This window comes from Crotalus tigris, unplaced genomic scaffold (assembly GCF_016545835.1).
Source record: "Crotalus tigris isolate CLP2741 ecotype Arizona unplaced genomic scaffold, ASM1654583v1 scf7180000023683.377817, whole genome shotgun sequence".
Lineage (NCBI taxonomy): Eukaryota > Metazoa > Chordata > Lepidosauria > Squamata > Viperidae > Crotalus > Crotalus tigris.
In genome coordinates, this window is record NW_024100116.1 from 115,001 (window position 1) to 377,817 (window position 262,817).

The window sequence follows — 262,817 nt, forward strand, 5'->3', positions numbered from 1 at the left end:
CGCCGAGGCATGGTGCATTTCTTCATTCCTCACAAAGGGTGACACCTCCCCAGCATGCACCCAGGGGGCGGGGCCGACGCAGCGGGAGCTAGTTCCTCGCTGTTTCCAGACGCCTTGTGGAGCTAAGACTGAATGCGTTTCAGCATAGATGGCCATCACAAAATTGTACATTGGCTCCTGGCCTGCCTGGGCAGGGCCAAGGCAGTGGGGGCTGTTCCCTCATTGTTTCCAGGATGGCTTCGCACCGCATCTGCTCCCCCCCTTGTGTTTGATATGTCTGGCTCAATCAGGAAAGGGTCCCGCGCGAAGCAAGGAGAGCGGCGGGCAGCAGCGCTGCTTCCTCGCCCCCTGGTAGTGGCACTCCCCAACAATCGCGGGGGGGGGGAGAGATTTTACAGGTGTAATTTTAATTCGCTACAGCCGTATCGACCCATGGTTCCCGGCAACAGGAAGCTCAGCAGGTTGTGTGTTCCCCCCCCCCACCGGACTCTCGGATAGTTTGTGGGTGCTGAAAGAACCAACGGGAGGGGAAACTGAGTCACCGCTAAGCAAGGCGCCTCCGAGGCTTGCCTGCGGGTGCATTTTTTGGCGGCCAGTCGAAGAAGCCCCGCTCCTTAGACCTGTTGGCTGTGGCAGAGAGACAGAGGGCGGGAGCTGCGCGCGGCGCAGCGAGAAGGCTGAGTAGATTCGGAATTAAGCGCTGAAGAGATGTTTCGACCAGGGGCCGGCTTGAAACGTCTCGGAGCGCTTGATTCTGAAGCCACCCAAGTCTTCTCCCTGCGCTGGCCGCGCGCAGCTCCCGGGCGCTCGCTCTCTCTCTCTCTCTCTCTCTCTCTCTCTCTCTCTCTCTCTCTCTCTCTCTCTCTCCTCTCTCTCTCTCTCTCCCTCCCTCCCTCCTCTCTCCCTCCCTCTCTCTCTCCTCTACACTCTCTCTCTCACCCCTCTCTCTCTCTCTCTGCCAACAGTCTAAGGAATTCTCTCTCTCTCCTCCTCCCTCTCTCTCTCTCCCTCCCTTCTTCTCTCTCTCTCTCTCTCCCTCCCTCTCTCTCTCTCTCTCTCTGCCAACAGGTTTAAGGAACTCTCTCTCTCTCTCTCTCTCTCCTCTCTCTCTCCTCTCTCTCTCTCCCCCTCCCTCTCTCTCTCTGCCAACAGGTCTAAGGAACTCTCTCTCTCTCTCTCTCTCTCCCTCTCTCTCTCTCTCTCTCTCTCTCTCCCAATAGGTCTAAGGAGCAGGGTTTCAAATGCAAGGACATGTTTGGAGTGCTGCAAGCCAGTTGGCCAGCAGAGAGAGCGAGGCACAAGGGCGGCTTCTGGTTTTGCTCCTCCACACGTTCTGAACGGGTGGCGTAGCGAATTAAAATTGCGCCTATCAAATCTGCCCCTGTTCTGGCGAACCAAAGGGGGGGGAGAGAAGGAATCCAGTGCCTTTTCTGGGGGGAGTCTCTCCTGGCTTGGAAACCAGATCAAAAGAACCAAAGGGGGGGGAGAGAAGGAATCCAGTGCCTATTGTGGGGGGAGTCTCCCCGGTTTGGACACCAGATCAAAAGAACACACACACACACACACACACACACACACACACACACACACACACGTCCAAAGACGACCGAGATTTCCCCCAGGCTCTCAGGACAAGAAACGGGAGGAAGAGTAGGCACTACCTGTAGGTCTTCTGAATTCATCCCTGCGCTTTTGCGCTTTTACTGACAAAGTTTGAAGTTTGGCTGAAGAGGCACCAAGGCCCAGCTTGGGAAAAACGTTTGGTCAGGGCCGGAGGCCGACCCAGAATTGGCAAAGAAAAGGCTACCCCCATGCCTGGCTCCTTTTGGGCACCGGGAAAATCCACCTTCGCCGCCAGCTACGTTTGAGGCGCGCACACCTCTTATATCTTTGCCGTTGGGAGAAGCGCAAAGGAGAGGAAAAAATGTGTCAAGAGAAGAAGGAAAAAAAGAGCCGCTTAAATCTCTTTTCTGACTACGGCCGCCAGTAAAAAAAAGGCACCACCAAGTTAGCCGGCTGGAGTCCTTTCCACTCCGGCTCCTGGAGCGACTGTCAACGGTCTCTCGTGGGGAGAATTCCGAAGCGAATCAGGAGGACGGGAAACGGTCGCTGGAGCAACGCGCCCAGGGCCCTTCTCTGCGCTCTAAAGCCGATCTTGCGCCGAGCCCGGGAAAGTTCGAGCAACACCCAGAGAATAAGGAGAGGGATGAAAGAAAGCGGGCAGCTGGGTGAGTCCGAGGACGCGATCTGATCTTTGGAGGGGACGGCTGCCGTCCGAGGGGAAGAAAGCAACCGCAGCCCCGTCGGAAGCGCTCCAGATGAGGCGACCCGGCGGCCACCTGCCTAGCTGTATTAGCCATCAAAGAGCTGCAAAGGGCAAAAAAAGATGCTGCTAAGAAAAAGAAGAAAAAAGGAAAAGCACAGAGAAGAGCAACAAAGATGATTAGGGGACTGGAGGCTAAAACATATAAGGAACGGTTGCTGGAATTGGGTATGTCTAGTTTAGCGAAGAGAAGGACGAGGGGGGACATGATAGCAGTCTTCCAATATCCCAGGGGCTGCCCCAAAGAAGAGGGAGTCAAGCTATTCTCCAAGAGCCTGAAGGCAGGACAAGAAGCAACGGGTGGAAACTAATCAAGGAGAGAAGCTACTTAGAGCTAAGGAGAAACTTCCTGACAGTGAGAACAATTAACCAGTGGAACAACCTGCCTCCAGAAGCGGTGAACGCTCCAACACTGGAAGTTTTTAAGAAGAGACTGGACAGCCGTTTGTCTGCAGGGGTAGGCAACCTCGGCTCTTTTATGACTCATGGACTTCAACTCCCAGAATTCCTGAGTCAGCAATGCTATGCTGACTCAGGAATTCTGGGAGTTGAAGTCCATGAGTCATAAAAGAGCTGAGGTTGCCTACCCCTGGGTTTAGTCTAACCCCTGTCTGTCACCTGCCCCTGGGAATCCAGCTCACTGAGATGGCACAGTTAATCTGAAATTACGATTTGAATTTTACAGCAGGCAACTTGTGTGGCTCCTTGAGTACAGTTCCACTTGCTGTCAGGCACAGGGCAGGCAAAGGGGTTTTAGTCCAGGCGTATTGCAAGTGAGAACAGTGGAGGCAGCAGCTTATTTGTATCCATTTATAACCAACTTACACAAGACTTAAGCCTGAAGTTGCTTTTGAAGAAAGCTATTAATTGGCAGCAGTCTGGGTTGATCGGGGTTGATCTCCTCTAAGACTGACCGGGTTTGAACGCCTTGCAGTCCAAGGGACTCGCAGGAGTCTTCTCCAGCACCATAGTTCAAAGGCCTCCATTCTTTGGTGCTCAGCCTTTCTTGAAACTCAAGTACTTTGGCCATCTAATGAGAAGGAAGGACTCCCTGGAAAAGAGCCTAATGCTGGGAAAGATTGAAGGCAATAGAAGAACGGGACGACAGAGAATGAGGTGGCTGGATGGAGTCACTGAAGCAGTAGGCGTGAGCTTAAATGGACTCCAGAAGATGGTAGAGGGCAGGAAGGCCTGGAGGAACGTTGGGTGGGACACAACTTCGCAACTAACAACAACAACAAATTAATTACAGCAACCAATTCAAAGATCTAGGTTGTGTGTCTCTCCTTGTGAATTATATTTTCCCTATCAAAAATGTTTGGGGGGGGGAGAAACAAGTCCTATTCATATCACTCCAATCAAGAGACTTATATCCTGGATATTTTGCAGCTAACTGTACCTGCCAGTTTCAGGCATTCTGTCATATATAGAAGTTGAAAAAGTTTTAAAGACTAGAATTTAGATGTACTTCATTTCATTCAAACATAACTCTTAAGGTTTTCTACTTTTCAGACTTTTATTTATAAACCAGGTTGCTTTTTTAAAATTCTGCCTAAGATTCTTGGAAAATTCAATTAGGCCCTTGTCTTCCTAGTGATTCATAGGGTCCTATGAAGCCTTTTCCATCCTTTCACTTTACACACAGCACAGTTGGCTCCTTGGCAGCCATAACTGTCCCTTCTCCAAAACTATACAACATTACTAAATGTCTATGGACAGTCATCCAGGTCATGGTTGTCCCAAAGGTGTTTTTTCAGGAGGCAACTGGACTTTCTTGCTTTTCTTTGAAGACGTTTTGCTTTTCACCCAATGAAGCTTCTTCAGCTTTGACTGGATGGTGGACCTTCCATTCCCTACCATCCAGTCAGAGCTGAAGAAGCTTCTTGGATGAAGAATGACTGAAAGATCCTTCAAGTATGTCTAGTCTAGTGAAAAGAAGGACTGGGGTGATATGGTTGCAGGGTTCAAATATTTGAGGGGCTGCCACAAAGAAGAGGGGGGGTGTCAACCTATTTTCCAAAGCACAGAAGACAAGACAAGAAACGATGGAGGGAAGCTAATCAAGGAGAGAAGCAACTTGGAATGAAGGAGAAACTTCCTAACAGGACAATGAACCAGGGGAACAGCTTGCCTTCAGAGGTGGTGGGTGCTCCATCACTGGAGGCTTTTAAGAAGAGATTAAACAGCCACTTGTCTCCAATGGTATAGGATCTCCTGCTTGAACAGGGGGTTGGGCTAGAAGACCTCCAAGGTCCCTTTCAACTCAGTTATTCTGGGTTACAGAACCAAAGCAGTATTTTTTTTTCACTCAAGCAGATTCTGTTCCATCATGTTTTGTCTCTCATTACCTTCAGGTGATGATAATGAGGTGGCATGTTGGCACTGTAGATGTGGGGATTTAGCACTTTGGGGAATGTTTGGAGATGGAAGTGTGTGTTCCTCCTCACTAGCCATTAGCCAGCCAGCCAGCCATTTATCTTTTTATACCAATCACTCGTCCCCTCCCACTATTTACATCCCCTTCTCTCTAGATTTCAAAAAAGATAGGAAAGAACGGTAGATAGCCACTTTTTCATCTGAGGAAGAGGAGTTATATTTGCATAACATCTTTTTTTTTTTTTGCAAGACTACAAAGTGTATATTTCAATGAAGTACTCCTGCCTTTTCCTGTAGCAGTATCCAGAAGGCAATGAAGGATTTAAAATAGATGTTGTGGTTTATTTCCCATTCCCCCACCCTGAACATTTCAATCACTCGGTCTCCATTTCCAAAAAAAGGGGGAGTTTTAAGAAATTTTGTTTGGTTGTTTGTTTTCTTGTTTGTCTTCAAGTTAACATTGACTTCTGGCCATTGCCTGCACTAGTCCCTGCAGATTTCTTGGGAAGTTTTTTTTTTTTTTTCAACTGGTTTGCCTTTTGCCTCTTGCTTCCATGGCTGAGAAAGAGGGACTGACACAACCCACCTTGCTGGCTTCATGCCTAAGGAGGAGATATATGGAGATATATATATCTGTAACTATAGGTAGATAGATAGATAGGTAGGTAGGTAGGTAGGTAGATAGATAGATAGATAGATAGATAGATAGATAGATAGATAGATAGATAGATAGATAGATAGATAGAACAGAGACAGAGAGAGTGTGTGATAGAGAGATAGAGATAAATAGAGAGATACAGATACAGATAGAGAGAGATACAGATACAGATAATAGATAGATAGATAGATAGATAGATAGATAGAACAGAGACAGAGACAGAGACAGTGATAGAGAGATAGAAATAAATAGATAGAGATACAGATACAGAGAGAGAGAGAGATACAGATACAGAGAGAGAGAGTGATAGAGAGAGAGAGAGATACAGATAGAGAGAGATACAGATACAGATAATAGATAGATAGATAGATAGATAGATAGATAGATAGATAGATAGATATAATATGATACAGATATATGATACAGATATATAGATAGATATAGATATAGATAGATGATAGATAGGTAGATAGATGATAGATAGATAGATAGAGATATAGATAGATAAATAGATAGATAGATAGATAGATAGATAGATAGATAGATAGATAGATAGATATAGAGATATATGTATATATATTTGTGTGTGTATATATATGTGTGTGTGTGTGTGTGTGTGTGTGTGTGTGTGTGTGTGTGTGTGTGTATCAGTTTAGTCTAATGGCTCCCTTTTAACAGGGCTTTCTCCCTCTTAGTCCAAGAGTGTCCTCACCCATCTTCAAACCATGTAAGCTGCCTCCTCCCATGTGGCAAGCAGCCACCCTCCACTGCTGCCTATTCGTGCCAGGACTTGCCTCTCCTCTGGTTCTATTCCTTGAGTCCCCCTTCCAAGACAAACACACTGAGACACACAAAGAGGCTTTGTCTCCTTGAGATGTCAAGGAAACACAGAGTACAATTATGATCAAACTGGGCATTTGATAAACATGATGCCAATTTCTGTCAATGTCTCAATCCTTTAGTTATTTATTGGCTTTAAAAATAATAACAGATAGAAAAAATAAAACAAAAATAATTATAATCAAGGTACTATACATACATTCCCAAGAAAGAGACAATGTATAAAAAGTGCTTTAAAATGAAAAACTAAAATATACGACAGAAAAAAACCGTAATATATCCTTACAAGTTACAATTATATACTAATTTAATGTAAATATCGAGCATATATTTATTTCTAATACATTTATAAACTACGATCATAGTTAACCCACTGCATTTTGTATAAGTGAGTTCCACATTTCATTAGTCCTGTTCTCCATCGCTTTCTCTGGTGAAGTAACTGACTATCATCCAGGAATTTGTAACTGCCCTACATCATCTTTCTTCTCCCAGACAGTCATTGCTTTAGTTATCATCCAAGTTAGAACCTGGCACTGCTCAGGCACTTAGCTGAATGCTTATTTTGTACAGACATGTATGGTTGACGGCCACATTCACCTATCTTTCTTCATTTTACTTTGTTTTTAAAAATTTGAGAGAGTCAAAAAGTACATAGGAAGAGAGTTGAAAACCAGGAGAAATCTATAGCAATCCAGACCTACCTCGTAAGTGTAATGATATCCTGATTTGATAGATGTGTCCACATTGTCTGGCAACTTGTTACGTTCAGCACAGCAAACCCAGAAGGGGCAACAAAAACAACTACCTTGGCTGTAACTACCCACACACACAAATCCAGACAACAGGATTTTTCTGGGGATTCTCAGAGGCAAGAAAAAGACTGGCAATGTGGACAGCTGAATTGATGATTGCCGGGTTTTTTTTTTTTAATACTGAACCAAGGAGGGGGGGGGGGTAGATGGTGCTTTAAATCAATAACAGCAAACTACATATAAATCATTAGTGAGGAAATGTCAGTGCCAATAGTGGCCAGTGAATTGCTGTCCAGATACTGGGAGGGCTGTGGTTTTCCTCATCACTTATGTGAGAAAAGCAGTATGGGGTGATCTTCATTAGCTGACCCAGGGGGAAAAAAGCTAGTAAGATGTGTGGTAATTATTTCCTGTTCCAGAATATGGCATTCTTTGGGATTCCTCTTTCTAAACATCTCATTCTCCTTTCCTCATTTCCAGTGATAGGTAAACTTGGAGCACTGAGGAACTATTTGAGGACTGGAAAAGAACTGATGTGGTTTCCATCTTCAAAAAAAAGGAGGGGGGAACAGATCGAGGAAATTACAGACCAATCAGCCTGACATCAACACCTGGGAAGATCTTGGAAAAGATAATTAAGCAACGTATTTGTTTACACTTAGAAGCAATCAAAGGGGTATCCAGAAACCAACATGGGGTCATCAAAAACAGATCATGCCAAACCAATCTTATTTCATTCTTAGATAAAGTGACTAGTTGATTAGTGAAATGCTGTGCACATCGCATACTTAGATTTCAGTAAGGCATTTGACAATTTAGATTACAACCTCCTTCTTGATAAGCTAAAACAATGTGGGATTGACAACACCCGCACCTGATGGATTTGTAACTGGCTGACGAACCATACTCAACGTCTAGTCCTTAACAGAACTATATCCATATGGAGGGAAGTAAGCAGTGGGGTACTGCAAGCTTCTGTTCTTGGCCCAGTGCTCTTCAATCATCTTCATAAATGATCTAGGTGAGGAAATAAAAAGGGAACTCATCAAATACACAGACAACACTAAGCTGGCAGGAATAGACAACACCCCAGATGACAGGCTCAAGATCCAGATGGATCTCGACAGAGTTGAACACTGGACCCTATCTAACAAAATGAAATTCAATGTAGACAAAAGTAAAGTTTTACATTTAGGCAAGAGAAACCAGTTGTACAGATATAGACTAGGTGAAACTTGGCTGAGTAGCAGTAACTGAGAGGGGAATGTTGAAGTCCTAGTAGACAACAATTTAAATATGATCCAACAGCGTATGGCAGCAACAAAAAAAAAAACCACAATGAAATCTCAGGCTTCATTAATAGAGGGATAAAATCAAGATCACATAAAGTTCTAGTACCATTTTACAAAGCCTTTGTTAAGAGCACACTTGGAATACTGCATCCAGTTTTGGTCACCACAATATAAAAAAGATATCAAGACTTTGGAAAGAATGCAGAAAAGAGCAACAAGGATGATTAGGGGGCTAGAGGCTAGAACACATAAAGAATGGTTGCAGGAATTGGGTATGTCTAGTCTAGTGAAAAGAAGGACTAGGGGAGACATGATAGCAGTGTCCCAATATTTGAGGGGCTGCCACAAAGATGAGGGGGTCAAGCTATTTTTCAAAGCACTAGAAAGCAAGACAAGAGACAAAGAATGGAAACAAATCAAGGAGAGAAGCAACCTAGAACTAAGGAGAAATTTCCTAACTGTGAGAACAACCAACTAATGGAATGGCTTGTCTTCAGAAGTTGGAGGTGCCCCATTGCTGGAGGCTTTTAGAAAGAGACTGGACAGGCATTTATCTGAAATGGTATAAGGTCTTCTGCTAAAATGGTATAAGGTCTTCTGCTCGATCAGGGGGTTGGATTAGAAGACCTGCAAGGTCCCTTCCAACTCTATTATTCTATGTTCTATGTTCTTGACAAATATGTCTCACCTTGATGTTGCATCTTCCTCTCCCCCACCCCCTCTGTCTTCTTGAAGGACAGGAAGGTTGCTATTAAACACAGGGCATTTCTTTCTACTCAGGCTAGTGCATATCCTGCCTAAGCTGACACTCTGGAGTGTGATATACCAATTCAACCTATGTTGTTGCTGTTCTTAGTTTTGAATCCATGGACAATGTTCCTCCAGGCCTTCCTGTCCTCTACCTTCTTCTGGAGTCCATTTAAGCTCACGCCTGCTGCTTCAGTGACTCCATTCAGCCACCTCATTCTCTGTCATCCCGTTCTTCTCTTGCCCTCCATCTTTCCCAGCATTGGGCTCTTCTCCAGTGAGTCCTTCCTTCTCATTAGGTGGCCAAAGTACTTGAGTTTCAACTTCAGGATCTGGCCTTCTAAACAGCAGTCAGGGTTGATCCCCTCTAGGACTGACCGGTTTGAACACCTTGCAGTCCAGGGGACTCGCAGGAGTCTTCTCTAGCACCATAGTTCAAAGGCCTCCATTCTTTGGCGCTCAGCCTTTCTTATGGTCCAACTTTCACAGCCATACATTGCAACTGGGAAAATCTATGTATCGTGGTGTTAATTTCTTACTCTTTCTCAAAGAGTAAGTAGGTATCATTTGTGTATCTGCATATTTATGCTGCCTGGCTCACTTCTCTACAGCTTTTATCCCCAACAGTGTGCTCACTGCTGTAATTTGGGAGCAAGTCTACTCTGATTCCTTACAGGACAAAATCCATTCAGGCTGATTCATTTCATGGAAAAAGAAGAGCAAGAACAGCTGTCTGGTGTTAAACCATGAGGCCCAGAGTTAGGAAGAGGTGGAGATGAAAATGTAGACACAATAAGGCTGGCTAAGTTATTGGGACTTTTGTAAGAAGGAAACAATGGATTTTAATTTTAAATTCACACAAATAGACCATAGTATAGCTTCATATTTTCTGTGAACCCAGCCAAAGGCAGTTGATTCAATTATCCACATTAAACATGTTCATAGATTCTGCTTATTAACTCTGCCAATGCTCAGCTCTAAGACCCAGATCCTCTAAATCAGTGGTTCTCATCCTGTGGGTCGGGTCCCCATTTGGGGTCGAACGACCATTTCACGGGGGTCGCCAAACAACGCAGTCCGCCATTTTTTCCCCCTTTTCCTTAGCTGTGCTACTCCCTTTTATTCTATTGGCTTTTGAAAGCCAATAGAATAGACTCTCTTGAATAGAGTCTAATTCTATTGGCTTTCAAAAGCCAATAGGAATTGTCCAGGCTGTCTCTGCCCTGCTGAGCCCACCAAAAGTCCCATTCTGCAAACGGTGCTGCACCAGTTGAGTAGTCCTTGACTTACGACCGGTTGAGTAGTCCTCGAGTTACGACTGGTTGGGGGTCGCGGCATTAAAAAGGTTGAGAACCAGTGCTCTAAATCCAGGAACTCTCCTGATTGAGATATTGGCTAGAAAAATTATCTGGGATTCCCCCCCCCCCCCGATTTTCAAGCATCTTTCCAAGTGGCCTCATAAAAGCAGACCTAGGTCTCCTCTAAATCAGGGGCCTTCAAACTTGGCCCTTTTATGACTTGTGGACTTCAACTCCCAGAATCCCTCAGCCAGCGTGGCTAGCTGAGGAATTCTGGGAGTTGAAGTCCACAAGTCATAAAAGGGCCACGTTTGAAGGCCCCTGTTTTACATGGACACCATTCAAGCAGCTCTTCCCAAGAAAAGCCCACTGCAGACAGCTGGAAAATGAGGCTATAAGCAAAATGTTAGATGAGCTGGGGCTACAGTTAAACTGAGTGAAAATAATCCAGGCAGGTCCCTGAGGAAGCAACACTCCTATTAGCAAATGGTCCAGGCTACATTATTATATTTCTGATCTATGGCATGTCTTAAAGTACCTTCCTAGGCCTAGACCCCATCCCCCAGAGTCTTGTCCATTCAACCTCCAAAGAGATCCTTTCTCCACCCCAAGATCCAGTGTTGTCCTAAGACAAATTTCACTTTAAAAATTACTCACTTTCCTTACCTGTCCTGTGACCCTACTGTGACCAACAAAGATATTTCTCACAACACTGTTCTCAAACAAACCAACAAAACAAAATAAAAATCGGCTACAGATATTTTGACCATTTGGCAACAAAACACCTACTCGGGTGTGTTAATTATACACTTGTGCCTTTCTGCCTTGCACTCACCCTAGAGCAATGGTGGAGAACCTATGGCACGCATGCCAGAGGCAGCACGCGGAGCCCTCTCTGTGGGCACGCGCCATCGCCCCAGCACACGTGGTCTCTAAAAGTTCGCCATCACTGGCCTAAGGCCAGCCAGCCTGGAGCCGCCATTGGGGAGCCCACCATCCCACCCACTAGAGACCCCCTGGATCTCCCCCAACCCTGCCTGGCTCCCACAGGTGTCCCTCCCCATAAGCAACATCAAGGTGGCTACGCCCACCCCGGCCATGCCCATCCAATCTGCCATGACTACTGCAGCCACACTCATCCAGTGGCCGCGCCCACCCAGTCTGCCAAGCCCACTGTAGCTACGCCCCGCTGAGTGGGCCACACCCACCCGGCACCCAGCGATACAGAGGTGGGTTTTGGGTTGCAGTTTGGGCACTCGGTCTCTAAAAGGTTCGCCATCACTGCCCTAGAGGCAGAGTGTTACTTCTGCAGATACTTTCTACAGATATTTTCAAACTGAAAAGAAAAGAGAAAGAAACCAGCTGCTAAGTGAGTATAATAAATGGAGACTAGATAAAGAAAAGAAAATTACTCAGCTCTCATTTTGACTAAACCTTCTCTATGAAGAGGCTATCAGGTGATTATGAAGAGCTGGTAGAAGGACAGTTTCAGCTTGAGTTTGAAAAAAAACAATCAGGGAATGTCTGTTGACATTGACCTGGTTCACTAATTTACTGAGGTTTAGCGAGGAATGGCTGAACCTATATCTGAGTAATCCTAGAGAACCTATAAAGTACTAGATGCTTGCCACGAGGAAAATGTTGGAAAGGGAGGATTTGGAGAATTAAAGATAAATCAGGCGTCAATACTAGGGAGGATTCTAAAGCAGATCATAAAGAGATCAATGTCTAGCCTAGGGTGAGAATCAGTAAAAAAAAAAAAAAAAACCTAAGGTTGTCAGAATAAATCTATTTCACTTTATTTAATTCACTTTTATTCATTTTGATACAATCCTTAATAGATTGTGGGAATGCAATGGACATATTGTATCTTGCCTACAAAGATATAATTGGATAGCTTTCCTTGACATGATTAGCAAACTAGTTTATAATGGGCAAGATAGTAGGTAGATAAAATCTGGTGTGAAAACGGTACTAAAAGTCTGCTCATCATAAAACTGGAATGCTACAAGATTCAACGCAACATTTTCACTATTAGCTTTGATAAAGAAGTAAAAGATAGTTATGAAATTCACAGGTGACGAAAAGTTAAATGGCATAGTTAATAGTGTATGCTAGAAGACAATAAAAATTCAGAATGATCTTGTTAGCCTAGAGAACTGCTCTGCAAATAACGCACTGATGTTTAATAGAGTGAAATGTAAACTTCATCAGTTAAAAAATCAAGTTTACAGGCAACGTATAGCTTTAAAATGATGGATATGAAAAGGAACTTGGAATTTTGGTTAATCATAAGTTTTCTCTGGTTGCATCAACTATAGTTTTCAGTGTTGAAAACCTATAACTATAGTCCCTAATGTTGTTTTAGGGCAATGCTCCAATGGCATCCTGGTCCTTATGAGTCTAAGGTCCTTTCCCCATTGCGTATTAACACTACGCAATAACAATGTGTCAACATTGCCGTTTTCTGCATTGTTCCCATGACATTACTTCTAGTTCATCCCTGGGCATTGAGTGAAACTCAATCATCATTAGTTGTAACAATTATAAAAGTAGCATTTCCATCACAAATGAGTGTGTGTGTGTGTGTGTGTGTGTATGTGTGTGTGTGTCTGTAAAATCTGCATCACTTTGCCACCTTGGAAGTGAAGTTAGGTGAACAACAGTGGATAGGTCCAGTGATCTGTTGGAAGACATAGACACAGTCCATTTCCTCTGTTCTTCAGCCAGCCTTTGGTACGGCCATTTCATTCTTGGCCTGTCTTCCCTGGTATACTATTTCTTGAATTCTTTTATAGTTGTCAATTCCACACACACTCCTTTTTGTTTCTTGCATGAAGTTCTCTTCAGGTTCCCAGCAATATAGGAAATCATACTCATACGCTGTTTTATTTGGAAGAAGAAGGCAACCGTAGGAATTCACTCCTGAAATAAGCAGAATTCCACCTTTCTAACTGCATACACTGCAACTATATTCTGAAATATATGTTTAGATTTACTTGCAGCTGCTCCATTTTTCTTCATTGCAGTGACCTGAAATTATGAGGGATGTTAAATTAGGGCTTGCCAATTTCCCTATATTTGTTGATTAAAGTATTTCTTTTTCCTTCTCCCTGAAGGAAAAGGGGGGTGTAAAAGCATCTCATCATACAAAATCATGGCAGGGCCTCTCTCCTTCCTCCCTACTGCTGTTTCTGCTCTTGTGTCTTCCATTACGTTTCTTCCCATTTTTTTAACTGAGTTGCTCTAGGGCAGAGGTAGGCAACCTCGGCTCTTTTATGACTCATGGACTTCAACTCCCAGAATTCCTGAGCCAGCCATGCTGAGGGGGAAGGGAGAGGTTTCCATGCTTAGCCATGCTGACTCAGGAATTCTGGGAGTTGAAGTCCACGAGTCATAAAAGAGCCAAGTTTCCTATCATCTAGGCCAGGGGTAGGCCACCTTGGCTCTTTTATGATTCGTGGACTTCAACTCCCAGAATTTCTGAGCCAGCATGGCTCGGCTTGGAAACCTCTCCCTTTCCCCTCAGCATGGCTGGCTCAAGAATTCTGGGAGTTGAAGTCCACGAGTCATAAAAGAGCCAAGGTTGCCTACCCCTGTGCTAGAAGAACTCTCAAGAAAGACAATTTTTGAATCAGAACGAGCAAAGAAAAGATGCAATAGTGACATGAATGACATGCATCTTTGGTCTTGAAAATCACTTAGGCATCTTTCTACCCCACCAAGCAGAAAAGGAGAACTACTAGAGCAGTGGTTCTCAACCTTTTTAATGCCATGACCCCCAACTGGTCGTAAGTCGAGGACTACTCAACTGGTCGTAAGTCGAGGACTACTCAACTGGTGCAGCACCGTTTGCAGAATGGGACTTTGGGCGGGCTCAGCAGGGCAGAGACAGCCTGGACAATTCCTAGTGGCTTTTGAAAGCCAATAGAATTAGACTCTATTCAAGAGAGTCTATTCTATTGGCTTTCAAAAGCCAATAGAATAAAAAGGAGTAGCACAGCTAAGGAAAAGGGGGAAAAAATGGCGGACTGCGTTGTTTGGTGACCCCCGTGAAATGGTCGTTCGACCCCAAATGGGGTCCCGACCCACAGGTTGAGAACCACTGTACTAGAGGACTAGAAAAGACTTGATGTGGTTCCAATCTCCCCCCAAAAAAGAAAGAACATGGATCCAGGAAACTACAGACCAATCAACCTGATATCAATGCCAGTAATGGATGGGAAGTTATCGAAGAGAGGTCTAATGTAGAATTAATGAGAAATTTCCTACAGTGAGAACAATCATTCAGTGGAAAGGCTTTCCTCCACAAGTTGTGGATGCTCAATCTGGAGGTTTTCAAGAAGAGATTGGAAAAGCATTTGTCCAGAATGTTATAAGGTCTCCTGCTCAAGCAGGAGGTTGGACTAGAAGATCTCCAAGGCCCCCCAACCCTAACCCTAATCAATGGAACAGTTTGCCTTCAGATGTTGTGGGAGTTTCATCACTGGAAGCTTTCAAGAAGAGACTGGTCTGCCATCTGTGAGAAATGGTGTAGGGTTTCCTGCTTGGGTGTGGGGTTGGACTAGATGACCTCCAAGGTCCCTTCCAAATCTGTTATTCTGTTCCTTCCAACTCTGCTATACTGCTATTCTATTATGTTTGGAAGTGATGGAATAATGAGGCAAGATAGGAATCTGCAACAGGGCTGTTTGTGCTATTTCAGCTATGGATGAACCACACACACACACACACACAAACACACTTCTCCTTAACATTACTTTCTGAAAGGTTTGGGTTTTACTGTATCCAACTTCTCTTTCCATCTTCTTTTCCCAACCAATCATGAAAACAAAGTTGCTTGATTCACTTGATTCAAAACAACTTGCTGCAGTGGCTGCCAATTCACAAATAATAATAAAAAAATTGTATCATACAAAAAGACCTACAGATGTTCTAAATCTTTAGCCTACAGGTTCTGCAATTGAAATGCTCTCATGGCATTTTATTTGGTGTTAATAATATTGCCCAGTTACTGGGTTTTGAGAAAGATGGAGGGCAATAGAAGAAGGGGACGACAGAGAGTGAGGTGGCTGGATGGAGTCACTGGAGCAGTAGGCATGAGCTTAAATGGACTCCAGAAGATGGTAGAGGATAGGAAGGCCTGGAGGAACGTTGTCCGTGGGGTCGCCACGACTTCGCAACTAACAACAACATAGGTTTTTGAAGATTTTGTATCAGAGGGGGGAGTGAGTTGCAGAAAGTGAGTTGCAGGAGGTGTGTATACATAGTGTGGTGGTGGTGAAATACTAGCAATAATAGTGTTGTATATACATGTGAGTGTACAATCAATACTATGCAATGTACAGCTGGCATCAGCAGAAGCAGCCTCTGAAGTGCTTTTCATTCACTTGTGAAAATGTCTAATGCAGGGGTTTGCAACCTTGACAACTTTGTGAACTTCAGCTCCCAGAATTCCTCGGTCTGCAACCTTGACCACTTTAAGACTTGTGGACTTCAGCTCCCAGAATTCCTAGCTGGCTGAGGAATTCTGGGAGCTGAAGTCCACAAGTCTTAAAGTGGTCAAGGTTGCAGACCCCTGGGTCTAGTGTACCAAAACTCAGCATTCGGAAGCTGCCCGTGCAGGCCTGGCGCCTCAGCAGAAAAGGCCTTGTCTACTTCGGCACAGCAGCAGCATCATCAAACCCAAGAGGGGGTGGGCCAAGTGGCACCTTTCCCAGCATGCTCGCAACTCTTATTTTCCCAGGGGAAAAACACCAAAGGCCTGACAAGCCTCTTGTGAGGAGAGGAGAGGAGACGAGCCCATAGTAGGGCTTCAGCGATCCCAATTCCCCCGGAGCCACAGGTTGGTGCCTGGGGAAGAATCTGGTTCTCTCAGAACTCGTGGGCCAGGCCTTCCGGCAAGGAAGCATCGCAAAGCGGGCATGAGGGGAAAGGCAGCCTGCCTGTCTGTCTTTTACGAGCTGGCCACGGCCTCTCTCACAGCCCACGTTTGCCCTGGGAACTTTCCTCATGTCAGGTTAATGATTAACCGGTGCAGAAGGGGGCATTTTCTTGGGAATGTGAACTATTTCCTTTCTGGTACAAGAAAAAAAAAAAAAAAGAAAGAGCAGGTGGGTGATTAAAAAGGGGTCCCAATTGTTGTCCACGTTTTTTGGTTTGGGAGAAACAGATCCAGACTCCATTCTTTGAGAGGAGGAGCCTGCTTGAAGCTCTTCCACGTCATCGCCCCCTCCCTTTGGAGCTAAGAAGGGCAGTCTGCCCCCCCCCCTCAAAAAAAAAGCCTCTTGGCTCTTGGAGAAGGGGACACTTTGGGTACCTCAGTTGCCTCAGAATTCCGGCTTGCTGGGGTTTCTGGCCTGCTCTCTGAAATGGGGCAGAGGACAGAAAACTGTTCGGGTTCGGGTTCACACTTCTCTGGGGTTGTTCAACCCAAGCTCTCGGCCTTTTGTTTCCCTCAGGTCCCGCTGCCTGCTTGGCCCAAACAGAAATCCAGAAGATTTTAAAGGAAGCCACTTTGTAACTGGGCCTGAGTAAGGAGCCGCCCAGCCGCAGCAACCCCGTCCTTTCTTGCAATGAGAAATCTTGTTGGCTGGGAATGGAGAGCGGTCTGGGCAAAAATGGAGCTCTCTCCCATCCCTTCTCTGGCCAAGAGCGCTGGCGCCTATCGACCGACACCCCACTTTTCTCTCCGCATCTTTTTCTTTCTTTCTTTCTTTCTTTCTTTCTTTCTTTCTTTCTTTCTTTCTTTCTTTCTTTCTTTCTTCCTTCCTTCCTTCCTTCCTTCCTTCCTCTTTCTTTCTTTCTTCCTTTCTCTTCCTTTCCTTCTTTCTCTTCCTTTCCTCTTTCTTTCTTTTTCTTCCTTCCTTCCTTCCTTCCTTCCTCTTTCTTTCTTTCTTCCTTTCTCTTCCTTTCCTTCTTTCTTTTCCTTTCCTCTTTCTTTCTTTTTCTTCCTTCCTTCCTCTTTCTTTTTCTTCCTTCCTTCCTTCCTTCCTTCCTTCCTTCCTTCCTCTTTCTTTCTTTTTCTTTGTTTCTTCCTTCCTTCCTTTTTTTCTTCCTTCCTGCCTGCCTTCCTTCCTTTCTTTCTTTCTTTCTTTTTCTTTTTCTTCCTTCCTTCTTCTCTTTCTTTCTTTTTCTTTCCTTCCTTCTTTCTTCCTTCCTCTTTCTTTCTTTTTCTTCCTTCCTTCCTCCTCTTTTTTTCTTTTGTTTGTTTGTTTCTTCCTTCCTTCCTTCCTTCCTTCCTTCCTTCCTCTTTCTTTCTTTCTTTTTCTTCCTGCCTGCCCGCCTTCCTCTTTCTTTCTTTCTTTCTTTTTTCTTCCTTCCTTCCTTCCTTCCTTCCTTCCTTCCTCTTTCTTTTTTTCTTCCTTCCTTCCTTCCTCTTTCTTTCTTTTCCTTCCTTCCTTCCTTCCTGCCTGCCTGCCTGCCTTTCCTTCCGCTGCCCAGAGCAGGATCGTGGTCTCTTGAAGTTCCAAGTCTTAACTGGCTGGTGTCAGGAATCCCTCACTCGCTCTAGCCCTCTCCTTCTTAGCCAGCCTGGCGTGACGGATTAAACATCAACTAGTTAAATAAAAATTAATATCAACGGCTTCCTAACTTCTAATGTCATGTTGTTTATAACTAATGAACTGATTAGGGGGATAAACATCTCCGGAAGACGTCGCAGCCTCCTCTGCTCTTTCGTCAGAATCGGCGGCTTCGCCCGGGCTCTTCTGCCGCGGCTTCAAGGCGCCCCGTTCCCCGCGCCACCCAAACAGCGGCGCAGGGAAGGAGGACCCGGAGCCCAGCGCCGTGGGGCGGCTGCAAGGAGGGAGCGGGGCGGTGTATTCGGGAGCAAGAAGGGCTTAACTGGGTTTAGAGGCGGGCAACTGAGGGTGTTTAAATTGTCACGGTTCCCATGGCAATAATGAGCAGCAAAGCTTGCCCGGAGGGCGGAAAATTGTCCTTACAAAGCTGGGGGGGAGGGGGGGGAGGGGGAGAGACTCTCTTCCTTCTCTTCCGAATCCAATTCACGGACGTGCTTGTTTAAAAGTTACTTTGGTGATAGTTACACAAATGTCCATTCCTACAATGATTAACTCTTTCAAAAGTCCCGACTTTTTTTCAAACGAGGTCGGACGAAGCCGCGGCTACAAAGCCCTTCTGCTCCGCGCTCAGATGAAATGGGGGTCTCGCCAAGCAAGCAACGGTCCCCCTTCTTTCAGCAGCAGCAGCACCGCCGCCGGCAGCTCGTCCTCTTTTCTTTGGCTGAGGCTCGCAGCCAAGTCAAACGGCGGCGGATCTCAAGACCCTTGGGTGACCTTCACGCGCATCCCCTCCAGATTGACCGTGTGAACCTCGCCTGGTTTTCTCTTTTCAATAAAGTCTAGTGAGACTAGGAAGAATGCTTGTCGTCCCCCCCCCCCCATACACCCCCGATCGCTTTTACAATTTTGCCGGTCCAGCAGCAAGTTGGGTTTGATAAGACAATAATAGCATGAAGAGCAGGGTAAAAGCGAGTTAGCAAAACGCAACTTGAATGGGCGAATCGATGGGACGATGGTTCGTTTTTCCTGGGGTACCTAGTTGGAGTTGAGACTCCAACTAGGTACCCCAGTTGGAAAATGGGATGAGGGGAGGATCTCACTGGAGAAGAGCCTAATGCTGGGAAAGATTGAGGGCAATAGAAGAAGGGGACGACAGAGAATGAGGTGGCTGGATGGAGTCACTGAAGCAGTAGGTGTGAGCTTCAATGGACTCCAGAAGGTGGTAGAGGACAGGAAGGCCTGGAGGAACGTTGTCCATGGGGTCGCGATGGGTCAGACACAACTTCGCACCTAACAACAACACTCCTTTTGAGCACCCTACTTTTGCCATTCTTGGTTAAAGCAACTACCCCTTGGAGAGATGCAGCAGAGGAGCAGGAAATATCTTAGGATCAGTGACCGGCTTGTAGCCTTGCCAAATATTTTGCAAAAAGGGGCGTGGGTATAAATAAGAGGTCGATTTACAAACATCTTTTCCGTCAGCCATGTGGCTACCTGGTCTTGGCCTCCAGGAGGGGAAAAAAAAAAAAAAAATTAAAACAAAAAACTGGGAGGCTCAGTGTTAACCTTTGATGCACGGGTGTCAAACTCGATCGCGTCACGTGACGTATCGCGACGGGTTGTGTTTTGTTTTGTTTTGTTTTGTTTTTGCCTTTGCGGAACCCGGATGGGGAGGGGTGTGGCCTGCGCGTGACGCATCCGGCCCTCGGGCCGCCATTTTGGCACCCCTGTTCGAAGGCTAAGGGGCGGGGGGAGGGATGACTTTACTTCACCTGGGAAGAGGCTTCTCACGGCGGCAATGCTCCCAGTCAAAGAAAAGCCCCAGGACGGTCCATTTTTGATGCTTTCCTACTCGGGTCCTGCTCAGGGTCCCTCAAGAAGTCCTCCAAGCTTCTGCTAGCCTGGGAGTCCGTTGGAGGCCATGGAGCAGAGGGTGGGATTTGCAGCTAGCCGAAGAGTCTTCTCGGATGAAGTCCTGAGTTCTGACAGACAGGAAGCAGAGCCAGGCAATGAAGTTCTCTGGCCATTGGCTATGCCAGGGGTGGGCAACCTTGGCTCTTTTATGACTCATGGACTTCAACTCCCAGAATTCCTGAGCCAGCCATGTTGAGGGGAAAGGGAGAGGTTTCCAAGCTGAGCCAGGCTGGCTCAGGAATTCTGGGGCTTGAAGTCCACGAGTCATAAAAGAGCCAAGGTTGCTCACCCCTGGGCTATGCACAAGCTGGGGAATGTCACTTTGGGTACCCCCGCTCTGTTTGGCTTTGCCCTCTGAACTCAGTGGGATGGCAGTGGCTGTCTGCTATAGCTGGGAAGGTGCCTCTTCTCTTTCTCTCCCTTCCCTTTCTCTTGTCTTAGCTCAACAATTTAGTCTGGGGTGGTTGCACACTGGATCTCCCAAGTCAGCCGAGCTAGCGGAGAGCCAGTGCAATGGCCAAAGCTGCAGCGGCTCTGCCAGGCTGAGATGGGCAGTCCAGTGGAGAGGTGCTTTGGGCCTGGTTCACAGCTGTATCAGGAATGCAGAAAAAGGAGCGGGTGAGCAGCTCCAATTATTATTTATGGAGCTAGAAAGGGGCGCGTCCATCGCCAGAATAGCTGCTGCTTTCCAAAACAAAAAGGCACTCCAAGTGAGTCCCGCCTGTCCCAAACTCTGGTTCTCTGACTCAATCGTTTAGTGGCTGGAGCAGTGTCAGGAGTTCAGCCTGAGTAGTGGGCAGATAGATGTCTGGGTTCAGGAATCTTCACCTTCACTCAGAATGCTTTGACTCAGCTGGCTTTGGGATGGCACGGTGTGGAACAAGGCGCCTTTCCAATTTCCACAGGGTACATTTAGCTTCATGGGAACCAAGTGTACACATCTGCCCGGGAAGAAGATATTTGTGGGGAAACGAAGAAGCAAAAAGCTTCAGTTTTCAAAATGGGGAACAAGTCATTTCATGAAGCCCTCCCCCCCAGGGTGCAGATCTAAAAGGGTGGTTCTGTCTGAGGCCACAGTGCTGGACCCTGCATGGAGCAGGGCAGAGAAAATGCTAGTGGTTTGCTGACAGGATGGCACCATTGCATTGGCTTTTCAATTCGCCCTAAAGGAGGGCTGTCTGACCACAGTTGTCCAGCTAAGCTTCTTGGTCCTGCACAGAGCCCCCCCCCCAGAAGGTTTTCTTTTTCAGACCAAAGGTGGAAAATTTTCTAGCATGAAGTAAAAGAACTTGGAAAATTGGTTGCTTAGCCTAGTGACTGTGGATTAGCTACTATAGAGACATTCTAAAAAGTCAGTTTTAATCATTAGCGTAGTGCTAATGTCTATTTCCCCACTTATAGTGGTCTTAGTATATATAAAAAAATATGTATATGAACCTGGAAAACCAAACTGCACCAAATACCATTATTATGTGAGTATATTAAATAGGTAAGTATGGCATATTTGGGGATTTTAGACTACTGTCAGCTGATAGACAGAAAGAAGTCCTTGAAAAGGAAGAGAATTTTAAGAAGTTCCCTGATTTGTTTTAACCCCAGGGCCACTAAGACAATGCTGCAGGCTGCACGGAGAAGAAAATAATTCAAATAAGTATGTTTTTATGTGGGCTTCGTGCTTACTACATGAAAGAGGTCTTTCCCACTCTTTCATTCAGCATTTTAGATTAAAAAAAAAATAGAACATATGCACTGTCCCGTTTGCAGTCCCCTCTGTTCTATTTCCCTTCTGTGTCTCTAAAAGACCTGCCCAAGTCCCTTTGCATCTGAGGTTTAAATAGGAAGATCAATAGAAAACAGTTGTAATGATCTAATTAATTATAGCAAAATTAAAAGCGAGTAGAAAATCAATCTCTGATGGTGTTGAAGACGGAATTAAATTGATAGTCCATCTGTTCACCTCCTAGACCGTATAAATTTGCAACCCAAGGACGGAGCTAATGGGATCAAGCTGCCAGGAATCTCTTCCTGTTTCACCCTCCACTCCCACCCCCAACTCCATTCATTCTTGAGTTCAAACTTGCAAAATCAGATCCTTTCGCCTTGCTTCTTCCCAAACTTGCATTTTTTTTCTCCAAGTCCCAACACTTCTCTCTCCTTCTCTTTCCCCCCTTCCTTCCTTCCTTCCTTTCTTCCTTCCTTCCTTCCTTCCTTCCTTCCTTCCTTCCTTCCTTCCTTCCTCTCTCCCTCCCTCCCTCCCTTCCACCCACTCTCTGTCTTTTTCTTAGTTGAAACACTCGCCAGCTGTGGCTGCCTGAAAAACCCTGCCAGTACAACTGGATAAATATTTACAGGGCCTGGTTTTATCTTTTCTTCCCTGTTTTTGAAGATTGGATGAGCCACTTCGTATTGCAAAAAAAAAAAAAAAAAGATAATGTTGCCGCTCCTCCGTTATTCCACACATTTTAAAACAGGCCCCACCACGGATGAGAAATACCACTAAGCAAAACATACAATTTTTTGCTTTCTCTCCCCAATCCTACTTTCCTGAAGGCTCTTTCCAGCGCTCTGGAGAGGCAGACTGAAACGCCCAGTTCAGCTCGGGCTGCCTCTGAGACTTGAACGCTTGGCTCTGCAATACAACGGGTGCGTCTTTTTGAAAGGAAAACAAACAAAAAAAGAACGGTTTAAAGGTATTAATAAATTTGTACCGCTCTTAATCGGGCGGCGGGGGGGGGGGTAAAGATCACTGATACAAAAGGAAAGCAGGGAAAAGCTCTGAGTTAACGGTTGGACAAGATTCGACTGAACGTTGTGCCATTAAATACAAAGGTCCTGTTCGCCCATATGCAAATATTAGCTTCAAGCACCCTTGCCTGGGGGGAAGGGGGGGAGATGAAGATGGAAGGCAATCGAGGGAGACCTGGGAGAGGCAGGGTTGGCTGTGCTGCCTGAATATTTTTGCCCTTGAATTTGGTAAAGCCGGAGGCTGGCCAGACTCTGGGGGGGGGGGGGGCTGTGGCAACCCTTTGCTTACCAGCAACACACGTCCACTTCCACACCTCGGCTCACCCAGGGCACTCGCCCTTTCCTCCAGGAAAGGGCTTTTCTGCCAGCCACCCACCCAGCAGGTGCCTGGTGACCTTCCAAGCGAGAAAAGGGGAGGGGGTGTTTCTTTAAAAAAAAAGAAAAAAGCAGCACCACAGGCTAAAGTAAAAGTAATGGCACCGCTCATAACAGCAGCCTCCTCTCTCCTCCCCCCCCCACCCCAGCCACCGTTTTAGCCCTACTGCTCCAGCAGACCGCTTTATCTTGCCGCACCCCCCCCCCCCTTCTCCTTTCCCCTGCGGCTTTTGCTTTGCCTCTCGGCCCACAGGAAGGACCCCCAAAGCAGGCAACTGTTGGGGGGGGGTCCTCTCCTCCCCTCTTTTAGAGGTAAAAAAAAGAAAAGAAAAAAAGAAACGGGGGGCTGCAGACCATTATGAAATTAGTAGAGCAGAAATGCTGCTTATTCTCTCGGATAGAATCCCGCGCGTAGGGGCCGGGGCGAGCGGGCGGGCAGCCAAGTCAGGTGGGGTGGGGTGGGGGGATGCTATGGACCAAACGTGGGAAGGCAAATCAGGGAGACCCTTTAGGGTGCCCCCCCCCGCCCTAGCCCTCAAATATGTAAAAGGGGAATGGAAGTTAACGAGATGAGGGGCGTTGTGTGAGCGAGCCAGGGGGAACTAAAGCGACTCTGGACCGTTTTGCCTTCTTTTGTTAATTGCACCTCTCAGGGTGCTGTTTCGAACTCCTTCCCTGCCTTTCCCTCCAGCCTTTCTGCCCACATGCCGCCTGCGGAAAAGCTGTATTTCCAGCCCCCGCGAGAAATTCTCCTTGGCCTTGACGGTGGCTCTGTACAGCTTTCCTGTTAATGGGGAGCCTTGCGACGTTCTGGCGTTGGGAGCAAAAGAAAACTTCTATAGATATCCAACAATACATTTCCTCCCACTTTAATTTAAAAAAAAAAAAGGTGTTCTAAAGGCGTACTAATCCGCTTGATTAAACTAACTGCTCAAACCGATTCCAAAGCATTTATTGTCGGTTCGAACATCGCTCACAGATTTGGCCGGGCAAATAATAATAATAATAATAGTAATAATAATAATAATAATAATAATAATAACATCTGCCTATCCCAGGTCCTGGGTAAGGACTCGATAGGTAGACAAAATGCCAAATCCAGTCTGAACATCTGGCTGACTGTGCGATGATCCATAATAATAATAATAATAATAATAATAATAATAATAATAATAATAATAATAATAATAATAATAATAATAATACGCAGCCCATTCTCTATTCCTTTCCCTCCTTCACAAGGGCCAGAGCCGACGAAAAGAGCGCAAATCGCCCCTCGGAGAGAGAGAGGGGTGGGGGGGTGGGGGGGTAACTGCAGGGGAAAGTTTTCGAGTTGTCGGAAGTCCGAAAGCGAATTTTTTCCCCCCTCTCTCTACCAAGATTAATTCAACAACGAATCCTGCCGGCCGAACCGACTCCTTCCGAGCCAACCCTGCCGTTTTTTCAAGAACTCCAACTTTCTTCCTACTTTGGGAATCCAAGAGGTTGCAGTCTTGTCACCCAGCAGCTTACCCTGAACCCGCTTGAACGAATTGCTGAGCAAAGTTTGCCCAGGTCTGGCAATCGCGAACTTCTCCAGCCGGGGGAGAGCAGAGCTGGTTTCCAAGGCAGGGGAAGTCGGCTCCGGCTTGGAGACGGGCGAGGCCCCCGGCGGCGGCGGCGGCGGAGGAGGCTGCGGCCGCCACGGAGCGAAGTCTGAACCAAGCCGGGAAACCGCACGGGAGCGAAAGAAGAGGCCGGCTGGCCGGGGAGGGGAGGGCTGGTCAGTCCGCCTTCTCCCAGCTCCGCGGTCTTCCGTTTTCTCTCGCTTCTAGTCGAGAGAGAAGCGGCCGGTGCGCCTGGAATTAGCTAGAAAGGGTCCTGGTGCCGCCGCCCGCGTCCCCATCCTTCTTCTGCACTCGCTCGATCCCCGAGAAACTCTTCCGGTGGGATCGCTCCTGGCTCTCTTGTGATCCCTAACCGAGGTGGAGGTTCCGGGCCTTTACGTTTGGCCACGAGTTCAAATTTTTCGGTCCACCTGGAACAATTGCGACTTGCAATTAGGTTGGCCCTACCCTAGCTTTAATTAGAGAATTCTCCTTTACCCTTCTATTCTTATGCAGGGCTGGACTGGGGAGGTGCCCGACACGGGCATGCATGGTAACTCAAAATCCTGAACCGGCTAATCCCTAAGCGTTTTATTAGATAATTGTTTATTAGATAATTGTTTATAATCCAACGTATGAACGTTTCTGAAGTTCACTTAAGTGAAGAAAGTTTTGCTCGGCGGGTTAGTTCTTGGCAGCACCCGATAGCAGACTCGTTTCCTTGAGCTGGATTTTAGTGTTTCTGCGTCTCCCTTCGATTCCTGACATTCTCTGGTTCCCCATATTGTCTTCCCTCTCTCCTTCTCCCCTCCCTCCCTCTCTTCTCCTCTACAACAGTTCTTCCCAAAGTCAAGTGACTTGGACCATAACAGATTTAATTCTGAGATGTTAGTGGTTTCCAGATTTTATACAAAGCAAGAACAATTTGTAACACAAATGGTAATTGTCATTTAAGAAGGGAAAATAAACTTCATCTGGCTCTCCGGGCCAATGTAAAGCACGTTACAGATTGGGAGGGTTAACTTGTAAGGCAGAAAGTGATTTTCCGTTTTGATCTGGAAGGGAGGTCTCGACGACGACGAGTGAGGCTTTGACAGTGTGCTGCTTAGACAAAGCAAAGAATAAAGACAGTCCTGGTCATTCTTCGCAGGGATGAACTTCGTTGCCAAACGATAACTTTTGTCACCTTCATTTATTTATTTATTTAGTAAAGAAGTTACTTCATTCTGTTGACATGCATTACCAATGTCATGTAAAGTAATGAAATATTCATGTTTTGAGAATGCGCGGGTTACATTTAAAACAAAGAAACCCTAGTCGTGAAAAGAAATCAAAGATAGAGTAGTAGGATTTTTTTTTTCCCCTATTCAGGCAAATATTCTCATTCCCGGAAATTGTCCAGATGAAGTACAGGAAGATTCAGAAAAGAGAGAGAGAGAGAGAGAGAGAGAGAGGAAAAGAAAAAGACATAATTAGATTAATTAGGCTCGTTTCTCAGGAGGCTCCACTAAGGTAAACGAAGTTCGTAGAGAAAGTTTTGTCCACTTGGATTTCCGGACGCTGCTTAGGTTTGGGAGAAGGAGAAGCTTCCTGCCTTTTGAAATCTTTCTTTTAAGGAGGCGCTGTTTCAAAACCCCCTCCTCGCTCCCTTTATTTCCCAGAGAATTTCCCATAACAGGCAAACTCGAGGCGTTTTGCTGATCCACGGCACTTTCCACACAGACTGGTCTCGGGGTGTTATGAGGACCTGGCAGTCAGAGGCTGTCAAGAACCGTTTGCTTGCCACGTCTGTAAATCCAAATGTTTGCAAAAAGCCCCCCCCCCCAGGCCACGGAACGCCAACCTTGGATGAAAGGATAGGGAGGGGGGGGTATGATAGACGGGGTGGGGGGAATCCTCCATTGGTGCTGATTAAAAGGAGGCCTTACCCAGCTTTTAATTCATTAATGGAACATTTTACGAAGAAATTAGAGAAGCCCAAACTATATCCAGTAGGGAGGAAATTGCGCAGAAGGCCCATTTCCAACCAGATACCAAAACTTATTATGGGTGCTAGGACGCCGGTTATTTGTTGGATCCAAAGATTGGGGGCCTAATAATATACCTCCGTTTCTGCTCATTCCGACAGCTTTCCTAACCATAAAAAGACCTCATCCCCCCCCCCCCCCCCAGCTAAACGAATCTGGTCAAGCCACGGTGGCGGGTGCCTTTCCACAAGCAAGACCCTAGCCCCTCTCTTTCAGATGCTGCTTCATTCCACAAAGTGCGCACTTACACTTTCCTACAGACACCTAGCCATGTCTGAACTTTGGTTGAAGTTGTGGCTGACCCCCCCCCCCAAGCCCGCTGGCTTTTCTGGGGGGCAAAAAGCGAGGCGCGGCGGGAGGAGAGAGGCAGGCACCACCGCGTGGGGCAGACCTCCCATTTTCGTCTGGCAGGAGCGCATTTGGCCCTGGAGCAGGCAAGAGGCTTTGGTCTCGCTCGCTGGCTCGCTCGCTCCGCAGCTCCTCTCCTTAGTCTCCGACCTATTGTTGGCTTCTTCCCCTTAAACTCAAACGAGGCTGTAAAAAAAAAAAAAAGAAAAGGTCTCCGGCTCGTCTGGGTTCTCTAGCCAAACGCGCTCTTGTCAAGAGGAGAGGTTAAAGTGCCCGTTCCCCGAATAAAGAGCAGCGCACGTGGCTTCTGAGCCTGGCAGGCAAACAAATGCGGCGCAGGAAAAAGGCAACAACTGCGGGAGGCCAACCAGCCCCGGCCCGCCCGCCCGCCCGCTTTTCTTTTTTTTTTCTCTCTCTAGGCTTTTCCAAGCGCCGGAGGAAACGTCGCCTTCCTGGAGAGGAGGAAGGAGGAGGAGGAGGAGGAGGAGTATGAAATTGCAGCCCGAGGGGCTCCGCGTTGTACCAAAAGCCTCGTTCCCCCCCCCCAGGTGACTGGAGAGAGAGGGAGGGAGGGAGGGAGGGAGGGAGAGAGAGAGAGAGAGAGAGAGAGAGAGAGAGAGAGAGAAGGAGGAGAAGAAGAAGAAGAAGAAGAAGAAGAAGAAGAAGAAGAAGAAGAGAGAGAAAGAGAGAGAGAGAAAAGAAGAAGAAGAAGAAGAAGAAGAAGAAGAAGAAGAAGAAGAAAAAGAAAAAGAAGAAGAAGAAGAAAAAGAAAAAGAAGAAGAAGAAGAAGAAGAAGAGGAGGAGGAGGAGGAGGAGGAGGAGGAGGAGGAGGAGGAGGAGGAGGAGGAGGAAGAAGAGAGAGAGAGAGAGAGAGAGAGAGAGAGAGAGAGAGAGTCTGGGTTTAGGCCGACTACAACGCCCTTGGTCTCTAAACTGCCTGCGCGGCGTGGAAAAGACGCGCAGGGGACGCCCCTACCCATTAAGTTGGAGCGCTTGAGCCGGAACTATTTCTTCACGCTTGGAAGCGGAGGCATGGGAGGGCCGCGCGTGGGCGTCGCTTGGGCCCTTCGCACCGAGAGGTCCGCGTGGATTTCCTCAGCTCCCTTCCCGGGCTGTTTTCTCCCTCCTGGCACGCTTTAGACTGCAGCACTAGTGGCCGGGGATGAGTGCCCGTCCGCTCCCTTCGCCATGTCCCCGGGGGGGGGGGGAATTCTTTGCGCTAACCTCTCTTGCCCTTTAACTCCTAGTGGCACCTGGGCCTACCTGCTCAGAGCCGGCTTCTCTCTGCCCTCAAATTAGAGCGGAGTCCTCGTGTTGCCCCCGCTATAGTGAAGCTCTCCTACCCTTCGGTGTCTTCCCAAGTAGGCTTGCGTGATAGTGATGGAGAGCAGAGAAAGAGAGAGAGAGAGAGAGAGAGAGAGAGAGAGAGAGAGAGAGAGAGAGAGACAGAGAGACGGTTTAATAACACGGGAGGAAAACGCACCGCCCTGCCTTTCTTTCCTTTTTGGTCTGGAAGCCTCCTCGGCTGTGTAACAACGCGGCAATCTGTGTCCCTGCTCCCTGATCGGGTCGGAGCAATAAAATCGGCAGCAAGGGGGGGTCTGCTGAATTATCTGGGTCCCAAACTTAACTGGAGGAGGAGGAGGAGGAGGGGGGGGGGACTCCGAAAAGCCGAGGCCCCCAGAAGCCGCAACGAGCTACTCGTTTCTCCGTCCCAGGTCGGGAGAGGAAATGCAAGATGCTCAGCAAAAGGGGGGGGGAGAGAAACCGCATTGTCCGAAGGATCGAGGGAGGGCTGAGAGTTCACATTAGTTCGGGCCGAGGGGGAATGAGATCAGTCAAGTCCGCTTTGCTTGATCAGTTGCGGAGGGGGGGGGAGTGGAGGTAAGGAAATAAATGCACACACAGATTGCTATCTTCCCAACCTCCCCAAAGTTTTATTTTTTTTTTCCCCTTCTCCAAATTTCCGCAGAGACGCGGGGGCCGCTTTTGAAGTGTAAATGCTCCGAGTTGGAAGGTCGGGGGAAAAGGGGGGGGGGAGAGAGATTGAATAAGCGGGTGTGTGTGTGTGTGTGCAAGAGACCCTCTTTGAAAAAGGAGAAAGAAGATTCATTTAAAGTAAAACTAGCGGGAGCAGCCAAGCTTGACCAGCCGCGGGTTGGGCTGGGGAGTTTTCCGAAAGATAACAGAGGAGGGAGGGGGAGGGGAGGGGGAGGGGGAGGGAATTCTTTATAGTGATTGAAATCCCGCCGTCCCATCTCTTTGGGCGGGAGGGAGGAAGGAAAGGAGAGAGAGAACGAGAGCCAGGAGAAGCGAGTTCAGAGATCTTGCTTGAGGAATTAGCGGCGGCGTCGCTCTTCCCCCCCACACACACACACATACACACGTACCCCGCCCTCGGGCTGATAGAAATTGTTGGGTAGGTTTGACTGTTGACAAAGCAATTCCTCCAGGAAGTGCAGCTCAGGAAGAGGTGACAATTTGGGGAGGTGAGCCGAGATTAGAGGCTCCTAAGAGGGGGCTGGCTATTTACACAGCGACTTCTATCCCTTTGCCATCAAGAGAGGCGGTGCCCCTACTAAGCTGCTTCCAAAAAGCCGTCTTTTTTTAGGGGAGGGGGAGGGGGGGTTGTTTTGTTTTTAATCTCAAGATGGATTGCTTCTGATCAAAGGGGTAACCCAATTTCATTGTATGAAATACTTCCAGCAGGATTGCTGCAGTTTTAGCGAAGCAGAAGCAGCCCACCCGCTTGCTTTGATTCGCTCTTTCAAAATCCAACTTGCTTTTAAAAGAAGCGGGCCCTCACTTGCCTACGCCGTACCGCGGCGCGCGCGCGCGCGCGTGCTTTCCGACCCATTCTCTTCTGGACTAGGCAGACCCGCCCTAGAGGCTCTTTCAGAGCGACTGCCGTCAACATACATTGGGGGGGGCGGGGCACCTAGGGCTAAAGCGGGTTGACTCGGGAATGGAATAGGGCAACAGGGCCGGTGTGGGGCAGCCGAGACAGGGGGCAGAGACCGCGCTAGGGCTTGGGTTGAGGTTGACCGGCTGAGGCCAGATGCAAATGCCGGAGTGCAGTGGCAGGCGTTGGTTGAGGGTTTGGCGGCCCAGGTATTATCCGGTAGACTTCAAAGGCTCTGCCCGGTGGAAAAAGTAAGGGATGAACTGCAGTGGCCGACTAATTTCATTTTCTGGCCCAATTCAGACGAGAGCAGGATCCTTCAACCAAGATTGGGAAAAGATCTTGGGTTGGGCAGAGGAAAAGGAGCATGGTTGTGTTTGGTACCGGGCTCAAATGCAAACGCCTAAAAGGACGACTCAGCTTGGGGAGAGGGGATTATTAAAAATCCTGGACCGAAGATTCATTTAGACCCCGGTTTAGTTTGAAACTTTTCCCGAAATCTGGCGAGAAGTAGCCAACCGCTCGACGCCCTCTGTAGGAGCCGCTTGGAACAATCTCGCTTGCCCCAGAATTTGGGAGGGGAGGAAACCTGCCGTCCACCTGCCTCCGGGATAGGGTCCCCCCCCCCGCCCCGTACGCCTCTGCTCCCTCCGGGCTCCGCTCTGCCCCCGGAGGGGATAGGGTTCTTCCACCGACCTACCGCAACTGCGCTGGGGCCGAGCAATACGGTTTGAAAGGTGGTGGGGGGCCGGTGGAGGCCAGAAAAACGCGTACGTGTCGGTGTAAATGTGTGGCCTCTGTGCGTTCCCCGAGACGCGGTTTGCGCGAAAGGCTTCCTGGCCAATGTCAAAAAAACGGGAGGGCCTTTCTCGCCAGCCGCCTCTTCGTCTCCCAGCCCTGTAAAATGGCCCACTTGATCCGCCGGGGGGATCCGTTGCGTGGGGCACTGAAGCCGGCCCGGTCGCCCCTTCCGTGGGACAGGGTAACGTAACGACCTGCCGAGGCGCAGGGGGCAAAAAGGATCCTTGGCGGCGGCGCAGGTTCTGCAGAAAGGCAGCCCGCCTAGCTGGTCGCGGAGCCTGCAGGCGCCCCCCTACCCGCGAAGTGGGCAGGCGAGAGACAAGAGGGAAGTGCCACTCTGATCGATGTCATCCCGAGAAATATTCCACGCGAAGAGGCGCTGCTGCTGCTGCTGCTGCTGCTGCTGGGGAACCCAGAGAGTTTCTACTGGTGAAGTGGAGAGGCAGGAAGGATGGATCTAAGCAAAGGGGGTGGAGGGTGGGGGGGGGAAGCTGAGTTCCATTTTGCCTTCTGCCACCACCCCGTTACCTGGGAAAGGGGCGGAAAAAACCACGTCGAGGAGCAAACGGCAGGGAGTGTATTGATTTGCCGCAGGCTCCTCGCCCGCTTTCGTTCCCCGAACGTTTCTCGGAAGTGAAAAAAACACTTTTAACTTCGTTTGACCATCCGCAGGAAACCTTTTATGCACAGTAAACGTAAAACGTAAACACGTTCATACAAAGTTATTCCCGGAGACCGTTAAAACCGCAAATATATTGCCGGGTAAGCGGGGTTAAGTTCTGTCTCGGGCAGAAGGAAACCGAGATACGGGCATGCGTGCGTTTTAATGCGTTTTCTTAGGAAAATCTGGGCAGGGGGGGGGGGCTCGAAATACGAATTGGCGGATAGACTCTCCCCACCCCCTTCTACGGAGCGTCCAGCTAAATGGGACTTACTTGGGCTTGATACTACAATAGAAAGTCCCCGAGAGCGGGTTTCCTTCCCCATCCTTTCCTGTCCCTTCAGACCAGCTCGGCGCCACAACCGGCAGCCCCTAGGGCCGGGAGCTTGAAGCCGGCCGCTCCCTTGCTCGGAAGGCAATTCGGCCTGTCGCGATCCGCAGCCGCCCTCCTTCCTTCCTTCCTTCCTTCCTTCCTTCCAAGGTGAGTTTGCGGGACTTCCAAGCGGGTCTGGATTTCAAACGGCGCCGTGGCGGTTCTTCGCGCGCGGAGTGTGTGCTGCGTAAAAGGCGCGCCTCCGGAGCGGAGCTGCCGGCCAAGCCTGCGCCTAAAGCCGCAAGGCCAGCGCTCTGACGGAGCTGCCTTCCCAAGCTTCCTTAGGACGCGACCTTCTGACGGCAAAAAAAAAAAAAAAAAGGAAAAAAAAGAAGGCCTGGCGTATGGGAAGGCGCGGTGATGGCGGCGGAGGGTCTGAGTTTACCGCCACACGCCAAGCTGGGGAGGGGAAAGGTCCCGCCGCCACCGCGTCTGAAAGATGGAAGCCGCCCATTCCCATCGCGGCCAACCCAGTGGTGAGGCCGGGGCAGGGAGGGATCCAGGAGCGACCAGGTGTTTTTTTTTTTCGGGCAAGACGATGGCGCGGCCCCCGCCGGCCGAAAGCCGGGCATCCCTGGCGGGGGTGGCGGCTGGAGGATCGCAGGGGCCGAGGCAGGGAACCGCTGGCCGGAGATGTGGCGCTGCGCTTTGGCGAATCCGCGAGTGTTGGAATCTACTGCCTTTGTCTGACAAGTCATCCATCTCCCGGCCCGGCGCGCGGGGGAGGGAGGGGAGGGGTGTGTGTGTGTGTGTGTGTGTGTGTGGTGTGTGTGTCTGTGGACGAGAGGGGGGGGAGAGACGGGTGCGATCTGGAGGGGGCTTTGCCGCTTTTAGAGAGACGGGCACTGGCGGCGGCAGCTCCATTCTCCAGGCAAAGCTCGTGGCAAGCACATCCCCACCTTGGCGCAAACCCGCCAGGAAGGCAAGAGGGAGGAGGAGGAGGAGGAGGAGGAGGAAGAGGAGGAGGAGGAGGAAGAAGAAGAGGCCAAAAGTCTGGCCGGAGCAGAAGGAGCCCTCCGCCGTCGCCAAGGAAGCTGGAGCTAAGGAGGCGGAGAAGCCAACCTGCCTGCCTGCCTGCCTGCCTGCCCGGGGAGGGAGCGCGCTGGCCGCGGCGCGCCAACTTCAGCTTGAGCCGAGCCGGCCCGGGAAGGAGAGCCGCCGACGCCTTCCAGGGACCCCGCCATGCTTTGCTCCGGGCCCCCCTTAGCCAGCCAGGCAGGGGTGGTGTGAACGCCGCGGCGGGCGCAACTTGCTCTGCCCAGCGCGCTCGGCCAGCAGCTCGGCCGAGGGCAAGGAGGCTCCCCCGCGGCCCGCCGGCCGGGCATCCCCCCCCCGCGGCTTGGTTCTTCCGATTCTCTCCCAAGTCCTGAAGTCGACCCTCCGAGCGAAACGGCGGCTTCAGCCGATTTCTTCCCTTTCCTCTGCCTCCCCATGGATATGCACTGCAAAGCAGACCCCTTCTCCGCGATGCACCGTGAGTACCGGCCGCAGCTTTCCTTCCCCCCCCCCCCCGCGTCCTTCGCCCGGCTGCCCCTCTCCTGAATCCCACCGCCCAGGAGAAAGTTCGCGTTCCCAGTTTTCCACCGTCTTCCTTTCCTGCTGGGGCCCCTTGCCGCGGGGAAAAAAAACCCCCTTTTTGGATGTGCCCCCCTCAAAAAAAACAAAAAAAGGCAGCGAAGGGACTCGGGGTATTCCCGGTTCCTGAAGCCGGCGCGTGGCTCCTTTTGCCATTTTTCCCAACCGGGAAATCTTGGTTCCCGAAGAGGCCTTCGGGAATGCCCCGGCGTGCGGGCGGACTCGAAGCGGCGGTCTGGCTGCCTCCTCCACCTCCGAAGGCCGCCCCGCAAGCGGAGAAACAAACGGCGATTGATCTCCGCGTTTTAATTTCTTTGGGGGGGGGGGGAAACGGGGAGAAAAACCACATTTCAAGGTCGAAAAGATTAAAAGCGTGCCGCATTTTGTGGAAAATTCGGGTGCGTGGCCGGTTTTGTTTTGGGTTCAGGTTTTTGTTTTGGGGTTTTTTTCCCCCCCGACCTTGCCCTGCAGTTTTAAAAACTCGTAGAATTGCAGGAATGGTGTTGGTTCCTGAGAAATAAAGGTGCGCGAGGCAAAGGGGAGGGAAAAAAAAAAATCCCAAATCTCCGTCACGCCATTTCCCTTGCTATCTCTCTCCCCCCCCCCCCGCATTACTGTATTTTTTTTAAAAAAAAAACACCAAAGAGAATCGGTTTCGGATTTTGAACTTTCGAATAAAAAAATAGAGCAGGCGATTGCCACAAAGCTTCAGCAGTATATAACAGTATATAATAACTTAATACCTCCTTGGCTTTTAGTATGCCTTAGCTAACAAGAGGCTTATAAAGAAACGAAAATTGATCTGTTAAGGTTTAAAAAAATATTTTGAGGTTGGAGAATCTGAGAGGACATTTTTATACCAACAAAAAGCATTTTTTTAAAAGGTTGGGAAGCTTTATTTTTCCGCAATTTTCCATGATTTTTTTTTAAAAAAAACAACAGATTATGTACAATGACTTACCTCACCTCATGTCTTGTCCATCACGTAAGGGACAAAACTGACTTTAATTCTAGCTTTAATTCAGTTGGAAACTAGATCGGATTTGCAGACCGATTTTCAGGTTGGAACCACCGGTTAAAACTAAAACATTAGTTTTAGTGACTCCTTGTCTTTAGCACCTTCTACAATTTTATTTTTCTAATGGAGGAAATTGGCTTTCTATGAAGCATATCTTGCATTCAGTACAAAGAAAGGTCAGGGACAGAAATACGGTTGGGAAGCGAGAAAGTGAACTGCAAGGTGCAACGCTCCGGTTAGGGAAAAAAAAAGCAGGTGCAATATTCTGAATTATTAATTCCGTGATCTTTTTGCATCTGTTGCCTTTTAATACTCTGTAATGTGAGTTATCAAAGGTGCTTTGAATTATTCAGAATTGAGGTCTTGGAGAAATTGCTTGCCGGCTTGTAACTTTAGAGGCAACATCTGCAAAAGGCAAATCAGATAAATGAAGGAAATAAGCAGATACTTCGAGAGGAAGGCAAGGAAGGCGATCCGAAATTCCCACCGACTTCCACTTCACTGACACTTAGCACAAAACCGTGGCAGTTGATGAGGGGCGAAGCACATTCGTGTTCCGGTGCATGCTAATAAAATAGCGCTAACCGGACGCGAGGATGCCGGTTCAGCCTCCTTGAGCGGCTGCCGGCTAAGAAAGGGGATGAAAAACCTTAATTTGCCAAAGGATTGGGATCAATAGAGCGGGCAAGAAGAGTTTCCACTAAGTTCAGAGACCAGAAGTCAGTATCACAAGGGGGGGGGGGGAGAGGGAGGGAGAGAGAGAAACGAGGATCGTTTTAGATCCACCTGCTTGGCCACTAAGATCTCTGGAGACCGAAACCGCCTTGGGATCCGCTTCCCTTCCAGAGCAGTAGAGCGGCAGATTTCATTCTGGAGGAGATCAGCTGAAATGGAGGTCGTGGGGTTAACTGAGTTGAATAATCAAAAGAGAAGAGCAGGGACTCAACTCCCGCTTCTCCGGGCCGGCACGAGTAAAGTCGGGTTCAAACGGCCTTCCTGAAATCCTTGCTTCTCCACCTCGACCCTACTAGAGTATGGCCAAATAATCAAAAGGGGTTGAGGGCTGTCCGAAGAGAACGTTTTTAGAACGTTGGGGGGAAAAAAGCTTAAAAAATCCAATGAAATCAAACCAGTTGGTTTAATATATGGAGAAATATTTTTTTTTTCCGCCCGGAAGACGAGAGGGAATATAATAAGAGTAATATTAACAGTAGTAGCTGGCGGAAAAGCATTATAGTAAATAAAGGAGAAACGGGGAAAGGAGTCTTGGGGTTTCGTTCGTGGAAGGGTGGGTTCCTACCTGGCGGCTTGAGTCTCGCCCGCCTGCTGGGAGGGCACTGAGGGCCAAGCTGGAAGGCCGAGGAGAAGGAGAAGCGCCCCCAGCGCCCCCAGATTTGGAAAAGGGGGAGTCTTGCCTTAAGCCAACCTTTTTCTGCTTGGCGGCAGAGGGACTTTGACCCCCCTCCTCTTTTGGCCCAGAAGTGCTGGCAGAGTCACACACACACACACACACACACACACACACACACAGAGAGAGAGAGAGAGAGCCCCCCAAAATATTCCGGCTTCCAACGAGGAGAAGCGCCCCCAGCGCCCCCAGATTTGGAAAGGGGGGGTCTTGCCTGAAGCCAACCTCTTTCTGCTTGGCGGCAGAGGGACTTTGACCCCCTCTCTCTCTTGGGCCCAGAAGTGCTGGCAGAGTCACACACACACACACTCACACACACAGAGCCCCCCAAAATAGTCCGGCTTCCAACGAGGAGAAGCGCCCCCAGCGCCCCCAGACTTCGAAAAGGGGGGGGGTCTTGCCTTAAGCCAACCTCTTACTGCTTGGTGGCAGAGGGACTTTGACCCCCTCCTCTTTTGGGCCCAGAAGTGCTGGCAGAGTCTCTCTCTCTCTCTCTCTCACACACACACAAACACACACACAGAGGTCCCCCCCAAAAAAATATTCCGGCTTCCAACTCCGCCGAACCGCCCCGACTAATGCCTTTCTCTCGTCTTTCTCCCCCCTCCCCGCCCCGCTCGCCTGCTTTTCTGTCTTTCCGTTCTCTCTCCCCAGCAGGGCACGGGGGTGTCAACCAGCTCGGGGGGGTGTTTGTGAACGGCAGGCCCCTACCGGACGTGGTGCGGCAGAGGATCGTGGAGCTGGCTCACCAGGGCGTGCGGCCTTGCGACATCTCCCGCCAGCTGCGGGTCAGCCACGGCTGTGTCAGCAAGATCCTGGGCAGGTAGGAGCGGGCGGGCGGGTGGTCGGTCGGCCGGCGGAGGGAGGGAGGGAGGGAGATGGGGGGGGGAGGTCTTGCTACTCGGCTGCTACTCGGGGCCCCTCGCCCTGCCCGGGCCCGGCGAGCCGCCCCCCACCCAAACACTCACCCACCCACCCACCCACCCCCCAGCCCGCTCCTCCCTGCCGTTTCTTTTGTCTGGCCTGTCTCGACACAGGGACCTGCGGTGGGTTCGCAAAGAGGGGGAAAAGCCCGACGAAAAGCCCGGGAACAAACCGAGCGCCGCCCCGCTTGCGCTGAGACCAGCCGGCAAGCCTCCCCTCCCCGCTTCCCAGCTAAGCCAGGCCGGGCCCTGCTTTCTCTCCAGCCGCAGGTCAGCAGGAACCCGGCCCCGCGCCGGCGCCGCCACCGCCGCCGCTGCCGCCTTCAGCAGAGCTCAGCTCAGGATGGGAGTGGGGGGCGCAAGAGGCCGCCGGGGCCCCACTGCACGCCGGGTGGGTGGGGGGGGGGCCGCCAAAGAGACCGACGGCCGGGGAGGGCAGAGGCAGGCCCGAGGCCGGAGAAGAAGGAGTTCCACCCAAGGCCAGGCCGCCCTCTCTGACCTCGGTCCCTTTCCGGCCTCAGCCTCTTTGGGCCTACCCGGGGCCTGGTCCGCCCGGGCAAGGCGAGAGTGGCCGAGGGCGAAGGCGGGGGGGGGGGGAGAGAGAGCCGGGCCTTCGAAGTGTGGCCCGGGCAGGTGGTGCTGGCGGGGCTGCGGCGGGGATGAGAGGTGGCTAAGGTGAGCGCGCCGCTGAGATGGGTTCTGCCCCCCCCATCCCATCCCACCCCTCCCGCAGGTATTACGAGACCGGGAGCATCAAGCCTGGGGTCATCGGGGGCTCCAAGCCGAAGGTGGCGACGCCCAAAGTGGTGGATAAGATCGCCGAGTACAAAAGGCAGAACCCCACCATGTTCGCCTGGGAGATCCGCGACCGGCTCCTGGCCGAGGGCATCTGCGACAACGACACGGTCCCCAGCGTCTCCTCCATCAACCGGTAAGTGGCTCCGGCCGTTTTTGGGCCCTCCCGCAGGACCCGTCCTCTGGAGCATGGCCTCTGGGTCAAACCAGCAGAGGTCCTGACGCCCAGAAGGCGAAAGGCGGGCAGGGGGAACCCCTGGGCCCGGATTCTTCGCCTCCTTGGAACCCCACCTCTGTCCGAAAAGAAAGGCCGAGGAGGTAGGATGAATCCCTGCTGGTGGTTTGCCTGAGCAGAGTAGGGAGAGCCTCTGTGGGGCTTGGAGCCGGGCAAGGGGGACAAAGAGTTGGGGTGGCTACCTGCGAGGTGGTGCGTGTTTGAAGCCCTTGTACTGTGGTTGTTGGCCCAGATCTGGAAGAGGACAGGACCTCTTGCTGATTGCTTGCTGCTTTGATTGTCTGAGCATTCACGCTCTGCTTCCCGAGCTTCTGTCTATCTAGGATCTCTTCTTTCCATAGCTTCTGTCTGTCTAGGATCTCCTCCTTCCGTAGCTTCTGTCTGTCTAGGATCGCCTCCTTCCGTAGCTTCTGTCTGTCTAGGATCCCCAGATGCAAAATCCCCATTGACCAAAGCCTTGGTTGGGTTGGATCTGCTGCTCTATAGCATTTGGCCAGACCCGCATCCACGGCTTCCCCACCTTCACTGGGGGCTGAAATCACATGCTTGGGGACTGATCAGAGGCAATGGCAGTAATTTAGACTTCCGTGTGCTTTACAAAGTGATGCTGAGAAAGGAATTGGGCCACCTGTGCCAGGCAGATGTACAAAAATGCCCCGTAGAAAGAGCAGAGGAGCGCTGGAGTCTATTCTGTGCACTGGCCTGGAAGAGAAACAGACGGGGTGGGGTGGGGGGGGGGATGCACAGAATGGTCCTTTGGACAGACACATAATTAACGATGCTTGAAAAGTGGGAGATAAACCCCTTCTCACAAATGCTGAGCTGTTACTGAACAAATGCGGGCTGCCTATTTGTTTTGAGTTTTAAATTTAGCACTTTTCACGGATATCAAACATTCCCCCAAAACTTTTAAGCTTTGTAATCCTCTAGGAAGGGATCTCGGTAACAATCTTCATTGGTATCTTTTTGAATGCATAAACTGAGATTTAGGCATTATCAGCACTGAATTGTAGAATGAGCAGCTGCTGCAAGTATTGCCATATTATAAATGTCGGTGTCAAAAAAAAAAAAGTGGCCCTATAAAGATACTTCGATTCAGACGGACACAACAGCTGATCCATCCACTTCAACAGCTGTTGAGCTCCGTAGTTACATAATAAACAGCAAGTTTATTTTAAAGAAGTATAGAAATAATGGGTTCTTTCATTTATGTAAAAAGATTGTCCTTTGTTCTTGTAAATAGACATTTTGTAAACTGGCAATCTCAGTGGCTTTTTATAGTTTAGGAAGCGGGCATGGAATAATCCCAAATCATCTGAAAATAACAGGTTAAATTAACAAGGGAGCCTCCCTTGGTGAAAAGAGATGCCTCTTCAGTGTGGTGTCTCTTTGTAATATATGGCTATGTTATCCCACCAAATTATCCCAGTGTGTGCTATCAATATTAAAACGGTCATTAGGTTATGAACAGAGTAAGTTCAGACTGGCTGACTAATTATGAACCTTCTTTAAGGGAAGGGAGGCTCTACCTATCTCAGGGATGGAAATAACAGGAGTAACATTGGAGAAGCAGCTGGTCCTGAAAAGAGAACTGTAGGTGGGGAGGGGGGCTCAGACCTCAGAACCAGGTTTCTGGGAAAAGGGAGATGCCACTCCTCAAATATTTTCTTGGGCTGCTGCAGAAAAGGTGAAGACCTGTCCTGGGTTGTGTATTGGGGGGGGGGCGGAGGGAGCAGGTAATTTAACCTCTCTCTAGGAGTTCATCTCAGAGATACCCTAGCATTATACCTTAGTGTAGTAAAGACCACATTCAGTATAGTGGGAGGGTCCTGTGCTATAACAGACAATTTTATCAAAGGATAGACCTTTATCTGTGTCAGATAGCCTTGCATGGATCTGTACTGGAAGGCTTCATGACTTGGTCGTTGCATGTTTATCTCTAGAAAGATGCTAGCTTACCTTTAAATGCTGCCTAGATGGCAATTCGCTGGAGTAGCAAGGATTTTCTAGATAGAGTGCAGCAGCCAACACCAGGCGTGTGGAAACGTAAAAAGTAAATGCCACAAATCGTTCCTCATAAGCCCAAGGCAGCCATCAAGAATCAGGATTCATTTGGTCTCAATGAACTGGGAAGTCTTGACTTTTCCACCCATTACCTAATCTATTCCTGAAATAAGGTAAATATGACACACTGGGCAATATTTTGTCATGAAATCTAAGCCAGTATTTCTGAGGGCTACTAGAATCAATATCTGAAGTTTCTAAAATTAAACTAGAAAGAAGATAGTCTTGATATAGTCTTGATAATTATAAAGCTGATTTGGTAAATACATACACACATACATATATTGTGTGGTGTGTGTGTGTGCATTTCTTTGATCTCTAAAATCAATGAAAGAAATTGCTCAATTTGCCATGACAGAAAACAGAACTCTTGAAATCATATTGTTGGAAATTAAAAAGAAATAGATTTCTCTCTAAATTGACGAATATTGGGATTAGGGCCAATAATTGATTTATACCCTATATATATATATACCATATAAACTTATAAACAAAAAACATATTATAGAAAAAATAACTTTTTATTTTTTTCATCTTGCCAGAAAATTTATGTTTGGACGTTTCTTAATTTTCTCTTTCTCTTTTTCTAATTCTCAAATAGTAAAATAGAGTTATATAAACAATAATGGGAAGTGATATGTCAGTACTAAGCTTTGCATTCAGTGTCTTGAATCTCATAAATGGTATGACGTTTTGAATTATTACTCTTAATGTTTACCTCCAGCTTGACTGTAATCTTATTTTTATAGACTTTCTGGATTTAAAAGTCATGTGAATAGATCTGGTGATCCAGAGAAGTGGTAATTTGCTATTTGCTAGATGTTTTAAAGCTCAGAATCTGCTTACCTTCACTAAGCAGACTGTTAGATTCAATGGTTTAAATGGCACAGAAATTTTAAATTAAACATTAAATACTGAATTTTCAATACCACTACTACTTCAAGCTGCCACTAATATGGCTACATTACAATAGGATATGTTAAGGGAGAACTTTCCAGCATTGCCCCACACCTTTAAAACAGCTATTATTTGGTTTTGCTCATTTAGTACTTTTATTTCCGCTTCCCTCCTTCCTTTTTTCAAAGAAAAAGAATGCAATATTGGCTAAGATACTCCCTTTCATCCTATTCCTATTTGTCTAGATACAATATAAATTCTTTGACAATCAGTGCTCCAAGTATCCCTGGCCACTTTATTCGCTTTGCTGCATGCTTGACAGTTTCTTTGTCAACTTTGTTCCTTATTTTTCAGGCGGTGGATGACTAAAAAGAGAGTTGAATAAATGCATTAATGAGATATCTATAGAAAATGTGTCAGCTTAGGTAAAATTAGTCCAACTAGAGGCACTGACATAGGAATATCAGATAGCAAAATCTTCTGAAACATGGAAGGGTCTCTCTAGAAAGAAGTTAGCAGCATTCAGACCTTTTCATGTCGTGATTTTTTATATTAAGAGAAACTTGGGGGAATTTTCTGTGATAACAAAAATGTAGTTGAATGTGTGTGTTATCAAATGATGTGTCGGGATACTTGGAGGAAAAATCAGTTTTCTGAAAAGGGCAGTGACTAGTGATTAATAGGATAAAATTCCTCATATCTTATTTGTCAAAAACTAGGTGGTAAATTACAGTATAGCAAAAGAAGGCAGATTTTATGGTTACACAGGCAATATGATACAAACAATACGATACAAAAGAATTTCACCCCTATAAATTGAAAATAGCAAGAATGTCATTTCAGTGCTTTAAATAGCTGGAACACGAATTTATAGAAGTTATTTGTAGATTTTCAATATCTTCATAATTTTTTTCTGAGTGGATGAATTTCTTTCACTTGGGTGTCTTTCACTGCAGCTGTTTATATGAATCTTAAGATCTACTCCACCCTGTCTTTTTTCTGAGCTTCTAAACACTGATTTTCTTTGGCAATTTTCAAAAGTATAAGGATTCCTTAAGCAAGGACAGGGCAGAATGACCCAGGTGCCATCACAGTTGGCTGATTTTCAAGAGCATGAAAGTTAACAAATTGTGCTTTAATTCAAACTTGATGTATTCTTGTGAACTGCTAGGAAGGAGAAAAAGTCTTTACGCAATTTTTTTCCCTTTAAGAATGAAAGTATTTGGGCTGGATATGATCTCTCTAGACTGCAGAAGTGGAAGTAGTTGCTATTCTTCCTGCAGAAAATTTTGCATGACTAGCCCTGATTCAAGTAGAGTTACATGCTTCGGGACTATACCTTGTAATTTGGCTTTTAACAGCAGTTTAATTTGTAGTTGAAAGTAGAACCTTATCTGTTTTTTTGCAGATTATATTGCTGTTGAAAGCACAGGAGTAGGCATAATAATAATAATATTCATGTAACTACTTTGAAATCTGTGTTTATTTCTGTGTGCAACTGTATCATTCAACGTTTGTTGCTTGATAGAATCCAACACAGCTGTTTCACAACCACCAAAACATTGTGAAGAACTTCCTTGTAGTGGGGAGATACAGATTTGCTTAAAAACTAGCCAAAATATTCCTTTTCATCTTCTTTAGAACATTTCTGATCTAGAATGAAACCTATGTGGCAATTGTATATGATCCCTACGAAAGTAATATGGAAGATTTTTGGTCTGGTACAAGAAAGTAATGTCTTTTTTTCCCCCTAAAATGATATTTCTATTGTCTTAACTTAGAGGTGGGCAATATGTACAAGATTTTCCTTTCCCTTCCCTTCCTTTCCCTTCCCTTTCTTCACTTCACTTCACTTCACTTCCTTCTTTCCTTAGCTCCAGGTGGTCTTTTCAATCGTATTGCTGAAGTTGAAATTGAATTTTAGCTGTGCAGTTACTGAAAATTATTATGAATCAGTTTCTTGGAAATTTGAGACAGAAAACACAAGAAATGTAGTGGCAATAAGTGTGGTAGTCTTAACAAAGATAAAAAAAGAGCAGCCTGGCCCTAACTCTCCTCAAAGGAAAAATCTATTCCCATCAGTGAACTTGCTTCCACTTCACAAAATTGTTTTGCCATTTTTGTTCTCTCTCACCTAAAGAAAACATTAAGTATAACCCTTCCAGACACCAAAATGTTGCCCACTCTATGATAGTTTGACTCTATGAAAAAAATAATATGACTATTGCTAAAAGTAACAGACTGATGATTATGGCATATTGCATTGTTTACTATTTAATTGTTAACCAATAAGTAAAGATACACTGAAGCACATTATTATTAATATTAGCATTCTCAATCATCCTGTTCACGTACAACACTTTTATGTTAAGTCCCATTATGTCAAAACCTCTGTTTGTTGTCTATGACGTACCCCAAGGTGGCCGAAAACTCTTCAGACTTTGACCCAGATGCACAGATGTAACTCGAAGGCTAAATTCACAGGTAGATAATGCTATTGATTTGGTGCAATAGATTATAAAACAATTTATCTGCAAATTTACTTACATAAGTCTATTACTAGAAATTGTTAGTGACTTTAGAAGATGATTTTCATTTTACTAGCAACTAAGAGGCTTCCCCAGCAGTTCTTATCTCTGTTGCCTCAGAAGTAAATTCCACTGGATTCAGTAGGACTTCTTGTTAAGTAAAAAAAAATTGCAGTTTTACTCATAAATGCCTTGATTATGTAGCCTTTATGAATGTGGAATCCAAAGAGCAACAGAATCATTCATTTTGTGGAATCAGCTAAAATTATAATTAGTGATGTAGCTTTCATAATTTACAAACCTCTTCTTCAAATTAGCTATTAAACCAAAGGATGCTTTCATTGCACCCTTTACCATTAAAACCTTGGAATAGATGCTTACGAAAGGATCAAGGCATCCTACTGGATCAACGCAGAAAATCCAAGCCATCACTTGGGGTTCAAGTGCTGAAAATAACAATTGCAGCAACATGCTAATGGAATCCTAGATTGCATGAATAGCAGTATAATGTGAATCTGGCATTAGCCCCATCATATATGTCCAGTTCGGCGATATAGCTTAGGGAGGAAATTAACTAACTTAAGCACTTTCAAAAATGAGAAACCAGCATGGAAAAAAAAAGTTTATGATGAATTATTGAAAAGAACAAAATAAATAAACCCTAAAGGTTGTCATAAAGAAAATGGCTACCTAATGTTCTTTATGGTAAGCAGGTGGTTTCAGCTTAACACTAGATAAACAATCTTAAAATGAGATGTAGTTTCACTTTCATCCAAGCTACTTAAGGAGAATCTGGTCAGCTAGTTGTTAGGGCTGTTGTCGTATGCAATTGGTTGAAATAGCTTGAGGAGTGAAGAACTGTCCTTTAATTGTCAGCTTTTGAGGGCAACCGAGAGTGGTACATAGAACAAGAGTTAGCTATAAATATTTGAAAGCCCAAGAGAAAAAAATTCTTTTTATATTCCCTAGTTTATTCCCTGTATGCTTCCAGTTCGTATAATGTTCAAAATCTAATGCGCAAAGGAGGCTAACTTTTCTGGGATAGTTCACATCCTAGAGGCTTCCCCTCCTGGCATTTGGTATATTCTATCTGCCAGTCTTTTACTGCTTTTTTCCCTTGGAAGAAATGCTGCTAATTGCTTATTGCCCTTGGTTTTGTTTACTAATGTATTAAAAATATACATTATACATTTTCATTTTCTTTTAAATAATGCCTCCAGGCAGATCCATATACATTCTGACTGAAAACATTTAACTAATGAGGCATAATTCGAAAGCACACTTTGCAAAATTCCACAAAAAAACTTTAAAAGCTGATAGTTTAAACTCTACCTTTTCAGCTGTAGGAGGACAAGGCACTGCCACACAACAGTGTTAAATGGCCTCGTGCTGAGTTTATAGAGTTCATTGGGGGCTGTATCTCAAAAGAGAAAGAAGTCCACCACTAGGTTGCTATTAACAGTAGTTTTTTTATGATATCCATTGATTTTGCGTTTTTCTATTTCAATTTTTAAAAGTTCTTTTCTCCTCTTTTTCTCTGTGGATATTTTAGTCTTGAAAATTATGACAGTTGTCAGGTGGAATATAATTTTTAGTCCATAAATTAATATCTTTCTTTTTTCTTTACATAAAACTACTGACAGTTTTAAAAAGATCCAGGCTTGAAGTTTGATGATGCTTGTCCTGACTACTCAGTACAGGTCAAAGTAATTTGCAAGCAGAACTCATAATTCAGGAGGCATTTTTTTTGGCCTTTTCTTGCCAATTATACATTATTGGCAAAGCATCTGCAGTACTCTTAGAATCAGGACTGACAGTGAAAACTGTGAGCAAAATAAATACAAACAGGTTCAGGAGAAAAGTTTCACCAATACTATGAATATCTTGGAGCTTTTGCAAAAGTTATTCTGTGCTATTTTACCTCCAAATATTTCTTCCCAAAGTGATTGCAGACAGTGTGAAAATGCTACAATGGACGTGAATTTGGGAATAAAGGATCTAGCTGATATGTGAAAATCAAACACAAGAACAATAAAAAATAATCTCCTCCTTAACAATAAAAATAATCTTCCGAGATCAGAATAAGAGAAAACAATGCCAGATATAAGGTTTCTTTTTTTTTAAACAGCTAAAGAGCTTTTTAAAAAAATCGATGTCATTATTTGCCAACAAGCACAGGTTTAGGTTTTAAACATTTTCAGTTGCAAAGTATGTGAAGTTTTGGAAGAATTTTCGATTTACAGGTGTGACTGTTTTAAGCAGGACCTAAATTAAGAAGGCATCACTTAATTAGCTACTCCAGATAAAGTGCTTTACTCAGTTTCATCCAGCAGGGGGCTTGTTCTGAAAATTTTTGGGCATTCCTCCTTCATTCCATGAAGTGAAGAGTTCCAGATCCACAAGAACAAGTTCTAAGATAAAGGTATGCAGATTTTCCTAAGGAATTCCATTTAGGTTATTCTTGTTTTATGTGACAACAATACCTCACAACAGTAGTACATATTGGATCCAATAAACTACAGTCACTTTAAAATCCCCTCTGATGATGATGTTATCTATTCAGTTGAGTCTTAGTCTTGGCTATTCCATGAGTTAGGTCTCTCCACATCTTCTGATCTTGCACTACTTTTTTAGTTTTTCTATGCCAGGGGTCTTCACTCTGGCTGAGGAATTCTGGGAGTTGAAGTCCACAAGTCATAAAAGGGCCACGTTTGAAGACCCCTGTTCTATGCTCTGGTTGGTGTCAGCTTTGATAATGTCCAGTGATGGTGTTCTTTGATAGCCTGGTTTCCTTTTACCACTAATTCTTCCAAACATAATTGTTTTCTGCAGCACGACATGGCCAAAGCAAGTAATAATAATAAAGTTGGAAGGGACCTTGGAGGTCCTCTAGTCCAACCCCCTGCTGAGGCAGGAAACCCTATACCATTTTGGACAAATGGTTGTCCTGTCTTTTCTTAAAAACTTCCAGTGTTGGAGCATTCACCGCTTCTGGAGGCAGGTTGTTCCAATGGTTAATTGTTCTAACTATCAGGAAGTTTCTCCTTAGTTCTAGGTTGCTTCTCTCCTTGATTAGTTTCCATCCGGTGCTTCTTGTTCTGCTTTCCGGCGCTTTGGAGAATAGCTTGACTCCCTCTTCTTTGGGGCAGCCCCTGAGATATTGGAACGCTGCTATCATGTCCCCCCTCGTCCTTCTCTTCATTAAACTAGACATACCCAATTCCAGCAGCCGTTCCTTATATGTTTTAGGCTCCAGTCCCCTAATCATCTTTGTTGCTCTTCTCTGTACTCTTTCTAGAGTCTCAACATCTTTTTTATATCGTAGTGACCAAAATTGGATGCAGTGAGATGCAGTTTCATGATTTTGCCTTCTAGTGACATGTCTGGTGTTATGTGCTCCAGTACTTAAAACCCCCACTAAATAACTTTTTCATGGTATCTTATAGGTACAGTATCTTAAAAGTCAATTAGAAAAAAATAATTGAACTATTCTCCTTGCTAAATTTCTCACTAATTTTAAAGAAGAACTTTCCCATCTAAATAGTAAAAATACATATGCAAAAGTGAAGAAAAATCAGCAAGTAATGTGGAATTAAAAATACATTAATAAAGCGATTCTTGTCTATAGATTTACAAGGAAAGTTAAAGATAAGAAAAGGAAAATAAAAATCATAAGAAGAAACAAAGACCTGGGTCTGAACATGTTCAAACGCTTTTTCTCCAAGGTTTTTCAACATAGACTATTTCTCATCAGTTATTTGCCTTTAGCTTTAGAAAACTAAAGAAATTTTGTAATCAAAGTCAGCTTCCAGAGAATGCCCTTATACCTGGCTCTAAGCAGTCTCCCCACCTCCCACCCAATAATCTTAATTGCTATGTTAATACACGTTGGTACAACACTTGAAAAGAAACATGATTTTTACTGGATGAAATGAAATACTTTCCATTGGTTGGGTAATATTTTATACACAGATAGGGTGGCGAGAAGTGCTTTTTCTGTTTTCCCTTGAAAATTCCCACAGCACACACAAAGCAAATGTGCTAGGCAGACACCTTCTGCTGGCACCCAAATATTGTGCATAATTGGATACTGCATTTTAGGCAGGGGAAAGCAAATAGGTCTGACAGTCAATTCGCAAGCTTTCGCAGGTGGTTTCCAAAACATGAAGCAGGTGGAGTCGCTTCTAGTTTTTTGCAGGTGGGAGAAAGAGGAAGGAGGAATTTGAACACTACTTCCACCATAAACAGAGAGAGCTTGAGATATGTGGCAGTCACTGGAATTCTTTTACAATAGTCCTTTTAGCTTTACTATAATAAATTTTACTTACCCAAAGTTTGGGGGCTGTTGTATTAATTCAGTCTGATAAATATTTTCAGAAAAGGGCTGCTTAGGGCAATGGTTCTCAACCTGTGGGTCGGGACCCCATTTGGGGTCGAACGACCATTTCACGGGGGTCGCCAAACAAGGCTGTCCGCCATTTTTTTCTCCTTTTCTTTGGCCATGCCCCTGGCACCCGGTGATGTATAAGTGGTTGGGGGTCACCACAACATGGGGAACTGTATTAGGGGGTCGCGGCATTAGAAAGGTTGAGAACCACTGGCTTAGGGGAAAGTACGATAAAAGTTTGAAAGATCTGGGTTTATGTTCCAAAAGGGTTTGTGGAGGAATAATGTGAGTTCTTTTTTTAATACCACATGTATTTAAAGAAAAGAGTGTAAAGGTTTGACCTAATGATGAATTCTAATAGGTTTCAAAGCGGAGAGTTCCCGATGTAAATCAAAATATTGCTTAAACAGTGACAGGGATTAAAAAGTGGCATTACTGATTCATGAATACAGTACTGACAGAGGTTGAAAAACTAACAGAGGGAAAACAGAGTTATTTCTTTTTAAAAAAACTTCCGGTATTTTATTTACCTTTAAAGAACTGACTTAAGACAGTGGTTCTCAACCTTTTTAATGCTGCGACCCCCCCAACCGGTCGTAAGTGGAGGACTAAACCGGTCGTAAGTCGAGGACTACTCAACTGGTGCAGCACCGTTTGCAGAATGGGACTTTTGGCAGGCTCAGCAGGGCAGAGACAGCCTGGACAATTCATATTGGCTTTTGAAAGCCAATAGAATTAGACTCTATTCAAGAGAGTCTATTCTATTGGCTTTCAAAAGCCAATAGAATAAAAGGGAGTAGCACAGCTAAGGAAAAGGGGAAAAAAATGGCGGACTGCGTTGTTTGGCAACCTCCATGAAATGGTCGTTCGACCCCAAATGGGGTCCCGACCCACAGGTTGAGAACCACTGGACTTAAGAGAATGGGGAATTATGCTGGACATTTATTCATCTATTTTTTCATATTTCTTATACCGCCATAATCCAGAATTAAAATCTGCTGTTGTGTAGTTATTTTAACCACCGTGGTTTTGAATTAATTGTAAAAAAAGCCAGTTACACATCTTTGTAGAAGTGTACCGCTATGAAGTGGTCAGTAGCAGAAAGCACGAGCAAGCATGATGAACTAGGAGTAGTTTGATGTCTACCTGCGTCTTGAGCTTGCTTATGTTTCTTCTAGTATTGCAAATATGCAATTGACAGGACTTAAAAAGGATTTGTATGCTTTCATCTCTTCATCAGTTCTCCCTTTTCCCAGAATTTCCTGGTTATTAAGCATGCTCTGTTCCTCTGAAGCTCTCTTCATTTCAGCACTTTTTCATTTGTCCTTAAATTCTGGGTTTTTTTTTTGCAAAGCACTCATAGCAACTTTCCTGTATATTTTTCCTGCCCTTCGTCCATCAGCCCGAAGCAACGCCAGTCTGCCCTAATAAAGTGTTATATGTTTTGAACAATTGGCTGTGATATTCTCCCGAGATTTTTCTCTAGTCTTCAGTAATTTAAAATCAATTGCTTAGCTCTTGACACTTTTTTTTTCCTAAATCCGTTTCAAGTTAGGAAGAAATGGAAATAAAAATTGAATTATAATGTTATCTTTAATGTCACCTCAATACATTTCTAAAAAACACACACCAATAAAGCTAGAAAACATGTCCATAAGAACAAAATTATCAGGGACGTAGAATGCCTTCCCAATAATGAGAGCAAAGAGAAGCTTGAGTATTTTTAGTTTAAAGAAAAATGGAAGAGACATCAAGAAGGTTTAAACATTATAGACAGTATTGAAGACAGAGAACGGGGAATATAATTGTCCTATCTCCTAATACAGTGACCCAAGTTCATTCACTGGCCAGGAGGTAGAGATTAACAAGAACAAGTGGCTTTTGCATGTAAACCATAATTAATAGGACTGTAAAGGCAACACTTAGGATTCAGAGGCAAAAAGATGTTTCATATTTGGGGGGCAGAGCCCTACTTGGAAATAACCATGGGACAATGAAGCTCTAATCTTTCTCTTGTCTCATCCCTAATCCACGAATAAATCAACCATAAGTTTTCATTAGTTATGTCAGTACAAACATTTTCTCGCTTCCAATAACATTCAATGGCAATCTCAGGATGTATAAATTCTGGTGTGTTGTACACAGAGTGTGCTGTATACCACACTCTTCCAGCCTTCATCTTCCAGCCTTTATCTTCTCCATTAGCTCTTTGTTTCTGGAGTTGTTTTGACACCTTAGAGAAGAGAATAGAGAAAAGAGAATAGAATAGAGATGGAAGGGACCTTGGAGGTCTTCTAGTCCAGCCCCCTGCTGAAGCAGGAGAACCTATATCATCTCAGACAGGTGGATGTCCAGTCTCTTATTAAAAATCTCCAGTGATGGAGTGCCCATGATTTCTGGGGGTAAGCTGTTCCACTGGTTGATTGTCCTCACTGTCAGGAAATTTCTCCTTAGTTCTAGGTTGCTTCTTTCTTTGGTTAGTTTCCAACCATTGTTTCTCGTCCTGCCCTCTGGTGCTTTGGTGAACAACCTGGCCCCCTCTGCCTTGTGGCAGCCCCTCAGATACTGGAACACTGCTATCATGTCTCCCCTATTTCTTCTTTTCCTTAGACTAGCCAGACCCAAATCCCGTAGCCGTGCTTCGCATGTTTTAGTCTCCAGGCCCCTGATCATCTTAGTTGCTCTTCTTTGAATTTTTTTTCTCTAAACTCTCAACATCTTTTTTGTGGTATGGTGACCAAAATGGGCTGCAGTATTCCAGGTGTGGTCTTACTAGGGCTTTATAAAGCGGTAATAGTACTTCTCGTGATCTTGATTCTATGCCTCTGTTTATACAACCCAGGATTTTGTCAGCTTTTTGGGTTGCTGCTGCACAGTGCTGGTTCATAGTCAAGTGATCGTCCACTAGGACGCCAAGGTCTCCAGAACTTTATAGTTTGATTCCATCTTCTTTCCAACGCCAGTAACTGAGAGCAGAGGAGAACAGAGCAAAGCTTCATTATGTCATTTGAGGAAGAATATACAGTGTATGTGTACTGATTGTCAGTTTCTCTGCAATTGTTAATGAAGCCAGAGAGTGGTTGCCCAGAAGCTAGTCATTCTAGTTCTCTCACATAGCTAGTTGCACACAGCCACGCCAGGTTCTAACTCCTTCCTTTCTGGAATTATTTCAGCCTTGGTGTTTTCTCACTGGTTTCTTTAGTATCCATTGTTTCATTTTCACTTGGGATGTGGCCAAATGGGTTGTGTGAGGAAAAGGAGACCAATCTTCCATGCAGAATCCAGAAGTTTAACTTTCCCCATTCCTGCCTGCAATGCCCTTGACTGGTGGATGTTTTCCCAACAGACCGATCACCTGCTGAAACAGAAGGGTAGCAAAGTCAGAGAAGGAAACCAACAATCTTGTCTCTCACAAGCTCAGGGTTGCAAATCAAGTCTCATCGTTTGATTCAGAATGGACACAATAAAAACAGGACAGGGATTGGCAGTGGAGTTGCAAACGCTATGCCAGCATTGTTTTTGTGCTGTCCCAGAGATAGGAGGTTAACACTTGACAGTCCCTCTCACTGCTATATAAGTAATCTGTGATAAGGTTGAACAGGCAGCGTCTATGTTCTCTGCCATAACAGTGTTGAAATGGAATTTCATTCACCTTTGCGTATAATGGTACAATAGTAAAGTTAACTGTTTATACATTGTTAAATACTTAGGTTGTTTCAGCATCGGTCACAAAGATATTGCGTTGTAAACGAGCAAAAATTATGGAAATTATTCCTGAATTACTACAGATTGGAAAAAAAACATTTCTTGGAAAAGAAATGTTTAATTGATATTATGCACGTAGGAAAAGCGTGCAGTGTTAATAGCTAATGCGCTGTTCTTCAAATTGAAGTTTTGATGATACGAGCAGTTTTGATTCCATAGGTCAGGGGTAGGCCACCTTGGCTCTTTTATGACTCATGAACTTCAACTCCCAGAATTCCTGAGCCAGCCACACTGAGGGGAAAGGGAGAGGTTTCCAAGTTGAGCCAGGCTGGCTCAGGAATTCTGGGAGTTGAAGTCCACAAGTCATAAAAGAGCCAAGGTGGCCTACCCCTGCCATAGGTCCACAAGATGTATCCACAAGTGTGGTCAGTGGTTTGATACAGAGGTTGCTTTAGCTACACAGCGTTGCCATAATCAGTGACATAAAGATTCCTAAGCAAGTAAGGAGATCCCCAGTTGTTCTCTAGTAATGTCGTTGTAGCACATGAAATATTTGTGTTTCATCCTACCTCTACACTGGTGTCAGAGAAAAATGTTAAGAAAGCTTTCCTGACCATAATTTAGCCCTTTACAGAATAATATTTTTTCATTAATTGCAGTATTTCTTGCCTAGGATGGATATTTCTCTCCAAACGCTCAAATGTGCATCTTTTGCTTTGCTTTATTCCCCCCCCCCCCAAGTAAACAGAATATTTCTCCTTTCTGCTGTAAGGCATCTCCCGCTCCTGAACACACAGTTTATGTTTCTTTAATGATCACACTATTTCTGCCAGGACCTCAGCTAGAGTCACTATAGGTAAGGGAGTGGGGGGGGGGGGGAGAAAAGGATGTTCAGTATATAAACAGCCCTCCTTAAAGGGCTCATTTCCAAAGGACGCCACTTCTTTTTATACAATCCCGTCAGAGAAATGAAAAAAAGGCCAGGCTGCACAACAAAAATCCATAACTAAATAAATAAATATATAGCATCCTAACCAAACGGAGAACTCAATAAAACCATCACTTCAAATATGAGGAGATATAAATCTTGGGCCTGCAAAGGTAACCCCCTCAATTGCTTTTATTATCACTCAGTCCAGCTCTATTTATTACAGTCGGTGGCCTGTGTGAAGGATGCGTAAAGGGTGGTCTCCCAATGAAACCCTATCCCCTGGAGAGGCACAATCAGCCCATACACAGGCAGATTCCACAGGGGGGGGGGAGAGCAGACCTTGACAAGCCCATCTGTCTGCAGGAAAACCAATCAATAACTTTGTAACAAGAGCTCTTGTTGCTGTGAAAAGGACAACAACAGAGTTGGATGCTGGTGGACCACGGAACGGACCAGAGGCTCTGTGCACTGAGGGACAGTGTCTATTTGCCGATAGACACAGGGGACTTAGTGGGGATGCAGCACTCATTTGCACCTTTAAAAAGCTGTGTTTTTCATCGGGGAAGGCCTTCCTTCTCAAGTTGTTTGGTGTCTTGTCTGTTCAGATGTTAGAAAATATACAAAACGCCATCGTTTCAAAGACACCTGCCAGATTAAGAGATAGACTTTGGTCTGGCTACCTGTTTGTGTGGTTGGATAGGTGTCTTGCGACTTGGAACATGGGCTCAAGGAACAGCCATTATTGCTCTGTGGTCCTTAGATTCACGTGAGCGCCGTGTTGCATTTGTTTGCCTTTGTGAATTGTACGCAGAGCCATTCTCCTTGAGTCGAGTACAATTTGTTTGAGAGACAATTTAGTGATTTTTTTTTTTTTTTAGTTGAGCCTCAGGGCATTTTTTTCTCAGACTACTTCTTCAGTAATTGTACAGATGCTCTTCAGCTGTTGCAGTTGCTTTTTTTGTGGACAAATCTGAATCGTTTTTACTAGTGGAAAATACAGTCTCAGCAAGTGGGGGGGGGATTAGCTGTGACTGTGAATGATATGAATCAAAAAGGTGTGATTGCAGTACTATCTCAGGAAGCTGCTAGCTGTAAGGTGTGCTATCACTCTGGCACAAAATCCAGAGCATTTCTCCTCCCACATTTTTATTATTTTATCTGTGTCTTTCAAAAATTTTATTGAATATATATATGTAGGTCTTTGGTTGTTCGGGTTTTCTCCCACGTAAAATTGGAAGTGTCTTGGCGACGTTTCGACGAAGTCCCATTCGTCATCTTCAGGCTGGTGTTTTCAGCTTCATGCTTCGAGCAGCAATTCGCATAAAATGGAAGCTCTTTGGACTTCAAGTTTTTCATAGGTCCTAGTCAGATGGTGGATTTCCTCCCCGTAGAGGTTCGATATTTGTTTTCTGAGGTTTTCGCGGGTGTTTGTATGTAGGTCTTTGGTTGTTCGGGTTTTCTCCCGCGTAAAATTGGAAGTGTCTTGGCGACGTTTCGACGAAGTCCCATTCGTCATCTTCAGGCTGGTGTTTTCAGCTTCGTGCTTCCTTGAAGACACTTCCAATTTTACGTGGGAGAAAACCCGAATGGCCAAGGACCTACATACATACACACACACATACATACATACATACATACATATTAACAATTACACTAAAAATATGATCCCTGGGTATATCCATATTTAAAACCAAACAAATAAATGTGAGCACCAGGGAGTGCTAAAAAATTTAATAAAATTTAGTAAAATGTCAATAAAATTACAATAAAACCAATAAAACGCCTAGCTTTCGTCAGCAACTGCTTTTTTGAGCCCTGATGATGTCAGCAGTTGCTCCTCGAAGCACGAAGCTGAAAACACCAGCCTGAAGATGACGAATGGGACTTCGTCGAAACGTCGCCAAGACACTTCCAATTTTACGCGGGAGAAAACCCGAACAACCAAAGACCTACATATATATATATATATATATATATATATATATATATATATATATATATATATATATATATATATATATTTCTATACAAAAAAGAAAGGCAACACATTCTCCTGTTTTATCCTGTTTTATTCATTTTCCAAACGGGGGTGGAAAGAGGGGAAACAGTTAAAAACCACTACCTTAGCAAGTTAGCCTACCACACAAATGAAATAATGTTTTTTTCTCCTGAAAAAGGTGAAACCATATTCAGGTTCTGGAAATTCTCAAAGGGAGGAAAGCCCTCAAGGTCCTTTCATAGCTGCCACTGCATCTTCAAGTACAGGCAAAAGGTGGCCACAGGAGAATAATCATCCAGAGTAGCATATGTTTAGCATTTGCTAAATTAATTGTTTATTTTCCTACTGACAAATGCACAAATTGTAACAAGTTAAAAGAATAAAATAGGCATAAAATTATTGCTATATTAAAAAAACCTTAAGACCATAATATGACCTTAAACCATGCAGATGTCATGTGCTTGTTCTTCAGCAATAGAAGAATCTATTTCAACTCTACAAACAATATATTGTCCACAGAAAGGGCACAAACAACATTATTTTCCTTTTTTATAAGCGAGCAAATAATCCTAAAGCAACTGCTTAATACTCCATAATTCATAACCAAGAGTTTGAATCAAACATAGAAATGAATGAAATGCACACACACACATATATACTCATATATACATATGCATATTACACGCACATACACACATATATACTCATACATTTGCATATTACATGCATGCACACACACACACACATTGATAATAACAGTAAATCTAATATAAACTAAACTTAATAGAGTAAAAGATGCAAGGACAAAGAAAAAAGGAGAGGAGAAGAAAGAGAAAGTACAAATATAATAAAAGAAATATATAAAGAAATGATTTCTAATGTTCATTAGAACAACTATAAACAAATTTAGTGACTCTTCACCTCTTCTAGCATTACAAACAATGATCTCTTCATCCCATTTCCCATCTTTTGGGCAAATCTATAAAATGTCATCTTTTCAGTCCTGGTGTCAGCAGAAATCCTATAAAGTGTTGCCAGAAGAAACATCATATTTTGTTTTAACCTTGATCATAAACTAAATTTATCTCCCTTCCTTATATGTCTAATAGTCTTAATCTTAGTTCATTCAAATGTTGTTGTAGGACTTGATTTCTCTTCATTTCTTTGTATTTCCTTTTAAATTTTAAAACCCTGGCCAGTTTCTTTTGTAGATCCAGTGAAACATCATTTTTCAAGTCATTCCTTTGGCTTGAAAGTTGAAAATTCACTTTCAATACTCTCTGTATCTTGTCAGCTAAACTTTGTTCTATATCTGTCATTTCTTCAATAACATCTTTTAGACAGTATCTATAAAAGCAAACATCATTACTGACATTGTTGATATATTGTGACTACTAATTTCTGTCTCCATTTTTCAAGTCTCTTTCAGTATTATAACCTTTTGCATCATTTTGGAAGTTTGCATATTTTACCTTTGCTTAATACCTTTATTCCTCTCTAGTGCCCAGTTTTTCAAATCCTGCAGATACTTATCTTTGTTTTGTTTTGCAAAAACTAAAACATAGTCTATTTGATTAGGAAGCTATTCTTTATACTTGACTCCAAAATCTTATTGTAAAAATTTCAGTATTCAATTTTATCTGGACCCTAATCTGTTAATAACTTTCTAAGATCTAAAGTTTGTTTTTGCTGTTGATTTCTGATTCTTTAAACTTTTAAGCTTGTGATTAAAATTGGATTCAGGATTGAATCATTACCTGGTGTTTTCAAACTTGTCAATCTGAAGGTCTCTAATAGCTTAGAAGTAGTTAGTGAACAATTTCCTAAAGCAACTGCCATCAGAAGAAGAAATAATCAGGAAAATATTGGAATGTGCAGAGATGGATACATTAACTATGAGGTTGAAAGATAAAGAAGATACAGACTACTATCAAATTTGGAATCTGTTTTATTCTTGGCTAGAGGAAAGAATGAAGGATTAGGAATTGAACATGTATTAGCATAACAAACTCCAGACAACTTGTTGATTGGAAAAATTAACATATGTTGATGAAAAAAAACGCAATAAAATCTTTACTTAAAAAACCCAACAATTTCCTAAAGCAATTAGCAACTGAGGTTAGCAAAGTTAGTACAGTACTTTCCAGCATATAAGATGACTTTTGCAAGCTTTAAAATTGGCGCCAAAAACGGGGGTTGTCTTATACGCCGAGTCATCTTATACGCCGGAAATAATGGTAGTTTCCGGCGTATAAGACGATTTTCTAGGCATGCGACTTGGCGCCGAAGACGGGGGTCGTCTTATACGCCGGTTCGCCTTATACGCCGGAATATACGGTATCTTTTAAAGGGTGCTGGCCATGGTTGCGAACAAGACGGCTATTTGTATTGCTCCCCATGCTCAAACATGCAGAGACTGCTGTCCTGTAACCTCTTAGTGAGGACCATATATGTCTTGTCAGCCTCCTAAAGTGAATTAATCAGGAAACATGGCAACATAAGCTAATTCTACCTTGTTATAAAATTACATTAACAGAATCTTGAAAGTCTAAAAATACAAATTTCTCGCCATCTCTTTTTATTGACCGATTAGTTAAGGTGGATCCTTTCTAAGTTTCTTTCTCTGGCTGTTATTCAGTTGCAAGCTTCTCTCCTTTCATCTGATCCTTCCTTAGGCGGCATCGCTTCCAGTTTTCTCCTTCAGAAGCCTTCAGAATTCTTGAATGAACAATCTGTGCAACTGAGTAAAGTCAGTCCTTTTCTAAGTAGGCAAGTCATAGCTACAAGAGTTTTATGAAGGGCCATCGGAGTCCAACCAGGGATTTATTTTTCACCTGTCTGCAAAGAATACCCTAAAGAGAAACTCGGCTCTTGAACTGAGATTGTCAGACAATATGGAGGATAATTTTGCATGTTGCCGTTTAGGGGACGTATGCTTCCTTTTCTGACTTCAGAACAAAATCAGACACATCACGATAGGCACTTCGCAGCGAGATAGGGAGCAAACAAATTTTATAAATAAATAAATGCTTCTCCATCGTAACTGGGTTCATTTTACAATGATGTACGTACAACACTTCCTGCTTTTTTTGCTAGGAAGCTATGAAAATTTACGCTGATAAAGAAAGAGTATGACATACCACAAATCAACACGAACAATTTCAAAGCAGCATTAAAGATAGGAAGGGAGGTGATTTTCCTCTTTCAGTTTCCATCTTCTTATCTAGAATTTAGCTAAGTAGAATGCAAGCTTGACTCTTCATTTCAAATATGGGAATATTGCTGCAAATTGGAAAGCAGGCAGGCAGGAGAGCATGTTTGTTCTAAACCAGAGGTCCCCAACCCCCAGTACATGGACCAGCACTAGTCCCTAGCATGCCAGCAACCGGGCTGCACTAATAAGCAAAGCCCCACACAGAGGATGCAGGCAGTATGTGAAACAACACCCACTCTGGTCCACGGAAAATCCTTTTTCCACGGCACCAGTCCCTGGTGCCCAAAAGGTTGGGGACCTCTGTTCTAAACCCTTTCAACTCTTCTCCCTTTACCCCCCCCCCGGACAATATCACATAATGATATCACAGAGGCCTAATAAAGTAACTAAGACGTCATCTCCAAGTGAGGCAAAAGGGAGAACAGTGGTGCAGTGTTGCTTTTGATCCTGCAAATGCTTCTGTCTCCACTTTTTTCAAAGTTGTCCACCTCTAATCATACCTGGGCTGTTTTATGGGTAAGCTCTACCAATCTCTGCCTCCCCAGAACTTAGTTTTTACCAAGACTTTCCCCAATTTAAACAGCTACTTTTCTTTCTCATAAATGTGTATTAGCTGCACTTTGATTTCCAGGTAATCCACATTAAAAATAATTAAACTCCCACAAGGACAGGCTGGAAAGATTGCCGTTCTGTGAACTGGGTAGGATCAAAAATTGTCAGCGATCTGCTTTTCAGAATTTGCTTTCTTGTAAATGGACACTGTAGCTGCAAATTTTCCCTAAAAATAATTAATACGTAATCCTTTCACATTGAATGTTGTGGAACGTGCTTCTTTCTCCACCAACCTCCCATTTTAATGAACGCATATCATTCTGTTTCTGAATAACTTTACCTTACAAATTAAAATACTCTGTTTCTTCTTCTCCAGTTGGTCAAAGTATTTTTTCCCCCCAATTTTTAAGTAAGAATACAAGGTAAATGTACAAAAAAGTTTGCTTACCCCAATGTCCTTGTCCAAATCCAGATCTTCTAATATCACACAGCCATCACTGTGGAGCTCTATTTTGTAATGAAGATGGCTTTTCTATTGCCTCAACAATCACTGGGTGAGGCTATAAGATGCTATGAATCATCCTGTGAAATTGGCTTTTATCAACCTTTTGAAAAGAATAAAGCCACCCTGAGTGATGTGAGCACGTTAGAAAGACATGAGGAAGAAAACGAGGCAGTATAAATTAGAAGGGAGAGGAAACGTGCATGATGCAGTTTTCAGAAACATATTTTTGGACAGTGAATACATAGACAACAAACAGAGGTTTTGACATAATGGGACTTAACATAAAAGTGTTGTTGTACATGAACAGGACGATTGAGAATGCTAATATTAATAATAATGTGCTTCAGTGTATCTTTACTTATTGGTTAACAATTAAATAGTAAACAATGCAATATGCCATAATACTCAGTCTGTTACTCTTAGAAATAGTCATATTATTTTTTTCATAGAGTCAAACTATCATAGAGTGGGCAACATTTTGGTGTCTGGAAGGGTTACACTTAATGTTTTCTTTAGGTGAGGGAGGACAAAAATGGCAAAACAATTTTGTGAAGTGGAAACAAGTTCACTGATGGGAATAGATTTTTCCTTTGAGAAGAGTTAGGACCAGGCTGCTCTTTTTTATTTTTGTTAAGACTATCACACTTATTAGCCACTACATTTCTCGTGTTTTCTGTCTCAAATTTCCAAGAAACTGATTCATAATAATTTTCAGTAACTGCACAGCTAAAATTGTATTTCAACTTCAGCAATATGATTGAAAAGAGCTCCTGGAGCTAAGAAAAGAAGGAAGGGAAGGGAAGGGAAGGGAAGGGAAGGGAAGGAAAGGAAAGGATTCATAATAATAATTAATAATAACTATTAAAAACTCTATTGACCTAAATCTTAAGATGAGATGCTCCAGTTGCAAGGAAGCTAAAAAGAAAGACATTTACCAAGAGATGAATTCTTTGCTGCATGGAGGCTATATCTAAAACTTTGATTGTGTATCACTATTTCATAGGAAGTTTTTGTATAATCACCCTCACTTTTCAAATTTACATTCTTAATAGGCTTCTAGAAAAGAGTATGTTTAGATGTAGAGAGGCCAATAATAACAAGCCCAAATTACATGTAATACTAACAGTCATACACATATTTAATAAGAGACAAGGAAAGCAAAAAGGTAAAAGGATACACAGTACTATTTGCCAATATACTCTTTATTATAAAACAACTGTTTTTTTTATTCATTGTTAACACAACAAGATGGCTTCTAATCTATAATTCATATATTATAGATATTGTGTAATTATAGATAGCCTTGTTCTCTCCTTGCACAACTGAGTTTTCTTGTAATTGCAAGAAGAATATGTATTATGGCAGGTGACAGGGAGCAGTAGGATCCGAGTCATGAAGGGGTAGTAATGCAAAGTGGTGGGTCTGTTATGAAAGTGAACTTTAAGGAGATTTGGGAGGAAAGAAAGAGGCAAAGAGGGAAGGTGAGGCTTAAGAAAAGTCTTGCACCTGGGGTACAGGTACCGTCACCCATGCCTAAACCACCACGCCAAGTGGAAATACCTGCAGATGGAGAATGCATTAACAGAGGGATAGAATCAAGATCACGTGAAGTGTTAATACCACTTTACAATGCCTTGGTAAGGCCACACTTGGAATACAGCATCCAGTTTTGGTCACCATGATGTAAAAAAGATGCTGAGACTCTAGAAAGAGTACAGAGAAGAGCAACAAAGATGATTAGGGGACTGGAGGCTAAAACATATAAGGAACGGTTGCTGGAATTGGGTATGTCTAGTTTAACGAAAAGAAGGACGAGGGGCGACATAATAGCAGTCTTCCAATATCTCAGGGGCTGCCCCAAAGAAGAGGGAGTCAAGCTATTCTCCAAAGCCCCTGAAGGCAGGACAAGAAGCAACGGATGGAAACTAATCAAGGAGAGAAGCAACCTAGAACTAAGGAGAAACTTCCTGACAGCTAGAACAATTAACCATTAGAACAACCTGCCTCCAGAAGCGGTGAATGCTCCAACATTGGAAGTTTTTAAGAAGAGACTGGACAGCCATTTGTCCAAAATGGTGTAGGGTTTCCTGCCTGAGCAGGGGGTTGGACTCAATGACCTCCAAGGTCCCTTCCAACTTTATTATTATTATTATTGTTATTATTAGTAGTATTAATATTATTAGATCTGCCCCAAATACTGACAGAGTTGAAGGGAAGAAAAAGATTGGAACAGAACAGACCCCTTCTATATGGGGACATGGGGAACTATCAGCTGTTTCTCCAAGATGATGAGCAAAATGGTCTGGCTGAGTCTAATGAGAATTCCTTGAATATGAACATGCTTGAGCTCTGTAGTGTAAGTTGCATTTTTGAATGTGAAAGTTTTGCTGCAAATGTTACATTTGAGTTCTTTAATTGGTGGGTATTTCTGGATCATTTTAATTCCAGGAAGAAAAATTTCTCTTGGAAAATACTCTCTCCTTGGCCGGAAAAAGCAAATGTTTTCCAGCAATCAAAGTTCTTTGTGAGCCATGACATATTTGTACAATAGATGGGATTTATAGTCTGATGAAAATTGCCCTATTGGGGCTAAAATACAACTGTAAGTTGTATTGGAACAAAAATTCAAATTTTATGTATTTCACATAAATTAGTAATAAAGCGAAGATTAGTTTGTATACATGACTTAAATGTTAAATACAATTATTAAACTTACTTCCCATTTGGACATCTAATAATCACTACCAAGTAGCAAATATTTGAGGAGTGCTGGTATCAACTCCTCAATATTTTCAAGGGTTCACACCAATCTCAAGAATCAGGTTTTTGTTATTTGGGTTTATGACTTGCCATGCCATGAAAAATGATTAGCTTTAGCATACTTAGACTATAATTGTTGGGTGAACCATGCGTTAATTCTGGCCGGTTCCAGACATTGAAGGTCTTGCTGATGGTGTTGGTTATCTGTGGTCTCTATCTCTTGAGGGTCTTCTGCCTGAACAGGGAGTGGTGGTGATGGTTGAATAACAGGAGATCCTTCCAACGCTGTTATTCTATATCCTGTAAATGTAAGCTTCTATGTAGTTGTGGGAGTTTTGCAAGGCTTCTGTAGCATGCCAAGATGGGAGAGTTGGCTTTGAAGTGCCAGCCCAAAATGTGAGCATCCTCACTCACAAATTTGGGGGAAAAAGTGTAAAAGCAATTCGTTCAAAGGATTAAGCTATTTAAAAAGGCCAGGCTAGTCTGTGTATCTGATTATTATTATTATTATTATTGTTATTGTTATTATTATTATTATTAATCAGATACATAATAATAATAATAATAATAATAATAATAATAATAATAATAATAATAATAATAATAGCAAGGTTCTACATTTAGGCAAGAAAAACCAAATGCACAAGTACAGCATAGGTGGCACCATGCTCAATAGTAGTAACTGTGAGAGGGACCTCAGAGTCCTAGTAGACAATCACCTAAATATGAGCCAGCAGTGTGCTGCAGCTGCCAAAAAGGCCAACACATTGCTAGGCTGCATTAACAGAGGGATAGAATCAAGATCACGTGAAGTATTAATACCACTCTTCAATGCCTTGGTAAGGCCACACTTGGAATACTGCATCCAGTTTTGGTCACCACGATGTAAAAAAGATGTTGAAACTCTAGAAAGAGTACAGAGAAGAGCAACAAAGATGATTAGGGGACTGGAGGCTAAAACATATAAGGAACGGTTGCTAGAATTGGGTATGTCTAGTTTAACGAAGAGAAGGACAAGGGGGGACATGATAGCAGTATTCCAATATCTCAGGGGCTGCCATAAAGAAGAGGGAATTAAGCTATTTTCCAAAGCACCTGAAGGCCGGACAAGAAGCAACGGGTGGAAACTAATCAAGGAGAGAAGCAACCTAGAACTAAGGAGAAACTTCCTGACAGTGAGAACAATTAATCAGTGGAACAGCTTGCCTCCAGAAGCAGTAAATGCTACAACACTGGAAGTTTTTAAGAAGAGACTGGACAGCCATTTGTCCGAAATGGTGTAGGGTTTCCTGCCCGAGCAGGGGGTTGGACTAGATGACCTCCAAGGTCCCTTCCAACTTTACTCTTATTATTATTATTATTATTATTATTATTATTATTATTATTATTATTATTATTATTATTATTATTATTATAGTACCAATAGTAATAGGCTCCTTGGGTGCAATCCCAAAACAACTGGAGCACCACTTGAACACAATTGGCATTGACAAATTTGCTATTAGTCAATTGCAAAAGGCGGCCTTATTAGGAACTGCTTCCATCCTGCGACGATATCTGTAATACCATCAAACATCCACATCTGCCTATCCCAGGTCCTGGGTAAGGACTCGAAATCCAGTCTGAACATCTGGCTGACTGTGCGATGATCCAAAATAATAATAATAATTTATTGACTTCCACACAGCTGACTGGTATGTAACAATAACAACAACAACAACAATAATAATAAAGTTGGAAGGGACCTTGGAGGTCATCGAGTCCAACCCCCTGTTCAGGCAGGAAACCCTATACCATTTCAGACAAATTGCTGTCCAGACTCTTCTTAAAAACTTTCAGTGTTGGAGCATTCACCACTTCTGGAGGCAGGTTGTTCCACTGGTTAATTGTTCTAACAGTCAGGAAGTTTCTCCTTAGTTCTAGGTTGCTTCTCTCCTCGATTAGTTTCCATCCCTTGTTTCTTGTCCTGCCTTCAGGAGCTTTGGAGAATAGCTTGACTCCCTCTTCTTTGGGGCAGCCCCTGAGAGATAACTGTGCCCTAATCATATTAAAGAGAACCTCATACATTTTTCATTCTTGGTCAATTTCATTGCCAAGAAACCACACAATGAGATGCTTAATGTGCAAAATAAAAGTAAGATTCAGCGGAATTTCCTTCTGTTCGTAGAATTAGGTCCATCTGCATTTCCTGCCAAGTTTTCTGTTAGACGTTGGCCATGTTGATAATGAATGCTGATTGGTGGAGAAAGTGGGGTTTTCACGGTAAAATTGTGCATATTCAAGATTAAAACTAGAAAAAATGCATCATATTGAAAAGGTAGAGAAGAGGCTAAGTGGGCAAATAAAGGTAGCTGTATGCCATTACATTCAGTTTTGCTGTCAAAATACCATCTACAACAGCGGTCCCCAACCTTTGCGGCCTGGCCCGGCATGGGTGTGTGTGTGAGTGACAGACGCACAGAAGTGCGCATAGCTCCATTGGTGCAAACAGGTGATGCATATGCCTCCCATTTGCCGAATGGAGCTTCGCGTGCAAGCGGAGGACGCTTGCAGTCATGTGCAAAGCTCCACTTGTGTGAGTGGAGGGCAATTGAGTGGAGGGTGCTTGTGCTTGTGCGCGAAGCTCCATTCATGCGAGCAGAGGGCTCGAGCGCAAAGTTCCATTTGTGTGAATGGAGCTTTGCATGTAAGTGGCCTCCATTCATGGAGGTGGAGCTTTGCTCTGCTCAAGCACCCTCTGCTTGTGCGAGTGGAGCTTTGTGCATGGGCACGCTTGCCCGCCACTTGTGCAAGTGGAGCTTGTCACGCGCATGAACGTGCACATCACTCATGCAGCCCAGGGACTGGGGACCCTTGATCTACAACACAGTGCAAAAAGTGTCTTTCATTAGCCACCAACTTCTTTTTGGTGGCCCATAGCATATGCCTCCTTCCATATAACCCTTGATAATGCCATGCAAAGCTTGATCCAGCTCTCATACAGATAGAAGCCTAAGACAGGGGTAGGCAACCTTGGCTCTTTTATGACACGTGGACTTCAACTCCCAGAATTCCTGAGCCAGCCATGCTGAGGGGAAAGGGAGAGGTTTCCAAGCTGAGCCATGCTGGCTCAGGAATTCTGGGAGTTGAAGTCCACGAGTCAGAAAAGAGCCAAGGTTGCCTACCCCTGGCCTAAGAGTTGAATCTGGGAATTCTTATCCAGATGAACACTAGGAATTAGGGTAGAAATCCAGCTCTACCCTCAGCTCTGAAACAATCCAACGTGCTTTATATCCATGCAGAGTCAGCCCAGCCTGATCACTTTGACCTGGAATTAACTTCATTAATTAAATAATATAAATGTATCCCTTTCAATTATGTTGCACAAAAATATAAAGAAACTTCAGTAATGTTTATTTGATCTTATATTTTTTTAGTATTACATTTCCAGACCTGTCTGAACCAAATAAGGGGAGGAAGCATGCCAGATTTTCTAGGCATACTATAAAACAAACATCATTTGCTCTATTTTTCACGAAAATGAAACAAAATTTAAAGAAAGAATGTTGCTATTAAATGTACTAGTTTCCTAGAAACTGATGCAGGAGTTCCAAAACTCATTTAAATTCTTTACCTATAAAAAGTGCTTATAACATTTTATTTTTTTAAATAACATGATTAAATAATATGATTAAACACAAAAAGAAAGGGAAAGTGGGATATATCTTTTGGAAATGTCAAGCCAATTAAGCTAATGCAGCTATATGCAAATGAAAGACAATGAAAAGGAATGAGTATCTCTTTTAGAATGAAGCAGAGCTGATTGGCAAGATTGATGGGGAAAGAAGATGTACTAAAACAGTGGTTCTCAACCTTTTTAATGCCGCGACCCCCAACTGGTTGTAAGTCGAAGACTACTCAACCGGTCGTAAGTCAAGGACTACTCAACTGGTGCAGCACCGTTTGCAGAATGGGACTTTTGGCGGGCTCAGCAGGGCAGAGACAGCCTGGACAATTCCTATTGGCTTTTGAAAGCCAATGGAATTAGACTCTATTCAAGAGAATCTATTCTATTGGCTTTCAAAAGCCAATAGAATAAAAGGGAGTAGCACAGCTAAGGAAAAGGGGGGGGGGAATGGCGGACTGCGTTGTTTGGCGACCCCAGTGAAATGGTCGTTCGACCCCAAATGGGGTCCTGATCCACAGGTTGAGAACCACTGTACTAAAATGTATTAGTCATTCTTTAAAAGATATAATAGTAAGCAGGCTCTCTAGGTACTAAGATAGCCATATTTTTTTTTTTCTTTCTGTGGATGTGTGAGAAGAAACAAAAATAGCAAAGAGGTTTGTGAAGCCTCTTTATGTTGTTCCCTTTATCTGTAAAATCCTCAAGAGGGACAGAGTGGTGGAACTGGAAGTTTTTAAGAAGAAACTGGGCAGCTATTTGTCTGAAATGGTATAGGGCAGGGGTAGGCAACCTTGGCTCTTTTATGACTCGTGGACTTCAACTGCCAGAATTCCTGAGCCAGCATGGCTCAGCTTGGAAACCTCTTCCTTTCCCCTCAGCATGGCTGGCTCAGGAATTCTGGGAGTTGAAGTCCACGAGTCATAAAAGAGCCAAGGTTGCCTACCCCTGGTATAGGGTTTCCTGCTTGAGCAGGGGGTTGGACTAGATGACCTCCAAGGTCCCTTCCAACTTTATTATTATTAACTTCTCCATTAGCAGAAGACAGGTAGATGCTCATGGCATAGGAGAGAAAAAAAAGCTATCACCTACATCAGTGATGGCGAACCTTTTAGAGACCATGTGCCCAAATTGCAACCCAAAATCCATTTATGTATCATCGGGTGCCAGGTGGGCATGTCCCATTGGGTGGGTGTGGCCCATTGGGTGGGCGTGGCTTTGGTGGTAATGGCAGACTGGGTGGGACTAAAAAGTTCAATCAATCAATTCCAACTTTGCAAGATCTTTTTTTCCCCCGCGAGAAGTTGAAATTGATTGATTGATTGAACTTTTTTTTTTGCACACGGCGGTGGAGGCCTAAAGCGAAAAGGTTTTATAAAATCCAGCTGAAGGCCTAGGAGTGGGGCGACAGCGCGTGTGCCCACAGAGAGGGCTCTGCGTGCCGCCTGTGGCACGTGTGCCATAGGTTCGCCACCACGAACCTACATGCATACAAAAATCCATGCATTGGCTCTTGCTAATGCTGTGATTTTTATAATGTATACCTTGTCTTGTTTACTTATTTGCAATGAAAATGTTCGTCTTCACCCACCGCATAATCCTCATAAGGTTTTAACAAAAGCCACAAATGTGGCACTCCCTGTATGGACTGAAACAGCAGGAATATTTCATCAGGTTAATCAGGTTACATATTTATTATCATCTAAAGTTCCATGGATCTCAGTCCATGTCATCAGGTGAGCTGACTATAGTTCGAAAGAAGTGGTGTATAGATTCAGCTATTGGTGACCAGGATAGGGGATGAAAGAGAAGGGGAAACAAGAGACAGATAAAATAATGGGTTATTAACAAAGTTGTTAAGTTGTTGAGTTTATTTATTTGCATCCTACTTTAGTTATTTTTACAAATAATTCAAGATGGAGAACATATCCAACATATCTTTCTCCTCCTGTTTTCCCCCAAGACAAAAACCAGTGGCCAGCAGAAGGTCATCCAGCTAACTTTCATGACTAAGATGAGAATAAAACTCCTGGTCTTCTGCTTTCTAGCCTGATCCCTTAACCATTAGAGCAAACTGGCCTTTATACCTCAAATATCCTTGTTTTGCTGAGTTGGTTAACCTATTTGTATTATATAAAAAATAAGAAACTTTGGTCTCTGCTTAATCCATGAGAAAATGTTAAATCTTCCAACAATTTTTTTTTACCAAAGTCAATTTGAGATCAGAGACAGAGTGATATGTTTTATGACTGAGGTCAGATATTTATAAATCTGGATTCCTGCACCGAACTGCAATTCAACTTGATGATCCTAAATGGATCCTTAAAACTTTAGAATTCTTTCATTCCAGGTTGTCCATTTATTCTTGGTCAGTTATCTGTCATAAAACTGTAGCAGAGCATTGCAGACAGATTTGTCACTTTGAAAGATAAGCAACTACAATATAGGCTCCTGTGATGCTGCAGGTGATGTTAATACTTGTGACAGTGTTTACAGATTAGATGTGGAGGTCAAATAATATTTTTGGATCATCACTTGGTATATAAGGTTCTATGTGCCACTGAAGCTTGGTCACACCTTGTTAGTTAGCAGTTGTTCAGGGGTAAGTGTCTGCCTGCAAGCAAGGCTTGTGAAAAAGAAGTATGAAAAAGAAGTATCTTCATCCACAATGGGCTGTGGATCATTGAATGATAATAGTTAAGGAAATCAAAGTGATAACAGATGTCATTTTTTACTGTTTACTTTTGCAAGTCTGCAAAAATTATTCCTGGAACCCAAGGCAGGTTCAAGGACCTGCTTTTTAAACTTAACTTTTAACGTCATTGGGTAGCTTGAGAAATGCCTGATTTTAAACATTTTGTATTTTCTCTGTGTCAAATAGATTTTAACTGATGAGTCATAAGTTTGGCTGTACGTTTGATCATATGTTCCAGTCACAGGTGTCCAACTCGATCACGTCATGTGATATATCATGATTTTTTTTTGCCTTTGTGGAGCTGGGGTGAGCATGACCTGCACGTGACACATCGGGTCTGTGGGCCGCCATTTTGACACACCTGCTCTAGATAGAAGATGAAAGCTTATAAATACAGTTAATGCTATGCTGGTTTTCTATACAGGTAGAATTTTCAAAGTTAATCTCTTGTATGGATTGGTCCAGACATATTGTAAATACATGTTTTTTCCCCCAGAAGTAAAATAAATATAGATCAGCATGAAGTGCCAGAACCTGGTGGATAACTATTCCACAGCATCATCAGGCATGATACTTTTGATTATCCATCATCACACCAAATTGAAAGGATGAAAAAGCAAACTAAATGTATCACAGAAGCTGTAGATGTCTGGACTAAAGTTTTCTTCATTACCCTCATTCACTAGATCAGTGGTTCTCAACCTTTCTAATGCCGCGACCCCATAATACAGTTCCCCATGTTGTGGTGACCCCCAACCACTTATACATCACCGGGTGCCAGGGGCGTGGCCAAAGAAAAGGGGGAAAAAATGGAGGACAGCCTTGTTTGGCGACCCCCGTGAAATGGTCGTTCGATCCCAAATGGGGTCCCGACCCACAGGTTGAGAACCACTGCACTAGAGTCAGCTGTTATTTGATTAGGTCTGTCAGGATGGCATTTTTCAAACAGCAGGCCACATAAACATACAAACATACAGTAAATAAGTAATGTGTGTGTGTGTGTGTGTGTGTGTGTGTGTGCGTGCTTGCAATCCGTTGCACTACATTTTGTGAATATATTTGAATGAAATTCTTAATGATACCTATGACTGATTGATAGGCTGTATAAGCAGGCTTTCAAAATAATCCTTCTCAAGTGCAACAGTTGTAGAGAATTTTCAATATAGTTCCTCACTCAAATGTAGTGTGTGTTTTAAAAACAAAATAGTTGTATTGTAGTTACCTGAATATGATAAAGAAATTATTGTAGCTGTAGAAATAAAAAAGCAAAATCATACCTAATATTGACAGAATTGTGACATTTGATGTTATTATTTAATAACTGAGAAACCTAAGAATCCCTGCTAAATTAATATTGAAAAATTACAAAATAATATTGATAGGATCAATGAAAATTCAACATTTAAATGTTGTAATGCAATCATAATTAGGGTTAGGGTTAGAATCTAAAAAAATAGCCTTAGTTTTAGTATATGGGATAGTACATATTTAACATCTATCAGATCTATTAGAGCAGGGGTGTCAAACTCAATTTCATTGAGGGCCGCATCAGCTTTGCGGTTGCCCTCAGGGCTGGGTGGGTGTGGCCAGGGTGGGTGCGGCCTACTGGGTGGGCATGGCTAGCTCTACATCGTTCACGTCAAGGGTGCCTGTGGGGGCTCAGCCTCTTGGTGCTGTAAGGAGAGCGCCCCACTGCCTTCCGAAACCCCTCCCCCAGAGCGGATCAAGCTGGATATGGGAAGTAGGCCAGGGCCATTTGCAGGCCACTTCCAGGCGATGGTGCATTCCTTCATTCCTCACAAAGGGTGACACCTCCCAGCATGCACCCAAGGGGAAGGGGCGACGCAGCAGGGGCTGGTTCCTCGCTGTTTCCCGAAAGCCTTGTGGAGCTAAGACTGAATATGTTTCAGCATAGATGGCGACCACAAAATTGTACATTGGCTCCCGGCTGGCCTGGGCCAGGGCCAAGGCAGCGGGGGCCGTTCCCTCACTGTTTCCAAGATGGCTTTGCGGGCCACATGAAACCACTTCGCGGGCCACATCTGGCCCCCGGGCCTTGTGTTTGACATGTCTGTATTAGAGTATGTAGGTTTATTTCTTCATTAAAAATTCTAAAAAGTACTATAGAAATGGGTGGGGACAGAGCACTGTATTTCCTTGGTAGATTTGGTAATCTACTCTTGGTAGATTAAAAGAATATGCTCATGCAATGCCTCTGTCAGAGACCTTTAAGAAAGAAAAATGCTGCTATTAGAACTGGATATAAAATAGTTAAATGCCAAGGGATTGATTCCTTAAATATCTATGCTTGTCCTTGTTGAATATAATTAAGGCCTTGAAACACAATCTTTGTAGCTGGCTCATACGACAAATCTGTTCCAGGCCCTCCATTCCTTTAGGGATGGTGACAATCTATGGCTAGTTTCTCAAAGCTGCCAAATCATTTAATTTCCCTAGTTCCTCATAATTTTGCTTGTCACAAGACAGTCATTTGGGGGTTAAAAAATATTGTTGAATGAAATACAAACAGTTCACCTGCACATTAAATATCATCAACTGTCTAAGGCAGGAGTAGGCAACCTTGGCTCTTTCATGACTTGTGGACTTCAACTCCCAGAATTCCTGAGCCAGCATGGCTAAGCATGGAAACCTCTCCCTTTCCCCTCAGCATGGCTGGCTCAGGAATTCCAGGAGTTGAAGTCCACGAGTCATAAAAGAGCCAAAGTTGCCTACCCCTGGTCTAAGGATTGTCTTTATATCTCCCTAGTTGTGGCCCAAAAATGCCCTTGTTGTATTGTATTATGTGTTCATGACAATGCCTTTGGCTCATCCTTTGTTCTAGTTTTAAAACAATTCTATTCCCTTTTCTCCCTACACATTTTGTGATGGGTCCAATCTATGATGTTTCATTAATGAAGAGACTAATGATAGTTGGAGACTGGGATCTGCCCAGCCCCTGTTAGCCAGTTGAGGCTACTACAAACATGTTTTCTCCCATCCAGACACTTGAAGACTGCCTTCTACAGAAACAGCTGCCTGCAAAATGTCTGGTCAATCCTTGCTAAATTGCTTTACAGGATCCTTATATACAATAATGAGTGTACCACTCTTGAAAAAGAGTGATCTGAATTTTTAAAACAGGAGCTTAGCATTATTTAGAAAGAATATTAGAATTTTTTTTTTAAAGAATAGGACTACAACTCTCTTCAGAAGGCACTGATGCCAAGCTGCACAGGAGGTCAATTTAAAGCTGGGGGTAACCTGATTTTGACAGTTCTGTGCTGTTGCTTCTATTACCAAAAACTGCATTGTAGGTTTTTCCACTGCTTTGGCTGACTAAGGGTTCAGATATCCATATCACTTTTGTTTATTATTTGAAGGGTACTACTTCTTGATGCTACTTCCATATGCTGCTTAGCCATACCTGCTCGTTGTCAATAGTGCCATTCTTCTGCAACATTAGAAAAGGACAGAATTCATTTATTATTGATCCCATCACTCCCACAATCTCTTCCACACCTATTAGCTTGACTAACAGGTCACAGGCACGGAGGCGGGTGCTAGGTGAAGCAGGAGAGAATGCTCCTGACAACATTTTCTCTGCATTGTCCCCTTCCAATCTGGCTATTTCTGAACATGGTCTAGCTCGCTTTTGAAAGAGTGCTAAATGTGTGTCCAAAAAGAGTCCCAATAGGTCTTGGGCATAGTGGAGGGCCACAGGATGAAATAGGAGAGAACTCTTTTCCTTGCAGTGATGATCTCTTAACTTGGCAACTTGACAGGTGACTAACAAACAAATCTTTATTATGGTCATAGACCAGCATAAACCCACCATTCAAAGGACCTGCCTACACTCCATATTACTTAACCCAGGGGTCTTCAAACTTGGCCCTTTTATGACTTGTGGACTTCATCTCCCAGAATTCCTCAGCCAAGTTTGAAGACCCCTGACTTAACTCTACTATAAGACCAGCATTTCCCCCCCTACTGATAGGTAGTACTCCGTGTGGGGGAAATGAAGCCAGGGAAATTCAGTAACAGCTTTTCTTAAATTGTCCCACTTTAAAGGACAGGACATTCACAAGCCTCATTACTTGAGGCAGTAGAGGGTTTGGCCTAAGACAAGGGTAGGCAACCTTGACTCCCAGAATTCCTGAGCCAGCATGGCTCAGCTTGGAAACCTCTCCCTTTCCCCTGAGCATGGCTGGCTCAGAAATTCTGGGAGTTGAAGGCCACGAGTCATAAAAGAGCCAAGGTGGCCTATCCCTGGCCTAAGACAATTTAATGCTAACACACTTTTCTGGCAACTATAGTTCTGATGAATTGCTCCTTAATATGCTGTGCACTTGCACCCTAACATATTATGGTCTCCCCATTAGGGATTGATGTTTGTGAGAAATCTGTTAGCCAAAGCACATTGGGATTTTGAACAGGTAGCTTTTAACCTTAGCCAAAGTGCTTCTACTCAACTTCATCCTTCTTGTCTGTCAAAATATCAGAAAAATACTACAGATCTTTGGGGGCTTTCAAAAGCTAATTTTTTTCCCTTGACTTAGCCTAGTATAAGGTACTTATTCTCGTACGATAGAATAGGCTTGTGTAAATATTTCAACATTTATTCATTCTCCCTTGTTTTTGTGCACATTTCAGAAAAAAACCTCTTCAGAAAAAACCTTCTTCTGTTGAAAAGAGTCTCAGTGGTCCACTGTGGATATTTGTTTTTCCCCTAAGTTGTTAAACATTGAGGGGTTATTATTTCTCCATGCTGCTGTTGTGCTACACACTTTTCAACAGAATTAAATGTTGGCCTATTTTTGGCATTGTCTAATCCGGTGGTTCTCAACCTGTGGGTCGGGATCCCATTTGGCGTCGAACGACCATTTCACGGGGGCCGCCAAACAATGCAGTCCGCCATTTTTTTCCCCTTTTCCTTAGCTGTGCTACTCCCTTTTATTCTATTGGCTTTTGAAAGCCAATAGAATAGACTCTCTTGAATAGAGTCTAATTCTATTGGCTTTCAAAAGCCAATAGGAATTGTCCAGGCTGTCTCTGCCCTGCTGAGCCCGCCAAAAGTCCCATTCTGCAAACGGTGCTGCACCAGTTGAGTAGTCCTCGACCAGTTGAGTAGTCTTTGACTTACGACCGGTTGGGGGTCGCGGCATTAAAAGGTTGAGAACCACTGGTCTAATCCATGAATATTTTTCTTTCTAGTGGATGGGTTTCCTTTCACGGCATTATTTTTATATTCTTGTGGTAAGCAACTTCAAAACGTGCACATATTTAAAGCAATATAAAGTATTTGAAATAAATCTACCAAGTCCTTTGATTTTAGTTGAAATGAATGGCTGGCATGCAGCATCAGGACTTGGCCTCTCCATCCTGTAAAGGTTGTCAGGTTAAGATGATCTCAGATACGTGGTATGCCCAGCTGCTATTCCTGCAGAAACACAAAATAAGAGGAATTACCTTTCTCTTGTTCCCAAGTCTGAAGGCAGCCCCCTTTAAAAACTCAAGTAAGAGGAATCAGCTGATTCTTTTTTTAAAAAAATGCAGTAGGGTTGAAGTGGATGGTTTATGCAGGAATTCCCCTTCCTTTTCCAAATGCTTGTTTCTCCAAGACCTCATGCTTTGGTGTTCAGTGAGTATTGATTCAGTCTGCAAGCAATTTTAATATTTCTTCAGGGACTTTCCAGCAACAGCACAAGTCATTAATTCATCCTCCCAAATTGCTTATTCAATAGCATGAACATGGCTCCTGAATAAAGTCTCAGAATTTATATGACTTGTACGAGTCAGGAGGTCAAGCAACTGTTATGGAGTGAAGTTAAAAATCCAAATAAAATATCGACACTTTTTAGAAGAGTGGGAGGAGGAGATGGAAGGAAGCAAAGGTATTTAAAACAGGAGCATGCCACCATGCCTCCAGGATAACAAAGAAAAAGAGATACAAGACAAGTTAGGGTTTAAAAATCAATGGGTTATCTGAATTATTCACTTTCGACCTTCTATATAGACACAGAAATAGAGATTTACCTTTTGAGATTATTTGGCTAAGAAAACATAGGCCTGGTCTCTTGAGATATGCTTGTTTCACGTAATTTGCAAAGCTAGACTAGAGTTAGCTACTTGATGACTCCATATATTGCACAAACCCACCAGTGCTATTTAGTCTAGGGATGAAAGTGTTATGTGAACCTGAGTTAATCCAATAAATCATGGTTCAGTGATATTTGGTTTAGATGCTATTTTTGTACTATACATCCATTGTATTGTGCAATACTGTGATATAACTCTGGAATTAACTCAGAATAAATATATGCATGCAAACATTTCTCAGCAAATAGATGTTGGGTAATATTTTGAACAACATCTACTAGAAAAAATTATCCGTATTAGAATGGTTTTTTTATTCAACTTCTGTGGCCTGAGGATGTTTTTGCACTGGTCATAGTCACTTTCCTCCCAACACAAGTTGCCCCAAGTCTTCTAGATGTATCTGGATAACAAAGGATATAGAAAAGAATATGTTTGCTGAGGGAGATACAGAGAATAGAAAAGGCAAGGGGACAGGATTAGAATTGCAACTTATCACTAGTAACGTGCACTTCTTAGGAACACAAAACACACATGTCATCATTTAACAAGCCCTCATTAAGTTTAAAAAAAGATTGAAAACAGGAGAACTAAAAATACTTCTATGATGATTTTTAATAAAAAATATACTATTCTGTTTCAAGGTTTATTTGTATGAATAACATTGCTTTCCACCCTGGCATGTATTCTTTCTGTGTAAGCTAATATTTAAATTTGTCATTTACATAAAGCATATAGACATCAGTAGTGACTAATTGTTCCTAGCTATATACTACATTAATTGATTTGAACGTGTGAATTAAAAAAATAAAAGGAATTATATTATCTGATTTTATAAAGTGGTGTAGAAAAAAAATCAGGAAAGAAATGTAAAAAGCTTCATTGTTAATATGTACTATATTTTGTTGACTGATTTATCAATTTAAAACACATAGTTTTGGATGGCTTGCAAAAAATCTATTGAAATTGCTATACAAACAGTTATTAAAAGATAGAACAACAGAACAATAAAAACAAATGCAAAGGTTTTAATAGACCCATCTGTTTTAAGCACTCTCCTAAATCTGGAAAGGCTTCCTGTTTTGTGAGCTTCACTACCAGAAAAAGAGAGGGATATTTTGGGAGGAAGTAACACTGCGTGTAGTTTTGTTTTGACATAACCCAGAACGAATAAAAAAATTAGGGTTAGTCACTTGAAAGAATAATCTTGAATCTGGAAGTGATGAGGGAGGAGATCTAATTGCCTCTCCTGTGCTGATAGGTGCATCATAGACCTTATGATTATCCCTTGTAGTTACTCACTCCTGGACATTCACCAAAGTTACTCAAGCCACATGTTCCTGCATTTCACCATTCATAAAGGCTTCAAACACCACAATGTATTAGAGACTCCATTATAGGATATGGAAACTGGAATTCTGTCCTTACTAGCAGAGGTGATAAAGGGGGTTGAAGATGCTGGAACTTTGGGGGAGAATGACCATGTCATATTGGAATTCAATATAATGCAAACACAAGCAACAGAATATTATTAAATCAGAGTCTTAAATTTTAAAAGAGCTGACTTTAACAAATTTAGAAAGAGCTTGGGAAGGATTCCAGGGATGGAAATCTTTTTTTTTTAATTTTTATTGAGTAAACATTTAAAAACAGGTTGAACACAGTGGCTTTTCTTGCCATACATACTATACCATATACCAGTGATGGCGAACCTTTTAGAGACCGAGTGCCCAAACTGCAACCCAAAACCCACTTATGCATCGTCGGGTGCCGGGTGGGTGTGGCCCATTGGCTCAGCGTGGCCCATTGGGTGCGCGTAGCTGCGGTGGTAACAGCAGACTGGGTGGGACTAAAAAGTTCAATCAATCAATTCCAACTTTGCAAGATCTTTTTTTTTCCCGCGAGAAATTGAAATTGACTGATTGATTGAACCTTCTTTTTGTACATTGTGGCAGGGGCCTAAAGTGAAAAGGTTTTATAAAACCCAGCTGAAGGCCTAGGACTGGGGCGACAGCGCATGTGCCCACAGAGAGGGCTCTGAGTGCCGCCTCTGGCACTCGTGCCATAGCTTCGCCACCACTGCCATATAGCATATACCATATATCTCCCTATTCATTGATCTTTTATACCAGTTACATATTGCATTTTATACTATTTACATATTTATATAGTTACATACATATTTACGTCTATTTACAACATAACTTCCATTTCCATTCTTATTTCATATTCTTTCTGATCTCTATCTTATGCTTAATTTGAGGTTGAAAATCTACACTTTCTCTCTTCTAGACAAGCTTTCTTTGTTCTGACTTTTTCTCCTCGAGTCTAACCCATAGTATATCTTATCCCAAACTTCATAATATTCTGTTTCATCCTTGTCTTTAATTTCTAATGTTAGTGTATCCATCTCTGCACATATCAATTTTTTTTTAATTAATTCACTCTTCACCGGGGCATTTCCATTTTTCCAGTTCTGGGCATAGACCAATCTTGCTGCTGTTATAATATGCAACACTAGATGTGTCTCTCTTTTGTTAAACTTCCTGTCTATCATTCCCAGTAAAAACCGTTCTGGTCTGGGATCTATCTTCAGTGCCAATATTTCCTCCAACCAAGTCTTTATTAGCCGCCAAAATTCTTTGGCTTTGGAACAAGTCTACCACATGTGATAATAAGTCCCTAACACTTTCTTGCACTTCCAACACTGTGGTGACATATCTTTTCTCATCTTTGCCAGTCTTGTTGGAGAGAAGTGCCACCTGTAAAACATTTTGTACAAATTCTCTCTATATGAGGTGGACAAGGTTAACTTTCTATTTCTTTCCCATAACATTTGCCATTTGTCTAAATCGATATTATATCCGAAATTTTGGGCCCATGTTATCATCACTTCTTTTACCTGCTCCTCTTCCATTTTATATTCCAATAAATATTTATATGTTCTTTTGATTGCTTTCTCCTCCGTTCCTAATAATATTTTATCTAGTGTTGTCAAATCCCTCCGTATACCCCATTCCTTTTTGTCTTTCTTATAACGTGACTGAATTTGCAGGTACACCCACCATTCCAATTGTACCCCGTTTTCTTTTAATTCTTGTCTAGATTTAAGTTCCCCTTGTTCATTTAGAATATCTCTGTATGTAACTATTTTTCCCAAGTTCATGAAATTTGGATGCACTAGCGCTTCCAGTGTTGAGAGCCATACCGGTGTATCTATATAGTTCTGTTGTTTAACTTTAATCCACACATTAAGTAATGCTGTTCTGATATGGTGTCTCTGAAAGTATTGGTGAATGTTATATCTCTGGGATGAAAATCTTAAAAGAGGAAAACAACTCAGGAAGCTTGGGAAACTGAAAACTATGATTATAAAAGCCCAGTTCAATTCAATACCACTGAAAAGAAAAATAAGAAATCCAAGAAGAAACCAGCGTGGTTACACAAAGATCTTCCTGATAACCTGAAAGACAAAAAGAATAAGTACAAAAAAATGGAAAGAAGGACATATAACTAGGGCAGACTACCAACAAATAGCCCGAACTTGCAAACAAGATGAAGTCAGAAAAGCTGAGGCCCAGAATGAACTAAGACTTGCAACAAATGTCAAAAAATAATAAAAGTTTCTTTCAACATACAAAAAACAAGGAGAATCAAGGAAAGAATCGGTCCACTAATGAGAGAAGATGGCAAGCAAGTAATGAGCAGTAGAGAGAAAGCAGACTTACTTAATTCATTCTTTCCATAAGACATCACACAAAAAGGAAAAAATAGCTCAACCTACTAAGAATATAACCAAAAGACAGACTAGGAATACAAATTAAAATAAGCAAGAAAATTGCAAGAGAACACCTATCTGCTTAGACAAGTTCAAATCACCTGATGGACTACATCCCAGATTTCTGAAGGAGCTGGCAGATGTGATCTCGGAACCATTGAACCATATCTTTCAGAGATCCTGGAGTACCGAGGAACTACCAGCGGATTAGAAAAGAGCTGATGTGTTTCCCATTTTCAAAAAAGGGGGAAAAAATATCCAAGAAACTACAGACCAATCAGCCTGACATCAACACCTGGGAAGCTCCTGGAAAAGATAATCAAGCAACAGATCTGTGAACACTTATATGCAAGCAAAGCTATAACCAGAAGCCAACATTGGTTTGCCAAAAACAGATTATGCCTAACAAATTTTATTTCATTCTTTGATAAAGTGACTAAATTAATGGACCACTGAAATGCTGTGAACATAGTATACTTGGATTTCAGTAAGGCATTTGATGAAGTAGACCACAACCTATTTTTTTGGCAAGCTAGAAAAATGTGACATAGACAACATCACCACCAAATGGATTTGTAACTGATTGACAAACCATACTCAACAGGTAGTCCTTAATGGAACTACATCTACATGGAGGGAAGTAAACAGTGGAGTACCCCAGCGTTCTGTTTTAGGCCCAATACTCTTTAATATCTTCCTAAATTATTTAGATGAGAGAATAGATAACACTAAACTGGCAGGAATTGCCAACATCCAAGAAGAAAGGCCCAAGATCCAGGTGGATTTTGAGAGATTTGAACACTGGGCCCTGTCTAACAAATTGAAATTTAACCTAAAGTAAAATCTTACACTTAGGCAAGAAAAACCAAATGTACAGGCATAGATTAGGTGAAACCTGGCTCAATAGAAATAACTGTGAGATATCTTGGAGTACTTGTGGACAATCACTTAAATAAGAGTCGGTAGGGTGCTGCAGCAGCCAAAAAAGCCAATGCAATCCTAAACTGCATTAATAGAGGGATTAATGTATTAGTATTAGTACTGCTTTATAAAGACCTAATAAGATCACATCCAGAATATTGCATCCAGTTTTGGTCACTGTATTATAAAAAGGATGCTGACACTCTAGAAAGAGTGCAGAGAAGAAAAACAAAGATGATTAGGCGCCTTGAGGTTAAAACATATGAAGAACAGTTACAGGAATTGGATATGTCTAGTCTAATGAAAAGAAGGACTAGGGGAGAGATGATAGCAGTGTTCCAATATCTAAGGGGCTGCCACAAAGAAGAGGGAGTCAGGAACCAGAAGGCAAGACAAGAAGCAGTGGATGAAAACTGATTAAGAAGAGAAGCAATCTAGAACTAAGGAGAACTTTCCTGACCGTGAGAACAATTAACCAGTGGAATGGCTTGCCTTCAGAAGTTGTGGGTGCTCCATCACTGGAGGCATTTAAGAAGAGACTGGACAGCCATTTGTGTGAAATGTATAGAGCAGTGGTTCTCAACCTGCGGGTCGGGACCCCATTTGGGGTCAAATGACCATTTCACGGGGGTCGCCAAACCACGCTGTCTGCCATTTTTTTCCCTTTTCCCTAGCTGTCTACTCCCTCTTATTGGTGGCCACACCCACTTGGGGGTCACCACAACATGGGGAACTGTATTATGGGGTCACAGCATTAGAAAGGTTGAGAACCACTGGTATAGAGTCTCCTACTTGAGCAGGGGGTTGGACTAAAAGACCTCCAAGGTCCCTTCCAATTCTGTTATTCTATTAAATTCTGATTGCTTAGATAACTTGGTATTCTGAACTAAATGGCCATGTTCAAGAAAACATATTCCAAGGCTTCCTGCAATATGGCGAGACCCATTGTTTCCTAAGACCAGAACTTTCTAATTTGGTCTTCACTCTTGCAGTAGGCAATGTGCTGCAGCAATCCAAATTTCATCAGTTAGTGGACTGTCCATGGATAACTTCTAAAATAACTTTTGTGAATCCCATAGAAGACCATTAAATTATGAGCCACTCATGCTCAAGTGGCCTTAAATTGAATTTTTGGGATCTCCCAAATCATATGTAAGCCCATTCATTCCAGCTGATATGACTCTGACAGTCAGTGAGATTACTAGAACTCTGAGACATTTCAGACTTTCTATTTGCCTGTTTCAAATGAAACACATCTTTGAAACTGGTAAGATTCTGGAGAGGGGAAGAGAGATGTAAGTCTTAATGAATTAATGAAATGACTCCTTTCCAAGCATTAGGTCTGTGGTGGCGAACCTATGGCACGGGTGCCAGAGGCGGCACTCAGAGCCCTCTCTGTGGGCACGCACGCTGTTGCCCCAGTCCTAGGCATTCAGCTGGGTTTTTTTGCTTGAGGCCTCCGCCGCCGTGTGCAAAAAAAAAAAGGTTCAATCAATCAGTCAATTTCAACTTCTTGCGGAAAAAAAATATCTTGCAAAGTTGGAATTGATTGATTGAACTTTTTAGTCCCACCCAGTCTGCCGTTACCACTGCAGCCACGCCCACCCAGTGGGCCACACCCACCCAATGGGCCACACCCACCCGTCACCCAACAATGCATAAGTGGGTTTGGGGTTGCAGTTTGGCCACTCGGTCTCTAAAAGGTTCGCCATCACTGCATTAGGTTGATAGTAAATAGATCTAAACAGGTCCTGTCCTACATACAGGTAGTCCTTGACTAGAAGACCTCCAAGGTCCCTTCCAGCTTCTATTCTATTCTATTCTATTCTATTCTATTCTATTCTATTCTATTCTATTCTATTCTATTCTATTCTATTCTATTCTTCTAATGATTTACAACCATTTGTTATTTGTATTCTATTCTTCTAATGATTTACAGCCATTTGTTTAATGGTCAATTCAAAGTTACAATGGCACTGAAAAAAGTGACTTTTGAGCAGTTTTCACACTTTCACACTGTTGCAAAATCCCAGTCACATGAACAAACTTTGGGTGTTTGGCAACGAGATTTACTTAATGACTGTATGATTCACTTAACAACTTCAGTGATTTGTTTAACAACCATGTCAAAAAGGTATCTCCCCACTACTTCTATTGTAGAGGAGGCAGGGATAGGAACTGTTATAGCTGAAGGGGTCTCCAAAAATTTTCCTTTCCACCAAATTTCCCTTTCACGTGCAATACTGGCATAGGGTCAGTGATGCCACATTTCTAGACCCCAAACATCTTCAAATGAAACAATTGTACCAGCAATAAGAAAGGAGAACAACAAATGAAGCAACAATTAACAAACACAACAAGAAAGCCATTATCCCATTAATCCAGAGGTCTTCAAACTTGGCCCTTTTATGACTTGTGGACTTCAAGTCCCAGAATTCCTCAGCCAGGCTTGCTTGGGTGAGGAATTCTGGGAGTTGAAGTACACAAGTCATAAAAGAGCCAAGTTTGAAGACCCCTGCATTAATCCATTATAAACTTTACAACACCAGCTCATAGGCATCCAAAATCCTCACTGTGCCTAGATGCTTATTACCCACCCAGATATACAAAGGTACCAGCCATTAGTCTTCAGGACCTTCACACTAGCTTCATTCCTCCCTTCTTTCCACCCTTCTCCATTTCTTCCATTCCCCCCTTCCTTCATTCTACCCTTCTAGAAGCTCTGCCTGGAGGGTGGAGAAATATCTCACCCGCTATCCCGATAAGATAGCAAATCATGGATCTCCTTGGATAGTCCTCTGGTTTGCCCAATGCTCCCATTCAACAACCTCAGCAATAGTGGCAGGCTTCGTGGAAGTCCTCCAGTCTTGAAAGATCCAGAGTTGGATAGGTGGAGAATGAATTGCTGTTAAGGCAGGTGGCTTTGCAGAAATTCCTTAATCCTGCATTCACAGCAGTGGCTTTGTTCACTACTTTATTTGCTTCCCACAAGCCACGGTATCTATAAAGAATGGTAAAAAAAAAAAAATCAAGATAGTGGCCACAATGATGTAATTGAAGTTCTGCCTGTTTTTTTTTTATGTGCATTGCATACCCTGAAAACATCCCTGCCTTTAAGTAACTATTGTGCTTAAAATAGTGCCTAAATCTATTTATTTTTCTCTCTTAGTCTTGGTGCCTTTTTTCAAATCATAGCTTGTTTCTTACAGTCACTGACCAGTGTTACAAATAGTAAGCTTGCGTGCAGAGACATTTTGTCCTATTAGCACAAAAAATGAGTAGTAGGGAAAGGACATTGTCTCTCTTCCTTTCTGAACTTTTTGTATTGTGCTACAGCAAAATACTGAACTTCAGCCAAACACCATGTAGAATGTAAGAGAAAACAAAACAAAACAAAATTTTAATCCCAAACTGCCTTATGTAAGTTGAAGATGAATTCTGCTTCTTGTCAGGGTGAGAGTCTTGGGCAGAAAAAAAGAGAGACATTAAACTGTTGTGTGAATTTCTATAGAAAACCGAATAATAAAACATGGCCCACTGATTTGACTGATCTATTGCTCACAACTGCTCTCAGCCCATTCAGTTGCTTTCCTAATGCCACGTATTAGATTCATCCTGGGATTCCATAGTTAGAAGGTTCGGTTTGGGCAACGGCTTAGCCTGCTTATGAATCAGATCACAGTGCTTCCCTTTATCTTCAGTTCCAAGATAGTGGTTGTTGTTGTTAGTTGCAAAGTCGTGTCTGACCCATCGTGGCCCCATGGACAACGTTCCTCCAGGCCTTCCTGTCCTCTACCATCTTCTGGAGTCCATTTAAGCTCACCCCTACTGCTTCAGTGACTCCATCCAGCCACCTCATTCTCTGTCGTCCCATTCTTCTATTGCCCTCAATCTTTCCCAGCATTAGGTTCTTCTCCAGTGAGTCCTTCCTCCTCATTAGGTGGCCAAACTACTTGAGTTTCCATTTCAGGATCTGGCCTTCTAAAGAGCAGTCGGGGTTGATCTCTTCTAAGACTGACCAATTTGATCGCCTTGCAGTCCGGGGGACTTGCAGGAGTCTTCTCCAGCACCATAGTTCAAAGGCCTCAATTCTTTGGTGCTCAGCCTTTCTTATGGTCCAACTTTCACAGCCATACATTGCAACTGGGAAAACCATGGCCTTGACTATACGCACTTTTATTGGCAGGGTGGTGTCTCTGCTTTTTAGTATGCTGTCTAAGATAGTGGTAGATAAAAGTTGTAAGGGTCAATGTTTATGGCTGAAAAATTAGTTTAGCTAAAGTGTAGAGATAAGCTATGCCAGGGGTCTTCAAACTTGGCCCTTTTATGACTTGTGGACTTCAACTCCCAGAATTCTTCAGCCAGACATGCCATGTCTGGCTGAAGAATTCTGGGAGTTGAAGTCCACAAGTCATAAAAGGGCCAAGTTTGAAGACCCCTGAGCTATGCCTTCTATTCCAGCTTGGTTATATGTGTCTCATCACAGAAAGAAAAGTTAGATACACCACTTTTCCTCAAATTTCTAGATTAAATGGCATCATGTGTAAAAACTGATGCCATACAGTGACTGAACATGATGGCATGATTTACAAAGTTTACTAGTGGGAGTGGGTAGGAAAGTAAATGTGTCTAAGTTTGGTAAGAGTACTTGTGAAAAAAGATTTTGAAATAGCAATTAATTGCAAATTTATGAGCTAATCATGTGATGTATCTATAAAAAAAATTTAAATATAATTTTGGTCTGGATGAACAGAAGTATAATTTCCAAACCATGAAAAGTGTAGTTCAGATCTGGGCATTCTATGGCCTGCGGGCCAATCCGGCTCTTTTGCTCTCCTTGTTTGACCTGCAGTGGAGGCTGCAGCAATGGTGGCTTATTGGTTCAGCCCTCTACAACAGTCGCAAGTTCGCATATGGCTTGGGAATATTCCTTGAGAAAATTAATGCCCACTGCTTAAACCTACTGAGTCCATATCTGGGGACAACGCTTTAACAAAAATTCAGAGATCTGGGAAAAGATTCAGAGAAGATGACCAAGGGACAATATAATAAACAAGATTGAAGAAGTTGAGATATAGATATAATAATAGTAGTAAAGTTAATGGATCATAATATGGGCTTGCTTAGAGAAGATGAAAATCTCTTTAAACAAGTAAAGGATCAAAGACGAACTCACATTAAGAGAATTTATGGGGTTCTAGTGGAACTGGATTCAGAATCAGAATTAATTAAAGACTGTATGATTAAATGGGCACAGAATTTTGGTGAACCAGTTCTACTGGATACCTGGGAAACTATCTGGGTGAGGAATGTTAAATTTACACAAGCCCAGAACTTAAGGGAGAATTTTTATAAAATGTTTTATAGATGGCACCTTGATCCACAAAAAATGTCTCTTATGTATCCTGACTTACAGCCTAAATGTTGGAGATGTGGCTGTCTGGATGCCACTTATTATCATATTTGGTGGTCGTGTAAAAATATAAAAGCTTTTTGGATTAAGATATGGTGGAATATTCAAAGAATTTTTAGAAAGAGGGTAAAATTCACTCCACAATTGTTTTTGTTAGGTATTGTTACTGATTGTGATGCTAAGGAGGTTATATTGATGTTGAATTTGATTACAGCCGCAAGGCTGTTAGTAGGGCAATATTGGAAGAAGGAATCTTTGCCTACCTTGCAAGAGTGGTTTTTTAAAGTATCTCATTTGGCGGAAATGGCAAAGATTTCGGCTTTCCTAAAAGAGCAATCGCAAGAGAAATTTTTTGCTATATGGGAAAAATGGATAAATTTCATACAATATAAATTGGATATAAAAAAATATCATTTAGCTTTTATATAACTTGCATATAAATTTTGATATTTTATAGATTGTATTTTTTCTCTTTCTTTTTTTTTCTTCTTATCTCTCTTCTTCCTTTTTTTTCTTTTTTAAAACACTTTTTCTTTTAAGGTTTATGTTTTTTTTTCTTTTTTGTTATATATATCTTATTGTTAATTATTTTATAATTTGTTTAATTTTCTTTTAGGATTTTTAAAAAATGTTTTAATCAAGCCTATATTCAGCTCTGGGAAGCTCGGGGGGGTGGAGGGGGTGGTTTGGGAGGGGGTGGGTGAGGGTTGTTTTGTTTTTCTTTGTTGTTGTTGTTTTTTGTTTTTTGTAAAAGCTTTTAAAAATTTTCAATAAAAAAAATAGTAAAGTTAGAAGGGATCTTGGAGGTCATCTAGTCCAACCCCCTGCTCAGGCAGGAAACCCTACACCATTTCGGACAAATGGCTGTCCAGTCTCTTCTTAAAAACTTCCAGAGTTGGAGCATTTACCGCTTCTGGAGGCAGGCTGTTCCACTGATTAATTGTTCTCACTGTCAGGAAGTTTCTCCTTAGTTCTAGGTTGCTTCTCTCCTTGGTTAGTTTCCACCCATTGATTCTTGTCCTGCCTTCAGGTGCTTTGGAAAATAGCTTGACTCCTTCTTCTTTGGGGCAGCCCCTGAGATATTGGAAGGCTGCTATCATGTCCCCCTTCGTCCTTTTTTTCATTAAACTAGACATACCCAATTCCAGCAACCTTTCCTTATATGTTTTAGCCTCCAGTCCCCTAATCATCTTTGTTGCTCTTCTCTGTACTCTTTCTAGAGTCTGGGGAGGATATGTTACTGCCTTTCAAATCCAGAAAGGTAAATTCCTTCATGTCCAGAGTACAAAACACAATACATGACCTGAGTTACAGGAAAGCAGGTTCTAATAGTGCACTGTGTGAGAAAAAAAAACACTTCCTAATGGTTTGACAATAATATTTATTACTCAGAGGGTAATTCAGTTTCCATTCATTTGATAGGTGCAATTAGGGACTAAACAGCTTTCTGTTGGAATGCTTTCATTTCATACTCTGTTGGACATTTAGATAATCTAAATCAGACATGTCAAACTCATGACATCATGTGACGTCGTGCAATGTATCGGCACGGTTTTGCCATTGCCAGCAATGGGGTAAGTGCGGCTTCCGGATGACGCGTCCGGCCCACGAGCCGGCAGTTTGACACCCCTGATCTAAATGGTCCTATTTAACTTCAGGATTCTCTGAACCCAAACTTATATCCACTAGTAATAGTAATAGTAGTAAAGTTGGAAGGGACCTTGGAGGTCATCTAGTCCAACCCCCTGCTCGGGCAGGAAACCCTACGCTATTTCGGACAAATGGCTGTCCAGTCTCTTCTTAAAAACTTCCAGTGTTGGAGCATTTACTGCTTCTGGAGGTAGGCTGTTCCACTGATTAATTGTTCTCACTGTCAGGAAGTTTCTCCTTAGTTCTAGGTTGCTTCTCTCCTTGATTAGTTTCCACCCGTTGCTTCTTGTCCTGCCTTCAGGTGATTTGGAAAATAGCTTAATTCCCTCTTCTTTATGGCAGCCCCTGAGATATTGGAATACTGCTATCATGTCCCCCCTTGTCCTTCTCTTCGTTAAACTAGACATACCCAATTCTAGCAACCGTTCCTTATATGTTTTAGCCTCCAGTACCCTAATCATCTTTGTTGCTCTTCTCTGTACTCTTTCTAGAGTCTCAACATCTTTTTTACATCGTGGTGACCAAAACTGGATGCAGTATTCCAAGTGTGGCCTTACCAAGGCATTGAAGAGTGGGATTAATACTTCACGTGATCTTGATTCTATCCCTCTGTTAATGCAGCCTAGCACTGTGTTGGCCTTTTTGGCAGCTGCAGCACACTGCTGGCTCATATTTAAGTGATTGTCTACTAGGACTCCGAGGTCCCTCTCACAGTTACTACTATTGAGCATGGTGCAACCTATGCTGTACTTGTGCATTTGGTTTTTCTTGCCTAAATGTAGAACCTTGCTTTTTTCACCATTGAATTTCATTTTGTTAGTTAGTGCCCAGTGTTCAAGTTTGTCCAGATCCTTCTGTATCTGAAGCCTGTCTTCTGGAGTGTTGGCTATTCCTGCCAGCTTGGTGTCATCTGCAAATTTGATGAGTTCCCCATCTATCCCTTCATCCAAATCGTTGATGAAGATGTTACACTAATATGTAACATCTCTGTGAAGTGCTGAAAAAGATCATAGGTAGGTTTCAGCAGATTATCATCCACTGTTAGCTATTCTTTCGTCCTGCAAGCTTCAGAGTTGGCTGTCTCAGAGACTGTTTGTGTCTTGTGGGCTGTAAAATATTGGATTGCCAGAGCAAGCTGAAATTGAATGTGGACTTCAGAAAGTTGTCATTGATTCCAGGAGCTGGATCTGGGGCATGTGCTTCAGCTCCAAGTGTTGTATTTCCCTCTTGGGATCAATGTTGCAATTTAGGAGTTTCCTTGGATTGGGCACTGATGCTGGTCAGCCGCATTGAATCATTTACAATGAGGTTTTAATAACCTTTAGCTAAAAAGCCAAGTGTGCCTGTTTAGGGAGGAGAGAGAGACCTGACATTGGTGACACGTGCACTTGGATTTCATTCAAAATGCACTATAAACCATTTTTTTTGTGTGTGTGTGTGGGTTGACTCTTGAAGATGGTCTACTGATTACAATTGCCTCAGAATGCAGCCGTATGGATGAATGAATCTTGCTATGATATCTTGTTACTGTTTTGTTTTCTAGGCTGAATTCAAAGGTTCTCGCTGTGGTATAATAAACCTAGCGTGATTCACAGTCCAAAATTAATTGCAAAGTATTTGCTTCTATCCCACATGCCCTGCTTTCTTAAGACTTTCAGTAGGTCACTCTTTGTGGGTCCTGACACAAATTTGTTTAATACCAACAGCTTATACTGCTTTTTCAATATAATAAAAATTATCATGCCTTTGTGGATAAGGCTGGCTTTCTCCTTGTTTAGGAGATTGCCCAAAACATTTCCAAACAGGTTTTTTTAGTTTAGAAAGTTTTATTTTTTATGGGTTTACTTGATTGAATTTTAGATGCTAGAGCCACAGAATGGAAGAGGATGCCCCCCCCCAAAAAAAGATGCATGCGTGTGTTTGTTTAAAAGTAGAAGTAGATACAGATTACTGCCCAGTGAGAGATCAACATGAAAACTATGAGGTCAGAAGTTGGGAAAGTAGCTCATAACATGCTATATTGTCAGGAGGCTTGCAAACATTGAGTAGCAAGTCTATGCAAAGCTTTTGGAAGAGATGTTTCACAATGCCCAGAAGTACATATCAAGGCCCATTTTTGAATTGTGAAAGCAGCTGGATCCATTGGAAAAGGCTTTAGCTGTCTCTTCAGAAAACAAGCAGTATTCTCAAGATTAAACTGTGCTGCAATTAAGTTACATGCGGTTGTGTCTGTTGATCAGAGCTTAGTTCAGTGACCATAGCTTGGCTGATATCTACAATGGCCCCAATAGCAGGAAACACTTCTAATTGTGTGTTAACTAAGCTTGTCGAGAGGCTTCAGAACTCATTCATTACCTTGAGCATATTATTATATAACCGAATATTCTATAAAGGATAGGTTTAATTCAGAACACCTCAGGCAGATTCTGGATGCACAGACTGATGAATAGATACATTTATACTAAGTATACATACATTATATTGCTGTATTGATTTTTGAAAAGTTCCAGGTCTGACAAGCTGTAATGAGATTTTCGAACTTTGGGCTGTGATCAATGAAAGGAATATTATTGGCCTGCAGAATTGATATAAGCCCTCTCCATGGATTGCTCTGCTCCCAGGCTGCTCCAGCCCCCCCACATATAGGATTCCATCAGACACTTAACCTCTTTTAGAGTGTCATCAGGCTAAAAGGAATCTAATAGTGACACAGGACTTGTGCGTATCTCTCCGGCACTATTGCTTTCCTGTCACAAATAATTTATAGCTTTCTATTTCCATTCCTTTTCCTGCACCCCATCACTGCTTCCTGGGGCTGCTGCAGGGGGAGGCATGAGCAGAGATGCGGGATCAATATGCTCACACATGCAGAACTTTATAGTGCAGCCTGGCAGCAGAACAATGGTGAAATTTGTCCTTTCCTAGTTTCAGTGTAGAACAGCTCTAGAACGTACCTCCTTCACCACAAGATTTGTGTTATCTCAAAGCTACAGTGGAGGGGAACACTTCCGCTGTGCTCTGCCCTAACCTGCTTTGGCTGAGGCTGTCCAGAAGGATGCAAAAACCAGGTACTCCTGAAGAAGTCATATGGACATGATGGCCGTGGCTTCCCACGGTGGTCTGCTCTTTTGAAACAAGCTTCCTCTGAGTGTAGACATCCACTGCATTATGCTGAACAGATGTTTTAAATTGTATCACTGGAGACACAGATTTTTACTTTCAGACGCTCAAATATTGGCCATTTGTATATCTTGTGCTGCTCATAAATGTAATAGTAACTATGCTTCCTGTAAAGAGATGTTTCGTTTGTGGGCGAGAGTCACAAAGAATTTAACTCACGTTTCAGATGCCCTCTCTTTTTAAAAGATTAATTACTGCATGCACGCTTCTACAGATGATCTTACTTAAGATCAAAAATAAGGATACATTGATTATTCAAAGGTGCACAAAGTAATTGTGTAGGTACATCGAAAAACTATTTTGGGGGGAAGTAATCCTGGCTTATTTCCTCTTGTTTGAGGTCAAAGAAGATGGGAGAAATGCTGCAAGATGGGTTAATCAGCTCCAAAAGTACTGCCACTGATTTGAAGTAATGAGTACATTAGCAGGCATTCCTCCAATCCCCGAATCAGCAGGAAAGCATGCTGACATAATGGCTGAGCTCTGTTCTGACTCAAGGACAGGCGTTCCTCTTAAAGTTACAATCCCAGACCCTTTAAAAGCAGTGATTGGTGGCTTGTCCAGCTGCTCTTCCCCTCCTACCAAGCCTCTTTTGCCAGTGGGAAAAACAATAATTAATCATTGACCTTAAAGTGTGGTGGCATGAATTTGAAGGGTATAGAACTGCCCCTGGGATGGACTTTTCAACCTTTTCACCCATTGTACCACTTTTAGGATATGGCAATATCCAAGTACCACTAGTCGCCTAGCAAGGTGTCAAAAACTTGATAACAAAAAAAGGAAAAAAAAGGTAGTCCTCGACTTACAACAGTTTGCTTAGTGACTGTTTGAAGTTACAGTGGCACTGAAAAAAGTGCCCCCCAAGCCACAGCCAAGCAAGACACCTGCCTGCCCGCCTGTTGGCGCTCTTCTTCCTGTCTGAGGTTTTCATTGTTGTGAGCATTTCTGTTGACGATTGGCAGGGGGGTGGGGTGGGGTGGGGTTTGGTTTTTATTCCCCCCATCTGCTGGGTGGTTGCAGCAGGTTTTGGTCACTTCACATGACCCTGGGACACTGTGACCATCATAAATATGAATCAGTTGCCAAGCATCTGAATGTAAATCACAAGACCCTGGAGATGCTGCAACATTCCAGCTGATTGGCGCTTCTTCTGGGCTCAGCAGAAGCACCAGGATCAGTGCCGGGCTCCAGCTGGAGCCTGGCGCTGATCCTGGCGCATCCACTGAGCCCTGACAGTCCCGAAGCGCTGATCCTGGGGCTTCTGCTGAGCCCTGACAGCCCTGCAGCTCCAGCCATCTCTCGCTCTGGCTTGTGCGGTGCTGCCACCGGTTCAGCTCATTCCCCTCCCCTGCTACCACTTTTCTAGGATGGTCGCGTACCACCTGCCAGGTGCCAATGTACCACAGGTGGTACCCGTACCACTGGTTGAAAAGCCCTGTTCTAGATGTCAGGAGGAGCAGGTAGATGCAACTAACTGCAGAGTATTAGCACCCAGCAGCCTTGGCCAGCAACACTTGATCCAGCTATAGTGCCCTTTGGACCTTTGAGTGACACTCAGGCTAAAGAGGGAAATACAGTAAGCAGGACTCTTTTCAATTGCAGTATAGTTCCCACTTACCACAAATCAGCAAAGTTACAAAGCATTTGCTAGCAGCAGCTCTGTATTGCTAGCAATGCCGATAACCTTGCAGATTTGTAATGGTGTGTTGTGTTGCTGGCAGAGCCCAGAAGTGTATATGGAATATGAAAATGGTAGTGAAATGTGGAAATGAACTCTTCCCCCCCCCACAACAAGTAATAAAACCAAGAGAAAATATTGTCCCAGCTATGTGAAATCTGTCACAACCTGGGTCCCTTTCTTGATTCAAATTTGCCATTCTTAAAGGTTCTGCTAGATATATCCTCTAAAGTTGTTAGTGAGGCTATCTTTGTGCTACGATGAGCAGGACATGATGATACTGTTGCTAGAGCAGGGGTCTTCAAACATATAGATCAAGATGCATGCATAAATCCAATCAGATTAGAAACTACCATTTCAGTTCCTACAGCAGGGGTCTTCAAACTTGGCCCTTTTATGACTTGTGGATGTCAACTCCCAGAATTCCTCAGCCAGCCAGCCTCCACAGCCTGCCTCCACAAGTCATAAAAGGGCCAAGTTTGAAGACCCCTGTGCTAGAATCTGGAGAAGGTTTATTATAAGGTCCCATTATTTTCTGCATTTGCAGAGCCAGTATTCTTAAATGGAAGAGTATGTATGTATGTATGTATGTATGTATTTATTTATTTATTTATTTATTTATTTATTTATTTATTTATTTATTTATTTGACTTATATACCGCTTTTAAGTGCAAGCACTCTCTAAGCGGTGTACACCAGTAAGCAATGTATATATATATTTACATTGCCCCCAACAATCTGGGTCCTCATTTTACCTACCTCGGAAGGATGGAAGGCTGAGTCAACCTTGAGCCGGTGAGATTTGAACCGCTGACCTGCTGAACACAGTCAACTAAAGTGGCCTGCAGTACTGCACTCTAACTGCTGCGCCACCTCGGCTCTTTAGTAGTAGCTCTTTAGTAGTAGCTGTAATCCTAATCACTAGATGTTCTGATGGAAGGAAATGGGGAAAATTCTCCAGTTATGAATTACTTAAAAAAAATGGCTTTATGCATACAGCCCACAGCACTTGTGTTAAAGAGGAGTATCCCTTTGTAAGCAATGACACATAGAGCTGAGAATAAATAGGCAGAAGCAGCCTGTTTTCATGGGTTGGAGATGTCGTCCTTACCATATTGGCTCTTTCTCCATGTTTACATGCTTGGGAACTTTCAGAAGGCTAATGCAACAGCAACGTTGGTAAATCCTTTACAAAGTTTGTTAGCTAATAATTCTAGGTTTAATCGTGCAATTTTTAAATATATTTGTAACAGGTCTATGTCAGTGGTGGCGAACCTATGGCACACATGCCAGAGGCAGCACTCAGAGCCTTCTCTGTGGGCATACGCACCGTCGCCCCAGCCCCGCCTCCTCCCATGGCCCCCTCCTCACCAGCAGCCCTTCGGAGGAGAGTCCCCCTTGGGCACGGCCCATGCAATGCTGTGCAGCCAAGGACATGGTAGCCAAGCAGTGGGGACAAGACTCCACCCTTGCGCCCCGTTGCACGCAGATGCTGCTGCAGGGCACGGGAGGAGGGCGTGGCCACCAAGGCACTGCTGGGCTGCCTGGATGATCTGTGGCAGGCCGTGGAGGTGGTGGGTGGTCCAGCGGGCACGGCGGAGCAGGGACAGGTGGTGGTGGTGGGTTTTAGGCACTCAGTCTCTAAAAGGTTCGCAATCACTGGTCTAGGTTTTCATTTGATCCCTTTTTAAAAAAAATATTACTTTTCCCCCTCTATTGCCCTCTAGCCTAATTTAAATAAAGTCTTTGTGTTATTAAATAACAACAAAATCACATTTGAATCCTGTTCATTCTGCTAAGGTCATCTCTAGACCTGCCTGAGTCATTCCCCCTTTAGCTCTCTTTTCTGGGAAACCCTCTCAAATACACAAGTATTCCTTTATCTTTTGGGCAATTTACCTTTTCTCATTTTCTGGCACCTTTACAATCTAATATGGTAGCTGACCTCCTCGTGTGGTCTTGTTTTGAAGTTGTAATACAATAATTTGTTAGGTTTTCTGTTTTTATCTGTTTTCTGTGCGTTTTACATCCAGTTTTCTTTCTGTTAACTTGTTTTGCAGCATTATTTCCTGCAGTGCTATTTAACAACATTTCTTTTCTTTTTTTTTAACCATAACATTGCTAACAATACCAGCATTGCTCATTTTTATCTTTTAATATTCCAAAACATATTAAATTCATCAGAGGGTTTATTTAGCTGGTCTTTCAGGGAGGGGGTCTCTTCAAAAATTCCACCATTTTTTGCAAACAGGGCCTATTTTGAAGTGAGAAAAGTATCTTTTGGCTGACTGTTTTGGACAGTTGCTTTGAAGAACCTTGCTTCCAAGTGGCTTGGTGATTCCCAGAACGGATCTTGAGTTCCCCTTGGGATTAAACACTTTCTTATCAAGTCTTTGATTAGTTGTGTTTTGGAACAATTATCTTTCCTTAAGGTCAGGCCATTACATTAGCCCAGTGATGGCGAACCTTTTAGAGACCGAGTGCCCAAACTGCAACCCAAAACCCACTTATTTATCACCGGGTGCCAGGTGGACATGGCCCGCCGGGTGGGCGTGGCTGTGGTGGTCATGGCAGATTAGGTGGGTGTGGCCAAGGTGGGCGTGATCACCTCAATGTTGCTCGTGGGGAGGGACGCCTATGGGGGCCGGGTAGGGTTGGGGGAGATCCAGGGGGTCTCTGGGAGGTGGGGCGGTGGGCAGGAGGCTTGTCCTGCGGGGTGAGGCAAGGAAAGGCAGGGCGGGGGTGCCATTGTCACAGGGCAAGGTGTGACAGGGGCTGGGGCAGCTGCTGCCTGATACCATCGGCCCCTGCACACAGAGGCCAGTAAGCGCATGGATGCTGGGATACATCTGGCCATGTGGGACCTCGGCGAGTTAGTGGGCAGTTGGTTGAAGAGAGACGATTGCCATCTTCAGGGCATGGCACATGTGCCCACAGAGAGGGCTCTGAGTGCCGCCTCTGGCACGCATGCCATAGGTTCGCCACCACTGCATTAGCCAGTTTGTGATCTTCCTTTGCTCTCTTTCCAGGTCTTTCAGTATGTTTAGATTAGTGTGAGAATACCAGGTTAGCTGGTATGTCCTGTGATATCTTCTGGGGAATAAATATTAACTGTACAGTTATTTAAATTGTAATTACTTATTTATTAGCCATGTAGTTAAATGAATTGTTTTATTAGTGCTCAAATTTTATCTTGCCAGTGTAGTGCATCATTATGCTTATCTATTCTATAGATTTATAGATGTCTGTGAGAAATTTTCCAGGGAGAGGCAAAACTGCAGTGTACAAGCTAAAACACACCTGTTTCCCTTTTGTGTTGCTAGTTTCTTCAAAGTCATTGGCAGGCAGCATTCAAGTTGAATATATATCATTACGATGAAGATGCACACAGCAACATGAAATCACAGCTGCTAGTTCTTAGCACTGGTTGGCCATCATATGAATCAAGTTCTTCCAAGAACTTAAGAGGTTGTAATGTATTGGAGTAGAATATGTGTGAATCCAAGCAGCGTGGCCTTGTGTAATTGAAATATAGAAATGTTGTCAATACACAGATGTTCTATGTGTCATCCAAGGCTTTTTGTCTGGCACCCAGTGTGCTGATTATAATAATAATATGCCAGTCTTGAAATAGATGCAACATTTTTAGGAATGTCACATTTAAAAAAAAAATCATATGATTTGCCAGGGAAGACGTTCCATGATGTAGAGCACAGCATTCTATTAAGTGAAATAATCAGTCTCCCTCAGCATTGTCTGCCCAGCTGGTTGCAACTCTCTAGGGTGAAATCTAGAAACTTCTTTGTGCAAAGTGCTTGTTTCTTCATCTGGGAAATGTCGTCAAGCATCCTTTAGAATAGAGTATTTTAAGCTCAGCAACTTTAAGCTATATGGACCAACTTGCAGAAGTCCTCAGCCAGAAATTCTGCTATAGAATACAGAATTGTGTACAGAATGTCAGAGAAGTAAATATTCAGGGCCAAAGTTTGAGAGGACGTCACTTTTACATTTTTAGTCAGCCTTTGTAGTCAGTTCACATGATACAATTTTTGCATTAGCAACACTTTATGCTGGACACGTTCTCTTAGAAATACGTTGTTTTTCTTGGAAATGAAATTGTTATATCTGGCCACACACTTAATAAGAAAGACTGATACTATTAGAGAATAAGTCTACCATTTTTGGTAACTCTATCACTGAGCAGGCTGCACAGGAGATCTGTCAGATAACTAGGCCAGATCTTAAGAATTTGATGTACTTCTTCAATGAGTAATCTTGAGGTCCACACAAAATATTCCTGCTAATGATTAAAATGCTCAAGAATTCAAGTTCAAGAAGGTTGTTTAAAACAAATACAAACTGGTTAAAGGACAACAATTTATTTTAAATCCAAATGAAACAGTAAAAAATCAGATAAAAGAATTCCTAACTGACCTGAATATTATTTTGGAGAGAAAAGCAGTATACAAATCTGCTGAGTAAGGGAGGAGTTGAAGTCTACCCATCTGTAGGGCACACAACCAGGGACGCTACCTCGAAGAACATCTTCCCTTTCATCAATTTTTCAGGCACTTACGAATTTTGGAACTTTTGGTTTTCGATACAGTATGTATTTCTCTTTCTGCAAAGAATGGAAACAGAGAAAGAAAAGGCCCAATGCCTCTGTCTAACCCACAGGTGTTACACGGCAGTGAGCTGTAATGCTAGTTGTAGATCACGAGAAAAGGTTGACATGGTAGAAGGGCATAGAGATATAAATTGTAATAGTAATGATGTCAATGATGATAAGAGCAACAACAACAATAACAACAATAATAATACGTTGTTGAGAATGAGAGGGTGAAGACCTTGTGGGACTTTCGAATACAGATAGATCACCATTTGGAACACAATATGCCGGATATTGCAGTTGTAGAGAACCAAAGCGTACAGCTGATTGATATTGCTGTACCAGGAGATGCCAGAGTTGAAGGAAAAGAACTGGAAAAAATTACAAAATATCGCGATCTGGCCATCGAAACTGCGTGATTATGGATGAAACAAGTAACGGTGGTCCCCATTGTCATTGAGGCACTGGGAACTATGTCCAAAAACTTTGCAAAATACATCAAGAAACTGCAGCTTCCTGCAATAACTCCAGCAACGTTACAAAAAACTGCGCTACTCGGAATATCTTATATTTAAGGAGATACCTGGTTGACACCTAGGATGCTGGTAGCAACCCGTGTCAACCATCAGCGCCAGCCAATTTGAATGTTCAGTTGACTGAGGTTCATGTTTAATGAATAAAGATAATAATAATAAAATAATAACAACAACAATAATAATAAAGTTGGAAGGGACCTTGGAGGTCATTGAGTCCAACCCACTGCTCAGGAAGGAAACCCTATACCATTTCAGACAAATGGCTGTCCAGTCTCTTCTTGAAAACTTCCAGTGTTGAAGCATTCACCACTTCTGGAGGCAGGTTGTTCCACTGGTTAATTGTTCTAACTGTCAGGATGTTTCTCCTTAGTTCTAGGTTGCTTCTCTCCTTGATTAGTTTCCATCCGTTGCTTCTCATCCTGCCTTCAGGCACTTTGGAGAATAGCTTGACTCCCTCTTCTTTGTGGCAGCCCCTGAGATATTGGAAGACTGCTATCATGTCCCCCCTCATCCTTCTCTTAATTAAACTAGACATTATGACTTTCTTTGTTTTGGTGATGGACATCTTTGCAGATTGAGAGGAAAAAGAATTTGACACTCAGATGAGAGTGCCAAATATGAGTTTTCAAATATACTTATTGTATTTATTTCCTAAGACTTCTATGTCATTTTAATCAACAAAGATCCAGCGGCTTACAAAACCCTATACAATAAGAGATTTAAAAACAATAATTTATATCCATTGCAAAGAAAAAGACAATTACAATTAAAATCTTATCAGAGCACGAGTATCCATTTGGAGAAAATCAAACAGTGTGAGAGGATTTAATGGTGAAACTGTTACTAAGCGTGAAGGGACAGGGAGAGGCTATGTCCACACATTCAATTGTCATTGAAATGATATTTTTCAAGCATGAGGCAATAAGCATGGAGACATTGCAGCTAGAGCCTCCACCTTTTTTTCATCGGTGCACACATTCATGTACAAATTTTGAAATGACATGGTCGATTAGTAGATCAGCACCTTCCAAATAAGGATCTCCTTTTAGGAACAGATTTCTGATCTAATTGAGCTCAGGGGCAAACAGGGGTTCTACATATTGTAGAGTCAAAGAATTGGAAGATGACTCAGAGGTCCACCCATCTGCTCCATGTAAGACTGCAAAATATTTTAGACAGATGGCTATGGTTGTAAGGTTTGCAGTTAAGGTGAATATACTATTTCACGAAATACCTATTTCATTATATCAGAGTCACCGGTTGAGATGGATGGCTATAGAAATCAAATAAATTTATCAATAAATAAACTGGCATTTTTACTTTCAGAAAATTCCTCCTAGTATGTAATCCAAAGTGACTTTCCTGGAATTTTTGGTCCTGCCAACTGAAGCAAGAGAGAACAATACCACCTCCTCTTTCATTTGACATCCCTTCCGATATCTTTAGAAAACTCATCTCCCATCTCCCCTTTCTCTTGTTTTTACAGGCTAAGTGCACCGACTAATTTCAACAGTCCCTCACTATTTTTGTAGCCCACCTCTTAACTTGCACCAAGTTGTGGCTATTCTTTGTAGACTGAGCTGATCAGAACTGGACAAATGGCAGCTGACTAAAACTACGTAGAATGAAACCATTCCTTCTCATCATCTGAATCCCATGCTCTTGTTATTCATCCCAAAATAGTGTTTACCTTTTAAGCAGCAATATCCTGCTTGGGTCTGATCTTCAGGCTCATGTTACTTTTGAAACTGTATGAGGTAACTGGTTGTTTTTTTTAACTTCTTAAATTACTGAATGCAGAAGGAAGGAAAGGAAGGGAAGGGAAGGGAAGGGAAGGGAAGGGAAGGGAAGGGAAGGAAGGAAGGAAGGAAGGAAGGAAGGAAGGAAGGAAGGAAGGAAGGAAGGAGACCTAGAAAAACATGCAACACATGTGTCAAACAAAAGCATTTCTAGATATATTGACATATTATGTAAGGACATTATACATTCCACTGCAGGATGAAAGCCCTTTGTTGAAGGTTCATCTATTATGGAGGACCAAGGTGGGTTAATAAATAGAGAATTTTTAGCTTATCGGGGAGGCTGGAGGACTGGCCTAAAGTTATTTCAGTTGGCTTCCGTGCCTAACGGAAAACTAAAACCTGAATCCCCTTGGCCCTAGTATACTACTTTAACGATTGTCACACTGACTCCTATAATTAAATTCTTAAACCAGTTTTCATAAGACAGTACATGAAGTTTACATTTCTAAATAGCCCTCCAAATAATATTTTCGGTTGCATTTTCAAATGGAAAAAGAGTTTCTCAGATCATACAAAATGAGCAGAAAGCTTTTTCATACCTTGCAAATACCTTTTCAAGTTAGATCAAGCGGCCAGGTGCTGCTCTTGTCAGATTGAACAAAACCAGCAATTAGGGTTAGGGTTTGAGTAGCAAATTCTTAATCCTTTTCTAGTTTTTGGAATTTACCAGCAATAATGATGTTGCTAGGTAAATTTAGTTATAGCATCTGTGGGTGCAGATGCATTCACCTAGCACAGTGGTTCTCAACCTTTTTAATGCCGTGACCCCCAACCGGTCGTAAGTCGAGGACTACTCAACCGGTCGCAAGTCGAGGACTACTCAACTGGTGCAGCACCATTTGCAGAATGGGACTTTTGGCGGGCTCAGCAGGGCAGAGACAGCCTGGACAATTCCTATTGGCTTTTGAAGGCCAATAGAATTAGATTCTATTCGAGTCTATTCTATTGGCTTTCAAAAGCCAATAGAATAAAAGGGAGTAGCACAGCTAAGGAAAAGGGGGGAAAAAATGGCGGACTGCGTTGTTTGGCGACCCCCGTGAAATGGTCGTTCCACCCCAAATGGGGTCCCGACCCACAGGTTGAGAACCACTGACCTAGCAGTAAGTGTTCAGTTGGTAACGTCTCATGTTTCCAATCTTAAATCGATTTTTTTCTCATGAGTGTCTCCGATGTGGTTTCTAAAATCTTCACAAAATGTATTAATATCTTTATATACTTTTCCTCATTTATCATACAATGTAAGGATTGAAGGAGATCATTTAGTACAATCTCTTACCCAGTACAAGAAACTCTATTGCAATGTGTATGACAAATGGCCACCCAACTCTTACATCTGGCAGAGGGGAGACTACTATCTTTATAAATATATTGAATAACACAGCCCAGCGGTATACCACTTGATTCCTTCTAATCTGATGTTGAGCATTAACATACTGTACATTCCTTGAGTACTTGCTCATCCAGATCTATATTCAACCTACATTTTACTATCTTCTCTTGTAGACTCTCATTTATTTATATACCTGTTTTACACAATCTATAACTCACTTCAGCCTTGACAAAGACTTTGTCAAATGCTTTGCCGAAACTAAAGTATACAATATCCACTGAGATCACATAAGCTGATCATTCTATCAAAGATGATTAGGCTGCTTTGGCATGAATTGTTCTTGATAAACTCATGCAGGATCCTGACACGCTATGCATCCTTTACTAAGTGCATACAACCCAACTGCTTAAAAACTGTATCTGGGTATCTATGAATCTTCTTTCTTTTTAGATGATGTCAGGTTGGCCCTTTTGGCAATTCGCTTTATAATTTGTTTTGGAAATAATTTGTGCAGAGGAGCTGCACACTTCCATAGTTCTCTCCTAGCTGAACCAGCAATGAATATGGATGCCCAGTGTTAATCAGCTGTTAAAAATTAAAATCATTTAATTTATTTATAAATGATAATTTATTTATAATTAAAAACAATGATAAAATGTTTCAGATGACCAGAGGGTCTTTTCATACTCTGCAATTTCTTGGTCTTGTAACAAATGATTGTGTTATTATTGTTATCATTATTATTTTATCAGTATATATAGGCCACTGTGCATGAATCCACCCACTCATAAAATCAGATATTTTATTTGCCTAGATCTCAGACTAATGTGCTGTGTTGTTGTTGTGTTATGGTGACAGGATCATCAGAACAAAAGTACAACAGCCTTTTCACCCAACACCGGATGGGAGTGGAACAGGGGTAACTGCATCTGGACATACTATAGGTAAGCTGTTTAGGTAACATTAAAAAAATATCATGAAAGCATCATTAATACCAAAGAAGCCCCTAGTTGGACTTTATTTACCTAGTGTATGGCATCTAGTTGGACTGATGTCAGCTGAATTGGAATTCAGGTCCCAAACCACTGAAAATTTTATGAATAAATGTATCATTTAACCCAGTGGTTCTCAACCTTTTTAATGCCGCGACCCCCGACCGGTCGTAAGTCGAGGACTACTCAACCGGTCGTAAGTCGAGGACTACTCAACTGGTGCAGCACCGCTTGCAGAATGGGACTTTTGGCGGGCTCAGCAGGGCAGAGACAGCCTGGACAATTCCTATTGGCTTTTGAAAGCCAATAGAATTAGACTCTATTCAAGAGAGTCTATTCTATTGGCTTTCAAAAGCCAATAAAACAAGCTAAGGAAAAGGGGAAAAAAATGGCGGACTGCGTTGTTTGGCGAACCCCGTGAAATGGTCATTCGACCCCAAATGGGGTCCCGACCCACAGGTGGAGAACCACTGATTTAACCAAATAAATCTTTTGATGAAATGCTTAAATATTATGCATCCACGCAGGAGATCCTCTTGTCTTGAGCAACAACTGATGTGCTGTTCCATAATATTATGGAAGCTTATTTCTCTGAATCACAGAGCTCTTCTGTATTAATGGTGTCTTATTTTCCCCATAAAATTGTTGCCCACAATTCTTTATAGTTTCTAAAGCTGAAAAATAACTCTTCCTACTTTCTGAATAAGAGTGAGTGACAGGAATCGATACAGGCTCAGACAGAGTTACTATTCCAAGGTTTGGAATAAAGTCCTAGTATATTCGTATGTAATGAAACCACCATACTTGTTCCTGTTAAGAAAATATTTATTTTCATCAAAGAATAAGAGTTTATGCCAGTTGCATTTCTACCCCAAATTTTCCTTCTTCAACTGCGTCTCTTAGTATTATATTTTTGGGGCTGGTGTATGAGAAAATATGTATCTGAAATAATGGTGGGTAACAGATGGCTTATTTTTGAGGCCCTGGAGCCATTTGCAGCTGTGATTGCTAGGAATTTGTGGCGTAGTTTGTAAAATATATATAAAAATGTATTAGAAACTTTAAAACAATCAGTTTTAACTTCCCAAACATGAGAGAATTGCAGCCCATGTCAATCAATAGACATATCTGATGTAGCCTTCAGCCACAAGGAATCCCCAGCCTGCAAACAGAAACTTAAATGACAAACCAGATAACAGTAGGATACATAATATGCATAATATACATAAAACAGCATGGTATGCATGAAAATCTGCAATAGTCTTTGATTTATACATCACAAGTAGAAACTGGGTTCAGTTTTTCTGTACTTGCAAGTGCACTGGGCAGTTTCCAAACACGATTCCTCTCCAAATCTTATTGCTGAAAAGATTTGTTTCTCTGTCACCTTGGTACACACTTCTTACAGTGCTTTGATTTAAATGATTATAAACATGCCTACCTAGAGAGGAGAAAACATTAAATTAAAAGATAGCATAGCATTTCTTAGAAGGAAAGAGAGTCTTTAAAGAATATCCCACAATTTTAATTTAAGAGGACTTCATGTAAATACTTCTACTTGACAGGCACTAGCGGAGGACTAGATTCAGTATGATAACTGGATTTCTACCAGATTTCCATTAATTAACAACATATGTAACATGTTAAAAAGATTTGGAACAGGAAAATACATTTGATTTTGATTCATGTGTACTGTATAGTACATGCTGCTTCTCACTAGGTTTTGTTGTCATTTTGGATGTACAGGCATATGACCATAATGACTTATGATCATAACTAAGCCCAAAATTTCAATTGCTAAGCAAGACAGTTGTTAAGTGAGTTTGGCCCCATTTTTATCACCTTTGTTTTGCCAGAGTTGTTAAGCAAATCATGTGTTCATTAAGCAAATTGGATTTCCCCATAGCTTGTTAGAAGATGGCTGAGAAGATTACAAATAGTGACCACACGATCTGAGATGGTGCAACTGTCATAAATATATGTCAAGAATTTTGATCACTTGATCACGGGGAGGGTGCAATGGTCATAAGCATGAAAAATGATCATAAGTCATTTTTTTCAGAGCTGTTGTAATTTTGAATGATCAGTAAATGAATGGTTGTAAGTTGAGGGCTATCTGTACATGCTTTTCCTAAAAGTCATATTTTATGGCATTAAAATGCCATAACAGTGGGATTCTTATATAAATAAAGCTTAGGTAATGCCAGAAAGAAGAAAAGGTTTTATAGCCATCGTTTGCAGAAGAGCCAACATGAGCAGCAATACAGCCATTTGAAAATGAAATACCGCACAAGCATGAGGAACACTACGACCAAATTCACAATTTAGTGCATGAGATCCAACTCAAGAGTTTCCTAGTACACAGATTATATGAAGGAAATAGCTGAAGTAAATTGTTATTTGTTTCAACTAAATATTCAAGACATTTGGATTTTTAAACCTTTTAAAAAGAGAAATCATGTGGGAAAGTGGGCCTGGAAATTAATATAGGACATTATTGATATTAAATGTAGCATATTTAAGGAGCTCTCATCTTGAATAAAAGATAACGTATGGATTGCTTAATGATGTACTTATTAAAAACAAAGAATATAAAACATAGAATAACACTGTTGGAAGGGACGTTGGAAGTCCTGTAGTCCAATCCCCTGCTTGAGCAGGAGATCCTATACCAGGGGTAGGCAACCTCGGCTCATTTATGACTCATGGACTTCAACTCCCAGAATTCCTGAGTCAGCATAGCTGCCCTATACCATTTCAGTCTCTTTTTGAAAGCTTACAGTGATGGAGTCCCCACAACTTTGGAAGGCAAGCTACTTCCTTGGTTGATTGCTCTCACTGTTAGGAAATTTCTCCTTAGTTCTAGGTTGCTTCTCTCCTTAGTTAGTTTCCAACCTTTGTTTCTTGTCTTATTTTCTGGTGCTTTGGAAAATAGTTTGACCTCCTTGTCTTTGTAAGAGCCCCTCAAATATTGGAACAATGCTATCATGTCACCCTTAGTCCTTCTTTTCACTATAGTACACATACTCAATTCCTTCAACCATAATAATAGTAATAATAATAGTAATAATAATAATAATAATATAATAAAAAGTTGGAGGGGATCTTGGAGGTCATCTAGTCCAACCGCCTGCTCACGCAGGAAACCCTATACCATTTCGGACAAATGGCTGTCCAGTCTCTTAAAAACTTCCAGTGTTGGAGCATTCACCATTTCTGGAGGCAGGTTGTTCCACTGGTTAATTGTTCTAACTGTCGGGAAGTTTCTCCTCAGTTCTAGATTGCTTCTCTCCTTGACTAGTTTCCATCCATTGCTTCTTGTCCTGCCCTCAGGCGCTTTGGAGTATAGCTTGACTCACTCTTCTTTGTGGCAGCCCCTGAGATATTGGAACATTGCTATCATGTCCCCCCTTGTCCTTCTCTTCTTTAAACTAGACATACCCAATTCCAACAGCCGTTCCTTATATGCTTTAGCCTCCAATCCCCTAATCATCTTTGTTGCTCTTCTCTGCACTCTTTCTAGAGTCTCAACATCTTTTTTATACCATGGTGACCAAAACTGGATGCAATATTCCAAGTGTGGCCTTACCAAGGCATTGTAAAGTGGTATTAACACTTCACGTGATCTTGATTCTATCCCTCTGTTATTGCAGCCTAGCACTGTGTTGACCTTTTTGGCAGCTGCAGCACACTGCTGGCTCATATTTAAGTGATTGTCCACTAGGACTCCGAGGTCCCTCTCACAGTTACTACTATTGAGCAAGGTACCCCCTATACTATACCTGTGCATTTGTTTTTTCTTGCCTAAATGCAGAACCTTACTTTTTTCACCACTGAATTTCATTTTGTTAGATAGTGCCCAGTGTTCAAGTCTGTCCAGATCATTCTGTATCTTAAGCCTGTCTTCTGGAGTGTTGGCTATTCCTGCCAGCTTGGTGTCATCCGCAGATTTGATGAGTTCCCCATCTACCCCCTCGTCCAAATCATTTTAGCTTACAGTCCTTATTGCTCTTCTCTGCACCTATTCAAAACATAGACTGCAAACTGAATATGAGCAAACAATAGTGGCTCAAAAAAAGTTACAAAAAGGGTACAATGTATCAAATGACCTTAATAATAAGTTAAATTCAATGTTAAGATATATCAACAAAAATGTGATTTTCACGTCTGCTTCAGTCTCATCCTACCCCAAGTACCGAGTCCATTTTGGGGACACATTTTAAAAACAATTCAACCCAACTGGAACAAGTTCAAAGAAAGATGATGAGGATAATAAGATGATTGTTATATGAAAGAAGATTGAAAGAATTGGATATGTTTAGCACTGAGAGAAATATGACTGAAGGACAGATCTTTGAACATTTCTTAAAGGATGTCACAAGAAGATGGCCAAGACTTGTTTTCTTTTGTGAAAATCATGAGACTAATGGCTTTAAGTCACAGGCAGGCAGATTCTACCTGATTGCTAGAAAACTTCCAAACAGAGCAGTTTTATCAGGACCCAGATTGTTGGGGGCAATGTAAATATATATATACATTGCTTACTGGTGTACACCGCTTAGAGAGTGCTCGCACTTAAAGTGGTATATAAGTCTCATAAATAAATAAATAAATATTATAGAGATCAACCCCTGTTTGAAATCCTTTAAAAAGGAAGGATTGTAGGCTCAGTGACTTGAATATTCTTTTTCTCCTTTGAAATTCTATAATTCCAAACAAGAAGTGTGTCATGCTCTCAAACTCGTATATTATATATATATATATATGAAATTTGTTCTTAGTTCTGAATTGAATCTCTCCTTGATAAGTTTCCATCCATTACTTGTTGTCCTGTACTCAGGTGCTTTGGAGAATAAATTGACCCCTTCTTCTCTGTGACAGCCCCTCAAATTTTGGAAGACAGCTATCACATCATCCCTAGTCCTCCTCTTCATTAAACTAAACATGCCTACTTCCTACAACCATTCATTGTATGTTTTAGTTTCCAGCCCCCTAATCACCAATAGTCACCCTCAAAAAATATTCACCAATGGCCATCATCAAAACTAAGGATAGATATCAAGTGGGATATCACAAAATTCAATCCTGGGAATGTTCCTTTTTTTTTTTTTAGCAGACTTGAATAATATGATTGCAAAAAAAGCAAATAGAGTTTTATATCAACAAAAATATATTACCTAAAACACAGGAAGTTTGCAGCCAAATCGCCAAGCTCGGAGATCAAACCAACAGCCCAACTCCCAACCTGAGCTACTAATATTCAAACACATCTCAAACACAGGAAGTTATTTTTCCACTTCATTTTGTATTGGCTCACACTGCATCTGGTTTTTGTGTTAAATCTTGGACACCACACTGTGAAAAAAATAAAGAAAAATGGAATTCAGATAGATAAGACAGATGAATAGGAACTAGTCTGGAAGAGAGTTGGAGGAAACCAGGAATAGTTAGATCTGAGAAGATAGATAAATGATCTGATGACTCTCTTTAAATACTGTGAAGTAGAGTCCCCAAAACTTTTAGGCACCAGGGACCGATTCCATGGAGAGAGGTTTTTCCACGGACCAGAGGGGTGTGGTTTTGTGCGTTGCCTGCATCCCACAGATGGGGCTTTCCTTGTTTGTGTGGATCAGTTGCTGGCATGCTGCAGCCCAGCACTGGTCCACGGACTGGGGGTTGGGGACCCCTACTGTAAAGGATATCAAAAGGCTAAGACAGATTCGTGTTTCTGAAAAAGAAATTCCAATTATATTTAGAAAACAGTTTAGAAAAGTCTAACTAACACCTTTTATTAATAGGCATAAACTTTTGGGAACTGTACCTCACTTCCTCTGATGGCTCTGCCTCTTAATAAAGCTTATGCCTCTTAATAAGCAATGTTGCTTGAAAAAAGGGGCCACCAGATTTCTTTTGCCACCATAGACTGACATGGCTCTACCACAAGAAAAAAGTTCTTTTCCATAAGTGCAGTTCAAGAGGGAAAAGCTAATTTTTTTTCCTTTTTTTATTATTATTTTAGAGCAACAAAACAAAACACAACAAACATTACACACATACACATGTAATATATCCTTTTTTGTTAACAGCAGTTTGTAACAGTACTCTTCTATTCTTTACATTTCCCCCCTCTTTCTTCTTTAAAATATTTGTCCTTATTGCCCCATTGTTTCTTATTTACATTTTCCTTCTTTCATATTCTACTACTTACTAGGAATCCAACATTATTCATTGTAGTAACACTCATATTTTTTATAAGACTCGACCGGAATTCCATCTAAGCATGGTGATCGTACAAATATTCTCATATTATTTAGTGCATATACTGTTTTTACTCTAATACTATTTCCAACATTAAAATTCACCCCTTTTCATCCAAGTATATTTATTTAATTTTATTTTTCTTTGACATATATAATGATTCCTCCTTTCTTGTTTTATACTAATATTGTGTATAATGTTTCTAAATTTTACTTTCTCTAGTAATTTTCTATAATCCTATTTTATGTAAACTTCCTAAAGATACATCACATCTACATCCAATTTCCTTAAAGAGTCTAAACTCTTTTTCTTGATATATTTAATCCATTAATATTTATAGAAAAGAGCTTAATTACGTCTCCCATTTTTAACTTGATCTATTTTTTTGTTTTTATTTTGTTTTATACTTCTTGTCTCTGTAAGTCTTCCTTTTGCTTCTCTTTCTAACCTTTCTCTTTCTTGTAACTTTTGTATTTCTCGCTCTCGATCAACTTCCTCTAATAAATCTTCATCATAACTTTTACTCTCTGGCTCAGGGAAAAGCTAATTTTGTTAGGTTATATCAAAGTAAAAGCTAGATAGCCCTTGGTCTGAAATGTAGATTCCTGCACAGGGCAGCAGATTGAATTTGAAGATCTCATTGGCTTGCTCCAAGACTACAGATCTAGAGCAGAAATACTTTCTGAAGCTGGGCCAGATAAATATGCTATAATGTAGACAGAGCCTCTCTCCATAGCAAAGAGCTACTTTAGTTCCTGGATCCTCTTGTTCTATCATTCTGTAGAAGTTAAAATTGTTCTGATTATCTGTATTTTTTTCTATGAATAAAACCCAGTGCTTTGAAGAATAATATTTTTTAACGTGAATAGCACAATCTATTATCGCAGCACCTCTATCAACTATTATTTTTGAAAGACACGTCTATGCTGACTGCATGGAAAGGAAATGGCACAATGCAAACAGAAACTTAACACGTTCTGGAAATAGAATTATTAGCTCAAGTAAGTGATATAAACCCCAATAGATTTTAAGCAATTAGCTCTTCACCAGGAAACTGACAGAAAAAAGTTATCTCACATTTATTGTAAGTTTAGCTACCACTGTTGATGCCAGTAGGTCAGTCACTCAATTTATAGATGGACATCTAAGAAATTGTAACTGATGTGGCTAATTTTTTTTCCTGGCAATCCTTTGATGAAAAGGATTGAATGACTTTCTTTATATCATTTGGCCTAAAAAAATTGTCTCTTGGCAATGTTTGGCTTCCATTGTTTCTCTCCCCCACCCCAACACTTTTAAAATTGATTCTTTGCACATCATTATTTCCCTAAGCTCTTTCATGTGGAGTTTGCAACTTTTGTGTGCAAACACTGTTCTAATAATGTGAAAGATCTTAATCTAGCTCTTTACAATATTGATAGCCACTAATATTTTGAGCATTTTTATAACAATTGTCATTATCATTTTTTTCTGTAAAAGTAAATAGTTCTAATTCTCAACTTGACTTTTAAAACATATTTTTTTTAAAAAAATTATTTTACGGATTAATACTACTTTTGTTTGCTAATTTTTTTTTTTACAGGGAAGAGGAGTTTGCCTCTTTATAGATAATAAACTAAATGACAAACCATTTAGCTAAATTTAGATAATGGTAATATTTCTCATGACCCTGTTATATGCAATACATGTTCCATGCATGGGCTTATGCCCAAAGAACATCCAAATTATACATGTATTAGATGTAAACTATGTGAACTACTGGAGGAAAAAGTAAGACTTAGAGGCAACTCTAGCCAAACCCCAGTGTACAAAATAAAGCTCTACCCAAACCGAACCAAGTAATGAACAAATAACTCCCATAGGATTTGACCCTACTGATAAACCCTTGGAGGAAGACAAATGGAGGTATGTCACACATAGAAGGAAACACAACAATCAAAGGAAGAAGCAGCATACATCTAACAAACCCCTTCTGCCCAATCTAACCCAACCAGAAGCAGCCCCATTAAAAGTGAGCAATCGATCTCTCCCCTTAGATGAAAATACGCAGACCCACAACTTCCCCCTCAAAGAAAACATGCAGACATCTAGCAAAAAAACCACATCAAACATCCCTAAAAGAGTCACATCAACAAACACACCTGAGATAAACAGAAAAGCACCCCAGACTACACCCCCCCCCCAAAAAAAGGAAGGCAAGTGTTGGTGATAGGAGATTCTAGTCTCAAAGGAACAGAACCAGCCATCTGCAGACTGGACATGCAATCCAGGGAGGTATGTTGTCTCCTTGGAGCAAAAATCAAAGACGTGGCTGAGAACCTAACCAAAATAATTAGGTCCACAGATTACTACCCTATCCTCCTCCTTCACATTGGGATGAATGACACAACAAAGAACCTAAGTACAGTATTGAGAGATTATAAGCAACTAGGCAATAAAGTTAAGGAGCTAGGAGCACAAGTAGTGTTCTCATCAGAACGAAAGGCCAATACCCATTGAGGGGAAAAAAAGTATTCTAGAAATAAACCACCGGCTAAAGGGTTGGTGTCGCCAAGAAAACTTTGGTTTCCTGGATCATGGACTGCATTTCCTACATGAAGGACTCTTGGCAAGGGATGAGCTGCACCTCACTAAAACAGGGGAAAATGTACTCTGAAAAAGATTAGCCCAATTCATCAGGAGAGCTTTAAACTGAAATTGAGGGGGAAGGGTGACCAATCTTTAGACTCTCTAGAACACAAAACCAGTCATAAATCCCAAGAAAACAAATCAAACAATGAGGTAGGGAGTGATGAGAAAAAAAGAAAAACTCAAACAACGATCAAGAGATGCAGGAAACATACCCATGGACAAGCATAAAAGTCTTAAATGTTTATATACAAATGCTCAAAGCTTGGGGAACAAACAGGGTGAACTAGAAGCAATAGTGCATAAGGACAGTTTGACATAGTTGGCATTACAGAAACCTGGTGGGACAAAACCCATGAATGGAATGGACTGATGGATGGATACAAATTGTTCAAAGAAACAGACCTACAAAAAGAGGAGAGGGAGTTGTACTATATGTAAGAGAACACTATATATCTACAGAAATGCACATGATCAAAGATAAAATCCCTCCAGAATGTATATGGGTCAATATAAAAGGGAAAAAAGTGACATTGACATAGGTGTATACCCCCCAACCGATCAGAAGAAATAGGTGAACTCTTTGCCAACCAGTTAACAAATGCATGTAGGAAGCATACTACAGTAGTAATGGGAGACTTCAACTATCCAGATATCAACTGGGAGACAAACTCTGCAGCGAGTGGGAGATCAAACAGATTCTTAACCAACCTAGCCAACAACTTTATCATCGAAAAGGCGTAGAAGGGAACTAGAAGTAAAGCTATACTGGACCTAATTACTACTAATCAAGAAGAAGCAATAGAGGGAGTTGAAGTTGGTGGAATGCTGAAATTCAATATAATGCAAACATAAGCAATAGAAAATAACCAGAGTCTTAAACTTCAAAAGAGTTGATTTAAACAAATTCAGAGAAAACGTAGGAAATATTCCATGAATAAAAATCCTAAAGGGAAAAACAATGCAAGAAGTGTGGGAAACTGAAAAATGTGATCATAAAAGCCCAGTCCAGCACAGTAACACTCAAAAAGAAAAACAAGAAATTCAAGAAGAAACCAGCATGGCTGTACAAAGATCTCTCTGACAAACTGTAAGACAAAAAGGACAAATACAAAAACTGGAAAGAGGGACACATAACTGAGGCTGATTATCAGCAGACAGCCAGAACATGCAAAGATGAAGTCAGGAAAGCAAAGGGTCAGAATGAACAAAGACGTGCAACAGAAATCAAGGATAATAAAAAAAAAGTTTCTTTCAACATATTAAAAACAAGAAAAAAGTCAAGGAAACTGTAGGTCCACTAAAGAGAGAAGATGGCAAGGAAGTAACAGGGAGAAAGCAGAGCTGCTTAACTCATTCTTTGCATCAGTCTTGGTTTCTATAGTTTTAATTTACTGTTTCTATAGTTTTAATTTACTGTTCTTGCACCAAAACGCTAGAGCGGTTTTTCTTCTCATTAAGTGCTGGAATGCTTAGCCCAATCAAGTTATGCATTAGAGATCGGAATGTCTCCAGTGTGTTTACTTCATTGGGAGTTTCAGCCGGAACCATGACACCCATAGTGTATTGGCTCATATTTAAATGATTACTCACTAGGACTCACGAGTCCCCTGGACTGCAAGGCGTTCAAACCGGTCAGTCCTAGAAGAGATCAACCCCGACTGCTCTTTAGAAGGCCAGATCCTGAAGTTGAAACTCAAGTACTTTGGCCACCTAATGAGAAGGAAGGATTCACTGGAGAAGAGCCTAACGCTGGGAAAGATTGAGGGCAATAGAAGAAGGGGACGACAGAGAATGAGATGGCTGGATGGAGTCACTGAAGCAGTAGGTGTGAATTTAAATGGACTCCAGAAGATGGTAGAGGACAGGAAGACCTGGAGGAATGTTGTCCATGGGGTCACGATGGGTCGGACAAGACTTCGCAATTAACAACAACAACAATCTGTTGTCTAGGCATTTATATTTTGCTCATTTCCTTGCCCATGATACCCCAATTTGTTATTACATTATTGGTGATCTTAGTAAGTGTGTAGTAGGACATAATGTGCCTACGTAACTTCAGTGTATTGCCCAAGGGGGTGGGGATATTTATGAAGAGTGTAGAGTGAATATGCTCAAAAAGAGACCACTGTTTTCAATCTATTTAAAACTAAAATAATAACCAACTTCACTATGTTTTAAACTTCTCATAAATTAACTAAATTTTGTGCCTAAAAGTTAGCTCAGCAAGAAAGACCGGGGTTTTTTCCCCCCAGAAAGTTGCATAAGGTTTATGTTCAAAATCTGACAGTTTCTTCCTCCTGTCAGAGAAGACAAGTACAGTATATCTGAAAAAGATCTAGGTATCTTAGTAGTTCACAGGTGTGATGTGTTCACAAGGCTACTGTGGGATATATTCATTAGACTTATAGTCCAAATTGTGGGAAATAATTGTCCCTGCTTCCGCCTTCTTCAGGCTGTTCTTGGAATACTAGGTCCAGTATCACAAAATAATAGGACTGGAAGGGACTTTGGAGGTCTTCCAGTCCATCCCACTGGGCAAGGCAGGTGTCCTTATAGCATCCCAGACAAATGGTTGTCCAATCTTTTCTTGAAAACCTCCAGCAAGGGATCATTCACACCTCTGGGAGGCAAACTGTTCCATTGATTAATTATTGTCACTGTCAGGAAATTCCTCCTTAGTTCCAGTTCTCCCTCTGACAAATTTCTACCCATTGCTTCTTGTCCTGTCCTCATCTACTCTGGAGAATAAATCAACTGTCCTCTTCCCTGTGGCAGCCTTTCAAATATTGGAAGACTGTTATCATATCACCCCTAACCCTTCTCTTCGTTAGGCTAAACATACCTAACTCACTTAGCTGGTCATTGTACGATTTGGCCTCCAGACCCTTATCATCTTTGTTGCCCTTCTCTGCATGCTTTCTAGTGGTCTAGATGCCTCTCACAGGAACTACTGTTGAGCCAAGTACTGTCCATTCTATACATGTGCATATGTTTTTTTTCTAGGTAGGTGTAGGGCCTTACTCTTCTCATCACTGAACTGCATCTAGTTGGATAGGGCCCAACGTTCAAGTCTGTCAACCTCCTTCTAAATCTTAGGTCTATCTTCCAACGTGTTAGCAATTCCCCCTAGCTTGGTATCTGCAAATTTGATGAGTACCCCTTCAATTCATCTTACCTAGGTCATTTATGAAGATGTGGAAGAGCACTGGGCCCAAGGGAAAACCTTGAGGTACCTGAAGGAGATGAATAGGCTAAGCCCAAGGTTGGGGGTAAATGTGTCATCTGTTTGGAATTGTTGTGTGGCCGCAGGAAACCCAAGTCCAGTCCCCTGTGAATTTGGTCAATCTTTATTAAGTGCCAATGTAGCTTGATCGTTAGTAGACCAGATTCGTGGGTAAAGTTAGCATGTAATAAATTTTTAGTGTTTTGAACTCAATTCCTGTACCTGGTCACCTGCATCTATCACTGCATGCTTTCCTCCACGTAGATGTAGTTCCATTGGGGACCAAATGCTAAGTGTGATTGGTCAGCCAACTGCAAATCCTAAAAAAGTTCACACGGTATAAAGAAAGGAATGGATTTGTTCAATATTTTCCCAGATAGTAAGCTCTGAACTAAGGAGTAGATATTGTAAAGAAATAGCTATGAAGAGAAATTTCCTGACAGTCAAAGCTGTTAGCCAATGGCATGGATTGCCTCATCAGGCAATTGGATATGTATCCAAAATGCTTGCAATTCTCTACTGAACTAGTTATTAAGCTTAATTTATTCTGAGATCCTGCCCAAATGTAATTCTAAAAAAGCAAGAACAAGTTGTAAGTCCTGGATTGGGCTCACAACTCACAATTTTTATTAGTATGACACTAGTAAAATTTAAAGTGCTTATATTTATACTCTTGAACCATAAAATAATATTCTGTATAGGTTTTTAAAATATATGTCTGTCAGAATATATATATAAACAAACTATTCAAAACCAAAATATACAGAATTGTGTCATCGGTGGTGTCCTCATGTGTACTGAATAAGTGGAATACACTTAAGAGAAAATGTGGAGTGACCCTAGACCAGGGGTCTTCAAACTTGGCCTTTTGATGATTTGTGGACTTCAACTCCCAGAATTCTTCAGCCAGCATGGCTGGCTGAGGAATTCTGGGAGATGAAACCTACAAATCATAAAAGGGCCATGTTTGAAGACCCCTGCCCTAGACCATATACTTGACTTATAATGTGCTGGTTAAATGAGATTCAAATTTTCGTGGAAAAATCTCCAATTCCCCAAAAATAGCCGGTCAATGTTGGATTGAACAAACTGCAGTTCTCAAGCTAATTTTGTGCCACCCTGTGCTAGAACTCCATGGTAAAAAGAACTCTATGTCCCATCACCAAAGCTACTTGAGAGAAGGAGTGCAAATGGATTATCAGGGAATCCCTCTATGCAGTTCTTAAAACAAAACAGAGAGAGAGGGGGGGGGAGAGAGAGAGAGAGAGAGAGAGAAATATCTAATATTCACCTCTGATATATATGATTTGGTTTCTGCAAAAACCTCTGAAGATTTGATAGGCTAATTTAGGATTCCTTAAACAGAATTTCATTTCTAATGAAGACCTTGGATCTCCTATAGTCCAACTCCTTGCCCAAGGCAAAAGATTTAATTCCATCCCAGACAAACGGCTGTCCAATCAAAACCTCTTGCTGGAGGTTTTCAAGAAAACATAGGGCAATGTTTTCCATGATGAAATAAGATCTCCTGCCTTGGGCAGGGGGTTGGACTAGAACAGTCTTTTATGACTCGTGGACTTCAACTCCCAGAAATCCTGAGCCAGCCATGCTGAGGGAAAAGGGAGAGGTTTCCAAACTGAGCCATGCTGGCTCAGGAATTCTGGGAGTTGAAGTCCATGAGTCATAAAAGAGCCAAGGTTGCCTACTTCTGGACTAGAAGAACTTCAAGATCTTTCAAGCCATATGATTCTATGATTTGCTTGAAAAAGAACTCCATTACAATAAATGGACTATAATATTACAGTGGAAGCTACAGTATAAAGCAGTGGTTCTCAACCTTTCTAATACCGTGACCCCATAATACAGTTCCCCATATTGTGGTGACCCCCAAGTGCGTGTGGCCACCAATAAGAGGGAGTAGGACAGCTAGGGAAAAGGGAAAAAATGGCGGACAGTGTGGTTTGGCGACCCCTGTGAAATGGTCGTTCGACCCCAAATGGGGTCCCGACCCACAGGTTGAGAACCACTGGTATAAAGCCAGTTAGGAATACAGAGTAAGTACATGTTCACCCATGCTCTCCCACAATTTTGGGCCTCAAATGGCCCTATGCCTTTTGTATCTCTCTCCTCCACCCCCAGTGCCAAATATAATAGCTGGAAGATCTAGCTCGGGTTCTCAACTTTAAGACTTGTGGACCAACTCCCAGAATTCTGGGAGTTGAAGTCCACAAGTCTTAAAGTTGCCAAGATTGAGAACCCCTGATCTAGCTGGAAGGGGCACCATTCCACCAGCTGCCAGATTTCTGCTCCAGCTGCTGCACCCACCTCAGATACCCAAGTTTGGTAATGGAGTTTCCCATTACCAAAATCTAGTGAGACTTGGAAATATTGAGATAGGAAATGTAAGACATTTTTGACAGTGATTCACAATGGGTGACCCTCTTAAACGCGTATTTTTGGATCTTGGTTACCTGGAACTGGTCTCTTGGCAAGGTCTTCAAAAGAGGCTGGGGGTATATGTCACTTCCTAGCTGCTGAGCCCTCTTCCTTTCTCATTTTGTCCAGTTCCCAGTACAGCTTCCCCTCCTGTCTCCAGTGCCTCCAATGATCCAGTGGGCTCCTACTCCATTAATGGGATTCTGGGGATTCCTCGATCAAATGGTGAGAAGAGGAAACGTGATGAAGGTAGGGGAAAGCTTTTTCCTGCTTTTATTGGTTCACCTCACTCCTTTGGGAAACTAGTTGGAATCCCAATAAGCTGAGAAACTATTCAGAATAAAGTAGGAAAGCAGTTTGAATAATCATAATCCAGAATACTTTTTTGAAAGCAACTCTCACTCAATCGAGCAGGTAGAGTTCACCTACAAGCATAGCAGGTCGACGGTACATGTTGTTAAATGCTGTATTGAACCAATTTTAACTCTACTGGCACTACAGGTAGTCCAGGTAGACCACAAATTTCCATTGCTAAGCAAGACGTTTGTTAAATGAGTTTTACCTCATTTTATGACCTGTTTGCCCCAATTGTTAAGTGAATCACTGCAGCTGTTAAATTAGTCACACAGTTGTTAAGTGAATCTGACTTCCCCGTTGACTTTGCTTGCCAGAAGGTCCCAAAAGGTGATCACACATCAGCCCAGGACACTGCAACCGTCATAAGTACATGCCAGTTGCCAAGCATTTGGATTTTGATCACATGACCATGGGGATGCTGCAACTGTTGGAAGTATGAAAAATGGTCGTAAGACCCTTTTTTCAGGGCCACTGTAATTTTATGGGAGTCACTTAACAAATGGTTGTAAGTTGAGGACTACCTGTAATCGTAGAAGACCAGAATCTTAGTAGCAGGAAAGGATGTAAGTGTGAAAAAGAGTCCAATCTTTAAAAGAGAAATTTAGTAGGATTCTAATTGGCCCCGTTATTTCAGCGGCCTTCATTCTATTCTACCTCCAATGCAGCTCTATTCTTAATTGTGTATGTCTTTGATATTCCCTGGTTCAATTCACATGATATAAAATACTTTAAATCCAAGTGAACAGAAATTGACTTTTGTGTCCACATAACATGTTGTGCCCAAGCAAATAAGTCTATTCAGCTAAACCAGGGGTAGGCAACCTTGGCTCTTTTATGACTCGTGGACTTCAGCTCTCAGAATTCCTGAGCCAGCCATGCTGAGAGGACAGAGAGAGGTTTCCAAGCAGAACCATGCTGGCTCAGGAATTCTGGGAGTTGAAGTCCACGAGTCAAGGTTGCCTACCCCTGAGCTAAACACAATAGCCTGATACAGCCTGCTGACCCAAGGGCTTGATTCACCTCAGCTGCTGTATCAGAAACAACCTTCCCCGTTCCAACAGATTGTGCAGACTCAGCCTCTGGGTTGCTCAGCATGGGGGTTTTCAAACAACACTCTGTAGAACCCTTCACTTCGGTGGGAAGTCAGTGGAGTTCTGGGCACAAAAAGTAGATGGCTGCAGCCAAGTTTTTATCCTTAGAACAGTGGTTCTCAACCTATGGGTCGGGACCCCATTTGGGGTCAAACGACCATTTCAAGGGGGTCGCCAAACAACACAGTCTGCCATTTTTTCCCCTTTTCCTTAGCTGTGCTATTCCCTTTTATTCTATTGGCTTTTGAAAGCCAATAGAATAGACTCTCTTGAATAGAGTCTAATTCTATTGGCTTTCAAAAGCCAATAGGAATTGTCCAGGCTGTCTCTGCCCCGCTGAGCCCGCCAAAAGTCCCATTCTGCAAACGGTGCTGCACCAGTTGAGTAGTCCTCGACTTACGACCGGTTGAGTAGTCCTCGACTTACGACCGGTTGGGGGTTGCGGCATTAAAAAGGTTGAGAACCACTGCCTTAGAAGGTGGCTCCGTGATCAGGTTCTATTTTTTTTTCTTTCTTTTAAACTAACAGATTGTGTGATTTGAAAATATTTGAAAACCCATCTTGGAAAGCATATGCAAAACAAAAAGGGAGTTGTTAGTGAGGTTATGGAGAGGACAAGTTCTGCAAGGATACATTTTTGAAATTTTTTTCTCCCGGCAATCCTATAAATGAAACTGAATAGACTGAATTTACCTGAATAATAGGGTTGGAAGGCACCCCGATGGTCTTCCAGTCCAACCCCCTGCTATATCATTTCAGACAAATGGTTGTCCAGTCTCTTTTGAAAGTCTCCAGTGATGGAGCACCCACAACTTCTGAAGGCAAGCTCTTCCATTGGTTGATTGCTCTCACCGTTAGGAAATTTCTCATTTCTAGGTTACTTTTCTCCGTGGTTAGTTTCCAACCATTGTTTCTTATCTTGCCTTTTGGTGCTTTGGAAAATAGTTTGACCCCCTCAAATATTGGGACAGTGCTATAATGTCACCCCTACTCCTCCTTTTCTCTAGAGTAGACATATCCAATTCCTGTAACCATTCTTCATATGTTTTAGCCTCCAGCCCCCTAATCATCTTTGTTGCTTTTCTCTGCACTCTTTCCAGAGCCTCAACATCTTTTTTTATATTGTAGTGACCAGAACTGGCCGCAGTATTCCAAGTGTGGTCTTACTAGGTAGTGTTAGAACTTCATGTGATCTTGATTCTATCCCTCTATTAATGCAGCCTCGGATCGCATTGGTTTTTGTGGCTGCTGACCCATACTGTTGGCTCATATTTAAGTGATTGTCCATTAGGACTCCATAGTTACTGGCATTAAGCCAAGTTTCACCTAGCATATACCTATACAGTTGGCTTTTTGCCTAAGATTAGATTAGATTAGATTTTAGATTAGATAACATTTATTGTCATTTTTTTCCTGTGGGCACAAGGGCACACATTAAAAATGAAATTTAGTTGCTTCCTCTCAAAGTGTACGCATAATAACACACATTTAAAACATATTATATACAACATATGTATAGACCTACACCCTTACATATAAGTAACATATGAATATTATTCACTGTCCATCTTGAATACATAACGGAAGGAGGAAGCCTGAGAGTTCACAAGGTTAATACTGTATGGAACAAAGCTGTGACTGAATCTGGATGTTCTGCTTTGGATACCACGAAGCCCCCTCCCAGAAGGTAACAAGTGTAGAACCTTACTTTTATCTACGTTGAATCTCATTTTGTTAGATAGAGCCCAGTGTTCAAGTCTGCCAAGATTTTTTTGGATCTTGAACTTGTCTTCGGAGGAGTTGGCTATTCCTGCCAGCTTATTTTCCTCCATGTGGATGTAGTTCCATTGTTGAATATGATTTGTTAGCCAGTTACAAACCCAACTGGTAGTGGTGCTGTCTATCCCCCATTTTACTAGCTTGCCAAGAACTAAATTATGGTCTACTTTACCAAATGCTTTACTGAAATCAAAGTATACTCTGTCCACAGGATTTCACTGATCTGTTAAACTGATCACTTTATCAAAGAATGAAATATGATTTGTTTGGCATGATCTATTTTTGATGAGCCCATGTTGGTTACTGGTTATAACATTGTTTGCTTTTAGGTGTTTGCAGATTTGTTGCTTGATTATCTTTTCCAAGATCTTCCCAGGTATTGATGTCAGGCTGATTGGTCTGCAATTTCCTAGATCTGTTTTTTTTCCCCCTTTTTCCTTTTTTGAAGATGTGGACCACATCAGCTCTTTTCCCGTCCTCAGAACTGGATCCAAGAACTTTAAAAGATATGTTTCAATGATTCTGAAATCATATCTGCCAATTCCTTCAGAACTCTGGGATATAGTTCGTCAGGACCTGGTGATTTGAATCCATCTAGAACTGACAGGTGTTCTGTTACCTTATTTTTTGCATATTTTAATTTGCATTCCTATCCTGCCATTTATGGTTCTGTTTTTAATAAGTTGAGTAGTGTTTTTTTTAATGTGAAGACAGATGCGATGAATGAATTAAACAGTTATGCTTTCTCTCTACTGTCTGATACTTCTTTGCCATTTCTTCTCCCCTTAGTGAACCAATTGTTTCTTTAACTTTTTTCTTGTTTTTTATGTGTAGAAAGAAACTTTTTTTTATTGTTTTTAACATTTGTTGCAAGTTTTACTTCATTCAAAGCCTAACTTCATCTTTGCAGGTTCGAGCTGTTTGTTGGTATTCTGCCTTAGTTATGCATCCTTCTTTTCAGTTTTTTGTACGTGTCCTTTTTTTCTCTTAGTGGTTTGAGAGTTCTTTGTTCAACCATGCTGGTTTCTTCTTGGTTTTCCTGTTTTTCTTTTTCAGTGTTTTTTGAATGGACTGGGTTTTTATAACCTTTTTTTTCAGAGTTTCCCATGATTCTTGAGTTGATTTCCCCTTTTAAGATTTTCATCCATGGGATCCTTCCTAAGCTCTCTCTGAATTGGTTAAAATCAGCTCTTTGAAAATCTAAAACTGATTTGCTTATGTTCTATTGCTTGTGTCTGTTTTATATTGAATTTCGTATGACATAGTCACTCTCCCCTAAAGTTCTTGCAATTTCAATTCCCTCTATCACTTCTTCTCTGTTGGTAAGAATAAGGTCTAGTATAGACGTCCCTCTGGTTGCCATCTCTACATTTTGGGTGATGAAGTTGTCAGCTGACTTAGTCAGGAATGTGTTTGATCTCCCATTTATTGCAGAGTTTGTCTCCCAGTTGATGTCAGGGTAGTTAAAGTCTCCCATTACTGTTGTGTGTTTCCTACATATCTTGGTTAATTGGTTAGCAAACAGTTCATGTATTTCTTCTGCTTGGTTGGATGACTGTAGTGTATACCTATGGCAATGTCATTCTTTTTTCCTTGTATGTTGACACGTATGCATTCTAGAAGGTTTTCGTGCTTTATTGTGTGCATCTCTGTAGAGAGGAAGTGATCTCTAACATATAATGCAACTCCACCTCCTCTTTAGTTAGGTCTGGTTTTTTTTTTTAATAGTTTGTATCCTTCTATCAGTACATTCCAGTCATGAGTTTCATCCGGCCAAGTTTCTATAATGGCAATTATATCACACTTGCCCTTGTGTGCTAGTATTTCAAGTTCACCCTATTTTTTCCCTAAACTTTGAGAGTTAGTGTAGAGGCATTTAAGCTGACCCTGGGCATGCTTCCTATATCTTCTACATTGCACCTGAGTTTTTCTTCTTTCTCTTTCTTTCCTATGTCCTTACATGATTGGTTAGTGGGTTTTGCTTGGAATTAGGTTCTAAAGGTTGTGAAGATTGGCCACACTCCCACATCAATTTTAGTTTAAAGCCCTTGTGATAAGATGAGCCAGTCATTTTCTGAATATATTCTTTCCAGTTCTTGTGTAGTGCAGTCTATTCCTGTCAAGGAGCCCTTTATGTAGGTAATGCAGACCATGTTCTAGGAAACTGAAGTTCTCTTGATGACATTAGTTTTTAAGCCAGTGATTTGTTTCTAAAATCCTTGGCTCACTCATTGGATGTTGGCCTTTTGTTGGAAGTATAGATGAAAACACCACTTATGCTCCTAATTCTTTAACTTTCTTCCCTAGCTGTTCATAATCTCTTGATATTGTTTCCAGATTCATTGTTATGTCATTTGTCCCCACATGTAGGAGAAAAAAGGGGTAGAACTCTACGGCACTGATTATTTTAATAAGGTTTTCAATTACATCTTTGATTTTTGCTCCCGGGAGATGACATATTTACCTAGATTGACTCTCCAGTTTGCAGACTATAGTTTCTGTTTCCCTAAGAATTGAACGTCCTACCTTCAACTAATTTGTTTACTATATTTATATAATTTATGTATAAATATATTTATAAATATATACTATATTTATATAATTTATTTACTATAAATAAATGCATGTACTGGATCATTATTTCAGTCGGAAACTCTTTCACACTGTTAGTTGTGTACATTAAAATGAAATGTTTGTGTTCATTCCCACTGATATAAATTCACTGCTGTTGTAATAAATTCCTTCACTGGGTGGGGTGTTTGATTAGATGATCTACAAGGGCCTTTCCACTCTGATTCTGTGAGATACACTGGTGCATTGTTTTGTCCATTGTCACACCTATACACAATTATACAGTTATATAATAGTGCTTTTTACTCAGTGGGTTCATCCAAATGCAAACATGTGCTTTTAGGAACCAGAAATACCAGAAAATGCAGATAGTTTGCATTGGTTTATTGGTGGCATCTGGTTGACATTCATCAGCATTTCTTTACTTAGATCAATGGTTTAGACAGATTTTTGAAGACTGGCATCTTTTGTCAGGATAGGGAATATTTTTAAATTAGCTAGGCCAATTGATTAAAGAAACACATATTAAACTTGGTCTTATAAGTTCAGCAAATAAAACATGATGATGTTCTGAGGAGGGGGATATTGCTTTTATTAGTCCCAGAGAGACAAATAGCATTATTTTTATCTGCTCTTAAGTCCTCCTAAGGGAAGATGTTCTACCTTCTTGCCTGCCCCTTGTATTTCTTTTTAAATAATTTCCTCTTCTATCTTTGGGGCAGCTTTCCAAGTTATACATTAATACTATAATTTCAGTGTCCCTAGAAAACATGACTAGCTAGGCCTCTTTGCTGCAAATCAAAGTGTATAAAAACCGTTTAAGTTTACAATCACTGCCTATATTATTTGCTGTTACTGTGATAGGTGCTTTTCAGGATCACATCAGCATTATACAAGGGATCTGCATCCCAATGAGCATCATTTCCTTGAAATTTTACTTCAGCCATTTTGACTGGTCAGCTATGAGCTTGTGGGCACAATTATAATGGTGGTTCTGTATACCACGAATGGGCATGTATGGCTCATTACCTCCCCTCCCAATGTTCCATCTGAGACAGCTGGCTTACTATGGTTACTATGGTAAGGCCCTCCGTTTCATGAAGGTTATTCCCTGAAAAGTGGAATAGGGCTGAGGTAAAAGATTTAGTAACACAGACATGGAAATAAGCAGCCTGGCCATCTGTCTCTGTGTCTTTGTGCAATTGCAGACCGTGAAAAAGGTGGGACATATCTAAGATTTTAATATCATGTGGTATGTCTGTGGAGATTCTCAGTCATCCAGGTGCTTTTTCAAAAGGCAATTTGGACTGGGTTTTTTTCTCCTTGAGGAAGAAGACATTTTGCTTCTCATCCAATAAGCTTCATCAGTTGTGACTGAATGGTGGGGGAAAGGATAAGTTCTGACAGGATGGGGGAGGGAATGGAAGGAGTATCGGTATCTTTCCATTTCTTAATATTTCATGGCTTAAATATATACATGCACCAATTTTATTTCAAGAACTCCATTCCAGTCTATTTACTGATACCTAGAGTATTTATTTGTGTGCTTTTTAAAACATATTTTTGTACATCTGTTCTTTAAAACTCCCAAAGCACTGTACATTAAATTTTCAATTAAATTGTTTAATTAAACAGTAATATAATCATATACTAAAATATTATATGAAATATGCAATGCATTAACAGGACAATAAAGGATTAAAACTCAATAAAAATTATCATAGCACCATTGTTTTTAAAATTAAGAGAATACATATGTCTTCCTTCCCTAGCAATTATATATATATATATATATATATATATATATATATATATATATATATATATATATATATATATATATATATATATATTCTGAGGTTTTCGCGGGTATTTGTATGTAGGTCTTTGGTTGTTCGGGTTTTCTCCCGCGTAAAATTGGAAGTGTCTTGGCGACGTTTCGACGAAGTCCCATTCGTCATCTTCAGGCTGGTGTTTTCAGCTTCGTGCTTTGAGCAGCAATGTGTGGTCTTAGCTGTTTCTTCCTTTTAACTGCCAGTGGGGGTATGAACTGATTGGGTGGGAGCTTGGCTGTGTTCTGATTGGGTGGAGGTGTGTTCTGAATGGTTAGGGGCTTGGCTGTGCTCTGATTGGCTGGGGGAGTGTTCTGTTTGGTTGTGCTCAGGTTAGTCTGAGTTGCAGAGGGGTTTAAGATTTTGGGCTGCCTTGCTATTTTTTGGCTTCTCGTTCGTGGTTGTGTCTCCTCTTCATGGAGGGTGTCAGTTTGCTTCATGTTTGCTTCATGCTTCGAGCACGAAGCTGAAAACACCAGCTTGAAGATGACGAATGGGACTTCGTCGAAACGTCGCCAAGACACTTCCAATTTTACGCGGGAGAAAACCCAAACAACCAAAGACCTACATACAAACACCCATGAAAACTTCAGAAAACAAATATATATATAGTGATAAAAAGGCGTTCACCAGGAGATAAAAACAATACAGTTTTAATAGATAAAACCAAGCTTTCGATGGCTAGGAATCTGCCATCATCGTCAGGGTACAAACCAACTGGTAAGGAAACTTACTCATAAGCAAATTTCCTTACCGGTTGGTTTGTACCCTGAGATGATGGCAGATTCCTAGCCATCGAAAGCTTGTTTTTATCTATTAAAACTGTATTGTTTTTATCTCCTGGTGAACGCCTTTTTTATCACTATGTATATACCCAGGAATCGTTATTCTTCGATTTTTAACGTTATTTTTAAAATATATATATATATATATATATATATATATATCTATATATATATATATATATATATATATATATATATATATATATATGTAATACATCTGTCAGTCCAAATATGGGAGGAAGAAATCTTTTGCCTGTATCAGCTTAATCTAGAGCTATCCTCAGGCAGCAGTCGCTACTGCGACATCATTTGTATTCGCTAAATTTTTAGTTTGCTAACAAAGAGTTAAAGGGGGACTGGTATAGCTATTTCGAGCTGGTATGGCTGCAGCAGCTTCGTATAGTTAGCTCATATTCAGTCGGTAATCCACCATCATATTTGATTTTTTTTCTATGTGGGAGTTTACGTTTACCCTTAGTAAAATTAATCTTGCTGACCACTACTCCAGCCCATCAGGATTTTCTTGATATTGTTCTGTAAGGTGTGCTGAGCCCAGATATGATAATTATACTTTTAAAAACCTCAGCCAAGTCATTTCTAAATAGCACAAAGGCGGATAATGAAGTATTGTGTATACCCCTTGATCAGGAGCCACTGACACGTACTTGTCAGCATATATAGTATAGTATATAGCTGTCCAACCAGCTCTGAATCCGTCTAATGGTAGTACTGTCAAGCATTTTGTCAGTTATTTATTTGATCTCAGCATCCCTTCCCTAGCTAGGTGGTAACTAAACTTGCAAAGTTAAAAACATCAGTCTTCTCTCCATGATGTTAATATACTACTATGTTCTCAGTGCCTCAGGACTGCTCTTTCCCTTTAACTGGTAGCAGTTGCTTTTTTGCTTTTAGATTTATTTACAAGTATAATTTCCTTTTGGACTTTTCTAGCTTCTCCACAAAATATTAGCTACTTGGTGGGGTACCTCTTTGGTGAATCTTTCATTTCTGATACAGTTTGCTCTTAGCTCAGTCAAAAGCTGCCTGTGCACCTGTAAATGTTTTTTAAACTGCTTTCCATCTTTTTTGTCAGCATAATGGCGATTGCTTGCACTTCAAGTGTTTTACTCCTGAGAAATTCTTAGACTTCCTTGACCTGAGGATTTTTGCCCATTATTCCAGTATGCTCCAATTTCTTCACTGTGCTAACATTTCTACCTATATTATCTTGAATCCCCAAACTGATGTCCACTTCTTCCAAAATTTCCAGGAGTTTTATCTCTTCAGCCTTATCTTCCTTGTTCATTAGGATTAATATTAGGATTCAGTAGGATTCAGTAGGGAGAAGGAGAAGGAGAAGGAGAAGAAGAAGAAGAAGGAGAAGGAGAAGGAGAAGGAGAAGGAGAAGGAGAAGGAGAAGGAGAAGGAGAAGGAGAAGGAGAAGGAGAAGGAGAAGGAGAAGAAGAAGAAGAAGGAGAAGACAATGACGTAGAGAGTGATGGAAATGATGGAAAACCCAACTACAAAGTAGGAGATATAAGAAACATACTCAAAATCCATAAAGGATTTAAATGCCTATACACTAATGCTCAAAATTTAGGGAACTAACAGGATGAACTTGAAGTACTAGTACATGAAGGTAGATATGATATAGCTGCCATTATAGAAACACGTTGGGATGAAATTCATGACTGGAATGTACTGGTGGAAGGATACAAACTATTCAAAATAAACAGACCTAACAAAAGAGGAGATGGAGTTGCATTATATATAAAAGATCACTACATCTGTACAGAAATTCAAGGATGAAAACCTCCTAGACCAGTGGTTCTCAACCTGTGGGTCGGGACCCCATTTGGGGTCGAACGATCATTTCACGAGGGTCGCCAAACAACGCAGTCCGCCATTTTTTCCCCTTTTCCTTAGCTGTGCTACTCCCTTTTATTCTATTCTACTCTATTGAATAGAGTCTAATTCTATTGGCTTTCAAAAACCAATAGGAATTGTCCAGGCTGTCTCTGCCCCGCTGAGCCCGCCAAAAGTCCCATTCTGCAAACGGTGCTGCGCCAGTTGAGTAGTCCTCGACTTATGACCGGTTGAGTAGTCCTCGACTTACGACCGGTTGGGGGGTCGCGGTATTAAAAAGGTTGAGAACCACTGTCCTAGACTCTACGTAGGTCAATATAAAAGGAAAAAAGAATGACATTGCTATAGGTATATATTACAGACCACCCAACCAAGCAGAAGAAAAAGATGAATGTTTTGCTAAACAACTAACAAATGTATGAAGGAAACATACCATAGTAGTAATGGGAGACTTTAACTATCCTGATATCAACTGGGAGACAAAATTTGCAGCAAGTGGGAAAACAGATTCCTAACCAACCTAGTTAACAACTTTGTCATCCAAAAGGTAGTGGAAGGAACTAGAGGAAAAGGTATAAGAGGGAGCTGAAGTTGCCAGAACTTTGGGTGAGAGTGACTATGTCATATTGGAATTCAATATAATGCAAACACAAGCAATAAAACATAATCCAGCCAGTGTCTTAAAAGAGCTGATTTTAACAAACTCAGAGAGAGACTAAGAAAAATTCCATGGATGAAAATCCTAAAGGGGAAAACAACTCAAGAAGATCCTAAAAGCTCAGTCCAGCATAATACATTGAAAAAGAAAAACAAGAAATCCAAGAAGAAACCAGCATGGTTGCACAAAGATCTCTCTGATAAACTGAAAGACAAAAAGGACAAGTACAAAAAAACGGAAAGAGGGACACAAAACTAAGGTAGAATATCAGCAGGGAGCCCGAAACTGCAAAGATGAGGTCAGGAAAGCAAAGGCTCAGAATGAATAGAGCGGAGACTAGAAATATATGTTATCAGTTTTGGCTGATTTGCCAGTTACACTGTTCCCTGGGGAAAAAAATAGATCTAAACACTGCAGTGCATACCCCAGCAATCTCTGTATTTCACCAACGCTGTGTCTTTTTGAAAACGAATCTTCTTTTTCTTCCTGCTTTTTGAGATTGAAGAAGATCTATCCTGTAACAGCTTTATCACACTCCATATTTGTATTTTGTGTGATGATTCCCAAGCCCTGGAATTGATTACCAGTAATCAAATTTGATGAATAAACCCAAATGACTGAACCATTTAAATGAAGATGTGTTCAGGCAATCTTTTAAGAACCTCTGTCTACAATTTCCTTTGATTTGATCCTGTTGTATTTGAAGGAGGGAACGTTTTTGATTTTCCCTCCCAATTTGATCTTATCCAACTCTCAGAATTGCCAGGTATTATTGGAACTGCGGCCCCAACTCATTTGGAAGACCCCAAGGTAGGGAAGATTATTTCAGTTATAAGAATCTATATAGAGCACATCTTATCAAGGAAGCAGAATTGCCATCCAGGTCATATAAACAAGGTAGAAATAGATGCCCCAGGTTACTAAAACTCAGAATGAAAACTTGCACCCTAAATTCCATTATGAGATTGTGAAGAAAAGTCAGTGGTATTTTATTGTAGATTCATAAACCAGTGGTAATCTGTTCCCAATACAGGGATTCAAACAAGTGAACCATAAGCACCACAACAGCAGCAAAGGCCTGATTGGCATGTAAAACAAAACAAAGATGACTAGAAGAGCTTCTGACAACCTTAATTCATCATTGTGCTGGCTTACCTTTTTCTTTTCATGTTCCCATTATATTTGTTTGTAAAAGTAGAATTCAATTTTGAAGGTAATTTTCTGGAAAGAATTGGAAGGATGGTAGGACGGCTGGATAAGACAGAGATGGGGAAACGGGAGAAAATTTAGGCCAGGCACAGCTCTTGGTGAAAGAAAATTGCATATTCAGTCTCCATCCATGAATCTTTCTTAATGTTGCCCGCCTCCTTCTCTGAAACAATAAAGGCTTTCTCCCTTTTGCAAGACAGGCTAGAAGTCCAAGACATCAGCATTCACTTTAAATTCAGGATCATTAATTCACCTGATTACCAGAGTACTGCAGTAGCACCATTTTGAAAGAGACCTTCTCTTTCCATTCCCCAAATATGCTGTTATTGTAGGTGGACATAGAAAGAATTGGACTCATTCTCAGGCATATATGAAATGAACAAACAAAGGTACAACTTTAAAGTCGCCCAGGTTCTCTTAGGGAGGACGAGTGGATAGCAGCCATCCCTACAGTCTCTGTTGTACTGTTACTACAAATTAAAAGGAGCATGTTTTGCCCTACATGATTGTCTCTTGAGCAGGGAAGCCAAATGTATGTCAGCGTGTATGTTGGGGCGGGGGAAGAAGGAGGATTTATCATTTCTTTCTCAGAAGCCTATGCGCTGTATCATCATGTGAGATGACATTTGAATTTACAATTCTGGTGAGAAAAGCTATTAATTCACAAATTAACATTCCCCCCCCCTTCTCTTTTTCTCCCTCTTACGTGGATGTGCAAAGCAATTGAAAAGACAAAGGAAATAGCCTCAAGGAAGAGACTTTACTACTTGTCTGTCTGAGTAGAGATTGCTTCCAGGTAGCTAAACCAATTACCTGAGCCACTGCTCATGGCAGACTGCTGTTGCCTTCCTTTGTAGAACTGCTTGGGCCATGGCTGGATTAATCTTTATGTATCTCATTAATGTATGCTGGTAAGGAACTGACCAGGCCCCCTTATCTAGTGTGCTTTTCAAGAAGGCTAATGGGAGAAAGAGAGGATGAATGGTAAAGAATATGGCTGAAGTTGGAATCCTCTTGTCTTGGGTTATTACTACTGGGTGTGATGCAAGCGTGCAGAACCCGAGGTGCATCAAAACCTACTAAAAATTATATTTCATTTACATAGAAGGGAACTAATCTGGCCACATACTGTATATTTACTAGCTAAACCAGCCCGTGACTTTGACAGTTGTTACCTGAGGGAGATGTCAGAAATAGGATTCTGTGCTCCTTCTGTCCTGCACGTTTTTCAAGGTAAGAAAAAAAAAACGCGAAAGAATTACAATGAAGAGTGGTTTCCCTGGAAAATGCCTTCAGAGAGACACATCAATTTCATGATTTAAAAAAATCACCAATTTTAATTCACCGCTCCTTTTCTTTCCCCATTTTCCCACGAGAGTAGCACAACAGTCATCATGGTGGCAGGGTAAAAGCAAAGAAATCAGGAAAATGCAGTGATGGGATTCAGCCAGTTCGCACCAGTTCAGTAGCTAATTTTTCATTGCCCAGGCCCAGAATGGACTTCCGGAAGCGGCATCCACACAGAGAACCGGTTGTTCACCTATTTGAATCCCACCACTGGGAAAATGCCAAAGGTAGCAAAACCATTGGAAGGAAGAAACATTTTTCCTTAAGCTGTTTCAAGATATTCTACAGAATTTGGTCTTGTGCTGTTTTCATTTTTAGACCTGACAAAAAGTACGATGATTCTGCAGCCATCTTTTCTTTCAACATGGAAGATGGGCAACTTGAAGCTCATCTTACAAATTTAAGGCAATAGAGACACAGAAAATAATGGGAAGAGATGGGGTTGGGGGAATAGGAGACACAACAAGTATTTTTAAGGAGATTGGTTTTTGCTTTGCATTGATTTCTTTTTCAAATGAAAAATAGTAAAGTTTGAACATGATTTGTAAACTATTCATGTTTTCAAAACCAGGATTCCCTTTTCTTTTTCTTTTATATCCTATTCCATCTGTTGCTATGCAAATACTGTAAATCATGCTTAAATGTTTATAATCTGAAATAAGAGCATCTACATTTAGTAACATGCTTGCGAAACCAGAAATAGTTAATATATGAAAGCATGAATGAGTTCCGGAAAATTATAAATGATAAATGATAAGAAGCAGGAAAATAGAAACTACTTCTAGAAGTTCAGATTAATAAAATGAGGCTTTAAAGACTGTTTCGTATAGCAATATGTCTAATCTTAGCTTTGGTTCCCCTTTTCTTCAAAGCTCTTTTTCTGAAAATTATTACTATCTAGGGAGATAAACTCCAAAATACAAAAACCTACTATTGTTGTTGAACTTCAATACAGTATTGATGGTTAAAAGTGCCTGCTTTTAAAAGGCAAAAAATTAAGAGATGCTCCATTCCTTTTGTGTTCATTAGGATTTAGCTCCACTGCAACATAAATTTTAAAAAATATATAAAAGTAAAGTCAATGAAGAAATATATAATTATGATTAAACAAACTATACTTTTAAACTTTATAAATACTAAAGTACTAAAATAAGTAGTGAATATATTTCAGTTTTTCCACAAATCTTCATTTTTCTCCACGCCAGAAATGATTTTTATCACTTCCTTTAAAATTTCCAGAAAATGCATTCTAACAAATGTTAAGTAAAGCACTAGATCATTTGCACATGCGTAAAATCCCATTGTCTTCTTATCTTTTTATACACAATTAAATCCCATTTGCCCTTTTGCTCCAATTCAGATTTGCTCCAATGCCAGATTAAATGACAATTCAGATTTAACGAAAATTCTACTTCAAAATTTTAAGTTTATTAAAATATAAGATCATAGTCACAGGCCAAACACTATTCAGCTTTAGTGCACAATCCTTCTCCAAGTAGTCTGTTAACAGAGGATTTCCTGTAGAAGAGAGAAGAATGTTGAAATACACGTAAAACTATGGCGGGCAATGTAAAGCTCTTGGATGTAACTGAACTACAGTTTTACACCAGTTTCAGCCAGCTTGACCAATAAAAGAAGAAAGTTGGGCCTTATAGGTCACTAACTTACAGTATAGGTTATTGCAGTACTGCAGGTGAAACTGTTCTAGTTCTGGTGACTCCCCAAAAAAAAGATAAAACAGTAAACCACAGGAGTTTTTTTTAAAAAAAAAACATACAGGGAAAAGTGGAAGCTCAAGGAAAGAAAAAAATAAATAAACACACCTACCAATTTTGAACCTGCAAATTTTAATTACAGGGCAAGAGTAGTCATCATTGTAGAGCTATAGCGCTCATGGTAAAATATCAGTTTATGTTTGTGGTATATACCTATTGTATGTAAAGTTATATAGTATATATCCAGGAAGACCCACCAACATGGGACAGAAAGGTAGAATGGCACAAAATCAGACAATTGTCCAAGTGGAGAGTGCAGCAGCTGGATTGAACCTGTTCCAAAATCCTGGACAGGATTTTCTTAAACCAACTTAGCTGGCATGAGTATAGGATAGCAGCAGTGTAGTTAGTAAAAGCAGATACACTTAAACATTATTTGTAGAATCTATAGCATGTTGGGACATTTTCCTATTCGTAGGGCAAATCAAAGGACAAATATATTTCACTGGTTGCCATTTTATATGTTTGCCACCTACCCTGCTTTTCTTTAGGGCATTCAAGACCCCATCACACAAGGGCCACCTGCACACAAAAACAGTGCTTCTAGGGACACAATGCTGCTTAAGCACACAACAAGAACATCATGTCCTGCCGGTGCTCTAGAGCAGAGATCAATCAGTAGGAGAAAGAGCAGACAGCAGTAGTAATTCAAATCATCGTGACCTTTCAGTGAACCCAAATCTGCTGACCTTGACAGCACTCTACAACTCCTTGCTTAGAAATCCCAGCCATTAGAAAGGAAGTGCATGATGAGTTTCTGCACTGAGTACTTAGCACTTGGGGGGGGGGGACAGGTGTCATCCAGGACATCCCGAGAGTCCTTTATTGGTTCCAGTCCATGATGGCAGTGCAGTACGATACTGGAACTGAACATTTACAGAACAAAACAGCCCTGTTGAAGCATGGCATGACAGATGCACATTGGCTTCTGTATAAGAAAACAAGCCATAATGCTCTGTAGTCATGCTAGCCAGGACTTTTTCAGGAAGTCAAGCAGGGGACATCAATTCCTCTAGCTTCTTACATGCAACATAAACCTGCCTTGGTATTTCCTAGGGTTAAGCACCATAAATGCAGGGAGCGATGTAACTCTCGGGAGAATGAACAAAGAGCAGTGCAATGATCTGATAATTCTAGATTTTAGAATTATCTGCTACTCGGGACACCTCCCATATGATAGAATCAGAAAGGAAAGAGAAGATAACGCTGACAGCTAAAACCTTTTGATCCCTAAGGAAAGAAGTGGCATTTCATTGTTGTACCCACATTCTCTTTCTTACCCACAGAAACAGACAAAAGCATCCGACTCAACTACCGTATATTCCGGCGTATAAGACGAGTTTTGCAAAGGTTAAAATCGGGGTCGAAGTCGGGGGTCTTCTTATACGCCAAGTCGTCTTATACGCCGGAAATACTGGTAGTTTCCGGCATATAAGACGACTTTCTAGGCATGCGACTCGGCGCCAAAGTCGGGGGTCTTCTTATACGCCGGGTCACCTTATACGCCGGCATATACGGTAACCCCAGGTTACTTGTTTTACTTCCAGGATCAATTAAAGTAAAAAAAAAACATTGGAAATTATAGGTTTGCCTTTTGCAGAGGCAAAAAAGTCATGATATGTCACAATATGTCACGTGACGCAATCGAGTTTGACACCTCGTGCTGTAGAACAAGGTCATATTCCCAAGAAAAACTGTTAAGGCTAATAGGTTGCACTGGAAAGTGCCAAGTGAAACACAGTTGAGATTTTCTGGAGAGAAAGCAAAAAAGAAATTAAGCATACTTCCAGGCATTGCTCCTAGACTGTTTCTGAGCCAGTTTGCTTCCAGCTCAGCTGCGGTGCAAATAAAATGGCTGTGAAGATAGAAGATAGATCTCCCCTAGAGTTTCTGGGTGGTTTTTCCTCCATTTGGCCTCAACCTGTTTTGTAGGCTATTATTCCATGCAAGGGTTCAGGCCACCATAGTACAGAGAGGGCTTTTCACTGGCCATTTAAATTGGGCAGAGGCAAAAATGCATTGTTAGTTCAGATGATGAAACTGCTCAAATGTGGGAGTAGGACAAGAGACTAGCCAGATGCTCCGTAGGTTGTGATCAGCTGGAGAAAGCTTTCAGCATTTTAAGACCAATGAGAGGAAAGATGATCATGACTCGTCTTCAAGCTGTTCAGAAAGCTCAGGAAGTAAAAGAAGAAATAACGTAAAAATGCCCAAAAACTTGTGCAGAACAATGCAAACATGAAGTACGAAAAGTGGACTAAGGGAAGTGGGGAAAAAAAGATAAAGGTGTCCCCCTCTAGGTTTGACCAGCTTTAAGCAACTGTGCTCATCTCCATTTCTTAAGCCAAAGAGCCAGCATTTTCCAGAAACGTTTCCACAGTCATGTGATCATGCTACAGCACAGAGCACATGGCGAAACATGGATCACTTTTACCTTCCTGTCTGCTTATATGGGGTACCTATTCATCTACTTGCATTTGCAACTGCAAGGATGGCAGGAGCTGGGACAAGCGACAGTAACTCATTGTGGTTATGGGAAGGTGGAGCAGCAAATAAAGGGGAAGTGATAATGTGAAAAACAGAGAGGATTTGCTCACGTTATTGCTGTCTAAATAAGAGATGGCGTTCAAGGAATGGTCCTCCCAATTTGCCAGGTTTTGCCTATCGTTCAGTGGATGATAAGCTTTGGTCTGCATATTAGACAAGCCTTGCTATGAAGTGGGGGAAAACTGAGTGCAGTCATGTCAAGTCTCCTAGTTGTTCAACAGTGTACAATTAAATTAATAAAGCTCTTAACACCAGAAAACATAACAGAAAATTAATGGCTTCTGCTGTCATTTTGATGCAGTCATTTGCAACCCAGCTTTCCGCACCAAAGACTTCATCAATGGAAGCAGTTTCTTTAAACAAGTAGAGTTAAGAACGGAAAGCAAAGTAATTTCCTTCTGTATGTCCTTTGAGTAAACAAAATATTTTGTAGATTTTTGGAGACAATATTAATGTCTATAAAAATTTTTATAGCCAACATTAATGTCACAGGAGGCTGTTCTTACAAGACAAATATTACCTAGAGGCATAGCACATAGAATAGTAGAGCTGGAAGGGGCCTTGGAGATCTTCTAGTCCAGTGATTCTCAACCTTTTTAATGCCGCAACCCCCCACCGGTCGTAAGTTGAGGACTACTCAATCGGTCGTAAGTCGAGGACTACTCAACTGGTGCAGCACAGTTTGCAGAATGGGACTTTTGGCGCGCTCAGCAGGGCAGAGACAGCCTGGACAATTCCTATTGGCTTTTGAAAGCCAATAGAATTAGACTCTTTTCAAGAGAGTCTATTCTATTGGCTTTCAAAAGCCAATAGAATAAAAGGGAGTAGCACAGCTAAGGAAAAGGGGAAAAAAATGGCGGACTGCGTTGTTTGGCGACCCCCGTGAAATGGTCGTTCGACCCCAGAAGGGGGCCCGACCCACAGGTTGAGAACCACTGACCTAGAGGCATAGCACATAGAATAGTAGACCTGGAAGGGACCTTGGAGATCTCCTAGTCCAATCGCCTGCTTGAGCAGGAGATCCTATATCAGTGATGGTGAGCCTTTTAGAGACCAGGTGCCCAAACTGCAACCCAAAATCCACTTATGTATCTTCGTGTGCTGGGTGGGCATGGCCCATTGGATGTGTGTGGCCCATTGGGTGGGTGTGGCCCATTGGGTGGGTGTGGCCCATTGGGTGGGTATGGCCCATTGGGTGGTATGGCCCATTGGGTGGGTGTGGCCCATTGGGTGGGTATGGCCCATTGGGTGGGTGTGGCCTATTGGGTGGGTGTGGCCCATTGGGTGGGTGTAGCTGCAGTGGTAACGGCAGACTGGGTGGGACTAAAAAGTTCAATCAATCAATTCCAACTTTGCGAGATGTTTTTTTTTTTTGCCTGCGAGAAGTTGAAATTCATTGATTGATTGAACCTTTTTTTATTTTGCACAGGAGGCCTAAAGTGAAAAGGTTTTATAAAACCCAGCTGAAGGCCTAGGACTGGGGCGACAGCGCGCATGCCCACAGAGAGAGGTCTGCGTGCCACCTCTGATACGCATGCCATAGGTTCGCCACCACGGCCCTATATCATTTCAGATAAATGGTTGTCTATCTCTTTTTGAAAGCTTCCAGTGATGGGGCAGCACCCACAACTTCTGAAGGCAAGCTATTCCATTGGTTGATTGCTCTCTCCGTTAGGAAATTTCTCATTTCTAGGTTGCTTTTCTCCATGGTTAGTTTCCAACCATTGTTTCTTATCTTGCCTTTTGGTGCTTTGGAAATCAATTTTATCCCCTCATCTTTGTAGAAGCACCTCAAATATTGGAACATTGCCATCATGCCATCCCAGTCCTTCTTTTCATATTGAATTCCTGTAACCCTTCTTCATATATTTTTGCCTCCAGCCCCCTAATCATTTCTATTGCTCTTCTCTGCACTCTTTCCAGAATCTCAACATCTTTTTTTGTATTATGGTGACCAGAACAGGATTCCAAGTGTTATCTTAATAAGACCTTGTGAAGTGGTACTAGAACTTCATGTGATCTTGATTCTATCCCTCTATTAATGTAGCCTAGGACTGCCATTGGCTGTTTTGGCTGCTGTCCCACTGTCAAGCTTCAAAATTTCTTATTTGGTTTTAGCAGGTATTATTTCTTTGCTTGCCAACAGACCCAGATGGGAGAGGTATGATTGGAATTTGTTTGAAGTAATTAGTATGGGAAGCAAGATCATGCTAGAAGGTTATTAGGAAACGAAGGAGTTTTGTCATAAGAATTATCTGGTGCTGAATTGGGGAATGTGACTTGCACTGTCAGGGGGAAGGTTGGTTTCTATAGTTTTAATTTACTGTTCTTGCACCAAAACGCTAGAGCGGTTTTTCTTCTCATTAAGTGCTGGAATGCTTAGCCCAATCAAGTTATGCATTAGAGATCGGAATGTCTCCAGTGTGTTTACTTCATTGGGAGTTTCAGCCGGAACCATGACACCCATAGTGTATTGGCTCATATTTAAATGATTACTCACTAGGACTCACGAGTCCCCTGGACTGCAAGGCGTTCAAACTGGTCAGTCCTAGAAGAGATCAACCCCGACTGCTCTTTAGAAGGCCAGATCCTGAAGTTGAAACTCAAGTACTTTGGCCACCTAATGAGAAGGAAGGACTCACTGGAGAAGGGACTAATGCTGGGAAAGATTGAGGGCAATAGAAGAAGGGGACGACAGAGAATGAGATGGCTGGATGGAGTCACTGAAGCAGTAGGTGTGAACTTAAATGGAATCCAGAAGATGGTAGAGGACAGGAAGACCTGGAGGAACGTTGTCCATGGAGTCGCGATGGGTCGGACACGACTTCGCAATTAACAACAACAACAACACTAGGACTCTAAGATCCTTCTCGCAGTTACTGGCATTAAGCCAAGTTTCACCTACTCTGCATCTATAAAGTTGTTTTTTTCTTGCCTAAATGTAAAACCATAGTTTTATCTACATTGAATTTCATTTTGTTAGATAGGGCCCAGTGTTCCAATCTGCCAAGATCTTTTTGGATCTTGAGCGTGTCTTCTGAGGTGTTAGCTATTCATGCCGGCTTAATATCGTCCACAAAATTGATGAGTTCCCCTTCAATTCCCTTGTCTAGATTGTTCATGAAGATATTGAAGAGTACTGGGCCTAAAATGGAACCTTGGGGTACCCCACGGCTTACTTCTCTCCTTGTGGATATAATTCTGTTGAGGACTACATGTTGAGTACAATTTGTCAGCCAGTTGCACACCCACCTGATGGTGGTGCTGCCTATCCCACATTTTACTAGCTTTCCAAGAAATAGGTTGTGGTCTATTTTATCAAATGCTTTACTGACATCTAAGTATATCTATGTCCACAGCATTTTGCTGATCGTCGAAGAATGAAATAAGATTTGTTTGGCATGATCTGTTTTTGATGAAGCCATGTTGGCTACTGGTTATAACCTTGTTTGCTTCTAAGTGTTCACAGATTTGTTGCTTGACTGTCTTTTCCAAGATCTTTGTAGGTATTGATGCCAGGCTGATTGTTCTGTAACTTCCTGGATCTGTTTTTTCCCTTTTTTGAAGATGGGGACCACAACAGCTCTGTTCCAGTCCTCAAGTACTTCCTTGTTGATCCAAGAAGTTTGAAAGTATGTTTCAATGGTTCTGAAATCAAGTCTGCCAGTTCCTTCAGAACTCTGGGATGTAGTCTGCCAGGCCTGGGTGATTTGAATCTGTCTAGAGCTGACAGGTGTTCTCTTACATTATTTTTTGCATATTTTAATTTGGATTCCTAACCTGTCATTAATTGTTCTGTTTTGGGTAATTAGAGGAGTGTTTTCTTTTTCGTGAAGACAAATGCGAAGTATGGATTAAGCAGTCCTGCTTTCTCTCTACTATCTGTTCCTGCTTTGCCGTCTTCTCCCATTAGTGGACCAATTGTTTCTTCAACTTTTTTCTTGTTTTTTATGTGTGGAAAGAAACTTTTTAAAATTATTTTTGACCTTTGTTGCAAATTTTACTTCATTCAAAGCCTTAACTTTTGTAACTTCATCTTTGTAGGTCCAAGCTATCTGTTGGCATTTGCCTTAGTTATGTGTCCCTCTTTCCATTTTTTGTACTTGTCCTTTTTTTTCTCTCATGTGGTCTGAAAGTTCTTTGTGCAACCATGCTGTTTTTTTTCTTGGTTTTCTTGGGTTTTTTTTTTTTTAGAGTTATTGAACTGTCCATAGAAATTTAAATTCATTCCTAGTATCCCAAGGGTCCCTAATCATCTGTTTACTTATCCTGAGTTGCCAATCCCATTATTATTATCTTGGTTTGTTGCACAGTCAGCCAGATGTTCAAACTGAATTTGGCATTTTTATCCACGTATTGCAGTGGTTCTCAACCTGTGGGTCGGGACCCCATTTGGGGTCGAACGACCATTTCATGGGGATCGCCAAACAAGGCTGTCCGCCATTTTTCCCCCTTTGGCCACGACCCTGGCACCCAGTGATGTATAAGTGGTTGGGGGTCACCACAACATGGGGAACTGTATTATGGGGTCGCGGCATTAGAAAGGTTGAGAACCACTGACGTATTGGGTTCTGCCCAAAGACTTGGGGTAGGAAATGTTGATGTTTTATGGTGTTAGAGGTATTGTCATAGGATGTAAGCTATTACAAGTAAAGCTGCATTTTGCAACTGACTGATGGTGAAATTGTCAATGCCAATTGTTCAAGTGGTGCTCCAATAATTATTATTGGTTGCACAGTGCCAGATGTTTAGTCTGAGTTTGGCTTTTTATCCACCTATTGAGTCCTTCCCAAGGACCTGGAATAGACAGATGTTTTTGTCAGATGATATTAAAGGTTTCATTCCAGGATGCAAGTTATTCTAAGTAAAGCTGTCTTTTGCAATTGACTAGTGACTTTGTCAATGCCGATGATGTTCAGTGGTGCTCCAGATGTGTTAGGACAAAAACCCAGGGGCCTATTACTCTTTGTACTACTTTGCTTTTTTTGTCCACAGTTATATTCTATTTGCAGATCTTTATATTTTGTGATTTTTCTTCAATTCATCCTCTTTTATTCTGCTGTCTCTAAGTACTACAACATCCACTGCCCTATTATTGTGGTTTGTCACACAGTCAGCTGGATGTTCCGCCTAGATTTGGTATTTTCATCCACCTATCAAGTCCTTTCCAAGGACCTGGCATAAGCAGATGCTGAGGTTTTGTGGCATTACAGATTATTATTATTATTTAGAATTTTGTGGCCTCCAACTTCAAAATGATTCTGGCTTATGGTTTAAAATAGAAAAACAAAAGAAAATCTGTTGCATCTAAATGTCCATATATCGCCAGCATGGCTCCACAGGTATGGTTCTCCAAGGTTTGGGAGAACAAGCCAAATTGTAGCTTGCAGAGATCTGGCATATCATTCAAAGAGCAGGCATGCTTCCTGGGCTCCAATAGATGGCGCTGTTTGATTGAAGGGACTTTTTTTATCAGTTATTCTGTTAGCTTCACTGTTGGAGTGCTATAAAAAGATTTTTTAAAGTCCTCTCTACAGAGAATCCTTGACAACTTTTATTTATCATAGTTTGCAGAAATTTTCTGGCTGAGAGTATTACACTTGTTCGCTCCTTCTCCTGTTTTCTAATTGTTCAGCTATATCCTTCCAGGTTGGTCAATTCCGCAAGTTCTATACCTCGGGGGGGGGGGGGGATATGTCTGTTCTTAAGTATAGAAAAACTATTTTTTAAAAAAAAAACTTTATTATTTTTTCTGATGGTTAACCTGATTTAATTTGATTTGAAGACAATTCCCCCTTTAAGAAAAAGATGGAAGAAATGTAGTAGAAGGGAAGTATTGCTCTCTCCTTTACCCATTCACGCCTTACTGTATTTTCCAAACAGCAAATTCATCCCTTCTTTTTAGCACTGCTATAGACCACATGCCTATAAAGTCCACATGCCTTAAAATTGTCAAGTTTGGGAAAGACTGAGGTAAACTATTCCTTCTGTACAATCTCAAAGGTTTAAAATATAATAATTTAATAGATGATGAAAAGTAATGATTTATGAGCCAAATCTAACTTTTAAAAATTTATTACCAGTCATTTTAAAATAGAATTGGTCCACAGGGAAAAAAATCAAAATTATCTGCCCAATTATTTGGGGGGGGGGGCGTTCTTGCTACTCTGCTTGGTTGTTTTTGTGCATTACCAAATTAGGTATCTGTCTTCAATGATGGAAAAGCAACCAATTTCTACTGTAATTAAACAAAGAACTTGCTAAGATTTCAAGTATACCAAACAATAGCTTTTAAGTTGGACTCACATTGATTGTTGTTGTTGTTAATTGTGAAGTCGTGTCCGACCCATCGCGACCCCATGGACAACGTTCCTCCAGGTCTTCCTGTCCTCTACCATCTTCTGGAGTCCATTTAAATTCACACCTACTGCTTTAGTGACTCCATCCAGCCATCTCATTCTCTGTCGTCCCCTTCTTCTATTGCCCTCAATCTTTCCCAGCATTAGGCCCTTCTCCAGGGAGTCCTTCCTTCTCATTAGGTGGCCAAAGTACTTGAGTTTCAACTTCAGGATCTGGCCTTCTAAAGAGCAGTCGGGGTTGATCTCTTCTAGGACTGACCAGTTTGATCGCCTTGCAGTCCAGGGGACTCACAGGAGTCTTCTCCAGCACCATAGTTCAAAGGCCTCAATTCTTTGGCACTCAGCCTTTCTTATGGTTGTAATCACATTGATTACATAGAAGTATTTCATTCCAACACATGAAAAGAAACAAATGCTTTAAGCCTAATTGCATTGGTGGAAACTGGAAAAAAATAAAACCACTATAATCATAACAGAAAGGTCCAAGAGAGCAACCATTAGACGATCAGTTTAGGTAAAATTTCTGAAAACAAAATATCAGTTTCAATGCAAACCTAAAAATATAATATAATTGCATTTCTATTCTTAATTTTAACTATGCTGATTTCAAGATAACCATACCAAATGAAACCGAAGAAGCATAAAAGCAGCCATACAAAAAAACCCTCCATAATTAGCCTAATCCCACTAATAATATTTATCAATTATGGGTCAGGGACTATAATTACCAAGCTAAAACTAAATTTATGTAAGTAACCCTTTCAATGCAAACCTAAAAATATAATATAATTGCATTTCTATTCTTAATTTTAACTATGCTGATTTCAAGATAACCATACCAAATGAATCCGAAGAAGCATAAAAGCAGCCGTACAAAAAAACCCCTCCATAATTAGCCTAATCCCACTAATAATATTTATCAATTATGGGTCAGGGACTATAATTACCAAGCTATACTAAATTTATGTAAGTAACCCTATCATTAATATCAGCCTAATTATAGACATTTGCTCACTAATCTTTACACTACTTTGTGGCATGATCAATCCATTGTCTGATACACAGATGCTAATGTGCTTACTGACATATTTGTTACGTATTTAGTTATTTTTCTCACTGTAATATTTATTCTTATAATTGCAAATAATGCATTTCAAAAAGAAATACGGGAGGGTACCTCAAAATGAATAGGAATTCTATCATTCCTATTGGCTGGTAGACACAGTAGCTTCAGTCACAAAGCCTACATCTCACAGTAGTCCTTCTGGGCTAACCTTCATTGTTGTTATAAATTCAACATGGGATGTATTTTTTCCAATTAAAAATTTCTAACGATATGCCCTTGCCTAAAAATAATCCAAACAGCAAATGGTATAAAGAAGGTCAATTTAAAAGAATAATAGGGAGTGTCTTTTCACACTTTATTTTCTTCTTAAAGTAAGGAAACAGCATTTGTAACTTTTTCATCATTGTGTTATTTTCGATTAATATCAGAGAGACCTTAATTTTACAGGCTAGTTGTTGTTGTTTTTTATTATTATTAAAATATACTGAAAACATCTGAGAAAACTCACACAATATTCAGCAGTTCTTAGTTGACCATGTCCTACATCAGTTGCAATTCTGATTTTTTCAGGGAAAGATTCAAGAGAATTTATGTGGATTGAGAAGGTTTTTCCCTTTGGAAATTGAAACATGTGCTAATCCCACTTCTAAACTGAATGCTAAAGAACAAGTAAATTGCAAAAACATCCTCTAAGCCACCTTCGTAGTAGTATGTCATTAGAAATTGACTGGGCTGGCATTTTTCTACATATTTATTTGCTAGATTTATATTCAGCTTTTCTTCCAGAAGCAAAAGGCAGCATAAAAAGCATTCTTCTTCCCATTTTTTTCACACGGTTATCTGAAGTATGTTAGGCTAAGAAGTCCAAAGTCAGCCAATGATATATAAATTTAAATGTAAGGTTCCCCACTTCTATTCCAGAACATCACATTAATTAAAATAAAGCCTGAACACCACACTAACTAAAATAAAGCAAGAACTTGTTCTTCTATCTTTTCTCTGGGGATGGACTGCTACTCAGTTATAGTTCTTAAATTCTCTGTATTTTCTCTGGATAGCTCTGATTTGCAGCCTGTTAAAGTCAGATTCAGGAAGAGAATTTGTGTGGTTTAATTTAATTTAGCACGTCAATTTTTCTTTTCCATCTTGATTCTGTATTAATTTTTATATATACTGCCTGGCTTCAAATAACATTCACCAAACAGTCAAGCTGAGTTTATTACTGTGCACTGAGCCAAGTATATCTTAGCTAGAATGTTGTATGACCCCAGCATGATGAAGCTCATTTTTATGGCCCAAGATAAGACACTTATCTGTCATTTGATTTGCTATACACTGTGCCCCGCATAGTCCGAGGGGGGCTCTGTTCAGAAAGCAAGTGCTATGCACTGGCGTTTCTTACATATTCTTTTTGGGAAAGCTTCTGAGATAATGGTGACAGAGGTCTCTTTCTCCTGAGGTCAATTTGCAAGCAGCCTGAAGTTTGCATGGCTAGAATTGTTCAGCCTCTTGCTTGGCCTAAGGTGTGCTGAGTCTGCAGGGGGTACAATGGTCTATAGTATCTAGGCAAGCTGGAGGAGCTACTATGAATGACAAGCACAACGTATTGATTGTTTTCCAAACTCGGCCCAGCCGATAGAAGGTAATTAATGACTCCATTTGCCTCTGTATCCACAAGAACAATTGAGTTTGAAATGGCAACAACTGACAGTGATGTGAACGCTCCCCGAGGGAGATATTGTGAAAAGGAGGTGACTGGTTCCCACTTGGGGACACACACAGGAACATATCCAAAGAGGAGAGGGCAAAAGGAAGAAGGCAAGAGCTGAGGCAGACTGAAAGATCAGGCAATTTCAAAAATAGAAGATGGTTTGATGCGATCACTGAAATAAAGGGTACCCTTATATTCCCCCAAAAAAGTGGATGCCAACTTAGAAGATTGCCTTAGTGAAGATTTTAGCTGGTTCTTATAACATGCTAAGCTACAGTAAGAGAGAGTTAACTACTTTATGGTTCAACATGCTTTCCAAACCAGCATGATTAGTTGGTAGCTTGGTTTCATGAACTAGCAAATGGGGTAATTTAATAGTCCAGGTCTGCATGAACAAATCCTTGCTCTTTCCACTGAGTCATAGAATTTGCTTGCTTTCTGCTTGAATATCAGCAGATGGGTAGACAGACAGATCTGTAAACCAAACCCCCATTGTTCAAAATCTCTTAGCTGAGCTTTATTAAGTAACTGGACAGATTTATTGTGTATTTTTATCAACTTCTTTCTCTTTCTTAATTTATCTTATTTACTTACACACACTAACACCACTGTCACAGAAACAAAAATAGCGGGCACTTCATTGCCATTGCCAATACAACGACACAGGTTTTTTTCTCCCTGTATCATTCTTTCCATTTCTCTATTTTTTTATCTACTGATATGACCGAACTGTTCTTTATACTCACATCTACTTTTCACAGTGTCGATAATATATATGTTGTATATCCCTGTATATTAGCATTTTATCTTTTGTCTTTTTAAGCAGCGCCCCTCTCCCCAATCAAATGAGCTCTACTGACAGATGTGTGTCTCAACACTATTGTTTATTATATAGAAATAATACACAAATGTACAGTATATATCCCCCACTCCCTGCTTTGCTTTTGGATATCTAACTGCTATAAATACACTTCTATCATCCCACCCTGAGCTTTTAGCCCTATTCACATCCTTTAGGGTATATATCTTAAATGATAGCAGCAAAGCCCCATGTTTCCTGAATAAGATTTGGGAAGGAGACAAAATTAGTTATTCCTGATTGCCACAAATTAACTCAAGCCACTTTCTGAATGATGGCTATAGCCTTGAAATTGTGCATCATTTGCTAAGCAGAAAATCCATGGACTATCATTGCCATTAATTTTATTGCAGAATTAAAACAGTAGCATCCTAACACAGAATGATGCAGAATCTGAATACATTTGCTCTTACACCTTAGTCTCATGGTCTTGCGTTTGACTCTTCTTTTGATGTATTTATATTGCCGTTCTGTATATATTGACCCAGAGGTAAACCTGTGCAAGTATGTCAGAGGCAGACGTATCCTTTCCTTGCTTCTTCTTTCATTGGTTTGCCATTTTTCTCTGTGTGAGGCCTGTCATCTTTGAGATCCAGAGTTTGTGCACACACCAGCCATAATCCTTGAGCAGAACTATCAGTGGGATATGATTGATCAATTGAATTCCCTAACAGCTGAAAAATGTGGGATTAAATAATGTATTATACGCAGAATGAGTTGAGACTTGATGTTCATTTCAAGTTCATCTTGCTAGTCTTCTGCCACAAGATCAGGCAATCAATAGGGGAGCAGTTATCATATATCACGTCTCTCCGTCCTAGGGAGAGCGCCATAATCTCTTGCAAATTTAGAGTGACAGTCTTGTCAAGATCTGCAGGAACCTGAATAAATGAAGGAAAAGGGAGCTTACACTGACTTGAGAAAGCTCAGATTTCTCTTGCAAACTGAATCACTCTATATAAATGGATATTTATGCACAGATATCATTCTTATAAATACTAAGGTAGCTACTGGGCAGTGTGTGTTAATTAATTCACCGTTCAGTTTGCCGTACCCAAAGTGAAGATCATTTAGATTTTAGTACAAAAAAAAAGAAGCTTAAATTTTTGTTATTACATTATCTCCAGTATCTTTTAGCTGTACATAAATTTTGATGGATTGGAAGATCAGACAGAAACTGTTTTCACTCTTCCCAAAAGACTGGCAGTGTGATATAGTCCTAGAAAAGGGGTAGGCAACCTTGGCTCTTTTATGACTCGTGGACTTCAACTCCCAGAATTCCTGAGCCAGCATGGCTCAGCTTGGAAACTCTCCCTTTCTCCTCAGTATGGCTGGCTCAGGAATTCTGGGAGTTGAAGTCCACGAGTCATAAAAGAGCCAAGGTTGCCTACTCTTGTCCTAGAATCATAAGGCTGGGAGGAACTTTGGAAGTTTTCTAGCCCAACCCTCTACCCTTAGCAGGAGACATTATTTCATCACAAACAAATGGTAGTTTGATCTTTTCTTGAAAACCTCCAGTGATGGAGCAACTCTTAGTAGGGAAGCTGTTCCATTTGTAAATCATTCTCACTATCAGGAAATTCCTTCTTAGTTCCATGTTGGAACTTTCTTTCATGACTTTCCATCCATTGGTTCTTGTCCTACCTTCAGAACCATTGGAGATTAAGTTGACATCCACTTCTCTTTAGCAGTCCTTCATATACTGGAAGATTACTATCATGTCACCCCTAATTCTTCTCTTCGTTAAGCTAGACATATCTAGTTCCCTTAACCATTCCTCATATGATTTATCCTGCAGTTTCCTGAGCATCTTAGTTGATATTTCTGCAGCCTTTCTAGGATCTCAAGCATCTTTTTTTGTATCATGGTGATACAATTGGATGCAGTATTCCAAGTGTGGCTGTACTAGTGTAGTGTAAAACAGTACTTCACTTCTCAGGATTTTGATGCTATCCCTCTGTTGATGTAGCCTAGGTCAGGGGTAGGCAGCCTTGGCTCTTTTATGACTCGTGGACTTCAACTCCCAGAATTCCTGAGCTAGCCATGCTGAGGGGAAAGGGAGAGGTTTCTAAGCTGAGTCATACTGGCTCAGGAATTCTGGGAGTTGAAGTCCACGAGTCATAAAAAAGCCAAGGTTGCCTACCCCTGGCCTAGGTCTATATTGACTTTTTTTATTGCTATAGCACACTGCTGGCTCATACATAAGTGGTGGTCCACTAGGACACCTAAATTCCTCTGACAGTTGAGCCAGGTATAATTTATTCTATATCTGTGCATTTGATTTTTCTTGCCTAGGCTGCAGGACCTTACTTTTCCCTCCACTGAATTGTATCTTACTGGATAGGGCTCAATGCTCAGATCTGTTAAGATCCTTCTAAATCTTGAGTCTATCCTCCAAAGTGTTGGCAATTCCCCCCAACTTGATATCATCTGCAAATCTGATGAGCTTTCCTTCTATTCACTCATCTAGAAAATTTATGAAGATGTTGAAGAGCACTGGGCCCAAGATAGAACTTTGAGCTTCCATTGAGGACTACAGATGGAGTACGATTGGTCAGCTAACTGCAAATCCATCTGGTAGTGGTACTGTTTATCACACATTATTCTGTCTTACCAAGAAGTAGGCTGTGGCCTAATATGCTAAATTACTTAAAGAAGCCTAAGTATACAGTATCCACAGTGTTTCCCTGGTCAACTAATTTAATCACTTTATCAAAAGTTAATAGAGGTTTGTATGACATAGTCAGTTTTTAACAAACCCATGCTGGCTTCTGGTAATTGCTTTGTTCATTTCTAGATGCTCTCAAATCTGCTTGATTTTCTTTTTCAGGATTTTCTCAGTTATTGATGTCAAGATGGGGGGGGCAGGGTGGTGCAGTGGCTTAAAGACACTGGATTTGTCAGCCAGAGATGGTCAGCGCTGTGGTGGTTCAAGCCCATTACACTGTATGGTGGAGTGAGCTCTTGTCATTTACCTACCTAGCAGTTCAAAAGCATGTAAAAATGCAAGTAGATAAATAGGTACCTTTCCAGTGGGAAAAGCTAGCAGCATTCCAAGCAGAAGTGGGAGTTGGCATCAAGCCTGCCAGGGTGTAAGGTGAGGTTGACAGAACAAAGCTGGATGATCTAACATCCCCCAAATGCTGCTAGCCAGATGGTTTGCTCCCTGTACTATGGATAATGCACTCGCGAGAACAAAATGAACTAGCGATCTTATGCTGCCAGAACTACTTTGTAGTAAAAAGCATTGTAGACTTCCCTGGGTATATATGCTATATGCTAAAAAAGGTCAGGATGATTGGTATGTAGTTCCCTAGGTCCATTTTCCCCCTTTGTGTAGATTGGAATCACATGAGATCTTTTCCAGTGCTCTATCAGTTCTGCTGTGCTCTAGAAGTTGTGAAACATTTTGCTCAGTGGTTCTGAGATCATATCTGCCCACTCCTTCAGAACCACTGGATATAAAACAGATGGTCCTGGCAATCTGAACTCATCTAGAATGGATAGACGTTCTTTTATCAATTTCCTACCTAGTTTGACCTGCATTTCTGATCTGTCTCTCATGGTGGTGCTTATGGTAGTTGCAAGTTTTACTTCATTCTGAGCCCTAACTTTCCTGACTCTGTCCTTGCAGATTCGGGCTATTTGCTGGTATTGTGCTTTGGCTATGTGTCTTTTTTTCCAGTTTTATACTTGTTCTTTTTTTCTCTCAGAGGGTTCTTTATGCAGCCATGCTGGTTTCATCTGAGATGTCTCCCCCCCTTTCTCTGTGGTATCTTATTTTTTAGAGTTTCCAACATTATTGAATTGTTTTTTCTTTTAGGATTTCCACAAGGAATGTTTTATAATTTCTCTCTTAGTTTGTTGAAGTTAGCTCTCTTAAAGTCTAAAACGCTAGTTTGACATTTTAATAACATGTTGAATTTTAAATATAAGATGATTTTATATGGGAAAAGCTTGCACATGAGGTGTTGATTGGCACATGAACATTTTGTCAGACAGCTAAGGCACTTTGGTAGTTTGTGTGTAGACAATCCATCATAATGCTGAATTATCCCACTACTAAATTCAGGAATGAATCTGATTTCCAGAATTGTTACTACCAATGAAGAAAGGGAAACTTCCTGTAAAGTCCTGTCTCAGCTATCTCCTCAGGAAAGCATGACTCTTGAAACAAGCGTTATTTCAAAAGGATCTTTTAGTGAGGGAAAGTGATTACAGAGAGGTCAGGTGGAATCTGAAGTTCCTGTGTGAAACGTTAAGCTAAATTTCCCACTATTCAAACGCCACCCCTATGCCCAGTCCATCAGGAGCCAATCCGCTGGCGTGAAGATGTTGTGAGAACTCTGAGCTGAAAAGGTGATAACAAGTTGTTTTCTGGTGCCATGACCTTGCTAGTAGGCAGGAGTTAGCCTGGGTGGGGGCACCAGCCGGACTGGGCCTTGTGATGAAAAAAATAAAACATTCCCAAAAATAAACCATAATGGGTCTTTTGGACCAAAAATAAATTTAAGACCTGGACTTATTTTCAGGAAACATGGTAGTTAATGAAACAGCATAGGTACTGCTCCAAAAACTGAATTCGTTCATTCTGTCCCACCATTTATTTGTGGTTGGTCACTAGAACTAAGTCCTTGGTCAATTCCTAGGATGTCCAAAAAGCTCTCCAGAACTTTGATGTGAATTGGACCCTTCTGTTTGAAATAATGTGTTGCGGCATGTAGGTGGTAAACATGATGCAGGAAGATTTTTACCAGCCCCTTGGCTGCTGGTATCTTTTGGCAGGGAATGAAATGTACCTGTTTTGAGAACAGGTCCATTGTGACCCAAATTACCATGTTTCCCATGCTTTTTGGAAGTTCCACAATAAAGTTCATGATCTCTGACTAATTTTACATGCTCTGCTTTTGTTTCTGTGTAAATTAGAATGTCATCAAGGTACACCAGAACCCCTTTGTATAAATGTTCATGGAGCCCCTTGTTTATCAGTTGCATGAATACTGTGGGTGCTCCATGCAAGCCAAAGGGGAGCACTTTAAATTGAAAGCAGCCTAGTAGGCAATTGAAAGTGGTTTTCCATTCAACCCCTTCCCTAATCCTGACATGGTAATAAGCCTCTTGCAAGTCGAGTTTGGAGAAAATTCTCCCCTTGGCTAGGTGGGCTAACATGTCCTTTTTTAAAAAATTATTTTTTATTTTTCCAAACTCTCCCCCATACATATACCGTGATGTTTATCAGATGTTAACATACATTCTTTTTACATTCATATATAACATGCTTTTAATAAAATGAAATAAATACATACACATGACTTTTGGTGTTGCTCGCCCATTTCCCCTTTCACTGTATCTACACTCCTTCTTCTCTACCTTCTTTCTCCCTTTCATCTCTTCCCTACTTCCCTCTTCTTCTTCCTCTCCTCTTCTCTTTCCTTCACCACTCTCCTCCCCTTTCTCCCCACTTCTCCAACCTTCCTACTTCCTTCTCCCCTCCTTTACTCTTTTCTCTCTCCTCTCCTTTCTTCCCTCTCATCCCTCTTCAGATACAATTCAGGGGTAATGTCCGAGCAACTCCTCTCTCCAAATTTTCCTATCTGTATTATATACAATAAGATTAATTTTCTCTTACATTAATACTTCTATTTATCTAACCTTCTCGGTATATACTTCTATAAATATTTATACAACCTGGGCTAACATGTCCTTCATGAGGGGGGAGGGGGTACACATTCTCCATGCGTACCATGATCAATCCTCTATAGTCCATGCAGAGACAAAGAGAACTATCCGCCTTCTCTTGGAATAGGATGGGGGTGGCCACTCTAGTCTGGCAGGTTGGATAAACCCTTGGGCTAAATTTTTGTCAATAAAAGCATGTAGCTTATATGGCTCCCTAGGAGTCATTGAGTAAAGCTTTGATTTTGGTAGCTTGGCCCCTGGGACAATTTTGATGGTACAGTCTTGGTTAGAAGGGAGCTCATCCAACCCATGTTTGCTGAATTTGTCTCTTAGGTCATGGCATTCTCTCGATATACTTGGCACTGGGCTCCCCGCTCACAGCTGCCCCGATCTCTCGCTGGGGGTCCTTTGAGGACTGGCATTCAGTACTCTCTCCACGGGAATTTTAGAAGTCCTTTTCTTCAATCCACCCGTGGGTTCTGACCTTTTGCCATCAAAACCTACAAGCCATTTCAGTCTAAAGAAAGATGAATTGTGGTTAAATAAAAAATAACATTTGCAATAATAATTACGGTACATAAATATTGCTATTTACAATATAATCTCTTGTCTGACTTAAATGAGGAAATTAAAGAATGACTTACTAGATCTGCAAGGGACACAGCTGGGGGCAGTGGCTACTAATTTTCAGAGGACAGAGGAAAGATTTAACAAAACCTAGACAGGCTTGAAATTAATATGATGGAATTTAACCAGAAGAATTATAGAGTTCTATACCTGGGTAGGAAAACTGGAAAACACAAGTATAGGCTGGCCATGGTTTGGCTGAAATGTATATGTAAAGGAGCCAGGTGTCTTGGAAAGAACAAGTTAAATACTGTATGAGCCAGGAGTGTGATATGCAAAAAAGGTAAATTATATTCTAGGGTACATTAACAAGTGCATAACAGCCAGGTGACAGAAATAAATTGTTCCACTCTCTCCAGACATATCATTTCTACTTTAAATACCAAATTCAAAAAGGACAGTGACAAATTTGGGCAAGTTTAAAGAATGGTTACAGGACGATGAGGGATCTGGAAACCTATATTTCTAAAGGATGGGTAAACTATTTAAGTATGTTTAGCCTAGCAAAGAGGCAACTGAGATATTACAGAAGTTTTGTTTTAATATCTGAAGGATTGTTACATAGAAAACAGAATGGACTCATTCTTGGTTGTCCTAGAACAGGGGTAGGCAACCTTGGCTCTTTTATGACCCATGGACTTCAACTCCCAGAATTCCTGAGCCAGCCATGCTGAGGAGAAAGGGAGAGGTTTCCATGCTGAGCGATGCTGGCTCAGGAATTCTGGGAGTTGAAGTCCACAAGTCATAAAAGAGCCGAGGTTTGCCTACCCCTGTCCTAGAACAAAGAAGTTAAAATTACAAGGAAGGATATTCATCCACTATTCAGGAAATTGATACAGTAATGGTACTGAGGTAAATTGGAGGAGGTGCCCAATGGGTGCTGGACTGTTTCCATCAGTTAAGGAACACCTGACTAGGCTGCCAGTAGAATATCAGTCAAACCAGCCCACATCCTAAAACTGCTATGAACTAAGGGACAAATGCAACTTTAAACAGTTAAGCACAATTTATGCTTGTTTCAATGATGGGCTGAAGAATAGATGAAGGCAACTGTATGGAAGTAAAGCAGAAAAATAGATTATGGGGCATATACATATCATCGTTCAATGCAAGCAAGGAAAAGCCCAGAGTAACAGAGCAGGCAGCAGCACCACCAAGGGGAAGAATAGCAGGAAGAGACAGAAACAGTTCCCCAAAATGAAATTTTGGCAGAGATCAGCTATTTCCACTCTGATCCTTGGTCCATTTTTTCCATCTTGTAAAACCAAAGTATCTGGATGCTGGAACAGCAACCTGGGGCACTGTTCAGGAAAAAAAAAAAAAATCCTACATGATTCAGCAATTATGGCAGAAAAATTGTTCAGTGGTTCTCACTGGATTTGTCCCTGGGACAAAGGTTTCATTTATCCAGTGAGCTGAAGTTTGTATCCTTGAGCGTTAGATTTAGTAGAACTCTTGGATTTTGAACATTTTGAATCAGTGATCACAGCACACAGCTTCTCCCTCCCTCTCTCCCCTTCCATACGGAGGCTGCAGGCTTGTACTAATCAATATGTAATATTGTCTATGGTCTTATTGTATTAGGTTACAGTATATAATGCAGTATTGATTATATCATATTGCATAACCACATATAAACAGAAATGTAGATTAGCCAGGAAGATCAAGACAGAGTAGTAAAGTTGAGGGATATATACTCTGCATCCCAAGAATTTCCTTTGGTTATAATAGAAAAAAACAATCTGCTCTTTATAGGAGAAGACGGATATTACCTTCACAATGCAATTAGCTTCTTCTACGTCTCAGGTTGAAGTCAGGACTTAACTTTTAAACCTCTGGATTCCAGCTACATAACGGGCACAGCAAGAATATGCTGTAGGCACTTAACATTTTAAACGAGAAAGCCCGAACCTTGCAAGAAGAATGTGCCCAAACTGAACATAATAATGATCAAACAACTCCTAAAAGAATCGATCCCTTAGAACACAGGTGTCAAACTCACCACGTCACGTGACGTATCGCGACTTTTTTTGCATTGCTGGAGCTGGGGTGGGCGCAGCCTCTGCATGATGCAACCGGCCTGCAGGCCGGCAGTTTGACACCCCTACCTTAGAAGAAGAAGAGAGATGGAAACATGTCACTCATAAAAAAAAACACAAATCTAAAATAAAATCCCCGTCCAACCCAACCCATTCTGATGCAGCCCCACTGGTACTGAGCAATCGATTTCATAGACTGTCCGTGGAAGAAAACATGCAGACACCTAGAAAAGAAGCATTATCAAGCGTCCCTAAAATAGTAGCAACATCAAGTGCTTCGGTGATAGATAGAAAAATATCTCAAAACTCCCCAGGGGAAAAAAAAGGCGAGTGTTGGTGATAGGAGATTCAATTCTCAAGAGAACAGAATCAGCCATCTATAGACCAGTCAATCCAGAGAGGTATGTTGTCTCCCTGGAGCAAAAATCAAAGATGTGACCGGGAACCTAACCAAAATAATAAAACCCACAGATTATTACCCTTTTCTATACTACACATAGGGACTAATGACAGAAAAATGGACCTGAAAACAATATTGAGTGGTTACGAACAACTAGGCAAGAAGATCAAGGAGTTAGATACACATATAGTTTTTTCATCTGTACTGCCAACGAAAGGTCAACATGCAGTAAGAGAACAAAGGATTCTACAAGTGAAGCATTGGCTAAAGGGTTTGTGTCACCAAAGAACTTTGGATTCCTGGACCATGGTCTGCACTACACCACACAAAGACTGGGAAGAATGTTTTTGGAAAATGCCTGGCTCAACTTATTAGGAGGGCTTTAAACTAAAACTGAGGGGGGAGGGTAACCAATCTTTAGGATCTCCAGGACTGAAATTGCAAGCAAAGCCTCTAGAAAACAAATCAATTAATGAGGTAAGGAGGGATGGGACAGAAGACAAAATCAAACACCAAATAGGAGACATAGAAAGTATACCCAGAGTCAGACATAAAGATCTCAAATGCCTGTATTCAAATGTTCAAAATTTGGGGAACAAACAGGATGAACTAGAATTATGAATACACGAAGGTAGATATGACACAATTGAAATGACTGAAACTTGGTAGGATGGAACCCATGACTGGAACATACAGATAGAAGGATACAAACTATTAAAAAAATAGACCCCAAAAAAGAGGAGGTGGAATTGCACTATATGTAAAAGACTACTATATTGCCTCAGAAATGTATGAGATCAAAGACGAAAACCTCCTAGAATGCATATGGGTCAATTTAAAAAAAAATGATATTGCCATAGGTGTATATTACAGGCCACTCAATGAAGCAGGAAAAATACATGTGCTTTTTGCTAACCAATTAAAAATATATATGTAAGAAACACGCTACAATAGTAACGGGGGACTTCAATTATCCTGACATCAACTGGAAGACTAATTCTGCACCAAATGATAAATGGAATAAATTCCTGACCAACCTAGCTGACAACTTTGTTGTCCAAAAGGTAGAGGAGGGAACTAGAGAGACAGCCATACTGGACTTAATTCTCCCAAAGAAGTGATAGAGCAGTGTTTCTCAACCTTGACAATTTTAAGGCATGTGGACTTCAACTCCCAGAATTCCACAGCCAGCATTGCTGGCTGTGGAATTCTGGGAGTTGAAGTCCACATGCCTTAAAATTGTCAAGGTTGAGAAACACTGTGATAGAGGAAGTTGAAACTGCAGGAACCTTGGGTGAAAGTGACTATGCCATACTGGAATTCAATATAATGCAAATACAAGCAATAGAAAACAATGATACCAGAGTCTTAGATTTTAAAAGAGTTGATTTTAACAACCTTCAAGAGAGCTTGGGAAAGATCCCATGGATGAAAATCCTAAAGGGGAAAACCTCAAGAAGCTTGGGAAACTCTGAAATTTGATCATAAAAACCCAATCCAGCACAATACCACTGAAAAACAAGAAACCTAGAAGAAACCAGCATGGTTGCACAAAGATCTCTCTGATAAATTCAAAGACAAAAAGGACAAGTACAAAAAAACGGAAAGAGGGACACATAACTAAGGCAGAATGTCAGCAGATAGCCAGAATCTGCAAAGATGAAGTCAGGAAAGCAAAGGCTCAGAATGAACAAAGACTTGCAACAAAAGTCTAAGATAATTTTAAAAAAGTTTCTTTCAACGTCAACTAAAGAGAGAAGATGATGGCAAGGAAGTAACAGGCAGCAGAGAGAAAGCAGAGCTGCTTAATTTATTCTTTGCATTGATCTTCACGCAAAAAGAAATTATAGCCCAACCTAACCAAATACATAACTGAAAAAGATAGACTAGAAATAAAAGTTAAAATAAATGAAAAAATGGTAAGAGAACACTTGTCTGTTCTTGATGAACATAAATCACCAGGACCTGATGAATCACATCCCAGAGTACTGAAGGAGCTGGCAGATGTCATCTCAGAACCACTGTACTATGTCTTTCAAAAATCCTAGAACACCGGGGAACTACCAGAGGATTGGAAAAGAGCTGATGTGGTTCCCATCTTCAAAAAAGGAGAAAAAACAGACCCAGGAAACTACAGACCAAACAGTCTAACATCAATACCTGGGAAGATTCTGGAAAAGATGATCAAAATACAGATCTGCAAACATCTAGAAACAAATAAAGTTATAACTAGAAGCCAGCATGGGTTTGTTCAAAACAGGTCATGCCAAACCAATCTTATTTCATTCTTTGACAAAGTGACTAAATTAGTAGACCAGCGAAATGCTGTGGACATGGTATATTTAGACTTCAGCAAGGGATTCGAGAAAGTAGACCACAACCTATTTCTTGGAAAGCTAAAAAAAGTGGAAAAGTGGAATCCATCACCGATGGATTTGTAACTGGCTGACAAACCGTACTCAACAAGTAGTATTACGTCTAAATGGAGGGAAATAAGCAGTGGAGTACCACAAGGTTCCATTTTAGGCCCAGTATTTTTCAATATCTTCATGAACGACCTAGATGAGGGAATAGAAGGGGAACATATCAAATTTGCAGATGATATTAAGCTGGCAGGAATAGTCAACACCCTAGATGATAGGCTCAAGATCCAAATGGATCTTGACAAACTTGAGCACTGGGCCCTATCTAACAAAATGAAATTCAATGTAGAGAAAAGTAAAGTCTTACACTTAGGCAAGAAAAATCAAAAGTACAGGTATAGATTGGGTGACACCAGGCTTAATAGCAGTAACTGTGAGAGGGATCTTGGAGTCTTAGGGGACAATCAATTAAATATGAGGCAGCAGCCAAGAAAGCCAATGCAATCCTAAATTGCATTAACAGGGATTTGATCAAGATCGCTTGAGGTGCTAATGCCATTCTATAAAGCCTTAGTAAGACCACACCTAGAATACTGCATCCAGTTTTGGTCTCCACACTGTAAAAAAGAAGTTGAGACTCTAGAAATAAAGTGCAGAGAAGAGCAACAAAGATGAATAGGGGACTGGAAGCTAAAACATATGAAGAATGGCTACAGGAACTGGGAATGGCTAGTCTAGTGAAGAGAAGAACCAGGGGAGACAAGATAGCAATGTTCCAATATTTGAGGGGCTGTCACAGAAAGGAGGGGATCAACCTATTTTCCAAAGCACCTAACAAAATGAAATTCAATGGTGAGAAAAGCAAGGTTCTACATTTAGGCAAGAAAAACCAAATGCACAAGTACAGCATAGGTGGCACCATGCTCAATAGTAGTAACTGTGAGAGGGACCTCGGAGTCCTAGTAGACAATCACTTAAATATGAGCCAGCAGTGTGCGGCAGCTGCCAAAAAGGCCAACACAGTGCTAGGCTGCATTAACAGAAGGATAGAATCAAGATCACGTGAAGTATTAATACCACTCTTCAATGCCTTGGTAAGGCCACACTTGGAATACTGCATCCAGTTTTGGTCACCACGATGTAAAAAAGATGTTGAGACTCTAGAAAGAGTACAGAGAAGAGCAACAAAGATGATTAGGGGACTGGAGGCTAAAACATATAAGGAACGGTTGCTAGAATTGGGTATGTCTAGTTTAACGAAGAGAAGGACAAGGGGGGACATGATAGCAGTGTTCCAAGGCTGCCATAAAGAAGAGGGAATTAAGCTATTTTCCAAAGCACCTGAAGGCAGGACAAGAAGCAACGGGTGGAAACTAATCAAGGAGAGAAGCAACCTAGAACTAAGGAGAAACTTCCTGACAGTGAGAACAATTAATCAGTGGAACAGCTTGCCTCCAGAAGCAGTAAATGCTCCAACACTGGAAGTTTTTAAGAAGAGACTGGACAGCCATTTGTCCGAAATGGTGTAGGGTTTCCTGCCCGAGCAGGGGGTTGGACTAGATGACCTCCAAGGTCCCTTCCAACTTTACTATTATTATTATTATTATTATTATTATTATTATTATTATTATTATTATTATTATTATTATTAAGGCCAGACAAGGAATAACGGATGGAAACTGTTCAAGGAGAGATTCAACCTGGAAATAAGGAGAAATTTTCTGACAGTGACAACAGTTAGCCAATGGAACAGACTGCCTTCAGATGTTGTAGGAATTTCATCACTGGGGGCTTTCAAATAGAGACTGGACTGCCATCTGTCAGAAATGGTGCAACATCTCCTGCTTGGATGAGGGGTGGGACTAGATGATTAGTAGGTTCCTTCCAACTCTACTATTCTAAATTTATTTTCATATTCACTATTAGGAGAATATGGAAGTTTCTTCTCTTTTACAGATGTGCCATATTTTTCTGGTAAAAGTGAGAGACTGCAATACTTTTAGCCCAATGCAAGAATAGAGCAAATTAGGTGGGATGTATGCTAAATAATTTCTGCCCTGGAAATGTTTTTCTTTGTGTTGCTAAAATGTTATCAAGAAGTCTTATACTTGAAGTCTGTAACAAAAGGTACTATGATGTTACACACACAGATCATTTTACCTAGTGAGGCTGCACATGTACTTGTATGGTGTATAAGAAGGATCACATTTTCAGTTAACTCAAATAAATTTTTTGAATCACTTTGAGTACCGTATTTTCCGGCGTATAAGACGACTTTCTAAATCATGCAAATCTTCTCCAAAGTCGGGGGTCATCTTATACACCCAGTCATCTTATATGCTGGAAAATACCATATTTTCTGGCGTATAAGATGACTTTCTAACCATGCAATCTTCTCCAAAGTTGGGGGTTGTCTTATACGCCCAGTCGTCTTATATGCCGGAAAATACGGTATATCTTATCTTAGGTGATATGATTTTGCAACTGTTGCATAACTGCTCCTGTTGAAAGATGGAGATATTTTTCTTTCAAAGAGTAATGAAAGCAATGGCATAGGAATAGTGTGAGAAATGTCAAGATGCTTTCTTTTAAAATGTACAAATTGTTTGCAATTCACATAAAAGTTTCTTTCCACACTGGCTTGTGTTGCCAATAGTAGATTTATTTTTTTAACATCGGCAAACTTTCAAACATTCACCACTACATTATAATTCCATGCAGCCAAGATATACCAATTGATGGTAGAGGACAAACTCTAAGTTAAATATCTCTGCCAAGGGTTAAGTGTGGTTTTAAAGCTGACATTTTCTCTAACAGAAAAAAGTTGCATAAATATTATGGAATACAATCTTTAACAATTTTAAGCCACCACAAAGCGAGATGTGTGGCACATAGGCTAAATAAATAAATAAGAGTCTGAGATGGAAGAAAAGCTCAGTTAATTTCTAGAACTGCAGGGTTTAAAAGAGGTCATGGGATGTGGTAAGGTAGAACAATGTGGGACAGTGAGTACCAACACAAGATGGATTTGGCTGACCAACTGCACTCAGTGTGTAATTCTCAATGGAACTACATCTACATGTATGATGACATTTAAACTGGCAGGAATAGCCAAAACCCCAGAAGACAAGCTCAGGATCCAAAAAGATCTTGACAAGCGGGAACAAGGGGCCCTATCCAACAAAATGAGTTTTAATGTGGAGAAAAGTGAAGTTTTACATTTAGGCAGGAAAAATCAAAGGTACAAGTACAGATTAGGTGAGACCTGGCTCAAAAACAGTAACTGTGAGAGGGACCTTGGAATCCTAGTGGACGATCACTTGAGTATAGCCAACAATGTGCAGCAGTAGCCAAAAAAGCTAATACAATCCTGGGTTGTATAAACAGAGGCATAGAATCAAGATCATGGGAAGTATTAGTACCGCTTTATAAAACCCTAGTAAAACCACACCTGGAATACTGCAACCAATTTTGGTCACCATACTACAAAAAAGATGTTGAGACTTTGGAAAAAGTTCAGAGAAGAGCAACTAAAATGATCAAAGGCCCGGAGACTAAAACATATGAAGAATGGCTGCAGGACTTGGGTTTGGTTAGTCTAAAGAAAAGAAGAAACAGGAGTGACATAATAGCAGTATTCCAGTATTTGAGGGGCTACCACAAAAAAGAGGGCCTCAAAGTATTCCCCAAAGCACCAGAGGGCGGGACAAGAAACAATGGTTGGAAACTGACCAAAGAGAGAAGCAACCTGGAATTAAGGAGAAACTTCCTAACAGTGAGGACAATTAACCAGTGGAACAGCTTGCCTTCAGAAATTGTGGGTGCTCCATCACTGGAGGTTTTTAAGAAGAAGCTAGACAGTCATTTGTCTGAAATGGTATAGGTTCTCTTGCTTGAGCAGGAGGCTGGACTAGAAGACCTCCAAGGTCCCTTCTAATTCTATTATTCTATTCTATTCCTATTCTATTCTATTCTATTGTATTCTATTCTATTCTATTCTATTCTATTCTATTCTATTCTATTCTATTCTATTCTATTCTATTCTATTCTACTCTACTCTACTCTATTCTACTCTATTCCAAATGGAGAGAAGCATGCAGTGGGGTACCTGAAGGTTTGGTCTTGGGACCAATGCTCTTTAACATCTTTATAAGTAACCTAGATGAGGGGATTGAAGGAGTACCCATCAGATTTGCAAATGACACCAAGCTGGTGGGAATTGCTAATACTTTGGAAAATAAAATCAACATTCAGAAGGACCTTGACAGACTTGAACATTGGGTCCTATCCAGTAAGATGCAGTTTGGTGGTAGGAAAAGAACGATCCTGCACTTAGGCAAGGAAACCCAGATGCATAACTATAGAATAGGTGGTACCTGGCTGAATAGTACCTGAGGAGTAATCACAGAGATGAGGGGGGTCAACCTATTCTCCAAACCAACTGAGGGCAGGACACGAAGCAATGGGTGGAAGATTGTGAAAGAGTGATCTAACTTGGAACTAAGGAGAAATTTCCTGACAGTGAGAATGATTAACCAATAGAAGAGTTTGCCTCCTGGAGTTCTGGGTGCTTCATCGCTGGAGGTGCTCAAGAAAAGATTGGACTACCGTTTCTCTGTTATGGATTAAGGTCTCCTGCTATGGAGGACTAGAAGACCTCCACGGTCTCTTCCAGCCCTATGATTCTATGATGCTTTAGCAAATAAAAGCCACACTAATGTCCTTATCTCTTCCTCTGTCTCACAGACGTAACGGAGGGCTCCGTCCCCAATGGTGATTCCCAGAACAGTGTGGATAGTTTGCGGAAGCATCTTCGTGCTGATACTTTCACACAACAGCAACTGGAAGCGTTAGATCGCGTCTTTGAGCGGCCTTCTTACCCGGACGTCTTTCAGGCATCAGAGCACATCAAATCTGAGCAGGTGGGACCCGCTCGGAAAAACAAAGTTGATGGGATCCTGACAACTGCAACGGATAACGGTTGATTCACTTCTCTTACAAATTTTAATGATCATGCCTTCCGGGGCCACAGCACTTGATGGGGCAAATTCTTAAAATAATTCTTAAAATGAAATTACCATTCCAAGAACTGGGGTGGCGACTATGGTGATCGAATTGCCAGAGAACTAATTTGTAATGTAAATGTGTTCTCTGTTGTACAGCAAAAGCCTGTCCACTTTTATATGGCACAGAGCACATTTTTATTTGTAGTTTTGACATATTTTGGAAAATCATATAGAAATCAGTATCTTCAGCACTTGCCAATCACTGTTAAGACAAAGATAATTCATAGCATGAATATTTGCCCAATTTGCTGTATTTATATATCGTCGTTTTCTGGATTCTTTCCACACGTTTGTGTAAAACACATCTGCATGTGGACCATAGACCATGCGAGTATTTTAGAATGCATTTCTTTCTGATTTCATTTTTGTTGCTGTTGAAAGTGATTGACCAGAAGGTGCTGCTATAAGATTTTTTTTCAGTTTCTTGACATTCTGTAGCCTTCCTGGCAGGCTTTCCTAAAAGGAGCTCCCTCAGAGTATCAACATTTTTAGGCAAGGAGGCTGCAGATCTATGGAGAGAGGATTTCACAATGAAAGGCAGGACACTCTCAGAGATTCTTAGCACTTTATTACCTACCGGTAGATAAGTGCTGGTAACACCGAACTCCAACCAAAAGCCTTTTGAATGGAGTTTGTTTTCTATCCAGTTGAATAGGAATTATTGAAAAAAAAAGGTGGAAAAAATGTTTGGCTCAGCCCAGTTTTAAACCTTAAAAGCTTTTGCAGAACACATCAACAGTTGACTACAATCCACATCCACACATATAATAGTACAGTATATACCAGTGGTTCTCAACCTGTGGGTCGGGACCCCATTTGGGGTCGAACGACCATTTCACGGGGGTCGCCAAACAACGCAGCCCGCCATTTTTTTCCCCTTTTCCTTAGCTGTGCTACTCCCTTTTATTCTATTGGCTTTTGAAAGCCAATAGAATAGACTCTCTTGAATAGAGTCTAATTCTATTGGCTTTCAAAAGCCAATAGGAATTGTCCAGGCTGTCTCTGCCCTGCTGAGCCCGCCAAAAGTCCCATTCTGCAAACGGTGCTGCACCAGTTGAGTAGTTCTTGACTTACGACCGGTTGTGTAGTCCTTGACTTACGACCAGTTGGGGGTCACGGCATTAAAAAGGTTGAGAACCACTGGTATATACAGATACAGATCACATATACAGATTTAAACCATTGTAGGCAAACACACCAACTGTCACATGCTACTAATATTTCTATACAGACACAACATCTATGTCACTCTTTAAGAATTTGAAAATATTTACCTAGTATATATCCATAGAAATATGCCCCAGTATTCTGTATTTTACTGTAAATAATTATTTACAAAAGACACTGACATAAGTACGTGATGAAGTGGATTAAATTACTTTGCTACACCTACAAGACAATGTACTTGTTATTATATGGTTTCCCCAAATAGTTTCACAGTTGCACAGAACTTCAAAAAGAAAGACTTTCTCATTGACAGTCTCCTCTCTCTGGAGCAACTTGCCCCAAAGTCAGAAGTGCATTCTTGTTCTTGAAATTCAGTTTACTAAAAGAGAGCATTCATGTAGTAGGAGATCCTCTTAATGGTAGCAGTAGTTTCTGCTAACTATATTTAAACACTGTAATTGCTTACTGTTTTCATTATTTTATGGATATTCTTAGTTTTCTATATTGTAAGCCTCCTAAAATCATGAGAATTAGGCAGTGTACATATGGAAGGGAAGGAAAAGTTTGAAAACTGGTCCTTAAAAAAAAAGTTCATATATTTATCTAGTGCTATTCAGAAAGCATCTGCATAAAATATTATAGTAAAAGAATATTTAATACGTTAATATTTTAATACTTCCTATATTTTAGAATTTAGCCTTTTTTAAATTTAAAATTTATCTTAGAATTGCACATCATACAGCTCCTATGAGTCTTACTTCTCTTATTGTTCCTGTATACAACACTAAAAAAAAAATGTATGATTCATTTGAAATAAAACTTACAATAAAAGAAGAAACGAAGTTTAAACTTTGAACAAAAAGGATCCTGAAGCTGAACTGCATATGATTCATTTGAAATAAAACTTACAATAAAAGAAGAAACGAAGTTTAAACTTTGAACATTTTTCTATCCTGAAGCTGAACTGCATACATTATTTTAACAAACCCTGCAGTTTACTAAAAAAAAGAAAGGAATAAAGGGAGAATTTTTCTACTGAAATGTATTTCGTGCTGTGCCAAGCATAATGCATGACATACCTTCCCTTATGCATTGTACCCTTCTTCTTTTTTCTGGTCAGCCCAAGCCATGGAAGCCTCATCCAGAAGGAATCAGGTTTTTTTCCTGTTGCTAGATACCAAACGCAAGCTTTGCTCTGAAAAGGCCTTCTGCATTTCCTGTCTCCCTGACTTGCAATTTATATCCAAAGTGATTTGTCTGTACACAAAAATCAAAAGCTTTAAATCCCACCTCAAGCAGTAAACCAACTACTAAAGTTGAAGCCAGCTCTGGGTTTCTGCTATCCCTGAGTGTCTGAGTGTATTACAATGAATAACCTTTATTTACTTTCATTAGACTATTAAACACCAGCCCAGTCATTCTTCCTCCAGAAACTTTGAATGGGGCCCATAAAACAAATCCAAAGCCTAATTGAGTTCATTTTAATTTCTCTCCAATCACAGCGAATTACTCCAGTGATAAATCAGAGGCTAGCCTCACCCCCCAACAGAAAGCCTAATTTGCAGCTAATTACAAAACTGATTTCTACAGAAAGATCAATACAAAAAGGAATTGGAAACGACTAGGCAATCGAGGCTGGCCAAGAAGGAGGGAAGCAGGAGGAAAGTAGATCATAAGGAAATAGATGAGGAGTTGGGGGGGGGGGGGGAAGCCACCACAAAGCAAAGAGAGAGAGAGCAGAAAATCAGTTTTAATTTAATGTAATATTAATCAGAACAACTTTTCCTGCTTTTTTAAATTGTCTCTCTGGTTCTTGCGTCTGGTTTGGAGGCTACCACAATAAAAAGGCAATTACCCAATGCCTCTTGGACAGGACATCTTTTCAGATGCAATGAATTTTCCCCCTCCCATCCTTCTGTTAGCCATGTGGCCCGCCCCCACCCCAATTTCATACCCCAATGCACAAGGGTTGGGGAGAAAAGAGGAGAGTTTTTTTTTTAAAAAAAAAAGGATCCCAAGAGTGGATTGGAAAATGCTTTTTCACAATGCAAGCCGATAATCTTTTCTGTTCAGGCAAGAACTTTAACCCACCGTATGAAGTCATCTCTCGTTCTGTGGAGAAAAGGATCACATTTTCTTCAAAATAAAGTCAGTCTTTGAATCTGATCTCCCATGTTTTGCTCTGGTTTTATCCAGGGTGGCTGCCTGCTGGGAATAAAGGCAGCCACCCTAGATAAACGGGGATGAATCTGGCTCCCGAGGGAGAGAACTTGCATTCATTGGGAAGTTGCCATCTCTGGCCAAATCTTGCTCTTCATTTGTTTTATTTATCTCATCTTTGCTTCCATCTGCGCAGGGACCGCAACCTTCACTCCCCTCCATCTGCCTGCTCTTCCCTTCCTTCCAGCCCATCAGTTAGAAAGCTTTCTTTTCTCTCCTCCCCAGGGTAATGAGTATTCCCTCCCAGCTCTGACCCCTGGTCTTGATGAAGTCAAGTCAAGTCTATCCACCTCTGCTAACCCAGACCTGGGGAACAACGTGTCAGGACCCCAGACATACCCTGTAGTGACTGGTAAGTGATGTGCCCACTGATGAGAGCCTATACTTTTGCTTTATCATTATTCCCCGTTGCTTGATAAGCATGTTACCCAAACACAAAAGGAAGGGAAGGGGAAGGGGAAGGGAAGGGAAGGGAAGGGAAGGAAAGGAAAGGAAAGGAAAGGAAAGGAAAGGAAAGGAAAGGAAAGGAAAGGAAAGGAAAGGAAAGGAAAGGAAAGTCTATCCACCTCTGCTAACCCAGACCTGGGGAACAACGCCCTGTAGTGACTGGTAAGTGATGTGCCCACTGATGAGAGCCTATACTTTTGCTTTATCATTATTCCCAGTTGCTTGATAAGCATGTTACCCAAACACAAAAGGAAGGGAAGGGAAGGGAAGGGAAGGGAAGGGAAGGGAAGGAAAGGAAAGGAAAGGAAAGGAAAGGAAAGGAAAGGAAAGGAAAGGAAAGGAAAATCTATCCACCTCTGCTAACCCAGACCTGGGGAACAACATGTCAGGACCCCAGACATACCCTGTAGTGACTGGTAAGTGATGTGCCCACTGATGAGAGCCTATACTTTTGCTTTATCATTATTCCCCGTTGCTTGATAAGCATGTTACCCAAACACAAAAGGAAGGGAAGGGGAAGGGAAGGGAAGGGAAGGAAAGGAAAGGAAAGGAAAGGAAAGGAAAGGAAAGGAAAGGAAAGGAAAGGAAAGCCTATCCACCTCTGCTAACCCAGACCTGGGGAACAACATAACCCCAGACATACCCTGTAGTGACTGGTAAGTGATGTGCCCACTGATGAGAGCCTATACTTTTGCTTTATCGTTATTCCCAGTTGCTTGATAAGCATGTTACCCAAACACAAAAGGAAGGAAGGAAAGGGAAGGGAAGGGAGTAAATGGATGACAAAAGGAAGGAAAGGAGAGTAAAGGGAAGGGAAGGGAAGGGAGGAGTAGGGAGGAGGTAGGCAAGATTAGAATCAACAATTTCCTGTTTTAAAACATTTGGCAAACTGGGAGTATAGCACCTTGGTTGGCTCTGAACCCACAAGACGAATCTCCCGAGAAATGTTATATTAAAATATTAATATTTTAAATATTGTTGATACCATATTGAATCCTCAATGAAATAAATCATAAATTATATGTTAGCACAACTTATTCAAGGCATAACCTATACAAAGCAACATCTTAATATGCATCAAAATATGATAATCCATGGACCTAAAACAATTCCCTAGGAAAAAAGTCCAGGGATTATAACTGAAAAAACCACATTCTGTAGAGCAGTGTTTCTCAACCTTGACAATTTTAAGGTATGTGGACTTCAACTCCCAGAATTCCACAGCCAGCAATGCTGGCTGTGGAATTCTGGGAGTTGAAGTCCACATGCCTTAAAATTGTCAAGGTTGAGAAACACTGCTGTAGAGTGATTAGCTTTGTTTCAGATGGTAGAGTACTTGGATCCCTGCCTAATCTGATCTATATAATATTAGTGGGAGGGGCTTCACTGGGATATATGCTCCCAAAAGTATTTGTCTAACTTTTCAATGGAATTTACATGACTTTACATAAATTCTGGCCAAAACATGTATTAGCACTATGCATTCTTTTGTTAAAACTATGACATATGATTTAACGGCTACTAATAATTTAGCATTTGAGTAACATATTTTAAACTTTTATATATTCTCAATTTAGTTAGAGAATAGAATGGTTGCTCCAGTTTTTTTAAAGGTTTTGTGAGCTAGAAGCAGCATACTTGGTTTATGCCTGACTGTCACCAGCATATTTAGAGTGCATCATCATAAATACGCTGACAGTATCTTCAGATGGTTTCATGTTGACTAAGGGCAATCAGATATGAAAAGGAATAGGCATCACACAAACACACAAACACAGAGTGTGGATGGAGAGAGAGAAAGAGAGAATGCACTAAAAGGTATGTGAGGAACAATATTTATGCAAACATAGTATGATTTCCCCCCCCCTTTTTTTTTCCCCTACAATACATTCAAGTATGTAGAAAAAGTATTGGATTTTAGCTTGGAGTTACATATTCTCATATTTCCTAAATGGATGCATGGTCATCTATATTAGCAAGTGCAGTATCTACTCAAACACTTCTAAGATGTAGCTAGAGATTTTTTAAGATATCCTGCCTTTTGTCATAATTTTTACATTAAACTAAATATATAATATATAAAAATGTGAATGCTGTTTGTGGATTTTTACTCAGTGTTCAACACAATCATCCCTCAGCATCTGGTGAACAACCTGGGCCTATTAGGTTGTAATACTCCTTTATGTACCGTATATTCCGGCGTATAAGACGACCCCTGACTTTGGCGCCAAGTTGCATGCCTAGAAAGTCATCTTATATGCCGGAAACTACTGTTATTTCCGGCGTATAAGACGACTCAGCGTATAAGACGACCCCTGACTTCGGCACCAATTTCAACGCTTTTGAAAGTTGTCTTATATGCCGGAAAGTACGGTAACTGGATACTTGATTTCCTTATCGATAGGCCCCGGATTGTATGAGTCGGAAAGAAAGTTTCCAACTCCATCTTCTTGAGTACAGGTTCTCCACAGGGCTGTGTCCTGATTCTGCTACAGTTCACCTTGATGACCCACCATTGCTGTGCCAAATCTGCTACAAATCATATTGTGAAGTATGCAGACGACACGGCAGTGGTGGGTCTTTCTAGGATGACAATGAAGATGCTTATAGGGAAGACATGAAGGCTCTGGTGGACTGCTGCAATAAAAGTAACCTGATTCTAAATGTTGATAAAACAAAGGAGATCATTGTAGATTTTAGAAAGACCCGGCATAGTCATCCTCCACTCAATATCAAGGATGCAGCTGTAGAGGTGGTCAACAGTATTAAGTATCTGGGGGTGCAGATAACTAACAATCTGAATTAGTCTCTCCACGCGTCATCCTTAGTGAAGCATGCAAACCCGCATTTGCATTTCCTGGTCGGATGAGGAGAGCACATCTTTCTCCTTCTGTCCTGGCCACTTTTTACAGGCACGATTGAGAGCATCTTAACAAACTGCATCACTGCCAGGTTTGGTGGCAGCAGCGCCTCAGATAGAAAGTCCATACAGAGAATGGTAAGGATAAGGAAGAAGATCATAGGACGCTCGCTCCCTGCCATTCAGGATGCTGTTTATAAGTGCTATGTGCTTAGAGCTGAAAGCATTATTAGAGACCCCACACACCCACTTTACGATCTGTTTCTGTTGCTCCCCTCTGGGAGGAGGTTTTGAAGTATTTCTAGCAGGACTACCCGATTCTGTAATAGCTTTGTTCCCTCTGCCATCCGACTGGTAAACTTGGAAGATTCATTTTTTTTGACATGCACATGTATGCATAACCAGTACTAGACTGTTGTTTCTCTGTGTCATATAATATATCTGGATATATGCATAATTCTGTATTTATTTATTTATTCATATTTATGTAGTGTATATCGGAGTTATACCCTTTGAGAGCTGTATGCAACGAAATTTCATTTTAGGGTATGCCGATTAGCGTACATTCAAAGTGACAATAAAGTTAATTATTCTATTATTCTATTCTATTCTCTTCTAAACAGCCTTTATTAAGATACTTAAAAGATATAAACTGCTTCTTGTCAATTTTTGTTCTTTTTAAGCCATTTATGTTTTGATATGTATTCTGTTTTCGATGTAAAAGCATTGAGACGAGGCAGGAGTAACAACAGTCTTCTCTTTATTCATATCACAACAGAACCAAAATACAAAATGGCGCCGTTTCCTCTTATACCCCTTTGCAGGGACAGTGTCAGCCAATCAATGCAACGGATTCTCCCACCTTGCGCATACGCAATAGGTTGGAGACAGCCTGTCTGGTCCCGGGCATCCACGTGGTCTGCCCGGGCCTCTCTGCAGCTTCCTGCACCTGCTGAGTCACTCAGCAGACCCAGGACATAACAATATGTTTGAGGTTTTTCATTGGGAAATTATTCGGCATTATATTATTTCTGAAGATATTAGTGTATTCATTGTGTAATGAGGATATTTCAGGGAGAGGGGAAACCCAACAAAGCTTATAGAGGCCCAGATCTTGACTACATCATCATCCATCTCATTGACAAACATCCTAGATCAGTGGTTCTCAACCTTTTTAATGCCGCGACCCCCAACCGGTCGTAAGTCGAGGACTACTCAACTGATCGTAAGTCAAGGACTACTCAACTGGTGCAGCACCGTTTGCAGAATGGGACTTTTGGCGGGCTCAGCAAGGCAGAGACAGCCTGGACAATTCCTATTGGCTTTTGAAAACCAATAGAATTAGACTCTATTCAAGAGAGTCTATTCTATTGGCTTTCAAAAGCCAGTAGAATAAAAGGGAGTAGCACAGCTAAGGAAAAGGGGGGAAAAATGGCGGACTGCGTTGTTTGGCGACCCCCGTGAAATGGTCATTCGACCCCAAATGGGGTCCCGACCCACAGGTTGAGAACCACTGTCCTAGATCATGTCTATGGCAAACATATTGCATCAAGATAAGAGGAAAAAGACTACTTTTAAATTGGGAATGCTAAAGATTATTTTCAACTGCATCTGTTGGGAGCTGGAGATAAGACAAAAGTAACAACATGAAGACAGGTCATTTAACAATGACTAGCAGGGAAGAATCAAAGGAACAGAGGATGATCCCCAGTTCTCTTTTTCTTCCATTGTTTGTCTTCCTCATGAGGACTGGCTTTCTTTCTCTTTTTTTATATATTTAAAGATAATACATAAAACCAAAAAAAAGAAAAATACAAAAAAATTAAACAAGGAATTTTTAAAGGATTTTTTGCCTTCACTCCTAAGGAATTTTTAAATGTTATAGAGATCATAGTTTTCCAGTATATCATTAATCATGAATAACTGAATTTGTTCTATAGTATTAAAAGATTAAAAATGGCTATTAAGGTAATCACAAATATCAAGAAACATAGTAAACAGTATAAATCAGGGGTGTCAAACTGCCAGCCCATGAGTCGGACGCGTCACAAGGAAACTGCGCCCACCCCATTGCCGGCAATGGGGAAAAAGTTCCGATACATCACATGACATCACATGATGTCACGAGTTTGACATGTCTGGTACAAATAATCAAGTAAGATTATATGATAGAGTAAATTCATGTTACTAAGAATCTGTCATAATATAGAATGGAATGGAATGGAATAGAATAGAGCTGGAAGGGACCTTGAAGGTCTTGTAATCCAGCCCCCTGCTCAAGCAGGAGAATTTATACTATTTCAGACAAGTGCTTGTCTAGTCTCTTTGGGTATTCTGAAAAAATAAAATATGGGTTCCATGCATAGAGAAATGGAAATTTGGGATATGGTGCAGATCCATGTACTAAGTCGTAGTTTAGGTATAGTTTTAGGTTCAACTCAATTCTATGTCAGATTGCTCTGATGAGTATAAATCTCCTGAAGAATTATAATCCTCTGAATTCACCACTTGGGAGCATCCCTCAAAGGAATCAGAATCAGAATAGACTTGGAGGGACCTTAGAGGTCTTCTAGTCCAGCACCCTGGTCAAGCAGGAGATTCTATATCATTTCAGAAAAGGGACTATCCAGTGTCTTCTTAAAAACCTCCAGTGATGAAGCACCCACCATGTCTGAAGACAAGCTGTTCCACTGGTTAATTGTCCTCACTGTTAGCAAGTTTCTCCTTAATTCCAGGTTGCTTCTCTCCTTGATTAGTTTCCATCCATTGTTTCTTGTCTTGCCTTCTGGTGCTTTGGAGAATAAATTGACCCCCTCTTCCTTGTGGCAGCCTCTCAAATACTTGAATACTGCTATCATGTGCCCCCTAGTCCTTCTTTTCTCTAGACTAGCCAAACCCAAATCCTGCAACCGTTCTTCATATGTTTTAGTCTCCAGGCCTTTAATAATCTCTTATTGCTCTTCTTTGTACTTTTTTCAAAGTCTCAACATCTTTTTGTGATGTGGCAACCAAAACTGGATGTAGTATTCCAGGTGTGGTCTTACTAAGACTTTATAAAGCAGTACTAATACTTCACATGATTTTGATTCTATGCCTCTGTTTATACAACCAAGGACTGCATTAGCTTTTTTGGCTGCTGCTGCACATTGCTGACTCATGTTTAAGTGATCATCCACTAGGACTCCAAGGTCCCTCTCACAGTTATTGTTTTTGAGCCAGGTTTCACCTAATCTATACTTGTACCTTTGGTTTTTCCTGCCCAGGTATAAAACCTTGCTTTTCTCCACATTAACTATCATTTTGTTGGATAGGGCCCATTGTTCAAATCTCTTTGGATCCCGACCTTGTCTTCTGGTGTGTTGGCTATTCCTGCCAGCTTAGTGTCATCTGCAAATTTTATGAGTTTCCCTTCTATTCCCTCATCTAAGTCATTTATGAAGATATTAAAGAGTACTGGGCCTAAGCAGAACCTTGTGGTACCCCATTGCTTACTTTGCTCCATGTAGATGTATTACTGTTAAGGGTTACTCATTGAGTACGGTTTGTCAGCCAGTTACAAATCCATCTGGTGATGATGCTGTCTATTCCACCTTTTTCTAGCTTCCCAAGAAGTAGATTGTGGTCTACTTTGTCAAATGCCTTGTTGAAATCTAAGTATACTATGTCCACAGCATTTTGCTGGTCTACTAATTTTGTCACTTTGTCAAATAATGAATTAAGATTGGTTTGGCAATCTATTTTTAACAAATCTGTGTTGGCTTCTAGTTATAACTTTATAAGTGTCCGTTTACCCTCTTTTAAGTGTCTGTCTCTTTTTCTGTGTTTTTTTTTATTTTTTTCTCTTAGATCGTTAAGAATTTAAAAATTTGTAAAGAATTAAAATAAGTAAACTGTTTTCTTAGATGTTTAGTTGAAAAGAGGAATTGAAAAAATTGAAAAGGAATTTTTCTTAAGAAAGGGAATTCAGAGATTGTTAAAATTTAAGAATTTACAAGAGTTTTCGGCCCTTTGTGAAGTAATATGCTTTTTTGTTGTTGTTGTTGTTGTTGGAAGTCTCAGGCTATTTTCTGGGAGAAGCTTTGCTCTTAACCCTCTACTCCCTGACTTGAAAGTTTATATCTTTGTTCCCTGTCTACAAGTGTTCTGTACTTATCCTCTTTGCTTTGCTTTCTTGCCCTTTGGTTGCCTGGCCACTGCCAGAGTTTTCAAGTGCAATGTGCTAATGTGGGCACTCTGCTTAGCTGCTCCACCGCACCTCTTCCAGCTGCTGCTGGTCTGTTACGCTGCTCTCAGCCACTGCTGTGGGCACTGCTGCTCAGCTGGTCCTCTGTGCTGCTCTCAGCCACTGTTGGTCCACCGCGCTGTTCTCGGCTGCTGCTGGTCTGCCACGCTGCTCTCAGCCGCTGCTGTGGGCGCCACTGCTCAGTTGCTCCTCTGTGCTGCTCTCAGCCACTGCTAGTCCACAGCACTGCTCCTAGTCACTGCTTGGGACACTTCACTCCTCTGCCACATAGCTCTGCACCGCTTCTGCTCAAGGTGTGCCGTGCTGCCACCTAGCTCTTTTCACCGCTGCTCAGTGGCCTCCATTTGCACTGCACTGGCTCCGCTAAGGTGTCAGGCTGGGTCACCAGGCTGCCTCTCTGTCTCTCAACTCGTCTGTCTCTCCTTCTCTCAGATGGGTTGCTGGGCCACCTCTTCGCTGGGTCACCTCTCGGCTTGGCCAGCAAGCTGAGAAAATAGAAAAATGTTGGCATTTATTAGCCAAAAAGCATTCCTTATATCAGGGGTGTCAAACTGCCAGCCCACGGACCAGACGCGGCATCCGGAAGCCACGCCCATCCCATTGCCAAATGTCAAAACTGTCCCGATACATTGCACGACGCCACGTGACGTCGCAAGTTTGACATGTCTGCCTTATATTATTTACAGAGGATCAGTCTGTCTGCTGTGAAAACCATCATCCTGAAAAAAAATAAAACTACCTTGATTTATTTATGAATGTTACAAGCAGGCACTCCCTATAACATATCTTGTAAACATATGCTATGTATATTTCAGGCAGGAACATAAACATAGACATGATAACTCAGGTCACAGTTGTCCATTATTTTCACTTTTGTTTCTTAGGGCATTAGCAGCAAAAATGCCTATGTTTCATCTTTTTCCCTTCTCAGGCTCCCAGGCCAGCCAAGAACAAACTTTTAATTTATGGTGAAAATTTGTTAGGCATTATCCCACCAAACTATCCTAGCAAATTCCCACCAATATTCTCGGATCACCTTTTCTGTATCATAAGGCAGCTCCCTAGAATCTGGCTGCCTTATTTTTTTGTGTGTGTGGCAGTCTGCTTATTCTGCAGGAAACACTCATTTAGTCACCCACAATAAATAAGCAACCAGGGCGCAGGCTGCCACTTGCATGTGCACAAGCTCGACTTGCATGAGTGGAGGGCCAGCACAGTCAAGGTGCAAGTGCATGCTTGTGCACACCAGCCCGCTGTTCACATGAGTCAAGCTGCACATGTGTGCGTGCACCTTGGCCCACCACTCATGCAGCCCGGTTCCCCTCCCCCACTCCCACCCGAGCCACCAAGCTGCAACGGTTGGGGACCAATGTCATAGAGTATCAGTATAAAGCTGGTTATCATCAGCATACTGACAGTAATGTATTCTGAAGTTTTTAATTCTTTATTTAATCTAGAATATGTATTCTTTTTATTCTTTGTCATGAGTGCAGCTGTGGCTTTCAGGCAATAATAAACTATGTTTTATGGGTAATAATATGTTTTTCCATCAATTGGGCCTAGAGGCCTTGAACGCCAAACCAAAGCCTAAGGGGTGCTTCAATAATCCATCTCCAGTGGTGAGATATGGATCATATCCATCTTTCTTGACTTTTTCCAATATCTTCTTGGTCATCTTATGGGACAGACATGTCAAACTCGCAACGTCATGTGATGTCACGCGATGTATCGGAGCTTTTTCCCCATTGCCGGCAATGGGGTAGGCGCGGTTTCCTTGTGATGCGTCCGGCCCACAGGCCGGCAGTTTGACAACCTTGTTATAGGAGATTCTATTTTCTCACTGTTTTACCTTTTTTTCGGGGGGGGAAAGGCCCTACCTTTCTGATACAAAATATGTATCAGAATAGGTGTATCAACTATTAGCTTTCTTATGACTTCTCTAGATTTGTTTTCAGAAAGTGAATGCATTTCCCCCAAATTGGAAAAACAGCCCACAGTCATAAGACATATGTTTTTTCTCCAGCCATGTAAAGAAATCTGCCTTTTCCCAGGATCATTGTGGTATCTTGTAGGAATTCAGGATCTTCTTCCACTGCTGCTCTGCAGTGACTTGTACATCCTGTACTGTGTTTTGCATTATTGCAGTTGTCTATTCATTCCTAGTCAATATACACATTATTAAGCTTTCTGAAGACACCTTTCAATTCTCATAGGGGAAGAATTTATTCTTTTCATTACGTTTAGCGGTAGGTCTCAGGAGGTAGAAGTCGCATCATTTCAGAAAAATGGGTGTGACAAAGTGTCTGCAAGCATTCCAGATTAATTTGCCAGACATATCTATTCTGATTTCAAGATCAGTTGGGCAGAGTCTGCAGTGATGAGCAAGACAAGGTTGTGTGCTATTATCTGGGATTCATTTGATCTTATGGAGCCCAAGGAAGTGGATAGGATGCCGTATCATAGGAATCCTGCCACCAGTGGGCTGGATTCATGTCCCTCTTATTTATTTATTTATTTATTTATGAGACTTATATACCGCTTTAAGTGCAAGCACTCTCTAAGCAGTGTACACCAGTAAGCAATGTGTGTATATATATATATATATATATATATATATATATATATATATATATATATATATATTTACATTGCTCCCAACAATCTGGGTCCTCATTTTACCTACCCCGGAAGGATGGAAGGCTGAGCCGGTGAGATTTGAACCGCTGACCTGCTGAACACAGTCAGCTAAAGTGGCCTGCAGTACTACACTCTAACTGCTGCGCCACCTTGGCTCATTAATCCTTTGGACAGCCAGATCAGCCAGACAGCTAAATCTCGAAGATTGAGATATGGGTTGCATGCCTTGAGGAGGCAGTAGTGCAACCTCTCCTAAAAAAAATAATAACCCCTCCCTTGGTCCAGCCAATTTTTCTACAACTTGTACCCATCTCCAATCTCTCTTTCTTGGCAATTCAGCTACAGAGAATCCAAGGTGAAACAGACTATCTGGACCTTTGCCAGTCGGAATTTAGATAAGGTCGTGGGACAGAAGCAGCAATAATTAGATAATTGGTGGATTACCTTTGTCAGGTTTAAATGTATCTCTCTTGCAAGTATTGTCTTTGTTAGTGTGGTATATTGCTGGACCATCTGCAAGAATTGGGAGTCAGGGTCACTGTTTTATATGAGTTCCATTGGACTTGTTCCAGTCCTTGACTCCATAATTGATCCAGTGCTTTCCGTTATGTTATTTAACATCCATATGAAGCCACTTCATAGAGGTCAACCATTAGTTGCATTGAACTCTGCTGACAATATCCAATTTTATCACCTTCCCAGGAAAAGCTGCAAATGCCGTGGAAAGGTTGAACTGGAGATTCTTGGGGCAAAACAAGTTCATATTGAAATCTACCCAGATCAATGTTGATTGTGGTAGTTACTCAAAACAGGGTTTTTCTACAGGCAAAGGGATTGGCTCAAGACTTGGCAATCTTCTTGACTTCACAGTTCCTGCTTAAAAATCAGGTAGTGGCTTCTTAGAAGGTCTTAGAAAGTGAGAAAGGAAATCAGTTGTGACTTTACCGGGAACAGACATCATGGCAATGGTAACTAGTGCCTTGATCACCATATGGCTGAATTACTGCAACACAATCTTGCAATTGCTTCAGAATGCAATGATTTGCCACCATTGCAAGACAACAATTCTAAGGTTTCCATTGGCACTAGTTACCCATACATTTCCAGGGCTAATTCAAAGTGCCACAAAATCTTTTTTGCAAAACAGCACTAAGGCACAATAGGCCTTGCCAAAACTGATTTTGCCTGTAGGCTCGAAAAAGAGTCATCTCGTTGGCTTCTCTTTCAGGAAAAGCTTCACAAGGCAGCAGAAAGCAGGAGAGAATCACATAGAATTTATCCCCTTCTTTCTTACCTAGCCAAGATTTAAATGTATCCAAACCTGTATTAGTATTTTCCATATGCTTTGGATTATCAATAACGAAATGTTTTCAGAAATCAGATTGACGTCTGAATGTTTTGCTTTGTTTTTCTTGTGTCGGAAGCACTTTGGTGCATCCACGGTGAACGGATTTACCAGTGAAATTTCATCGTTGCCTGGGAAGTGCCCAGTTGGGGGTTTCTTTCGTGTTTCCATGAAGTTGCCCACCAAAGTGGTATCCACTAATCTACTTGCAGTTGCCCGCTTTCAAACTGCTGAGTTGCAAAGAGCTGGAGCATGGTGTCGGAAGTAAAGTCTTCATCCTGGTTCATCCAAGCCGGGAATAAATAAGCAACATGGCGACTGCTTTGGAAAGATGGTTACAGTTTATTGAAGAAGCAGAAAGATGGTTCTTGCAGGAAAGAGCAGAGGAGAGAAGAGCTGAGCACATGGGCAGTAGGTTTTTATACCCTCTCTAGCTTTTTGTTGTTCTATGGTGCCGGAGAAGACTCCTGCGAGTCCCTTGGACTGCAAGGCGTTCAAACCGGTCAGTCCTAGAAGAGATCAACCCCGACTGATCTTTAGAAGGCCAGATCCTGAAGTTGAAACTCAAGTACTTTGGCCACCTAATGAGAAGGAAGGATTCACTGGAGAAGAGCCTAATGCTGGGAAAGATTGAGGGCAATAGAAGAAGGGGACGACAGAGAATGAGGTGGCTGGATGGAGTCACTGAAGCAGTAGGCGTGAACTTAAATGGACTCCAGAAAATGGTAGAGGACAGGAAGACCTGGAGGAACGTTGTCCGTGGGGTCACGATGGGTCGGACACAATTTCGCAATTAACAACAACAAGCTTTTTGTTTGGAATGGTTTCCTGTTCCTGTGGCATGAACTTTGAGGCTATTTCCTGTGTCACGTATTCTGACCTGAGTCTAAGTGTGTCTCTCTGGTATACTTGATGGTAATGGGTTAGTCCTATGATGTCCCAAAAGTCCTATCCTGCTTCCCTGGGGCTGGGCTAATGACTCTTAGAGTTTGGGTGAGGTATGCAGATGTTAAGTCCCTTTGTCTTCTTGGGTTCCCTGGCTCCAGCTTTCCTGATGGTTTTACATCTGCATTTGTATAGGGCCGGCTCCTGCTTGGGGACAGCGAGATTTGAGGACAGGTTTCTGCTTTTCAAAAAAATGCTTTTAAAAATCCTTTCGGAGAAAAATCTATTTTCCTGCCCTTTTAATATTTCCTTCTCTGGGGGGGGGGCTCTGACTTCCCACAATTGGATGGCAACTCACCCCACCCTGTGGCAGCAATGGGTCTCAAATGCAAGCCTGCCGGTCGGCAGCCCAGCATTTTAAACTCTGTGAGCCACTGCATTCCTATGTCTGAAAGCTGATGCACACATGCGGTGACATATTCTAATCCTCCTAACTTCGTGTTAGTCTCAGGCAGTGATTCTCAACCTGTGGGTCGAGACCCCATTTGGGGTCGAACGACCATTTCACGGGGGTCGCCGAACAAGGCTGTCCGCCATTTTTTCCCCCTTTTCTTTGGCCAGGCCCCTGGTACCCGATGATGTATAAGTGGTTGGGGGTCACCACAACATGGGGAACTGTATTGTGGGGTCGCGGCATTAGAAACATTGAGAACCACTGGTCTCAGGAGTTATAGGGCCACGAGAGTCCTGGAAAAGGTGCTGAATGGTGAGCAGCAATAGTTGAAATACAGATCAAAACCTCATGGGAATGAGATCTAGTTTTCCCCAAAAAAACTGAACTGAAATTCTTCTCTTATACCTCCCACTTCCCTGCCCTAGCTGATCCATCTGGTTTCATCTTTTTCCCCCCACTTAAGTTCATTTCAGGCTCAGTTTGATGCTCCCAAGTGGCAGTTTAACACTAACATCTCAATCAGAGTGTGACTCATTCAATCAGAGCAACAACAACAGCAACAACAATAAAAAAGGCATCATTAACATTCAAAGTTGCATGCCAGCAGGAAAGAGAGGAAAAGCAGGCAGGGCGATATCAAGAATGCTTACAGAGAGATGTGAGGTATGGTGGAAGGGAAAAAAAATAAGAGGATAATTACTGGATTTGAATGGGAATCTAATGCTGGTATTTGAAAAATACTACAAATACAACTATTCCACACCATTGCTCAAAGCAAGGTGGCAGGTAACAGTCATTAAAAAAACCAAATTTGTTGCTTATATTTAAAATCATATTTATTACAGGTTACTGTTGGCTTTATGAACTTCCAATCTGCATAATTTATTGAAGACAGTGGGGGGGGGGAATGAAGGTGACATCTACACTTTATTTGCAGGAAATGATTGTTGATGTGACTACATAGTCAAAGCATTGAAAGGGAACTTATCAAATTTGCAGATGACACCAAACTGTCAGGAGTAGCCAACACCCCAGAAGACAAACTCAGAATCCAAAAAGATCTTGACATACTTGAACAATGGGCCCTGTCCAACAAAATGAGTTTCAATGTCAAGAAAAGCAAAGTCTTACACTTAGGCAGGAAAAATCCAAGGCACAAATACAGATTGGGTGAGACCTGGCTTAAAAACAGTAATTGTGAGAGGGACCTTGAGTCCTAGTAGACGATCACTTGACTATGAGCCAGCAATGTACAGCAGCAACCAAAAAAGCTAATACCACCCTGGGTTGTATAAATAGAAGCATAGAATCAAGATCACGTGAAGTACTAGTACCGCTTTACAAAGCCCTAGTAAGACCACACCTGGAATATAGCAGGCAATTTTGGTCACCATATCACAAAAAAGATGTTGAGAGTTTGGAAAAAATTCAGAGAAGAACAACTAAGATGATCGAAGGCCTGGAGGCTAAAACATACGAAGAACGGCTGCAAGATTTGGGTTTGGCTAGTCTAAAGAAAAGAAGAAATAGGGGAGACATGATAGCAGATTAGCAGTGTTCCAGTATCTGAGGGGCTGCCACAAGGCAGAGGGGGTCAGGTTGTTCACCAGAGCACCAGAGGGAAGGACGAGAAACAATGGTTGGAAACTGGTCAAGGAGAGAAGCAACCTGGAATTAAGGAGAAGCTTCCTGACAAGTGAGGACCATCAACCAGTGGAACAGCTTACCCCCAGAAATTGTGGGGGCCCCATCACTGGACATTTTTAAGAAGAGATTAGACAATCACCTGTCTGAGATGGTATAGGTTCTCCTGCTTGAGCAGGGGGCTGGACTAGAAGACCTCCAAGGTCCCTTCCAGCTCTATTCTATTCTATTATTCTATTCACTTTAAAGAGAGAACAAAGAAAAATTTTAAGCAGGGTGGCCAAATTCATTTTCAGTTCAATACAGCCATACTACATTGGTAAATAAACATAAGACAATACTGTGGGAATTGGATGTTCAGCAGAATGAAGGCATGAGGGGAAAAAAAATGTCTCTATGTCTGGTTATTTCGACATGCAATGCTCTGTAGCAGTGTCCTGAGGGGAGGAGTTGAAACACTTTATTTCCAGGATGGGAGGGATCTGTAGATACTTTCTCAGTCCTCCTTCTGATTTGTGCTGTATACAGGTTCTCAGTGGAAAGTAGACTGGTTGTAATTGTTTTTTTTTTTTCTGCAGTCCTAACCATCCATTGAACTGTGTACTGTATAAGAGTCCTGTCTGGTTGCTGTACCAAACCAGACAGTTATAGAAGAACAAATGATACATTCAATAATTACTCTGTAGAACTGCACCAACAGCTCCCGAGACAGTCTGAACTTTCTGAGTTGATGCAGGAGGAATATTCTTTGTTGTGCCTTTTTAATCACGGTTCTGAGATTAGGTGTCTATTTCAAATCCTGGAAGATTATAGAACCCCAAAACTTGAAGACTCCACTGTTGATACTGTGTTGTCTAATATAGGAAGAGATGGTAGAATAGGTCAATCTCCTCCTAAAATCCACGCTCATCTCTACAGTTTTAAGCATGTTCAGCTACAGATTGTTCTGGCTGAACCGCAGGGCCAGTTGTTTAACCTCCCACCTATATACAGACTCATCCATCATCTTGAATGAGGCCAATGACTGTTGCATCATCTGCAAACTTCAATAGTTTAACAGAGGGATCTTTACAGATGCAGCCATTGCTATAGAGAGAAAACAGTGACAGTAATCTCCTCTCAATCCTATAGTAGAACACATTTGGATCATCTGCCATTTGCCAATTCTCTTCAGCAGGGCTTTTTTTCTCATAGAACGCCCAGAACGGAGTTCCAGCACCTTTTTTGGATGGAACCTTGTAGGGTAGGCAAGGCGGGTTGTATGACGTGTGTGAGTTCCAGCACCTTTTTTTTTTTTTTTAAAGAAAAAAAGCACTGCTCTTCAGTAAGAGAGGGAGATCTGCTATAGCCAATGATATTCTTCAGGCTTTTCAATAGGTTTGCTGGATCCTTTGTTGAGAACAGATTCCTCTGCTTTTCGAAGTAGCTTCTCTTTGCTGCCCTGATCTCCCTTGTTAATACGTTCCTTGCCTGATGGTACAGCATCCTATCTCCATTCCTGTAGGCTTCTTCTTTGGCACAACGAAGCTGCTTGAGCTTAACTGTGAACCAGGGATTTATTATTGCTGTATATGCACAAGCTCTTGGTCCTCACAAAAACTAGCATGTGATGTCCCAGTATCAGTATCAGTGGGTTCCTCAAAGTCCACTGAAGCAGCTTCAAAAACGTTCCAATTTTGTTCAGTCAAGGCAAGCCTGTAACTCCAACTTTGTCAAGACTTCATTGTTTTGACTACAGGTTTTACAGTTGTAAGTTTTTGTCTTTAAGCGGGTACAATGTGAATCATGTGATGATCAGAGTGGCCCACAGCTGCTCTTGGAAGAGAGTGATAAGGATCTTTTAATGTAGAGTAATATTTTTACTCTAAAATGTTTTTTTCTCTAGTGAGACAGGTGACATTCTGAGTGTATCTGGGCAACCCCTGACTTAGATTAGCACTGTTAAAATCCCCTAAAATGAGTAGTGAGTTTGGATATCTCTCTTCTGTACACAAGATTTGATCAGCTAGGGTTTGCAATGCACTGTTTATGCAAGCATGAGGTGGTATATTTTGTTGTTATTAGTTGCAAAGGCATGTCTGAACCATCATGACCCCATGGACAACATTCCTCCAGGCCTTTCTGTCTTCTACCATCTTCTGGAGTCCATTTAAGCCAGTGGTTCTCAACCTTTCTAATGCCGTGACCCCATAATACAGTTCCCCATGTTGTGGTGATCCCCAACCACTTATACATCACCGAGTGCCAGGGGCATGGCCAAAGAAAAGGGGGAAAAAATGGCGGACAGCCTTGTTTGGCGACCCCCATGAAATGGTCGTTCGACCCCAAATGGGGTCCCGACCCACAGGTTGAGAACCACTGATTTAAGCTCATGCCTACTGCTTCAGTGACTCCAGCTAGCCACCTCATTCTCTGTATATAAATCCCAACTAAGATGCATGAAAAGAGCCCTCGTGGGGCATAAAAGGATTTGCAATTGATGAATTGTGTTTCTAAGTCCACATGTCCACTTCTAAGTAACATCATTGCATCAGTGGTTATTAACATAGAAGCAGTTACCCTCCCACTCTCTTTCCACCCTGGATGTTTCTACAGATGTTTCGATCTGCTCTTTGAAACTGAAATCCTGGGCGTTGCAGACTACTATCTTCTGTTGTTTCATTTAGCCAAGTTTCTGTAAAGCAAAAGAACTGGAGTTGGAAAAGTCTGACTTGATCCAATTTAAAAGATACAAAAATAAAATAGATTTAAAATATATTTTCAAAATATCATTTAACTGAATTATACTGGATAGTTTTCTGCTTGTTTTTGAGTATTTTTAATATTAAATTTACAACCATCTTTTTAGAATGAAATCTCAGAATTGAGGATTTTCTGACCCCACCTCTTGAATAAAATCCCCCCTTTTTTCTTGATGGATATGTATCCTAAATTGTCTTGGTCTCTGTTGAGGATACACATAATAGACATAAATAAACAAACAAACAAGGAACTAAAAGGCACCTTCTCATCTAGAATGACTCACAATGCGATCTGTTATTATTCTACTACATCTGCATAACTGAGGATACAGCCAGACAACCTCACTGAACTACAGCCCCCCACTCCTTAACTTAAAAAGAAATGTTGGCATAAAATTTGCTGGCCAGCAAATTTGGTCTGAGGGCCAAACTCTATTCTGCCTAGAAAAATGAGGCTAGAAAATAATATATTTCTTAAAGTTTTCATGTAAGAAAGTCAAGGTGAATGATTACTAGATTCTACTGCTGCTTCCTCTCTCATGGAAAAACAACCACAGTGATTGGGTGAAATGGGGTTGGTCAAAAATACAGTAATGGCCAAAATTGTGGAAACCTTTTGGGAAAAGTGTATTTTTGAGGTTTGATGGCTAATAACACCACTTAGTTTTTGGAGTAGTACCATAAAATTATATATCAATGGAAAGACAATTTAAGCAAGAATGTAATGCAACATAGTTTTTTCAATTATCTGTACTTTATTCTATGAAAGGTTATAGCCAAATAACCAGAAAAAGGAAGCACAACTTGCTTAGGTTGATATCAGGTAGCTTTCCTTCACCTGATGGTAGCCAATGAGCACGAGTGTTTAGAGAGCCAATCAGGTGTCATCTTGTTTTGGCAACAAGCCAATCAGATCACAGTAGGATTCAGTTATTGATGTTCATGTATTGAAGCTGAGAGGAGGACATTTGTCAGTGTGTTATGTGATCGCTATCAAGTCAGTTGGGTTTTTTTGTGTTCTTTCATTTAGTGAGCTTGTAAAATGTAATAAAAGTAAAATAATGGTGCAAAGAGTTGACTGGTCATCCAGAAAGCAATGTAAAACAGTATTATGAAGTGAACAAGGCTACAGTTATAAAGAAATTAGAAGAAAAATGGGTGGAAACTTAACCAAAGGTGGCATTTCTACTGTACACTTTTCCCAAAAGGTTTCCACAATTTTGGCCGCAACTGTAAGTGCTTTGAATAGCAGATGCTCTGTAGCTGCAACTTTTCATTGAGATATATTTGAACATGGTCTAGAGCACTTTTGATCATGTCCAAAGATACTACAGCTAAGAGAGTGCTGGCAAGCAGGAAGAGCACGGGCTGAAGCTGGCAGAGAATGAAGTTCTCTTGATCTGGCAACCAGACTAATTTTGGATACAGGTTTAGCACTCTTTTAAAAGAGCAATTGTGTATATAAGTAGCTTGTAGAAGGTTTAACCAGCCCTTCAGAAAGGCTTTTGGACACTGCAGGACAGCCTCTCTGATCTCTTTCTCCAAAAAAAAAAAAAAAAAAAAAGACAAATATGGCCATTAGCACCCAGTGACTGGAGAGGAATGGTGTACCCATTAACAGTCTAAAGTGGTCAAGAGGAGCTAGATATAGTTCAGGTCCTAACCACATCATCAACCGCATTGTCAGTGAAGTAAGCAAAATTGTTTCCGTTGCAGAACTTGTGTTATAAAAGGAAGAAAAATGCTTCTTTAAAATTGGCGGCTAAAAACAACTTTAAGCTACGCTGCTCCTTTTATATTTTGTTTTAGGCTTTCTAGGCATCTTATTTACGATATTTGCAGTGCCTCTGGATTATGGATCAGCTTCAGCAACCTTCTGACAAGCAAAGTCAATGGGGAAACCAGATTCACTTAACAGCCGTGTTACTAATTTAACAACTGTGACAAGAGAGGTCGTAAAATGGGGCAAAATTCACTTAGCAAATGTTTCACTTAGCAACAGAAATTTTGGGCTCAATTGCGGTCGTAAGTCAAGGACTACCTGTGCCCAGAGTTTAACTTGATGGCCTCATTCATATAACATGATGTGGGCTTCTTTTTTATTGTCATCTTATAATCACCGTTTACGTGTTGCAAGAAATAACCCAAACTTAGTGCCAACCACTTAAAATGTACAGTAGCTCACTTAAAAGTTGAGCCAATTACCTCTGTGCTGGATAGATTAAAGCAGAGGTTCAGTGGGGGAACTCTAATCTGCATTTCTGCATTGAGCAGGAAGTTGGGCTTTGTGGCCAAAGTTTTTAACTCTAGGATTCTAGCGGTAGGATTTCTATGGATTTTAAGTGATTTATTCCTTCGGCTTAACCTACAGTGTGGGAATATTGCTGAAGTCATCTTTCTTGACTGAGGTTTAAATTTGTTTGGAGACCTAGTGAAAATCATATTACATGTATTAAAAGCAGGAGACTTCTGTGATGCTCTTAATATACTTGAATATTATTTAACCCCCATCATATATACAGTAATTAAAAGTAAATAATCTATGTCTCTTTAAGTACTAACAAAAGATACATTTTGTTCTCAAATGCTTTTGTGTAATCTATACGTTATCCATAAAACAGAAAGAATTTCTTATGCTGAATAAGATACTATAGGTAGTGTAAGGAAATATAAGTAGTAAACAAACCTCACCATTCATGATAAAAGGGTGTCAAGACTTTTTTTCCAACTTTTTTTTTTAAAAAAAAAGCTTTGACCAAAATACTGAATAATTATATACCAAATTATATCGCCATATATAACATTCGTAGTCTATTGAACTTTGGGTTCCTCCAGATATTTTTTTTAATGTATCCCCTTTTATTAAATTTGCAAAAACGGACAAAAGTAAAAGTATCCCTTTGTCTGTTTTTGCAGATTTAATAAAAAGGGATAAATTTAAAAATGCCTGGAGGAACCAAAATACGTCATAGATTGAGCACTAAAGATTAGAATGAGTAGTTTTAGGGTAGAGGTAACAAAGTAGGATATTCTACTTGATAAGATAGAAAAATGTGGGTTAGACAGCATCACCACCAAATGGATCTGTAGCTGGCTGACCAGCCGTACTCAGCATGTGGTCCTCAATGGAACCGCATCTACATGGAGGGAAGTGTGTAGTGGGATGCCCCAGGGCTCTGTTCTGGGCCCAGTGCTCTTCAACATCTTCATCAACAATCTGGACGAGGGGATAGATGGGGAACTCATCAGATTTGCAGATGACACCAAGCTGGCAGGAATAGCCAACACTCTAGAAGACAGGCTTAGGATACAGGAGGATCTGGATAGACTTAAACACTGGGGGCTATCTAACAAAAAGCCATTTGTCTGAAAAGGTATAGGGTTTCCTGCCTGAGCAGGTGGTTGGACTAGATGACCTCCAAGGTCCCTTCCAACATTATTATTATTATTATTATTATTATTATTATTATTATTATTATTATTCAGTTCTTTCTCATTTTTTTCTTCTTAGGTCGTGACATGGCCAGCACAACTTTGCCTGGCTACCCACCACATGTTCCACCAACTGGACAAGGCAGTTACCCAACCTCAACTCTTGCAGGAATGGTGCCTGGTAAGGTTCCTTGCTTCCCATCAGTTTTATTTAGATAAGTAAATAGGTGTTGTTGTTTTTTTTAAATGCCTTACTTGGAAGGGCATTTCAGTAAGTTTGATCAACTCCAATTCCAGAGGGTTGTGTGGTTGCTGTTGTTTTTTGCCTAATGCTATTTATTTTCAGTTCTGATTTCCACTGTATTAAGGAAATCCATTTTGTTTGCAAGTATAATTCTATCAATAGAGTGAGATGACCTCCCAGGACTGCCTTGTGCTCCTTTTGCAAGATTGACCACATGCATATGTCTCAGCCTTGAGCAAGAAAAATTGGGAGTGGATGTTTCATTTATTTATTTATTTGTATCCTGCCTTTGTTATTTTTTAGAAATAACTCAAGGTGGCAAACATACCCAACACATCCTCCTATTTCCCCCACAACAATAGGGTGATGAGGTGAGTTGGGTGAAAGAGACTGGTCCAATTCAGGCAGCTTTCATGGCTAGGGCAGAACTAGAAACCATGGTCTCCTGCATTTTAGCCTGGTGCCTTAATCACTAGACCTGACTCTCATGTTCACTTATATCCAATAACAGTAGCATGGACTGTTGAGTGGGAGGCACCCCTTTCTAGAAAAGCTGCCAAGTGGATGGCTACGTTGCAAAATTCCTTCTTTTTGGTGGATCCGCCTTTCATGGTTTTCAATATCATGGACACCAATACCATGATATTTGGCAAAGATAGGGCTAATGGGTAGCATACTACCTTGGGTCTTTAATATATAGTGTATTGCAAGGACTTCTGCTTCCAATATTTTCAATATTTCACTGGATGGGATAATTAAAGATTCTAGTGGCAATTAGTATGATGTATAAGAGTAGCACAGATAATAGGGATGGGGTATATCAGTGGTGGCGAACCTTTGGCACGGGTGCCAGAGGTGGCACTCAGAGCCCTCTCTGTGGGCACGCGCGCTGTCATCCCAGTCCTAGGCCTTCAGCTGGGTTTTATAAAACATTTTCGCTTTAGACCTCTGCCGCCATGTACAAAAAAAAGGTTCAATCAATCAGTCAATTTCAACTTCTCACGGGAAAAAAAAGCTTTTGCAAAGTTGGAATTGATTGAACTTTTTAGTCCCACCCAGTCTGCTGTTACCACCGCAGCCACGCCTGCCCAATGGGCCACGCCCGCCCGGCACCCGACGATGCATAAGTGGGTTTTGGGTTGCAGTTTGGGCACTTGGTCTCTAAAAGGTTCGCCATCACTGAGGTATATAAATCAGTAGGTTTAAATAACTGAAATCCTAAATGCCCTGAATCTAAAATATTTCAACTGTATCTTTTCCCCCTACCAATACACACAGAGCGATCCCTTGTTATGAACTTGCTAATCACTACAGAACACTTTCTTCAAGCCCTCTGCCATAAAATGTGTAACGTGGCAAATTTTTTAAGAAAGGGTGGCATACAAGATTTGAAATAGCCTTCTAAAGCAGCTCCGACTTCATTATTTGCTCATTGTTTGATCACAAACAAATATATTTCTGGACACAGACATAGACACTGCTAGCTTCTGGCATCACCCAGATATCATGGAGGCCATAGCAACACAACTATAGTTGGATAACTTAGGCGGTCACCAAATGTTAGTGGAGAAATGACTGCTTGATAGCTGTTGGTGGTTGGTAGATAGCTGGCAGATCACTGTGTATTTGAATAAAACATCCATGAGAGCTTGAAGCAGCAAGGCTGAATCTAAATAACTAGAAATTTATAATTTGGAAGAGAGAGAGAGAGTAAATAAAGTGATGAGAATTGTCTAAAGACACTATGAAGTTCACCCTGTTACCAGTGATATGCGGTAGGTCTATTGCATGAAAAAAAAAATATTTATTGTTTATTGTTGCTTAAGTTCTACATGTATTGTTATTAAAAATTACTCTGTGTCCAATACGCCTTCACTCAAAAACACTAAAAGCTGATAGAGCAATCCCCTAATGAAAGACCAGATGAGACCAGCATGGTTGCATGAAGAGTTCTCTGACAAATTGAGGGACCAAAAGGTTAAATGTAAAAAAAAAAAAGGAAAGAGAGACATATAACTAAAGCAGAATACCAACAAACAGCCCAAATCTGTAAGGCAGGAGCCAGGAAGGCTAAGGACCAGAATGAGCTAAAACTAGCAACCAATATCAAAAATGATAATTAAAACAGTTCATTCAATATGTAAGGAACAAGAAGAAAGGCTAGGAAACAATAGGCCCACGAATGGGAGCAGATGGCAAGAAGATGAAAGGCAGCAGGGAAAAAGCAGAACTGATTACTTCCTTCTTTGTGTCTGTTTTTATGCAAAACGAAGAAACAGCCCAGCCTATTAAAAGCAGGACTGAGGGAGATGGAATAAGGTATATAAGTCAAAATAGGCAAGGAATTAGTAAAAGAATACCTATCCCACCCTGGATGAATAGAAATCATCTCGATCAGATGGTTTACATCCCAGGCTTCTGAAGGAACTGGCAGATGCAATTGGGAGCCATTGAATGTAATCTTTCAAAACTCCTGTAGCGCCGGGGAAATACCAGAAGACTAGAAAAGAACTGATGTGGTTCCAGTCTACAAAAAGGGGAAAAATGGATCCAGGAAATTATAGCCCAATCAGTATCTGGGAAAATCTTGGAAATTAAGCAGAGGATTTGTGAGCACCTAGAAAAAAAAATATGATTATTAGAAGACTGCATAGGTTTGTTAAAAACAGATGATGCCAGACAAACCTTATTGGTTGTTGTTGTTTTTTTTTTTGATAAAGTAACTATAAATTAGTGGATCAGTGAAGTGCTGTGGACATAGTAACCTTGCTGCATTGGACAAGGTAGACCACAATTTAATTCTTGGTAAGATAAAACAATGTGGGATAGGCAGTATCACCACCAGGGGGATTTGCAATTGGCTGACAAACTGCACTCAGCTGGTACTTCTCAATGGAACTTACATCGACATGGAGGGGAGCATGCAGTGGGGTACCTCAAGTTCCAGTCTTGGGACTAGTACTCTTCAAAATCTTCATAAATTAAATGGAGGGATAGAACAGTGGTTCTCAACCTGTGGGTCGGGACCCCATTTGGGGTCGAACGACCATTTCATGGGGGTCGCCAAACAACGCAGTCCACCATTTTTTCCCCTTTACTTAGCTATGCTACTCCCTTTTATTCTATTGGCTTTTGAAAGCCAATAGAATAGACTCTCTTGAATAGAGTCTAATTCTATTGGCTTTCCAAAGCCAATAGGAATTGTCCAGGCTGTCTCTGCCCTGCTCAGCCCGCCAAAAGTCCCATTCTGCAAATGGTGCTGCACCAGTTGAGTAGTCCTCGACTTACGACCGGTTGGGGGTCGCGGCATTAAAAAGGTTGAGAACCACTGGGATAGAAGGAGAATTTATCAAATTTATCAAAATTTATCAGATTTTCGTATGACACCAAGATAGGGTCAAGATTCAGAAGCATCTTGACAGACTTGAGCATTGGGCCTATCCAACAAGATGCAGTTCAGTGGTCAGAAAAGTAAGGTCCTGCACTTAGGCAGGAAAAACCAAATGGCTCAACAGTAGTAACTGAAAGGACTCTAGGTGTTGTAGTGGACCACTACTTAAGTATGAGCCAGCAATGTCCTGCAGCTGCCAAAAAAGCCAGTGCAGTCCTAGGCTGTATCACCAGAAGGATAGAGTTAAAAAACAAAACAAAAAAACAATAGAACTGCTTTACACTGCACTGCTGAGACCATACTTGCCGTATTGCACTCAGTTCTGGTCACCACAATATAGAGAAGATACTGAGACCCTAGAAAGCTTACAGAGAAGATGATAAAGGGTCTGGTGGCTAAATCATATGACAAATGAGGGAGCTAGGCATGTACAGCCTACCAAAGAGAAGGACTGGGGGGACATGATAGCTATCTTCCAGTACCTGAAGGGCTGACACAAAGAATAGGAGATTGACCTATTCTCTAGGGCACCAGAGGGCAGGACAAGAAGTAATGGGTGGGAGCTTGTTAAAGAGAGATTCAACCTAGAAGTAAGGAGAAATTTTCTGACAATGAGTGCAATTAATCAATGAAATAGCTTTCCTCCTGGGATAGTGGGTGCTCCATAATCATGCAGACTCAACAGCTAATTAATTGGGTTGGTATAAGGCAGGGGTTCCTCAATCCCTGGGCCACAGACCAGCATCAGTCTGCAGCCCACCAGGAACTACATCACGCAAGCAAGTGAAGCCCCATCCCACACATGCAAGAAGCGTGTGGAACCAGCCCTCCCTCAGCCCTCAGAAAAAACACTCTCTACAGAATCAGTCCCTGGTGCCCAAAAGGTTGGAAACCGTTGCTATAAAGCAGGGCTCTTCAAACTTGGCCCTTTTATGACTTGTGGACTTCAACTCCCAGAATTCCTCAGCCAGGCATGCTGGCTGAGGAATTCTGGGAGTTGAAGTCCACAAGTCATAAAAGGGCCAAGTATGAAGAACCCTGCTATAAAGTCTCGTTGAATAGGAGGCTGAACTAGAAGACCTCTGAGATTCCTTCCAGACCTATGATTCTAATTGTCTCTTGGTTTATAGATACTGGAACTCTTATACAAAACCTGTTTCTGCATTATTGCTAATGAGATAAGTGATTAAGTGAGCAGGCCTGTAATGTTCTGGGAGCATTTGCTTTTTCAATTTATCCCACTGGGTAACTGGCCTTTCCTACTTTCTTCCTCTGGAGCATTTTTTCTGGAGCATTTTCTGCTTCAACACAAAAGGTCTAGGAGTGCCGTGAACAAGTCACAGCCCTAGCCTTCTCCAAAGAGAGCAGTTAAGCAGAATCTAGCGTTGATGAGGAAATTACATGTTTCATTAGTGATCACAAAAGGAGATAACTGGTTCCTCTTGGTCGCAATTGAGCTCAAAAGCTCATTATCCTGCAGCTCGGTTTCTTTTAACTCCTTGTCAATAAACATTGCGCACATATGGTGCTTCTGCCTTCCCTTGACTGGCCTGGAGAGAGAGGAAGAGTGAGTGAGAAGTCCTTTACTTAACCTGCACCTCAGAATAAATGTAGAAACAAATTGAGTGACAATATAGAAAAATAAAGGAAGCATTTAAGCCCCCTTTTTACATAAATGGGCCTTGTCAAGAACCTTCCACCTGACTTTTATTGGGAAAGTGCCCCTTGCCGCCTTATTGGAAGTTCTGCTTAGATTCAACCACCTCAAAGGGAGAAAGCTTTTACAACTTCCCACACTGCTGGCTGCAATTTGTCCCTGGACATGCTGTGATCTTTCTTAGAGGATTCCCAACAGAAATTCCGGAGGAAATTGCACCTGAAAACTCTTTATTACATTTATGTATTAGACTAAGCTTCATTTTTCCCAGTTTCCCATTTTGTCTCCTTTGCCAATCCACTCTTAAGACCTTCCTGTTTGCTGCAATGTTTCTTCTAATGACTTTTTTCTTCTCTTGTCAGGTACTAATGCAATTTTGTTCTCTTTCCTCTCTGTCTGAATTGTGGTATGAATGACACCCTCCTGTGTTCTTTCCAGGGAGTGAATTCTCAGGCAATCCTTACAGCCACCCTCAATACACAACCTACAATGAAGCCTGGAGGTTCAGCAATCCTGCGTTACTAAGTGAGTATTCCCTCAGGTTTTTCTCTACCCTTTTCCATCCCTTTCTGTTGCCCTTCTACTTGTTTCTTTGCTTTCTTTTTCCTATTTATTTCCATCTTACTGGGGACTCTAAAATATATTATGATTCTGCCACCAACCCAAAAAACTAAAAATAAACTAACTTTGGGCTAGTCCTGTCACTGAGTCCAGTATTCCCCTTTTCATCAAAATGTTTTTTTTTAATGTAGGTCAGGGGTAGGCAACCTTGGCTCTTTTATGACTCGTGGACTTCAACTCCCAGAATTCCTGAGCCAGCATGGCTCACCTTGGAAACTTCTCCCTTTCCCCTTAGCATGGCTGGCCCAGGAATTCTGGGAGTTGAAGTCCACGAGTCATAAAAGAGCCAAGGTTGCCTACCCCTGGCCTAGATTAAAAAAAAACATCTTGATCATAATATATTTTATGAAGTCATAAAAGAGCCAGGGTTGCCTACCCCTGATCTAAGCAAAGTGTTTACATTTATATTCTGCCCACAATTTTTGTGTGGGGGGGGAGTGGGGGGTGTTAGAGGATGGTTGCTGTTTCCTCTGATTTTGAATTAGGACAGGGCATACTGGAGCTGTCCTCTACTTCAGACAAGAGTCTATTCTGAATTCTTCTGATTTATTCTGAATTTGAGTTTCACACCAAGTTGGATAATACCCATATAAAGTAATGGATACTGAGGGAAAATAATCTTATCTTAGTTGTTGTGAAATAAAATTGCTAACATTTTAACACCTTTATATAAAACCATTGAGCATTTGCAATATTTTTTCTTTAAAAAATTACAAAAAAGCTGAAAAAAACCCCACATAGAGCAAACCATAAAAGAAATGTCAAGGAAGCTAGTGCCACAGTCTTCTGTAGAAAGGAAAATGGAAACATTTGCCCGATTTGTTTAAATACACACCAAAACAAAAACATCTAGACGTGATACACTATTTCTTACCTCAAAGTGGCCATCCTAAAGAAATATTTCACCTCAAAGCAATGAGATTTAACTTCATTTCTCCCAGATTAAACAGAGACCAGGATATCCATATGATACTGCATGCAATAACTAGCTCATTGGTGCAAAATGTCACATCTGACTACTGTTTTGTTTATGGTCCATCCTATCCACCCCATCTACTCTTTTACCAGTCCCCCCCCCTTCTTTCATTTTTTTTAAGATATCACAAAATCCATTCTTGTTTTTGCTGCAAGTATCTAACAAAGCTGTCCTTCTGGGATATATTAGCAAATACTTTATTTCCCAGTTCGCCCATCTTTAAAACATTATTGTTAATGAACACCCTCACAGTACACTCGCAGTGGAGGTTGGGCTTGATAGTTTAAATGACCACTTCCCACTTAATTCATTAATGTAATGAATTAAGAATTACATATTTCTGACTGGGAGCTGTCCAGATTTAAGAGGGGCAATTGTATATGTTTAAAATAGATAAATATTTCTTAATATTAGATATAGCTATTTTTGTTAATCATACTTCTATAGTAATTGCTAATATGTGACCATTATGTGCATACCTCAAGAGTATAAGCCACAAAGCATAGATCTCTTGAAAATTATTGGGACTGTGTACACCTACTAACAAAATATATTGTGTGTCATATGGTCTGCTATTGCATTTAGTGCAGTCTTGCTATTACCTATGTGTAATCTTGTATATCGTGTGCCTTCTATTTATTTAAAAAATTAAAGCTTCATAAAAGTCAGTTCTTAAAATCAGCTACCAAAGTTCTTTGAATAAATCTGTCTCACCTTGACTCTTATATATTTATTCTTATACAACTTACACTTTATTCAGAGATACCTTCAGCCCAATCAACAATTCTATCACCAGTTTTTAAGCTTGATTTTCAGATCTGTTCTAAGCATGATTTTGCTAAATATTTAATATTATACACTGAGAGTCTGCTTTGCACAGATCTGGCAGATTTTTTATATATATAAAAAAGTACTTTAGTACTTCATATACTTCCTCAGAATGGAAAGTATTCCAAATAATAAAATTGCTTATATTTCCTGCATGCTTATGCTAAGGTGGGCACTTCTGCAACTGGAATTAGAAAAAGGGTAATATTGTTAGATTCCCTTCTTCCTTTCCAAGTTTCTAAATTTCTCCATGAGGACTGAGTATCGTCCAGAATGGTTTTGGAGATTTTACTGGAAATGAGAAGAATCATTTTTATTTACTCGCTTTTTAAGACCACCCATTTATTAACGACTCTTGCAGGCTTCTAGAGGGATGACGAAGTAAAAAGAAATTTCCAGTATTTAAAAAACAGCCAAGCTGGCAAGAACAAATTAGACATATTCAATTGTTGCTGGTAGTTAACAGGACCACAGATGAATCTAAGCAGAGCTGACAGGTTCTTCTTTTCCTCTTCTAGGTCAGGGGTAGGCAACCTTGGCTCTTTTATGACTCGTGGACTTCAACTCCCAGAATTCCTGAGCCAGCATGACTCAGCTTGGAAACCTCTCCCTTTCTCCTCAGCATGGCTGGCTTAGGAATTCTGGGAGTTGAAGTCCACGAGTCATAAAAGAGCCAAGGTTGCTTACTCCTGTTCTAGGTGGAATATCTTGAATAGGACTCTGATGACAAGCACTAGACTAGATAATCCAAGAAACTTAGCTTCCTGTGCATGATATACTACATATATACTGTGTATGTTATTTTTCTATTTTACATCTAGGCCATAAAGAGATCCTCATTTCCAGATTTCTATTTCCAGTTCCTTTTAATATGCTTTCTTTCTTTCTTTTCTTCCTTTCTTTTTTTCTTATTTTATTTTACTGTATGTCCTTTCAATCAGTCCATTCTTCTCCTGTGTTAACTTTCAGGTTCCCCTTATTATTATAGTGCCACATCCCGGGGCTCCGCACCTCCCACTGCTGCCGCTGCCTATGACCGCCACTAGCTACCATGGAAACCACATGAAACTGCAGGGTGACAGCCTAGGCCTCCATATTGTACCTGTCTGATGGACATTTTGCGTCACCTGGAAGAAAACAACCCCCCTTCCCTCCACCTTCTGCTCCTCAGTGTTCTTTCAGATTGCAGAATTTACTGACCTCACCAGATTGAAAATGTCATATCCCTTGCAATCTAGCCAAGCTACTCTACTGGGTAGGGGCAAAATCAAGTTTGTGGCCAGTGGTTCTGCTGTCTCCATTGCTAATACCACTGCAATATTTCAGACTTCTCCTTGGTGAATTCTTCAGTTTCTTCCACACGAGTCTTCTCTAACTGAAAAAAGAATGGAGAGGGGTATGGGCAGCCAGTGGCAGAGGAGAATGCTGCTTATAAATTAATTGTTGCCCCCTAAAACGATCGTCTATGAAAAAGAACTCAGAATGACCAACAGTTAAATTTCCAGAAGCCTGAGGAAACCGTGCATCTCAGCCTAATGAAGGGGGAAAGACTGTGCATCATCCACTGTATTTCACAAAAGTTTCCTCGTGTGATACATTCCCTCTCATTCCTATATAGGTCGGTTGAAATAATTAGGTTTTGCTTTCTTCTCATTTGAAGACTGACCATTTCCATCGTATTTGTCAAAATCTTACGAGCGGAAGGTGAACAAGCAATCACACCGGTAAAACGTATTCAGACTCAAGTCAGAAAGAAGGATGGAGTGATGTCAACCAATCGTCAAAATGAAGAATGATACAAGTGGATATATAAATATAACTGCTTTTAATGCTTTGCCCTGAAAGTCTATAAATCGAGGAGGGAAATAAATAAAACCCCAGTTTTCTAAAAAAAAAAAAAAAAAAAGTAAAGTCATGACAGAATAAGCTGAAATACCACCCCAACACATTTTCTTGGGTTTCATTCTTTTCCTATTATGCACACACAGGAATATTCATGTATGGCAGAGAGGAGAGCGAGTACAGATAGTCCTCGATTTACAATAGTTCCTTTAGCGACCGTTCAAAGTTACAACGGCACTGAAAAAAGCCACTTATGACCATTTTTCACACTTACGACCTTTGCAGCATTCCTGTGGTCATGTGATTTATATTCAGATGCTCAGCAACTGGTTCATATTTATGACGGTTGTAGCGTCCCGAGCAAAGTCAATGGGGAAGCCAGCTTCACTTAAGAACAAATTAAGTGGTCACTAATTTGACAACTGCGGTGATTCACTTAACAAACGCAACAAGAAAAGTCGTAAAGTGGGGCAAAACTCACTTAACAAATTTCTCACTTAGCAACATCAATTTGGGCTCAGTTGCGGTTGCAAGTCGAGGACTACCTGCACCTTTTTTGTGCAGCCATCTGCACAATGCACAAATTTGGCAACAATTCAGAAAGATGTTCCATTCTCCATGTGTAACATGCATTTGTTTAGCTACCAGCCAAAATATATTGCTTTTCGCTGGGGAATGTTAACAGTTTGGGCAACTGACAATGAATCCAAATAATTCCATTTAGAACAGAGATTATTATTATTATTATTATTATTTTGTTCTCTGCCTTTCACTTTCTGCCACTCCTATAGAAACATCAGGATGGAATAAACATACGAGAAGTGATATAGTGCAAACGAAATGTTGAAGTACAGAAAAAGAGATTTCACTTCCAGAATGTTATGCCTTCTTTTCTTATTTACAATGACGAACGAAAGGGCACCCACCAGCAGCAGGTTTACAATGTGGTCCCAATTTGATTTGAGAATGGACAGATAAGCGATCGTGCCATTGCCAATTCATGCCAAATCTAAAATTTCAAAATCACTTTTAAACTTGCCATCTATTGCAAGACAATATATTTGTGATATAAAAATCAGACACAAGGCCTATCACCTATCTTGATCAATCTTATTACCTATCTTGTTGGGTTGGGTTTTTGGTTTTTTTTTTTTGTTTGTTTGTTTGTTTGTTTTTGCTATATCATAATACTCTCACCAATTCTTAAGCCTGCTATTCTGTGTGAAATAATTTGAAGATTCCCCACCCCCACCCCAATTGACCATAAGTTGTCTGATTCCTTGCGGCTGCCCAAATCTGTTGAGGGCTTCGCTCGGGCCTGTTGCATCTCAAGTGCTAATATCATGGCCTTCCTTCTGCTCTGCTTCTTGCCTTCCTTCCCTTTTATTGAAATAAAAAGTTATAAGATACATAATAAAAGAAATTTTAAAACTCAGATTTGTGAAAACTTGACTACGTCTAGCAAGGTCTTGTCCTCAGAAGAGGGAGAAGAAAAACCTACTCCCCTTTTACCAGAGTGAGAATCATGAAGAAATTCATTTCCATCCACAAAAGTGACAGCATAGGATGCCTTCTATAGCAAAAGGATTCATTCCCAAAGTCTCTTCTTATGTGTTCTAATTCCCATGTAATTCTCCCTTAGCGAATGACATGCAAATGAAGTGGACTTTTTAATCAGTTTTTTTTTTCCTGAGTTACCACAGCAATTCCCTTGTTGCATCTGGAATCTTGAGGATTTAGCTTAATTCATTCAGTTAATATTCTAGAAAAAGTTGCTAACTTGGAAGAAAGGATGTGTTTTATTCCCCATCTCCTGATGATGGCATCCAACTATCTTACCTCTTCTTGCCATAACAATATGAAATATTCCATTATTAAAATACCTTATTTATGCAAGTTTCATGTCATAATGTAAGAATATTGTAAATCATATAAAAAATGGATGGAACATTGTGCATGCTCATGGTGAATTTCAGACTTATTAAAATCTAGCATTTCCTTCAGCAAGTTAGTGTAGTCTCTCAATATAATCCAGTCTAGAATGTCCTAATCTATACAGGGAAGGGGGAAGAGGTTATCTTTGTCAATGTCCTTCTTCCCTGTACTCTTGAGCACTATCTCCCAAAATATTCAACAAGATTTTCCCTTCCTCCTCCTAAGCAAAGAGAGAGAATTATTACTTCTCTTTTCCACTAGTAAAGATGTTCTGTTGGATCTGGAGAAGAAAGGAGATATAATTTACCTAAAAGATTGTAGGGAGCATAACATGCTCATATGTATCTTGTGTACATCTAATGTTAAACCCTCTGTAGAGAAGCAAGGTCTTCTCTTTAGGAGGTTTTGAGGTAAAAGAGGAACAAGTGTTCATAGAGAACTAGATATACTTGCTGCCTCCCGTTTGGTACATCTTGACTTCATCAAGAGGCACTTGATCCACTTTCGAGCAGACTTAAAGCAGGAGGTTTTGCAAATCAACGAATTGTCAATATTGGGTGGATATAAGAAATGGTTGTATTTGGCTTTATAGCGCCTTTCCGTAAGATGATCAAAAATGACCATTGCCATGAGCCAGAAACTCTTTGTTGTTCTCCATAATACCATTGAAATGTGTTGATATTGTTGGATCACAAAAATCATCTACATTTTAGGCTGTGTTTTTTAAAAAAAAAACAATAATAATAAAAGAATTTTTATTCATAGCCCCAAATTAAAAGATCTGGAAACGCACTTGTTCTTTTATATCTTCTACAGCCTACTAAAATGTGCAATCAAAAATCATTTCAATTACACCTTTAAGCATCTTATCCCAAATTAATTTTAAGATTTAGGGCAACAAAAATCAATTATCGTTAACGTACATAGTTAGTACACTGGTTATTGTAATATTTAAAATTACCCATACATGATATATGGATTCCCAAACAATTGGCAATAGCTATTTGAGCCTTTCTAAAAACCAGTTAGGTTCCAACATATCTCTGAAGATTATTCATGTATTCCCTCAACTTGATTATGCCAAAATGAAAGGATAATCACATCTTTTAAAAACCTCTAACCCAGGAAATCATTAAGGAATGAGTAACTGGAATAATCTGATCTGATATTCATTTTTTTAAAAAAAATATTGATAGAAAAAAGGTGAATGTGGTAATTGTTTATAACCTTTGGCTTAATTTCAGGCCATTGACACAGATAACATTACACAAGTACTGTTGCATGTTGGCATGATCACTAGAAGAGTAAGCAGATGAATTTGGAACATCCTATGCAAAGGCCCAGGTTGTGCCTTGGTCTATCTACCAGCTTTCCTCAAAAGCCATCTGCGAATGTGTGCATTACATTTGCCAAAGAATTTCTTTTTTTTTTTTTTTTATTGAGAATTTTTAACATTTTACAAAATAAATCCCCTCCCCAAACCCGCCCACCCACCCATACCCTCCCCCAACTCCCCAAACCTCCCTAACCCTCCCCTGAACCTCCCAGAGTTGATTACAGGCTTATCCAAAATGTTTCAAAAGAAAAAAAAGAAAAAGAACTTAAAACACATATAAAACTTAAGACACCTATAAATCCTAAACAATCCTAAGTAACCTTAAATTAAATGAATTATTTCTAGAAAATAATAATAAACACATTATAATATACTCTAAAAATCTTCTAATCTTACTTATAATATTATCCATCCTTCTACATAAGTTTCTTCCAAGACACAATTTTAAGCACTGCTTTCTTTAAACATCTATAACTACAATATAAAGTCTAGCATAAATCATAAGCAAATCCAAATACATTTAGTTAAACAAGTTATAGTCCCTCCGAAACACAAATTTAAACAATCAGAACTTGAGACATTAGAACAAACAAATTATAGTCAATCAAAAACACAAATCTAAACATTACTTAAAACTTTAAACATTAAAAACCCCACCCAAACACTAAACACATTGTAATATACTCCAATCCTTCTAATATCATAAATATTATTATCATTTTCATAAACTCCCCCAAATTTGCCAAGGAATTTCTGTGTTGGACCCTGGTTGTTTTGAATTCCAGTTAAAGATTTCATTGTAAAGCAAAGTTACAATTAGGAACCGAGATGGGGATTTATGCGATGATATTATACAAAAAAAACAATGTTAGTCATATAGATTCCATTGGAATGGACTATGCAGGAAGTGGGGATAAAACGATCAATTATTTAATATTTTATTATTTATCGGGGGGGGGGGAATTACTGCTTTGTAGAAAGATGATGTGTGTAATGTGAAGGCTATTCCTCTTGTATATAAGCCCATTCTACATCTTTTATCATGCTAGTGGTTGAAACAGGCTCACCTCATCGTGTAAATAAGGAATGCATTGTCTGTACTGCTTGAATCTCATTGTGCTCACTGACAACAAAACCCGGTGTTCAATAAAGCACAGCACAAATTCAGAATCTGTGGGGACAGCCCAACCTGTTAAGGCTTTTTGCCCCAAAACATCCGACATCTCCCAAAAGTGATTTGCTACTTCATCTCGTTAAGATAATATAAAAAATTAATCATGCAGGGAATGAAAAACTGGAAAAATTGAAAGACAAACAATTCTATGCAAAAGGAAAAGAGGAAAAATTTTTTATGTCTTTTGCCTCTGCCCATACTTGCAGATTCTTCTGGTTTTGCTGCTATAATGTTTTTTGGTTCATTGTTTGTTTTTTTTTCATTGTTTTTGCTCCGCAAATCTGCAGGCTGTGGTTCAAGGATGGATTTTTTTTCCTTTGACTTCCCCCCCCCCCCTTTTTTTTTTCTCTAGTTGTACAATGGGACTGAGAATTAAAAAATACACAAATCCAACAGATACACCAAAACTTGCAGAATATCTCGATCCTTTCCTGTTCACACTGGCTACCTATTTCAATACCTTTGCTGAGAAATTCTGATAAAGTTTTGTTGATATTACTAATACTACACTCTGTTTTCCTTCACTGGATAACTTGTCACTTTATTTATTCCATTTTTCTCCTTTTTATGTTTCCTTCTAAAAACAAAAACTTTGTTGCTAAAATTCTGTAATTCCTCCAAGCAAGCAAAAGGCTATATTTACTCTTTCAGAGGGGGAAAAAAAAATCTCAATCATATCTGTGGTATGGTTCAGAAAAAAACAGGAATTGTTCCCTTAATCGTGTCTCTCTTACCCAGTATATTTTTAAGGCTTGGTAACAAAAAGAAAATAAAATATATAGCAAAAACATTTTTATGACAACAAGATGCATTGCGAATGGCAACTAACTATCCCAAGCCTTAGGTAGAGGCAGTACTGTTGCATGTTTTCTCACCCATGCTTATAGCAGTAAAAATCAAAATGCAGAGGAAAGATTCTGAACGAATCACAAAATAATATGAAGATATTAAACAGCCGAAAAAGGACAGAAGTCTTTTCTGAAGTTTTCCTTTTAAAAACATATTAATTTTTCTCTTTTGAACAGTCTAGTATAGCAATGCCACCCTAACATCTCTTTCTCCAAAACTTTATGGCTTGCCTAATTCTGTGAACTGGGGGAGGAAAACTGAATGTGAATTATATAGCAAATTAGAAGCAGCCCACATTGAGATTTCTATAAAGTTTCCATAAACTTCAGAGGAGAGTCATGAAGCTTATGAAAAATACTTGATTTTGCCTGCTGCTATCATAAAAAGGAACAACACATTCACCTAAAACTGTCTGGAGTAAGAAATTGTTAGATAAAATGACAATTATAATCTGTTATATTCCAAATCTTAGTATCAGGCATTCAGTGAGATATAAAATTGGTGCAATTTGTATGTAAAATAAACTAACCCATCAAATCTTTGCCAAAAAATCAAAAGTATAATTCAAAACCTGTAAGGCAGATATGTCAAACACAAGGCCCGGGGGCCGGATGCGGCCCACGAAGTGGTTCCATGTGGCCCGCGAAGCCATCCTGGAAACAGTGAGGGAATGGCCCCCGCTGCCTTGGCCCTGGCCCAGGCTGGCTGGGAGCCAATGTACAATTTTTGGTGGCCATCTATGCTGAAATGCATTCAGTCTTAGCTCCACAAGGCCGTCTGGAAATAGCGAGGAACCAGCCCCTGCTGTGTCGGCCCCACCCCCTGGGTGCATGCTGGGGAGGTGTCACCCTTTGTGAGTAATGAAGAAATGGACCATGCCTTGGCGCTTGCTCCGGTTCCACCCCGTTCTGCCAGAGACCCTCAGATCTGTCCCACTCCTGCCCAGGCCCCCATAAGCACTCTTGATACAAACAATGTAGAGCTGGCCATGCCCACCCAGTAGGCCACACCCACTCCATCCACATCCACCCAGTAGTGCCGCACCCACCCTGGCCACACACCCCGCCCCCCCGAGGGCAATGCTCATGTGGCCCTCAATGAAATTGAGTTTGACACCCCTGCTGTAAGGCATACATGGTGAGGGATGGGTAGGTTTGTTTATGTCTTCAAATGAGTTTTGACTATTGTCCTTAGAAGAATTTCAGAAATGGGTCGTCCTTGCCTTCTTCTTTTTGGGGGTTGAGCAGGAGGGACTGATCCAAAGTCATCGATCTGGCTTCATGCCCAAACTCACAATTTGTGATGTTTTAGATATTTTAATGGACTGAAGGTATCTGAGAAGATGCTTTGTGTGCATTGCAAGAGAACATTTCAGCAAGAGGAAAAATACAGTAAGGCATTATCTGTCCAAAGTTAGGAAATGTAAGGAAGAAAATGCTGGATGAAAGGTAAGAAATTGCAAGATGGCTATTGACCTTGGGCAGGATTAATCTGGCAAAGTTTAATATTAGGACAACTTATAGATACTGGAATTTCTGTAAATCTGATTTGGTTTTAAATGAATGTGTAGTTTTCATCCAAGGTATTTATGCCAGCATGAACATCCCCATGATATTTTCTGCATTACAAGCCTAAAGGTTGAGAAATGTGTCCTGCCTACAGTTTTCTAGTAAGTTTTATATCTGAGCTGATTGATTGCTCAATCCTAATCCAGCAGTTTTCCATGCTTGCTATTAGTTACAATTAAAATTTATTTAACTTTACCTTTCTTGCTCAGTGGTAAATATATGTGAAATTTTAACATTTAGGACTAGATAATTATCTAAAAACAGATTGAATCATTATTAAAATCTGTTTTAAAATATACCCAGTCCTTAAACAGAGAAAGAATAAGAATAGAATAGAATAGAATAGAATAGAATAGAATAGAATAGAATAGAATAGAATAGAATAGAATAGAATAGAATAGAATAGAATAGAATAGAATAGAAACCATGGAGGTCTTCTAGTCCAGCCCTCTGCTCAAGCAGGAGACCCTATATAGGGGTGACTACCAGTACCTTTTGAATAAAAAAACACTCTGAGTAAAATATACCAAAAGAGACTCAAATATTCATTCAAAAACAGCCATTAATCTATGACTGGTGCCACTTAAAGATGTTTATAACTTGTCTGCTCTCTAGGGACATATATAAATAATGTTCTGAGATGTACGCAATTATTAGTAGCAGTATTATCCACTAAGCCCTCTCTAACAGAGGATTATCTAGCTTCTGTTTTTCACAAGAGCAAAAGAGAACTCACCACTACATGTGGCAGTATGTTCCATTGCTTTGCATGTCATACAGTTGGGAAATTCTGCTTAATATCTGACCTTGTTAATTTAAATTACTGGTTTTGGTCCTGCCTTCTGCAGAATACAAACTAAGATTCTGTGTTTTCTATGGGACAACGCTTTAGTTAAAATAGTTGGACTCCCTTACAAAGTGACTAAATTAGTGGACCAGCGAAATGCAGTGGACATACTGTACTATATTTGGATTTCAGTAAGGTGTTTGACAAATGTTAAATATTTTCATAAAGGAATTAGATGAGGGAATAGATGGGGAACTCATCAAATTTGCAGATGACACTAAACTGTCAAGAATAGCCAACACCCCAGAAGATAGGCTCAAGATCCAGATGGATCTTGACAGACATAAACACTGGGCCCTATTTAACAAAATGAAATTCAATGTAGAGAAAAGTAAGGTTTTACACTTAGGCAAGAAAAACCAAATGTATAGCTACAGATTAGGTGAAACCTGGCTCAACACCAGTAACTGAGAGAGGGATTTTGGAGTCCTAGTGGACACTCATTTAAATATGAGTCAGTGGTGTGTGGCAGCAGTCAAAAATGCCAATGCATTAACAGAGGGATAGAATGAAGATCACGTGAAATATTAATACCACTGTATAAAGCCTTAGTAAGACTACACTTGGAATACTGCATCCAGTTGTCACCATATTATAAAAAAGATGTTGAGAATCTGGAAAAAGTGCAGAGAAGAACATCAGTGATGATTAGGGGACTGGAGATTAAAACATATAAAGAACGGTTGCAGGAATTGGGTAATGTCTAGTCTAGTGAAAAGAAGGACTAAGGGAGACAGTATAGCAGTATTCCAATATTTGAGAGGCTGCCACAAAGAAGAGGGGGTCAACTTATTTTTCAAAGCATCAGAAAGCAAGACAAGAAAATAATCAAGAAGAAAAGCGACCTAGAATTAAGGAGAAATTGCTGAATAGTGAGAACAATTAACCAGTGGAATGGCTTGCCTTCAGGAGTTGTAGATGCCCCATCACTGGAGGCTTTCAAAAACAGACTGGACAACCACTTATCTGGAATGGTATATAGTCTCCTGCTTGTGTAGGTGGTTGGACTGGAAAACCTCCATGATTCCTTCCAACTCAGTTATTCTGTTACGCTTCTGTTACAAAAAGACTTGGTTTCAAGATCCCCTCACAGTTTTGCCAACTCTTCTCTGAATTTGTTCCAGTTGTTCACTGTAGTTTTTTGCTTCATTATTTAATTATTTATTAGAAGAGCTAACTCTTTATCACAAGTCTGGGAGTTGAAGTGCAGTGCCCAGAACAGGACACCATTCCAAATGGGGTCTGACCAAGGCAGAAGAGAGAGAGGATCACTTCTTATTATCCGGATAATTTATTATTGTAATATATTATATTATATTATTAATATAATATAATATAATAATATAATATAATATAATATAATATAATATAATATAATATAATATAATACAATGATGGCGAACCTTTTAGACACCGAGTGCCCAAAAACCGCCCTGTTCCCTGTCCCGCCCGCCTGCAGGGCCACCTACTGCCTCCACAGCCTACCGCAGCAGATCGCTCATGTGGCCCTGTAGTGCCATGGCGGCCACATCCTCTGCCCACGCCCTGCAGCATCATCTGCATGCGATGGGGTGCAAGGGCGGAGTCTTGTCCCGGCTGCCCGGCTGCCATGTCCTTCACTGCGCTGCTCCACGTGGGCCGTGCCTGTAGGTGACCCTCCTCTGGGGGGACTGCTGGTGAGGAGGAGGCTGCAGGGAGAGGTGGGGCTGGGGTGATGGTACCCGTGCCCACAGAGAAGTGCCATAGGTTCGCCACCACCGTTATATCATAATCATATCATACCATATATCATATCATTAAGCAAACATAGTCCATCTAGTTAGTTTATGGTTCGGTGGGTCAGTATAAGCCTATAATATTGAATTCACCTTACATGGTTCACCTAACCATGGGTTAATATTACAAAAGCATCTTTTGTCTCTATAACACCCCCAGTTTAATATGAGATACTTACCTAAGAATATCACCATTGTATCAAGTCTTGTCCAGTATTCTGTTTTTCACAGTGGCTAACCAGATGCCTTGGGGTGCTGATAGTGGAGATCCCTTTCCCATCAGTGGTTCTTCTGCAAATGATAATGGGTGGTATCTCGTCTCTAATCAGAATAGTCTTCCAAATTAATAGCACTTTTGTAGACCTTCATAGACCATTCTGTTTTCTCTTACAAATATTTTTCCAGGCAACCTCACTGGATTTTCATCTGCTCACTGTGTCCAAGTCAGGAATAATATATACACTTCAGCGTTCAATCATCTTTTCCTCCAAGCTAACTATTCTAGTCTTTTTTTATATATACGTAAGTGTTTTGGTTGCCTTCTTACCTATGTCCAACTCCAATTATAGTATATGCTTTTTTTTCAAATATGGTGATCAGAACCATACATTCTACAGCCCTACTAACATCTATGAGCTATCTATTCCCGTTTGTGTAAATCTGTTTGATTTTTCCCTTCAGTGTGGTTTGTTTGTTTGCTTGAAGCATACTATTGGGTGAGAATCAAGGAGAGCAACAAGTGGAAGATTGCCCTCAACTCCCTCCTTGGGAGCTACCAATTTAGAGTGATGCTTTTTGGACTAAAGTTGTTTATACAACTTATAAACAAGGTGCTACATGAACATTTATGTAAAGGGTTTTTGTATACCTGGATGACATCCTCGTTTACAAACACATGTGGACAAACACATGAAACAGGTGCTGAAAAGGCTATTGAATGCTAAGCTGTATGCCAAACTGTCAAAATATGAGTTTCACAAGTCTAGCCTGGGCTACTTAGGCTACTATGTGTTGTGTGAGGGGTTGGAAATGGACCCAGGAAAAGTGAAATCCATCCTGGAGTGGCAAACCCCTCGTACCTGCAAACAGCTGCAAAGCTTCCTAGGGTTTACAAATTTTACAAGTAATTCATCCCCTCCTTCACCATAATTGCCTTATCAATTACTGAACTATTGAGAACTGGAAAAGTGGGGGGAAAGCCCTGGCTGAATCAACCCTTGAACTGGATGATGGAGTGTCAAGTGGCATTCAAAAAACTGAACGGGTTGTTCACAGCTGAACCAGTATTAAAGCACTCAAACCTAGAGGAGCCATTTGTGATCCAGGCAGATGCCAATGATGTGGCCATGGGAGCAGTCCTCCTCCAATGAAATAAGGAAGGAAACTTACAACTGTGCATGTACATGTCTCGCAAGCTAAATGAGACAGAACGACAGTGGGCTGTGTGGTAGAAAGAGGCTTTTGTAGTACAGTGGGTGCTACTAACATGGAGGCAATTCTTGGAGGGAAGCAAAGCCCCCTTTGAGGTTTGGACTGACCACAAAAACTTAGAAACCCTGAAACCCTGAAATTCCTAAGCAAGTCTGATGGGCGCAGTACTTCAAAAGATTTGATTTTGAATTAAAATATATTCCAGGGGGAAGGATTTCCTTGCTGATGCCCATCCTGCATGCTCCAGTATAAGAGTATTCAAGAGGAGGTGGTGAGTTCCCAGCAGACAACAAGCAGTGCAAGCTACAACCAGGCAGCAAGAGAAGAAGAGGAGCTCACCTCCCACCGATGTGTTTGCCCAACAACTGAGGCAAGGACTACAAACTAATGCATGGTTTGTGGCTCATCAAAATGAGTTAACCATGAGGGATGGGTTGGCATGGAAGGGGGACAAACTGTATGTCTCAGACAGCTTGTGTTTACAAGTCTTGCAACCCAGTCACGATGCCAAAGATGAAGAAAGACATTGAGAGCTATGTGAGGAGCTGTGCAGTTTGTGAGGCCAGTAAGAGACTACCAGGGAAGAGTCTGGGACTGTTGCAGCAGGTGACTGATCCGACCAAACTCTGGGAGGAGATAGCCATGGACTTTATATTGGAGCTACTGGAGAGTGGGGGAAACACTGTGATTTGGACTGTGATAGACCTGTTTTCCAAGTAAGCCCACTTCACTGGTGTCCCCTCCTCCCAGAAGCTAGCGAAAATGTTTTTGCAGCACATCTGCTGGCTGCATGGAGCACCTAAGTGCATCATTTCAGATTGTGGGGTCCAGTTTACGGCTAGGTTCTGGAGGGAGTTTGTAAGGATGATTGGGTCCTCCCAGAGACTCAGCTCAGCTTTTCATCTGAGTACGAATGGATCTGCAGAATGAGCTAATGCAATGGTGGACCAGTACTTGCATTGTTATATCAACTACCAGCAAACTAACTGTGTAGGACTCCTGCCATTTGCTGAGGTGGCATATAACAATACAGAACACAGCAGCACTGGTTTCACTCGGTTTAAGCTAGCCATGGGGTAGAGTTCATGCCAATGCCAGAATGCCCTCAGGGGCCTCCCTCCTCTAAATGGGTAGACTCATTTCAATGGGTTTGGAGGGATGCAAAGAAAGCTTTAGTTAAGGCAGCCGAGAATCAGAAAAAACAAGCAGATAAGAAGCGAGCTCCCCAGGAGATGTTCCATGTAGGGGATAAAGTGTATCTGTCTACTAAATATCTTAAGTTGAAACAAACTTGCAAGAAGTTAGGGTGGAAGTATATAGGTCCTTTCCCCATCATAAAAGTTATCAATCCAGCGACAGTAGAACTTAAACTACCAAGGATATTGGGTAAAGGGGACCCAGTATTCCATTACAGCTTACTGAAGCTGTACCAGGGGTCCACAATGAGACCAGTAGGGAAGGCAGTCTCAGCCCCAATAATAGTAAAGGAGGAAATGCATTATGAGGTCAAAGAAATCCTCAATTCCAGAATCCACAGAGAGAAATTGCAGTACTTGATCCAATGGGAAAGTTACCCATTGTCAGAAGCTAGATGGGTAAAAGCTCATCATGTAAAAGTAGATTGTTTAGTAAAGTGATTCCACACTAAGTACCCCTGGAAACCAGGGCCAGTACAAGGGAAAGGTTAACGAGGCCCACAGATGGTGGAGATGCAGCAGCGGTGAACCAGAGGCCTGCAGGCGACAGTGTTCTTTTCTGTGGACCAGGAGGACTGCAGGTGGAGGTCAGGCAGCAGCGGTAAACTGGGAGGCCTACAGGCAGCAGCGGCACAGCAGTGGAGGACTAGAGGCCTATAGGTGGTGGCAAGGCAGCACAACAGAGACTATCAAACACCAAACTCATAGAACAGGCAACTGAGGCTATTGTGCTATGCAATACATGTTCCATTATGCACTGATGCCCAAAGAACACCAACATTATACATGCATCAGATGCAAAATATGTGAACTACTACAGGAAAAGGTTAGGAACCTAGAAGCAACTCTAGCCAAACCCCAACGTACGAAAGTAAGCTCTACCAAAACCAAACCAAACAATGAACAAATAACTCCCAGAGGACTTGACTCTACTGATAAACCCTTGGAGGAACACACACAGTTTATCTACTGATAAACCCTTGGAGGTATGTCACACACAGAAGGAAACACAATACCCCAAGAAAGAAACAGCATACAACAAACAAACCCCCTCCACCCAATCTTGAGCAACCAGAACCAGCCCCACTAAAACTGACCAATTGATTTTCCCCCTTAAACAGAAACATGCAGACCCACAACCCCCCTCAAAGAAGACATGCAGACGCCTAGCAAAAAGACAACTTCAAATATCCCTTAAAAAGCCACATCAACAAACACACCTGAGATAAATATAAAAGCACTCCAAACTAAGAGCCCCCCCCCCCAAAAAAAGAAAGGAGAGTGTTGGTAATAGGAGACTCTATCCTCAAAGGAACAGAAGCATCCATCTGCAGACCAGACATACAATCCAGAGAGGTTTGCTGTCTCCCTGGAGCAAAAATCAAAGATGTGGCTAAGAACCTAACCAAAACAATTAGGCCCACAGATTACTATCCCCTCCTCCACCACCACATTGGGATATTATATTGCTTGTGTTTGCATTACATTGAATTCCAGTATGACATGATCATTCTCACACAAGGTTCCTTCAGTTTCAACTCCCTCTATCACTTCTTCTCTGTTTGTGAGAATTAAGTCTAGTATGGCTGTGCCTCTAGTTCCCTCCTCTATCTTTTGGACAGCAAAGTTGTCAGCTAGGTTGGTCAGGAACCTATTTGATTTATCACTTGATGCAGAATTAGTCTTCCAGTTGATGTCAGGGTAATTGAAGTCCCCCTTTGTTTCCTACATATATTTATTAATTGGTTAGCAAAAATTACATCTATTTTTTCTGCTTGGTTGACTGGCCTGTAGAATACACCTATGGCAATGTCGTTCTTTTTTTCTTTTATATTCACCCATATGCATTGTAGAAGGTTTTCATCTTTGATCTCATTCATTTCTGTAGCAATATAGTGGTCTTTTACATATAGTGCAACTCCACCTCCTCTTTTATGGGATCTATTTTTTTAACAGTTTGTATCCTTCTATCTGTATGTTCCAGTCATCGGTTTCATCCCACCAATTTTCAGTAATTCCAACTATATCTGAAAAGAAGAGAAAAGACATGATGGCCCCTTGTAATTCTAGTTCTATTATTTCAGGGGGTCTTCAAACTTGGCCCTTTTATGACTTGTGGACTTCAACTCCCAGAATTCCTCAGCCAGCATGCCTGGCTGAGGAATTCTGGGAGTTGAATCCAGAAGTCATAAAAGGGCCAAGTTTGAAAACCCCCTATATTATTTGAACCAGCCATAGTCCAGCTAGTGGATTCTGGGAAACACCAACCAGGGGTAGAAACAAATTGAGAGACTTCTTAGGGAGACAAGTACTGGGCAGATACTCTTGTATCCAATTCTCCAAAGTCATGAATTAAATGCCATGATTTTTCCTCATCCAGATAGAGTGTGGAAAACGTGACACCTCCCTTTGGTCTGTAGATGGCATTGTTAAATGCCAAGTTTCTGAGCTTTTTTCTCTCTCCACCACTATCCATTACCAAGAAGGCTGACTTAATGCATACTGTAGCCAGGAGGAACAGGAAAAATGTTAAGGAATCTGCTACACTTCTCTCTCGTTCACCTCCTTGCCTCAGTGTAGCTTCTGGGTAGTTTATTGCTGCCACCCCCTAATTTTGGAGAGAGGCACCCTGACTGGCTATTTCACCTTAACATCGGCTTATGTAGGAGATAGGGCAGCTCACAATCAGTGAAATAAAGTAGGTAATGATGATACTGAAGATAATCAAATTAATTACAATAATAGATGATGGTGATGATAATGCCTCTGTATGACTTCTTGGCCTGTGCTTCTGTGTGGCTTGAGATTTATGGGCAGAGAAAAATATCTACTCCCTCCCTCCTTTTCCCCTCAGGAATTGCAAATAAAAGAAGAAAATACAGAGGTAGAGCTTGAGAAATGGCCATTCATTTAGCGACTTTCATAGTCACAGCAGTACTGAAAAAAGTGATTTCCAACTGATCCTTGCACTTGTGACTATTGCGGCATCCCCTAAGTCACGTGATCAAAATTCAGGTGCTTGGCAACAAGTATGTTTTTACAACCGTTGCAATGACTTGGAGTTGTTGTGATCATCATTTGCAACCTCCCCAAACAGCTTCTGACAAGCAAAGTCAACGGGGGAAAAGCTGGATTTGCTTAATGATCATGTGATTCACTAAAACGAGCATGGTCGTTCTCTTAACAACCACATCAAAACAGGTTGTAAAATTGGGCATGCCTCATTTAACAATCACCTCGCTTAGTGATGGAAGTTCTGTCCCAATTGTGGTCCTAAGTCAAAGCTTACCTCTACTGTACTTTGAAAAATATTTTATGAAAATGTTTACGAAAATATTTATTTTGTTAAAATAGCCGAAAGGAGAAAGTAAACTTCAGGTTTTAGAATTCTAATGGCAAAAACAATGACAAGGGAACAAAATAAGAATTAAAGTGTATTGGAATACATGTTTTCATGTGCCTTGTGCAACAACTACAGCCAACCAGTAGATGGCAGTGTTTGTAACTTTGCATCTATGGTATATTCTCTCTGTCTTTTTATTCTGAGTAAAAACAGAATTTCTAACAAAATGATAATAAAGTCCCCAACATTAGGGAAGCTTTTGGTGAAGCAAGGGAAACAAACGCCTGCATTTTCCTTCATTTCACGCAGATTGCAGGCACATTGCAGCCAAAAAAAAGCAGCTGGATGTGAGGCACAGACTGCCAAAATTCTCTGGAACAAAGACAGATCTGGAGATTGTCCATATGTCTCCTCAACAACTGATTTTTTCACCCACTTGTGATCAACTGGAAGTAATGGATTCTAAGCCTTCCATGGACTCAAATCTCATCTTTTTATTCACTTTGGAACATATTATTTTTTTGTACTGTCTCTTTAAGACTTAAAAATCTTCAGAACTGCAAACTACGCCACTGTGAAAGTTTTCTCTCAACCTATTTTTTTTAAAAAAAGAAAAAAGAAACTGTAAGGTCCTGCCTCAGCTAGTCCTCCCAAGAAAGCAGAACTCTTGAGGCAGGCATTATCTCAAAAGGAACTTTTATTGAGAGGTAGTGATAGCAAAAAAAGCAAAGCAAGATCTAGTATTTTCCCACATGAAATGTTACATTAAAGCATCCCTTATAGACCCCACCCCAATGGCCAAATGTCCTGTTTGATTTCATCCAATCCTCAGATGTGAAGTTGTTATGGGAACCAAATTGATAAGCACAAGTTCCCAGGCACCATTCTCAGGATTTTGGTTTCCTCTTAGCCTCTTGATCTCCTCCCCTCAGGGCGGAGATAAGACAGATGCCACAGGGCACATTCCTTCTTCCGTTTATATCCCAATGCATTAAAGCACATACTAGCCTCGCCCCTCCCAGCAGAATAGCACAGCATCCTCTGCCCCCCTCCCAACAGAATGGCAGACCCGAACATAGAGAAAAAAAGTATATAATAAATGAGGGTCTGACATGGTGCCCCCTCTAAAAAAATGGAAGATCCATCTGCAGGAGAGAGAAAATAAGAAAATGGGGAAAGAAAAATAGGCAGTTAGCAGGGTTTATCAGGATAGCGTTCATGGAAGCATTTAAGTAGCCTTGGGTCTCTAACATGCTTTTTGTGAACCCATTCATTTTGGGAAGCTGGCCAATCTTTCCAGGCTACAAAATATTGGAGAGCCCCACGATGCTTACGTGAATCTACGATTTCTTTGATCTGAAAGTGTTGTTCACCTTCTACCATAATGGGCTGTGGTGTAGGAGGTGCTTTTGGCCTTAAAGGCGAGGTTATTTCTGCTTTCAGCAAGCTACAATGAAATACGGGGTGGATCTGCCTTAAAGTCTTGGGGAGTTCCAGTTCCATAGTAACTGGATTTATGATGCGTTTGATTGGAAAGGGACCTACGAATTTGGGCCCTAACTTCTTAGAAGGCTGCAGTGATTGCAGAAACTTAGTGGATAAATAGACTTTGTCCCCAATGCGAAAAGGTTTCGGTTCGTTTTTCCTTTTATCTGCTTGAGTTTTATAAGCATCCATGGCTTCGTCTAGAGCTTTTATGACTATTGGTCAGATGTTTTGCAACTGATTCATCCATTCCTTAAGGGAAGGGATGGTGGGTTTACTGGTTGGTAATTTGGGCATAGGTTTGAACACCTGTCCTGTGGCGACTTGAAAGGGGGGAGGTATCCTATGCTGGAGTGAACAGCATTGTTATAGGCCACTTCAACAAATAGCCGATAATAACTCAACATGACTCAGATATGGATACCAACAGGCTAGATGGTAGCCTGCAAGCTACAGGAGAAGAGCAAGGGCTAGCTTTTAGTAGTCAGGGTTTTTAGAGAATTGTTGGGATGAAAGCATTCAGAAGCCCAACAATTAACAGTGCCAATGACAAAAGCAGTCACCTACGCTGTACAAAATTATATCAAATTGGAACATGGAATGTAACAAGCATGTCCCTTGGGAAATTTGAAATGGTAAAAAGAGAAATGATTAGAGCTAACACAGACATCCTTGGAATCAGTGAGTTACACTGGAAGGTAGTGTTTAATTCAAATGAGATGATTTTATGGTTTATTTTTCTGGAAACAATATCAGATAAAAAGGAGTTACATTCTGCGTAAGCAAATAAGTGGATAAATGTGTTAAGTGATCACATAATATCTATCTAAATTGAAGGCAATCCGTTCATACTACAAATCTATGCCCCAAATGATAATAAAATTGATCTCTTTTACAGTGAGTTTCAATGTGCTCTCAAGCAAATATCAAAAAAGGATATTTTGTACATTATAGGCAATTTTGATGCAAAGATAAGCCAAAGAGAAGTTGCAAAAATAATAGACAAGTTTGGGCTAGGTGAACGAAGTTGATCACCTAGTGCAATTTTGCCAGGAAACTCATCTCAGCACAATGAACATATTTATACAGATGGATAGCACCAAATGGACAACATCAAAATCAGATAGACTTCATTTTATGCCAACAATGCTAGAAAGCATTAGTTGCATCTTTTTAAGATATTTCCTGATGCCAATTGTAGCTCAGACCATCAGCTATTAGCAGCTAAATTAAAGCTTAAACTGTGCAAAGTGAAAAAAGGTAATGTCCTCCCCAAAATTCAATGTGAATAAAATGTCAGCTATGTATGCCATAGATGTTAATATTAGGTTTGAGCCACTGAATTTAGAAGGGAAAGGTCCAAATGAACAGTGGTGAGAAATCCAAGGTAATATCATGAAAATTGTTGGAAAGTAAGTGTGACACCAAAAACCAAAGAGAACAAACAAATGGCTATCTGATGACAACATCAAAATAGCTGATTAGAGAAGGGCAGCCAGAGCCAAAGGTAATAAGGATGAAGTTAAAAGGCTGAATGCAATTTTCCAACATGAAGCCAGAAAAGACAAAAATAGGCAGTGGCAAGAGCAGTGTCGACTGGAAGAAGCAAATAGAAAGGGTCATGTTTGCTGTATTGAAAATGATGAGATCCACCTATTCAGCATGGCGAAGGAACTATTAAAGACTGCAACGGGAATGTATTAAGTGACCAGATCAAGAACAGATGGAAATAATACACAGAAGGACTCTATAGCAGTTTGACTTACTATCAAGATGACAATGATGTCAGCCCAATTAATAAAAAACCAAAAATCTTGAAAGAAGAAGTAGAATGGGCCATGGACAAATTGCTGAACTGGAAAGCCCCAAATATTGATGAAATACCTGTGGAATTACTAAGACCAGTGCCAGTTACCATCATGACTGCCCTGTGTCAAGTGATATGGACAACATATCAGTGACCTCAAGACTGGAAAAGATATGTTTTTATCTCATTAGTAAAGAAAGGTGATGCCAGAGATTGCTCCAACTGTCGTACAATTCCATTGATTTCTGATGCAAGCAAGATTCTGTTAAAAACCATTAAACAGAGGCTACAGAATGTCATCAATCAACAATTACCTAATGTACAAGCTGGCTTTAGAAAGGGTGCGGCACTTGAGATCCTATTGCCAATATTAGATGGATTATGGAAAAGGTGTGTGAATATCAAAAGGCTCTTTACATGTGTTTTATCGCTTATGGGCAGCTTTGCATGATCTTGGTGTCCCAACTCACCTGATCAGACTGATCAGATCACAGTAGCTCCAGCTGGCTCTTCCTTACATTTTGTCCACTTAATTCATGCATTTGCTAAGAATGTATGAAGCAGAACTCAATTCAGCTTATAATTCTCTACTGTGGATCCATTAAAAGTCAATGGGCCAAATTCTCAGCTTGATGTCATATATATGACAACAGCTGAGAATCTCACTCAGTAGGATTGTCTGTTCAGCCTACAGAGTCAACTTCCCCAGTGTGAATCCTAAGTTGTTTATAAGTTTCGGTCTTTTTTTTTTTTTTAGAGGGGGCTTATCTGTAATGAGAAAAAGCAGCCATCTCCGGTCTGAAAGACGTGGGACTCTTTCCTTTCAATTATCTCATTTTGCAGTTATTGAAAATAGTTCTGACATCAAATATGGCACCAATAACAGTTGCCATTCTGCATATGTAAATTCTTATTAAAACTATATTCACACACTTTTTACTTGATTCTAAGGATGCCCCATATTCACTTTTATAATACATTTGATACAGTAGACTGGAAAAAGAGAAAAGAGAAAATGGAAATGGAAATGGAGTACCTAAAGTAGTCATTAGTTAAGGTAATTGTTATGTATAAATTCTGGGATTCAGTTATTTCACTTTGCCAAGCAGAAAAAAATAATGAAGGTTGTGTTAATGAATGTTAAAACGGTGCACCCATTACATTAATCTAATCTGAAGATCACTGGGAATGAATGAATTTGGCCAACTCTGATTTCTCTACGAAAGGACACAGTTACTCTGAATTAGATTGAGTTAAGAAAAGATATTCCTCCTTATCATCTTTGCCAATTGCTCAGCTTTTCAGCTATTCGAACCAATCTCTATCGTATTTTTGACATGGGAACTTTGAATTTGTTCAAGTATTGGAATCTTCTAGGCTTCCGCTGTGGAGTCCACAAGTCTTAAAGTTGCCAAGGTTGAGAACCCCTGCCTTAGGGAATAGAATGAAATCCGTTTATAGCAGAAATCAGACTGGTGAAGAGGGTCTGAGGAGAACACAACTGACTTAGTAAAACAACTTTTCAGCAAGACATCGGATTAGGTTCTATAGAAATAATTTAAAATGCCATATCAGGGGCATGGCATAATTTAATAACTATTTCTCTGCTGCAAGAGCATAAAGGAAGACAGAGTGTATAAAACCTTCTGAACACTTTTAAAAATCTAACATACAGCTGGAATCTGTTGGAGATGGAATCACTTCTTCTGCTTAGCTTCTCTTTAGATAGCAAGCATATATTTTACATTCTCCAAAGCACCTGAAGACAGGACAAGATGCAACGGATGGAAACTAATCAAGGAGAGAAGCAACCTGGAATTAAGGAGAAACTTCCTGACAATAACAACAGTGGAACAACCTGCCTCCAGAAGCGGTGAATGCTCCAACACTGGAAGTTTTTAAGAAGAGACTGGACAGCCATTTGTCCAAAATGGTATAGGGTTTCCTGCCTGAGCAGGGGGTTGGACTAGATGACCTCCAAGGTCCCTTCCAACTTTATTATTATTATGGTTTCATTGCACAGTCAGCCAGATGTTCAGACTGGATTTGGCATTTTGTCTACCTATCGAGTCCTTACCCAGGATCTGGGATAGGCAGATGTGGATGTTTGATGGTATTACAGGTATCGTCGCAGGATGGAAGCAGTTCCTAGTAAGGCCGCCTTTTGCAATTGACTAATAGCGAATTTGTCAATGCCAATGGTGTTCAAGTGGTGCTCCAGTTGTTTTGGGATTGCACCCAAGGAGCCTATGACTATTGGTACTACCCTTGCTTGCTTTTGCCACAGTCTTTCTATTTCTATTTGTAGGTCTTTGTATTTTGTTATCTTCTCCAGTTCTTTCTCTTCTATTCTGCTGTCTCCAGGCACTGCCACGTCCACTATCCAGACTTTTTTGTCTTTCTTATCGACAATTGTTAAGTCTGGGGTGTTATGTTGCAGGTGCTTGTCTGTTTGAATTCTGAAGTCCCAGAGCAGTTTAATTTTATCATTTTCTATGACTTTCTCTATTTTATGATCCCACCAGTTTTTGCTTACAGGCAAATGATATTTTTTGCAGATTATTTGTATTATTATTATTATTATTATTATTATTGTCTTACCATCACATTCCAGTCCCACTCTGACTGGAGGCCTGATAAGATTGGAGCCACTGAAATTCATACTGATGATTACTAGGATGCTTTTGGAACTAGAAATGAAGAACTGTGCTTCATATCTGAATCAGATATTGGTTCATCCGTTTTAATAGTCTTGAGAGTTTTATCTTAATTGCCAATGTGTCTCTATAGTCTTAAGCAAAGGCAGGATTTTTCCATTGTTTTTACCTTAGCATTTTAAAATTAGATATGCTTTTTTATTTGGATGAAAGCACATGCCAGAGACTTCAGGATATGCCCTCCACAACCCATTGCTGTTCCTCAAGCTTTATGTCTAAAAGAAGAAAAATATTTTGCAGCAGCACTGTACATGCTGCATTTATTTATTTATTGTTATTATCTCTTGAAAGTGTAGACTGTGTATCATCATTAACCACCCTAAATAGTGACAGTCAGTGAGGCACGTAGCGGTAAATGGTGCCATTAGCAACTGAGCGAGCAAAATATATTCAATCTGAAAGCTTTCTTTCTCAATCCATCTGTGCTCATCACACAAAGTGCTGATCAGAGAAGTTTTACTTTCAATTACATTCATCAGGTTAATTCCAAGCTAAATTCAACATTTTAATCAAGAAGCAGCAAACTCAGACAAAAAAGAAGGCTGAGAAGAAAGAAGAAGTGGAAATTACATAGAATTAATATTTTGTGAGAATCTCTATAAACAGCAGTAATATTTCAGGTTACACATTCCTCGCCCCATGCTAAATTCACCATCATCTTTTCAAGCACACGATATTTGCAGCATTCAGCAATTCATTAAAGTGGTTTTTTTTTGCACCTAAAAAGAAAAAAATTAAATCCAAGAAATTCTTGAAATCTCTGGGCCAGTTTTGAACAACATTGTTGGCATTTCAGTCACAATGAAATAGATATGAAAAGCCTATATTTATTTATTTTATTATTTATTTACTTAATAAACATAGCCATCCATGTACTACCATGTTTCCCTGAAAATAAGACCCACTCCAAAAAAAAGCCCCAGCCTGATTTTTTGGGGTGGGCCTAATATAAGCCCTACCCCAAAAATAAGTCCAGGGGTGGGTGTGGCCAGCACAAGTGGTAGTGAGTGTGCCGGGGCCGATGATGTCCGGCAGCAGCCACAGTCCGCCGGCCCCTTGGAGCAATGCAAGAAGTCCAGCCAGGATAAGCATGAACATTGCATTTAAGCCCCATTCAACACTGAACATTTTAAAATTTGACATTTTATATGAAATGCTAGAATTTGAAATGTTTAAACTAGACATTTTTTCCCTAAATTTTGGAATTTTTAAATGAGCTGTTAGAATATAAAATTTCTAAACTGGAAATTTGTTCCCTTTTAAAAATCTGTGGTAAAATCTACATTTTCATTTTCAATTTTTTTCCCAATCCACTCTGATATTGTTGTGATCTGCAAAACATGTTCTATATATACACTTTGTCAAGATTCTGACTAATGAAACCACATAAATCAGAACTCCAAGGTTTGAAGTTTCCTCAAAGCACATGTTTATTGGATATATAATATCGGCATGGTCAAAAGTGAAACCAACTCTAAATGTTTCCTTAGATATTCAATGCAACTAAATGTAACATTCCCCTCCCCTCTATTATGCTATAAATCATGCTAGCCAATAAAAGTAATTGGCAGGCTGTGCAACTCATCTTTGCTCTTTCTTCCAGCACCTGTGGGAAGGGACTGCTCCGTGTTTAGTCTAGCATATTTTCATTTTCTTTCCCCCTCCCCCCCCAACCTATGTGATAACTTAGAAAGATAAAGATGGCTTCAACCAGTCTCATTTCAGAAGTTGTTGACAGACTCCCCTAAAGAGAAAGTAGTTCCTGAAAGATAACAAGCATAGATACACGTTAGTGTTTTGCTAATCCTCTATTCTATTTCCTGATGGTTCCCTAGGCTTTTGGGGATGTTTGTCATAAAACTTTTGTGTTAACCTCTCTGCCTTTACATCTCTATTCTTCACCCATGTAGCTTCTGGCAAAGGGTAACTCTTCCATTGAACTAGATACTGTAATTTCCCTTTATACAGTCTGGACTCAAGCATTCATTTTATTTCATAACGGTGTCACCCACCACTATAATAGGACCTGGGGTGGTTCAAGGTATTGATCTCATTGTTGATTCTATAACTGGTTTCAACAAATTGCAATGAAAAACTGGGTGTACTGTTCCCAATAGTCATGGGAGCTTTAGCTCAACAGTGACAGGGTCAATAATTTTTACAATGGAAAAAGGACAAATAAACTTAGGTCCCAGCTTTTTACAAGGCAGTTTTAATCTTAAGTATTTGGTTGAGAGAGAGACTTTCTCTCCTATATGAAATGGTTCCTGGGGGGATTGCCTCTTATGTGCTTGCTCCTTTTGAATCTTTGTGGCTTTCACTAAGGCATGTTTGATGTTTGTCCAAGTGCTCTGCAGTGTGTTTACCCACTTGCTTAATGTTTGAGAGGAGGGGGGTTATTGAGGATATTCAGGCATAGGTATGAACTCTGTGTCTATAGCTACTTTAAAAGGAGTAAGTCCAAAACTGCTGTGAACAGTATTGTTGTATGCCACTTCAGCAAAAGGCAAAAGATCTGCCCAGTTAGTTTGCTGATAATTAATATAGCATCTGAGGTATTGCTCCACCATTGTGTTTGCTCGTTCAGCAGCTCCATTCGTACTTGGATTAAAAGCTGAGATGAGCCCCTGGGTGGATCCAATCAGCTTCATGAACTCCCTCCAAAATTTGGCAGTGAACTGGACCCCTTGATCTGATATGATTCTTCTTGGCACTTCATGGAACCAATAGATACATTTTAAAAACAGCTTCGCCAGTCTCTCAGTGGAGGGAAGACCAGGGCAGGCTATAAAATGAGCCTGTTTTGAGAAAAGATCAATGACAGTCCAAATTATGGTATTTCTGGTATTTTCAGGGAGTTTGACGATGAAATCCATTGCAATTTCCTCCCAGGGCTGGGATGGTTCCACTACCTGCTGTAATAACCCAGGGGGTTTTCCTGGTGGTACAAATTGCACAGCTTTTTTTATTAAAAAGTTTTATTAATAATTACATAATAAACCCAATAACCCACCCCCCTACCCCCCACCCCCCACCCCACTTCCCGAAACCAAATACAGGGTATATCAAACATATTAAACATAATCTAATTAAGTTAACAAATATATTAATCATACGCTAAACAAATTTAACAATTTGTACAACAATTAATATCATACTTAACCCTTAACTCCCTTTAAACCTTATTATTAATGATACTTATTTTTTAATCATAAAATAAATGGAACTTTTCAGTTCCATATTTAATCTGAATATAATCTATCCATCTTCTCCATACCATAATATATCTTTCTTGTGTATGATCCTTTAAATAAGCAGAAATTTTAGCCATTTCTGCCAAATTGGAAACCTTAAATATCCATTGTTCTAATGTAGGCAACGAATCTTTCTTCCAATATTGACCAAATTGCACAGCTTTTAAGATAGCTTTCAATGTCCATTTTCATCTCAGGCCACCAGACCTGCCACCTTACTAAGTGTAAAGTTTTTAAAAATCCAAAGTGACTGGCTTGCTTAGCATCATGGCTTTGTTGCAGGTCTTGAACCCTGAGGGTGCTAGGAAAGTACAACTTAGAACCTTTACATGCTAGTTCATCCCTATGAGTTTTTAGGTTAAGCTGCTGTCAGGGCTGATGTCAACGCTGCAAATATTGTATATTCTTGCTTTTGACAATATGCAGAATTGTCTGGTAAATATGAGGTTAATAAAGAGCAGAAGGGGCATTGGGGGTAAAGCCCGGGAAGGAAAGAGGAGAAAACATTTGACCTTCATACTAATTGGATAATGTGAGATATGACGGCTAATTTAGGGAGGGAACATGCTGATGATTTAACTAACTAAGAGAACTTAGATCCTAGCATCCCTCCGTTGTGCCTGTGCCGACATTTTGTAACAATAAAAGACTTTTAGGAAAATAAATGCCTGGAAGTTCTTTGGAATGTTTCATTAGCCGGAACCACAACAGCTGATGGATTGCTTTCAGGCTTGATGTCTAGTGGTGACTTGAGAGGCTTTTGGAAGAGAAGGGATGATAGCATTTACTATCTCCTCCCGACAGCTTTTATATTGTGGCATCCTGGACAAGGTGTCAGCCAGGAAGTTTTTTCCTCCAGGAATATACTTGAGGGAGAAGATGATGCAATTAAAATGTTGCGCCCATCAAACTTGCTTGGGGGATAATTTGTGTGGGGCTTTTAGCACCTGAAGGTTCTTATGGTCAGCCCATACTTCAAAGGATATCTTACTCTCCTCTAGGAAGTGGCGCTAGGTTAGCAATGCCCACCGCACAGCAAATGCCTCCTTCTCCCATACAGTCCAATGCCTCTCTGTGTAGGTGAATTTTCTATATGCGCATGGTTGCAGTTCTCTCTTGTTATTTTTCTGAAGGAGAACTACACCCACTGCAACATCACTTGCATCCACTTGGATAATGAACTGTTCCTCGGGGTTGGGGTGTTTGATGACTGCTTCTCTCATGAATACCTTTTGAGTTGTTCAATGCTGCTTGGCATTCTATAGTCCATTTTAAAGGTTGACTAGGATGGGGTTCCCCCCCCCCCACCACCTGTTTTCAAGAGTTCGGTAATTGGCAAGGCTATTTTTGAGAAGGAAGAGATGAATTGTTGTAAAAAATTAGCGAACCCCAAATACCTCTGTAGATACTTGTGAGTCTGAGGAGGTGCCATTCCAGAAGGCTTTAACCCCCTTCCCCCCCCCAATTTATGTGGCAACTTAGAATGACAAAGATGACTTCAGCCAGGCTTGTTTCAGAAGTTGACATGCTTATGCCAATAGAGAACCCAGACTATACATGTACCAAATGTAAACTAATTTAGTTACTAGAAGAAAAAGTAAAGGATCTAGAGAAAACTCTAAACACTCTAAAACTCAAGCTACAAAATGAGAAACCCCAAACTTTGCAAGAAGAATAGGCCCAAACTGAAGATAATAATGGTCAACCAACTTAAAATAATTGATCCTTTAGAGGAAGAGACAGATGTCACTTATAGAAAAACAAACACCAAACTAGTAAAAAAAAATGTGTCCAACCCAACCATCTCCAATGCAGCCCCACTGAAACTGAGCAATCAATTTCATAAACTCTCCCTGGAAGAAAACATGCAGATACCTAGAAAAGAAGCATCATCAAGTGCTTCTGTGACAGGTAGAAGAATACCCTAAGCCTCCCTAGGGAAAAAAAAGGCGAATGCTGGTGATAGGAGATTCAATTTTCAAGGGAAGAGAACCAGGTGTCTGTAGACCAGACAGTCAATCTAGAGAGATATGTTGTCTCCCTGACTGAGAACCTAACCAAAATAATAAAACCCACAGATTACTACCCTTTGCTAATACTACACATGAATGACATGAAAATAAACCTGAAAACAATATTGAGTGATTACTAGAAGCTAGGCAAGAAAGTTAAGGAGTTAGGTGCACAACTAGTTTTTTTCATCTGTACTTCCAACCAAAGATCAACATCCAGTAAGAGAACAAAGGATTCTAGAAGTGAACCACTTCTAGAAGGATTGGTGTTGACAAGAGAACTTTGGATTCCTAGACCATGCTCTGCACTACCTCCATGATGGGCTTTTAGCAAGGGATGGTCTGCACTTCACAAAAACCAGGAAGAATGTTTTCAGAAAGCAACTGACTCAACTTATCATGAGGGCTTTAAACTAAAATTGAGGGGGGCAGGTGATCAATCTTTAGGATCTTCAGGACCTAATTCTAAGCAAAAAACCCAAGAAAACAAATCAAATTATGAGGTAAGGAGCGATGTGAAGGAAGACAAACCGAAAAACCAAATAGGAAGGCATACCTAGAGATACATGCATAAAGATCTCAAATGCCTATATACAAATGCTCAAAGTTTGGGAACAGAGTGAACTATTAATACATGAGGGTAGATATGATATAGTTGCAATTACTGAAACTTGGTGGGATGAAACCGATGACTGGAAGGTACTGTTAGAAGGATACAAACTATTAAAAAAAAACCCAGATCCCATAAAAGAGGAGATGGAGTTGCATTGTATTGCTACAGTTGTATTATATTGCTACAGAAATGCATGAAACCAAAGGCGAAAACCTAGAATGTGTATGGGTCAATATAAAAGAAAAAAAAGAATGACATTGCCATAGCTGTATACTACAGGCCACCCAACCAAACAGAAAAAAATAAATGTACTTTTTGCTAACCAATTAACAAATGTGGTAGAAAATACACTACAATAGTAATGGGGGACTTCAATTACCCTGATATCAACAGGAAGACTAATTCTGCATCAAGTGATAAATTGAATAGGTTCCTGGCCAACCTAGCTGACATCTTTGATGTCCAAAAGATAGAGGAGGAACTAGAGGGATAGCCATACTGGACTGAATTCTCACAGCTAGAGAAAAAGTGGTAGAGGGAATTGAAATTGCAGGAACCTTAGGTGAGAGTGACCATGTCATATTGGAATTCAATATAATGCAAACACAAGCAATAGAAGATAATGATACCAGAGCCTTAGATTTTAAAAGAGCTGATTTTAACAAACTCAGAGAAACCTTGGGAAAGATTCCAAGGATGAAAATCCTAAAGGAGAAGACAACTCAAGAAGCTTGGGAAACAAAAAGCTTGGTCATAAAAGCTCAATCCAGCACAATACCACTGAAAAAGACAAACAAGAACCCCAAGAAAAAAACAGCATGGCTGAACAAAGATCTCTCTGATAAACTAAAAGACAAAATGATAAGTACAAAAAATGGAAAGAGGGACAGTTGTCAGCTAGATTGGTCAGGAATCATACTAAAGCCTTAGTAAGACCACACTTAGAATATTGCATCCAGTTTTGGTCACCACACAATAAAAAAAGATGTTGAGACTCTGAAAAGAGTGCAGAAAAGAGCAAAAAAGATCATAGGGGGCTGGAGGCTAAAACATATGAAAAACAGTTGCAAGAATTGGGCATGGCTAGTCTAGGGAAGAGAAAGACCAGGAATGATATGATAGCAGTGTTCCAATATTCGAGAAGCTGTCACAGAGGAGGGGGTCCACCTATTTTCCAAAGGACCTGAAGGCCAGACAAGGAACAATGGATGGAAACTGATCAAGGAGAGATTCAACCTAGAAATAAGGAGAAATTTCTGACAGTGAGAACAATCAACCAATGAAACCGCTTGCCTTCAGAAGTTATGGGTGCTTCATCACTAGAAGCTTTCAAAAAGACTGGACAGTCACTTGTCTGAGATGATATAGAGTCTCTTGCTTGAGCAGGGGGTTGGATTAGATGACCTACAAGGTCCCTTCCAACTCTGTTATTTTATTAGTGGGTTTAAACCCCGTGCTGCTGTGGACAGAGTTGTTGTATTTGGCTTTTAACTCTTAATTAGTTTGTTCCTACTGTTTTTCAAATCCATCTCTGCCACCTTGTAGTAGGTTGCCTGTCACAAACACATATTGCTAGTCTTCCAGATCCTTTCCTGGAATCTCTACTCACTTACATCCTCTAGTATCCTTGACTTATGACCACAACTAAGCTCAAACTTTCTGTTGCTAAGCAAGATAGTTAAGTGAGATGTGCCCCATTTGATGATCTTTCTTGCCACAGGTCTTAAATGAATCATTGCAGGTGTTAAATTAGTAACATAGCAGTTATGTGATTCTGGCTTCCCACTGACTTTGCTTGTCAGGAGTTCATAAAAGATTGTCACATGACCCCGGGACACTGCAACCATCATAAATATATGCCAGTTGCCAAGTCTCCAAATTTTTATCACATGGCCATGGGGATGTTGCAATGGTTGTAAGGGTAAAAATGGGCATGTCACTTTTTTTCAGTGTAACTTTGTTGTTGTTAGTTGCGAAGTCATGTCCAACCCATCGCGACCCCATGGACAACATTCCTTCAGGCCTTCCTGTCCTCTACCATCTTCTGGAGTCCTTTTAAGCTCACGCCTACTGCTTCAGTGACTCCATCCAGCCCCCTCATTCTCTGTCGTCCCTTTCTTCTATTGCCCTCAATCTTTCCCAGCATCACGCTCTTCTCCAGTGAGTCCTTCCTTCTCATTAGGTGGCCAAAGTACTTGAGTTTCAACTTCAGGATCTGGCCTTCTAAAGAGAGTCGGGGTTGATCTCCTCTAGGACTGACCAGTTTGATCGCCTTGCAGTCCAAGGGACTCGCAGGAGTCTTCTCCAGCACCATAGTTCAAAGGCCTCCATTCTTTGGCGCTCAGCCTTTCTTATGGTCCAACTTTCACAGCCATAGATTGCAACTGGGAAAACCATGGCCTTGACTATACACACTTTTGTTGGCAGGGTGATGTCTCTGCTTTTTAGTATGCTGTCTGTTATAACTTTGAACAGTCACTAAACGAACAATTGTAAGTTGGTGACTACCTGTGCTAAAATTCAGGTATCTGGATGTATCTGTTCCTGCAGGTGCACAAATTCCAGTCAAGCATGTAGTTTAAATTGCCACCACCTTTTTGGACTGAAAAGATGCATTCACTCTTTTCCTACTTTCTACAATCTAAAGGGGGCACAACAGGGGGATTCATATTACCCAAGACTAAGGTTCTAAGCAAATGGTCCCAGTTTTCCCCCTTAATACGGATTACTAAATTTACTTTCATAACAATTGCACTAATAACAAAGCTACATAAACTCAAGGCCATTATTTTGTAGTTGTAATATGGTTGTGAAAACTAAATAATTCCACAGGCTGAATGAAGATTTTTTTTCCACAACAACGCTGGGAAGAAAAACCAATGTCTTCATAACATTGTCATGGAAAAGATTGTTAAGAATACTTTTGACAACAAGAACAACAACTCATTCAAAGCTAGAAGAAGTAAAACCAAATTGCTCAGTGGAAGCACTAACAATGAAGTTAAAAGTTAAATATTTTTGACAGATAATACAAAGGGAACAGACATTTGAAAAGACCCCGATGTTTCAAAAATCAAAGGCAACAGAAAAAAAGATCAAGAAAAGTTATGATAGTTAGATGTATCATTAGGGATACAGTATTTGTTCATAAAGACCAATTAATGACAGATAGTCCTGACAAAACAATATAATTGGTATCACAAAGAGTTGAAAGTAACTAAACGATTGAACAACACTAAAAAAAAAAAATTCAAAGGAATATGTTGAAAATCCACCGGAAGAATAGAATAGAATAGAATAGAATAGAATAGAATAGAATAGAATAGAATAGAATAGAATAGAATAGAACCTTGGAGGTCTTCTAGTCCAGCCTTCCACTCAAGCAGGAGAACCTATACCATCTCAGACAAGTGACTGTCCAGTCTCTTCTTTAAAACTTCCAGTGATGGAGCACCCACAATTTCTGAAGGCAAGCTGTTTCATTGGTTAATTGTCCTCACTGTTAGGAACTTTTCCTTAATTCCAGGTTGCTTCTCGCTTTGGTCAGTTTCCAACCATTGTTTCTTGTCCTGCCCTGTGGTGCTTTGTAGAATAATTTGACCCCGTCTTCTTTGTGACAGCCTCTCAAATACTGGAATACTGCTATCATCTCGCCCCTGTTTCTTCTCTCTCTTTCTCTCTTTTTTTTGAGTAGCCAAACCCAGGTCCTGCAGCCGTTCTTCATATGTTTTAGTTCCAGGCCTTGGATCATTTTAGTTGCTCTTCTCTGAACTTTTTCCAAGGTCTCAACATCTTTTTTGTAGTATGGTGATCAAACTTGGTTGCAGTATTCCAGGTGTGGTCTCACTAGGGTTTTAAAAAGCGGTATTAATACTTCACGTGATCTTGATTCCATGCCTCTGTTTATGCAACCCAGGATTGTATTAGCTTTTTTGGCTGCTGCTGCATATTGCTGGCTCATAGTCAAGTGATCGTCCACTAAGACTCCAAGGTCCCTCTCACAGTTGCTGTTTTTAAGCCAGTTCTCACCTAATCTGTACTTATACCTTTGATTTTTCCTGCCTAAATGTAAAACTTTGCTTTTCTCCACATCAAAACTCATTTTGTTGGATAGGGCCCCTTGTTCCAGCTTGTCAAGATCTTTTTGAATCCTGAGCTTGTCTTCTGGGGTGAGATTGTGATAATGGAGTCTCAAAATGATACATACAGTGCACAATCAAAGGAGAAGTCAACAGGAAGTCACAAATAGCAATCATGTGACTGTGGAATGCTGCGACTCTGCAGGATTTGCCTAACAGCAGCAACTGGGACTGCTGGAATTGGCATCATAAATCGATGTGAACACATGACATTGCACTTTATGACTCCGTTGCTTAGCAACAGACCTCCTGGTCTCAATTACTATTGTTAAGTGGGGATTACTGTAACAAATTTCATACACACATTTAAGCTGTAATTGGTTGTTGGCCGCTTATTTATATATCATATTTAAGAACTGCCCATCTCCCTCACAAAGGGATTCTGGACAGTGTACAATAAAATTCTAACAGCATAAAAGCAATATATACAATTTAAAAGAGGCAAGAATTATCAAAGTTAATTAAAATATGGTGGAGGACTTCAAGGCACCAACCAACCTCATGGATGTGCACTCCTTTATGCACCCGAAACAAGACCACAGAGCCACGTTTTTACACCTTTCCTGAAAACCAGGAGTTGGGGCCTACCTCATCTCCAGGGAGAAAGTATTTCCCATGATGAAGGCAACAAGAGAAAAGGCTCTTCATGAACACTGCCAGTCAGAATTCTTGGTCTGCAGGCTACAATTCCTACCCAACCAGGTGGAACGGGCTGAAGTAATAGATGAAGATGGTTCTGTAGGTAACCTGGCCCCATGCCAGGTATTTGGCTTAAAGAAGAAAATGCAACTGTAGCACTAGTGTTGCTCAGGATAATTTAAACCTGTCTCACTCAGACTCGGGAAGAAAGACTTACCTAATATTCCACCTTCAAAAGAGTCGATGCCAGAAAGACATGGATGAACATACTAGACAGACATTATATACTTCCCAAACATTAGACAAAATCAATTAGCAAAAGCTCCTGAATAAGTAAGTTTACTCATAGAATCATAGGTCTAGAACAGGGGTAGGCAACCTTGGCTCTTTTATGACTCGTGGACTTCAACTCCCAGAATTCCTGAGCCAGCCATGCTGAGGGGAAAGGGAGAGGTTTCCATGCTGAGCCATGCTGGCTCAGGCATTCTGGGAGTTGAAGTCCACGAGTCATAAAAGAGCCAAGGTTGACTACCCCTGGGCTAGAAGAAAGGGCTACTGAAAGCTAAACTTTATGCCAAACTAACCAACTGCGATTTCCACAAAACTAGTTTGGACTACTTGGGGTATCGCATATCAAGCGAGGGACTAGAAATGGACCCTGGGAAAGTGAAAGCCATAGTAGAGAAAGCCATAATAGTAGAGCTATTAAAAACGGGAGGGGGAAGATTGAAACCCAACCTAAGAGGTCAGATCTTGCAAAGGTGTCATGATATGAATTCAATACAGTTGCAGAGAGAGAGAGAGAGAGAGTGCACTAAAATTGTTCTACATTAATGTGATATGCACAAAAAGAGCAAGACATACAAAAGGAAATTCCCCCTCCCAAAAAAGCTAACCCCAAATTGTACGTAATATATGTATAAGCCATCAATGGTTGTCATTTAGTTCATTTTGATAAGTGTGCACCAATATGATGAATATTCAGGTGTAGTCAGAAGGGAATCTACTGCGCGTGGAAACTTACTAAGTAGAAAAATAAGCTTGCCGTAGAAAACTCAATGGATGGGAACAAGAAAATGGTAACATAAAGGCAGAAAGTAAGATAGGCACTTAGGCAAAAATTAACTGGTCTTCAGAGTGGGAAATGGAAAAATACAAGCTGCAAAACAGCTGCAAGACAAAATACCTAGCTTAACAGGAAAACTGGCTGAATTAAATAACAGGAAAACCAAACCAAATGGAAAAACAGGAAAGAATCTATTGTTCTAAGAAGCCTTAAAATATCCCAGAACATAAAACAGACACACTCAAAATTCTATTGAATATTATTTGACACACTTTGCATATTATCCCTTAATTTAAATGCACATGTGACATATGATGTAAGAAAGAGTGTAACCTCATAGTACCCCAGCCAATGGGGAACAAGGAGGCTAGTGCAAGAAATATATAAAGATGTTGATTTGAGATGATAAACTTTGGAGAGAACCAAGCTTTGATAGTTTCTCTCTCCTGCTTATTGTTTGTTAAATAAAACAAGGAGGTCTTAACTGTGTCTTGATTGGTTATTGGTCAGGCGAACTTGCCAAATAATGTTGAGAAGGAAAGTAACTAGGAACACATAACAATTTAACAATGGAGAAAGAAAATTAAGAATATTGAAATACATGAAACCCAGCGTTCTTAAAAGGTAATAAATCATCCATCATTGTTTCAGCAATCATTTTAATAAAATTGGTCCTTTCAGGGTAGAGGTATGCTATATTAAAAAAAAAGAATTCATTCTGATTTAGTTGAGCTTACTGATATTTTAAAAGGCTGGCACACTCTCTCTCTCTATTCATATATAACTGTAAAGTTGATGAACAAGGAAACCTCTGCATTGCTATAGGAAGGTCACTACAACAAACTGATGCCAAAAAGTCTTTCTTTGTCACCCTTCAAGCAGAACCCTGCAGCTGATTACTCTTTCTAACTTTCATCCTCCAGTCAATTGGCCAGTTTAGAGCCTCGAGTCAGCCCATCATTCTGTTCTTCCAACTGAGAAAAGCAGGGATACTAGAATCCTAAGTTGATGGCAGTGTTCCTCTTTCCTGGCTTCAAACTGAGACCCTAATTTTACCTCTTTCCAACCTAAAGAAAATAAACACACTTTAGCCTAGAGAGTGATTTTTAACCCGCTCTCTTTAACTTTTATTGGGTGAAACTCTGACTCAAATCAAAATCTATTTGCATAATGCCATTTTACTTTATTCTTTTCTGCTGCAGTTTCTTGACCTCTGCAAGCCAATGTGTGATTAACTGAGAAATTCATGGCAATACTACTTTAATAAAAGGGGACAGAGGTTATAGCAGCTCAATATTCATGATAACCAGCCTTTGATTCCCTGGGCTCAGTAGAGGGTGGCAAGCTGGCAATGAGCAGACTTATAATTGGACATCCAGTGGGAAAATAATTCCCAATTAACCCCTTCAACAGGGGAGAAGTGAAGAAGAGTTACTTTCTCCATCCATAATGTCTCTAAATTCTAGCTCGTTGCCTAAATATATTTATTGATATTGCTGAATTATTCCATCAAGTTGGAACTTACACTGTTCACCTAGTCCCCTCCATATGTCATTGCATTACAGAGATCTCAGTGAAGGGCTGCAATCAATCATGTGAATCTTCAGAGTCAGATATAAGGTCAATTTTAAAATCTGGTCTTAAAAGTAGATGAAATATCTCTGTACGATGTGAATAGTATTGAGAACAGAGAAACATGGCTTCTGTTTAATCAAATAAGACTTGAAATTAAATGTTAGGAGATGTTTGTTTCATAATTCTACCTAATTATCTTGAGTTTTCCAGGTGGATTATAAAGTTATTTGAAACATCCAAAGCAAAACACATGAATAAATATCCCAGAAAAGATAAGGCAACGGCACATCAAAACACAGAGACCTTCTTACTAAATAGCAGGAAGAAGCAAATTTATATTGCTGATTTGAAATACAGTAAATGGGAGCATATTTTATTTATGTAATTTTGTATTGCTATGTTTTTAATTCTAGGAAGGATACAGAATTTTCTGCCTTGGTGCAGAAACATGGCTAGAAATTTGGAATGTTAACTTTATCAGGTTGGAGTATCCAACACAACCTGATTTGTGGGAAATATTTTCTAGGGGTTTTGCTTCAGGCAGCAAATGTCTATTTGATAAAGCCTGAACTAGTGAATTTGGCACTATCAGGCTTTAGCTGAAACACAAACAAAACAACTCAGTTAAGTAGTTCATTTCCAACTGCCATTCTTCTGCCATGGAGCTCAAAATACCATTAAGGGGATTCTCAAGTACTGGTTCAGGCAGTCTGAATAAGAGAAAAGAGTAGCATCGTAGCAGCTGATTTTAAAAGGTAAGTGGATCATTTACATTGTCAACTATTATGCATTATTAAATATTTTAGAATGAGGAAAACACTTATACCATAGTATTTCTTTTAAAATGCATCAATTTGAGGCAATGTATACTGGCTAGGGGCATCCTTTTGGTGTTACTTCCCTGAGGTGGCACATGATGTTCCCCAACTCATTCTGTCATGAGTTATTTCATACTATATTGTTGTTGTATTAATATGTTTTTAACATACTGGATGGAGGCCATTCTAATCTCAGTACAAATTGTAGCACAAATTTTAATTGAGTATCCTCAAGCCTGATAAAATAAATGTTTCCCTATTTTGACTGCAGATGTGAATAATAACAATCTTTTTCTTTTAAATCAGCTGAATGGATATACTTACATTTACCAAACATTACACTTGTGGAATGTGAAGGGACTAGAAAGATAGATTATAAACCTTATATGGCCTTTCAAGGTTCTCTTTCAATTATAACCGTATATCTCATTTTAAAGAAAAGTAACACTCTACTATATTGGAAAAAGAATATTGCAGCAGGATGACAAATAGAATAATAATTTCATGTCAAAAATATATTGGTTCAGAGTACAGTGGGAATATTATTGCCATATATGATCCCATGGGGATCTATTTATATACTATAAAACCCTTCTGTCTGTAACTTTCAAGTGAATGAAATGCAACAATATGTCATATGGAGCAATAATTTTTTTTAATCAAGATACCTCAACTAAGCTACCTTAAAGAATGCAGCCAAAATCCAATTACATTCCCATGCAATTGAAATTTCAAGGATCTTCACACTAGTTGTATTCGCAAATGCAATGTTGTGGCAATCAGCCACAGTCATGATTTCTGACTACACTTCCCAGAAACCCATAGGTTACATGGTACAAGGGAAGATGGGAGGGGAAGTAGGCCTCCCCTCTTTCCTGCCTCTCTCTTGCCCCTGCACACAGTTGGCTGGTAGCAAGGCCCAAGGCCAAGGGATAATTGGCTATTTTGGAACCAAAGCCCAAGCCTTAAAATCTCCTAACAGTGGTAAAGTGATTGGGGAAGGATGCCTGCTGCAAGGTAGGGTGCCTGGGAGATGCTGGCAATTAACCAGTGAGCTCTCTTCTTCCCTGGAGGGAGGGGACCTGTAAGGACCTGCCTCAATTAGTTCTCTCAAGAAACCAGAACTTTTGAAACCATGCCTGTTCTAGTTCTGGGTTCGTTTGTTCTATTCCCCCATTCATTTGAGGATGATGACTGGATGACAGGCCCTGGTCAGCACCTAACAGATTTTCCAGAACTTTGGACCCCTCTATCTGAGATTATGCATTGTGGGGCTCCATGCAACCTATAAATATGTTGTACAAATAATTTGGCCAAGGCTTTCACAGTTGGAATCTTCTGGCAGGGGATGGAGTGGACCTGCTTAGAGAACAGGTCTGTTATGACCCAGATGACAGTGTTCCCTGTGCTCCCTGGAAGCTCTATGATAACGTCCATAGAAATCTCTCTCCTGGGTGCTGGAGGGTTTGCGAACAGCTGCAAGAAGCCAAGCATTTTCCCTTGCCTCCGTTTGGCTGCTGCACAGATGGGACAACTAACCACATAACTTTCAATGTCACTTTTCAAAGATGGCCTCTTTATGAGGTGGAGGGTTTTGACAAACCCAAAGTGCCCTGCTAGTTTCAAATCATGGCAAGTCTGCATGATTCTTAGTCTTTGGTTATTGGGATATACAGTTTCCCTCCCACTCAGGCTAACCCCTCTCACATCGAACAGAGGGCTTTATGGCTGAGGAATCACTCGTCTTTTTCTAGGGCTTGTCTGAACTCACTGACTGTCTCATTGTCCAATGATGGGGGGCTTTTAGTTTGTGCTCTAGTGGTCACTGGAGCTGCCAGTTGCTGTGCAGGTAACATTGGCTTGACTATTTCTGTTTTTGTGCTGTTGTACTGTGGTATTCATGACAGGGTGTCTGCCAAAAAGTTCTCCCCCCCCCCCTATAAGTACTGGAGTGTAAGATTAAACTGGTGGAAATGCTGGGCCCATCAAGCCTGTTTAGGTGACAGCTTTCTAGAGTTTTTTAGCATTTTGAGGTTTTTATAATCAGTCCACCCTTGGAAAGGGACCTTGTTCGCTTCCAGGAAATGCCTCCAGGTGAGGAGAGCCCATCTCACAATGTAAGCTTCCTTCTCCCAAACAGCCCAGCATTCCTCAGTCGCTATTAGTTTCTTTGCCATGTAAGTGCAAGGCTGCAGCTGGCCTGCTTGATTTTCCTGAAGTAGCACTGCTCCCACCACCACATCGCTGGCATCTGCCTGGATGACAAACAGCTTTTCTGGGTCTGGGTGTTTTAGTACTGGTTCCGCAGAGAAAAGTCTCTTTAGTTTGTCAAATGTTGCTTGGCACTCCATAGTCCATTTCAGGGGTTGGCTAGGCTTCGGTCTGTTTTCTCCCTAAGTATTCAGCAGGTTACTAATGGGAAGGGTGATTTGCATGAAGGAGGGGATGAACTGCCAGTAAAAGTTCGCAAAGCCTAGAAAACTTTGCAGCTTCTTTCGGGTGCGTGGTGGAGCCCATTCCAAAATGGCTCACACCTTTTCAGGGTACATTTCCATCCCCTTATGCAAAATTCGGTTGCCCAAATAATCGATCTTCTCTTTGTGGAATTCACATTTTGAAAGTTTGGCATACAGTTTGGCTGTGCAGAGTTTATTCAGGACTGCCCTGACCAATTTTACACGCTTGGCTTTCATTTTGGTGTAGATTAAGATATTGTCCAGGTACACCAAAATCCCCTTGTATAAATACTCATGGGGGGTTGTATCCCTTTGGGTTGTCTAGTAATAAATGTTTCTCATAATCCAGCCCAAGGTTCCACTGGCTTTTTCAACTTCTGCATTGCATTGCTTCCTCAGTTCAGTGGGAGATCCACTAAGAATACTAAACCATTCCCATACACCAAGGCATTGTTCAACAATCTTTGCCACTATGCTTTTTGTTACCATACTAGCACTTGCTTCTATGTCTTTTTTGTTTACTTCTGCTATTTATTATCTTGAGAGAGGTAAAGGTCTCTCCTGCCCAGTCATTTCCAACTCTAGGAGGCAGTGCTCATCTCTATTTCTTAGCTGAGGGAGCCAGCATTGTCTAAAGATATATCCGTGGCCATGTGGCCACTATGACTATATGCCGAGGTGTTCAGAATGCTGTAACCTTCCTGCAGAAGTGGTACCTAAATATTCACATGTACATGCTTTTGAACTGCTAGGAGGGCAGAAGCTGGGGCAAGTAATGGGAGCTCACCCTCGGGCCTGTGAGCTTTCCAGCTGACAAACTCAGCACCTTTAACCACTGAGCCATTGTGACCCCATCCTTGAGAGAATATATGTCTCAAATTAAGTAATTAATCTACAGGGATGGATATAAGGATCCCTCCTGGGTACTGAAAATTGGGTAATAATAATTTTCCTATGATCCCAGTATCATGCTGTTTAATATATTTAACCTCTGTGTTGGTGTCTTTTATTAAATTATTAGGTATTTATTCATATTTTGTGAGCATTAGATGGTGTGACAAATAGATAGATAACTGACTCAAACGTTATACAGGTAGTCCTCAACTTACGACCACAAGTGAGCCCAAAATTTCTGTTGCTAAGTGAAACATTGGTTAACTGAATTTTGCTCCATTTTATGACCTTTAAGATAACTGTCAACTCTACAAATGAGCATGGCTGCAGTCATTTTCCCTACTCATTTTCAGTTACCACATAGAACGGAGGGAGGAAGGTTGCTTCGCTATTGAAAAATAATCTTTTGTCCCATGGGAACCAAGGTCATCGGCTGCTCCCAAGACTGCAGGCTGGGTGTTGCATAAAAAGCCCGCCAAGAAGATGTATTGGGAAATGTAGTTGCTTGCATAGTTTTAGGGGAGGGATTTTTAAACTTTGTATTGCGGAATTGTTACATGTCTCTCCAGACTTGGTTTCACTTTCGACATGCTGATACTTTGTAACTAATAAACATGTTCTTTGAGGAATTTGCAAGCCTCAGAGTTCTGCTTTATTCATCTCTGTCGGAACCATGACATTAAAACAAGTCTCATAAAACTTCATTTTCCCAGGGTGCTGGGCCCTGACCACCTATCCACTCACTTTTGGGTGAGCAGTAAAGACTCGGTGAGAAAAGACAGACTAGAAATACAAATTAAAATAAGCAAGAAAATGTAAGAGAACACCTGTCTACTCTAGATGAGTTCAAATCACCAGGTCATTACATCCCAGAGTTTTGAAGGAGCTGGAAGACATGATCTTGGAACATTGAACCATATTGTTCAAAGATCCTAGAGCACTGGGGAACTACCAGAGCACTGGAAAAGAGCTGATGTAATTCCCATCTTCAAAACAGAAAAAACAGATCCAGGAAACTACACTCTAATCAGCCTGACATCAACACCTGGGAAGATCCTGGAAAAGATGAGTAACAGATTTGTGAACATCTAGAATCAAGCAAAGTTATAACCAGAAGCCAAGATGGGTTGTCAAAAACAGATTAGGTTAAATAAATCTTATTTCATTCTTTGACAAAGTGACTAAATTAGTAAACCAGCAAAATGTAGTGTACATAGTATATTTGAATTTCAGTAAAGCATTTGACAAAGTAGACCACAACCTTAGTAAGCTAGAAAAATGTGGGATAGACAGCATCACTACCAGATGGATTTGTAACGGGCTGACGAAATACACTCAACATGTAGTCCTTAATGGAACAGCATGTACAGTACATGGATGGAAGTATGCAGTGGGATACCCAAAGGTTCCATTTTAGGCCCAGTACTCTTCAATATCTTCTTAAATGATTTAGATGAACAGAAGTGGAACTCATCAAATTTGTAGATGTCACCAAGCTGGCAAGAATAGCCAACACCCCAGAAGATAGGCTCAAGATCCAGATGGACCTTGACAGACTTGAACACTGGGCCCTATCTAACAAAATGAAATTCAACGTAGAGAAAAGTAAGGTTTTACACTCAGGTAAGGAAAGTTAATGTAAAGGTACAGATTAGGTGAAATCTGGTTCAATGACAGTAACTGCAAGAAGAATCTTGGAATCCTAGTGAACAGTCACTTAAATATGAGCCATCAATATTCAGCAGCCACCAAAAAAGCCAATGCAATCCTAGGCTGCATTAATAGAGGGATAAAATCAGGATCACATGAAGTGTTAGGACCTCTTTATAATGCCTCGGTAAGACCATATAGTTTTGGTCACCACAATATAAAAAATATGTTGAGACTCTGGAAAGAGTGCAAAGAAGAGCAACAAAGATGATTATGGGGCTAGAGGCTAAAACATATGAAAAATGGTTGCAGAAATTGGGTATGTCTAGTCTAGTGAAAAGAAGAACTAGGGTGACATGATAGCAATGTTCCAATATTTGAGGGTCTGCCACAAAGAAGAGGGGGTCAACCTATTTTCCAAAGCACCTGAAGGCAAGAAGGAATAGATGGAAAGTCATCAAGGAGCGATCCAACCTAGAACTAAGGAACAATTTCTTGGCAGTGAGTTCAATTAGCCAGTCGAAAGACTTTCCTTCAAAAGTTTTAAGAAGAGACTGGACAACCATTTGTCTGAAATGGTATAAGGCAGTGGTTCTCAACCTTTCTAATGCTGCAACCACATAATACAGTTCCCCAAGTTGTGGTGACCCCCAACCACTTATACATCACCGGGTGCCAGGGGCGTGGCCAAAGAAAAGGGGAAAAAAATGGCAGACAGCCTTGTTTGGTGACCCCCATGAAATGGTCGTTCGACCCCAAATGGGGTCCCGACCCACAGGTTGAGAACCACTGGTATAAGGGCTCCTACTTGAGCAGGGTTTTGGATTAGAATTCCTCCAAGGTGACTTCCAACTCTGTTATTCTCTTACCGAAGAATGAAGTTCCACGTTCTTTGCTCTGATCAGATACCATAGCAAATATTGTGTCCAGTTCTGGCACTGCTTTAAAGGGATTGAGGGAAATTGAAACGGATTCCGAAAAGGGCAACAAAGATGCTCAGGGACTGAAAAGTGGTTGGAAGAGGAATCAAATGAGTTGGGTCGGCTTAGTCTTGAGAGAAGATGAGCCGACCCAACTTTTGAAAGACAAAACAGGGAACGGGAAAACATCAAACAAATCAATTAGGTTTATCTGCATATGCAGAGTGAAAACGTTGCAACAATCTGGGGGCCTTAACATGCTTCTTATACACCCATTCATTTTGGGATGCTGGGAGGTTTTTCCATGAGACTAGGTATTGAGTCACTCTGTGATGGGTTCTAGAGTCTAGAATGTCTTTAATCTCAACATGTTATTCACCCTCAACCATAATGGGTGTAGGTAATGGCGGAGCAAGGGGTCTGAGAGCAGAAGTGACCTCTGGTTTAAGCAGGCAGCTGTGGAACACAGGGTGGATTTTCCATAGACTTTTTGGCAGGTCTAACTCGACGGTTGCTGGGTTGATGATGCAAGTAATTGTAAAAGATCCAATGTATTTAGGGCTTAACTCTCCACCTAAAAGGATGTCATAAAGAAAACACAGAGAAGAAGGTCTTTTCTCTCTCATTCCAGAACGCCAGAAAGTTGGATTTAAGTTACAGAAAGCCAATTGTTGGATACTAGAATTACTATTGCACAGGAAGACAGGATTGACAGTGGAATCAGCCACCCAGAGAGCTTCCTTTCATTGTAAGCGTTCAGGCAGAGATTGGATACTTCAAGGATTTTGATGTCCTACACTGACAGGGACTTCTACTAAATGTCCTAAAAGGATGCTTCCAGTTAAGATTCTGATGCTAAAGGGAATGTTTATTTTGTATTTAGATTTTTATAAATAATTTTTAGTCACCACGATGTAAAAAAGATGCTGAAACCCTAGAAAGAGTACAGAGAAGAGCAACAAAGATGATTAGGGGACTTGGAGGCTAAAACATACAAGGAACGGTTGCTGGAATTGGATATGTCTAGTTTAACAAAGAAAAGGACAAGGGGGGACAGGATAGCAGTGTTCCAATATCTCAGGGGCTGCCCCAAAGAAGAGGGGGTCAAATTATTCTCCAGAGCGCCTTAAGGCGGGACAAGAAGCAACGGATGGAAATTGATCAAGGAGAGAAGCAACCTAGAACTAAGAAGAAAGTTCCTGACAGTTAGAACAATTAACCAGTGGAACAACCTGTCTCTAGAAGCGGTGAATGCTCCAACACTGGAAGTTTTTAAGAAGAAACTGGACAGCCATTTGTCCAAAATGGTGTAGAGTTTCCTGCCTGAGCAGGGGGTTGGACTCAATGACCTCCAAGGCCCCTTCCAACTTTATTATTATTATTATATATATATATACATACTGTATATATATAAATATAATTATACTTTTTTCTAAGATCTATGTTTATAAACAAATTGGGAAAATATAAATTATCTCTGTAGTTTATGTTGTTATAATTTTAACTGAATTTTCAGTTAGACATAAAGTATTAATTAGAACATCAGAACATCGTCAGAGATGATGGAAATTTACCGGTAGATGTGAATTAGAAATTTCTATATCAGATTTTGCTAAGATTTACTCTGTAGGTAAAATGTGGTTCAGTTTGGAGTTACAGTAAGATTTTACTCCAGCTAAAATAATAATAATATAGCATATCATTTTTCCCACATGGCAAAATAGTAGCCATTCATACAGTATAAAGAGGGGAAATTTTAAGACTGTCAGTTTGTTTAATTCCCAGAGCTACGTATTGTTTTTCTTTTCTTCAGTTGATTTCTTACTCTTCTTTTCAAATTCCCTTATCTCTAAGTATTTATTCCAGAAGGAATAAGAATAAGGTGGGATAAGTAGATATGGAAGGCTGGGGCACTGGAGATTAGAAGACCTTCAAATCTTTCAGTTCAGTAAATAGAAAGTTATAAGGTCATGCAAGGGAGAAGGTATGAATGAAAGTTAACATTAGTTACAAAGTTTCTGTGAATTACTATGACAATTTTCCTACAATCGATATATCAGGCTTAATATCTGGAACTGAATTTTAGCCGTGTCATTAAGAACTGGTATGGGACCAAACAACCAAAATTTAAATGACATCTTATAGTTCACATGCAAGCAAGAGACTGTTCACCATGCTACCCTTCTACATATTCATTAACTGGTCTCTGACCTTCGTCAGAATACATTTCTCTACATCCTGGGGGCAGGGAAGCCCCCTGATTCTTCCTACTGCTACCATTAAGATGGGTCTCGCATCATTGTGCATCTCACTACAGCAATACACACTCAGATCCTTGTTCCTTGAGGCACATCATTTCCAATTGGGAGCAAATAGTGTTGGTTTTCATTAATCTGCCAATTTCTTGACTTTCCTTTCTCCCCCCCCCCCCTTCTCTTTCCCTTTTCTGCTTCAAGGCAGGTGAGTGCATCAATTTTCTTCTCATCTATGGCAGTTAAATTAAATGGAATCGGCCTGATTGCTGAAAATCAAAGAGAAGGCTGATAAAGCAATTAAATCCTTCTAATTCCTTCCCTTGAAAAGGTGCAGCTTGGCTCACAAGCTAATTAACTTCGTAATGAAAATCCTTCTTCAGCCTTTTCCCTCTTTTTCCTTTGTTTTTGATGGTGGCTTTGCATTGCCTAAGGAAAGAAGGGGACATTGGGTTAAGTAATGTCACAAGGACCAAAAATACACTACTTGTGGCATTATAAACTCCTTTCCTGATTTAGTAAAGAGCACTTACAGGTATACAAGCATATATACACGCATAAGCTTGGACATATTGATTCCAATTCACTTATCCTAAGAGTTTTTATCATTCATTCCACATTCCGGAAATGGTAGGGACTGTGGTCCGATGTCTACTGTGGTTCACAAGATAACTGAAAGCGGTTCCTAGTGCCTCTGCACTTTTTAAAGAATGTACCAAGCCTCCTAAGATTATGAATTCCTCTATCAAATCTTACAAGATTTCAAGTGGGGATACTATATCTCACTGCCATTGACAACACAGGGCAATTTTTACCCTTTTAGCGTAAACAAAAAGGCTGATTGAACATCTAAGAAGAGGAAAACACCTAATTCATTGAAGTGTTACATAAGCGTGGTCTCTGTAAACTACCTCAAATTAAATGTTATTATGAGGCATGCTTAAAAGATGGATTATCCCTAGAACATCATTAAAAATTGAGAGAGTATTTATGAGAAAGATAGCCAATGTACATGGGTAGAAAACAAAAGGGGCGACTTTAAGTATTTCTTTTTAAATAATTTAGAACTGAAGTACTATCCAGTTTTACAGTGTATAAAACTTGAGATTCGTATACATTAGATCCATATCAAACTGATACACAAAAGGCTTGGTTTTTTTTCACATAAAACTTTTGAAAGGGATACTTAAGTTGATAGTTTGTTTATTTTGTTTGTCAAACAAAAATTACAAATTCAAACAAACAATAAGAAAATCAAAATGTGATGGGGATGATAGGTGCACCAGTGCACTTACGCATACCCCCCTTAGGGATTGCTTAAATATGAAGTTAAGTTAGAATTAAAACTGTTAAAGTTAATGGCTGAGACAGCTGAATCAGGTAAGATAGTCCACTCTGACAATTCTGTTACAAAAATTTTTTTACAATCGAGCTTAGAGCAGTTTACATTAAGTTTAAAACAGTTGTTTGTGCACATTATATCGCAATTAAAGCTAAAAAAGTCATTTACAGGTAAAGCATTACTATGTATATTTTTGGATGCACTGCCCAGAGCCCATCTCTGAGACAGATGGGTGATTTAAATGTAAATAAATAAGTAACATAGCTCCCCAAGCTCTACAGAAACATAATTTCAAAATTCCAGGCTACTATTTCAAAATTAAGGCTAGCAAACAATTTTGCCAGATATTAGTCAACACCAGATGTGTTTGCCACTTGAGTTCATGTTCTAGTCCAGGGGTCTTCAAACTCGGCCCTTTTATGACTCATGGACTTCAACTCCCAGAATTCCTCAGCCAGCGTCTGGCTGAGGAATTCTGGGAGTTGAAGTCCATGAGTCATAAAAGGGCCGAGTTTGAAGACCCCTGATCTAGTCAGTATAGGTAGTCCTTGACTCACAACAGTTTGGCCGCTTGAAATTACAACGGCACTGAACAAATGACCATTTTTCACACTTACGACCATCGCAGTACCCCTATGATCACATGATAAAAATTCAGACGCTTGGCAACTGATTCATATTTATGACAATTGCAGTGCCCTAGGGTCATGTGATCCTCTTTCACACTTAACAAGCAAAGTCAATGAGGGAGCCATATTTATTTAACAACTGTGTTCATAACCGAACAACTGCAGTGATTCACAACTGTGGCAGGAAAAGTCGTAAAGTGGGCAAAATTCACTTCACTGTCTCACTTAACAACAGAAATTTTGGGCTCAGTTGTGGTCTTAAGTTGAAGACCACCTATATGTTTAACTTATAAATAAACCAACAAATAAAAATAAAACAGATTATTTTCCTCTCACAGGTCTGTTCATAAATACTGTCACCACAATGAAGAATAAAAAAATGCACTTCGAAAATTCAAATTCTGCTAGAAATAAATAGTAGGAAAATTCATATTAATAAACATGAGAGAATTTTCATTATTGATTACACAACTAGTGTCAATGGGACTATTGAAGGAAAAGCCTTCATCATGGTCCAGTCCAAGCTGGGGATAAACAATATGGCAACTGCTTTAGAAAGAAGTTTGCAATTTATTGAAGAGGAAAGCCAGACAGGAAGATGGCTCTGGAAGAAAAGAGAATGAGCACATGTAGGGAGTGGGTTTTTATACCCTTTGGAGCCTTTTGTTTGGAATTGTTTCTGTGGCATGAACTTTGACCTGAGTCTGAGTGTGCCCTTTGGTCTCTCTGTGTTAATCCTATTATGTCCTGTTTTAGAGTTTGGGTGGGGTATGTAGATTTTAGGAGTCTTTGTCTTCCTAAGCTTCTATTTCAACCTTCCTGATGATTTACATCTGCATTTCTATAGAGCTGGTTCCTGTTTGAGGAAGGGAGACTTGGGGCTATTAAGAAAAACTGGGCATGCTTTTCTGCCTCTTTAAGATCCTTTGAGGAAATATATTTTCCTGCCCTTTTAATATTTCCTTCTCTGGGGGACTGACTTCCCACAGGACAAAGGGATGCCAAATACTTAACATTGATCCAAATTTCAATTTTAGTTTCATTATGAGCTCCCAAGTCTTATTCGCATTTGGCTACCAAAAAGATATCATTTGCATACCTTAAAAACTGTTAGTCATTTTGATTGCATGCTTTGACTGCAGCTGTAATATCTTCCATTCCTGCTATTCTTGTAATTTATTTACAGTATCTTAAATAGATGTGGGGATATTATAAATAATTTGTATCACTACTTTTTCTCTTCTCAGCCACTGCTTTATCAAATGCAGCTTTTACACTAACTTCTTGTTTGTTGTAAAGGTTATGAATCTGATTCTAACATGAATCATCAACTGAAAATAAAAGTGAAGATAGTTCATAGTTCACAAAAGATAGTTTACTATATTTACCAGAGGATCGTATTACTAATTTTACCGTGCCTCTTTCACTTCCAGAATTTACTATAGCATTATATTAAATCTATGAAATTGGAGAAAAGTCCTTATCCTGATGGGGTTTTTTTATAGGAATGGTATACAGGGATTTTGTCTAATATTATATAATGAAATCTATAATGGAGCTTTTTAGCCAAAGCTCTGATTTTTAATTTTAATGAGATAAACATTACAGAACTTAGGCATTAGTAGCCAAGTTTAGTACTGCTTTATAAATCCTTAGACCACACCTGGAATACTTCATCCAGTTTTGGTCACCAAGTCACAAAAAAGATGTTGAGACTTTGGAAAAAATGCAAAGAGCAACTAAGATGATTAAGTGGCTGCAGACAAAAACATACAGAGAATGCTTGCAGGAATTGGGTTTGGCTCATCTAGAGAAAAGGACTAGGAGTGACATGATAGCAGTATTCCAATATTTGAGGGGCTGCCACAAAGAGGAGGGGGGGTCAATTTATTTTCCAAAGCACCAGAAGGCAAGACAAGAAACAATGGATGGAAACTACTCAAGGAGAGAAACAACCTGGAATTAAGGAGAAACTTCCTAACAGTGAGAATTAACCAGTGAAATAGCTTGCCCCCAGAAATTGTGGGCACTCCATCACTGGAGATTTTTTAAAAGAGGCTAGACAGTTACTTGTCTGAGATTCTATAGGTCAGTGGTGGCGAACCTATGGCACGGGTGCCAGAGGCGGCACTCAGAGCCCTCTCTGTGGGCACACACACCATTGCCCCAGTCCTAAGCCTTCAGCTGGGTTTTATAAAACCTTTTTGCATTAGGCCTCTGCCGCCGTGTGCAAAAAAAAAAAAGGTTCAATCAATCAGTCAATTTCAAGTTCACTCGGGGAAAAAAAAAGATCTTGCAAAGTTGGAATTGATTGATTGAACTTTTTAGCCCCACCCAGTCTGCTGTTACCACCACAGCCACGCCCAGCCAATGGGCCACACCCACCCGGCACCCAATGATGCATAAGTGGGTTTTGGGTTGCAGTTTGGGCACTCGGTCTTTAAAAGGTTCGCCATCACTGCTATAGGTTCTCCTGCATGAGCAGGGGGCTGGACTGGAAGACTTCCAAAATCCCTTCCAGCTCTATTGTGTTCTGTTCTGTTCTGTTCTGTTCTGTTCTATTAATACTTCATGTGGTTTTGATTCTATGCCTCTGTTTACTCAACACAGGATTGTATTTGCTTTTTTGGCTGCTGCCATTGCTGGCTCATATTTATTTGATCATTCACTAGGATTCCAAGGTCCCTCTCACAGTTACTGTTTTTGAGCAAGGCTTTGCCTAATCTATACTTGTACCTTTGGTTTTTCCTACCCAGGTATAAAACCTTGTTTTTCTCCACATTAAATTTCATTTTGTTAGATTGGACCCATAGATCAAGTCTGTGGAGATCTTTTTGGATCCTGAGCTTGTCTTCTGGGGTGTTGGTTATTCCTGCCAGGTTAATGTCATTTGAAAATTTGATGAGTTCCCCTTTACTCCCTCATCTAAGTCATTGATGATAATTTTGAGGAGTACTGGGCCTAAGATGGAACCTTGTGGTACTCCACTGCATACTGCCTTCCACGTAGATGTAGTACCATTAAGGACTACTCATCATGTACAGTTTGTCAGCCAGTTATAAATTCGTCTGGTGGTGATGCTGTCTAAGCCACATTTTTCTAGCTTACCAAGAAGTAAGTTGTGTTCTACTTTGTCAAATGCCTTACTGAAATCCAAATATACTATGTACACTGCATTTTGCTGGTCTACTAATTTAGTCACTTTGGCATGCTCTGCTTTTGACAAACCCACCCTGACTTCTTGTTATAACTTTATTTGTTTGTAGATGTTTGCAGATCTGTTTTTTGATTATCTTTTCCAGTATGTTCCCATGTATTGATATTAGGCTGATTGCTCTATATTTTCCTGGATCTCTTTTTTCCGGTTTTTAAAGATGGGAACCACATCAGCTCTTTTCCAATCCTCTGATAGTTCACCGGTGCTCCAGGATTTTTTAAAGATATGGTACAATGGTTCTGCGATAACATCTGCCAGCTCCTTCAGATCTCTGGGATGTAATCCATCATGATGATATGATGATGATGTCTCTTTGGCTCTAGTTTCATTCTAATTATTCTTTATCATGAAAATTTTATATAGATGCAAGGAGACAGAAACAGGACTAGTAATGCTCCTGTCTTCTAAAGTTAAATAGCAATTATGGAATCAACTTAAGAATCACATTTTTCTGAAGAAGTGGCATTAGGGTTTTGGCTTGTTGTTTATCTCATTCAGCTAAACACAAGAAAATTGTAGCTGTATTTCTCCTAGAACAGGGGTCCCCAACCTTTACTGGGCAGTGGCCACTTGGCCACCGTGCCGCGTGAAGAGATGGCCAGTGCACACTCACACATGCATGCACCCAACCCTCACACTCACCCTAGTGCCTCCCCGAGCATCCAGCCAGCGCTAGCGCCACCCCACCCCAAGTGTCCCACTGGCACTAGCGCTGCCCCGAGCATCCTGCCAGCGCTAGTGCCCCCTGCCCCCAAAGAATTATTCCTTGTCCTTCCAGTCAAACCGTTCAAGATTTAAATATGAAATTTTAATAATATTTTAATGAAATGTTTTTTTAAAAAAAAATAATGTTAAAAGGCTAACAATTATGGAAGAGAAGGGAAATCAAATATGGTAAAAAAAAGAGCAATAACAGGAAGTGAAAGAGCTTGAAGGTGGTGTTAAAAGTATGTGTGTCAATGTAATGTGCCCTGCCCTATATTGAAATTACATCCACAACTTCTCCAGGCAATATTTTGAAATAAAGGAGCTTTATTACCAATAAAGAAGAATATTTGTGGTGGCACAATGGTTAGAATGCAGTCTTGCAGGCTGACTCCGCCCACAAACAGGAATTCAATCCTGAGTGGCTCAAGGTTAACTCGGCTTTCCTTCTTTCCAAGGTCGGTAAAATGAGGATCCATGTTGGGGCCAATATGCTGATACTGTAAATCGCTCAGAGAGTGCTGTAAAGCCCTATGGAGTGGTATATAAGTCTAAGTACTGTTGTTATTGCTATTTGTAGCTCAGGATTGAAATAAGCGCTCCTTAATGTTCTCTGAAGATGAAGATAAGATAAGATGATAAGGTAAGGTAAGGTAAGGTAAGGTAAGGTAAGGTAAGATAAGATAAGATAAGATAAGATAAGATAAGATAAGATAAGATAAGATAAGATAAGATAAGATAAGATGATGATATGATATGATATGATATGATATGATATGATATGATACGATACGATGAGAAGAGAAGAGAAGAGAAGAGAAGAGAAGAGAAGAGAAGAGAAGAGAAGAGAAGAGAAGAGAAGATGATATGGTAGGGTAGGGTAAGGTAAGGTAAGGTAAGATAAGATAAGATAAGATAAGATAAGATAAGATAAGATAAGATAATGATGATGATGATGATGATGATGATGATGATGATGATGATATGATATGATATGATATGATATGATATGATATGATATGATATGATATGATATGATGAGAAGAGAAGAGAAGATGATATGGTAGGGTAGGGTAAGGTAAGGTAAGGTAAGGTGAGATGAGATGAGATGAGATGAGATATGATATGATGAGAAGAGAAGAGAAGAGAAGAGAAGAGAAGAGAAGAGAAGAGAAGAGAAGAGAAGAGAAAAGAAGAGAAGAGGATATGATAGGGTAGGGTAAGGTAAGGTAAGGTAAGGTAAGGTAAGGTAAGATAAGATAAGATAACCTTTATTGTCATTTTTTTTTCTGTGGGTACAACAGCACACATCAAAAATGAAATTTAGTTGCCCACTCTCAAAGTGAAACACTTACATGACACAACACCTAGACATACTATGAACAACATATGTATAGACCCATACCCCTACATATACATAACAAATAAAAATTAAATACTGTCCATCTTGAATATATAACGGAAGGAGGAACTTGGTTAAGTAGATCTAACAGAGAATACAGATACATAAAGAAAGGGGGAAAGTGAAAAAAATTGATTTGCGGTAACATAGCGGTTGCTGTTATGTTCAGAGTCAGAGAAGTTAAGTCTTGTTAAAGGCAGTATCACAGTGCCCAAACAGGAGGCTTTGTGTTTTCCTACAAATGAGATTATTTCCTGAGCTGTGCCATTTGTTCTGACAGGCAGAGTGGTTGTGAAAGCCGAAAACAGAACAGTAGGGGGACCAACTTCATGCACAGTGAGAATCTGAGAAAAGAAGAGGCAGAACTGCATGAGATCCTGGACACAACCCAAGTGCCTGTCTCAGCCTTCTGTTGCAGCAGCTCCAGAAAGAGGGGAAAAGACTAGCCGGCTATAATTCTTCGGAACAAATGCTGAGAAGCACCTGGCCATCTTTCCAGCACATTTACCCATGACTGAAAGGTTGAGCAGACGTCTCCGGCACTGGATTTCAAGGAACATGTGCATCTGTCATTCAGGAATGGTTGCATAAGTGTTCCATTTATATTTTTGCAAATGTAGCATTCTGGCTAAGGCTCCTCCAACAGCAAAGCACAGAACAAGAAAACAGATCATCCAATCAGCAAGTAGAACACACGTCTCTACACACCCATGCAGTTGAGATTTGGGAGATGTGCAGATCATCCCATCTGAAGCCATCTGCACTCCATGCTTAGCCGTGAACTCCTTCGCAATGTAGGTATGTGGCAATGGTTATGGGCAGTTGTGGACAACTCTAAATCAAACTTTACCAGACTTTAACACTCTGAGATGTGAGACACCAATCATCAACACACATCCTTTTTCTTTGAGGAAGTCTGAGCTACTTTTCTTGCCGTCACTGGAACACACAATGAAGACCGGTCTCCAGATCTCTGCATGCTTTCATCCAAGGGGAGGATATTAAATCAATTGTTTAGTTCCAGTGGCAGGGACAGTCTTCTCTATTTTTATTTTTTTTTGTCCTCTGAATGATATGCTGCCATCTCTCTTCCTTGATAGTCTCTTCTTCTTTCTTGGTTGTGATGATGATGATGATGATGATAATAATAATAATAATAATAATAATAATAATAATAATAATAATGCACCACTTGAACACCATTGGCATTGACAAATTCGCTATTAGTCAATTGCAAAAGGCGGCCTTACTAGGAACTGCTTCCATCCTGCGACGATATCTGTAATACCATCAAACATCCACATCTGCCTATCCCAGGGCCTGGGTAAGGACTCGATAGGTAGACAAAATGCCAAATCCAGTCTGAACATCTGGCTGACTGTGCGATGATCGATAATAATAATAATAATAATAGTAAAGTTGGAAGGGACCTTGGAGGTCATCTAGTCCAACCCCCTGCTCGGGCAGGAAACCCTACACCATTTCGGACAAATGGCTGTCCAGTCTCTTCTTAAAAACTTCCAGGGTTGGAGCATTTACTGCTTCTGGAGGCAGGCTGTTCCACTGATTAATTGTTCTCACTGTCAGGAAGTTTCTCCTTAGTTCTAGGTTGCTTCTCTCCTTGATTAGTTTCCACCCGTTGCTTCTCGTCCTGCCTTCAGGCGCTTTGGAAAATAGCTTGATTCCCTCTTCTTTGGGGCAGCCCCTGAGATATTGGAAGACTGCTATCATGTCCCCCCTTGTCCTTCTCTTCATTAAACTAGACATACCCAATTCCAGCAACTGTTCCTTATATGTTTTAGTCTCCAGTCCCCTAATCATCTTTGTTGCTTTGTTGTTTCTTCCTTGCTGTGTTCAGTTTTGATACAGACGTCTACCTTTACAAGGAGTTCTTCATTTTCACAAATGAGTCTGAGAGTGGTTCAAGACCCTTCGCTTTCTCTTCCAGCAATCAGATCAATTTACATTTGATGCAGATATAATTTGAGTCCTCCATAGACAGGAATACAAACATGATGCACGTTGCTCAGTTTGTGTTTGGGTGTTTTATCCTTGGGGTGGGCAAGCTTCTGCCTTAATATATTCTTGGGTTTGAAGTGTGCACATATGTTGTGTTGGTAGAAGATCCTTCTGAGCTTTTCCAATATTACTGCAATGTTTGGAATGGACAACATTGCTTCATTTATTCTTTTCTTCTTTGTAAAGAGGGTCAAAGAGGCCATCTATTTAGCTTATGCAATGAGAAAGATGAAACAGTGGATCACCTTATCAGTGGCTGATTTCACAGACTGGTTATCTACAACGTCATGATCAAGTTGCCAAAATCATACATTGGAAGCTTTGCCAAAAGTTTGGGTTCGAATGCAACAAAAATGACTGGGAACACCAAATTGAAAAAGTTCTTGAAAATAAGCAAATCAAGATCATGTGGGACTTTCAGGCCCAAACAGAGAGACATCTGGCCCACAATATGCCTGACATCATTACTGTGGAAAATAAAAAAGTCTGGTTCATTGATATAACAATACCAGGTGATGCATGGAGAAACAGCTAGAAAAAAATAACAAAATATCATGATTTGCAAATTGAAGTTGAGCAATTATGGAGAAAGAAATCAATGGTTGGAGCAATAGTCAAAGGGCTGCCTAGATACATGAAAATTTTGAACTTATTAGACCTGAATATCCTGAGTTTGCAAAAAAAAAAAAAACCACCCTACTCGGAACTGCTTATATACTCAGATGCTACCTTAACAGCTGTTAGGTCCTTGGTTAGGACTTGAACTATTAAGTTTTTACCAGTCCTGGACTGTGAATTGAATTGAAGATGATATTAATACTAATAATAATAATAATCCCTCAGTGAGGCATTACCTTGACATGATTGTGAGTCTTGTGTTCTCTGAGGAAGATTAGAGCTATGCCAGAGTTTCAACCATACTGGACACGTCTCATCAGAGGAGTCAGACAAAGTATCCCTCCCATTAAAAATATGGTAAAAAAGATGTAAATTTCAGAAAGCCATACCAGCTTGGATGTTGCCTTGGGTTAACAAGGTCCGTGCTAGATATTGGAGTTCCTGGATATCTGGTGAAAAATGGTCTACTGGACTTAGGACTGTTGGCTGAGCAACCAGGGCCAGCAGCTGCAGAACTACTGGAAGAAACAGACTTTGCCCGTCACAAATATACAGTAATTGAAAACAAAGAAATAATGATCTGTTATTACAAATTAAGTCCAACAAGAAGAGGATATTTGAAACAAATGCACCAGTTCTGGAAAGAGCAACAACCAGAATCAGAAATAACAGAACAGAGCCTAGCAGATCAATGTCAATTTATAAGACGAAATAAAGGATTCACAGAGGCAGAATGAGAAGAACTGCAAAGATTTACCCAGGGCAAAGAACTCAAACCCTTGACAGAAATAACTCAGAACATAGAGGCAAATCAGAGGGAGATGGCAGTAGAGATAGACAACTTTTTCATTGGAAACAGGCACCCTCTCCTCTGCCTCAGGAAGAACAAAACCCTCTAACTCAGTGGTTCTCAACCTGTGGGTCGGGACCCCATTTGGGGTCGAACAACCATTTCACGAGGGTCACCAAACAACGCAGTCCGCCATTTTTTTCCCCTTTTCCTTAGCTGTGCTACTCCCTTTTATTCTATTGGCTTTTGAAAGCCAATAGAATAGACTCTCTTGAATAGAGTCTAATTCTATTGGCTTTCAAAAGCCAATAGGAATTGTCCAGGCTGTCTCTGCCCTGCTGAGCCCGCCAAAAGCCCCAGTCTGCAAACGGTGGTGCAAGTTATCTGCAGCAAAGGCAAGCTGTCTGGAAGCTTCCACCCCTCCCTGCTGAGCAACTACTAAAAATGTAAGTAAAAGAGGGCCAGGGGTGGAAGGTGGGAGGCCGGCGGGCGCAGGGAGGGTTGCTGGCGCGCGTGGGGCCCGGTGGGTGCCTTACCTCCCTTGGGCTGGGCCAGCTGGTGGCCCAGCCGGTGGTCGCCCTGCGCCATCGCTGCCCCTTGCTAGCTACGCCTCGGCCGGTGCAGGGGGCGGCACCATGCATGCGCGGTGCTCCTGGGCAGGGAAAGTCCTCGACTTACGACCGGTTGGGTAGTCCTCGACTTACGAGCGGTTGGGGTCGCGGCATTAAAAAGGTTGAGAACCACTGCTCTAACTAAAGAAGTAGAAGAATTGAAACAAAGAATAACGGAGCATCTAAAACAGCACAAAAACTTCAGAATAAGGCATTGAAACTTGTTCCCCCCCCAAAAAAACCAGCTTGCACAAACGTTAAAAGTTGCAAATACTGCAATATCAAGTATAAGCACTCACTCACTGCAAGAAACAAACCAACTAATGTACATCACAGCTGTAGTTAAAACTGAATACCTGGGATGCAAAATCAACAAAGAAGAAAAAAAAGCCAAACAGTGCACCACAAAAATGGAAGATTAGACTGGAAAATAAGATCAGCAAGGTGAGATTAGATGCATGCAAGCTAGAACAGATGAAAGAAAAGAAGCTGAGGAACAAGAAGACCAAAGAATACCTAATGAAGAAATACTAGTTAGAAACAAGGAAGATTAAGGAAGGACTGGAAATAATAAAGTAGCAAATAATAGCTATAGTCAAGAACATCAGCAGATACGAAGCTTGAATCACAAATATAGGCGTAACTTCCAATTTCAATCCGATCAGAAATATTTCTACCAATCCATCAATGGAGAAATGGCACTGAATCAATGAGTACCTGACAAGGAAGAAACAGTGCAGTCCTAGGAGCGGATCTGAGATAACCCAAAGAAATACAACAACAGCTCGGTTAAAAGAGGTGGATAAGAATAAAAAAAAGAAGTTGAAATGAAAAAACTAGTCATAATAGCAGAAATGGTGGAGAAAAGACCAAATAAGATCAAGAATTGGCCAGCAACAGGTGAAGATTAACTGCATGGTTTTTGGTTGAAACATCTAACTGGTCTATACCCACTTGTTTCCAAGCAGTTTACCAACATACTACAACAGGGGTCTTCAAACTTGGCCCTTGTATGACTTGTGGACTTCAACTCCCAGAATTCCTCAGTCAGGCACTGGCTGAGGAATTCTGGGAGTTGGTCCACAAGTCATAAAAGGGCTAAGTTTGAAGACCCCTGTACTACAAGGAGGTGAAATTGAAGAGTGGCTAACATCTGGGAAAACCTGCCTGATAATGAAAGATCCAGCAAAAGGGGCAGCACCAGGCAACTACAGGCCAATTACTTGCTCACCAACAACCTTCAAATTGCTAACTGGTGTGGTAGCTGATATTGTCCAACAGCATCTAATTGAAAACAATCTCTTTCCACCTGAGCAGAAAGGAAACTGCCCCAATCGCAGAAGAATAAAAGATCAATGCCTAATTGACAAAATGATTTTGGAAAACTGCAAGAGAAGGAAAACCAACCAGAATGTAGCATGAATTGACTAAGAAAAGGTAGACTCTCTGCCACATGACTGGATAATCAAATGCCTAGAAATAACAGGAGTCAGTAGAAACGTCAGAAACTTGTGCAAAGATGGAGGGCAGAATGGAAGACACAATTGCAAGTCAATGGTGAGAGACTGAGAGAGGTTAATATCAAGAGAGGAATATTTCAAGGAGATTTACTATCACCACTATTATTTGTTATCGCACAAACATCAAAAACGAAGACTATCCTACCTCCTTTACATAGATGATCTGAAGCACTTTATGGCCAGTACGTTGAAACAATAGCAGAGAAAGCAGATTAAAACAAGACCTGGCAATGGCTAAGAGCAGGAAAGTTGAAGAAAGAGACTGAGGGACTAATTCTGGCTGTACAAGACCAAGCCTTAAAGGACAAATCCCTGGATAGTGGATGTGGCAATGCCTGATTATCTGCAACTTCATAATCGAGTTGCCAAAATCACACATTGGCAACTTTGCCAGAAGTTGAGGTTTGAATGCAGCAAAAATTACTGGGAACACCAAGCTGGCAAAAAAAAGTCTAGTTCATTGGTATTGTAATGCCAGATGATGCACAAATTGAAAAATGTTCTGGCTGTCTACTGATAATCAGCCTTAGTTATGTGTCCCTCTTTCTAGTTTTTATACTTGTCCTTTTTTTTCTTTTAGTTTGTCAAAGATAGCTTTGTGCAGTCATGCTAATTTCTTCTTGAATTTCTTGTTTTTCTTTTTCAGTAGAATTATGCTGGACTGGGCTTTTATGATCATATTATTCAGAGTTTCCCATACTTCTTGAGTTGTTTTCCCCTTTAGGATTTTCGTCCATGGAATCTTTCCTAGGTTCTCTCTGAGAGCTGGCAAAATCATCTCTTTTAAAGTTTAAGACACTGGTTGGATTATTTTCTATTACTTGTGTTTGCATTATATTGAATTTCAGTATGATGTAGTCACTTTCACCCAAGGTTCTGGCAACTTCAACTCCCCCTATCACTTATTATTTATTACTAAGAAGTAGGTCCAGTATAGCTTTACTTCTAGTTCTCTCCTCCACCTTTTGGATGGCAAAGTTGTCAGCTAGGTTGGTTAGGAATCTGTTTGATCTTCCACTCGCTGCAGCTGTCTCCCAGCTGATATCTAGAGAGTTGAAGTCTCCCATTAATACTGTGGTATGCTTCCTACATATGTTTGTTAACTGGTTGGCAAAGAGTTTATCTATTTCCTCTGATTGGTTGGGTGGCCTGTAATATACACCTATGGCAATGTCAGTTTTTTTTCTTTTATATTGACCCATATACATTCTGGAGGGATTTTATCTTCGATCACATGCATTTCTATAGATATGTAGTGTTCTCACAATCTTGGCAGAGTGTGGCTGTGTGCTTGTGGCTGCTGCTATTCCTAGGGGTTGGAGAATTCATGGCTGTCATTTCCTATACCCCTTTTGTGTATGGTAGTGTTAGCTTTTGCGTGGTGGTCAGCTGTGTGGTTTGTTGTGGTTTGGGTGCTGTGTGTCGGAATACGAAGTTTTTTGGATAGCCATTACACAGAAAGACATCAAGCAGCCTTTTCTCTTCTGATTTTCTTAGTGTTGTAATGCTGAGGTATTTCTTGGCCCTTCTGAAGAGGGTCTGGACATAGCTTCTTTTGTGTGCGGTGGGGTTGTTGCTTGCGAAGCTGAGGATCTGATCCATGTGCGTAGGTTTCCAGTAGATGCAGGTTTACAGTTCTCCGTTATCCAATCTCCTTATGTCAATGTCAAGGAATGGGAGTCTATTGTCTGTTTCCTCTTAATGTGTAAACTTGATTGCAGTGAATATGTTATTAAGTAGGTGGTGTGTTTCTTCAATTTGGGAGCATTTGATGATGATGAATGTGTCATCGACGTAGCGTATCCAGAATTTTGGTTGGATGGTGGATAGAGCTATGGATTCATGTCATTGCATGACTACTTCGGCTATTAGACCTGATATGGGTGATCCCATCAGAGCACCTTGTACTTACTTGTACATTTTTCTATTGAACTTGAAGTATGTGTTGAGGCATAGATCCAGGAGTTTCAATACACTCCCCCAGAACAATTTCTCCAATGCATCAAACACACCAAGATCAACAAGGAAGAAATTATGGTCTCCTTCAATGTCATCTTCACCTTAATTGACATCAGTCTGGTCAAACAAACCATACATCATGTCATGCTCCCATCAGAGCCTGAATCTGCAGAGGAAGATGAGCTGGAACTGGAGCCAATGGAGATCGAGGGGAAGGCGTCACTGGCTTCAGAGGAATATGGGGAGGAGCAGGCCGAAGCAGGCCAGGGCCTTTTAGGATTGGGACAGCTTAAAGACAGGGAGGAACAGGGGCAGGATGACCAAGAGAGGCTAAGCAGTGAACATGAGAGACAGCTCATGAGCAAGGACTGCCCCCTCCTGATCCTCGAGCATGGAGAGTGGAGAGAAGGCGGGAACAATGCAGACTGACTCACCTACTCAGGAGGAGAGCGCCCCGCCCCTCATCACAAGGCACACCTGGGGACTGAGACTTAAGGAGTGCTGTGGGGAGGGGCATTTGTTGGGAACAAACACCCAATTCATGGAGGGTTTTGTGTGCTGTTGCCGATGTTGGACGTTTCCTGGATTTCTTGCTTTATTGCTTGCTTTAATTGCCTTGTTCCTTTGCTTTCTGAACTCATTGATTTAGTCCCTTGCCCTGCTGGATTTCTTGTTTTGGCAGCTGTTGTGCTCACAGCTTTGTGCTGGACTACTTGCAGCCAGAGGCTGCTGGAGGTGTGTGTGTGTCTTCACTTTGCTCTGGGACTTGTCAGAAACATGGGAGCGGTTGAGGAACATTTGGAGCAATAAAGGGGTGGTTTGAACTGTCAGCTGACTGTGTTGCCTCTGTGCCGTGCCCTGGGTCATCGCAACCACCTTCTCAACAACCTTCCCCAAAAAGGGAAGATTGGAGACAGATTGAAAATTATCCTCCTGATCCTCGAGCACAGAGAGTGGAGAGAAGGAGGGAACAGCGCAGGCGGACCCAACTATTTGGGAGGAGAGCACCCTACCCCTCTCCACAAGGCACACCTGGGGACTGATACTTAAGGAGACGCTGTGGTGAGGGGCATTTGTTGGAAACAAACACTGAATTATTGGAGGTTTGTGTGCCATTGCAGAGTTGGAAACAACTCTCTGATCTCCTGTCCTGTGTTGTGATTTCTACTTGTAAGCCCTGAAACTCTGACCTTTGGACTGGCTGACAAACTTGATTTGGTGCTCCAAACCTCAGATTGAATTTTGGCTTCTCTTCTGAAACTGCTCAGGCAAGCTTGTATTTCCACAGACTCCTTAGATTTTGATGTGTGTTCCTTTCTTTGTTATCTACTTGGCTTTGAGTAAATTGCTGTTCTAATCTAGCAACCCTGTGTCAGTCTAAGCCTGAAAGATTGCTTGTTCCATATACACACTTTTCCTGCCTGAGAGAGTGAAAAACTTTTGAAACTATTTGAAGCCAGAGGCTGCTGAAGGTGTGCGTGTGTGTGTGTGTGTGTGTGTGTGTGTGTGTGTGTGTGTATCATTACTTGCTCTGGGACTTGCCAGAAACATTGCAGCATTTGGGGAACATTTGGAGTAATAAAGGGGCAGTTTGAACTGTCAGCTGACTGTGTTGCCTCTATGCCATGCCCTAGGTCAGTGGTTCTTAACCTTTTCGAACAAATCGCCCCCTTGAGCCAATGAGGAAGTTGTCATCGCCCCCCTCCCCCAACATAACCTCTCAATCACAACATAGGAAATAATTCTTCAATTTACTCAATTTTTTTTGTTTTCTTTAAAATTGTTCATCAGGACATATCAATGCAAATAATTTATTTCCAGTCTTTTCCCCATATCTCCCATATTCTGGCTAATGGCGCCCCACTGTATGGGTAGAGGCTGCTGCACAACACGCATGAAGATAAGCAGTGCGTATTTACATATGTACGCCGTTCTGTACTGAAGCTAGCTGGAGGAACATTTGAAAACACAATTCAATCCACTAATAGCGAGCGATCTGATGTTTTTGTATGACAGATATACAGGCATTCACTGTACAAAAAAGTCTCAAAAGTGTCCCCAAAACTTCTCATTCCATCGCCCCCATATCGCCCCCTTTTTGTTCCTTTGCCCCCACGTCGCCCCTTTTAGTTCCATTGCCCCCCTGAAAAATGAAATTGCCCCCTGGGGGGCAATATCGCCCAGGTTAAGAACCACTGCCCTAGGTCATCACACATCACTACTCACTAAACACCATACCCACAAGGATGATTGCAACTACAGAACATTCCATGTCCACAGAAACCATCATAAAACTCCTGGATCATCTCATCTCTTCAATTTGATAGGATCTCATCTAGGAGAGCTGATTCCCCTAGTCTCTTGAGTCTTCTAGAAAATGAAACAATGAGTGAGAACATTATGGAATGTGTGGGACCTTGCATTTTTGGCTTGGTTTTCCAACAGATAGCACTGCCAGCCCTTCCTGCTTATATGGGATTTAAATAATGCCATTCAATCCTTGCAATTCACTATTTTTTTTTCCCTGATACTGAAAGACATTGTTCAAATGTTTAGTCATTTTCTATCTTTATTTCACTTATGCCTATTAGATCATATTGGCTTTCCTGGGTTAAATATTCTTCCTGCTTATCCTTCATATTCTGTCTCTTTGTATAGAAACCCTGGCACCTTTAAATTACATATCTTGTTCTCTATTGCCTGTCTCCATGTTTACATAACCCTCCTTACCCCAGTGAGTTTTGCCAATGCATTTTTAATCTCTTCTATCCCTCCCGCCCCCAGCCCGGGTTTTGTTTTAAGTCCTCTGGATTGGGTTTGCAAGGTGCCTTCCAAATACATCTTTCTAGTTGTGAGGATTCAGATCTAGGCAGAGAACAGAAACCTCATTAGCTGCTCTAGTGTGCATCTATGAACTTCCATTGATCAGAGTAGTACTCTTTGTCCACTAAGATTTTTCAGTGGCATTACATATGACTTATCCATTCTGTCACCCACAACCCATCCAAACAGAAAGAAAGTATTTACTACTACTAGGTTCTGTTGAACATATTTATATATGACACGGTTGAGAGGTTAGGAAATAAGATTATCAGATCTGTTAGATGACCCAAAGATGGAGATAGCAAACTCCCATATGAAAATTCAGGAAGTTCTTGTTAGGCTGTAATAGTGAATAAAAACAAAATGAATTTCAACAAATGCAAAGTACTACATTTGATAGTAAAATCAAAGATATGATGAAGTAGATTATATCTTCAAGCAATACCTTCAAAAAGACCAGATCACAAATGATATGAACCAAAAATGTGATCAGAAGTGTCTGCAGAGTCCAATGAGTTCCTCAAAATGACAGAACAGGTGCTCCAGTCTTGCTCAAATATGGCAGTGATCTGTCCAGTTAAGTTTAGAAAGGAAGAATGTTGGTAGGCAGGATAAGCCACAATCTCACTTTCTGACTCTTGACCTGCTGCCAGACAACTTAGCTTCTGCAACAAGCAAGGCAACCTGTTGGTGTTTTCTCAGATACAATTCCAGATTGTTTCATTGCAGTCCTCCAGAAAAAAAAAAAATCCTATTTTATTTTATTGATTAGATTTCATCACAAAAAAAATCCCTACTTTTTCCAACACATGCACTTTTTCATTGCAAACAGATGCCATAAGTGGAATCTACTGCCAATTAAAATGGGTCCAAGGCCTTGCTGTTATCTCTATTGCCTGATCTCTTTATAGGAACTTTCCCCGTTGCTGACTTCAGGGTACTTGATATTGGAGCTAAGAAGTGCTGGATTGCATTTTTAATTCAGACAGTCCCCCCTCTCTACTTGGCAAAGTGTCACTTCCTCTTCCACATATGGAGAAGCCAGTTGGCTGTTGTGTCTTTCCTCTGGATCTATTGTTGGCCTTCTCCAGAATATTTCAGCCATCTGGTTACAAGATGGCCAGTCATCAGGTGCCAAATACTGGCTGTTTAATTTTGGGGATACTTTACCCTTAGTGCTTCTAACTCTGCGTTCTCTCCCCTGAGGGGTGCCAACATCAGAATTGTAATAATGTTAGAAACCAGTACGAGGCATACAACTGAATATAGGCAAAATGGGCTAGGGCTGAAACTGCTTAACACATTCAGTCTCTTATCCACATACTTCCATATGGCTACTATGGGATGGAGAAAATGCCCTGCTTAAAAGAAGCCGCAAACAGAAGACACAATATATAATTATCTATACATGTTAAGTACATGGTAAAAAAAGTTATAATGACAATAAGATTAGGCAAGGGAGAACTAAGCAAAATAATTAACTGATTTTTTTTTCATTTTTTTTTTCTTTAAAATTAGAGAATAAAGGAAGGGAGGAAGGGGCAGGAAAGGAAAAGTATGAAAGATAACTAAATTGACCTCTGAGCCCTAGGATTCTGTGTCCTGTGCTCTAGTGCAGGCATGTCAAACTTGCGACGTCACGTGACATCATGCAACGTATCGGGCTGGTTTTGCCATTGCTGGCAGTGGGGTGGGCGTGGCTTCCATGTGATGCGTCTGGCCCGCAGGCCGGCAGTTTGACACCCCTGCTCTAGTGAGACAAATGAAAATAGCAGAAAGGACGGTGAATTATTTATCCTTACTCAATGTTTTTTTAAAAAAAAAAACCCTAAAAACCATTAATTGCTGGATTTTGCTTTGAGGTTGCAACTTGTAAGTGGAAGCATAATCTTATTCAAAACAGAGTGATTCCGGGCTGTTTATCATTGAAGTTTCTAACTAAAGGTTCTGTTCATCTTGGCCTGTTTGTATCAGAATTAGCTAATTCTCATCTTTATTTATTATTTTAAGTAATAAACATGAATAGATCCATCCAAAGTCTTATCTAGTGAAGCTACTCATGCATGTTTGATTATTGGTTATAGAGGGTCACACAGTCAGTCAAATGTTTAGACAGGATATGACATTTTTATCCACATATTGGGTTCTTCCCAAGGACCTGGTAAAGGCAGATGATGTTGTTTGATAGTGTTAAAAGTATTATATATTTTATGTTATGAAGATATCACAAATACAATGTAAGTTATGAATATAGAGGGCCTGCAATACATCCATAGTTAGCCTTTTCATGAACTCACGGGGAAACTCACGTTGCTGGAAAGTATGTACTGCTGACAAGGAAAGATTCTGAGTATGTGTATGAATGGTTTATTATTGGGGATACCAGGTGGAACATTAGTTGGCATAAGAAATGTACTGGATTGCCCTTTTCATGGAGTCTTGGAACAAAGGGTGAGGATGTAAAGTTCCTGATGTGGTTGGGGCAAGATGTACCATACATATGAATTCTGAGTAAGCAAGTTTCATATAAAGAGAAGACCGGAATGAACCCAGACTCCAATTGGAGCAGGGGACACCCTGAGTCTGCTTCCCAGCCCACTCTAACGCAGCCTGATCACCTGTGTCGAGAGTGTATGTGAGTATTGTGTGAATGAGTAGTCTGGTTGGGCAGCAATACTTACAGAATTTGAGAAGCCTTGTTGGGCACAGTTATTTGCAGTGCTTTTTTTGTAAGAAAAAAGGTGCCGGAACTCACATCTTGCTAATCTTTTATTTACCTTTCGCATGTAGTCAACCACTGTACACACACACACACACACATCAGTGGTGTAATGAAACATAGCGGTCATCACCCGCAGTAAGCACTCAGCGTGCGACCACACGACCAATCACAAGCCGAGCATTGCCACAAGCCGAGCAGCCGGATGAAGTATGCATGCATTGGACTCGACACACAAGCAGCCCGCATGCACTGTTTTAATGATTTTGCCACTGACCTGCTATGCTCGACAGGGCGATTCAAGTCCAAAGCACTCATCCTCTCTCTCACCCACCCCGCAGGGCTCATAGCAGACTGATACCGAATGGCTGGCATGAGGTGGCAGTTCTGACATTCTGTCCCCCTTAGAAAGAAAAGGGTAGACCAGGAGACAAGAGAGAGAGAAAGGTTAATAATGAGAATTATTTAGTGCAGCGGTTCTCAACCTTTGGGTCGGGACCCCATTTAGGGTCGAACAACCATTTCACGGGGGTCGCCAAACAACGCAATCCGTCATTTTTTTCCCCTTTTCCTTAGCTGTGCTACTCCCTTTTATTCTATTGGCTTTTGAAAGCCAATAGAATAGACTCTCTTGAATAGAGTCTAATTCTATTGGCTTTCAAAAGCCAACAGGAATTGTCCAGGCTGTCTCTGCCCTGCTGAGCCCGCCAAAAGTCCCAGTCTGCAAACGGTGCTGCAAGTTGTCTGCAGCGAAGGTGAGCTGTCTGGAAGCTTACACCCCTCCCTGCTGAGCAACTACTAAAAATGTAAGTAAAAGAGGGCTGGAGGTGGGAGGTGGGAGGCCGGCGGGCGCAGGGAGGGTTGCTGGCACGTGTGGGGCCTGGCGGGTGCCTTACCTCCCTTGGGCTGGGCCAGCTGGTGACCCAGCTGGTGGTCGGCCTGCGCCGTCTGTGCCGCTTGCCAGCTACGCCTCGGCCAGCGCAGGGGGCGGCACCACGCATGTGCGGCGCTCCCGGGCAGGGAAAGTCCTCGACTTACGACCAGTTGGGTAGTCCTCGACTTACGAGCGGTTGGGGGTCGCGGCATTAAAAAGGTTGAGAACCACTGATTTAGTGGGTTTGTCATGGTAGTGATCATGAAATCTAGGTAATAGCTTCGGAGATTGCACTTGCTGAGCAGCCACTCATTCAGCCTCAGAAGAAGGTAAGTGCTTCCAGAGGACTAAGTATTGGAGTTTGCCCCTATGGAGGTGTGAGTCTAGGATTTTCTTTATTTCAAAATGTTGTTCACCTTCAATGAGATCTGGAGGAAGAGAGGCTGCTGCAGACGGCCATAAAGGGGAGGCTTTGGCTGGTTTAAATAGGCTACAGTGAAACATAGGATGTAAGCTCTTTTTTTTGTAGCTTTAGCTTGACGGTCACTTGGTTAATAAATTTGTTATGGGGAAAGGGCCTATATAAGGCATTTGACAAAGCAGACCACAACCTGCTTCTTAGTAAGCTAGAAAAAGGTGGAATAAACAACATCACCACCAGATGGATCTGTAGCTGGCTGACAAACCATACTCAGCGGTAGTCCTCAGTGGTACTACATCCACATTGAGAGAAGTAAGCAGTGGGGTACCCTAAAGCTCCATCTTAGGCCCAGTACTCTTCAATATTTTCATTAATGACAGATGAGGGAATAAAAGGGGAACATCAAATTTTCAGATGACACTAAATTGCCAGGAATAGCCAATACCCTAAAAGACAAGCTCAGGATCCAAAAAGATCTTAACAAACTTGAACAATTGGCCCTATCCAATAAAATGAGTTTTAATGTGGAGAAAAGCAAAGTTTTACACTTAGGCAGGAAAAATCAAATGTTTAAGTACAGATAAGGCGAGACCTCGCTGAAAAACAGCAACTGTGAGAGGGACCTTGGAATCCTAGTGGATGATCATTTGACTATCAGCCAGCAGTGTAGAGCAGCAGCCAAAAAATCTAATACAGTCCTGGGTTGTATAAGCAGAGGCATAGAATCAAGATCACACAAAGTATTAGTATCTCTTTATAAAACCCTAGTAAGACTACACCTGGAATACTGCAACCAATTTTGGTCACAATACTACAAAAAAGATGTTGAGACCTTGGAAAAGTTCAGAGAAGAGCAACTAAAATTATCAAAGCCCTGGAGACTAAAACATATGAAGAACGGTTGCGGGACTTGGGTTTGGCTAGTCTAAAGAAAAGAAGAAACAAGGGTGACATGATAGCAGTATTCCAGTATTTGAGGGGCTGTCATAAAGAAGAGGGCATCAAACTATTCTCCAAAGCACCAGAGGGCAAGACAAGAAACAATGGTTGGAAACTGACTAAAGAGATAAGCAACCTGGAATTAAGGAGAAACTTCCTAACAGTGAGGACAATTAACCAATGAAACAGCTTGCCTTCAGAAATTGTGGGTGCTCCATCACTGGAGGTTTTAAAGAAGAGACTGGACAGTCACTTGTCTGAGATGGTATAGGTTCTCCTGCTTGAGTGGAAGGCTGGACTAGAAGACCTCCAAGGTTCTATTCTATTCTATTCTATTCTATTCTATTCTATTCTATTCTATTCTATTCTATTCTATTCTATTCTTCCGGTGGATTTTCAACATATTCCTTTGAATTTTTTTTTTAGTATTGTTCAATCATTTAGTTACTTTCAACTCTTTGTGATACCAAATATATCGTTTTGTCAGGACTATCTATCATTAATTAGTCTTTATGAACAAATACTGTATCCCTAATGATACATCTAAGCTTGCCTTCAGAAATTGTGGGTGCTCCATCACTGGAGATTTTAAAGAAGAGACTGGATAGTCACTTGTCTGAAATGGTATAAGTTCTCCTGTTCGAGCAGGGGGCTGGACTAGAAGACCTCCAAGATCCCTTCCAGCTCTATTTTGTTCTATATATTTCACTCCCAGTTTCTTCAAGGGTTGCCTGGATTGTAGGTACTTGGTGGAAAGGAACTGTCAGATCTGCCATCACACTGCTTCAGCTCTACTTTATTATGATGGCAGCCTGCCATAAAGTTTGAGGAGAGGGAAAGGGGAATGTAGGGAGGGAGGATTACAGGAACCAGAAAGACCAACCAGAGACAGCAATTAAATGATCCAAGAACACAAGCATGCGAACGGAAAGCGAACACCTATCAAAGATATGCCAAACCTCAGAACTGTTACCAAAACAAATAATTGAAACTTTATTGGAAACTAGTAAGATGACTAGGGGGGGAGGGCCCAGGAGACAAACCCATTTCAGCCTATGTCTTCCTTGGAATAGTCCAGCTCTTCCTTTTCCTCAAGGAGTTTTACGATTGTTCTACTCCCAATTATCCTTAGCTTCAAGCAAAGCACAGATTTTTTTTCCCCCATCCATCTCTTTCCTATCTTCTTTTCCATCCTGAAAACCTTCAGTTAATTGACTTTTCCTGTCCCTTCATCCCTATTTTTTTAATATATGTGTGTGTGTGTGTGTGTGTGTGTGTGTGTGTGTGTGTGTGTGTGTAGGTCTTTGGTTATTCGGGTTTTCTCCCGCGTAAAATTGGAAGTGTCTTGGCGACGTTTCAACGAAGTCCCATTCGTCATCTTCAGGCTGGTGTTTTCAGCTTCGTGCTTCGAGGAAACTGGCAACCGAGAAACAGCCTATTGCATCAGGCCCAATGACAAGATCTAGGAGCCGAGTGCAGACTCTGGCCAATCTATAAAGAGGACTCTCCCACTGACCGGCATTTTGAGCCCTGATGATGTCAGCAGTTGCTGACGAAAGCTAGGCGTTTTATTAGTTATTAATTTTTATGGTGATTTTATTGGTATTGTATTAAATTTTACTAAATTTTACTAAAATTTTTAAATACCCCCTGGTGCTCATGTTTATTTGCTTGACTTTAAATATATATATATATATATATATATATATATATATATATATATATATATATATATATATATATGTGTGTATGTATGTATGTATGTATGTATGTATGTATGTATGTATGTATGCAGATTTACATTTAGAAGTCTCCAATGTTATTTGTTCTCTGTGATAAGGAGCTGCTTTGAGTTTTAATATGCTGCTGAGCCCCTACCTACTTTTCTGTTCCTATTCCCACACTACCATGTGTACATACAAATACACATACACACACATATGTGCATGTGCATTCAAACACACACACACACACACACACAAACTTGTTCCATCATTTTGCCTATCCAGCTTCCAGCTGCATCTCCTGTCCTGGATTCTTTTCCAAGTTTCTGTAATAAAAAATACCAGACTGGAGTTGCTTTGTTCAAAGTGTTTATTCACCATTTGCTACCATAAGGGCCCAAAAGCAAAACTGTCAGCTAGTCAATTAAAACAAGTATGTTGAACAAAATGTTAAGAACTGACATTACGGGTATATGATTTTGATGCCATTTGTTGCCATCTGTTTATCTAAACAGTTCTGTTCCCTCTAAATACATACAAATATCTTCCACATGGAAAGCTCAAAGACAGCAGCCAGCCCTTTGCACTCTGCTCTGTCTTTTGCCCTCTTTTTCTCATATGCTTGCCTATCATGAAGGAACGGGGAAAAAAGGATTATTCATGTTAAAATGGAAATAGGGAAGGGACTCTTTCAAAGGTTAGTAGAAGAGAACCTTTTTTTTTAATTTTCCACCTTTGTCTTTGTGCTAAAGGGAAGATAACAGGATAGCCTGAAATATAATATTAAATATAAACTGCTTATATTGGATATCAGATAAAAAGAACCCATTGGTCTGTATAAAGAATTCATCCTATTTAGCATTATCATGAAAGCTGTAAAAGTACATAGTCTGTCTATATTCAAAATGAATAATTATAGAGAACATAAGAATGCTTTCTGAAAATTGTATTTGGAATACAAAATGTAATGTTTAAGTTTCAAGGATCAAAAAATAAAATACTGTAGTAGTATAAATGTGTTTGCGTGTGTGTGTGTGTGTGTGCCTTTACATCAGTACATCATTCCTGGTGATCTACCTAGCTAAGTCCTCAAGATTTCTTGGCAAGATTTCAGAACTGGTTTACTATTGCCTGCTTCCTGGGGTTGAGACTGTGTGGCTGGCCCAAAGTCATCCAGCTGGCTTTGTGCCTAAGGCAGGACTAAAACTAGATGCCCTACACCAGTCCAGTATACAGTAGTATAAGATCCAAGTATAAGATGGCATTAGATTCTCTTCATCATGTTGTTGGAAGTCAGCACACACACACCCTCCTAGAGAAGGAAATATTTTGGGGGGGGGGGGATATTAAAAAAGATAGAATATTATATTTCCCAAAGATCTTAGGCAGAAATCAGCCCCCAGTCTCCTACCCTCAGGCAGAGAAATGCAGATTTGGGGGCACCTATTCATAAGCAAATAGCTGAGGAAAGAAGGGAAGCGAAAGGCAAAGGAGAAAGAGAAAGATAAACCCAATTGAATGCAGAATTCCAGAGAGTAGCTAGAAGAGATAAGAATGCCTTCTTAAATGAACAGTGCAAAGAAATAGAAGAAAACAACAGAACAGGGAGGACCAGAGATCTCTTCAAGAAAAGTGGAGATATGAAGGGAACGTTTCATGCAAAGATGGGCATGATAAAGGACCAAAATGGCAGAGACCTAACAGAGGCAGAAGAGATTAAGAAGAGATGGCAAAACTACACAGAAGAACTATACAAGAATGAGCTTAACATCCCAGATACCCACAATGAGATGGTCACTGACCTCGAACCAGACATCCTAGAATGTGAAGTGAAATGGGCCTTAGAAAATCTGAGCAACACAAAGCTAGTGGAGGTGACAGTATTCCAGCTGAGCTATTCAAAATCTTAAAAGACGATGCAGTAAAAGTGCTACATTCAATTTGCCAGCAAATTTGGAAAACTCAACAGTAGGCCCCAGGATTGGAAAAGGGACATTACATTCCAATTCCAAAGGAGGCAATGCCAAGAATGTGTACAAACTATCTCACCATTGCACTCATTTCACATGCTAGTAAAGTTATATGCTTAAAATCCTACAAGCTAGACTCCAGCATATGTGGATCGAGACAATACCAAGATACAGGCAGGATTTCGAAGAGCCAGAGGAACTAGAGATCAAATTGCCAACATATGCTGGATCATGGAGAAAGCTAGGGAGTTCCAGAAAAACATCTACTTCTGCTTCATTGACTATGCTAAAGCCTTTGATTGTGTGGATCACAACAAATTGTGGCAAGTTCTTAAAGAGATGGAGTACCAGACCATCTCATTTGTCTCTTGAGAGACCTATATGCGGGGCAAGAACAACAGTGAGAAACCGACCCGGAACCACTGGGAGGGGGGGGGGGGAGAGGGTTCAAAATTGGAAAAGGAGTCTGGCAAGGCTGTACACTGTCGCCCTGCCTATTTAACTTATATGCAGAGCACATCATGAGAAAGGCAGGGCTAGATGAATCAAAAGTTGGAATTAAGATTGCCGGGAGAAACATCAACAACCTAAGATATGCAGATGATACCACTCTAATGGCAGAAAGTGAAGAGGAACTAAAGAGCCTCTTGATGCGGGTGAAGAAGGAGAGTGAAAAAGTTGGCTTGAAACTCAACATTAAGAAAACCAAAATCATGGCAATCCGCCCTCTCATTCCTGGCAAATAGATGGGGAAGAAGTGGAGGTAGTGACAGATTTTATTTTGTCTGGGCTCCAAGGTTCACCTCAGATGGAGACTAGCAGCCAAGAAATTAAAAGACGCTTGCTCCCGGGGAGGAAAGCTACGGCAAATCTAAACAGCATTCTAAAAAGCAGAGACATCACCCTGCCAACAAAAGTGCGTATAGTCCAGGCCATGGTTTTCCCAGTTGCAATGTATGGCTGTGAAAGTTGGACCATAAGAAGGCTGAGCGCAAAAGAATTGAGGCCTTTGAACTATGGTGCTGGAGAAGACTCCTGCGAGTCCCTTGGACTGCAAGGCGTTCAAACCGGTCAGTCCTAGAAGAGATCCACCCCGACTGCTCTTTAGAAGGCCAGATCCTGAAGTTGGAACTCAAGTACTTTGGCCACCTAATGAGAAGGAAGGATTCACTGGAGAAGAGCCTAATGTTGGGAAAGATTGAGGGCAATAGAAGAAGGGGATGACAGAGAATGAG

General features: G+C 41.1%; 1 protein-coding gene across 5 annotated transcripts; it reads left to right on the forward strand.

Moving 5' to 3' along the window:
• Window positions 1-32,523: 32,523 nt before the first annotated feature.
• On the forward strand, window positions 32,524-194,276 carry PAX2 (paired box 2). Of its 5 annotated transcripts, none has more exons than XM_039320678.1 (10): window positions 32,524-33,018; window positions 36,200-36,368; window positions 37,202-37,399; window positions 99,248-99,333; window positions 114,059-114,178; window positions 157,596-157,771; window positions 161,528-161,654; window positions 182,070-182,171; window positions 187,721-187,807; window positions 190,677-194,276. In XM_039320678.1, exons 1-10 carry the CDS (start codon window positions 32,976-32,978, stop codon window positions 190,751-190,753), a joined length of 1,185 nt encoding a protein of 394 aa, XP_039176612.1. In that variant the 5' UTR covers window positions 32,524-32,975; the 3' UTR covers window positions 190,754-194,276. The 5 variants fall into 5 exon arrangements, with proteins under 5 accessions (XP_039176612.1, XP_039176611.1, XP_039176613.1 ...); XM_039320677.1 differs by having other exon boundaries at window positions 190,696-194,276; XM_039320679.1 differs by having other exon boundaries at window positions 36,203-36,368.
• The last annotated feature ends 68,541 nt before the right edge of the window (window positions 194,277-262,817 follow it).

Bases quoted from the DNA above. Each gene is read 5' to 3' on its own strand.
- PAX2 (XM_039320675.1), top strand. From the start codon at position 36,124: ATGCCTTTCTCTCGTCTTTCTCCCCCCTCCCCGCCCCGCTCGCCTGCT. The intron at 99,334-114,058 runs GTAAGCTGTTTA...CATTTTGTCCAG, and splicing joins TGCATCTGGACATACTATAG to TTCCCAGTACAGCTTCCCCT. The intron at 187,808-190,695 runs GTGAGTATTCCC...TTATTATTATAG, and splicing joins CAGCAATCCTGCGTTACTAA to TGCCACATCCCGGGGCTCCG.